Source organism: Oreochromis aureus, linkage group 16 (genome assembly GCF_013358895.1).
Source record: "Oreochromis aureus strain Israel breed Guangdong linkage group 16, ZZ_aureus, whole genome shotgun sequence".
Lineage (NCBI taxonomy): Eukaryota > Metazoa > Chordata > Actinopteri > Cichliformes > Cichlidae > Oreochromis > Oreochromis aureus.
Window position 1 is genome coordinate 5,710,478 of NC_052957.1, and position 212,512 is coordinate 5,922,989.

The 212,512-nt window shown below is 39.6% G+C and overlaps 2 protein-coding genes and 1 long non-coding RNA gene across 7 annotated transcripts; 2 read left to right on the plus strand and 1 right to left on the minus strand.

Moving 5' to 3' along the window:
• Nucleotides 1-26,567: 26,567 nt before the first annotated feature.
• LOC120433739 lies at nt 26,568-37,448 on the plus strand. Its single transcript, XR_005608730.1, has 3 exons — nt 26,568-26,694; nt 28,244-28,438; nt 36,124-37,448. It is a non-coding gene; the product is annotated as an uncharacterized LOC120433739 (long non-coding RNA).
• Nucleotides 37,449-48,504: 11,056 nt separating this feature from the next.
• Nucleotides 48,505-149,723, plus strand: gulp1a (GULP PTB domain containing engulfment adaptor 1a). Of its 5 annotated transcripts, none has more exons than XM_039600420.1 (12): nt 48,505-48,802; nt 112,678-112,758; nt 128,225-128,286; nt 132,792-132,863; nt 139,734-139,832; nt 139,953-140,090; nt 140,284-140,400; nt 145,461-145,547; nt 146,332-146,562; nt 146,781-146,919; nt 147,013-147,107; nt 148,948-149,723. In XM_039600420.1, exons 1-12 carry the CDS (start codon nt 48,709-48,711, stop codon nt 149,017-149,019), a joined length of 1,287 nt encoding a protein of 428 aa, XP_039456354.1. In that variant the 5' UTR covers nt 48,505-48,708; the 3' UTR covers nt 149,020-149,723. The 5 variants fall into 5 exon arrangements, with proteins under 5 accessions (XP_039456354.1, XP_039456352.1, XP_031613267.1 ...); XM_031757407.2 differs by lacking the exon at nt 146,332-146,562 and adding an exon at nt 88,430-88,515 and having other exon boundaries at nt 48,674-48,802; XM_039600418.1 differs by lacking the exon at nt 146,332-146,562 and having other exon boundaries at nt 48,539-48,802.
• Nucleotides 149,724-151,496: 1,773 nt separating this feature from the next.
• col5a2a (collagen, type V, alpha 2a) lies at nt 151,497-196,967 on the minus strand. Its single transcript, XM_031757356.2, has 54 exons — nt 196,723-196,967; nt 175,521-175,742; nt 174,947-174,966; nt 174,814-174,846; nt 174,685-174,717; nt 174,359-174,412; nt 173,385-173,477; nt 173,221-173,292; nt 170,521-170,565; nt 170,377-170,430; nt 170,169-170,222; nt 169,705-169,758; nt 169,562-169,615; nt 169,314-169,367; nt 169,176-169,220; nt 168,830-168,883; nt 168,696-168,740; nt 168,295-168,348; nt 168,093-168,191; nt 167,961-168,005; nt 167,778-167,876; nt 167,597-167,650; nt 167,394-167,501; nt 167,052-167,105; nt 166,816-166,914; nt 166,658-166,711; nt 166,456-166,554; nt 166,306-166,359; nt 165,845-165,898; nt 165,699-165,752; nt 165,529-165,582; nt 165,349-165,393; nt 165,169-165,267; nt 164,967-165,074; nt 164,785-164,838; nt 164,520-164,573; nt 164,304-164,357; nt 164,141-164,194; nt 163,929-164,036; nt 163,654-163,707; nt 163,495-163,548; nt 162,539-162,700; nt 162,262-162,369; nt 162,035-162,142; nt 161,885-161,938; nt 157,191-157,298; nt 156,930-156,983; nt 156,649-156,756; nt 155,712-155,765; nt 155,496-155,603; nt 154,980-155,289; nt 153,708-153,889; nt 153,369-153,611; nt 151,497-153,052 (listed from the first exon to the last, which is right to left on the minus strand). Exons 1-54 carry the CDS (start codon nt 196,805-196,807, stop codon nt 152,906-152,908), a joined length of 4,482 nt encoding a protein of 1,493 aa, XP_031613216.1. The 5' UTR covers nt 196,808-196,967; the 3' UTR covers nt 151,497-152,905.
• Between the last annotated feature and the right edge of the window lie 15,545 nt (nt 196,968-212,512).

The following is a 212,512-nucleotide window of genomic DNA, read 5'->3' on the forward strand; positions in this document are numbered from 1 at the left end:
CTCCCTCTGCCTCATCATGTATATAAATACCCAGTCTTCCCTTTAGACATCTGTGTAGTTATTCTGTCTCCCTGTGCTTTGGATCTGCTCTCTTTATTGTTCATGTTACATCATTGGGCTCGGTTTCTGTTGTGGACTTTTTGGTCTTTCAGTCAGTATTGTTGAAAGCTCTGTTTCCAGTTTCCTGTGCGTTTTGGCTCCTCTGACATTTGTGACCATTTCTTTGTTCGTTTTGAGCCAAACAGACTCACAGAGGCCCTCCTGTGCAGGTATCTTCTCATCCTGAATGAACACATTTGTACTGATGAAGTATTTTGAGACTAATTAAGTTTCTGCTGCACTACATCATCCATTCACTGCATTCAAAACACAAACTTTTTGACACAGCAGTGAATAATGTCCTACCTCCAGATATGGTTTGCATGATGCATCCTGACACTGTTTTTAGTTAGGTTTTGATGTGGTGAGTGACAAATTGAGAAGCCTAAACAATCAATCAGAGCTTGCATCAGGCTTCCTGAACTTACTGTTTGCCTTTCACTTCTCTACTGAACATGTCTTTGTCCGGCTCTGTCCGGTTCCCTTTCTCCTCTCTGCCTCAAAGACTTTCTGTATTTCGAGGCAGTGCTCTTCAAAGCTTTTGTTTTTGCCATAAAGTTTCCCCTACTCTTTTATGTTGTCTTTCTTGTGGTGAACAGCAGAGTTTATTTAAATATATTGAATGGATCCAATGGAATGAACACCTAGTAAGGTGGTAAACTAAAATTAATAATAATAACTAATAAACCATTTTACTTTTTTGGACACCATTATGGATAAGTTTGACAATTTATGTCCAGTTATATTTAATAATGTTCATCTCCACGTGTAATAAAAGGCAGGTATCATTTAAACTGTTTGACATGCTGAAGTAATATCAGTCAAAATACTTGCTTTTACTCAGACACTGATTAATACTTAGGGCAGCTGTTGCAACACAGTCAATCATCAGTTCAGCAGGCCGACAGCCCTTGACGATGTTCCATCCTCCGGCTGTTCTGAAGTTTGACAGACACTCCAGATTATCTGTCAGCCTTTGAAAGTGATGATAGAGACAAACTTTTCCCGCTGGTGAACTATCCGAGAGACCCGAAGCATAATTCGATGTTTCGATGATGAGGAAAATGAAAAGTAAAGTTTGAAATTAAAATGTACTGAATTTAATGGAAATACTCACACCTCTCACTTTATGGCTGTGGATTAATAATGTAGTGACATTTGAACTTTCAGTCCTGATAAAACGTTACTGCGCTCGCTTGTCAGAGAAACTGTGAATAACATTTATTTCTGAGGTTTTTTCTATTTTTCCTCCTTTGACCTTCTTCCTGATTTTGCAGTCTTCATCACTTCTTTTCAGCAACACTGACATGTTTCTTCATGCTTTCATTCCATGAATCAATGAGTTTTTGGATGACATTTTTAAAATAGCTGTTATCTTTTGTTACGACCCGGCTCTGCTAGGCGACAAGGGCTGTAACATAAACGAGTCCAGAGACAGGAGGGTTACATAAAAAGAAAAACAAGGTTTATTAACACAACTGAAAACCGTTAGTGAAACTCACTAGGCAGTAGGGTGCTTTAAACGAACATAACAAACAGCTCATATATTCAAATAACACTAATGTAACAGTACTCATCTAATGACAATCACCTAAACATCTCATAGGTGGCTAACTCCAATACAAAGGCTAAAAAGGGCAGCAGTACAAAGACAAAGGCAGGAGGGACAATCTGCACAGCCTATTCAAATCAACAAGTCCCCCACGAATGAAGACTCCTCAGCCTTTTATACTCTCAGGTGATTGCAGGCAGCTGTGTCATTGGTCTGTCGTACTCAAGGCTCTTGCAGCAGCCAATGGTGTGAGTGGTCTGGCACACTCTGATCTGCATGAAGTTGGGGCGGGCATAGGTCCAGGCCAGCCAATCCCCCGTGAGTCCTGGAACACTTTGATTTCCATAGAGGAAGGCGGGGCTACCTGAGGCCAGAGGCCGTAACACTTTTAATAAAGTGTTTTTAGACCTACTCTTGTGCAGCCTTCAAGTTTTCCATTACCACTATGATCTTCTGAATGTCCCTGAAGTTTTAGTTCCATTATTCGTTGGTTTTTCCCCATCAATAGTCCTGTCTAGACTGAGGTCATATGCTGTGCCATATTATACAGTATGCTGAGTCCTACACCAATGGGCCAAAACCACAGGATGTGGTAAAGATGGAGATAGTAAGTGATGGTACTACCCACTGGTTTGAACTGGTGCCCAGCTGAAGCCTTGAAAAGGTCTAGTCTGCCATTATCTGGCTCTGTGCTGGCAGCTTCTAAACATGGGAAGCAGGGTGGAGCAGGGAACACTTGAAACAATAGTTCTGCCTAATGCTAAACTTGCACAAAAATATTAAAATGAGAAACTAATAAGAAATATTTACTTAAGCAAAAGGTATTTTTTTTTCTTGTCTTCAGGGTTTGTTAGTCCAATAACTGAAGAAGCAGCCTTGATTGCAGTGCCCCAAACAGGCCTAAAGAACTGCACAACTGCCCTTCACACTGATCAGAAGGAGCAAATTTAGCTAATGATTTTATAATGACTTAGGAAAACTGTGTCTCATCAGCGTATTAAAGCTTATTTAATCTATTAGATTAAGTCAGATGTTATTAGTAGCCAGTGCTTAGTAGACCTCTGCAATCTTATATTTGAATTTTAAGCTGCAGTTGTTCCTGCATGGTCAAAACATTTGTTAAAATTTTCTCCCAGTCCCTTATATGACCTGGTCCCTTAACCAAACATGCATGTCTTTGGACTGTTAACTGAATGGATGGAAAATAAAAAAATATTTGAAGATTTTTTCTAAGGTTATTATTGCAAGCTTGTATCTGTTCCAGTATACTTGAGATTGGCAGGGATTGTTGCCTTTTGACAAGGGCAAACTTTGACTAGGTAATTGGATTAGTGCAAACTTCAAGAAATATGTTGTGCTTGAATGAAACAGTGGTGGCGTTATGTTGGGGAATGCTTGAACAGATCTCTGTGCCAGACACTCCAGGACACCTTCATGATCTTGCAGATTTCATCCTTCAGCAGGCTGGAGATGTTGATGGAACCTAAAAGTCTGTATCTGTATGTCTCTTGACAAATATTTTTGAGACTCCTGTCTCGAATATTCACATTCATTTGCAGTGTACAAATGTCCAATTCCATGGTTTATTTGCTTAAAGTGTTTATCAAAGCACGCACTTTCCACTTATTCAGTCTTTGGTGCCTCAGATAAGGTTGGCTGAGCATGTGAACTGGGTTTAAAACACAATCTCTTAAACACAAAAATGAATATATTCAATAGTTTAAAATGATATCCAGATGTAAGGCTCCCATCCAAACCCACAAAGGCTTAAAAAGAAGGACATTGATTTAAGTTTCATAGAAATATAGCTTTGCAATAATTGATCATAAATTACTCATGAAGGAATTTGTGAAGAGTTTGTCCTTGGAAATTAATACACCTTTCTCCAATCAGAATCAGATTTGTTTGGCTTTGAATTACTATGAGGGAAGAAAATCTAAAGTCATGAGTGAGCTTCTTGACTTCACAAACATTTTGCCACACCACATGACACTATGTAAATAAAATAAGACTCTTTTGTTGCTTTTAGTGTCATGCTGAGTGTTGGACTTGGCAGGCACATGCAGGACTGCTTTACATCTGTGTCCAATATTGTACTTCCTTTGAATAACAAGTACGCTCTCGCTTCCTGCCACAAATATGATTGTCGATGGCAAATGTTGAAAAGACTTTCTCATCATTGCATAAATCCCTTAGGTCACGCCATATTTGCACTGGCCTTTCAATCTGACGCCAAGCCACGCTCAGAAACATCTGAGGTTTTGCAAATTATTTGTTTGCTGCATCACAGCAAATAAAGAGCAATACATGTAGATGTGCTTGACCTGGAAACATGAACTCCAGTGTAAGTTAATCATTATTTACTAAAGAAAAACTGAATGTTTTACATAATTTATGGATGATATTAATTAACAGTAGATGGGTTTCAGGCAGTTGTGCTAACCTTCCTTACTTGCATTTAGTATTTTGCACATTTATCTGAATGTATTCTCAAAACTGAGACAGGCCTTTAAAAACAAAACCTACACATAAGTGCCTGAAAATGCAGCTCTTCTGATGGCTCCAGAACAGGGTTTTAATAGTTTTGCAATTTTCATTAGTTTTTATTTTTATTTCGTTTTGACTTCAGATTTTCAATTTTATATTAGTTTTAATTAGTTTTTACCAATTGTTTGCTAGTTTAGTTTAGTTTTTATTTTTTGGAAAATCCTTAGTTTCAGTTTAATTTTGATTAGTTTCAGTTATAGTTTTAGTTGTGTTTGCAATAAAGTGTAACAAAATCCCAGTTTCATCATATCAGTCATTCTCTTCTGCTTATCCTTGGGTATGTTGCTATTCCAGCTACCATACCCTGCACCCTGGACAGGTCGCCTGTCTGTCGCAGGGCTAACACGCAGAGACAGACAACTCACATTCCCACCTATGGGTTCTTTAAATAAATAAATAAAGGCAGATGAACAACCATTGATACCAGGCAACTATAAAATGTATATCTTGGCCCCAATGAGACTATTAACTCTTGCAGCACCGGGTGTTAAGGCAATTGACTCACACAGTTATGTAGATATCCCAGTCCTGTTGTCTCGGGATGCATCACGCTGCCTTGCTTGGTGTTAGCTTCTGTTTCTGGGGATAAGGGTTGGGCGTGCTCCCTTACCTTCTTAAGGTAAGCTAGATTAGCCTTCTTGTGTGAGCTTTTCAAGTGCACTTTAAGGTTTGTGGGATTTTTTTCCCTTTAGAAATGTCCCTCATAATTTGTCTCGTTCCACTACAAGACACTTGCTTTATCCAAAACAGTCATATTCAAAGTAATCCCAAATTGGACTCTGCCGCTTTCTCCAGACTTTTCCTGACATGATTCTGCGCGTGGACGGAGCAGCAACACAGACGACTCGACTAACGTACTGCCACCTGCTGGCATAATGAGACACAGCAAGAAAAAAAACCTGGAAACTAAACTTCTTTTTTACCCTTGACTATTGTATGACACGCAAACATCAACGAAAACTAAACGCATTTTTGCTATAAATTCAGTTAATTTTAGTTAGTTTTGTGAACACTCATTACAGTTTTAGTTAGTTTTCCTTTTTTTGTTTTCATTTTTATTTCCGTTAACGAAAATGTTTTTTCACTTCTAGTTTTCGTTATTTCGTTAGTTTTCGTTAACGATAATAACCTTGCTCCAGAAACCATTCTATCCAGTTTCTTAAAATGGAGTGGTGGTGGTGGTGGTGAAGTATCCCACGTGTTACTTATGCATAAAGACAGACATACCTGCAACCAATTTAGAATCACCAGCTAATCTAACATGCATGACTTTGGAGTATGGGAGCACCTGGAGAGAACCCACAGAGGCACGTGGAGAGCATGCAAACTCTATGCAGAGGCGCTTATCAGTCATCCAATACAAACCTAAGACCTTGTAGGTGTGAGGTGATAGTACTAACTGCTGCGCCGCCTTGCCAGTCTAACCCCAACTTTACAGCTCTAAAATGCACAATTTATGGCCAGGTATGAAAAGAACAACTTTGCAACATGTAAACTGGATACTAGTTGTGCCCAGTAAGAGTCACTGTGTCCCAACACAGCAAGGTGTGAGTGATTAGTGTCTGCTAGTGTCACCCAGCAGACACTGAAGTGGACCTTTCAGCTATGTTTGTGTAGTTGTTGCATTTTGGACCATTTGTAATGGGATTAGCTGACAAATCGTATCTCTGCAGCTTCCTGAATAAGCTGCCTAACATTAGTGACGTAGTGTACCACCGTCCCATCCAAATATGATATATTCTTTACCTAGAAAAACTAATATGGCAGCAGCCAAAATGCTATCACTGAGGCTTCATATGTTCATCTTCTATACAAGGTCCATGCACACTACGCTAAAACATAGCATGCTACACTGATATGTAATATCCAAAATGAGACACTGTTATTTATACAGTCAGTCCTTGGATAGTATTAAGTGAGACAGCTAAGGAACTAACTGGTCATAGTCATCTACAACAATCTTTGATCTATTTGACCAAAATGCTGCTATCTTTTCATTTTTAAAGCCCATCTGTTATCTTTAATCCCCATTATTTGATAGATACAAAAAAATGTCAAGTATCAAGCAGAAAACCACAAGATAAGATTTATATCAAGAACCATACAGTCCTTTATATTATGTAAATAGAGACCTTTCCAAGGCATCAGCATGAGGCGATGTCTTACTTGTATTGATTTCCTATATCTACGGCACTACCCTGAACTCATTCTGTTCCCTGAGGGAAGAACACAATTTGTATGCATGGAAATTCTGTTCCATATGTATGAATACAATCGGGACATTGCCCACTCAACACTTTTATTTTTTTTATTTTTTGTTTTGGCAAAATAGACATTTTTAATATTGTAGTTTTTATGACTCTATAATGGTATAATGGAAAAATAAAACCATTATATTTTTCAACATTATTTTTGTTTATATTCCTTTTTACAACCTTGTCAGTAGTGCTGCTTTATGTGTGTGTGTGTGTGTGTGTGTGTGTGTGTGTGTGTGTGTGTGTGTGTGTGTGTGTGTGTGTGTGTGTGTGTGTGTGTGTGTGTGTGTGTGCGAGCCTGATAGCTTGCAGGCAGTGCTACTGGATTGGCTAAAGTGATTGCTGAGGTTGATTGGCAGCCATTACCACAGGTAGGCTTCACACTTTCTTTCCAGCAGAGCCTCGTCGGGTTTGGTGTCATGCAGCCCGACAGAAAGTGTTTCACTTGTATGCAGATAACAGTCCAGTTGCAGGGTAAACACAGGTATTATCAACATTAATTATGGCTCTGTTCAATATTGGTGGGCCATTGCATTTGTATTGTGCACGCTAAAATGCCGGAAGGTCTGTAACACACTACATAAAACATGGCCATAATTAACTTCTGTGATAAAGCGTTCTCACTCACACAGTATTTGGTCACATTTCAATACACCATGTACCCAGCCTAGTGTTTCCTGTGGTGTTATATGTTGTGAAGGGATGTATTTTACCTTAAACCATGAGCTGAGGTGATGCTCTTCAATACTGAAACATATGTAATTATACCACTCAGTTTTCCATTTTCCTACTTATGTGGATTTTTGTCTGTTATTCCTCTAAACTGGGCAAAAAGTAATTCAAAAAGACATAACCTGTTCTAGGACAGCTTTTAGAAGTAACTAAACACAAGTACTTTAAAAGCATCTACATGCTTAACATGCCAGACAGAGCTGACTACAAAGTTATTACAGTTAATTATGTGTGTGGATGTTATACATCACTGACATGTTCTGCAGCTGTTTTTCAGAATCACTTTGAAGTCCTGTGTTTCCAAGGCCAGGAATGAGCCCTCGAGGGTTACACATCACAGGTCAACATCACTCCCACCTAAATGCCTTTTCAGGAATCTTTAAAACACACTTTTACTGCCTTAGTAATCATCAACATTTGTGTTTTGTTTTTCTTTAGACTATTTTTTTTCATCTTGTGACAGAATGAAGAACAATCAAAAGACGTCATGACTTTAAAACATTTTACTAGCAAATATTCAGGTGAGGACTTTGGCCATTAGAGGTAGTTCAGGCATCCGACCAGAATGCCACCCTGGCGCCTCCTAAGTTTGGTGTTTCGGTCATGTTGACTGGAGAGATTACATTTCTCAGCTGGCCTGGAAGGCTTCAGTGTAGGGTGGGAATGGATGGATGTTTGGGTGGATTCAACACTTCTATCAAAATGCACACACATGTAAAGCAATGCACAAAACAGGAATTTGGAGTGTGGTATGTAATACAACTGTATATAATATATTGCATTTGATTGGACAATGCGGTTCGCCACAAGTTAATCACAAATATATTTTGGCAAATCTTGTTTTAATTATGAATCATGCAAAACTAAGCATAAGAATCACAATTACATATGCAGTGTTTCTGCCTGTGGTATTGGACAGAGCAGATGGGGAATAATGTGCTATAAAACTCCACAGCTTAACTCTTAACTGCGGGTCAGTGCCAACCCCCCAGGCTATCGTGCAACACCTCTTTCTCCCAGTATGATTTTTTTTTTTGTTAAAATAGCAAATTTAGAAAGGCCAAGAAGCCCATTTTTAGTGTTTCTTTTGCTTTTTACATAACTCAGCCTGAAGCTAAATTCTCTGACACAAAACCAAAGAAGCAACTTGTAGCTTGAACTTCAAATTAAACAGCTCACCCTTGGGAACAGAATAGAGAGGAGCACTTTTCCTGTTATGCTTAGATTTCATAAGGCTTTCCCCTGTGTTATCAGGTGGATGCAGCAGATAAGTTACTTTGTACGTCTTTGATATTGTTGGTTTGCACTTATTTTTCTGTGGGAGCGGCTCCATTTTTATTTTGGTCAGAAAATATCTGAGGATTATATGAAATCAAATGGAGACCTAGAGTCCGTATTCTTGACCACGTCAGTCTTGACCTGGAATATGCCTTCCTGCAGCTCGCTCGCCTCTGTTTTCTAGGATTAAAGGACCACCAACAGCATGCAGTCAAAAGTTGCTTTGTCTGAATTCATGTCTAAAGTCTCCCCAAAATCCCACGTCAGTTGACGAGCACCTGGGCGCCTACAAAGCCAGATTCCCTTCAGCGCTCCAACAGTGACATCAACAATATTGCAGCTGACAGTGCCAAGCCTCAACTCTTTGATTCTTTTTCTCTCTATCCCTTTCTTTGAACGGCAATATTGCGCTGAAATAATAAAAATACTCCTGCATCCTGACAGTTATAGTGAAAGGCATCAAACTTTGCCTTTTCTTGGAGTCTGTGAGAAATCAAGTTTGCTTAGCATGAAGATGTTTTGTGAACGATAGTCTACAAAACCCTTTTAGTAATCCTTATCCCTTTTTTTTAAATCCTACCTTCCTCTGACAGGATATTTTGTGTAAATATGCCATCTTATGAATTTGATTTTATACATTTACACCATGCCAACTACTCAATCAAACGCACTGTGGTTAAGTGGCTGCAAGGGTGAACTTCTGGAAATGAAGCCAACACAGAATTGGCAACAATTGCAGTTTCTCCATGAGCCATTTGAGGCTAATTCCAAAAGAGAGTCAATCCACATAGACCCTCATATTAAACTTTACAGCATTAAAAAGCTTTATAACAACTCTGAGTGGGGTGAATGTTTAAGTCATCCACCTGGATAAGTGACTTATGGGCATGTCCCCTTTAAACGACAAGCGTCCCAAACCAGCTGGCTGGAACTAATTGGTGTCTACTAGGCCTCATCCACTACCTCAAATCATTGTCTGGACCTGTTTGCAGTCCGATTTGGTGAATCTAATTTGAGTATTTTATTAGTCCATTACTAAGCACTAATTAGCCAAAATCTGTTTCTCTGCTTTGCAGCCACATGGTGTATGACTGCAGCTTGTTAACCAGGTGTGCTAGCATTGGCTGATAACATTTGGAGACGCACAGTGTTCTCAATAGCTTTGAGTCTGCTTTCAGAAAGTTACATTCCACTGAAACAGCTAGCCTTAAAATGTCAAATTACCTTTAGAAAGGTGCATATAACAGTCACAGTTCATCCCTTGTTGACCTTCAGATCAAGATTAATAAGTTATACTATATGGTAGGGATTTCTGACCCTGCCTTGGATTCATTTACCTTGCTGATAGAATGACCTTTTGTTTTCAGTGGGCAATTTTTGGTTAGATGCTGCTGCTCTGCTATGCAGTGTTTCACAAGGATCTGGATTAACTGTTAAATTACATTTTTATCAATTTTCTTAATATAATAAAACGCCTTCATTCACACTCAGTAACACAGTTAAGGAAATTCCAGAAAGCTGATTCTGTTCACTTTTAACATATGCAGGGGGAGAAAGACACCGTCACTCATCCAAGTGAAAATGCTACACCCCTCTTTCTCCCACTGAAATCAGCATTCCCAATCTTTCTAAGGCAAAGATTGGATGGCGAATCAGACAGCAGTTGTGCTTTCATCCACTGTAAAGGCTAATGTGCAAAACCTTTGGATAATTGGGATTTTTTTTTTTAATCAGTCTATGCCATTGGTGCTCACATCACATCACAAGTCCCCGACCCACTCCATTTCTTAAATCAGGAACAATGGAATATCTTGTGATTCTGTATACCTATGTGACATAAGGGGGAATATTTGCACCCTTGACTCAGTTTAAAAAGCAGCGTATATGTCACATGTTAAAACATGCATCTGGATAGTGTGGGCATTTTGTGTTGTCTTGCGTGATACGTGTGTCCACTTTACCTGTAGCATGGGCGGATTTATTTATTTACCTGTGTGAAGCACTTTGCGACTGCTCCTTGTTTCAAAAAGTGCTCTAAAAAACACTTTGCTTCATTACTCAGGTGAATTCTGGTTCCAAAAAACATTGTATGCATACAGTATGATTGCATTAAAAAGATATTTTAATATGTAAACATTTAATTAAGTAATCAAAGTTTGATTATGCAAGTGTATTTTAAAAGGCAAAAAATATTGACCCTTACAATAATTAGACTTTTGAAAATTTGCACTTTCACAAAAGATTTGATTTGTTAAAGTGTTTTTTTTCTTCTCACCAGGCTGAACAAGTCATCTTGCAACCTTTATCTACCTGTTACAAAGGAGTTCAAAGCAGACCTTTTCTGAAGCCAGTGGTGTTTTGATAAAGGGAAACTGTGGAAAAGTGTAAGTGTTAGAAGTCAGATTTTTAGTCAAAGAGGCTTTCTGAACATCAGGACATGATTATTCAGCACGATAAGGCACACCTTTTGGGGATTGAATGAGTTGTGTCAAAAAGCACAGTCAGATAGACCGAAAGCAAACCGTGCTGTCAGAAGACTGACACATTCATAAGTATTCACTGAGAGAAAAACAAGCACAAGATACAGAATTTGCCAGACTGTAGGACTCAGTCAACAAAACTCATGTGAAAAGAAGACTTGAGAAGAGATTTAGTGATCACTGCTTGTACTCTGACATCTGCAGACAGAGAGGAAACAAGACCAAACACTTAGAATAGGACAGACACTTAGCAACACAGCAGATGACTGCATGAGTGGGGTAACATGGAGCTAGTGGGGAGAGAGCGAAGAGTGAGATTTTTCTTTATTACCTGCACAGGTTGATTCCATCCTGACCAACAGGTCACCCTCTGGTTGCGTCTCTGTTGGGAATGATTCATTCTTCAGCAGAGCCCACTGAGTTCCTTTAAAACTATGAAGACCAAAGAAGGAATGCTAACTGTTATGGACTGTGATTCACAATTGTTTGATGTCATCCACAATTTTGAATATTTTTGCACTATTGTCACATTCCAGTTACACTGGGATGACATCGTTAGGTTCTGCACACACTTGGGGTGTTTCTCTGTTTTCTCTCTGTCCCTTTTTTTCCTCACTTCTCCCAGGTGGAGAGGTGGGCTTTTTACTTGTCTCCACCTTTCCCAGGCTTGCACTCACACACCTGCAGCACACTGTCTCATCATTGGCATTAAAGGAATGGTTGTGGCAGTCCATCATGGTGGCAAATTGGTGGTAAACAAAATTCCAGTTTTTGTCCTCACCTCGTGTATTACACTCAGTAACTGTTCTTCCTTGTGTGTGCTTATCAGTTCCCTGCCTGAGGTTCACTATTCACTTCCTGGAGCATTTACTTGTGTCCCTTTAAGGAGTGTGGAGATCAAAGCTGGCCATTTTCCTTTTCTGCTCTGAGTCTGTAAGCCTTTGGGGAAACAAGGACTTACCTGCCTTTCACCTTTCCGCACACCAGCGAACCTTCTTCACCTTCCCTGGATTCCAGCCTCCCCCGCTATACCTCAAACACAGAAACTAATAAGGTCTAAGAGTCATGTATTGCTGACCCTTGTAAATCTCAATTCCTCGCTGGCTATTAACTACCTTTCTGCAGACCCTCCCTGAGCTCAACAGTTGAGATTATTTCCAGCCCAGTTGCTCTCCTGCCAGTTGTCAATTCAGTCTATTCTGTAAATAAATCTTTTTAACCTTCATGGTTGGTCTGAGTCGACTCCTTGTATCCAACTATTGCAAAATCATGCAGCTTCAATAAGTCATTAACAAGAAATAGGGGCAACTGTGTACATTACTCAGGAACTTCACAGCGGGAAAAAAATTATATTAAATTTGCAAAACACAACACAGAAGTACTTATCCTCAGTTTGTGTTTTTTATGATCATATGATTTCTAATGCGTGTGTTTATTTAAGAATAAATTATCCCCAAAGTTCACTTTGGGGGGGATGAAACTAAGGTGAATATTCCCAGGGTGCTGCATGCTGCTGCTGGATGATGATTCACAGAAAATGCTGAGAACTTGTCAGAAGTAATTTTAAAAACATTACTGCATGTCAGCCAGACACCACAGAACACCCATTTTAATCCTGACCTCACCACTCAGCCTGAACTGCTTGTTCCCTATATTGAAGCGTTATCCAATTATACACTCTATACACTCCACATGTTACCATGCCACAGTGCGCTTTACAAGGTCTGTTGAGTGTTAAACCCCAGGTCCGGTCTCACTGTGCGCTGACGCTAACAATCTCGCATGAGACTGAAGCCACTGCCCCACACCAGTCTCCACCCTCATCTACTCAAACCTTTGTCTCCATTTCTGTCGTGCTTCATTCTCCTCCAAGTACAAAGGTAATTTCGAGCATAGCAGCAGACTGATGGCTGTCTGCTTAAGTCTAAATTGCTTCTCTCTGGCTCCTTGACAATGTGACTGTATGCTGTCAAGTGCTTTGACCTTGGGAAACATTCACTCTAGATCCCGAAGTAATTTGTCAAAGTGTTGACAGTAACTGCCTGCAGATAAAAATGTGGGGTCTTCATAGTTGCTGGTTGAATAGCTGAGCTCAGAAAGGTATCGCACATAAGACGGAATTAAATGTGTTTCATTTGAAATACGTTTTTCATCTCCTCAAGCAAATTCTTCACTTGTCCCTCAGACGCTGGAGTTTCTTCTGTTGCAAAGTATTGTGTTTGAAAATAGATTTTTTGGCTTGTTTGTATTTTTAAGAGCAACGGGGGAGCTATAGCTGTAACTCAGCAGTAACAGTCTGACAGGCAGTGTTGGGGAGTAACGGAATACATGTACCGCCGTTACGTATTCAGAATACAAAATATGAGTAACTGTATTCCGTTACAGTTACCGTTTAAAAAGGTCAGAATACAGTTACTTTGTTGAAATAAATGGAATACACAGCGGTACTTCCCTGTTTCATATTGTCGCGGGTCAGGATTGTTTGGGTTTGTTTGACAGCTACGTTCTGTTGTTCCAGGCGGCAGCGTTACGGTTGCCATGGTTACTGTTGTTGTTGTGCTAATAAAGGCAGAATGCTACAGGCATAGCTCTAAAGCATGTAGCCTGATGGGCAGTGTAGTCCGTGCTGCAGGGAGAATGGACTACCATACCCGTTATGTGTCTGTGAGCGAGGGAGGAGAGAAGGAAAAGTCCGAGCTGTCACGGAGCAAAAACGGGAGCTGGAAGCATGTAAATATAATAATAACCACAGCAGCCAAGAAGAGTGCCTGACGAGCCCATTTGTAAGTAGCTATTAAGACTCAACTGTACACTGTGTTCGTGTTTTCCTCCGGAAAAATAAGTTCCGTTGAGCAGCCTTTCAACGCTCTCTCTGTCTCCATGCAAAGTTGACCCAGACAACAAAGTAAAGCTAGTTTTCGTGTTTGAAAACAGTAATAAATCACAGCAATAGTACATTCATGTAGTTGTAAACACCATGATAATATATTAAGTATTCCAAAGTATTCAGAATTTACTCTCATTGAGTAACGTAACGGAATACGTTACAGAATACATTTTGGGGCATGTATTCAGTATTCTGTTGTGGAATACATTTTAAAAGTAACCTTCCCAACACTGCTGACAGGGTCGATGCCTCGAGTGACTCTCCAAATGCAGTCCACACTTTTTATGCAGCGCTAGACCCTGGACTTATTTTTCCTTTTTGATACTGACTGAAAGATTCAAATTATGCACAAGTGTTTCTGACCTGTCAAAGTCATACAAACTTAAATCAGTTTAGATGCAGTCTATTCTTAAAACCTGAATATTTTAGTGTAAGATTTATACCTACTGAGCCACTGATCTCCTAACAGCCTGTTATGCTGTTTTATGTCTTAAAAATAACAAGATTTGTATTGATCTACGTTTTTAAAGTCAACAAATATACATACACCAAAAGTAGAATGTCAAGTTTAACTTCTAAATCTTTCCATCTAATAACAAGTCATAAATATATCTTCTCCTCTTTTTCTATCAGCTGCTCCCTTCAGGAGTTGACACAGTGGATCAAGTTATATACATAAATATAAAGCACCTTGAGGCGACTGCTGTTGTGATTTCGTGCTATATAAATAAAATTGAATTGAAGTGAATCATCTGCCTCCATCTCACCCTATCACCTGATTCCAAGCATCCTTTTCTGTAACATCAACCCTGTGCATGTCCCATATATTTATGTACATAAATATATCATTTGTTTATAATAATTTGCAAGTGATTTCCTCACAAATGGAGAATGTAGCATTTAGCAAATGCTACTGAAATAGTAGTTAATTAACAAATGGGGATTATTTTGAGCAGTGGAATATTAGAAAACAAAAGTTATACAAGGTACCTGGATGAATTCAAGGTTCAAGGTTCAAGGACTCAAGTCACTGTTAGTTTGAGACTTTTATTTTTTTTAAAAAAATGAAAAATTATTACAGCCTACAGGTTTTTTTCCATTAATAAAAGAGGGATAGTAACCCAGCTGATATGCAGTTACCTCAGTGAGAGCATAAAGAGCAAGACAACACTTTGAGGTATTGGGGCTTTTGATGGAGAAAGAAAAGTAAAACATAAAATATAAAAGTGCCTATGGCTTTGTCCATCATGCTTAATAATCTTAATTTGAGTGAAAAACGTGATGCTCTGTCTGGACTTCTCCAGTGACCTCCCCAACATAACTCATTTTTTTGCACAACACCAACACTTGTATAATGGGATATGTAGTTTGTGCATACTTTAAGTATACTTTATTACAATATTACACCTCTTAAGCGCTTGCAGACCACATAAAATGATGTAGTGGGCCAGATTAGATCATAAATATGAGCACATTTTCTACCTTTTGGACCAATAACAAATATTTCTGTCTTTTCTCTGTTCAGTTCTAAAAGGTTCCATCCAGCAGTTGATTTTATCAGTGCAGCTCATTAGTTTTTAATCAGAGGTTAGATCGTTAGAGGAAAGTAATAAGCTCAACTGTGTGTCATCTGTGTAGAATGGTAGGCTATGAAAGGATTCCTTATGCTACCACCAAGCAGGAGCATGTTAAGGTTTAAGAGTAGCAGACCGAGGACTGACCATTGAGGAACACCTGGCTGAATTTTTATTTGTGCAGATATAAAACTGCTAACTAAAACATAGTTAGCAGTTTAGTTATAGTTAACCTTTAGATACAACAAAAGCCAATCAAAAATCTGTCCGGTTAAATCAAGTGAGTCATGAAACCTTTGAATTAGAATGTCACGATCAATACTGTGAAGGCAGCAGTGAGATCAAGATGACTAAAACTGAAACTCTCTGTGAGTTGCTGCTGATCTTCAGGTCATTGATGACTTTAATAACAGCTGTTTCTGAGCTATGATTGCTACCCAACCCTGACTGGTCCTTATCATAAAGACTGTGAGATCATTCAGGTATTCATTCAGTTGTTTTGAAACCTTTTTTTTTTTTTTTCAAATGCGCTGCTGAGATTAGAAAAGATTTGAAATAGGCATATAATTATTAATTAACAATGAATCTAAGCTATTTTTTTATTCAGCGAAACAGGGAAAATACCAGACAGTAGAGAGCTGCTGCTAGTACTTATTTCTAAAACACTGAAATACAGATTTGAATAGTTTGGTGGGGATGGGGTCGAGTAAAGAGGTGAAAGACTTGAACTGATGAATAACTTCTGCCAGATGTTTTATAAGTGAGAATGTGGAAATTTAGCTTTTGGCAGTGATTTGATCAGAGTGTGAGGCAGTGCTAGCTAATTTGATATTACCTCTAATTTTATAAACCTTGCTCTGTAAGAAAGAAACAACTTCAGGACATTTATTTATTGAAAGAAATTCATTTGATGGTTTTGGACAGATTAAAAAATTTAATCTATGGATGAGAACAAAAAAAAACAGAGTTAGACTGATTATTCTTAATTGTTTGGGAGATGTAGGATTGTCTGTCTGATTTGATTTCAATAAGGAGAGATTGTTAGAAGGAACTGAACAAAATTTACTGATATACAGAATTCAAGCTTTTTTGGCGATTATTCTCCAATGGCCCATCACAGGATTCCCAGCGGTGATAGGGATTAAGGCAGTAAACCCTCTCAGTGTAGATGCTGGTGGTGGAGATGAAGATAGAGGCTTGGAAGGAGCCTGAGTAACTTGAGAGAGACGGAGATGGGAAGGAGGTGGGTTGCAATAAGTCACCTGCAAGGGATGAGCAGTGAGATTTAAAGTACGCGGAGTGGAGGCTGATTGACCTGAAGAAGGCGGGCAGAAAGATGATTGGACCAGACCAGTGATGTCGCAATGAGCTTGACAGTGTGGGAAAGTGGAAGTGATGTAAAGCAGATAGATGTGTGACTAAAGATCTTCCTTATTGCACATGATTTGTTTCATTGTTGTAGCAGTATTTAATACTGTAAAAATAAAAATAAAGTAAAAATAAAGTTTATTTTTCTGCCTTCTCTCAGCTTCCCTGCACTTTCTTGTTGTCTTCATCGCAGCCATTTTCATAAAAATGTTTCATGTGGACTTAATTAAATTAATTTGATTTGGTTTCATTATAGTGTGGAGTTCTTGTTTTTTCCCGATTTTTGTTTATTTTTTCCCTTTTTAGTTATTTCATTTCATGTAAATGCAGCAAAAATTGGGTTTTTATCACTTTGGTGGCTTCGCTGATCCTGTCATTTTCATTTCCTTTGAGCGGTAGCTGCACAATGCATTGCATATTTAACTGATATGTGAGCAGTGACTGGTTAGAAATACACAATACACCATTTTTTTTTGGATCAAACGTCAGCTGTTGTGTGGCTGATTTTATTTTTTATTTTATTTATTTATTTGTATAATTTTATTTATTAATTAAATAATTATTATTTTTTAAAATAAAATAAAACTGTTTCAAATCAAATCCAGAAGTTAATAAGAGTTAATAAGAGAAATAAGTTAATAAGAGAAACAGGAAGAAAAACTCTAAATATTTGAAGTAAATAAAATGCAGCCAACTGGTCTCAACAAACCAAACTGTTTCATGAAATAAGTATAATGTGTAAATTCAAAAATATGTATTTCAAGAAAAACAATAATGTCATTTAGATGTCGGTAAAAATACATACATATGAAATACATAAAATAAAAATAGATTTAATTTTTTTAAATAAGAAAAAAAACAAGGTTCTATGATATAAAAAAAGATTTTTTTTTTACGAAAACAATCCAAAAAATACTCAAAACCTGAAAACGCGAATGAAACAAAATCACATGAATTTAAGTCAGCATGAAACACAAGACGCAAAGATGAAATACTGAGGCCACCAAACTTGAGACTCTTCACAACCTCGACTGTCTGTAAAAACTGTGAACAGAATCAGTGACAGGGCAGGGCAGTCCTGACGGAGGACAATGTCCACAGGAAATGAGTCCAACATACTGTTAGCATTAGGGCCATTCAACTGAATTCAGCTCAGTTCAATTCAGCTTTATTTACATAGCACCATATAACAACAACAGTTGCCCAAACGTGCTTTATATTGTGGTAAAGGTAAGGTGGGAAGAAAATACTCCCCTTTACGAGGACAAAACCACTGGCAGAACCAGGCTCAGGGAGGGGCAGCCATCTGCTGCTACCATTGGGGTGAGATGAGGTAGAAAGGAGAAAAAGACAAAAAGAAGAGAACCAGAGATCAGTAATACTGAATGGTTAAATGCAGTGGTTTATAAACACAATGTCGTGGTCCTGAGTCTGTGACTCAGTGGTTTTAGTTTTGATTATTATTATGTTGTGTTTAAGGTTAATTTTTGTTCTCATGTTCTTTTCAGTTGGGTTTTGGTTATATTTTGAGCTCCTTCTGTTCTGTGTCTCTGTGCCTTCCTTGGTCCTACGTCTCTGTGTTTCTCCTGAGTCTGCGTCTGTAAGTTATGTGCATTTCCTGTTTTACTTTGAAGGTCAGTGTCTCAGGTTAATGTATTCTGTTTTGCTTCCGTCAGTCTCGTCAGGTTTGATTGCTCCCAGCCGTGCTCCCCTTGTGTGTCTCATTTCTTCGTTACTGCCTTTTGTATTTAAGCCCTGTGTTCTCCACGGTTAGTGTCATATTGTCAATGTCTCATCCCTGGAGCTGTCTGATTTTTCCCTGCGTTTCCGCGTGTCTAGGTTTATCATTCCCAGTATTGTGTTATATTCTGTACCGTCTTTAAGCCTGCAATAAAGTAGTGATCTTTGAGTTCACTTCTGTTTCCGTGAATTTTGTGTTTGGGTGAAAAACTGAAGGAGAAACACTCAGTGCATCATGGGAAGCCCCCAGCAGCCTCGGACTATTGCAACTTAACTAAGAAAGGATTCAAAATCACCTGATCCAGCCCTAACTTTATGCTTTATCAAAAAGGAAAGGTTTAAGCCTAATCTCAGGAGAGAGGGTGTCTGTCTCCCAAATCCAAAGTCTGAGCTGTTCCATGAAAGAGGGGCCTAAAAGCTGAAGTCGCTGGCTCTCAATCTACTTTAAAAAACCCTTGGAACTACAAATAAGCTTGACGTCTGAGAGTGATGTGCTCTATTGGGGTGGTATGGTACCATAAGGTCTTTAAAATAAACTGGAGCCTGATATTCTTGTATGTGAGGAGAAGGATTTTAAATTAGATTCTGGCTTTAACCGGGAGCCAGTATGGGAAAATGTGCTCTCTCTTTCTAGTCCCTGTCAGAATTCTCGCTGCACCATTTTGGACAGGTAGTAATAATGAATTATAATAGTCCAGCCTACAGTTAATAAATGCATGAACCAGTTTCTCAGCAACACTCTAAGACAAGATGTATAATTTTAGAGATATTGGGCAAATGCAAGAAAGTAGTCCTACATATTTGTTTAATATGCACACTGAAAGACATATGCTGGTCAAAAGCAACATTCCTCACAGTGTTACTGGAGACCAATTTAGAAGCTGAAATTTGTTGAGGTCTTTATCTCCTTACAGCATCATCTGAATAGCCCGTTACAATGGGCCAGATACCCTATACTACCACCGCAGCTCCCACAGGAGGTCCACAAAACACACGCAGACAAGTTCTGCAAGCTCTCAAACACCTGGAGATATCCTCGATAGGATGAAGAGCTGGTCCAATGTTCAATGACTAGGACAAGATTCTACTAACAGAGGGACTGTCCTCTCCAGTACCACGGCATAGACTTTCCCAGTGAGGCTGAAGAGTGTGGCTACCCTTCTTTTACAGATGAACTACCAGGACTGAGGAGATCCTCAGTGTTCCTTCCACTGCTTGGGCTTTGGAATGTTTAACATTGCAGTTTATTTACTTTACCTTTTTTAAAGAAAGAGTTTATATTTTCAATCCTACATATTTGCATTTTATTTGTATGTCTGTAACAAAATAATTTCTTCCCTTGGATTGATAAAATATTCTGATTCAGACAGAGGTAAAAGAACACAAACCTGCAAAACATCCATACAACTGGATCACATTTGTATTCAGGCATCTATTATAAGACAAAGGGGAGGACACAGTGGTCGGTGAAAGCACCATCTACATGCTTTTTTTTATCGTTCTATCCGACCAGCTGGAGGTTCCATAATAATTCTGGAACAATGTTCTGTGAACAGTTGAGACAAAAGCCTAACATTCTAGCAACAATGCACAATGCTAAGTTTGGAAGGAAAACAGCACTGCCAAGCCACACCAAACCCTTAAATGCATTGAAAATAATATCAGGAAATTAAGGGTGGGAAAGGCAGATTTGGTCCAAAATTCCCCTTCACAGATGCAAGAGTCTTATAAACAGATATGTGGACTGTTGCTAAATGACAGTTCTTAAAGTAAAGACTTTACTTACTTTTCCCCAGGTGGGCTGTGAGTAATTACTCAGTGTGTTTAATAGAGACACTTAAAGTTTAGATCAGACGAACATCAGACTGCATTTTATACCACAGATATCGTTGTGATTCCAAAAGGTGCACAAACTGCAAATGAAAATGGAAATGAAACACAGTCATGCTGCACGCCTCCCTTACTCTGTGAATCATTCCTGATGCGCTCCCTGAAGAAATTCAGCGTTCCTGTTTGATCATTTTATTCATTCAATTCCTCGATGGACTCTCATTCCTTTCGATTCATTAGGTGTGATGCTTGATTTGAGGCTTAATTGGTGAAACAAGTATCTCCCTGGCTCGCTCAATCGCTCCCTCCCTCACAGTTTGACCTTCAAAAATGACAAATGCAATAATAGATTAAGGTCAAGATAAAGGACATGAAAGGCCTATTTGCTCAATTGCAGTACACATAAAAAGGTCAAATTTGCATCACTCTCTACAACACAGTGGTCCAATCAGCAGTGCTGATGTGATTTACAGCTGATGGATTCCACTGATAAGGAGGGCGTCGTTGAAAACCATCGGGCATGCTGAGCCTCCCTCAAAGCAGTGTTTTGGAATGAGGGATTCGACGTGCGATTGTAACCAATCACCCCAACATTCAGCAGAGGAGCAGTGTGAATAATTAGTTCAAACACAGACAGTGTTTACTCGACTCTGCAAAGACACTGACACAGATGTAGCAACAACCGGTCAAAAGCAGTCAGGTTTTGATTACAAAGAAAACACTTGTGGCCTTCTATTGCTGACAAGCTGTTTCAAAGGTGTCCTCATGTGTACTTTAGAAGCATTTGGGGGGGATGCGCTTATTTACTTTGTCTCCGAGTGGTAGATGAGAAGATTGATTCCACTCCCATATTTATGTGTTAGATATAGAGCTGGACCTGGGAGGATATTTACCTAGGCTGACACAAAGACTGAAGACCAAAAGCAGGGCAAACAGCTAAGTGGGAGGATGCAGGCAGCCTGTAAAAAAGCAGAGGAATGTGACCCCCAGGTAACCTTCAGTTCTTGATTTAAGGAGTATTTTTTTGCATGTTTATAAGCTGCATTCTTTTTCATCCACTATGTTCTCCCAAACTTAACATAGAAATGCAACATGTGAAGATTTTGGACTTTAAAGGAATATTTAATATATTTAACCTATTGCACAGGTTAAATAGCTGTTTTTCTAAGATGTATGCCAGGGGTGGGCAACTCCAGGCCTCAAGGGCTGATGTCCTGCAGGTTTTAGATATCACCCTGGGTCAACACACCTGAATCAAATGATTAGTTCATTACCAGGCCTCTGGAGAACTACAAGGTAAGGAGGTAAGTTAGCCATTTGAATCAGCTGTTTTGGATCAAGGACACATCTAAAACCTGCAGGACACCGGCCCTCGAGGCCTGGAGTTGCCCACCCCTGATGTCTGCTGTTCAGTTGGTTTCTTGTGTATTACAGTGCATGCAGCTCCAGCTGTTCAGTCTTCAGGGCTCCTCCTACATGTTTGGCTGGACAAAGACTCATCAATAAATATGTTAGTGACAAGCTTCTTTCATCTTTCACTGACACAGAACAAAGGTAACAAATGAGGCTGTGACTGAACGCTGCACAGACCATTCTGGAGTCTGTGCACTGCTGCATTTCATTGAGATGGTCATAACATAAGCTACAACTGGTGTGAAAAAAAAAAAAAAAAACGCCATCAAACATCTTTTCCTAACCCATTTTCACAATGGTGTCATAAAATATCACAAGATGTCCATTATGAAACTCTATACATGACTAAACACAGCCATTAAATAATTATATTATGTCACCAAGTTGTGTGTTAGTGTAGTCTGCTGCTGCTTGTTGCAGAAACCCTTGTTTCAATTTCGTAAAGTTGTTTCTTGGATTGATTAATATTTACTGAAAACTAATATGTGTAGAATATTAACTTGTTTTAATTAAAAGTGGCAGCAGTGTTTCAGTGTCCAGTGTTGGGTTTTTTGACACTGCCACTGGGAGGTGCCAAAGTTAAAAATGCAAAAATCCAAATTAGATATGTGTGCTTATTTTTGCACATTTCAAACAAAACATTTCAAATCAAAGCATTTTGTCTCTTCCATTTCTTTTTATTGTTATTGTGTAAAGCTAAAAATGCAGCCTTTCCCCCAACGACTCTTACTCTGAACCACTACACAAACCTGGGATAGTCCACGGACATTACTCAGCTTTTGTTTTGTATTTGTGTGTGTGTGTGTGTGTGTGTGTGTGTGTGTGTGTGTGTGTGTGTGTGTGTGTGTGTGTGTGTGTGTGTGTGTGTGTGTGTGTGTGTGTTTGTATTGTTCCTGTTGTGTGTACTTAAATCTCTTTACTTAGTCACACTGTGGAGAGCAAAATGCAAATCTCCATAATGTAAATCAATAAATTTTAGTATGATGGCTTAGGTGCGAGTACAGTTATTTTTTTATTTCCAGGGAATGAATGTATGTTATTGTAATCTCCTCGGACAGAAGGCATGGTAACACAGCTGTGCTGTTTGTGTGTGTGTGGGCGCTGGAGAAGAGTGGACTCACTACACAGACCATCACCAACTGCTTGCAGCCAGCAGAGTCTCTTAGTTCAATTATTAAATCCCTATGTGTCCGCCCAGCCCACACACTCAGGCCAGGTTCTTGGCAGTGCCTTTGAACTGCAAGTTTTTAGATGCAAACTTAGGTCTGAACAGCGTTTAAAACACACAGGAATCCAGTTCAACATAGTTCAGTAATCAATAAAAGATGAGACTTACCTTGAATCTATTTAAGCCATCTGTCATTTATTTATCAAGCAGGCGTCACTTTGCTGTGTTTGCAGTCTCAGGCTTTTGGGTAAGAACAAAGCAGACTTCATTCCCTCAGAAGAATCTGTTTAGTACCATGAGTGCACCCAATTGTTTCCCTAGAACAATTTCAATGCCTGCTCAATTCACTCTTGTCACAGGGAAGAACAATAGAAGATGTCACGGCAGACATCTTTGTGTTTAGTACAGCACACCAAGATACCTGCTGCCCAAGGCAAGACAGAGATGCTGGAGGAGACTTGGCATGGAAATCTAATGAGATGCTTTAACACTGTGTGCATTTGTCAAGGAGGTTTAGTTTTGTATAGACATACTTATCTATATGAGGGCTTATCAGGTGCATAGGAGTAGAGTCTAGCTTAAAGTATTAATCACTGGGCTGGATGAGATTTTTCTCAGTATAAGAATAGCTCTTCATGATGTGAGAAAATTAAATGTATAGCATCATCTTATTGAAATGCAGCTTTTTTAATGCACAAGAACCATTAAAGACAAACTTGCTTGCTTGACTCACATTCTCAACTCATGCGCTGAGTTAGATGAGAAAACATTATCCCTTAAGATTTGCTGGTAGCTGAAGGTTGCCTTAAAGCAACACAGTACATTTTTATTTCTTTATTTTGGCTGCACTACCAGAGAGTTAAGACTGCAATGGATGATGCTTTTATTTTTTAGAACAGCCAAACCTGTAAAAACTAAAACAAACTCTTTGTTTCTTCCTCATTTGATCTTACAAAGATTATTTACCTCTTCTGGCTTATTCTTATTCTTTCTGGTTAGTTAGCATAAGCTGCAGGATTTTACTACTTTTGCTCTACTCCCACTCTAATGCACTGCACTGTGGTGTGTTCATTTCAAATTTAACAGCCTCTAGCATTTCTTTTTAAGGCTTTTAATGTGAAATAGTTGCAGGAAGTTGTCCTGGAAAGCAAAGCTATTTTATTTGAATAAAAACAGGGGGGATGGAGATGTGCAAGGAGGCAGGTCAGTCTAACATTTTGTCATGTAAACTTGCACTGTGACTGATGCAAGCAACAACTCAGTGATGCATATCACTGTTAAATGTATTTATATTGTTCAATATTGCCCCACTGTATGGGAGAGAGCATTTCTCCTACAGTGGACCAATCACACGCGTCATTCATTCTGCAGACCCACCCAGGTTATGGAGCTCATTTAAAGTGACGCTGGAAATAAGCTTCAGTTCACTTTAGGTTATATTTTTTTAACCTAAAAAAATAATGTGGTCTTGTCACTAATACTAACACTGATTACAGTGACTATCACACTACTGAATTAATGTTAGATAGCTAACTAACACTGTTTACTTTGTCTCCAGCTAGAATATCCCGAGAACCATGAGGCCAGTGCCTTATGGAACCAAAGGCTGCCTCTGGCCTTTAGCCATGTAAACGACAGGAAATGCTGTGTAATGGCACAAAATTGGTTCTCCTTAGCATAAGCAATGATATAGCAATTTTCAATTCATCTCACTTCCCAAAATAATTTGGTTATCAGCTACCCTGAGGACTGTAATTATGTTTTCAGAGGAAACGAGTGGGTCAGCAAGTGTTCTGCTTCTTTACTTAGCTCAGCAACTGCTCCCACAGTTGTTAGGGTCAACGAGCAAAATATCTCATAATGATGCTATTTTATAGAGGTTGAAAGGGGGGCAGAGAATTCAGTTTCACTGACCCTGCTAAGAAGGAGATTGATAAAAGTTATTTTTATGCTGCAGCAACCGCATTTTTCACACTGTGTTACTGTGCAACAATGTGCACCAATATAAATGAAAATCTCTGAGCCTATCTGTGGTGCTCAGCTCCATATTTCTTCAATTAAATGCATTAATCTGCATGAGCTTCAAATATAAATATTTAAATGTAAATAGTATATTAATTAAAAAAAACACAATTATGGCTCTGTTATGCAAATATGTATGGCAGGTAGGAAAAAGGAGATCTCAGATTTTGTAGCATGCACTACATTCGTGGTTAGATACATCATCTCCATCATCCTTAACATTATAGTTTATTAAATTTTCCCTGTAAGATAAATTTGGATGTCTTCTTTGATGGAACTGAAGCTTAGATTCAATCAAGCAATGTGATAAAAAAGGATTATGGAATATGAATCGCATTAATCATGCCTTGCAAAGCAAAAGATGAGAATCCATGTACTGTGTACCTTTTACAGCCTTGCACACTAATAATAAGAACTGTGCTTTTTTTCCTGAGTCTTGAAGTGAGGCTGATTGTTGTCTCATGCTGAAACACTGAATGCTTCATTCACCCCCCAACCATGGTGGCCTCAAAATCAGGCCTTCAGTTGGCTTTGGCGAGACGGAAACAGACAAATCATGACTCTTTTGTTTTCTTAGTGGGTCGTTCCACTGGGGACATGCGCTGCTGGTTGATTGCCAAGACTCATTAAAGCCCTGCTCCACATTCTTGAATAGTCTTTTGGACATGAGCGGCTTTGTTGTTTTTTCTGATTTGCACTTTTATGTCTTCTTCTCTGGGCTCTTTCTCTGAGCTGACATGCTGTGTGACACCAAGTCTTAAGGATGCCGTCTCACCACATCGAAAAATGAAAGAAGTGTTGATAGAGCAGAAAATTGCCCTTGTTGGTCCCTTAAGTGACGCTGGGAAATTAGATAGCCATGGTGATATACCTCTGCAGCTGCCACAGAGGCTCCACTTAGCAGCTTACGACACTGGGGCAGGTATCAACCATTCCCCTTAGGGCTTCCTACTAACCTCAGCCTTTGCCTTCTGATAAAAAAAAAAAACCTCTTAAATGCATCCAGACTCGGGGTGTCTAAGCAGAGGGCCAAACAGGAAAGATTCACCGAGAATCTGAAATCATGAATGACAGTTGTGATTGGTAGCTTTTTATTTTTTTTGGCTGGCATTTGGAGCAAAAACAACCATAGGTCGAAAAAGCCTCAAAGTATAAATAAGTCAAGAAATATCTGTTGATGCATTCTTCATCCACTGCATTGTCATTTCATTTCCCCAAAGATGAGTTTCTGCTGGCCAGCGCGATACAGCCACAGGCCATTTGTGCACACAATGAACAGCTTGAGGTGGCTTTCCAAGGGCTTGATGAGCTGTCAGGACGTTGTCACTATAATGGAGCTGCAGCTGACCAGTGTGTTGTGTAGCCAACAAAGCAGTTACTCTTCGCTCATTTTTCAAAGCTTTTATATTTCAACAACATTTGGCAAAGAAAACAACCTATTTTTCCAGCGTGGACGCTCCTTTGCTTCATGAATCTCCCGGAGTAATTAATTACCACACACACAACCACACAGCAGCGTACATACGCCACGCTCGTTGACCTGAATTAATATGCATCAAATGAACATTTTGGCTGCTTCATCACACTTCATAGACTGGGTGGCAGGTGGGAAATATGAAGTGATTTTATTACGCATATTTCACTTTCTATTTGCACGTCTGCAGGCGAGAAGATTCGACTGTAAACAGGCTTCGATGGAAATCTGCTTTGTGTTTCCGTGCACTCTTCCACCCTTCGGGAATCTTAATGGTGTGAGTGCAAATATCTTTTTGATGAAGTCTTATATGGTGTGATTACTCTTAATGAGCCAATCTGCCAGCGCCCCGCTGTAAAATCATGCTCAAGATAGTGTTAATGCGTGCAAATGTGGACCGCATTGCCTCCCACCTAGTTAAATAATAGCTCCTACTGGAGTCTTGATACAGCTCCTCTGAATTCTGCAAAGTCTGGGTTTTGATTGATTAAATCGGAATATTTTTTAGGAATCTCACACTTTTGGTTGTTGGATATATTCCAAGTTGCATATGATTTGAGACCTCAATTATTTAAAGAAATGTCACGGTATTTATTGAAACTGTTAGCAAGGAGAACCAGCACGTTCTCTCGGCTTAAAGTAGACTGAAAGCACCAGCAGTGTTTGAAAACAAGAAAGCGACGACTTTATTTCTGGGCACAAAATATTATGATAAAATGTCCTTCAAGTTTCCTCCAGATCCTGGCAATCTATCTTGAAAGCTGTTCATATTTTCTGTGGCGCATCTTTTTAAGCGGGAGGAAAATCAATGGCTAAGCAAAGTAATGACTTCCTACTGGCCTGCAGCAGTGAGCACTGTGGCACTGCCAGCTGTGCATCCTAGTGAGGGTCTCCAAATAATGTGCTGCAAAGCAATTTTACTTCTCAAGGATGAGCCATAATTCACCCTTTAGTAACCACTCTCACCAGGGCGTCCTTATCAATACAGCGTGCTCTCCCCTCCCCCCGGCTACCCCCTCCTGTTTTGGCTCGGCACAAACTAATTTTACTTACAGAACAATTCATCATTTCCTCTGCAGTTGAGAGGCAAAAAGAGTTATAACTGACAAGAGGAAGAGATCTTCCACTTCCTTGTTCTCTTGCCTTGTTTAATTTCCTCTGTTTTTCAGGAGAGATATGCAAAATAAGAAATTGCTCGGCTGAATTTTGTCATCGTGCTGTTAAAGCATGAAGTCTCTTTGCCTCGCTGTTTAACTGCTGTTGGGAGACAGCGTCGTTCGAGATTCATGATTCATTTTAATTCTCATTATGCAACACAGGGTTGTATAACAAAATTGCAGATGTAGGCCTTTTATGCAACTCACAAAAAAACAAACACAAATTTAAATTGATAAACAAACTGAATAAATAATTAAAAATAAACCTATTATTCATGAAGTCTAGCAGCCCGAGGACACAAACTGCTCTGACGTCTGGAGGTACAGCAGTGGTTACGTTTGTATTATTTGCAATAATGGCAGCAGGATGAACAGGCTGAGGTAGGTATATCCTTTAGTATCCTCTGGGCTCTCTTGAGACACATCAACTCATTTATATCTGTGATTCAAGGTAGATGGGTGATTTTAATCCACATCACATACCAGCTGGTGTTGCTTCAGCTATGGATGTCTCCTATTGCTGCTCCAGCATTTACAGCATTTCATTGTATTCACATAGAAATAGATATGAGCATAGTTTTTACATAGTCGACAAGTTATGAAAAATAAGAGAGTTTAAGCAGCATTTCCTGTTCATTTAATATATATTTTCTCTTGTTCTCCCCAGCGCCTGCTAGGATGTAATGGGTGACAAACTCCAGAATGGTGACAATACCCCAGCAAGCTGTTGACCACTGACCAAGAAGAACATGCTACTAATGCTGCATTCCTTATACCCTGGAAGTTGGATGTCGGAGCTGGGAGTGATGTCAGTTCCAGAAGAAGAAGTTGGAAAAACAAGTTTGTTTTGGTCCTTTGTAAGGTAGAGCCATTCATCCATCACAATTCCTGTTTTTTTGCACTGCATAGTGCCCCATCAGTGCTCAGTGTATGGGTCGTTAATCCATAACAGCGGTAGCACCGATGGCAAGTTTGACAGTTTTACTATTGTTAATATGCAATGCTGCCATCTTGGATTATGAAGTTTGGGCTCGTGGGGCTTCTCTGACTTTCTGAGCTGGAAATTTGACTTGAGGGGGCATTCCAGTTTAAAAATCAGATTTGAAATTCAGGTACTGATTTCTCTTTTCAAATGGAATGCAGCATAAGTGCCGAAGGGAAACTTCCAGATCTGAAAAATGAAGCCAACACAGAAAAAATTGCTGTTCTTCTAGGTGCAAGTTGAGGTGGTCTCCAAATAGAAATCAATCCCCAAAGACTCTCTTGTTAAAATCTACAACTTCACGGTTTTGGTATCTGTGTAATTTGTGTGTCTGAATGTAGCGTACGTGCAGTTTTTGAAAGTAGCTTGCTAACCAATCTAGCTAGCTTTAGCTTATAAAAAGAAAGCCAAAAGTACTCCAACTTTTTAAATTCATAAGCCCAGATTTGCTGATGATTTGCAAGAGCACAAACTGAGTTTAGATGCATAAAAAAAAGAGTAGTGTTAAGCATTTTTTTTTAGAAAGAAGTGAAACAATTGGCGTAAAGTATAGTGTGAAAAATATTTAAAGCAAGTGCACAAACTCATTTGATAATGTTTGCCACACACTGTACTGCTAATTGGACCAAACTAAGTGAACTGAACTGAACTAACTGTGCCTCTGTTAAAAAAAAAAAAAAAAAACCTGCAAAACTTTTGTGAATCATCTGTTTATATCTATTTTTAAATCTGGCCTGTCAAGAGTGACCTTTGGTTCACCGACACTGAAAATCAAGATTGTGAAACCCACTGGGTGAAGTCACAGTGACAACGTTCATCTTCTATACTGTCTGTGCTAAATACCAGGTGCGGTATCAGTGCTGTGAGATGAGATTGTTCTCTACAAACAGAAGAAACATGCATGCTAAAGAAAACGGTTTTCTGTGAGAAACTGCATAAAAATGAAAATAAGGCACAGTAAGATGTAAATTGCTATAACCACAAACAGTAAGTCTTGGGAAGTCATGACACTCAATAGACAGGATGCCAATACTCGTCTTCACTCTTCCACCACTTGAGAATAACACCAGTAGAGAGAGTAAGTCCCACCCACCAGTGAGAAATCTACTCTTTTTGAAAGAAATCACCATCATTTAAAATATGGATCATTTAGCACACTGTCTGTCCAGAGTACAAAGGCAAAAACAGGAGGCTGCATGACCTGCAGCACAGCAAGGAGCAATTTATGGCTATTGGTGGGTTTCTTGGTTATGACAGAGCAGCTGGGACATTATGCTGGGAAAAATGATGATGTAGGAACAAACCATCTGCAATCCTTTCCCAACGCAGAGTTCACAGACCTGAAACAAAAAGCCAGGAGGCAGGAGGTTGAATCTTTTAATATTTTATACTGCCCAGATAGTTTTGCAGTCATCTGTGCACTTTGAGGACATGCATTTTGTTTTTCAAACCAAACAGGTTTTTATTATTTTGTGCATATGCACTTGTCTTCACTTTCTAGCTGCATCCCTAGCCCTTGCGCTAAATGGAGAAAAATGTTGAGGTGTGAAATTGGGAGTCACTTGGAGCGCTGTATACTCATCGCTCTTATCAGCTGACCCATTTTTAATGGGATTTCCAAATCCATGTACTGTGGTTGTGGGCGCCTTCTTGTGTGGTGAACGAGTTCGGTCATCCCCCACTAAGAGTCTGATTTTAGGCTCAACAAAGAGCATCATATTCATATTGACTTATGGTTATACAAGTATAACTAACTAAAACACAAACAAGGCTCAGTGAACACACACACACACACACACACACACACACACACACACACACACACACACACACACACACACACAGACATAGAATTACATATCTTATCCATCCCTCTAATAAATTGCTTTAAGGTTTAAATGCATACTTGTCATTTATTATTAAGGGATAATCAGAAAATCTTATTAAAGACAGTGTAAACAAAGACAATATCTGTTGCCAGGCTTCAAAAATAGCAGTTTTGATTTTCGTGAAAGATACGCTCTCATGACTCATCGAGTTACACCACTGACTAACCAATTGGTGCAATCTGCTGAAATCACATTTTCGGATCACCTTGGATAGCTTGGAACACAGGCCGAATAGTTACTAAATAACAGGGACTACCACCTAATCGAAAACCCTAAAAACCAAGTCAAGTCGAGCCGAGCCCATCCGATCCGATCCGGGTAGGTACTATTAAGAGTGTGAACAGACTTCATTCTGTCACTGCTATTGACTCTGTTGCTGCCATTCCCTGTGCAATATTTTGGTTTTTCCTTGTTCTGTGCAATATTTTGGCCTCTGTGCAATATTCAAGCAGATGTGCAATTACCATCCCCATCCTTTTTTCTTTGTATATTGCTTTCTGTACTTTTGCACCTTTGTGGTCGTGCTACCTAATGTCGCTGTGAAAGCAACTGCACAATGACAATAAAAAAGTTCGAAGGTCTACTAATGGAAAAAGGCCATTTTTTGCCAGCAGCAAAAATGGAAACATAATTTTAAGAAAATAAAAGCATTCAACCCTTCGATTGACACACCTGTCTGCCAAAGCTTCATCAGAAAAGGTCTTGTGGAAGGGTTGCTGTCAAGACGTTATTCTCAAGGTAGGGAAACAAGGAGAAAATACTGAGATATCCCAAATTACTCAAGAACGGGAGTGAAAATAAGTAACAGATTTCATGGAGTGATGATTTCAAATTTGAAATTTTTATGTACAGAGGAAGTCAGGAGAGATGTACTGTCATGGTTTTTAAGGTGTTTAAACCAGTGGTGTTGGGTATTTTGGAATTATGAAAACAGCGTTTGCAGTCCCATCTAGAAAGTGTTTGATTGGCAACAGCTTGATTTTTCAGCGTGGCAATAATCCCTAACACATTGCCAGTGCAGTAAAAGCATGGCTGGAAAGAAAAACACATAACGAAACACTATAAGTCATGGACTGACCTCCCCACAGCACAGACCTCAGTATTACTGAAGCAGTGTGGTGCCATCCTGACTGAGAACAGAACAAAATATGCAGTTTAAAGCAAGGAATATATTGCAGGTATTCCCATCAACACACACAGATTTTATGTTATCTTAAAAATCAACTTTAAACACAGACTACACACTAGATCAGAGGTGGATGATGTAACTTTGCCATGAAAGCCATAACAATTATTCACAATAGTACAGCAGAAAAAAGGCTGTGGTGGCACAACAGTTCATAAACTGTGCTCACTTTGCCGTAGCGATGCCCATAATTCTTTTGCTATTCAAAGGAACCCTTCCAGTATAATTGTTTTTGCCTCCGTTTGATTAACTAAATGGATGGTAGAATAAGGTCATAATGAATCTGTGTTTTAAATACACACATCCCTGTGTTGTAACAAGGCTTATTAGTTTGTATATTTCATGTAAATGTATACCAATGTTTAATCCTGCTAATAAAAAGCCCCACACAGTAACAGACATTGACATACACATGTAACCTTTTATTTTGTGTTATAAATCAGAGAAGTGACTTTCAAACTTTTAGCCAAGACAAACATTCAAGGCCCACCAGTTATCACATATCCGCAATATAAATCCTTTGTCATCTACTTTGTCTCCTCCCTCACCTTACCAGACTCTGACACTGTCCAACTAATGGTCGTGCTCCCTCTGGTTCAGGTCCAGCACTCTTTTGAAGCCGGCCAAGTTTCTTTCACAAAGGATGTTTGGTGCCTTTTTAGCTTGCTTGGCAAAGTGATAGCATTATCCAACTTCTCCTGACAGATGATGCTGTCCACCTCAAGCCTTAAGAGAGGTAACTTTCACAATACTATCCACAAAACATTTGATTTCTTTTCTCCATTTACCAGATCGCCTGGTTTGCTTCCCATATTTTTACTCTCAGTATCACTCTTGCTATCAGTCAGAGCATTTGTGTTAATTCCCTGGTATTACCTTTGAAAGAATTTTTATTACGAATTCTAAAGATATATAACTCATGTGCCTACAAAGTAAAGCTACTGATACAGTGATGGCTAGTTTTTATGTACTTCTGCATAACTATAACAGCGTATGGTTGCCATAAAATTCCCAGGCATACATGCACTCACCTCAATGCACCGTTTAGAAACCCCTGTTTTAGACTATGCTAAATGCTCCCTTTTAAATCATTGATACCAACGCTACCTACGTCTGTTTAGTTCCTGCACTTATATTTTATTTAAGGGCATCCAGAGCAAAAATATACCATGTAGAAATCAGTGTAAACAAACACCCACATATACAAATGGACATGAAAAAGGTTCTGTGGCAGCTACTCCCCATTATCCAGATGAAACGTAATCTAACTGTGGCCTTTGATCTTCTCTTTCTCTACATCCTGTTGGTGCACAGAGCTGGATAATGAAACAGCAACAACAATTCTGAATAATGCACCTACATGGATTCAGTAACTGTTTCAAAGCACACACGTATTCGTCACATGGACAACAACAAGCTGCCGCAGCTACTGAAATAAATGTTTTTGAGAAATGGGGACATGACTGCACCTCGTATGTGTATAAATCACCTTCAAAGTCAGTCCTTAGTCCCTCATGTGACCTTGTTAGTGGAATCGAGCCATGCAGAAACCACTTTTATACACTACGATCAAGATAATTCAGTTTACCGAAATGGTCTGAGTCACTCTAGTGGTAAAATAGCTGTGTACTTTGGAAGAGAGCATTAAGTGGATACTGAAATACTGAACTGTACCCGGGTAGCTCATAGGCTGCTATAAGCCAATGAACCATTATGCCCTTCATGGTGATCCAAGCGGAGATAATTATTCTATGGCTTTGGAAGTATAGTACTGGAAATAGCACAGTATAGCAAAATGTAGGGTTATGCTGGAGTGGTAGCGCTAAATTATTATAATGTCTTAATCCTATACATCTTTTCCGTTAAATCAAGCATGCGTAAAACTGGAAATATTTCCACAGTTCCTTCAAGGCATTTAAATATATAGCAAGACCTTGGAGAGCTATGTTAATGAAAAAAGAAGCTGAATTCTGCAAGATTTGCACAATACATTTTCAGATTAATTAAGGATCTCCCGACTGCAGCCTTGACCTTGTTTTGTTTTAAGTTAACTCGAAGCCTCCAAAGGGTCTGAGCAAGATTTGACTTTAATGCCTCAGACTGCCGCTGTTATTAAAAAAACACTGGCACGCATCCTGACTTTCACTGTCACACTGAGAATCAAAGGAAATCAAACAGTTCACTGTTGAATATCACAAGGGACAGGTTGTCATGAGTGGGCAATCAGCCACGGCTGACAAGAAAATCAGGAATGGTGCAGATGAATAAATTCCTGTCTACACAAACCCCGACATACATATATTTTTTAAGATTTCACAATTCTGTATTTCAGATGAAGTTTCTGCTCCCATTTTTTACTTTTTAACTAAAACTTTACATACAAGACCTTCCTTAAGAAATCTTAATCAGTAAGAATTTCTTTCCTTTATTATTCATTTTCTTTCAGTGAATATCACTCTCATGTTAGTAGGTTAACACTGCATCACACATATGATACTTTTGGAATTTTTAATAGTTTTAGCTTTAGTTTTATTATTATTAATAATAATAATAATTAATATTTTTATTATAAAGATTTAAAATATGTCAGATTTGACCTCTGACCTCTCCTTTAAGATCAATAGATTGACCTGAAGGTCAGTGATCTTAGTGCTATACAGAGCTATTGTTTGTATCTAAATATCATGTCACATTTGACCTCTGACCTTACTTTTACATTTCACATCTGCCATTCTTTCAAATTCACCCAAAATGTGTTTCTTATTTTTAATTGTCAAGAGAAAGAGAATGAGCTGCCTGGGTAGGGCATATTGTAGTACAATACTACATAATAAGTTTTAGTTATTCATGCTCAATTAATAACTAATCATTATGCTTGTGTAATCAAAGTAAACATCTGCACTACAAATTTCTTCTTTAGAAAGAACAAAGAAAACAAAATGAATACTAACAAAATACAATCCCCTTAAAAGTAAACACTGACACACGAGCTGCCTTAGTGGAGGTCTGTGCTCTCGGAGTGCTTCTTGTTTTACTTTTAGTTTCAGTTTAAAACATTTGTTTATTGTGTTGCTAAATTTGACCAAATTAAGCCTAAAAGAGTTTTATTTGAATAAGACACTCTCTGTTGGTCAGCCTATCTGGTTACATTTAGTAACAAACTGCTTCAAATAACAAAAGTATCTAAATTAGGTCTATTCATCTGATGTGACTGCAGGAGTGGTACTAGAGAAAATCACCTTGTACACTCAACATGTTCTAAGGTTTTGTTTTTTCCTTGTTCTTTGCATTCTGATTACTCTGCAGCATATAGTTAATGACTGGAGGTGCTTAGTTTTGTTGCTCTGTTGAGCTAGTTTTCAGGATGTCATGTTGTCCCTGTGCCTGCTTGGGTTCTCTCTGGGTTTTCTGCCTTCCTGGTTTGCAACAGACTGGAGACCTGTCCAAGGCGTGCTCCGGTAGTCTCAGGTATTATATCTCCATAGCACCTTCATAGCACCACCAACTGAGGATCTGAGTCAGATCTTCTGATGAGCTTGTTCTTGCTTAGTTCAGGTTCATGGCTTCCCAGTAATCATTCTTTAAAAGTGAGTTTGCACTGTTAAATGAAGCGGACAGTGTGATTAGTGGAAGACATCTTTTAATATGGTAGTTTCAAATGCAGCAGATGGCATAAAAATGTTAAAAACTGAGCATTAATTGTGTTAGTAGGATAGAGACTATTTAAGCCACCAGTGGGGAACTCCAGGCCTCAAGGGCTGGTGTCCTGCAGGTTTTAGATCTCACCCTGGGTCAAGACACCTGAATCAAATGATTAGTTCATTACCAGGCCTCTGGAGAACTTCGAGACATGTTGAGGAGGTAATTTAGCCATTTGAATCAGCTGTGTTGGATCAAGGACACATCTAAAACCTGCATGACACTGGCCCTTGAGGCCTGGAGTTTCCCTACCCCTGATTTAAGCAAATGAACATAGCCTTGAGATGTGAAAACTGAAGCCAAGTGTCTTAACTCTGCATTCTTGCTTATGGTCAGTAGGGGGTGACTCCTCTTTTTACAAATCCATCACAGACTATAAAAGAGTAACATAGTCACTTGATTTAATGCCGCAATGTTGGCAGTAAAGCAAGTTTTGTTTACTATATCACGACGTTTATTTTTAAAATGATGAGCAGGATTGAGTCACTTCAGGATGAATGCAGCATCCTCAGTTTCTCAGGCAGGTCCTTGCTTGTCACAATCAGCTTAGAAGAAAACCCAAGATGGCCAAAAAAGCTCAAGCTGATGATCCAAGATGTGAGTCCACAAACCAAAGGGATAGCGTTTAACATGCACATACAATTTGTGGCTGATAGGTCTTAATTTGTTGTATCTGCATCAATATTACCACAGGCACCGAGAAGCATATTCAATTAGCACTTCAATTAGCGTGCCCCAAGTTTGTCAATTAACAACAGATTTCCTCACCTCTGTTTTCTTTCTTATTACAGACTGCAGCAATTAGCTGACATTGTGTCCCCTGGAGAATGGCTCATAAAAAGAAAAGTTTTCTCCTCGCCAAAAAGGCTTCGGTCACAGCTCTATGCTTTAGTTCTGGTTTGGCTGAATGGCGTCACGTGGGAACACAGAACTGCAGGGACTCCAAGCTGTTCCTTTTGGGATCAAGAACTGAACCTGGTGCATGCACTGAAGCAAACTGACAGTGAGCTCCTCTAATCCGCTGCTCTAATCCACCTCTGCTCATGGCAACTTGCCTGCTTTTAGCAGAGGTGCACCGCTCGCCAGAACACCTGATTCAGCAGGCACAGTAGCCAAACGGCTGAAATCGACAGCATACAATTAGAAGAACATCCTATTATCATAATGCAATACAAGAGGGGAGAAACCGAGTCCAGGAATGTTTAGATATGCACCGTTGTCAGTGAAAGCTTTGTGAACATTAAGTGGTAAACTATCCATTTTATATGTATGCTCAGTGTTTATGTAAAGCTTTATGTGATAATATAGAGGTGACAAAATGTTTTATATCTAATACAATACGCTGTGTAAGGTTCTAAAAGCTAGACGTAAATATTTTATATCATCATAATTAATCGGTGTGTGCTTTTGTTTCCATTTGGCATTGTAGCACACATGGGGATTTTATGTTTTCCATACAGCGATGTAATGCTCTAAATGCCATGCATGTCTGGGATGATCTTAGATTTACGTATACTTATTTACTAATGCATGCTTTTATTCCCAGGATTATCAGCTTGAGTGATGGAGGATGTTTTTTCATTGCAGAGGGAATTCTCAGGCCTGCAGGCTTCTGATAACAAGCAAACAAATTGGCAATTTCTTTAAAGGCAGTCAATTAAAATTAAAGGGACGGGTATTCTAAATCACCCTCTAGAGATGGCTTATAATTCAACTGATAGCTTTTGTGGAATGTGCAAGGATGAGGACTCATTTGTGTACATGTAATCTGTCATCTAAGGAGTAACTAAGCCTGTGTTTAGTGAAGAACACTACAAAGTATGATCGGGGACATGTCCATCGTTTAGACTGGCAGAAAAATGGCATGCACACAAAGAGGAAAACAATGAGAAGGTAGCACCTGTATGCCTCTTTGATATCCATTAAAACAAGCACTAAAAAGGTGAGGTATAATTAGAACAGTGGAGGTGGGACATCTGCTTATGATTTAAAATTGAAGGTTTCTGAGTCATTCGCTTTTGTCTATTTTGGTTGCAGAACAGCCGTTTTTTTTTCCTGCTCTATTCAAGCAGGTTTACCCCAGCTCATCTATATTGTTCCAGGTCTACACGTCAGACTAAAAATAAGGCCCACAAGGCTCCAGCGTGTTCTCTTTTGTGTTCCACCAAGGAGTACAATAATGAGGGTAATAACATCTGCAGCACATGGACTCTTCAACCCAGTAATAGGAATTTGATTTACTTGTATCTACCCTTTGGGTCTGAGTAGCTTGAGGCTACAAGGCTTTCATCGTCAAAGCTTTTTACCTTGGCTCCAAATGGCATTTCTCTGTTTTTCTTTTTTTCACTTTTTCTCAGAGTTTTTGAGAAGGCTATAAATTTCTATTGTTTCATAAAACACAAAGAGGGGAACGTAATTACAATTTATGTGAGAGATGTCAGTAAGGAGAACTGGCTGTTTTTCAGCTTCTTGTATATTGAGTGATGTGGGGGACCTTTGCCCAGATCTGAACTAAGAAATATATGATTCTATACCTGACTCTGACAGCTCAAGTGAATTGGATAATAGCATGTGGTCATGTGTCAAGGTAGAAACCCAAGAAAAAAATCATTTACCTAAATAACTGAAAACAGTTAATCACCAGCACCTTCCAAGAGGATCCTGGGGGAGCATAAAATTGCCTCGAGTTGCCCTATGATTTGCTGTTGAAAATGTGATATTCAAAAATTTTGAAAGTTATTGTAGGAACACTTTAGAGCATTTACTGTATGTGTGATGCACAGTATAATGCATATTACACAATTCACCGTCGTCACAACAGTTCCTCCTGACATCATGAAACTGAAATGACACTGAGTTACAAAGACAGACCTTATTGTAACGCAGTTTATTGATTGTAACACAACGGAAAACAGCCTGTTTTACTTCAGAGCTGCCTCGTATCACACCTGGGTGAAGATGATCTGAGATGGAAAATAACTGGTGGAAACCAAATAGTCACTTCATCCAATATTACAATTCATGGCCAATTGAAATCTCATCTTAACGTCCACATGTAGCGTATACACAACTCTTTATAGTTTGTGCAATTAGAGAAACTACCTGGAAGAAGACAAGATGAATAGTCTGACAATTTTTTTGACAATAACAAAATAAGCTGGAGCTTTTTACTCCTTGTTGTTAATGGCTGCTACAGCACAAGATGCTTCATAAATGGTTTCAGTGAATGCCCCAAAATGATATATAGTGTATTTCAGAAGGTCCAACATGATGCATGCTCAATCATCCAGGTAAGGAAATCGTAAAATCATTTTATACAACAGGCCACACACAGCTTAACTTCATGTTTTAAGTGGAACGGACCAATAAAGTTATTGGTTGAATAAAACCCAAAAAACAAGATCTCCAAATTGTTGGTTTCAGTGTAAAAAAAGTAAACTTAACAGTTAATGTCAGAGATATCTTAAGAAAAAAAAAGTGCAGTTTCAACAGTACTTCTCAGTTTTTCAGCAGAAAAATGCTGCTGCTGTAGTAAATGAAAGAAAGCTGTCAGCAAGGCTCACTGGGCTCAAACTGTAAAGGACATAAAGAAATGAAAGACTTTTTCTGTGAATTCACAGATAATTTCTGTTACAGGACAATGTTCCATTATTTACTTTGAAAAAACCCCCAGAAAATTACTTTGTAAATAGCAAATAGGAAGGAACTTTTCTGTTATTAAACTGAATAGCATAAGTTATGTCTTTGTCAGTAAGAAGACTAAAGCTAATTGAAAGTTCAAAATTCATGCCGTCCTCCTTTGAAATGTTCACATTTTCCAAAGCAATTCATCGACTGTCAATGAAATTTGGTGACTTGGAGCAAAACAACTTTACACGTGAACATTAGAACTTTAGAAGGCTTAGCATGGCTGAGGATGGTGTTTAGCCTGTTTTGAGAAAACAAAAATCTACAAATCAATGAACGCTGTCTGTCAATAATGAAAGAAAAGTAGCAAGCAGATGGTCTTTTGTCAGAAACATGGGGATAAAAGGAGTATGCTCCAATAGAAAAAGATTTTATAACACGCTTTACAAAGCCAACTAAAGTAAGGAAAAGTAAGTTAGTTTCAAAAAAGGGAGGATAGTGAGATCTACAAAGGTCATCTTTAGTGGTTTATCAGCATGAACACGATGCTCAACTTGTTTTATTCCAAAGCATCAACTTATAATCAAGTCATTCTTCACCCTAAACATAAACTATAAAACTTTGATTATAGCAATGTCACATTTTGTAGGAGATTTAGAAAACACAGTAGCATTAAATTTGTGGTCACTTCCTCATGTTATTCTTGCTCTTAATGCTCTACTTAAAAAATTGAGTTAAACGGTGAAAGAAAAACAGAACTGAAAGCAGCTGATAATGACGATGACTCCACCATGTGACAGAGTTGCATCACTAAGATGCAAGCTTATGGAGTAAGACTGATTGTGACACAAATTCAAGATGTCTGCGGGCTGGATAGAGGTTTATGGTGTTGTTTATCCTTCCATCACATCTGCTTGGCATTGTATTTCTGCTGCTGTCGCTGTTCCCTAACCCTCCATTTTTCAGTGATTCATGAGTGGCCATTTCTCCACCTTGTGAAGCTATTAGGAGTTTGCCATGAGGCTTGGTATGTAGCTGTACCTTTGTCTCATTTTCTACAAAGAGAATAATACTACCAGGATTATTGATCCTTCCTTGTTTAGCCCAACCTGCAGCCTGCTCCGGACAGCAAAATGAGATGAAAAATAACTGGTGGAAAACAGCTAATAATCTATTTCCATTTATACTTAGGGTATATTTATTTGAAAATGGCTCATCAGAACACAGCTCATTTTTTCTATCGCTCCTCTGTCTGGATCTTAAATACCTAACAAGGGGAAAGAGGGGAGGGAGCAGCTGATGTGAGCAAGGCATAACAAAGCATGCAATCATGGTGAAATTTTTAGCCAATAACATCACACAAAGCGGGTAAAGACTGCCAAAGCACAGTTCCCTAATGGGTGCTTTATGTGACATCAATATTCTCATCTTCTTCTGAGATCGGATGTACAGGGCAAACGTTCTGCCTCTGGGGGAAAGAAAAAAAAACTTGCCTTGCTGCTGAATGGATATCGAATCCCATTATTGCTGCAGCAGATCACAGAGCAACTGATTTTGAAGTTGGTTGATCTGTATTTTAACATCTTTAAATGGCACAGATTCACCTGTGCACCATTACTATTACTTGCAGAACTAAGAGAAAAAACTGTGGAGGACTCAAAAAAATACTTTGCAACTGTCTCTGAAGTAGTGCAACACTGCAAGTCAGAAATCGAACCAACATCCCAGATAGAAGCCATAAAAGGGAAACTCGCAGTAGCTGATGGTGAGGATATTGCTAATTACGGGTCTCATTTTCACAATTTAATTCCCAAACCAGACTATCCTTTTCTTATTATCTCTGTTTAAAGAGCATTGAAAGAAACACGTGGCACTTCTCTGCTTATGGGCCTTTTTTCATTAATCATTTCAATGGTGATCTTCTCTGACGGCTGTGCTGATGAGCTGTAACGATGATGGATATGAAGATCTGTCTTTAGCTCTGGTGTTAATGCATAGCCTCATCTTACCAGGTGGTAATGGATAGCTCTGGCTTGTTGATGATGAGTACTTTTTTGTTTGGTAAAAGACTCCCTTTTTGATGGAGTGAGGATGTTACTGGAAATAGCAATATAAAATGAAGGCAACCGAAAACAAGCTGCTGTTGCATAAATCACTGCAACCCCCCCCAGAAAAAAATATTGTATAGATTTCTATATATGAATGCACAGGGTAGACGTGGTTTACATTTCTAATAGTTGCCTGAAAATAGCGCCGGTTCTGACAATACGCTAAAACATGTCAGAAACAATCAATGGGAAGGGTTGAGCTTGGAGTTCAAATCAGCAGGCTTAGGCATTACACAAAGGAGACAGCATTTCTAATGCAGGGAGCTCCTTTGAAAAGACATATTTTTCTGTTCTGTGCGCTTTGAAACAGGCAGGCGAGCTGACAAAAAGAGCAGTAAATTGGGAGAAAGTGGATGATGCTGTTTGTACCTTTGTCCTCCAAATCAGCAACACAGGTTTTTCTATATCAATACATTTTCAGCGGTAAATTACACTGGCCATGAGTGCTGGAGCCTTTAACACAGACAAATAACCTGGGTATAAAGTTTACATAGTTAATGTGGCCTTGTATAAATTTTGGGGGGCATTTGCCCAGCTCAAGGTTTTTTATTTTCTTCTCGATTAAGAGTGTAGTTTAAAGGAAAAGCTCAAGCGTGATGTTTTAGCCAAATGTGACCAAAAACACAGATGAGTTACAAAACAACAAGTTTGTTATATCTCAGAAGAAAAATCCAATCTTTTTCTTCATTGCCCTCCATATGGAAATGAGGACAGAACTTTGAATCTGTATAAAATTCAGTCAATTGATCAAAGGCACCAGGAAGCACTAAGGCTTGTTATCCAACGCAGCCCTACAGAAATTATTAGTATATAAATGAGCATGCTTTATTTATAAGGTAACTAAAACTAAATATTAAATAAAACTTTTGATAGCAGATCAACACACAGGACTGTGCAGGGGTCTTGTGCAAAAGTCTTGAGCCAAGACTGGTGGGGGGATTTATTAAAACATAAGCAAACAAAAATGGAAAAACATTACATAAGGCAAAAACCAGGGTTTGTGCAATTCTGACAAGATTGAAAGTCAAGTTTCAACAAGCCTGAACTCTCTTAAAAAAGCATTTTTTTTTAATCATTTCTTTAAGTAGTCTTTGAGAAAAGTTCTCCAGGCTTCTTGAAGAACAATCAAAGCCCTTTTGTGGATGTTGGCTGCTTTTCTCCAGTTCTCTGTCAAGATGATCCCACACTGCTTCAACCACCAAAATGAAGTCATTGCTAATCAGGTGTTTTTCAGATGGTATTGCATGGTATATAAAATCGGATGTTACTTTACTGCATTCATATTTCAGTCAATTTTGAACATTATCTCCAAAACCCTTGGCTTAACTACATAGTCATGGCAGTCTGAACCAAAAGTCTAATTTGGATCATTCTGTAAGTCCTGTTAGCTCTGATTTTCAGTACAGTTCTTGTATACTTACATACCCCAGCCTCTTAACCCTGTTTCCCTTCTTTGAGAATGGCTTCTTGTCTGCCATGCTTCCACTGAGACCATTTCTGATGAGGCTTTGTTGAACAGAGGATAGATCAACTGAAGGGCCAGATGCATCTCTTTAGTCCTTTGTCAGGCTTTGGCTAGAGTTTTTTCTATTTCTTAAGGACATGACGTTCAAATTGTTGTTGTTTTTCTTTCATAGATTTTAGGCCTGCTACTTCTTTTGTCCTTCACTGGTCCCCAATTGTTTAAGGACACACTGCACGCCGTGCCGAGATATGCCAAGTTTAAAGCTAAAAGCTGTGAATCACCTTGTTGGTGCAAAAATACTTTTTCATATTTGTCAAACTGTGTTATCGTTGGTATTTTATTGTAGGTTCAACTAAAGAAACAGGAACAAATGGGGTATTTTTGAGATGGGATGCTGTAACAAAGTGCCAAAGACACATTTTAAAACTGTTCATTTGTAAGAGTGTTTGTTATGTGTAGACACAACACTAGTTTATGCCTTGATTTCGTTGACTTTAAGCTTGAATGATTTATAAGTTTGTGTAAGTAACTTAAGCTGCATTTTTGTTTGTTTGCTTGTTAAATGTCATTTTTTTTATTCATAACATTATACAATAAAATTTGCAGAATGCTCATGCTGAATGTGAATTGCTGGGATAGAAGATATTTTGTTTTTTCTTTCCAACAATATCCATTAGCAATGCAGGCCCTGCTTATTGTAGTGAGTGCAGCATTATAAGTGCTTTTTTAATGGCTATGTTTATAGATTCTCAAAGCACTTCTTTAGAAATATGGGAAATATGGTGCTCCTAATTAAATATTGAAAAAGTTAAATGAATGTGTGATAAAAACTTTGTCTGTGGAAATATTTTAACAGTTTTTTTTATATATATTTTTAATGATCAGAGAGACAAAATTATGATTTGCAGTAATAAAAAAAAGCTCCTACCTCCACTAATCAAAATAATAAGAAAAAAAAGATTACAAATAGTTTTTTTGAATTTCTCAGAGCAGCTAAGCACAGTAGTTTTCCAGCAAACATTACTCAAACAGAAGTAAATAGTGAATTAGCTGGGGCTTATTTCCAGTGATGGATTAGCACACATTAGATAGTCTGTTGAGCATTTAAAGCATCGGGACATATGTAGGACTGACTCAAAACAAACCACAGCACCCATGTTCATCATAATGAAGGAACATGACAAATAGTGCCACAGTGGAACCCACTGATGTGTTTTTAATCGTTTTTTGGTGAGAATGGAGCTCTATGAGGGATCTAAATCAGGCTTTAGCTCCATAAAATACTTCTTCACCACATCTGTTTTTAAATTGGTTTAGGCAGACACATTATGGGAGAATTATGGTGATCATGGACACTCAAAGAAGCCTGAATGAAAATTTATGGGGCAATGCCACAACTTTAAAGATGGTGATAAAAGTAAAACTTCCAGGGGAGAAAACTTTTTTAAACCCTTGCTTCAGGTCGAAGTAAAAAAAAAAAATCTTTTAATTTTGATAATGCTCCAAAATAACTACCTAAATGTGTTTAAGTATGTCTGATGAGTTTCCAACCTCATCCAGAAACATTTTCTTTGAATTTTTTTATTGACCCATTTTTTCTTTTATTGTCACTGAGGCAGACGACAAGAAAAATGTGGAATTTCACCAGGATTGTCTCTTACTTTAAGTCTTTCTGTTCATCTCACTGGAAAAATTTTTTGCCACAGCTTGAAATTTAGGCAAAGACATTTAAACATTATTTGCACTGAGGGTTATTGCTAAGGGACATATTTGTGTTATTACTGTGGATTAAACCCAGACAGCAGCTGAAGAGAGGCAAGATTTAACATGGGAAATTATATGAGATGAGAAAACAAAAGAAGATTCTCCAGCGTAGAAATCAGATATTCATATTATTTATCATCTTGGACACTTTAATCTATCACTGAGGGAAGCAGTGTTTGTCCAAAGAAATCTGGAGGCACACACTACATCTGCAATGTCATCAAAACAGTGTGTAAAGTTGCTCAGAGAGGGACAGACTATAAATACTCTGATAGTAGCTGAGGTGATTCTCCAGTGATATTGATACATTTTTAGCTGTAGATGAGGCAAAGTCGTTTGAAGCTGACTGCCTGCCAGTTCTCTTGAGAGCAGACTCTTAAATCCTCTGTGAAATATCTAAGCCAGACTTGGGCTGCCGTGAAATAAACTTAATGTCATTGTAAATGCATTAAACAAGAGCACACATTTGACTGTGCAAAGCTCATCTCCCTGTCAGCATGGATATTCAGTGACCTGTTTGGATTTTGTTCAGAAAAATTTTTTTTCGTCCTTCAGAAATGAATTTATAAGTACTGTGAAGTCTCACTGATATTTAAAAGACACTTTTTTTATGAAGGTCAGCAGCTGTCAGCTATTACTGACTTCTTATTTAGAAAATATATCAAGCAATTAAATGATCTGTTTGTTTGAGCTTAATTAATGAACCTATTATTTATTTACAATATGTATGTATACAGGTAAAACTACATCTGGCAACATTTCTGCAAACTTTGCTTGGCTTTTTCCTCACCTCAGCTCTATTTATCATATAAAGATTCTGCAACAGTATCTTCTGACACATGAATTATCCCAAAACTTTCTTCACACCTATAAAATTTCATTTATTTTTCTACAAGCACTGACATTAACACCTACACCTAATGTAGACTCAACAGTTACTCCTACGTGCATGCCTTTGGGCTGTAAATGGGAGCTGGAGTACCCACAAAGAACTTAAACAGGTGCATGAAGAACGCAGTAACTTCTCACAGCAAGCCTCAAGCCTAGAAGCAGTTACAAACCCAAAATGTTCTGTCTGTGTAGCCACCGTATAGATTAATGAACTGGCGACCTGTCTAAGATCCCTCCTGTTACTCACTGTCAGCTAATCCTGGTTGGAAATAGCCAGGATGACTGATAGATGGATGGATGAATGGATTACATAAATCAAGAGCAGCCCAAGACTGCATACCTCTGCCAATGTGAAAAATCCCTGTACATCTGCATGGACTCAGTCTATGGATCAGCAGTATTTCATTGAGACACATTTCTCTTATTTCAGTTTGATATGTATTTGTGAAAATACGATGCAAAACATCAAAGTTTGCATTTGTAAAGTGCAACATTTCTAGATACAGATCTGGATCAAGATGCTTAGTGCATCTTGATGTTGTTGTTCTAAGTTTGGCCGCACCGCTGGTAAAAAGGTGGGGCTTTAATTTGGATCAGGAAGACCACAAAATAATGACTTAATCAGCACAGCATCCAGGAATGACTCATTTCTTCTTTCTTGCAGTATTTATTTCTTGACACTTGATCCATTGTTTGTTGAACAGAAACAGCTTATAACTTCTCACTTACAGGTCACAGTCAGAGACGGGGCTAGTTCTCATCCCACTTGTTGTCAGTAGAGTTAAATTGTTGTCATACTTCACTGTTGGTTTGACTTTGTCCAGTTTGACTTTGTCTTTTGTCTTATTACTTTTAGCTGTTATTGATCTGATGTTTCGACTTCCCTTGATTACCTGTGTGTGCCAGTATATGTAGCTCCAGTTTTTCTTTGTCCTTTGTCTGAGTGTGTCTCAGTCCCCCTTGTGTGTTCCTGCCATTTTGTTGGAGTGTCTTTCTCGATTGTTGAAACTACTTTTCTACCATCATGAAAAGGTGTGTTTCGAATCTAGCTAGCCCATTTTTGGAGCCCTCACATTTTGGGCTTGCTTACCCTTGACAAAAAAAAAGGAAAACTCTGTTCATTGTAACCTTTCTCCAAATTTATCGTCTCCTCGGATTTTAATACAACGTAGTTTACCTGGAAAGCACATTTGAAGTATAATTGAAAATAGTACTGTGTAGTAGCAACTAGAAATAATGACACTGAGACACAGCAAGGACTTGGCCCCTTTAAAATTTATCATCAAGGCCGGACCTTGGATTTGTAAGCTGTGTATAGCTGTCTTTTTAAATCCCTCCGCTGAAGGAAAAAAGTCAATTATACAATAGAGACATTCTAAATTCCAGTTAATGTTTCTTATAGTACTACAATATGACACACTCGTAGCTGGGTGTCATAAAGCAGTGCCAGCCCCACAGATCTCCTGATACAGATGTTTCAGTCTACCACTGTACTATGATAATCTTTAAAACATAACATTTTCAGAATTTTTTAATTTTGGTTTCTTATTAACTACACTGAAATTAGCTTTATAAAGAAAACAAAAACAAAAACATTTTTGGGGCCTTCACATTTTTTGAAGAGAAGTCATTTAATTTAGTGCATATAACACTTCATGCCAAATGAGTCAAAATGCAAAAATGCATCCTGCTTATAATGATGATCACATTTTCACATCATACTTAAAAGATGAAAAGAAGAGCAGCAGGCTTCTCTACTGTATCTGTTGTACAACTTTTGGGATAAATGAAGTATTATCACATGATGATCATTGATCATGAACCTTAAGAATATTAGTGTATATTTTACTAAACATATTTTCAGTTTGTAGTTGGCTAATGAACAGGTAATTTACTTTTAATTGATTGGTAAATTATTATGTAATATATTTACTATAATTTTATGTTGATATTTTACATCATCACCTTTATTCTTGGCATAAACATTCCAGATTTGCCACAGAAAAAAAATGCGGTCAAAAATTTTCATTAGTTAACTAGCAATGGTTTAGCTTTAAAATAGCGATACAGCAGAGATTAGCATAAAAAAACAATAAAAAGAAGTTAGCTAAATGTGTTTTTGTAATAGCAAGCTCCTTAAAAACTGACTTGCTCATTTGATTTTTGGTCAAACTAGCTAGCCAATTTCTTGACAGCATAAAGTTATGAGCAGCCAGCCATGAATGCAAACAGCAAAGCTAAACGTGATAATTTGCTGTATACTAGGAGGCAGAAATTTTGGTCTAATAGCAAGTCAGAAACATTTGATGTCAGCCAGTGACATCACAGTGAATCTTCTCACTCTTTTTCTAACATCATCCTCTGTCACACCAACCTGTCCTCCTTCACTAGATCCTGGAACCCCCTCTGAGGTCTTCCTCTTTTCCTCCTGCCTGGCAGCTCCATATTAACCTCTCTCCAAGATAGACATGCCAAACCATCTCAACCTTGCTTCTGAACTTAGTCTAGAAAACTTCTAAACCTGAGCTGTCACCTGAGCCAATGACCCATGAGTCTATCCTTTTATGAAACTAAGAGATAAAAACAAAATTTTCAGAAATGACAAACAGATCCCATAAACTCACCAGGAAAGTCAAAGGAATTTGCAAAGAAAAGCGTCTGGACTTCTTTAAGTTGCTTGAAGACGTTTCACCTCTCATCCGAGAAGCTTCTTCAGTTCTAAGGTCAAATGGCCGAGAGTCCCAGTTCCGGCCATTTGACCTTAGAACTGAAGAAGCTTCGATGAGAGGTGAAACGCTTCAAGCAACTTAAAGAAGTCCAGACGCTTTTCTTTGCAAATTCCTTTGACTACGATGACCTGGATGACTGAGAACCTTCACAGACATATCACCAGGAAAGTGTTTCTGAGGTCTACTACGAGTGCCATTTTCCCACACTTTTAGTAACCATAGCTATCGCCCCCTGGTGTCTATCAAAAAGAATGCAGGGTTAATACGCTTTCCTGTTGGTTGCACATTTCAGACCCAGAGGCTGCACATACAAATCCAACTTTTATTCTATATGGTAAAAACTAGCAACTAGAGATAAGTAAATGCTGATAGGTTAAATTATTTATTTTGACTTTATTTTGGTGAGTAAAGTCAAATTGCTCACCAAAAGTAAAGCCACTTAATTGGAGCTCATTAGTAGTGGTAAAGTGATTTATGTATTTAGCAGTACTAACGCTTTGAGCATTTATTAAACTATACTTCATTACATGGTATTTATAAAAATTTTTTTATAATAACAGGTGGCTTGTTTGTTTTTCGGCCCTTGTCTTGCATGAGCAACCTCTAACGTACATGTAGTGGCTGCCTCCCCGGGTCTTTCCGGTCGCGTCTTTCCCCTCCTTTTCCATGTATTATTCCACCAAAGAGCTTTAGCGGCTGAGACTGAGTGCTTGTTGACGTCAGCAAACTTATCCAGCAGCTGTAGAGGCGAGCTGAGGAGGAGGAGGAGAGGAGAGGAGAGGAGAGGAGGGAATGAGCCTGCTGGATGTGGAGCTCGGACCGCGCAGCGCCGAGGATCGTGGACTTGCTTTCTGCGGGACTGCTCGGACTACTTTGTGGTTCCAGTGTAAGTACGGCCGCTCTACGTTCTGTTTCCCGAGCACCGAGCCTGTTGTTTGGAGTTTCCCCATCGAGTTTCTCGCCTGTGCTGGGAATGTTTTGTGTATCGCCTGTGCGATATGTTGTTTGCCACCAAGACGAAGTTGACACAGTTGCGTTGAGCTATTTATAATATGTTTGTTTGTTTTAAATCAGAGTTTTGGGAGGAGACAGGCATCGTTGTTCCCGAATTCATTTCTCCCTTAACTCCTAACGGGAAACTTTGTTGCGCAAGTCCGTGCAAGGTGGACTGAGCTCAGTCGAGTTTGCCTCAAACATTTTCACTCAAAAATCTTTATTCGTGATTTTTTTTCCGCGTTTTGCGCCACTTTAAAGTTAGTGGTAGTGGATATCTGCTCGTCAGCCGCTCGTTTCCTCCGCATCTCATTGACGCTTTTCCAATAAAAGGAAGAGGGGGGAGAAAAAAAAGTCGCTCATTTGCATTTGCAGTGACGTTATTTTGGATCATTGTATTTAACGTTGGAGGCACACACTGGGGGTACACTTGCAGCTGGGATACAACAATAAATGTCTACTCCAAACATCACATTTTCTGCCATTTCAGACTTCCTCGCATTCGCTGTGTGCGTGCCTTTGTACTGAGTATGAGGTCGTGTGTGTTTGTGTGTAATGCATCGCCTTATTATTTTCTCAGTGAAAAGAGGCACATTGATCTACCTCCATAGTCTGCGAAGGCATATGAAATGGCTTTTAGCTTTCATCATACCCTGCCTAGATAACCATTTCAGCAGGAGATGACAGCAGGGGATTGGCGGTGTTAATAACTTTGTAAATAGCTTGCCATTGTGTGCTGCCAGACATCACTGACTTAAGTAGTGGACCCTAATTTGTGGAGAGATCATGTGGCCATTACTATGAGGACTCATAGTGCTGTCTCTGCATATTCTAGTACTTCTGGTTTCTGCCACACAGTGTTCATTTTATGGCTGAAGAGTCACTGGTTCCCATTGTTGCGAAATAGAGGTTTTGGGAAGACTTGTTGAAATCAGCATGATTTCACAAATTGTGAATGTTCAATCTCGAGTCTCGCCTCTTGACAGGCTCATGGTATAACAGCAGCTGAATGAGCTCTGGGTTATTATTATTATTTTCTTCTGTGACTGGTGGTAGTTACTAAATAGCTTCTGTCAAGTGTGTCATATTGTATGCAGTAAAAATCTCTGAAGTAGCCTTGAGGGTTGTACAAACAGCCATTCAGGGCTGCAGTGTCTCGGTCCGGAATAAGTCAAGAACAATGTGGGCATGGAGGTCTGAGTAAAATAAAGGTCATGTTAATTAATAAATGACAGCGTCTTACTGGCCTTCAGTAGTCTTGGCATTGATTGTTGTTGGCACCCTGTGATTTACTCTGTTAGGGGAACTTTTTCTCTCAGCACAATCATAAAGACTGTTGTTGACATTTTTCAGCAGTATGATATTGTCTTTTGTAAGGCGGGGGGGTGTTAAGTTTCATAAAATACAGGTGCTTTAAACTGTATGCTTGATTGATTTTAGAGCCCAATAGTGACTTTGAAACTGCTGCTGATATTGGGAGAGGCACAGATTTAAGATGCAAAGTCTTCAACAACATGCCTTAAAAAACACATTTGAATGAATATATAACAAACATAAACAAAACAACATGAGATATTTTTAAATGGCATATGAGGAGACTACACGAACATCAGAAGGGGTATATTTTTGAGTCCATTTCTGGTCCCTGCTGTGGTTCAGTGATTGCTAAACCTTTGAACCCAGAGCTGTTTTTCCCCTCAGTCCTCACTCTCGTTTACAGGCTTTTGGCATAGTCAGTACATGTCCTAGTTAGGCATGTCGTGTGTTGTTATAGTCAAAGACAGACAAGTGCCATTTGTTTTGCATCCCATTGGTACTCTGTATATTGTCAGCAACTAAGGGATAATAACGTGCTTTGATTAAATAGTCTAGGAAATGATAATTTCTCTCATTGTTTTATTGTGGTGTGAGCATGTGTGCTGGATGATGCACTTGGGAGTGAAACTGACTTACTGAGATTGCTGTATAGATAAGATAGAACTGATAGTACCTCTATTATCTTCATATATTGTAAGTCATATTCTTTATTGATTCTTGATCATTTATATCTAACTGCATATTTACCCTCAACTGTAATATTATCTGAGACTGAAGACTGCTGTGGAATCAGATGGAAAAAAGGCTCGCATGTGACTCACATGTCCAGAAGCTCTACTGTCATGAGCTTGACATCCTGGAGAGTTTGGTCCAAGTTCTACATTGGAACAGGTTCTCAAATCTTTTTCTTAGTTTTCATTGAAATTGGCTTATTTTAACGTTTTTGTCTTTATGTTTTGCTTTGAGTTTGATTGCAATAAGTCTCACGAGTTGGAACAGGGTCATGTTTATCTCTTCTTTTAACACCAGTCTGATGCAGGAAGTCTGCTTTGCTGTACTTTTTTTATTTCATGATTCATCAAATGTTTTCAGTTGGTTCAGCAGCCAGACTCTTTGGCTAGGAAGTCATGTTACTGTAATAGATGTAATATGCAGTTTATCATTGTCTTACCAAAGTTTGCAAGGCCTTCTCTGAAAAAGACGTCCTCTGGATGGGAATATATGTTGCCCTAAAACCTGTACAGTCCTCTCAGTGTTGATGGTCTTGATCACACTGTGCAGGCTGCCAAATCCAGAGGCTCTAATGTTCTCTAATTGAGCTGGATGGTCTCTGTCTTCTTTAGTCTAGAGAATGCAGTGTCCACATTTTCCAAGAAGATTTAAAATTTCCATTAGTCTGACCACAGAACAGTTTTCCACTTTGCCTCAGTCCATTTTAATTGAACATTGGTCCAAAGAAGCTGGCTGCATTTCTGGATCATCTTCACATATGGCTTCTTTGTTGCGTCACAGAGCGCCTGCATTTGTGAGCTGTGTTCACAGACAGTTATTACTGGAAATATTCCTGAGCATAGGGCAAGGATTTCCAGGACCGAATCATGACTGTTTTTCATGCAGTGCCACCTGCAGGCCTGAAGATCAAAGGCATCCAAGATGTTCTGCTTCGTCTCTAGGGCACAGAAATTTCTCCAGATTCTCTGGAACCTTTAATGATATTATGTACTGTAGATGATGTGATATCTTCACAGTTTTATATGCAGGAACATTATTCTTAAATTGTCTTACAATTTGTAGACAGGTTTTTGCAGATAGTCAAAGGAGTTTGCAAAGAAAAGCGTCTGGACTTCTTTGAGTTGCTTGAAGACATTTCACCTCTCATCCGAGAAGCTTCTTCAGTTCTAAGGTCAAATGGCCGAGAGTCCCAGATTTAAACCCAGTGGGAGTATCCCCCCAAGGAGGGACGAAGGACCCCCTGGTGATCCTCTAATCACATGCGCCAAGGTGTGAAAGTGGGTGTGGGACCTAATCAGCCAGGGTTTCGGGTGAGCTCATTGTGAAACCTGGCCCCACCCTATCATGTGATTTCCTGAGGTCAGATGGCCCAGGATGTGAGTGGGCGTTAAGGCGTCTGGGGAGGGAACTCAAAACTGGATTATAGATGGCAGACAGTTGGTGTCGTAAACCACCGCCTCTGTTCAAAGATGGTCGCTCACAGTGGAAACCTCAGGAAATCACATGATAGGTGATAGGTTTCACAATGAGCTCACCCGAAACCCTGGCTGATTAGGTCCCACACCCACTTTCACACTTTGGCGCATGTGATTAGAGGATCACCAGGGGGTCCTTCGTCCCTCCTTGGGGGGATACTCCCACTGGGTTTAAATCTGGGACTCTCGGCCATTTGACCTTAGAACTGAAGAAGCTTCTTGGATGAGAGGTGAAACGTCTTCAAGCAACTCAAAGAAGTCCAGACGCTTTTCTTTGCAAACTCCTTTGACTACGATGACCTGGATGACTGAGAACCTTCACAGACTTTTTGCAGATAGATGGACCTCTGGCTATCTTTACTTCTGAGAGGCTCTGCCTCTCTAAGATGCTCATTTGAAACCCATTTGCCCATCTTACACTCCTGCTGCCAATTAACCAAATTAGTTGAAAATGTTCCTTCAGCTGTTTCCTTTTTAGTACCACTTACCTTTCCAGCTTTTTGTTGTCCCAACTTTTTTGAGACGTACTGCAGCCATCAAATTCAGAATGAGCTAATACTTTTTATGAACTAGTAAAATGTCTCAGTTTAAACATTTGATATATTTTCTGTGTACTGCTGTGAATACGATATGGGTTTATGAGAAGCACAAATCATTGCTTTCTGTTTGCATTTCACGCAGGGTTTTTTATGGAAATAGAGAATCAACCTGATTAGCTTTTAGTTCTGAATAAAATCTAAATGTATCTAAAGCTGATATGTTATGAATATACAATATTGAAGTTCTGCTCTATGCAGAGCAATTTATATTGCTTCTAAATTAATTAAAACTGTTTATCCTCGATATTCATTAGCTCTCTCAGTTCTTGTGTGACATCAGTGTGTTTAGACTTGACCAAATTAAATGCAGATGGGAAGTGGGTGGGGGTGCTTTTTTTCGAATGGAAATTACATGCAAAACATTCAGAGGTTTAAATGCATCTTTGCATTTAATGCTGGCAAGCATTTAACCAAATAGGGCTCAGGTTATCTGCAGCAGAATTTCCGCTAGGAAATTGTTTTGTGTATTTGCTGAGCCCAGTTGGTCACCCGCTGAGCTGAATCAGAGATATCCTGAGAAGACTTATTATCAGTGTAGGTAGTGGATGACAGCTTAAACAGCAGCCTTGGATATGCAGGCTGTGCAGTGTGAGCTGGTGTCTCTGCTTGTGTTTGTTCCTGAAGCCTAAAAAGAGCAGAAATGGATAGTTCTTTGATCAAGTTGTCCATTCACAGAAAATTAACACTTATGTTGTTATTGTTGATTTATTTTCAGGGAAAATATAGCAAAAAACACAAATGTTTCTTCCTATCCTTGAATATACAAGGTTTACTTTGAATTTTTGACAATTCATGATAATAAAAAAAAAATAATGCTAGATGATGGTCCCATGATTTAATGCTGTATGTAATATATGAATATTTTTTTTCATTTTTACATTTTTGTGAAAATTAGAAGTGGTGCTCAGGTTTTTGCTTGAAGTAGCCAAGCAGCAACCATCAACCATTTGTCACACTGACCTCAGCCTCCTTACTGTATGTGTGTTGTCCTCTGGTTTCTCTGTTTAAGACATTTTAAGATGACACATCACTGCAAAATGCAGCATGATATTAACACACTGATTGGCGACCTTGGAGGCTGCATGTCGGAACATTAGGTAGTTGAGTAAAATCTGCATATGCTCCTGTAATGTTGACAGCGCTCATGCTCGCCACTGTGTGCCTGCCTTCAGAACGTTCAGCAGACACGTCTATCTATCACTTCACGCTCGCACAGTGACTGATAACATCATTACTATCAGCCTGTGCTCTCAATGTCTCACTGTCGCCAGAAACTCTATTACAACAAGTTCATCATTCCACCTCAAGCAGTTTGCTGTCAGATTGCTGGAAAGCCGAAGTGACTACAGCCTCATGTGCAGTTGGAAACATCAAACAGCTTTTCATCCACTATGACTATTGCAGCTGTTACCTCTGGAATAAAAATTGGGCAGGAAGATTAAGGTTCTTCCTATTACTGACTCAGTTTTCTCAGCCTCGTCGTGCCTTGGTCCAAAACCCTCACCGATGACTCGCCAAAGTCAAGAAAACTGATATTTCGGTCTTGCTTGGCAAAGGTGTCGATGCTCAGAAATGTCAAAGCCTTTTGTCTCAGCACCTCTGTGATTGAACGAATCTTCTGAGCAGTTCATATACATCCCAATTAGTCACAAGCTCTTGCAAAGAAAGCGAGCTGAGCTGAATGAACCTTGAATGCTGCTGCCTGTTTTCCATACGTGTGTCAAGTTTCTTTTGTCTCACTTTTTCTTGGGTGATACTGGTGTTGTTCCACTTAATAGAGGCTGCCCTGGAGCTAATGGAATCTTTTGTGTTGTTCAAATGATTTGTCATTTTGGGAGCATATTAAGACCTAAAAAGAGCAGAAACAAAGAATGCAGCTAAAGTCCCAAACACTTTAAAAATGGATACTTCAGTGCTTTGATGTGGAAAACAACATGTTTGTTCCACTTTCTGCAGCATAAATTATTTCAAAGGATCTATACAACTAATCAGAAAGGTACAGCAGTGTAAGATCTGCTGCATGCTTTGTGCTGCAACTCTGTGGGTGTGTTAGCACTGCCCATAATAACATCATAATTCATGTGCAAATTCCTGTGCAGACCTTGTCTGGTTTATGCAGGTGCCGTCAGTGCTTTCAAGCACTCTAGTGAGTGCTGTTGTCTCATCTGTAGCAGGCCTGCGACAGCTCTTTGTAGAAGGAAAAAGCAGAAAAGCATAATGTGTAGGCAAAGCCCAACATAGTAAGCATTCTCAATAATATAAAGTAGTCAAAGTTATGAAACATCATCTTTAGTCCTTTAAACAAATGTTGAAATTGCATTTCTGATGATAAAATAAAAAATTAGCATATGTTTAAAAAAAATAAATAAATAAGCCAAAGCAATAATTCAACACTTTACATGTTGACCTTTGCAACATTTCAGGATCAGTACGGGATTAAATATCTCGCCTGCCATTACTAATGGACAGATTAAAGTCAGATCAGATAACCGATTAGCCTGGTACTTTTCGTGTTTACTTCTTTGAGGCATTTCTTTCAAGCTTTCAGAGATCATTATGTTAATAGGATACATTAGTTTAACAGTTATAGCTAAAAAAAAAAAAAAAAAGAAGAAGAAGAAGAAAAACAAGTTAGAAAAGCACCAGTGAGGTTTAGAACAGTAGAGCCTCTTATGTGCGAATGGAAACTCATACACTGGGCTTTTAAATGACTGTTTCTGGGGAAAAAACATTTTGTGTGTCAAATTAGGTTAAATTCTAAGATTTAGTTAATACAGTCATGCTTGCTAGAACAAAATCAGCCAATCAAAACAAGTCATGGATATTCTTATAGTGCACAAAATACAGCCCCTTAATAGTTCTGTGACCGCTACAAATTAAGTTTTATAATGCCTTATATTTTTTTAAAGTACAAGCATTGATTTATTTATTACTTGGTACACTGTGGATTTAAAACTAATTAGGTTTGCTTGGATTCATACCAGCGCGTGGTGATATAGAGGTCACTGTCACAGAAATATGTCAAATAAAACAAATCTGCAAAAATAAAATGGGAGATAATAACAAAAGTAGAAAACTCGTATCATGAACGTGTCGTCTCAACACACTGCAGTTGTATATTCTCCCTTAAAAAACCCTAAATGAGCCAAGGGTAAATAATTCTGCCAAATCAGTGAATGGAACAAGGTGACGGTCCTAATGAAAACTTTCAGCATGATAAATGAACCATCTTATTAGTTGTTCTCCTTGGATACCACGTTAAAAATGGTCTTGGGGTAAAATCGTTCCCAAGGATGTCCTTTCAGCATTTCATACCTTCGATTGTGCAGTTTTCAAGTTTTCCAGTGCAGTACTTTTCCCAAGGTTGTGAAGGTGTTATAATCTGATGGAGTTTATAAAACACACAGCATGACTACAATGGTTTCTCTCTCTCTCTCTCTCTCTGCTCATGCTCTATAGAGCTTCACTCTCACAGGTAGTGCTTTGAAAGGTCAGCTGCACATATGGTCAAAATTGAAATATGCTGGGTGGCAATCTGGAGAGTGTGCTGACACTAAGGCAGGCAGCAGAGCAATACTATAGGGAGAAACAAGAGCTTACACCGTGCTTGCCTCTTTTATATAGAAATGACGTACTTGTTCATGGTTGGCATTTAATTTTGAGAAGTAACCCATTAATGGTTAGTACTGTAAGCATTTAGCACTAATCTTTTTAAGTATGATATTGGGTCTACAAAAATATGTGCCATAAGTAATTAAATTCATAAGCTGTTCAAACATGTCCTCTGTGGAAGCTTGGTTTGGTGCCAGATCCTTGGGATTTTACTGTAATTCCCAATTATGTAGTTGAGCTTTTATGATCTATGCTCCCCGACACAAGAAATCACTTTCCATATATTTTTGTTTGTGTTTTTCTGCCAGTGCAGGGAAATGAATGGGCAAACTCATAGGAGTAATCAGATAGAACATCTAATGCCATAGCAAGCCCAGACCTTGTACATACAAATTAAATCATTCATGTCAGGTACTCTGCAGCAGTACTGCTATATTAGCTGGAGTTTTCATAATCATTTGTATACCACTCTTACATATGATTGGATTTCTACTAATATTATAAATTTCAGCATAATGTTGTTCACCATTAAGTAAGTCAACTGATATTAACCAGTGGCGTAGGTGGTGGATGTGATATCGTTTTGTCGCCTGAACTTTTCCTTCTTACTGGACGCTGTGGTCTCAGTTCTTTAGAACCACCTCAGAAGAGTATAAATATAGAGAAAATATGTTCCAGACCACGTACTGTAAATTTCCTGGAGAGTTTATGTAGATTGAGACCGGAGATTGTTGTGATTTTCTCAACTAAAAAAAAAAAAAAAAATCAATCTCCATGACAACAGAGGAAAGTCAATCTACTCGCGAAGGTGAAGGCCACAAGACGATTTGATAAATTAATTTTTCCTTTTCTTTCATTTTTTAAACAATATCTTTAAAGCTGATGTAGAATGTAATTCTCATCAGACCCTGATTTAAATAATGTTTTCTGAACTAAATAAATGACAAACAATTAAATGGTTGGTAAGAAAAAAATAAAATAATTCCTGCTGATAAAATCATTCATCATTAAGCATTTCCATGAATCAGCGTCTGCTCATTATTTTATCAGTTAATTGTTTGTGTAACACAAGTTTCTAGAGCCCAGTGAGGTTTCTTTTTTTTCTATTGCTTCATCTAGTGATGTGGCAGGGCAAGCAAAAGTGTATATTTATGAACAATATTAAAAAAAGGGAAAAATCAGCAAATCCTTGCACTCGAGAGACAAAAATCTGTATACTTTCTAAATGAAAATGGTTTATCTTCAGCAACAACCAAATATACTTAAACAATCAGTCATTTCAATGATTGATTGTTCCAACTCCTAATATACATTTAAATTAAATATTTAAAAAGGGCACTTTTATATCCTAAACGTGTCACTTGAAAATATTATGAAAAGAGAGTCTGTCTCTTGCTGTAGCCTTTTAAACACTGCAATATTAAAAGATTGCTAAGAGAGATGAGAAAAGGTGAATGAAAAAGTAGAAGAGCTTTTGTATTCATACCCATCTGTTGCCCATTGACATTTAGAGGAAATGTCTTTGCCTGTCTCTGGGATAGGTCAGATTGATCTCGCAAGTAAATCACAACTGAGACATGGGAAGCTAATGATGAAAGAAAAATGAGCAGGCGAGCTGATGAGAAGAAAACTCCCGTCAGCCTTATTACATTATTGCTTTCAAACTGTGACTTTAGCCTTCCTCTGATTTGAGGCGAATTACAACCACTGATTTGATTTAATGTGGTCTTCATCTTTGGCGCTGTGTGTGGCTTTGCATGCTGTGTGCATTTTCTGCCTCTCCTGAATCTAGTGCATGACATTGGCAAAGCCAAACCGGTCTGCAAACCTGAAATTAGTCATAACAATTCACATATTTAGTTTTTCATATACTTTCTGTGTCATTACTTTCTTTTTTTTGTTTGGTTTCTGCTGTTAACCCATGGCTTGCAAATGTTTTTGTGTCATTGCAAGGTTGGACACAGCTGAATGTCAGTGAGGACTGCTTATCAAGACTTGGATAAGGTTACACATTTTGATTAATAAAAGTCTCTGTGCCATGTAATTTCCTGATAAATGAGCTTCTTCCTTTGTAAGAGATAAGCTAATGGGATGAGAAACATGGCTTCTCACAATTAGCGCTTATTGCTATCAAAATTGGATAGTGACGGTAACTATAAATAGACACAGCAGACATGCAGACTGAATGTTAAAATCTTTTCCATCGTTTCTCAGACTTTTGACTTTTTGGACACTTTCTCGCACTTTCGCCCTCACCGTGACAGCTAGCATATTCACAGGAAGTGAGCTTTGGTTCTGTGTGGAAGTCAAACTTCAATGTGTTTGCATGTCTGTGGTCAAGTTCACATCCATATTGTGGTGTAAAATCTTCCCCATATACTATATTTGTATTCTTACGGCACTATGTGTGATCAAGCCACTTTGGCAGCTTAGTTGACTCATGATATAACCGTACTGCCATCAGAATAAGTTATCCACTCAGACATTTAAGCCTCACTTCCATCTTTCAGTTTGTTTAAACATTAAATCACACTTAAAAAGCATCTGGCAAGTAAATCACTGAAACCTACCATAATGGAACAGAGTGTCTGAAAGACAACCATGAGCTAGTAATCAGCATATAATAGAGGAGTGAAGCTGTACACATGACAGTTGCTCTATCAGAAGACGAAAGCTTGGACATTTAAACATATATATGGAAAGTATACCATCTGCCTGATGTAAATGGCAGAGAGGATGTTGAAAGGGCGCTGGAAAAATACTTAATAATAGCACTGCCACAAATAATAAAATAATAACTTCTCTGTTAAATTACAGTAGGTTAGTCTACTGCTAGGCAGCACTAAACTACCATTTTTTGCTCAAACGGCCAAAAAGACTGATGAGCTCTTGCCATGATGAGGATCCTGTCCATCCATCTGTCGATCCACAATTCACAAGAATTACTTTTCCTTCATTATTATTAGTCAGAATTTTATCAAAGTTAGACACAACGATCGCCTTATGGGTCTAAGTTCTAAGGACACTTAATGGCCCGATTCACTTTTTCTTTTTTTTTTTCTGGTCTTATGTGTGTCTGGCATCTGGCATGTCTGCATGCATGCGCTACTTTCACAAGATCGTCGCTCCTGATGTAATTAACAATACTGCATTCAAACAATTTTCTTACTTTTCAGTGGATTTTCATTCTAATTAATTTGTGCAGTACAGACAATCAAACCCATCTTAGTCATTGTGTACTTCACACATTACAATAACTTGCATATTGTGATTGATCATGAACCATGTAATCTACTGCTCCACTGACATTCCATTGTTTGTTGTGTACATTTATATTTCTCATGTTTCCTATTTATTAAAAACAACCTTCTTCATAGTGAATAGGTTTTCAGTCACTTGTAACATTAATTCACTTTTTAATTCACATTAATTCAGCATTTATTGTTATTACCCAACTCCTTAAAGGGCGGACCCACAGGAAGGGAGTAGCTGTGATGTGGCAACAACTGACCTCAGAATGCCTGAGAACCTCAGCGACTTGCACTTGCAGTGATAGGCAAAACCGTGTTAGCAGTGCAGAGTGGGTGGGTCCTGAGTTACCTTCATCCCGGGGAAGAGAAATTGAGGGGGCTACAAGGGGTGAGAGGAAAATATGCCCTTATGATGATGTGCTATATACATTAGGGCTTTGCTTCATCATACCCTACCCCTAGCATCCTCCTCTGTTACACCAACAATCTACACGTCCTCACTCGGTTCATTGATTAACCTCCTCTGTGGTGTGTATCCCTCTTCTGCACACGTTCTTTGTCTCCAAACCGCTCACAGCTTCAGCCGTCCCTCTGATGTACTCATTTCTGATCCTGTCCATTCTGTTTTTTTCTCAGTGCCTTTGTTTCCAAACCATACATCATATCAGGTCTCAGTATCATCGTGTAAACGTCACACTTGCTGTCCTTCTGTCAACAACTAATTAAAATAAAACAGCAGAACACGTCTAAAGCAATGATTTACAATTTACAGTTGATTTACAATGGTCAACTATATTCATAAATAATGTGACTTTACTTTTTTAAGCCGTTTGTTTCATTGTTCTATTCTATTGTCATGAACATCGGGAGTTTTTCTGCTCGTTCCACAAATTGTGGCCCTCCATGTGAGCTTGGCCAAGCACGCACAGTTTTGCCCTTTATTAAGCATTGCATTCTCTTTAACATGTGGTAATCAGGCATCTGGGCTGCTGACTACATTCATCTTTCAGAAGTCTAACAAAGGCGTCGCTGTGCTTTGAAGCTGTCTTTCACCGCCGTGTTTCTATTCTCACCTTCATCTAGCAAACGGTAATTTCAGTTTTCTGTCTTGCTTTGCTGTGCTGTTTGAAAGCCACTGAAATCTGTTGTTGTTTGTGACCCGATTAGAAAACCAGTTTTGTTTCTTCTCAAACTAGACATTGAACCGAGCTGATGCTTTGGGATGGCTGTTATCCAGTTCAGCAAAATCAACAAATGTATTGTCAACTGTAAAAACTCCTGTCTTTTGACCAAAGAGAGTAAGTTAGATGAAGATTTACAGCTGACTTTAAATTTATTTCATGCAAAAATTATACGGTTACATTGCTGTTTTATCCTTGAGGCCTTGAGCACATAGCTTTGGTAGCTTTTATTTCATTTTTGACAAATCAGAACCCTCCATGTTTTGCCCTGGTTCTCATCTTTAGTCACATTTAGTGAAAAGCACAGTGTCGGGATTAAAAAGGCTACATTACATCATACCCTCATAGATACTATTCAGCATTTGTGGAGCTGACAAGCAGCATTTAGAGGTAATGGTTTCGAGCAAATCAGACAGGGAGACGAACTTAACGCCGTCGCCATTGGTGTTCCAATTTGGCTGCTGCTTTATAATGGATGTCCTCCTGATCCAACACCTCCAAAGAAATCACTTGCATGCTGGTGTCCAAGGCGTCCACAGTTAATTCAGAAAGTCATCTCGTTGTGGGCGAAAACAGACGCCTTTTTATGGCTCTTTTATTTCCTGATGAGTACCGTTAATTTCACAGGGCAAAGCACTCTTTCCAGCTGGCATTTTTTATGCACTCGAGACAACACGACTGCATTATCCTCCTTCTGATAATGAATTGGCAAGAGTTATGTGTGTTTTATTGGTATTGTTTCACGTTTTAGTTAGGAGGCATATCTCATCCTCACAGACCCGAATGCCTATTTATGCTTTGTAGATGTTTTGCCAAGGATGCAGTCTGGAGTAAATTGCTTCTCAAGTCCATTATTTATTTTCTTCTACACTATCAGCCTGGAAGCTTCTTCCATAAAGATCATTCACATTAAAACTAATTAGATTTATTTGGGCTCATTAAATTGCAGGCTCCCTGTGCAAACACATCGAGGATTTCAGTGATTTTCTATGGCTGTTGTCTGTGCTCGAACTTGACTACAACATAACACCTCTTTATGACGTCGATGCATTAGCCGTCTCAGTTAAGCTACTTTGCGGTGTTGTGGTTTATTTGCAAAAACTGTAATGAAACCACAAAATTAAACCACATAATTATTACTTCTTATTATCTGATTGATGTAATGGTGTCGTTTGAACACAGAACAGCAATCACCTTTCATGTTGGAATGAACTTGTTTAGTACTTTTTCTTTTTTCTTCACTTTGATGAATAGAAACTGAGGAAGAAGAACAATCCTTGGATTATGCCTTCCTGGGTATGGTGATTAAATCTAGTATCTTAGATGTGGCTTTCGTATTCGCTCTACTACATCCATCTGTCCATTTTCTGTTTCAGCCTATCCGAGGTTAACACTATGCGAGAGACCCTTGACAAGGTTTTCTTTCTATCGTCCAAATCTTTTTATCCAAATTTGGACACAGAAGCACTGAATTGTCAGCTGAAATTTGCACTAATGATATTATATGACTTGTTGCGTGTTGATCTTTAAGTCGGACAACATGACATCTCAATCAGGGGAAGGAAACCCTGCCAAAAGATTACATAATGCCCTTTTGGAGTAGAATCCAAAAAGTATGCAGAAATAAGACCTGCTGGTGTGTATTGAAACCATGAACATTTTTGATAGTGTTGCAACTAATGGTTTCTCAGTTCATGAGTAGATTAAAGGTTTGGCCGTGCAAACGATAGGAGAGGTTTTCCAGCTTGATCCCCAAGGGTACGATGGCCTTTTTAAGATTATCCTGCCTCTTGGTGTCTTTGCCCGAGCAAACTACTGCATGAAAAATGGCACCGACCACTAGAGGCTCATACATTCACCATGGTGCCACATTCTTTGAAGCCCCTGAGCTTTCACAGAAAAAGGAACAAACTTCTGTACTTTTTTTTTTTTTTGTAAGGTGCTGTGGAGTTACTAGTAAAATATGCTTTGCTTTTCAAGCAGACAGTAGTTATTTGCTCTCCAGTACAATTTAGACTTTGTCTCCACTAATGGAAAGAAGAGTAGCAGGAATTCTGGATCCCTTGAAGTACATTAGCAACTGTTTTTTGTTGTGCTGCAGTGCAGCTAGTTTAGATTAAACCAGTCCACTAAACTGTCCATTCTGACACTTTGAAAAATAGATGGAGAGCTAGACTGATAGACAGGGATGGGTGAATATTTTTCTTTTGAAATATTTTGCACTTCTTAAAGAGAGGATAAAAAATTACTGCAGTTTGAATATATAAAAAAATAGTTTTGGTAATTGGTATAATTTATACAACCATATTACACATGAGGAAAGTTGCAAATATAAGAATCTCTTGGAAATAAGATCATCTAGTTTGATAAAATGTACAATGAAAGAAATGTCAGGCCTTTAAAAAAAAACACATAAGTTGTTTTCAGTGTTGCTCATGATGGTATTTTCAGAGAAACAAAATTCCAAATACTACAACTGCAGGTGAATGAATCACTTGTACCATGCTTTGTTGATGTATTAGTTAATTTAAGCCTCTAATAAAAAGCTGCTGTCAGTACTGCTATAAAAATTCCATTCATCTTGTTGTTTCTTTTCCCATCATTGTCTTTTTTTTTCTTTATCTAGCCCACCAGCTTGGATGGTGGTTACTTAAAAATCTTTCTGGCAGTACTGTAAGGAAATCAAGTAGGCAGTGAGGAAATCTAGTATGTAATTGCAGCTCTAACAGCAGTCCGGGTTAGCTCTTTGTGCAGGAGCCCAGTTACAGACCTGGAGGGCGACTCCTCAGTCTGTTGAGGCAAGCTTAGCTGGGTAGAGTCTCAGTAGTCCTCTTCCACAGCAGCTAAGATCATTCTCGAGGAAGGAAGAACATTTTTAGCTGAATTGTAGTTAAAGCTGTTTTTGCATTGCATTAGCACTCAATATAATTACTTTTCCTTTGTTTGATTCTGTACTTTTGTCTTCATATAAGCCGCTAAATGATAACTGCTACATCTGACAGTTTCTTTTTGTAAAAGGAGACTGTTGCTCACTGTGAGTCTTTTTCTTAAACACTATCCTGTCAGATTATTCTTCCAGGTTGGCCTCTTTTGTGTGTAAAATGGACTCACTGAATAGCAGCTGAAATGACCATTTAGAGACCAAATTCTCCAAACTTTGTGAATGCTCAGAAGCATAGACCCTCAGTAAAAGCTAAATTTATATCAATGCTGTTTCATTGGATTGCTTAAGGTTGCACAGGTGTCTGTAATGATGTGACGGGTGAGCGTAATTGTCATCACATAATGCTTAATCTGAATTTCATTTCATTCACCTGTCCCACGTACATTGCTTGACAGTAGAGCTGGGCGATATAAGATTTTTTCATATCACGATATGTTTTTTTCATTTCAGGCGATAACGATATATATCACGATATAAGCCAAATAACTATATTTGTAAGATTTAAATGTGCCGTTGCTCACAAGTAAAATGTGAAATAATTAGCAGCTTGTTTTAATTAAAATATTTATTTCCCATAATAAGTTCAACAGGGTAGATGTACTTAAGGAACATGAGACTTCAGTTTCAGATAAATAAAGGCAAATATTGCAAACTACACAAAAGGCAGCCGCTAAAGCGTTTAAGTTTCAAAATAGAACAAACAAAACAGACTAAATTGTCAATTCCACTTAGAAACAAAATATTAATTCTAAAAATAAATCTTAGGTCGTTTTACAGAAGAACAGACAAAATTGACTAACTTTTGTCAATATCAAATAAACTGAGAACTAAAAGGAAATTCTCAATCTCTCCTTGTTGTATAGCTTAGCTTTTCAAACAGTTTTAACAGTTACTTTAGTCTGACAAAAGCCGAATGACTTAATTAGCGCTTTCAGTCAGAGATTGAGCATGCACCGCTTTATTGTATTTCCAGACTTGCTTTCGGCACAATTTACAGTCTGCGCTACTCTGTTTTTGTCAGACTTGAAATAGCGAAATACCTTCACACTACGGAACTTCTGTGGCCCTTCCGTTCGACAAGCTCTCCGGCATTGGAACCATCATCTGTTTTTTCTTCAGTAACCTTCGCTCACGCTCTCGGTTGATTTTTCTCTAGTCGGCAAACTCCTTTCCTTCATTACCCGGGCTGCACGGCTGCAAAAACAAATACACATGTGCGCCTTGGCGCTTGTGCTGTACGTAACAAGTCACGTGACATGACGCTGCGGCTGTGATTGGTTCGGCTCTGCGCTACTTAATTTGGATTGGCTGTTCTTTTTTTTTTTTTTTTTTAAGAGGACAAGAGAGATGAGGTCTATCGCAATAGTTTAATTTTTCTATCGAGAAAAAGTTATTTCGCAATACATATCGTTATCGTTTTATTGCCCAGCTCTACTTGACAGTCACGAATCTAAACATCTAAAGTGTGTTTAACCTTTGTACAGATAAACCAACATGCATTGGCAGTTGGCAGTTAGAGTTAGGTTACATTTTGTCTTGCCAAAGCACTTTTTTTAGCTTAATGCAATAGCAAATGCTATTTGAATGAGGGGAAAACTCCCAGGAGAAGGATTAAGTAAAAAGAATAGGTATCTTGTTGGTATGGAACGCAATCGTAGATTTAATATAGAAAAAAAATATACACATCCACCTCTTGAAGAAATATGATGGGGAGGTTATGCACCAACTTCCAGGTGTAACCAGCATTGCACCATCATGAAGACCTGGAAACAAACCACAGGAGACGACACTCACACCGTGCACACATACAGGAGATGAAAACAAGGCCAACATGACAACATGATACATGGAAGGAAGAATATAAGATGTGAGCTGAATCTCCTGGAGGATGAAGATCTTATATCATCTGGAATAAGACACAGAGAACGAAGGAATGTTTAAACCAGTGGTCCAGCACATTAAGATGTAATGTTAAATATAAAATATGTGAATCATGTACCTTTTAAAAAAGGTTTGGTGGAAACTCACCATTCTGCAGCTGTGATGCATCTTTTCCCATCTTTCTAAAAGTATTAGATATTTCATGATTTTGAGCTTTATTTGCTTAGTTAGTAGTTAGAAATATTAGAAAGCTAATGTCAGCTACACTATACCCTTGCATTACACCCACACATGGAAAGCCATGGCATGAAGTTCCCGGTAGTTTGTGTGCTGATAGTAATGACAGAGGAACTTTGCAATGTGACTTTTATGCATTACACACAGGATTTGGTGAACCCACTCTGTAACTTTACATATTGCAAAAATGATCAACTAGATATTAGATTAGATCATTAGATCATTATTTTTTAGATATTCTATGTTCAGTGTAAAGCTCGGATTGACTCATTCTTTCACAAATGTGTGTAAAGGGTCCTTGGTTTTATACACAGGACTGAAACCAGCTGGTATCAAAGATTAAGAGGCGTCGTGCAACACCTTTGTACATATAGTGTTTGTGTTAGCAAGCTACTGTAGTTAGCTATGGCATGTGTACACAGAAAAAAAAAACATTACACTAAACATTACAGCTTTCTGAATGCTCTGTATTTCACTATAACTCAAGTTGTACTCTGTCAAAATTCTTAAGGTTAACATACAGAAATCTGGTGGCCTAAGACAGAATTTGGAAATGGGAATTATCGAAACAGATGTTGTTGCACATGTAAGCATGCTGACTGTTCCATATTTATGATGATGTTGATGATGATGATGCCTCATATTTTATTGCCTTTATGCACTTTTGTCTTCATCAGAGCCCGGTTTTACAGCTTATGAAACTGAATTTCTGTGTTCCTTACACTGTTCACTTTTTTTTTTTTTTTTTCCATCCATCCAGCTTTTTTTTAAACACTTATCCACTTTAGGGTCACGAGGTGGCTAGAGCCTGTTCCAACTGCCATAGGGCAAGAAGAGGGGTACACACCGGGCAGGCTGCCAGTCCATCACAGGGCCACAGGACAGAGAAAGAGAGCGAGTCACACCACAGCCAGTATAGAAACACCAAATACCCTATAAGGCTTGTTGTGATCAGAAGGAACCAACACGGTGGCAGGGAGATAGAAAAGCACCAGCTGACTATTAGATTTGAGCTGATAGTTGACTAGAGGTTATTGTAAGTGCACTGAGGGGATCAACCAACTGTTGGTTTTTTTAAAAGCTATGTTTTGGGAAAAAGTCCAGAAGTGCTTTAAACATTGATTTAAGTCATGTTTGATAAATAAATAAATATTATCTGGAAGCATTTCAAAATTGCTGAAGAGTGGCAACACTTGCATCTAGAAGGATTTTAATGTGAACTACTTTTGATTCGACCGTGCTGTCAGACTCCTTCCGGTTGTGCTTTCTAGAAATAAAAAAAAAAATGCATAGTAGCAAATGGAGCTCTTACAGCTCTGTTTTATAATGGACTGCCATTTACCAGAAATAGTCTGTCCTTTTAATCAATTTAAAAAGCCAAGCCGCTGCTTTGAAGTTTCCCTTGTCACAGGGTAACATTAGAAGTCAGATGTTTTAAACACTTAGCTGTGGTCTTTAGTCACACTGGTGTGACCAAAGAGTGCCTCTACATGGGGAAAACAAAATATAAGGGAATATCCTTGCTCTACAGCCCTGCTCTAAGTGCAGATACTCGGCATTTGCATTGGCATATTTTTAGAGAACACTGTGACAGTTTGAGATCCATTGTAGCCTATAATAAGATGTGGGAATGCCCTGTAGCCTGATGTTTGTCTTCAGTGGCAGTTTCTTAAAATGACTCTGCAGCATAGTCCATACAGATTTGTACTAATGCATCTTCTCTTGCCTTCCCACCAACAGACAATGGCTCCTCAGACCCAAACTGACACACAGCAAATGTCCTTTATCCTTATCTTGACCTTTAATATGTTGTCCTAAGTTTGTCATTCCTGTCAGCTGACCAGGGTCACCCTCTTGCCTCCCAGGCTTCTATCTGCTGCCACGTTTTGCTGTCTCACCCCTCATTGTGTCCCCTCATCTGTCACAGTGCTCTTGCTGTCAAGAGAAACAGGCAATGATGGATGCTAATCACTTTGCCCGTGTACCCATCCAAGTCACTGCCTAGTCAACAGGCGCAGCCCAGCCTTCCTCCTTACAGCCTATGTATAAATGAGCTATTCTGTCTCCCCGCATTTCTACCATTGTCTCTGCTAGTAATGCATCTGCACTCGTTATAGCCGACTCCACACAGATACAGTTGTCATTACACTTGACAGAAAAGAAACAAACACATTAAAATATGCAGAGCCAAGAAGTAGTATATGTTCATTTCTAATTTATGTAAATTATAACATAAAAGATTTGCTTTGTGATGTAAAACACAGAGTGAACTTCTGCTTGGCCCTGATGTGCTCAGCTATTCACAAAGTGCAGAATATCAGATGTTTCACAGAGTCACAGACAGTCAAAAATATCCAATATTGATCTCTTTGTGGCTTCAAACCATTAATATACTTGGAAAAATATGACGCGCTGGCTACAGTAGGAGAGGTCTCCTGATAAAACTACCTCAGAATAACCACTTTGATCTTGGCAGTGCTCATGTTGTGTTTGTTTGCACAGATGGCTTTGTTGCTTGAAATAATGGCTTGAAATATATCTGGTTGGACTGATTAAAATTCATGTTGTACAAATGTAAGAATTGATTCCTTCCCAATCTGAATTCATAAAACCTTTTTGCAATGCATGAACACAAACTGAAATATTTAAATTCAGTGATGATGCTGTACTTTAATATATTTAGGGAGAATACACAAAATTCTGACACAAAACACAAAAGTTCTTCTTTTTTTTTTCCTCAGAGTGCTTCTCTTGAGTACTGGCATTTTCAATTTTTCTATTTTCAGTAATGAGCTGTTAAATTATTTTGTAAGGAAACATTTCAGTCAGTTAAATATTGATGAAAATCACTCACTTTGCAGTATTTTAAGGAAAACTTTGACCTTCTACCAATGAGCGATTGCTTTGTTGCTCCAGAAAGTATAATGTGATGAATTTCTTGAATTATAAAACTAAAAAATGTGTACAGAGATTGAATAACTTAAGTTCTGAAAAGTCAAATGTTTTCAGAATTTACATACTTGGATTAAATGCTGCATATGAATTGCTTATTAAGCCTATTGGAAAAACTTCTTCATTCATGTCTCCCATGACTTTAAGTAACAAGTACATAGATATAGATATATATCTATACACATACGTATAAATAAAACAACTTTAGGCAAACTTGAGCCGTTTAACTAATTAGCTGCAGAGGTTAAATAACAGGGGTGGCACAGTGGTTAGCACTGTTGCCTCACAGCAAGAAAGTCCTGAATTCAATTGCACCATCAGGCCGGGGTCTGCATGTTTGCATGTTCTCCCTGTGTTTGCATGGGTTCTCTCCGCGTACTCCGGCTTCCTCCCACAGTTCAAAGACATACAGTTAGTGGGGATAGGTTAATTGATCAATCTAAATTGCCCATAGGAGTGAATGTGAGTGCGAATGGTTGTCTGTCTCTGTGTGTTAGCCCTATGACAGCTGGGAGAGGCTCCAGCAACCCTGCGACCTGAAAAGGATAAGCGGAAGCGACTGGATGGATGGATGGATGGATGGATGGATGGATGGTTGGTTAAATAACACTGATATTAAAATGAACTGTGTTTAACTTGACACATATCAGGAAAATAGTGAGAGGTTAACTTCTGGAGCCTGCTCTTTCCAGAATGAACAGGACAATACTCTTCCAATGATTACCTGGACAAACATGATGATGATCATTAACCCAGCAGCCTACTTCACTGAGGAACTGAACCGGTAAATGTTTTGAACGACTCGGTACGACCAAACACAAATCAGTGCTTCATGTCCTTTATTTGGTTCTGCAAGACTAGACCTAAGCAGAGAGGTCCGATTTAAATTCTATGATTTACAGTAGAACCGACAGCATATTTCTAATGTATCCCTACTTAGTGTTTATGGAAAAACAGTTAATCATCCAAAAATAAACAGTTTTAGTAACTTACAAGGAAGAAAATGCATGGAAACTCATAAAACCCGTCTGTTTAACTGCTTTGAACAGTTGTATTTTATAATTCAGAGTTATTGTTGAGTATAGATCAACCACTTTCACTGGAAAATCACTTCTCACTTTTTATTTTTTTTTTTTCTTCTCGTATATTGCTATTGCAGCCCACATATCTTGACAAGCGAAGGTCATCCTTTTGAGTTTTTTCTCTCTCCTGGAAGATGCTGTCCCTGGACTGTGACACTGCTACCTTGTATTCTGTCTTCATTAGCAAGTGGGCTGGGCAGTCTGGACCTCTGATCATAACTACGTTGACCAGCCAAGTTTATATCAGCCTAATACTGTTTTTAAAGCTTTGCAAATAATTAGTGGGCACCATCTCTACAAATCCTGAAGGCAGATTTTATTTTAAGCCTCAAATGACAAGTAAAGAATCTGGATTGTTGCAGGAATGTTTTTGAGATGAAGCAGTGCACCATAGAACCTAGTATGTAGACTGCTCTACGCTATCGGGAAAAGTTCAGTGTCAGATGCAAAGTTTTTAAAATGGTAGTTTATAGTCACAATTTGAACAAAGCAAGTTCTCATAAACATATCCAGCTAGCTTTATCATCCACCACCAGCAAAGTGACATGCTGACTCGTAACTGTCTCTTGTCTGGAAATGCAGACCTTCTTTATGGGAGAAGTAAGGGAAATGCATTTCAAATGACTTCTGACATTGTGCGGTGCAACTTTATACCAAAACAGAAACAAGTTGTTGCTTTTGTTGTGGAGTGTGCTGCGATGACAGTGATTGATAAGCACATTTAAATGGCTGTTCACCTGAAAATCCCAGTGGGGAGATTTCATTTTGTACAAGGGCACACAGTATGTGTTTTTATTTATATGTATATATATATATATAAAATATGCATTTTTTTCCTCATCACACTACTCTGTCAGACATCTGTTCTTGACAGACTGTAGCAAGGTTATCTGGAGTGTGACACATGCTGTACTTCATAATGAATTAATGTAATGGGTCCAGTGTTAGTTGGTCCAGCTAGAGATATGCTTCATGCATGAGTTGTCGTATAGATAGGCGAGGTAACAGTTTAGTGAAGCATAATAACTTGTTAAGATGTGAACAAACCATTTACCCTTCACTTTGGATGAGGTGCTTTTGAGGATGTGTTATTCAGTACTATTCCTGTCAACTCCCTGGGAGTTTAAGGTCAGTGTAAGAACTGAGGAATCCTGAACCCTGATTTGAAGCACTAAATCAAGATGAACTAGAAGAAGTCAGAAGATGTGTTTCACTTGCTTAGTTACCCTCAAGGCCATTTCCTGTCAAAGCAGCTCTGTACACTGACAAAGAAGGATAGCCCCTTGGCAGATTGTTTTGGCCAGTGGCCCATACATGCATTGAACTTTGAAGTCAGTAGTAGATCTGTCTTACTTTGTCTGAGTGAAATCTACTCTAGTGAAGTTTGGTTCATGACTCTAGTATACAGGGATTGGCAGAAATATACAAATACCATCCATCCATCCATCCATCCATCCATCCATCCATCCATTCATCCAATTTCTGAACCACTTATCAAACTGGGGTCATGGGGGTTGGTTCTCATTGGGTAAGAAGGCTTGTACAAAGACTAGACCTATGAACACTATAGCCACTATATACCAGTCAAATTTTAGAACTATGGTGTGGCAACTTGGAATAGAGAGACCATTCAAACTCCAATTAAAATAGTTATGTTTGCAGTTTTGGTTCCTCTTAGAGCAGTGGTCCCCAACCTTTTTTTGTACCACGGACTGGTTTAATGTCAGACAATATTTTCATGGACCAGCCTTTAAGGTGTCACGGATAAATACAACAAAATAAAATGATGCGACCAAGACAAAAACTGTGGTATTTTGTAAATATAATCACAAATGCAAATTCACTGTGTAATTGTGTAACTTTATTAGCAGCAGCATCCTGAAATGCACCAGCAACATTGAGAGTAACATCCTCCTCTCTGCCCCTTAATGCGCTACGGTCGCTATGGTAACGTGTACATTTTTCTTTCAAAATAAGACAAACAACTACAACACGGGAAAAGACCCAAGGAAACCAAGTTAAAGATTGTTGTGGAAGTTTTCCATTAAATAAAGCCTGCAGACGAGCGGTGAGCGGTAGCTAACCTTCTTTAATCAAAGCACACAAAGAACAGACAACCAAGCTTGATGGAGCCCCTGCATGACCGCGGGACAGACGGTCAGCAGAGTCTCTCTGAGCCTAACATGGCTCTCAGTTAAATACCTTCTCCAGGAACAAAAGGCAGTACACAGCTGTTTCACACCTTAAGGTTCACACTCCCTTGCTACCTCCCAGAGTCCTCAAAGAGACAAAAGTTTCTTCCTGTGGAGCTGTCTGCTTCCCCCAACTTCCTTACTAGACCCCCACCATTTGTCTTACTGTATGAGTGTGAACATGTTAAAATCCAGTGGCACCAAGGCATTATACAATAAAATAATGTGATTAATACATAAGTAAAAGAAATTCCTATACAAGATAAAAACCCTGAAAACCATAAATTTCACACACAAGCCTCAACTCTCGCGGCCCGGTACCAAACAACTCGCGTACCTGTACCGGTCTGTGGGCTGGGGGTTGGGGACCGCTGTTTTAGAGCAACATGACTTTTTGTTTGCTACAGATTGTCCAAGAGGTGAAATTCTACAATAAGTCTAGTGGAAGACTAGTCATTTTAATATATTACTTAGCAGGAATATGTGTATTATTTAGACATGCAGCTTGAATAAACATACTAGCTAGCCTTATTGTTGTCATGTGCATTGGAAACGTCTGGCCCCAAATAACATAGAGGAGCATGCTATTACCTAATCCATATAATCAAAGCTATTACTCAAACACTATTATTCAGTTATTATGAAGACAAATGTTGTTAAATGTTGTTATTTTTAAAAAATATTCAAACTGGTGCACACGTATGCTATGTTAGCTAATTTACCTCAGAGCGCTAACATCAGTAGAGTGCCTGCATTTAGCTATAGAGCTGAAGCAATCTCCTGTTTCCCTGTTGTGGCTGTCAAATAATCCCCTGGGTTTGATTCATGCACTGAGTTTCTGCACTTAACTTTTACAATCTCTCTATGTTCTATCAGCACCTCTATTAGAGTAATGAGAGCTCAGCAGCGGTGGCAGTGGTGGCACTGGGTCAAGCAAGACGGGGAATGAGGGTGGGGTAGTTTCAGGGAGAAGAAAAATGGATGTGTGAAGCAAAACCGCCGACGTTTGTTTGACTGCTTCGCTCTCTTGTTTCATGATCATTATAATCCTCGCTGGAGAAGCTGTGGATGAGGAAGATGTGATAAAGTGCAGAATGAAACGGAAAGTCTAAAAATAAACGCAGTTTCACAAGGAGACGTGTGTCATTTTTTCCATCATGCCTCCCAGTCACGTAATATGACAAGTGCAAAGCCAAGGAAAAATTAAGTCGAGAAAATTGCACATTTCAGGCAAAGCATCCTATTAGAAACGTGTCTGCTAATGACTTCTCATTAGCCTTAAATGTCCACCAGATGGAGAGATGATGGTAATGTGCCAGTGCAAGATATAATATTTGTAAATCATTCACTACGCGATGTATTTTCCTTTTACACATATTTGGAAAAGACCTATTTCATGTTGATTATTTTTTTAATTTAAATGATCAAATTAAAAGGTGATATTAGAGCTATAACTTGCCATTTTCTGTTTATCATTCAGCATGTGAGCAACTGCAAGGACAATCTTGTGCGAAGGTGACTTTATGAATAAAGTCTCTAAAGTGTCCTGCTTGTCTACTCTAATGCTTCTCTTATGCCGTGTCACTATTAAAATCATTGTCCTCGCAGTACGTGCTTAAATATAAGTGTTATTATCGAAGCTTAAAATCTTCATCTGTCCCACTTCTAAGTCCTCAAGCACTCAACTTGTCTCCGTGTTTTACTATATTAGAGGGGTTCAGTTTAAAGAATACTCCTGCTGCCCTGTCTTTAGAGTGTCACATTTGACAATGTTTTGTGCAGTGGAGATAATGAAAACCGATGATTTGCTGTCACAGTGGATCCAACCTATCGTCTAACGCGTTCTTGTCAAAGTCAAAATCAAAACCGAAGCCAGCTGTCAACACATCACAGCCGCTGTGATGTTTACAAAGGTCAGCAGACTGAAAAAGGTCACTTTCCCCAGAATAGATTCAGAGTAAAAGCCACTGCTGCGTTTAACCTCACGCTGAACCAGTAATGTGAGCGTGCTAAAAATGCAGCTTAGCCTCTCTGTGACTCTGTGCAGATTCGACTCACTGAAGAATATTTTCACTTCTCTGACAAGTTTATAGCTCTGAATTGAGCCATTAGAAGACCTGTCTGACTCTTTAAATGAGTATTAACAGATGAGTTTCCATGTTTTGGCTTTCACATTTTCACTGCACAATACTGTAACTGTGAAGACTGTTTTAATGGAGCACGGCTCTGTTTCCCCGTAACGTTATTTTAAGTTGTTTTTTTATTTATTAAAAGCAATAATTCAGAAATCCTTTAGAGAAACAAATGTACAACGTCTTGCTGAGAGTTTGCAGAGGAGAGCTGCAAAGGATTGTCGAGATGAGAGGATTTTCGGGGTGCTAGTGACACAGTGGGGAAACAAGGATGGAGAGAGAGAGGAACCCCTGTGGTGCTCGATTGACAACTGGGCCCCGGGAGACATGTGGGGGAAAAAGATTTTGACTTAAAAAGGCAGTCTAACAGCAGCCTTGAACGAACCATTTTTCAGTCCATTTAGTACAAAATGATGTGTTAACTTACAGGCAGCAGTTTGTATGTGACCGAAAGCAGGAAAGCAAAACTTTTGCTTTGCTAATACGCTCTGTTGGCTTCTTTAGGGAATGCAGATTCACAGAAAAGCAAAGAAACACAGCCTGGATTTGGCTTTTCTTGTGCTTATTTAAAAAAACTCAATTAAAAAACAAACAGCTACTACTAACAAATTCAGATGTCTTGGAGTAAAAAAAGAGAAATTTAATATTCAGTCTTGCTTTTAGCAAGATGAATGGCACATAATGACCTTAATATACAAGTATACCTAATCAGTGGAGCGTACCAGCAAACAGAAATATATAAAACTAAACACAGCTTCACCAGCTTCTCCCAAACCACAACAACAGTCCTGGAGCACAAGATTAAAGAGGTTTGACTCATTTCTGAAAAGCCTGACAGTACCATTGTGGAGCCAGGCCTTTTTAGATCGATAAGTCAAATTTTGTAATCAATTCTATAATTCCCAGGAAGTCAGTGCAGTGATTTAACTCCAGTTTTTGTGTCCTCAGATGGAAGATTTTTCCCTTTCACTCTGGCCATGGCAAACTGAATTAATTAGAGTGATCTGACAGGCTAGGCATGAATGCATGTCCTCGAAGCCATAACAACCAGAATTGTCTCAGCGTGATTCAAAATTTGGCTTGTAGTCATTTGTACAAAGCCGGTATGTTAGCCTGGTAATAAGCCTATTTTTTACATTTTCTGCTCATTTGTCTAGCTTCCAGCTTTGTTGGAGAAAGTTATTGTCCTCTAACCAGTCAACAATACCTTCTGTAACTGTAGAAGTAGCTTTGTGGTGAGTGGGAGAGCAGCTCTGTGTCAGTTTTTATGAATGAAGCAATATGCCAGTGTCAGGGTTATGATTTCTGTGGATTAACTGGACTGATCCGTGCTTGCCTTAATGCACGGCCTCTTTTTCTGGGAAGATATGATACGGAGAGAGAGATCATTTTTCTACCAGCTATCAATAAGGGCACTGTACCGCTCTTTGACTTTCTGAAAAACAGGGGATAAAGACTGTGACTCACTTGGAACTCTGACGACAGTCTTTCAATCACAGATGAACTGTTGTTCAGCGTTTGCTGTATACAGCCTTGTTTGGTAGAGTCTCAAGCTTAGTCTCTGTGTGTTTCCAGCCCTTGGATGAATTAAGGGAAGAAAAAAATCTTACTTTTGACTGGTTTGCACTTATTAGAGTATGAGCTGTCACTAAGGATGAGCACTGCGACATGGAGGCTCTAAAGCAGTTGGCTGAGTGTTTAGATGTTGTACACCCGTCATTTAAGAAGGCAATAAATCGAGACATTCTGTTTATTCAAGCTCAGCCTTTATAATCGACATGTAAAATGTATATTGTTTAGTGGAACAATTATAACTACAAAGCAGCCATAAGCAAACGATGAGATTAATAATCAAGAGAAGGTGCGTTTAAAGTGATTTAGTACTTGATGTCACTACTGTACATAGTCCAAGCAAACCGTTAGACCACTGAAAGGCACTGAAAAGTAAACAATGAGCAAAGATTAAAAGAAAAAAGAAACCAATAAAAGTACTATATAAAATAGTGATATACAGTTGGGGAAACAATTGTTTGATCCTCTGCTGAATTTGTAAGTTTGCTAACTTCCAAAGAAATGAAATCACTTTTATATAGTGTGTTTTAATGGATTTTTGGTTAATATTCTGTCACTCTATGGAAATGAAACTACCATTAAAAACTAGAGACTGTGAGTAAATGTATTAATTCAGCAGGAGATCAAATAATTATTTCCCCCACCGTAAATATAAAGACCAGAAATCAATTCTTCTGAGGATACAGTGCATCAGTGGGTTTAAGTTTCCTTAAATGCAACAAAGGAAGCACAAAATTTAATTTGGATTTGAAAATGGCTGCAGTTATGGAAGGCGTTTCCACTGGTGTGCAGTTAGCTGAAAGTGCTGTCCATCTCATATCTATTTCCTACTTCCAACATGCAGAAAAAGAACTTACCACACCAACAAGACAGCCTTGTTCACATAGAAGTGATTAGGCCTATTATAATTAGTAAAAATAAGTGGACAGATGTCCCACCTCTCACCTTATGACAACTGTGATTGAGTCTGGCGTCGATTAACTCATTTTGGGTTTTTTGTGTAACTGTCTCACCCGTGTCTTTCCTGTTCTGGAGTTTACAGAGTATTTCACTGACAAACACCCAGGGGTTTACCAAAAAATGTTGAGGACAGGACATAAACAGGCAATTCTGCAGACACACAATTTCACTAAGCTCTCATTTGAAATCAGTCCAGCAGGCAGAAACACAGTCTTTATGTTTTCTCACAGCCACTCCTTACTTACAAGTTCATTTTAAAGAGTGTCAGTCTAAACAAATGTCTGTGTTCCAAGTGTCAGTTAAACTGTACACAACATGGTATGAAATTACAGTGAAGTAGATTCAGTTTATTATGAATCTAATCATAAGGATAATATCAATTTAATGCAAGGCTGGGAAACAAGTGGCATCCACCTGTCATTGATCGCTGAGTTCATCATCTTTTGGTGTACTACAATTTACCAGTTACTATTTTATTTTATTTCTACTTTTTTTTTTATTAGATTTAAACTTATGGATCTTATCATTTTTACTATGCTACTGGTGCATTTCTTTTTGTTGACAAAGTTGACAAAGTGAATATTTTTAATAGTCACTTGCTATATCTTGTGTACACCTTATGGTCATAGAGCCATCAGCCTGTTTAGATATTAACACAGTCACATAGCAACAACTCGGTGCATTTAGTCATGTAGACATGGTCAAGACAGTCTGCTGAAGTTCAAACTAAGCATCAGAATGAGTAAGAAAGGTTATTTGAGTCATAGTTGTCGGTGCCAGACAGGCTTGTCTGAGTATCTCAGAAACTGCTGATCTGCTGGGATTTTCCCACGAAATCATCTCTAGGCTGGTCAAAAAAAGAAAATATCCAGTGAGTGGCAGTTCTCTGGGTGAAAATGCCTTGTTGATGTCAGAGGTCAGAAGAGAATACCAGACTGCTTCATACTGATAGGAAGGCAACAATAACTCAAAAACCACTCATAACATGTAAGGTATGCAGAGGAGCATCTCTCATTGCACAACACATTGAACCTACAAACAAATGTACTACAACAGACGAAAACCAAACCGAGTACCATTCCTGTCAGCTAAGAACAGCAAAGCAGAGCTCACACGGGAGCACAATAATTGGACAACAGACTGGAAAAACTTTGCCTAATAAGTCTTGATTTCTGCTATGACATCTGGGTGTTATGGTCAGAATTTGGCATAAACAACTTGGAAACAAGGATTTATCCTGCCTTGTATCAACAGTTCAGACTGGTGTTTGACCAAAATCTCTGAGAAATGTTTCCAGCACCTTGTTGAATGTGTTCAGTTTTAACAGAAACACAGGACTGAACTGGGTATGCGCAAAGTTTGTTAATAAGGTTTAGTGGTTCTGAATCTCTGTGGTAGTTTATACTTTTTGAATTGCATTGTGCTTCCAACTTAAATGAAATGAGCCATTTAAATATTATTTTGCTTGCTTGCTTGTCAGTGGAAAGATAAGGTTACATACATTATTATGTTGTAGTTTGGCGCTGTATAAATAAATAAACACAACTTTTTAATGAAGATGATGTTATGAAAGGAAAATTATAAACGTTTTGTGTTACTGTCATTAAAAAAGTTGTTAAAATTTAAATTTAAGTTAACAATAATACGCTTGGATTATATAATTACAGGTATTTTCTTCACATTGAAGATAAAGATACTCAATTACCAGGTGTCAGGCTACCCCCAGCATCACTGACACACATGCGTTACCATTCTTGTTATCCACTTACCTGCCTTTATCAAACAAAAAGCACATTTAAGTACACACTGTTTCTCACACCAGAATGATTTTCGCAGAAAGCATTGTCTTTTGGTTTGACTTGCATAGGTGCTTCTGTGAGTATCAACACAGTGACAATGGTAGAACAGATCTGTTCAGCTTTGACTTTAATGCTCATCCAGGGGTATTTGTTGTCTCTCAAAAGGCTGAAACCACATGAGGAAAACAGTAGAATTCACTTCCACACTCAGAGGTAAAACAGTTTATTGTACTTGGGTAGGCTGGCTCAGCAGAAGCAGAGATGTGATTCTATATTTACTCCAAATCAGGAAGGTGTTCTGGTAATGTTTTATCAATAATACAAATCCCCTTGTTGCTCTCCATGTCAGCCAACAGTCTCGCTTTGTGCACACTGAGGGGAAGGCTGATTTAAGGTTTCTTTGCACGTGTGGAAATACAGTTCAGTCTAGCTTGACTGAGGTTGACAAGGAATATCAGTTAGTGCCTTAACTAGGTCAGGTTGTGCATTAAAGCTGCTGTAGGTTCTTTTTATTCTAAAACACACCGAAAGGGATGCAGCTTTTTCTGCAGCAAAGTGTGTGTGTTTGTGTGTGTGTGTGTGTGTGTGTGTGTGTGTGTGTGTGTGTGTGTGTGTGTGTGTGTGTGTTGGTAGATCTTGTGGGATTCAGTATAATATATAATGATAAAAAAACAGTTCCCATCTCTTAAGTACTTCTCCACTTTCAAAAGACTTATTCAGACCTTGTTTTACTCATTATATGCTAAACTCAATTTTCCCCTCCCAGTGGTATTTACACACTGAACATTTTTGCCATCTTTCTGCCAATAATTCACTGGACGATTCAAATCAAACAAATACAAAATCAACACAAACTGCTGTAAACACCATGACGTGAAATAGATGCTAATCAGCATAAAGCTTGAGCTGTGTTTCTAAGGAGTGATTGCAAAGCAGGATTTACATCTGCCATGATGTGCGTATACTCCCATGAATGCCTGGGTGCATCCATGTTTAATCTTCATGTGCACATGAATCCATGTAACACTGGCTTCTTCTGGGTAACAATTGGAGTTATGATCTCTGTTGTTGTGAAAAATGGTTCTAATTCTTGTGTTTCCCATGCACTTTCCTTGCTCATCATCTTCTTACAGCAGATCATCTGCTTCCACTGCACTGCACTGAACTTGTTCATATGTATCCCAAATCTTGGGAACGGGATTTAATTGTGCATTTGCTAGCTGTTTTTAAACACTGTGGCATTAACTAAAACTTTCACCATCTGGGTGCAGCATTTCACCAGTGACTGTGTAAGGTATTTTATTTTAATTTTTTTTTGTTTTTTATTTATTTAACACTTATTTCTTCCAAGCTCCAACCCTATTTCTTCAAGAGGATTTGCCTTCCCCATACCAGCCAAGATGTGTTGTTAGTTGACTTGCTACAGTATCTTGTGGTAGAAAGTGGTACTGCATGAAAGTGTGGTTTGGCTCTGTTTTAACTTTAATGTGTATCTCTTCAACCAAATACACTGATGTTTCGACACGAATGGTTATTTCAGAGTAGTTTAAAATAATTACCTTTAAGGTCGTTTTTTTCTACTTGTTAATAATAATGGCTGTTCAAAAGAAGAATAACATGCAACTTTTTTCTATTTCGCGATAGCCAATATAGCCTCAAAATGATCTCAAGAAAATTTGAAATAATGAAATTTCATGATGTCGAAAAAAAGGAATAAGCTGAATGTTTTATTGATGCTCGGAGCTTGCAGGCAGCAGCGTTTATGAGTCAATGAAGGGCATTTTCTGTCCTTCTTTTCCAATACGCTTCTGTCACTGGTGACAGTAACTAATTTAAAGTGTGATTTATATTGAAACAAGGAGCAGCAGCAGCAGCAATATCCTGCAACAGTAGTGACATCACATTATATCCAGTGACACAACATAAGTCAGTGTATGCACAAAAAGTGCCTAGGTAGTGTTTACTCTTGGAATTTTAAGCAACAGTACAATGATCCTACTACTATTAAACAGTTTAACACTAACTTAACCCTTTAACTCTTCAGGAGCTGGCACAACATTGTCACATAATAAAACAGAAACATATTTTCCAACTGGGATGTTTTGAGTCAAGCATTTAACCAGCTTCTTAAAGCCCTGCTTTTCCACCGTGTTACTTCATCAGTAATTTCCACCCACTGTTTCCTCTTCCAGGCATATGGAATGGAGCTTGTGAGTGCTCCAGTCATGCCCAGTGATGTGCATCTTTTGGGTTGGGTTGCCAGCTGCTAGTATCTCCTCCCTCGGTGTACTGAATGGTGTGTTTTTGGCTCAAGTGGGGAAACAAGTTTGTTGTTTTCACCTTTAGCAGGAACAGCTTTCTTTTGTATTGTTGGAGGTTGTTAAACTAGCTCCCTTTTTTAAACAATGGCAGTTTAGATACTATATCGTCATCGCATGCTGGCACACTGCTCTCGCTCTCAGACATGCTTGTGCTTGCTTCATTGTTGCATAAACTACAGAAGTAACTGCGACGTGGCTCAGTCAAACAGGGCTCTTTTGAGATTGAAATGTCCAGCCTCAATCTACCACGCTTAAAGCCATCTGTGCCAGAGAAACAGCATCATGACTGACCATGTCCTTTGCCCCTAACTTCCAAACAAGCTGGGATTTGCTAAAAAAAAATGCTGCTGAGAAAAGCTGATTCTTCTTACAGATTTTCACCAGCTCATTAAATGGCCAGTACCATCAGCTGTTTTCAGTCCTGATAAATATGGCCAGTGGGAGTGTTTCCGCTTTGAAATGGCATTAGTCTCCATTAGGAAGTATCAACCTTCAACTGAGCATGTGAGTCTATGACCCATCTTTCTAATTTCCCTTGCCTGGTTTTTAACTTTTAACTACTCTTTACTTTTATTGTTTTTTTTTTTAATGGTGTTTAGTTTGGCATTGGTTGGGTTTAGTTAATTACTTGTTTATGGTTTGGAAGAGCTTAAACTAAACCTTTCATACGTAAATCATTTTACAATAACAATTACAACTGGACTTGTTCACATAATCTTCTTTACATGTCTGCATAATCTGCTCTGCTGTGTTTAACATTGATTGGAATTTATGATAAGTCTACTGCATCTGTTCATTGGTAACAGACTGAGGGTGCTAGCAATCTGTCTGATCAAAACATTGATAATGGCTGATGGCCAAATTTTTTGAAGCCAATTTTTTTGTCTATTATGCTTTACCTAGAGCATTTGTTTTCATCTCACCTTTGTAATACCAACAAATAAGGGAAATTTCATTTCTAATTACTTGTTTTTCTTCTTCTCCTTGGCTCCAGTGTACAGCTGTATCGAGTACCATCTTAGCAAAAACTGGTGACAAAAATTCTGTCCCAGCCAAACTAAATTGTGACCCACTTTCATATAAATAGTATAAACATGAATGACAGTTCCATTACTGGGATTATCAGTGATCTAATCATCAAAGATATAAAAATTAAAACCGTTATTAAGCCAAGATCTCTTTTACAGCATCCCATAAAGCTTCATATGGTATTCTGTATCATTTCATAGTGGTGTTATTTAAAGCACACATACATAATCTTTTCCCGTTGTCATTTAATGCTGTGGGAGCCCTAATGTAGCATGAAGAATGAGCCATTTACAAAGCCTACAAGTCACAGAGTCCCTGTACTGGCTTTTTTCTCAAATGCTTCCAAGAAAGCTGTCGAAAGATGTCTGAAGTTTCTGTGTTTGGGTCAGAACGCTGCAGGTTTCAAGATGTTAATGCCAGCTTGCACATTCTGTACTAAAACCTTGACATCTGCCCAGTGCACGCAGAGTCCTGCGCCTCAGGAAGTGAGATGGGCTAGAGCCCGTCTGGTGCTATCTGGATGTCCTCTGTCTCTTATCTACCACTTCCAGCATGTTTGGTACTGGATCTGTGCTGCTGCTCGCATGATGGTGTTTTGCTATCAGGAAACTTTCGTTATGGAGCCCAGAGGGAGAAAAAAGGGTTCGATACGTTTAGAACAGTTTATTTTTGAAAGAGGATTATTATATGGGTCAGAATGGTAGATGCTACCCCACCATGACCTCAACCATTTAGAAACACACATCCTCCGCAGTTACTTTATTCACTTGTTTTTCTGTCTGGTGGTCAACAACTTCTGGCATATTTTGAAGAAGTTATTGCAAGATTTAATTTGACTTGTTTCATTCCTCCATGGGGCATATTACTCTGACTTGATTAGATGTAATATACTGTGTCAGATTTACTATTACACTAATTGTAATCCTCTTGTGTGATTATACTCGTATGAGTACTTTCTCTTTGTATTCTTTTGGAAGCTTTTTTTTCTCTTAAAGAAGTTGAGCTGGGTTCGTGTCCTGAGCCTCTAAGTCCCTTTGAGTCATGTTTAATATTGGACCATATGAATAAACTTGACTTTACTTGGAATTTCAGATCAAGGCTTGTTTCACAGAGTTTGTTTTTGGGTCCACTTTCTGCCTAGCTGTCAAAACTTGCCTAAGAGGATTAATCCAGCAGACCTCGCTCTTTCATAACAAGTCACCCACCCCTGTCCTTGTGACTTCAAGCCTCTCGCTGTCAGCGTATCTTAATTATGATTTTTGGGTGATTGGCTTTCTCCTAATGAAGAGGAGCAGGATAAATTAATTTCATCAGAATGGTGCCGTGATCCTCTGTCATATTCCTGCACGTGCTTTACCAACATGCTCAGACTGAAGCCTGTCATTGTAGGCTTTTTTTTAAAAAACATTTTTTATGCAGGGTACTGAATTGCCTCCTCGGTAGATATCACTTTTAATTTAAATAACTGGACTGTTTACAACCTACATTTAAAGTAAATTTGATGGTAACCGTTACAACCTAAACACCTGTTTCCTTAATAAGATTCCACTCTCTGCTTTGTAAAGCCACATTTCTGAAACATAAACTTAGTGCTTGAGGGGATATGGAAATGACAGGCTGTTTGTTATTCCATTCACCACTGTTATTCAGTATAATACACACCGTGGGAAGCCAGAAAGGTGAGAAAGTATTGCTGAAGAAAATCCATTTTGCATTATTTCTCAGCTGGAGAGAGGATAAATTTGATCATGTCACCTTTGTTTTTGCTGAGATGGAAATGGCAACATGGAGAAGGGAAGGATTAGATTTTAAGAGAGGAGATAGGGGTTGGTTTTTGAGTTTTGAATCTAAGAGAAGACATATATCTCTTTTTTGTCTCTGAAACTTTTCCTTATCTAAACTAGTGCAGGTTTTCATTATGAAGTTTTTGTTTTTGTTTCTCTATATGCCAGTAATGGACTTTTGCTGATACACTGTGATAAAACGGTGGACTAGCAGCACCAAGAAATTCATAGAGGTTTATAGAGGCAGAACTTCACGTGCCACCAATGTGCATAGATGAGAGGAATAAGTCAAACACTCAAACTCTGCACTTTTAGTGTGAGATCTTTCATGTGACATCAATCCCAGTCATTATGTAACATTATAGACAACTTATCAGATAAAATGACTCTAAAGTATGCTTATCAACTACAAGTATAGTTGTTGGTGTCCTTCTAGGTGGTCATATAGTTTCAGATAATGAAATGCATAAAATGCATAAAATCTATTACTTAAAATATAAATAAATAGACTTTTGCCTGTATATATTATAGTTGGGTGATACCAGTTTATGCCCCAAATATGGTATTACCTGTAACAGTGAAACCACCCACCAAAGACAGAAAACTTATCAAGACATCGAATCAATGTTGAGATTTAGTTACAAAGTCAAAAGCTAAAAAAAAGACTTTGCGTTTCACTGAAGGTGCATATGAATAAAATCATATATAATGTATTTCTTTTTAATATATTGAATGTATTTTAATGTATTTAATGTATTTCTTTTGGCTTTATTCTTTTGCTTTACAGTAGAGATGCACCAATTGGAATTTTCTTGTTTTGTAAGTGTAACCTGACAGTACCACTTTTTGCACATTTGGATTTTCTTTGTATATAAAACTGATTGCATATACAAACAAAAAATCTCCTTTTTTTCAATGCAAAATTTTATTTTCATAATAAATGTAATGATTAAACTTTAGAAACCAGAGTAAGCTACAGGATCTCTTGCTTAAATAATCAAAAATGAAGTGCTCTGCTGCTGATAAGAGGTACAGTTAATTAACTGACAGTGAGCTGCTGTGCACTCACCTTTGCCTGGCATATTTTACCTTGCCAAAAAAAAGCAGTTACATCACTTTCCATTATGTTTATAACTTCAACAGATAACAGGACAATAACCCTTTTCTCTTTTTCACTCATCTCTATAGTTTCCCTCGTAACTTCTTTGATCCTTTGCTCATACCGAGGCTTCTGGTTTTTGGCTGTCTCTGTGCTCTGGATAGCTTTATCTTTAGCCACTTTGCTTTTGTTAGCTTACTTTAAAAGTCCAGGTTCTGTCAACATGGGTTCATCACCTGTAGCTCACATTACCTGTGGTGTACCACAAGGTTGGACTTGAAGCCCTTTTTTATTTCCATCAATCCATTCGCTTCCGCTTATCCTTTCTCAGGGTCGCAGGGGGCGCTGGAGCCTATCCCAGCTGTCATAGGGCAAGAGGCGGGTTACACCCTGGACAGGTCGCCAGTCTGTCGCAGGGCCAACACACAGGGACAGACAACCATTCACACTCCCATTCACTCGCACATTCACACCTAGTGGCAATTTGGATTATCCAATTAACCTATCCCCACAAGCTGCATGTCTTTGGACGGTGGGAGGGAAGCCGGAGTACCCGGAGAGAACCCACGCAAACACGGGGAGAACATGCAAACTCCACACAGAAAGACCCCGGCCTGATGGTGGAATTGAACTCAGGACCTTGCTGTGCGGCAACAGTGCTAACCACCGTGCCACCGTGCTGCCCTTTTTTATTTTCTATTTATATATACATAGACAATGCAAAGATATATGTACCGCTGAAACATGATAATACTAAAAGCTTAGCTGCTCTTTTTGACTATATGGTCTCAATAGCTGGATAGTGTAAAATTTCCTCTCACTAAATGTGCCGAAATGAGAAATCTTATTGTTCAGTGTTCCAAACTACATTAACTATTTGAAAAGTGTTTTTTTTTTTTATCTTGTCTGTGATATGGCTTCTTTATCTTCTCACATATTTACAAATTAAGGTCACAAGTCTAGCAAGAAGGTTGCTCTAACATATTATTAGTGTTGCTCGAGGTCTGACCTCATACAGTACGCTGACTATTGTATCATCTGTGTTGCCAGAAATGCCTCACATGCTGACTTTAAAATTGCAAAACCTGTATTTCCATATCCAGCAGTGTATATATCAACAAAATCTCACAGGGGGAAGTCACCTAGCTCAAATTAATGCAACACCTTCCACAGTCTGTGCCCTTTAAATCTATCTCTGAATGTCATTTCCCCACAAATTCCTCAGGCACTTTTATGATAACTATGCATTACTACAGGCTAACACATAATAGAAAACTTTGGCCCTCATTTATCAAATGTGCAGACAGCACACTTTAATCTCGAGTGTGTCCTTTCTGAAGTGCTAATTTGAACTCTGATATCATGCTGAAAAATGTCACAGTACAGTGATGGTTTGATAGAATCTCCACTTCTGTGATAAAATGTAAAAATAAGATTCACATTAGAAGAAACTTGGGATTGCAGATCTTATAAAGGCAAGGCAGACGTGGCGTTCTACTACTACTACTAATAATGTATACTTTATTGATCCCCGTGGGGAAATTACTTGTTTTTCTCTGCATTTGACCCATTCACTCAGTGAAACAGTGGGCAGCCACTAAGCAGGCGCCCGGGGAGCAGTGAGTAGGGACGGTACCTTGCTCAGGGGTACCTCAGGGTAGCTGTTCAGTGGATTCGAACCCCCGACCTTCCGATCATGGGACCACTCTACCTACTGAGCTATCCCTGCCCCTATGGGCTCAGCTGTCATATGGCTTTTGGTTTGTGAGTGCCACACAAGCGTATCATTGATTTTTCCCTGTTTTTTTTCAACATTGCATTTTTGAGAGTGATTGATCAGTGTGTTTGTTTGCTTTCTTTAAACCATTAATAAACACTGAAGGCCCACAAATCTCTATAGCTGGCACGGTGCTGTAAATCCAATAGTCTGAATGAATAAAAAATAGTTTAAAGTATTGGACATGAGACCAGGCTCATGGTTTTTGATTACACCATGAGCTAAGTCTGCACCTCATTCATCATGGAACGAACTAATGTAATAACTATGTATGGATATGCAGTTTATGTATTTAAAAAAAAAAAAAAAAAAATTTCACCCACTTTTTCTGTTATTTCCTTATGACTGATCGCAATGTTTGTTTGCATTATTATTCGTATTTTTTACACCCCAGGGGTTGCTTATTGCCTTCCACCTACCAATAAATTACTGTGAAGAACCTCTGTATGACTTGGATGATTTCAACACAGTGACAAAAGCAGTCTTAAATGCTTTAGTCTGTAAACTGCTTTTCTTAGATTGTTTTAATAGACAACATTTAGATGGACAACGAAGAAATATATAGATGTCTGCTTAATGTAATCACTGCAGAGTGCAGACGGGGATCATTCATCTTTAAAGGGGTTAGTTTGTTGTGAGTGTATTTTTTTTCTTACTGGCTGTAAAGTTGGCTCAAAACTCAATACTTTTTGTTTAACTCAGATCGGGATTGTTGTAGAAGGCATGAAGTTGGAGATTGTGCTACTTGTAAAGACAAAACTTGCATCAGAGTGCAGTATATGGGTTCAGCCATCATACAGCCAGATCAGTGCAGCATTGATTCTTTTTCTTACCTTTTATTTTTGAGAGTGAGTGATCAATGTGTTTGCCTTCTTTAAACCATTGATAAACCCCAAAGACCAACAAATCTCTACAGCTGGGTCGGGACTATAAATCCAGTAGTCTGAATGTATGAAAATACTTTCTAGCATTGGAAATGAGACAAAATTCAGGGTGCTTGATTGCACTGGGAGCTAAATCAGCACCTATAATAACTATGCTTGGACAGACTATGTATGCACTGATTGTATTATTTATATATATTTTTTTCATATATTACTTTTTCCCTGACTGCTCACAATGGTCTTTTGGACAATCACAGTACATGCATTTTTCTTACTTATCAAGGGTATTGGGAGGATTTGCATTGGATGTGTACAGCCTAAGTTTAAACTTGCCCTTCTTCCTCCATGGACTTGTATTGATGTAGACAGCCACTCATGTCAGCCGCTGGTGCGTGTGTGTGTGTTTTGCTTTTCTTTTTCATGTTTAATTGAAAGGGTTGCGTGCTAAGTTGTCAGCTAGATAACTTACAGAATTGAGGATCACCTGGATACTGGGGAAAAAGTCTTAGATGCAACAAATAAGTACGCTTCAGTCTGTAAATAGTTTTTCCCAAACCGTACTACGTTATTAAATAACAGGTAGGGATTTAAGCAAAGATATGGATTTCTGCTTGATGTAATCAGAGAGTAGACCTGCAGGAATAATCTTTCATCTCTGAAAGCTTGAGTCTTAAGTGGGTTTTTTTTCTCATTTCTTTCTACTTACAGATGATGCAGCACTAATGAGCAGCCATCAGCCTTTAGATGAGTGACTCACAACAAAAACACCTGAACATCAACAGTCTACAGTAACAGTAAGAATCATTATCAGCTATCTTCCGAGCTGTCTGTGAAGTTATATTTATGTGTCATCATGGTTATACAGCATGCTTCAATCCTCTTCCTTTGAGATCCTGCTAATGCACGTGCTTATTGTTCTGAACAGTGAATATCACTGTGACTGTGGGAGACGGTAGATGGCATATGGTAGCAATCACACCTACAGCTCTGACACATAATTCAGCTGTGTATATTCTCGTCAGGGTTCCGCTGCTTTGTGATAAACGCAGACAGAAGTGAGGCGACAGTCCGATGCCATGTTGTTTATCTTTCTTAAAAAATGTATTTATGCTCACCGGTGACATTTTGATTCTTTTTTCCTTTAGAAACGCATCTTTCAAATTCATGCAGTGCTGGAAAATATTATAGAATGATGAACACTGTTATGTTGCTGTCCATATATTCTAGGTCAGTGGTTCCCAGGAGTTTTTGAAACCCTCTTATATGCACACTTGTAAGTCACAAAATATATGGACTGATGTCGAAGTAAAATAAGCTGCATTTTTATTGCTGTGCAGATTTGGAAACGACTTAATTGCCTATTGATAATACTTGTTCATGAACCGTCCTGCTTCAGTTTTTGTTTAACTCCAGGTTTAGTCAGCTTAGACTGTGTTTGCATTCCTATCAGCTGCATTTACAGTGACAAATCTCTTCATCTCTCATGCTCAGGCAATGTTTGTGACTGCTGCTCAGTCGGAGAACCTGCCTGCCACAAACTATGTTGGTTTACCGTGACGAGCAGCTGCCGTAAGCTGTCATTACTAATATAAGCTGTAGCTTGTTAGATGTTCTCCAACTCACAAGTACCAATTTATTAATTTGTCAACTTTTATTACCCCTGGCCTGATGAACTGTTTATATTAGATCCTCTTGTGTGTTCAAATCATAGACTGTGTATAAAAGTTGGATATATCCACTGTGAAGTCACCTGTTTTTTTTGAAGACTGAACTATGGCATTATACCTGCTTTCATTTTGTCTTTTGGGAACCAGATTTGACCATATTTGGACAAGAGGGTAGAGTGCTAAATTATCACCTTATTCTAGTATGGGTCCACTTTACACTGATAGATAACAATTAATACTAAGTGACACCTAAATATACCACTTAAATTACACTCCGCAAAAATGGATTCCTTGAAGTGGTTGTTAGTTCCCTACAAGCAGGTCATGTTACTGAACTGCTTTAAAAAAAATGATGCTTCCACTACAAACACAGCCAAGGGGTCGAGTTCAATGACTCAGATTAGCTGAGGTGAAGCTTGGCTGCAATTTATTTAATGTGATTCACTAGATGTTGTTTTTTTTCTTTTTTTTTTTTGTGAGAATACTCGAAGGCAATTCCACAAAAATAAGCCCTCTTCTCAGCGCCTCTGATTGGGTTGTCTTTAGAGGATTAGGATGAGTCGTAACTCTTTGGGGGATAATAAATGTTCGGAAATTGAACCACACCACCAAGTGCGGTTCAATTTCTTACTCTTAAAACCCCCAAATTACTTTCCAAAATTTACAGAATGCCTTCTAAAACAGATGAATCAATATCACTTCCTATTGCAAAATGGGAAGCGGATTTATCAGTTAACTTAGACCAAAACTTCTGGTCTCAGATTTGCTTAAAAACCTTTCATCTAATTAGAAATCCCAGTCTTCAATTAATTCAATACAAAATACTACATAGAGTGCACTGTACAGGTCATCGGATGTTCAAGATGGGCTTTACGTCCACCAACAACTGCTCACACTGCCAAACCAATTCACCGGACAATTATATCCACGCTCTTTGGTTCTGTCCACCAGTTCAGAAGTTTTGGCACGAGATATGTGAAGACTTGTCAAAGTGTCTGAAATGTAACATTCCAACTTCCCCTTTAGTATGTTTGTTGGGCAGCTTAGATAATGTCACTTCAGAAAAGAATATAGTCCATATGGTTTTCACTGCCCTATGCATAGCCAAGAAAACAGTCCTCATGAACTGGAAAAATAAAAATAATCTTAATTCTAACCAATATGGAAATTATCTATTAGATTACATTAGTCTTGATACAGCCTCTGCCACCACATCAGATCAATTGCTCTGGGCTCCTTTGATCAGCTCCATCACCTAGTGGGGGTGGGGGGGTCATAGTTTGGTCCCTTCACTGTTGTGATTGGTGTGGGGGTAGGGACAGGCTTAGGGCGTTGGGGGGCTCAACCCGGGGTAGCGGTCATGACCAATTAAGGGCTGTTGGCTCTTAGGTGACGGTTTCCTCGTGGCTGCGTGCAGTGGGGCTAGGGGAGGGTCTGTGCTGACGGACGTGGGTTACTGACCTGGTAGCCTGGCTGCCCCTGGGTGGGTCCGGGACGGGCGTGAGGTTCTGGGGGCGCTCCGTCTCTGGGCTGGGTCCCTGGCCGGGCCTCGGGGGCTTGGGTCCTGGTTGGTGTGTTGCCGGGGTTGTGGGCGGGCGGGTGTATGGGGGCCCAGCCCTGGCGCAGGGTGCCGCCAGTGCATCGAGCCACCTGGGGGACTCTTCAACTGGTGGGGGAGGTTGTCACATCTTGCAGGAGCTTTCCTCTCTTCAGGAACTCTCTCTGCAGGAGGGGGAGGTAGAGGAGAGGTGGAGGAAGAGCTCAGCCTGGGTGTCTATTGTCTTGTGTAGTCTGGAAGATGAGTGGATGATGGGGTGGGTGCAGTTTTCTCTGTGGTGGGGTCGGGTGGGCTGTCCCGGGCTCTGTGGGGCGGGCGGCGCTGCTGCACTGGGCCCCGGTCCGGATGGGCCTGGGCCCCTTTCCCCTGGCGGGTTGCAGAGTGTGGGGTGCCTACTGGGGTCAGCGGGGAGCTGGCCCCAGGAGAGGGTCACTGCCCCTCCTTCCTTCCTCCCCATCTCCAGCTGCCTCCCTCTTCCCGCTCCACCACAATCACCCACACATGCAGGGCCTTGGGGTAAGGGTGTGTCACCAGGGTGCAGGGGAGGCATCCCCCCCCTCTGTCCCCTTCTGGCTGCCTCTGCCTCAATTTTATCCCACAACTTAGACATTCACATTACTCACACTCTCATAACACATACATATAGGATCTTGGGGGTAGGCACGCAACACAAACTCCAAAATACCATCAGGGTGTACACCTCACCCCTCGCGTCGTTGCCCACCTCTCAATTTTAAATACACGTAGACATTGAGGGCTAGCAGGAGGGGCTATGCGCTTACCTGCTGCTCTCTGGCAGGTAGCTCCATGCCCTCCTGGGTTTTAAATGCACCTTAGAACACACATACATCAACACTACATATGAGCGGGTGGAGGGAGGTTTGGAGTGTTCTCACACCCCTGTTCTCTGCGGCCTGCTGGAGCGGGGGGGCTAGGAGGAGGAGGTGGCCGTCCGACTGGGGTCTGGAATGTGGGGCCTCCCTGCTGCTGCGGAGTCGGGGTGGTCTGCTTCTCCCCACCGCAGGGAAAAGGGTAACACCACCTGGGTCTGGGTGCAGTTTCCCCCTCCAGGGGCAAGGGTACCTAGACCCGGTTCTTAGAGTACGCTTGGGGAGTGTGATTGTGTGTACGGTGTGTCTTTATGTCTGTCTCCACGTTGGTTGAGTGTGGAGTAATTGCTTATGAGAGCATGAGGGTGGGAATGGATCTTTGTATCTGTGTGTGCCTGTATGTCTGTCTATATGTCAGGTTGGGTATCAGACGCCACCTCTCTGGGGACATCTCAGGCCCTCCAAGGTTTGGAGGCCTATCTCCCCCCACCACTTCCCCTGCCGGTGGCGGACGCCCTTGACATCGGTGCGTTGGTGGTTCTTTGTGTCCGGGGATGGGCGTCCAGGTACACACCGGCTCACTCCTTGGTGGCTGCTTATCGGGGCCTGGAGCCTGGGGCTTGCTCGGGCCACTTCGGGGGTGGGGTGCCCTCGGCCTCTCGGCCTGGGGCTCGGTCACTCAGGCACAGCTGGCTGCCGGCGGAGCTCACGGGCACGTCACTGCAACCCCCCCTGGCTTCTGCTCCGCGGCTGCTGAGTGACCCCTCATCTGGGACTCTCCTCAGCTCTTTCCGGGATAGTGGCGCGCTGCCCTCTGTTGGTCTTCCTTGGTCTCTTGTGTTCTGGGGGCCTCTGGATGTCTGGAGTTTGATCTCCTCCATACCTGCTTCATGCCCTGGAGGACGGGGCAGTGGCCCCCACCTCTCTAGCAGATCATTACATGAAGGAACCTTTTTTAAAAACAAGCGCGTCCATGCTCACAGGTGTACACACAGGTGATCACACACACAAACTACACCCTTTTTGGCTCCTACCTCAAAGCACACTGTGCGCTGTCGATCTTACGTGCTGCACAATAATGTTTAATATTTAGTATTTACTGTCATATTCCCATATATCATTGTGACGTTGTTTATTCTATTACTCTCGTTTTCTTCTGCTTTTTTTCTTTTTTCTTTCTCAACAGGTGATCCAGGTGATCGATATATGTATTTTTTGTCTGCTTATCCTGTTGGTTTTTGGTTTTTTGCCCTTTTTCCCCGTCTCTCTTCTCCACTGTTTTTCTTTCCCTCTTTCTTTCTCCCCTTTCTTTCCCCCAGTTAAGTCTGTCCCGTATTCAGCAAGTGAAAATAAAATAAACAATAAAAGGTGAATCAAATAGACCATTACGGCAAGGCTGGGATGGTCCATTTGGTAAAGTAAATCCGTTGGGCATCTTTCTTCGCCTTTAGACAATAATTCTGATGGCAAAAGAACCAAACGGGACAGGCGCAAAAAAAAAAAAAAAAAAAAAATGTTCGGTATAAGCATGAGTGAATAAAAGTAACAGTAGGGCCAGAACCACTGAGACAGTAACTTCTCCCATTTTGCACAGGGTCTGACTGTAACTGGCGTGCTCACTGACTAATGGTTTGGGATTGACAAATCATTAGCCAATGAGTGTACCAATGGCAGTCCTCCTTTTTGAAACATAGTACCAAGCTTTGTTATTTGTAGACCAGGTCATCAGCTAATTGAAAGGTTGGTGGTTTGATCCCCAGCTGCTCCATCCTGCATGCCTAAGTATCCTTGGGATTTTGCCCTCTGATGCCTTTATTGACGTATGAATGAATAGACAGAAAGCACTTAGGTAGAAAAAGCACTGAAAAAAGTGATTGTGTGAATAGGTGAATGAGACATGTTGTATAAAGTGCTTTGAGCACTCTAGTAGAGTTGAGAAGCACTACTTGAGAACCAGTCTTATTTACCATTTACAAAGTAGAGCCTTTTCTAGTCGTTGTAGCGCAAAATGAGTGACCGAGACCATAAACTCATCAAGAAAGTGTTTACAGAGGTGAGGTCAGAAAGCTGCTCTCCTGTACGCTTCTGTAGGACTTGAGATCTTTTTACAACCACAGCTATTCCAATCTGGTGGTCTCCAGATAAAATGCAAATAGAGTTAGAGCTGTTTTACATTTGGAGGCTTTCTTTCTTTTCTTCTTTTTTTAAAATATTCATTTCTATTATCAGTATTCTTCAGTAAAAATCAAAGATGAAATCATGATCCGAAGAAAAAAGCTTTTACAACCAAGCTTTCTTACTCTTTGAGCTAAAAATTCCAAACAAATACTGCGTGCCTTCTTAAATAAAGCTACTTTAGGCTGCTTCCTTATTCCGAAGGGATCACTTCCTGACCCAGCCCCCAATGGATTTGGATATCCTCCCGAGACCGACCCAGGAATCTTTTGCTTGTTAGGTGAATGTGTAAACCTCTGCAAGGTACTATTTTGGAGACAGTCTGGGCCAGGGGTCTGATATGCAGACAATCAGGACATGACGATAAAGAGGAAGAAGACATTCTGTAAAGCTGAAGTTTTGATGGGTTTTGGCATTTATTTTTTTAAAGCCAGACTTTAGAGTAGCATCCCTCTGTGGCAGCACATTACTTATCAATGAAAGTTGGAAACTTTTTTATTTTAAAAGGGAATCATTCATCTTATAAGAGCAATTTAAGCTTCTGTTGACCTTTTGGTTCACATCGAGTGCTTTGCCTTGTAGGACATTTTGAGTGTTTGTGAGAGTAAACATAATCCTAAAGCTTTCCCTGCTTTCTCATGTAGTCAGTACATTTAGAGCAGTTACTAACAGTAAAATATGGCCTTGTATAAATGACTTTGGCTTGATTTTGTGTTGAAGCAGGAGAATGTCTTATCATGGAGAAACAGGGGTGTAGATTAGAGGTAAATTATTGAGATAGAGTCAGATCATAAATGAACCACTCAAATCCTCCTTTAAGATTTACGAGTGTGTCACTGCTAATAAAGGAGCGTTTGAGTTCCTGTGAAAAATGCCTGCAATCCAGAGGCAATTGAAAATATAATGACTACCTGCTATTGTGTACTGCATTGCTCAGTATGGGTTTCTGTCCATTCTATTGGTTTCTGTATTTTTTTTCCAAAATGATCGTGCTTTTAAACTTGAATTTTCGCTTTATTTGTAGAGCGTTGGAGGGTCTGAATATTGTGAAACCCGGAGCGATTAAAGGGGAGAAAATGCCAGTGCTGGAAAAAAACAGTGGACATACTTGTCGCTGGCTGGGATGCAGTATAAGCATTAATTCATCATCGCTTTAGATGACGGCTCTAGACAGACCCTTACAGTCTTTATCCAAACACTCTGGAGAAGCTGCCATGCCCCTTCAGATATACAGTGCTTGCTCAGCTGTTTCCTTTCCCCAGGAATTCACATTTACTTTCCAGTCAGAACCAAGGCTCCTCCATCGGAGCTTAAACTAGAGAATCTGCTCCCCTCACACCTAAATCACATGTGTGCTATTTTACGAAATGAAACTCTCTTGCATGCATTCAAGGAAGTGAACCAATTGTAGATTGTTCCGGACGGTCTAAAAAAGTTAGAAAATGCACCCACTAATGGGCCTAAAGTTAAAATTCAGTCTGTGGTTTTTGGAGGAGTGGTGTGTTACTGTAGAACTATTCTAGCATGGGTTGCCAGATACTGTGTAGAGGTTAAGCACAGGTTTTGGTTTCCCCACAGTCCACATTGTGAACATGAATGTGGCGACAGGCATTTGGGAAGCTGTTCATAAGCTCTTTGACCAGCTGTAGTTTGCCAAAAAAATGTCCTTTGCATTTTATTTTCTTCCACAAACACAATGATGCAAAGTTCTTATGCACGTCAGATGATTTGAAACTCTTTCCCATAACATTATAACATAAAGAGTACTAGCTTTGTGGGCACATTATTGAAAATGTCAGGAAATCGTTTCGACCTACTGAGTTGCCAATTTAGATTAAGGTTTGGCGAGGCAGTTAGGATTTTAGGCTGGGAATTCGTGGGAAGTGAAAACTACAGCACTAAAAAAAGCTTTATTGCATTAATGCTGTAATAGGATTCTACTTTGTGAAGTTTTCTTGAGCGTTTACTCCCCTTTGTTTCCCATCAAGTAATTTTTTGTAGACTTCTCTTAATTACATTTTGGTGGCAGGTTGTCTGTATTCTTTCAGATTACATGACTCTGTTTTTATTACAATGTAAGGATTTTGAATTCATTTTAGGCTGTATGACTATTCAGGATTCAACTCAGAGCTATACATTTTAGTAGCCTTATTCTCTGAAAGGTGAAGGTCTCTGATTCAATTTCTAGGTTCTACGTTTAGCAAGTATACAGAGTCTGCATAAATAGCTTTTGGGTTTCATTTTTTAACCTACACAGATGTAGAGTTCATTGTCTGTGGATTGGTTGATTGAATCACAGTGCTTGCTGTGGACCATAGCTTCCCCTGTGTACTGATTTTGATGGTCACTGTAACCTCATATCTATCTCATTCTTGTGAATATAATACCCCAGGAGCATCTGGAGGGAATATAATTACTTTTCACACAAAGTTTCACTTCCATTCATTTTGAAATTGGTACTATCTTGGTAGATGTTCTATATCCCCCAAGACAGTTATGGCCAAATTTATTAATTTGTATAAATTTAAACATATTTTCAGAATTCATTTGCTAATTATGACAAAATTTCAACACAAATGTACAAAAATTATGAAGTGATGACATTTTATAGGCAAGAGGTCAAAGGTAACATGCAATATGATTTGCAAAAATGCAGTACTGGGCAAAAGTCTTCAGCTGCCCCTCATTTCTTTAAATTTTGCTCCCAAAGAGCCAACAGACAGGTACAACAATGAGTTTCTACAACCACCTATAAAACATGGTGGTGGCTGCATTTCAGCCAGTGGTATTGGAGATCTTGTAACAACTGATGGAATTAGAAAGTTATCATAAGATTTTGATCTGCAGAACCATCTGGAAAACAGCTGATTGTCACCAGCTTCACTTGATTCCAAATGCACTGCCAATGCAGTAAAAGCATAGTTGGATAGAAAAACACACAGTGGAACATTATCAGTTTTGAACTGGCCTCTCTAGAGCCAAGACCTCGACATTATTGAAGCAGTGCGGGTCCTTTTAACAGAGAACAGAACAAAAAAGCAAAATTATCCAAAGAAGAGCTTTGAATGTCCCTTCAAGGAGCCTGGAAAACTATTCCTGAAGGTTACTTGAAGAAATTCAGTAGAAAAATCAAAAGTCAACATAGTGAATAGTGACTTTCACTTAGAATTGTGCCTGTAACTTGTGGAGATCAGGGAAATATTTTACTGCTATTGTTCATAATCATCATCATTACCATTGCATTAATAACATAATCTACAGCATTGATATTGCATTCAGATGTTTAAACATATTGGCACCCAATTAGCCTTTATTACAGGTGCAGTTATAACCACTTTAAACTGTTGAGTTGAATTTATAATCTTAAATGCTTTTGAATGCTTTTTTATAATCTTAAATGTTTATATGCTGGTTATGTTGGTTTGTATGGGAGAGGCCCAGATTTCAGTGTGTGAAAGACTAGGTTGCAGGCTGACAGGAAGCGCATGCTTTTGCAGAAAGTGAAACTAAGCAGAGGGTGAGTGTAAGTGATTTTGAGGAGCTGTTGGGATGATGCTACTTGAATAACCAGGTTATTCATTATTATCTTTTATTTGTCTATATCCTTCTTAGTAAGCTTTTAGTAGTGGTTCTTGATTAAAACATTTATTCAACATATTACATATATAGTTTCAGTTAGGTTATTACACATATAAGGATGAGCCTCTGTTCTGGTGAAAGGTCAGAAGTGCAACGGGTGAGATGAGAGAGCATTTAAGGTCGAGACACACACACACACACACACACACACACACACACACACACTGTAGGTAAACTCATTTTTAGGTGAAAGTTTAATCATATTTTGCTTGCAACTGCAAAATTGTGTCTACATAAGTGACAGTTGTTGTAGGACGTGCTGCTGATGTTCCAGACGATAAGCGAGCGTCCGGCGGCGACAGGAAGCACCTGGCTTGGAGACGAAGAAAATGTTCTTTTCTAACGGTGTCAAAAGTTGCTAGCAGAACATTTGTGGTTTTGAAACTGATGCATGTGATGACGCAAGAGGGGGCGTCAGAAAACATACCCCGATGTTATAAGACCTTTGCTGTGTAGTTATTGGGCGGAGATCTACAGCTGATGTTTTGCAGTGTACATCTCCCCACGCGTGTTCATTAAAATCATCGTTTGACTTAACCCGGCCGGATCAGTGTTGTTATTTGGATTCCTCCTGTATCCCTCCTTAATATTTTGAAACCTTAACAAACTCTATTTTTGCCTTATGTTTCAATAAATTGCTGCACGTATTTCCCATTTTCCTAGCAATTTATAAAGCAATGAGGAGTGGCTCAAGACCTTTGCACAGTACTGTACTTTTTATGGTCATTATTGAATGCCAGACTATATTTCACAGTAGCTGGCTGCTGAATTGGTGACAATAATGTTTGGTTATCTGTGGCATAATTTACTAGGTACTCATCCAGGATTCATTATCTGATGCTCAGTTAGTACTCTGTAAGCAGCTTACCATTGACCATAAAGCCAGAGTCACACCGCATTCATGTTTCCGCCTCATATTTTACACGCATTTTTCATGGATGTTCACCGTAAAAGATCTGCCATTTGGAAGGCTTAATAACAAAGCCTTCCATGTTTTGTTTATTTGTGTTTTTTTGTTTTGTTTTTTTCACAAAGACATCTATTAGAGCAAAACATGTCAGACATGAAAGGCAAAAACACACTTCATAGTCTTATTAAATCAATATGTCACTGTAACGTCCCCAGTCCTCAAACCCGGCATCATGGACACACAGTACAACATCTGCTAGTTGTGTTTGGTTTTTTTTGTGTGTGGAGCAGGGGATCCCCACAGAGGGCCCTATTCACTTGCACAAACACCGCCTGGCACTGCTTCGTCCATCAGATCTGGGGCACCTTTTAAGGTGAAATTGGTTAAGGGGCTGGTGAGCTCTGCAAAGCCAGGCACAAACCGGCAGTAGTAATCCGCCAGCCCCAAGAACCTTACCTCTCTTTGGTCTTTGGATGCGGGCAGGATGCGATGGCCTTTTTTGGTTTTTGTTTTTTCACCTGTGGGTGCATCTTCCTCCTTTCTACCGCACACTTCTTCGTTTTGGCTGTGTGCCTGCCTCAGGAACTCCATGACCGCAGCCACCCACCTAACCGGTCCAGGAGCTCATGGGGCTTGGGCTAAGCATCAAACTATGACACCTCATTTACCTTGCAGTAGTCGACACAGAACCGTGTAGACCCGTCTTTCTACTCTTCTATTATTCGCATCTTTAACATTTCAGCCAATTCCTTCTGAATAATTTGTGTTTTATGTTCAGGTAACCTATAGGGTTGGAATGGAGCCTCATGTCTGGGCGCATTTTAAAATGGTGCTCTATGAGCTTGGTACCGGCTGGGTCTGTGTGAGATGATTATTACAATGGAGAGAGGTGGGAATGGTGGAATTTGGCACCTCCGGCTCCACCTCTTCTCTTACCTTTACCAGGCTCACCAGAGAAGCAGTTTCAAACTCTCTCCACACTTTGAGGAGGTTGAGGTGAAATATCTGTGTGGCTCCTCCACTGTCTGACTGTACCACTTCATATGACGTCCCCCATTTGCTGGGTGACCATGAAGGGCACTTGCCAACTGGCAAGTAATTTTGAGCTAGAGGAAGGGAGTAATACAAGCACTTCATCTCCCTGTGAAATTGAGTTTAATTCTTAGCTGGGCTTGGACCTTGGCCCTGGCCAGTCAGTATCTCTTTTGGGATGCTGACTCAGGAAATGACCTAAAACAGAGCATGGGCCACACTCTTTGCATTAATGGTGTGTAGCGGTATTGCTTCAGGATATCGTATTGAATAATCCAACACAACTAATGCAAAGTGTCTACATGAACTCTGGTGAAATGGCCCAATGAGGTCCATGAGGTCCTCAAAAGGAACCTCCATTAACGGTAGTGGGTGCAAAGACTCTTTTGGAATGGCTGGGTGGTTGACCAGGTCCACACCATTGACACACTCCAGGGTTTTATCGTATCCCCTGTGACCAGCCATCGGTTGTAATGAGCCGCCTGAAAAATCATGACCTGGCGGCTTTTGGGCATCAACAACTACGTGTTCTTCCTGTGTGTGAGTTTTGGGGCTCAGTCGATATATAATCTGGCCCTAATCAATACAAAATGATTAGTGCAACTAATCGGTGCAAAATGCAAAAATGTCAGCACCGCTGACATTGAGTGTGGGGTATCGTCACGAGACTGCTCCAGTGGAAAATCTTCCGTAGAGTGAATTACCACAACCTGAACCCTGTAGTTCCAAATATTGAAAGCAGAAAAGTGACGTTTCAGCCCATTAGCTAGTCACCTGTTGAATGCAAAACCTCCTATTTTCCAATTTGTAAAAAAAATAATAATGGATTGCATTTATATAGCGCTTTTCCAGGCACCCAAAGCGCTTTACAATTCCACTATTCATTCACTTTCACATTCACACACTGGTGGAGGCAAGCTACAGTTGTAGCCACAGCTGCCCTGAGGCAGACTGACAGAAGCAAGGCTGCCATATCGGGCCATCGGCCTCTCTGGCCAACACCAGTAGGCGGTAGGGTAAAATGTCTTGCCCAAGGACACAACGACCAGGACAGAGAGAGCAGGGGGATCGAACCGGCAACCTTCCGGTTACAGATGAGCTTCCCAATCCCATGAGCCACAGTCGCCCCAAAAATGTTTCAATTATTGCTTTTAATTCCCCTAAACTGAAGAACAACAGATTTTGCTTAAATGTGGTAAAACACTTGTTTTTCGGCGATATTAAATTCATCCTCTCTAAAGAAAACCTGATGTATGAACTGATTCATATTTTTGCCGACACTTATTCCAATTCCAAACTTATTCTCTCTGCTGACTTTCAGTGTGCACAAACATCCAGTCAGTCCAAAATCTTCCATTTTCTCCACTAATGTTTGTAGACTATGGCACACATCTCTATAGAATTTAGTAATTATCTACCTGCATATGAAAAATAATGGAATAATTCTTCTGCATGGTTGAATTTATGGCATATGCGCACTGCTCCCACCCACCCGACTTTCTTCTTTTCCATCATCATCTCCGAGCCAAGCTTAACGCTCCTCTTCTTCATCTTATTTTGATTTAAAGGAGGATGTTGTCATATATGAGGTTTATGACCATGCTTATATGCAATCATGGGGAAGTTGGTTTAGGCATAGCTTTAGTTCAGAAGACCATGAATTTAAACTCTGCCCCACAATCCCAGTACATCATCCATTAGCGGATGATCTTTACCAGCACACATCAGAGGAAGAAGGCTTAGCCGCTCATGACAGCTATTGGCAAATTTCATGCAAAGTGTCCTGTTTAAGTTACTTCAGCCTGTCTCCACCCATTCTGCTCCTTTTAATGCCATGTGTGACTTAACAATGACATGTCTGTTAGCCAGTGAAAGCAATTCTGTTCTGTATCCAATAACACGTGTTATTCCTCTTAAAATTATCATGAAAATTTCTCTCAGAGAGCTTTTGGCCTGTAAAGAATTAAAACTTATTTGCCTTTAAGAGCTTGATTCTTTGTATCTTATGCAGAATGGTGGACTGAAGAATTTTGACCTGAGCCAGAGCTTGAATTTCAGTGCAGGTCTGCACATACTTCCTTAAGTTCCTCTAAATCAAGGACTTATAATGCAGTAAAAGCATGTGTACAACTACAGCGATCAGCCCAGCATTTACACCTGAGCAGAAGTGTACATATATATTCCACCAGCGAGCAAAGGCTGTTGAGGCCTTGAAGTAGCTAATCTGCCTCCAGTTTTTTGTTGTGTTGACACAGATGACATGTGGCAAGATTTTACAGAAAAGCCTCTTTGAATTGAGAAGACCTAGACATATGTGGGGGATTAAAATTACAAGAATAATGTCACACAAATACAGATATTTGTATTCAGCCTTGTTGGAAAAGTATCTAACAGAAGTCAAAGAGAAACCCGGACACAGATGAAAGGTTTCTGAAGGCTCTGGTAAATTTTACTGTAAGAAAAACACAGTCTGTTCTTTTTCTGTTGTTTTACATAAGGCCAGAGGCACTAAAATGGTGGTGCTGTTATATCTGTACCTGGAGCACAACATGTTTTATATCAATCTATAATTTGACATCTAAATTTTATCTAACAAAAAGAGCTTTACACTTTATATCTCTCTATATATCTGTGCATTCAAATGCAATCTAATGCACTAGCTCTGCCAAGTTTTTTAAAATGCATGGGTGTTCCTAATAAAGCGCTTGTTGTGACCTTTAGAATTCCCAAAATTGCTGTTTTTGGGTCTCGCCCTGGCTTATATGACCGCAGAATAGACCTTTTCTTCCAGATGAATGCAGCGGGGAGGGTAAAGATTAATTAACAAAACACTTGAATGAAACAGTTAATTTATTCAAATCAATAGCACAGCAGAGCAGCAGACACACCGTGACCTTTTGAACACTCTAGAGCAAGTTTGTAGCCTGCAGCAACAAGAAGAACATTAGCAGTGGACACCCTTCCGTTTTCACCTTGTACCTCGTGATATTGGACGCTGTGTCTTTTAATTAGCTGCTTTGTGTAGAATCAGCAAAGGACCAGTTCATGACCTATTGAGTTTCCCTGTGGTACAGTTTGGAGGCAAATTGATTACATGATGTAATCCGTTTTTGAAATAAATATTAATGCACATTTAGGGTTATTCTTTGCTACTACTACTACTGGAGATGGTTTACAGTGGGTCGAGGAGAGATGTCTTCATTGCAAAAAATAATTAAGTGATATAAATACTTTTTACCAATGTGCAGGGACACTTTGAGCCTCTATTGTGTAAGATTGCTGAATCCAGCCATCCATTTTCTTCTGCTTATCCAATTCAGGGTCACAGTCGAATTGGAGCCTGTCTGAGCTGTCATAAGGTGACATGCAGGGTACATGCTGGACAGAAAACCACTCACATTCACGCGTACTGCCAATTTAGAATCACCAACTTACCTAACATGTATTTCTTTGGGATGTGGAAGGAAGCTTTGCCATGCCACGTTTCGATCAGATTTTAAATATATCTTGCTTAATTGAATTTCTGGTACTGTCTTCTGCTTTTCTTGTGTTTTTAATATTTGGCTGGGATTATGCTTAGTTAACGTGAAATTCTTTTGGAGAAAATGTAGACAATTAATAAGAAAAAAAAAAAAGACCTGCTAGAATAAGCTGTCACAAAGCAAAAGGAGGGGTACAACCTGGGCAGGGCACCAGTCTGTGACAGGGGTGACCTGCAAGGAACCCACAGAAGCACATGGATAAGATGCACACTTAAAAAACCCAGCCAGCCAGTGGCAAACACTCCGAACACAACTTGTCTTTTTTTCAAAGAAAAATTGAAAATAAAAACCAGCCCTCTGGTCTCAGCTCTTTCATATAGTGAGGATTGGTTGCTGTTCCACATAGTTTAGGCTTTGGTGTTTCAGGTAGGAGGTGGCTGACACTGGTGATTGATTGTTGCCCATTAATAGTTGAATACTTTCACAGAGCCGGAGGGCAATCGTTCTAACTTTCGATTGCACATACAATATGTTTCCATTATGATTTCCCATTGGAATATGGAAGAAAATTTGTGCATAATGAAGGGCATAGAATACTGTTCTTGAATTTTTCTGCTACTCACAAACATCGCCCTTCTACACAGCAGATATAAACCTTATTATATTTATACATATCTTTGCTTTTTTCCCCTGTAATACTAGCAAAATTGAAATAGACTGATTAAAGATCCATCTAAGGATGAGCCCTGCACACTGATGTCCACAGCATTTCTGCAGCCCCAGTTTAGTCATGCTGGCAGCATCAGTGACTGTCATTTAGTCAGTCCACCACAACTACTGACCAGGCATTTAAGCTCCCCCATGGAGTCATACTAATGGCGTTAATGATGGCCTGACATTTTTCCTGGCATCACCTGCAGGGTGACGTTTGAGTTCTTTTGGTTAAACACGCCTGTCATAGCAACACTGGTTACTGAGAGATAATGGACCTCTTTTAAATCCATAATCCACATTAGGCAGATAGAAGGGTGTTGGAGTGAGTCAAAGGTCTGTCAGCTGGGAGATTACAGTTTGTCTCCTTTTGCATTTTGCTTCATTTGGTTTTCCCTCACTTACTTGCGTGTGACTTTGAGATGGCAGCAGCTTTGACAAAATGGCAATATTTGACACCCTTGGAATGAAAACAAACTGATATTACACGTGCTGTTGATTAGCATTTTAACAACTAGAGCTGAACCTTAATAGTCATCCTTTGGTATTTGGTTTTTAGTTTTGGGAATCGTATATTTACTTGAGCTGGTTTTACAGTGGTGGTAAATTGAAATGATTGCTTTCTCTTTTGGCCATTGTCATCACATTGCAGTGAGCGGTGCAAGCCATGCCAACTGAAAATACATCTCTGGTGTCACACATTGGCACTTTGCATCACTGCCTGGATGAAGCACAAATCATATGGAGGCTGCAAATCTCAATGGAAATCCACCGAGATGCTTCTCATTGAGATGCACATTCCTGCTTCTCCACCCACTCCCCACTCCCACAAACACACTTACACATGCATCCCAGGCGAGGATCGAAATAATTGGAGTCTGAACTTGTAGAAAATCTGTAAACCATAAGAACTGTAAATAATAGAATCCAGAAGAAGATACTTTAAAGCCTTGTATTTAGTTGTTTTTATTGTGTTCTGGGGATTTCATATGGAAATTAGCGGCTTGCTAAATCTGGTACAGTGTATGTCTTCTCCTGTGAGATTAGTGCTTTAAGTTATTGGATATACAAATAAATAAACTGGACACGATCACTATACCATCCAAATTATTTGGTTTCCTGCTCAATTAGAAATGATTCCCAAAAGTGCGACGGTACAACCACGTTATGAAACAGTCAGAAGAGATGACTCATTGTTTTTAACTGTTGACCCAGATGCATTCGAGTTGCTGTGTCTGTTGTGCCACTTTGCTGTTGTCTCGACTATCTCAGTTACTTATAAAATGGTAAAAAATTTATGTTTAATCCTGTGAAATGTGGTTTTTTTAATCATTGACAGGCTCATAATGTTGTACACAGATATGTTCTTTCTGTGTACACTGACAGATATGTTTTTAAAGTGTTATAGATATAATTAATTATTAGTTCATTTTTTCCCAATTCCCCTCCGTGGGCATTTATTAATATCTTTGGCTCTGCAACATAAATGTCCCCACTTCCCCAGAATGTGTCTCGGCTAGCCACTTCCCTTACCCAACCACAGCTGTTCATACAAGACACAAATGTGAAGCGATACTGGGCAGTGCAAAGAAAAACCCCTAGAAAAATAAAGTGCGAACAGAACAGCCCAAATCCGGAGACCCTCCCTGCTTTAAATGCTCTCTCATGCAGAAACCAAAGTTGTGCTGGCCAGCATAAACACACCGCCACCCAAGGCCCTGACCAAGCTGAATCTCTAACCGGATACTGGATTTTAAAAAAAGAAAAGAGAGAGAGAATGAACAAGAAATATGCTCTTTTCTTCTCTGAGTGACCTTTGTAAATTGGCTGGAAACTAAAAGAGTCTTCTCTTTAAAAAAAGAAAAAAAAAGAAAAGAAAAAAAGGCATTATTTGCCAAATACAATGCTTTATCTCCACAGCTATATTTTCTGTTGCAGTTGCTGTAGTTCACATGAGTAGACTTAAAGAAGCTTCCAAAATGTTATGTATTCTCATTGCATTTGAATGCACATTTGAATGTATTTGTACGTTTTAATGCACCTATTAATTGCTGTGAACTAAAACTCAGTACTTCTACTTTCTCGTTAGCTCTTGACCATAACTAAAAGTAGTTCACCATATCAACAGTTTAGTTCACACTGAGCAACCATGAGGATTAGAAAAAGGAGGGAAAAAACCTTTGAGCAAAAGTTACTTACTATTACTTACTGACAAACAGATTGCTTTCTCTTGCTGTTTGTTTCGGGTTTCACACCAAAATTATGAGACTGACACCAAAGGACACTGAGATCAGACATGTCGGCAATTGACCTCAAACCCTTCCATAATAAATGGTAAACTCTAATCTATTTATATCAGAAATGCAAAAATGGCATCACTGGGATATATTTCCAGGTCACTCTAAACAATAGCTCTGTTGGCCAACCAGCATAGCAACATGAGGAAGTGACATAGCATATAATATGCACACAATTAGCATATTATTATATATATATATATATATAGCTTTTGAAGCTATTTCTTAATTGCCACTTCTCGACCTCTGGTGTAAAGCATGCTAATTTAAACTATGTTTAGCGGCACACTGGTTTGCTGACAAACCCTTAACGCTGCCTCCTCGTCTTCTCTGCCATTGCTGTCAGATAATCATAGTCATTCTGATGTTTCTGACACATTTTCCTCCTCCTAACTTGGCTGTTAAGTCCTGTTATGAAGTCTAGAGGTGAAAGTTTTGATAGTGGATGTGATGATCAGGTGGATCTGACTGTGTCCGTCACAAATTATTGGCCAATGAGCATATTCTGGATTATCATATTTTGGCTTGGTTATCTAGTACAGAGTACTTAGAATCACCATGATTTACGGAATGTTGTCCTGGTGTTTCATTTAATGAGTGAAAATGCTGTCTGAGCCCACAAACTGAGAAAAGTGTTTGTTAAAGTCAGGGCCAAGTTTAATTTTCCTACAGACTTTTATAGGACTGAAAGTCTTTTTGCAGCCACAGGTATCGGCCCCTGGTGGCCATTACGAACACAGTAGATTTAAGAGTGAAAAGCTACATGCATCTGTCTGTGTCTTAAATCGTACACCGAGTTCCTGTACTTAACCTCTATGTGTTCTGACGCCTCTGTTAGTAACAGTGAGAGATCATCTGTGTTGGCAGTGTCTCTGTGAATGGTGCTGGAGTGTAGTGACATGAGATAGCAGAAATGTTGTTGTGATGGGTCTTGGCTTCAGAACTGTACCCCCACCTCATGAAAAACATGAAGCGCATTAAACTGAAATGAGGAGGACAGCGTGAGTCGCAGCGCCGCACCAACTTCTGCGAGATTTGATTATGATTTATATTTTGATCTCCTCCTTGTGTCTAAAAAAACAGAGCAGGAGCAACCTGATCTGCCTGTTTGGATCAGCCTCCTCTGATACACTTTTAATAAAAGTGGTCAGTTGATTGTCCTCAAGTATTTGGACTTCAATGAGATGCTCAAAAGTTTTTGAAGGAGAGATTCAGATTTGACAGTTTCCTGAATAGCCCGCTGGGAGACGACATTTGCATAACGCTTTAGATGTTGACATAGAAAAATCTCAATAAGCAAACAAAGTAGGCTGCCGATTCAGCTGTTTGTCAGCTCCAATTTTGTTTTTGCATCGCCCCTGCCCACTTTGAGGGCACTCCCGGGCAGTTCATCTCTATGTGATAAAAAATTGAATGTCAGATTTTAAAACACTTGGAGCTGCCGGTACTCACACTTTGAGCCATAAATGTTTTCAGAGTGCAGAGGAAAAGGAAAAGGTATTATTAAGTTGACATCATCTCACAGGGAGGCTTTTTGTGCTCCAAGTTAGAGAAGTATTGTGACTTCTACTTCATAATGTTTTGGCCGTACTGCTGAGTTGATTGATGCCAAGATGTTGACCTAAGGCTGTTGCCAGGGTGCATAGTGTGATGATGAATCACACACTGCAGCAAAAGGGTCAGCCTGCAACCTCTGGCGAGATGGCTTTTATGGCTCATCTGTGGTATGCCCCTGTGCATCACAGCGAAATAGTCCCTGTCCAAAGGGGTCTCTTGTTTTCCACATGTGAAACTCCTTTTGGACAAACTGTGGGCGGAGGAAGTTGGGTTTGAATGTCAAGTATCATGTGTCTAGGCAAACGCTTCTTGTTGAGCTTGCAAGCCCCCATCATCTCTGCTTACTGCAGTCCTCAGTGCACCACCATCTGGCCCACAGCTGAAAACTATTAAGATCCTCTGAAACTTCCTCTTCACTATTCCACCCCAGTTTGGAGGCAAGTAAGTAGCTTTTTATCTCGGCTCTGTTGTTGTTGTTTGCATGTTTCTCTCCCCCTCTCTCCTCTCCTTTTAAAGAGTCGAAGGGGAGAGGTGCCTTTCCGTTATAAAATATGTCAGGGTTTTGCATTTGATCCACCTCAGATGAAAGTGCTGGGCTGTGAGAGAGCAGGACTGCCTTCCAGATTAGACACCAAAAACACCACGGTTGATTCAACTGAGGAATCCTGGGACCAAATTCATAAACAGATTGTATTTGCGATGGCTTGCACTTAGGCAGCAAGACTTCAGAGCTGGGGCGAGAGCAAAGTGAGGAAAACAAAGGATCTTTGTTGATTTTTCTTTGCTGGGGCATCGTGTTGGGACCACAGTGCACGCTCTGCTCTTATCCCACGTTAAAAGCGCGCTGCCTTTTGAGTGCATATGGCTTGGATTAGTGAGCGGCTGAGGGGGATTTTTAAATGGGACATTAACTTTGCTTTCTTGCTTTCATTTGAAGCATTTTGAAACATTTTGGGGTTTGTTAAACTTTAGCGTTTTTCAGTGACTGGGCTTGAAAGGGGAACCGCACAGGGTCAGAGTAGGTTCCAGCTCCAGTAAGTTTCTTTCCCAAGCTAAATTCCAAATGTTTGAGTCACTGAAGGTGAGTTGTCAGAATCTGGACATTTTTTCATCAGTTTTTGGGAGGATGAGAATCTAAGTAAGTAAATGCTGCTTCGCTTTTTCAACTAGTCTTGCTCGTAATTCACAAACAAAATTCAGCCTACATATGATGTACTGTGTAATTAAGTCTTTTAGCTTGTGTGTGCACGTGTGTGTGTGTATTTTAGGGTGTGTTACAGTACAATGTAAAGGCATTCTGGGCTTTTATTGCCATTTAATTATTGACATATGTGCTCATTTGCTTTTCTTATTAGTCTTAATACTATTAATTCATTCTTAATTGAAGTGAGTATAGAGCGGACTGTTGTTGAGGAATTCAGAAGAACACGGTGCTTCCTCTGCAGCTGGTAAACATTTAAGAAGACTGACGACATTTGCAGCTCAGTGTTAAGTCTGTGTAGGTGTGTGTGTGTGTGCGTGTGTGTGTGTGTGTGTGAGAGATCCGGAGTCTGCCGTTCTCCCAAGAGGGTGCTGTTGAATCACCAGACAGGAAGCTATTAAAACAGGCCCGACACTTCAGCTGTCAATCAAAATGAGTGATATCACAGTCAAGTGTCAGGCGAACCATTGCATTACGTCCAAGTATGTCACAAACAAACAAAAAGGTTGCCAGGCCTTTTTCCACTGTGGATGCCAGAATGAGGCAATCTTTGTTTTAAGACGTTAAAGCTCTTAGCTGTGACTTTTAGGGAGGTCGTGTAAGCCACTCTGCACGATTTGGGATTCGGGCCAGTTTCGTCCTTTTTTTTTTTTCTTCATTCTGGTTCTCTGTTGGGTGCATGTATCCAATCTTTCCAATCGTTTGTTTTTACAAATTTTCTTGGGCTTCAGTATCCCTTGTTGTGCTTTTAAGGAAAAGAAAAGGGTAGAACACAGCTCTCTGTGGGAGCATATTTTTTAATTTTCAGGTCTATTTTATCTTTATTTTTCAGGTGTACTACACCTCCGGAGTCCTGCTTTTGGTTAAAAAGGCTTTTCATGCTCTCGATGGAAATGAAAGGAGGTCCATGCTCACACCCCCTCATACTTTCTGCCGCTCTTTCCCCAATTTCAAATGGAATAAAAAAAATAAAAAAACAAAAAAAACAAAAAACCATACTGACGCTATCAAAATACCAGAAACCATTAAAAGGAAGATGAGTCTTTTATGACAGTTTTATTCTGCAGCAAATGCATATCTGTTGCTTCGAAGAGAAAGGTAAGAATGCACTTAAATCTAAAAATACAGTTCCAGGTAGCAAAGCAGCGACTGCCAAGGTCCTAATTTGGTAAACCAAATACCGCAAAGTAGTTTGATGCAGAGATCTGCAGAGTTTGCTTTCCCTGTCGCCTTTGGCTAAATGCACATAATAATAGTGTCCTTGCGGCTCACCTGCCTATGCGATGCTTGCAACGGCATCATGTGTGACTTAAACAAGAGCACGTTGGTCTCTTTCAGCAGTCGATTTTCTCTTCTAGCTGACTGAGGAATGTCAGTCTCCACCCTGAAGCTTGTTCCATTTAAAATTTCTACAACCTTTTCCAGGGCCTCTGTCAGAGGAAAAAAAAGCTCCCCTTACAGCGAGAACCCACTACATTGTGTTTGTTTTTCCCTCAGTGATGTGCCTTACATCATTATGTTCCTCATTATGTGCAGTTTAGAGTGTTTCATTTTTCAGTCTGTGAAATGCGAGTTCAGAAATATGTCGAGTTCTGTCATTGATGAGTCTTCTTTTCAAAACGATGTTGTGTTTGTTTGTCAAAATCTCTCCCCTCGGTAATAAAGATATGAGACTCAGACACGGCCTCAGTCAGAGCTAATGATCCGTTACCCTCCCGTGTCGTGGTGATCGATTCGTTTTGTAACACTTGAATTTTAATCTTATTTCTCAGCCCTATGGAGTATTGGCTGATAATTGTATTCATATTATAACCTATTTTATAAATGTCGTCATTTATTCACAATTGCCGATGAACATAAACATCGTCAGAGTTTGTTGCAGTCGGAGCTGATGAAGGGACATAATGGCAGAGAGGCAGAGAGACCAACCACCTAAATTGAGGTCTTATTTGGTTACATTTTACCAAGCTAACTAAACTGCTGAATGAAGTCACTGAAGTGGAATTTTCTACAAATGATCACATAAACATAGTGACAAAGTCCCGACTGTTCTGAGGCCAAAGTATATGTTTTATAGCTCCGGGTGTCAGTCCAGTGAATCGATATGTCTCCATATTAGAGCCTGGCTGCTTTGTGCCACATCACGGTGCTGCTATTGTCTGCCTCTGGGTTTAGCTCCACTCACGTCCTCTGTGTTTTGAATTGGGTCTAATAAGCAGCGTTTGTGTTCCAGTCTCCTCTGACTGTCTTTGGTTCTTTTGGATGATGCTTTTTGAGCTACTAAGTTGCCAAGTTTTGCAATAAATTAATCATACAAAAACAATTCATAAGCTATTTTTCAGAAGAAAGCGGTAAACACTGCCTCACAGCTGTAACACACAACTTGCAGCTCACATTCACAGCTGTGAAAATGAAAGCACGCTCTTTCATTTGTAGCAGTTCATGTATCATAACATAATTAATAAAAACCCCATCTGGTTCTTATTGTGTTCCAAAAATATTTAAAAATATTTATGTTTAAGAAGTTAATCATTTATTCGTTGAGCTCTGAAGAAATTCCCTTGAATCTTTCAAGTCACATGACGTTTTACAAGAATGGGCTGTTTGGACAGCGGGGTGTTTTTCTGTATATCCATCAGTTGAAAGATGACATAACTGAGATGTCATTTAATACGCTTAATAGACATTTTTATGTTTCACAGCTAACAAGAAAATTGATTAATTTCATTGGCTATTCTAGGATGTTCCTTGTAGAGAGCAAACACCAAACCCTTTTTTAAAAATTGTGTCACTTTGGATCATGTTGAAATTTAGCAGCTTGTGTAAGATTTGTTATTTCATCAACCTCAAACTTTTAATAGCTCAGTATTTGCATTGTAAATGTAAGAGAGGGGAAAGTTGTGTTCATTTCCTTTATAGCCCAGTTAATGTGTTTGCAGAGGCAAAGATTGAAAGAGCTGTTGTGTGGCAGTCCTTAAACATTTCCCAGCAGCAAATGTGTAAAGAATTATGATTGTGCGGGTCGCCGACAGCTACCTGGTTCTGGACAGTTTGTCCTTGCAGTCCTCTGCAAAGCTGGGCTCTCATGGGGAACTGATGCAAAAGCTCGGAAGCAGTCAAAGCAGTGTCACATTTGGAGACATTGTGGAGGTGGATGCTTTGCATTTCCAAAAGAAATCACTACTTTTGTTTTTGTGAGGTAGCACAGCAGTCAATGTGCTGTACAGTTTGTGTGTTCGGACGCATCCAGCATGCATTACTGCAGCTACAGTAGGTTTAAAGAAAGAAGGAAGAAAATTTGACTTTTATCCACGTTTCACATTCATCTCTTACTTTATCCATTATCAGTGTTACTCAAATCCTTTTGGTTCTTTGTCTTTCTGTAATGTAATAAAAACCTGGAGATGATTAGTAACAGCTAAACAAACACACATGTGTGTATGTGTGCATTTGCTTAGCTGAAAAATTTGCCCTAGTTCTGCTGGAAAGATTTGAACATTAATGCCAGCGCCAGTAAGAGGATCATGGTAAACAATGCAACGTTTTACCGTGCAGCTTTGTTGCTTCCCTTTGGTACAAATCACCATTCTTAGACACACCTTGTACCATTAAACAGCAAGAACAGTGAGTTTTGTTTTATCAGCAGCACAAGGTTAAAGGCACCACAGATGAGATGAGAATGACGTGGCTCCGTGGTAAACAAATGTAACGCAGAGACACTGAGTTTAATTTTAACGCTTTCTGACAGCAAATGCTTGCCTCACTCTAAGAGGGTGGGATTATTCTCTCCTTTTTTTTTCAAAGAAAACTTTAGACTGTTTGTTAGACTTTCTGTCTTTTGCTGAATGTTTGTGGTGGAAACCATTTTTAACTCGTGTCTCCCCGCTGCTGTTCCAGGTGGAATATTGGCAGATATTCAGGAGGGACCACAGACACGCACAGTTTCCACTATGAACCGCGCCTTCAACAGGAAAAAAGGTGAGCACACATATCCGCCGCTTGTGTAGCTCATAAACCTGAGCTATGCCTGACATTGTTTTTTGTTAAACATCCTCAATGTGTACCTGTGTCAGTGGGCAGGGTATACCTCAAAGAACCGTGCCAGTGGTGTTACACAGTCTTTCCTACCTTCCAGGGCATCTTTGGATTCAGTTCATTTCAGTACACAACCATAATCAACTCACAGAGACTTTAAACACCCTCAACATAAATAATGCATCATAATGAAACACATGCCCACACTGGCTTTTGTTTCAGAGTGATCTGGGAATCCTTCCTGGTGGTGCATTCAAATGCTGAAGTGAGGCATCTCCATTCTTTTGTTACATGACGGTGACATTAGAGAACCCAACAGGAAATACAAATCCCTTGTGAATGTTATAGAAACTTTGAGAATTAGTTGCACTGAGTGGGACATGAAAAGTATTATGTTGAGCTCAGATTGGAGGACATTGAAAGCATCTGCTACTGCCTGAGGATGCCACAAACAGTGATCAAACTGTGGAACAGGAGAGTGGATAAACGATATCCTGATCAGGACTTCCTGTTAACCCAGCTACATCCAGTAGCCTCCTAAAATTGGCTGATGCTTCTTAGTTAGCAGATCAGTCAGTAGGTTCTCAGACTGGTTTGAAGCAGAGTGTGGGTGGGGTAGTGAAGCAAGCTGTGAGGCTGGAAAAAAGGCAACAAGAGGGATCTCTGAAGTTCCATCATTGGACCATTGAGAAAGCTGGAAAAGACAAACAGACAGCAGCTGTTTTTGAAGCTGTAGAAAATTCCAAAAATGTTTATGCTACCCTGAAGAGGATGCTTTGTTGCAGAATGTACAGTGCATCCCACCTACTTATATCTTGGACATCAGCCCTGCAAACCTAAACTACAAGAGGTCCCAGTCCCAGTTACTAAGAGTTAGGAATGCAGAGCTATAACGCGGTGATGTCACCTGGGCATTTCTTTATTTCAAGAAAGCTACAGTATCACTGAAGGGAAAGCTTGGTTTAAACATGCTCAACCACTGGTATGTTCTTTCTTTAAAAGATATTTTTAAAACAAATTCTGGCTCTTTGTCTGTGAAACAATGAAAAGAAATTCTTCAGATGCCATGGCAGGAGATAAGAAAGACCAAGCAGCTTTATCTGGATATGAAGCCCTCACTGTTAAGGTTTTGTTTATCAAGCTTTGGAAGCTTTTGGAATCATTCAATGAATCATGTGCAGAAATCTTTTTCGGTGAGGCCCAACTGCAGGGCTGCCATGGTACATTTTTCCTGTGAGCAGTTCATCAGTTTGGCAGCACTATAAAGTCTTCACGCTTGAAAAGCTCCCCGCGAAAAACAAATAAAAAAACAAACTGACTGATGTTAATGTTTATTATTTTCTCTGATGAAATGATTTCATGTTTAAGATGAAAATGATGAACCGTGCAGCTTCAAAACGCTGTTCGACAAATGTTGGCTGCGATAGATCAACAAAAACATCAAATTATTCATTAGCACAAAGCCACGGAGGACAACAAAACAGCAGAATTAGGCAGTCACGACAGCGTGTATAGATCCTGCCTCTGCAGCGTTAGACAGTTATGAGGGTTGTGCAACACTCCCGAGTCTCGAAGTGACCCTTCCCAAATGCAGAGGAGATATTTGGGACTGCCGTTTGCCAAACAGCTTGATGTGTTTACCACCATCTGTCCCGCTCCCTCTGGTGTGAATCATCAGACCTGGAGAAGCCTTAGACAGCGTTGAGGAAAAGTGTCCGGGGCCCAGGTGGTGTGCCGGGCTTTAATGATATTTGGTTTTAATTCAGTTTTTTTTTTCTTCCCCCCTCATTACATTGACTGTTTGCGAAGGTTTCTGCAAGGGCCTCACCTCACATAAAATTTCCATTTATAATTGGATGGAAATGCTGCTACATTTTTATTGAATTCCTGTGGTTTTCAGCGTAAACATGCACGTGTGCCTATACAGTGAAGGAATGATGAAAAAGATGAATCAAAGTCATCCAAAGGCATGGTGTGAAGGACTCAAAGCAGACAGGTGAGGGCTGCTGCTGAAAGGAAAATCAGTCACAGAGAAGGCAAACATGCTCACGGGCAGACGGTCAAACTGACCACCTTTAACTGCTTACAGCTCTAACCAGTTCCTCCTTTTACGTTTCTGCCATAACAGCATGCTAAAGCTTTTTCACTAAACAGAAGGACAGCAGCTTTCTGACCTCCACCATGCACTATTACATCAGAATAGCAACAGATGCCTGACCCTTAGGCTTCTCTGCAGATTTAATTTCTGCAACACTTGTTACTGTCAGACTTTAGCAGATGGTGCCAAGAGGTTCAAGAATTCACAGTATATGATAAAAGCTTTCCCCTCCCAGAAAGATAAGACCCTCTTATTCGAGAGCATGGACCAAAATATTGAAAAAAGTATCTATAGCCAGTCATGTGTGTGTGCACGGTATATTTCACCGCTTGCATTCAAGCTCCGTGGACCTTGATGCTGCAGCCTTCCTTTTGCAAGCCAGACCGAATGTTGATAAACAGCTTTAATGTCACCTCCAGTTTTATCCTCAAAATATCCTTAGACAAAAATGTGAATGAAGGCATGGAATAAATGTTTGAATTAACCGGTACCTTTTAAGTGATCGAAATAAAAATCATGTAATGAGAATGAGAGGAAGATGTGAGGTTTGTAACTCCTTTGGGAACATGACTTCCTCAGTCTCCTAATAATCTGAGCACAGCTGTGCTTAGCACATTTCCATCAATCCTAAATATCAACGGATGTGCAATATTTCATCTGCAGCCCGGCAGCCTCCTGCATGAGCTGAACAAAAGTTTATTTGCCAGTGATTTCACGTTGCAGTGAATTATTCAGTCTTTGTTGAGGTCTTAATGTGACTGAAAGAGGATAATTGCCCCTTGTTGTTGATGACATCACTCTGTTCAATTATCATCTTTAGAATTTTGTGTCGTCATTTCAATTTATACACAAGAAAGGTTTACATCGTGTTAGCTGTTTTTCCTGTCACTTTTTAATTTGTAGTAGTTGACATCAATAGTCAACACATTATCCAACAGCTTTCTTCTGTTTCTGCACCTGTCCTGTCTGCCTCTGCCTCTTTGGGCTGGCAGCTGGCACCAAAAACTGGTCCACCACACTGATTTATCTTTGTTGTCTCTGTGTAGGCCTGCGTTTTGTGGGCGCGAACACGTCTAGCAGGTATTACCTGCAGGGATCTTGATCATTTTTATCTCCTGTGCTGATCGCTCCATGGTCCTGGACGTGACTTGCACTAAAGAGTTGAACTCTATGAGAAGCACTTAAAAACATTGCTCTTTTAGCTTGTGAGGTACCATCATTGTATCCTACTGAGTTTTTTAAGTGATGGCATGACGTTGCAAATGATGACTGTTTAACTCTTCAATGCTGATTACTTCTAATGCAATCCTGTCTGTAGGCAGCGTTTGCTGTCGGGCATAGGATTATTTTGGGCAGGCCAGGAAGTCAAACTTGGCCGCCGTCCCAGCAGAACAGCTGATCTTAGTGTTAGAGATCTCTGGGCTGGGCTTTCTAAGCTACATTAGCTCACTCAGTGTTGCCGTTCCTGGGCACGCTGCTTTGCAGCCCACCTCCACCTCATCTCCACCTTTCATGCTATGTTTGAAGTAATCCATGTCATCGCTGTCTGTCACTGACGCTGCTCTGTTATTGGCTGAGACTGATGTGGCTTTCCAACATTCCAGTTTCCTGTTAGAGGAAGAAGAGTTATTTGATTCCTCAACAGAGCCATACTGCTATGGTATTTCCATTCCCAGTAATTTATATAAATATATGATCTCCTTGTGATTGCGATGGTCCTGACTGAAGTTCAGATTTTGTTGCACAGACACGTTGATTTCACCTTATGGTCATTTTGATGGATGTGTTTTATGGTGCCATTTAACTGTTTTGAATCCTGTTGAGCAAAAAAGAAGTAAATAATAAAACAAGTATTAAGAAGTATTGAACTGGGAGGTAAAAGTACCAAACAAAGTGCTCTTACTTACCAAGCTGCACTTACGTTACCTCAGGTAGTGCAGCAACAATTCTGATTTGCCAGTATTAAATTCTCATAAATTGTTATTATTTTTAATCAAATAAAAGCAATAGGTTTCTTTAAAAAAATTGTGAGGCAGTGTGTTTATTCTGTGGTTTGAATGCTGAGCATGTTCTCACCCTATCATTGAATATTGTTGCTTTGTCCAATGCTGCTGGCAAAAGCTGTCCTGATGGACCGGCCAAGAGATAAGTGGCGTTTTTTTAAAAAGAGACATACTCCTTTTGGGAGCTAGAACGATTGGTGGTGCAGTTACATCATTTAAGAAAATATCATTGGGTTTTCTGTGTTAAAATATCCCCTACACATGAACCCTGCACAATACAAAATGATACTGAGCCACTGTGTTTAAATGTGACAGAGTACTTAAAGCAGTATTATGTGCTTTAAGTACCTTTTCTGTAATCTGATGCTTCATGGCACCGATATCAAGGGACACTTTGTACCAGAGAAGCATTTTTTTTTTACTAGAAAGAGTGTTTTGTTTAACAGTTGTAGTGCAGATAAGCTCATTAGATCCATCCTAATGAGCATTAAAAAGTATGTTTGAAATAATTTTGCCTTGCTACTACTGAAAGACGACTCCTAACTAATCTAATATTTCTGTATTAAATTAAAAAAAGAAATTCTGTGGAAATGTTGCGGTAACGCAAGCTTGAAAAACGTTGTTGGACTCGTAGCATTGGACAGCGCACTGATTCGCTGCACTGTCTTGCGATATTAGACGGCGGTACAGCCCGGACCACTTTCAACTTCACTTGATATCTCTGCAACACAACACACAGGCATCACAAAGCTGTGGTCTCTATTGAAAGATTTAGTTCATTTTAGAAGGTTTTGAACATTTTAAAATGAGGGCTTTGAAAAGCTTTACACAAAAGTACCTTTAACAAAATTTCTGCAGAAGCTCAGCTGGTTAATGAGTTCTCAATCAGTCCAACTGCAAGATGACTTTTATTGCAATATCTACATGGCTACAGATAGTTGCTGAGTCCTCTAACATATAATAAACTAAAGTTAATGAAAAGAGGATTGTGCATGTGTTCTTTTTGTTCTTATTGTTACCATAAAAACGGTCAGATGTTCTCTATCCGCCATTATGATTATATTTAACTGAAAGCACCCACATAGAAAATTAGATATGGATGGATGGGCTTTTTAATTTTGCCGTGGCCATCACAGCTGAATGGCTGGACTAAATAAATACCAGTCCAAGTGATGTTCATTCCTGGAATGATCCCTCTAACTATTACACAAGCCATCATTATTGGTTTGCGATATGATCGGCGCACAAATAAGTAGTAACAGTTTAATTCATGCATGTCTGATTGCCTTGTCCTGAGAGAACACTGCAGTATGAGAGGAGAGGCTGTACTGTCCTTGCCTTAACATCTGCTCTGACAGTGTTATTTTGTAAAGCCGCACGGCCATTTGCATGATCCTTAAGCATTTCCTTTTTCAGCCTTGTAAAATCTGCATTAGCTCTGAATGAGCCTGGACTTTTTTCCTACAGTCAATATTTGCAGTTTTCCCTTCATTTTAAATTCAGTTCCCATAGTTTTTTGGCAGAATGGTGGAGTCGTATTACAATAATTTACAGGAGCTTGACACAAAATCATAAGCATTTGTAGAACATAATTAACTTCAATACAGTAGCTCTGCAATAATGAAACCACAGTGAACCTTGTAATGTTCAGTTTGTTCTTGCAGAGAGCTTTAATTTCTGAGGCACTGTATTGCAGTGTTGTTGTACTGACTTGAATTAAATTGCAGGGCAGTTGTGACATTTTTGTCCATTTCCCCAAATGTACTGTATATGATGAAGGCGAAACCTCAAGAGATTTCTTCTCAGAAGAATTACTGTCCCCATGTCTATGTGATTGCAACATTTTTACTTCATTTATGTAGCTCACCACATTCTAAACTGTACTTCTTTTTGAGAAGTACAGTTTAAACTCTCCAAGTCTTTATCTCAGTGTAACACTCTCCCACACGTCTGCAGTTGAATTGTGGTTTAGGTCTGCTCTGCTTGGAGCCCATTTGAAGTTGTCTTCTGCTTGATGGAGAACTGTGCATAGCCAGCACACTCATTGTGTGTCATTGATTGAGCACTGCAGTGAATTAGTCTATTGCCTGCACTCGTCTTGTGGCCGTATAAAAAAATAAATAAATAAAAAAATGTGCACTTACAGCGTGGCACTCAAGCTCGACAAGGCAAGTACAAGGAATATTAGGCAGTTTCTCTGTGACCACAATACTTCATGCAATTTTTGACTTAAGCACTTCATTATTTTTCTAATTAGCTTTAGTAGTAACAGACATCCATCCATCCACCCATCAATCCATTTTTTTAAACGCTTATCCAATTCAAGGTCGAGCTGAGGTCGGAGTCTGTCCCGGCTTAGTACAGTCATTGTATTATATTATTAATAGCAGAAATTCCCATTGTTGTTTCATGCAGTAATGCCAATATTTGCAAAGTTCTACACAGAAAAACAAGAGACAAAGCCTGGATTTAATTTAATGACACACTATTTAAATCACTTGATACAGAAATACAACATTAAAGATCTTAAAAATAGATCGAGGAACTGAACAGCAAATTACAAAATACAATTTCTGTGCTTTTCAGATTTGCTTTTTTTTTCTTACTAAATACATTTTAAAATTCATTTTTAATCCACGTATATTAATGTATTTATTTTTGTATTACTTAATAAAGAAAAATAAAAATAAAATACAGAAGCAAACAAGATTGCATGAAATAAATAATGCCCAAATGCAAAGAGAACATAATAAGTAAATGCAAAACCTAAAATTTAAGAACAATTGAAGGAATAATGAACGCATTATTTGGTCATTTTAATCCACAGGTACGTGTATTGTGTCTGGTGCATTTTTATTTGCAACACTTTCATGGATTTCACTCAATGTAGTTTTAAAGTTGATAAAGTAAATGCAGTATTTTTTTCTTCACACTGTTGACATGGACATGAAGAACTTTAAAAGTAGAGCTTGAGATGAAGAAACTATGTGAGAAATCATGAAATACAACTGTTAGCTTGTGGATAAGATATTTTTTTGGTAATGGTCTATTAGATGAAACTGCTGGACAACAAGGGTGTTGGTCTCGTTTCCTTCCAGTGCACCACATTAAAATGTTTATCAGGCAATCTCGTGTTCAGTTGTTTTTCTTTTGTTAATTAATGAAAGCCTTGAAGGCAGCATTTCCCCAGTTAGTTCAAACCTTGGTGAACTTTGTTCTTTTCTTCACCATTATTAGTGAAACCTGCAGTGGAGGACCATCACTTCTCCAAAGCTGCTTCTCTGTATTGTTTCAGTGTGAAATTTTACTTTTAGCCAGAAGCAAACGTTGTTTATTTCTTTTATTTTTACTCTAGTCCAACGATTAAACCATTTATATCTGTCTACTCTGTGTAATTAGAGCAGGCATTCATGGGCGGTATTTCTGCTGCTAGTTCACCAGCTTGCCAATAGATTTTCAACACGAGGCAGTTTTCGAAAATAAAGCAGTATTCTGGAACAATAATGGATCACTTTTGGGTGAAGTTGTTTACAGTAATTCATTATACTTAGAACTTAAAGCTTCTTTCTTTTTTTCTCCTTTTCAACCAGCATGCTTACTTATGGTATACAATGCCACATTGGATTTTAAATCAAACCATCAAGATGGGATGCAGTCTACACTTTTGTTATTTCAAGCTTTACTTCAAAGGGTTTCACTTCAGTTTTGTCATAACTGAATAGTATGATCTGGACTTGGTCATTGAAGAATATGCCATTTCTTGTCTTGGATTGTACTTTGCTTTGGGTCGTTATCCATTCTTATTGTGAAGTACCATCTAATCAGTTATGCAGCATTTGTGTGAATGTGAGCAGAGAGTGTAGCTGAATTCATCCTGTCGCTGCTGAACACCAGATTCTCACCAGGTTTCATTGGCAGTCATAAATACCCATCCTGTAATATTGCCTCTGCCATGTTTGACAAATAATATGGTATGTTTCAAATCAGTGTTTGAAGTCGAGACTCCTGTAGAAGTTTTCTGCTAAAGTCAAATCTAATCTGGCCTTCCTGTTCTTGAGTGTAACCAGTGGTGTTTGCACCTTGTTGTAAAGCTTTATATTTCCTTGCATAAAGACATCTCTTGAAAACAAACTATCATATGGGCACCTCCTCTAGACTGTTCTTGAAGTGTTATTTTAGCTTTGGAAATAATTCTGTCACCATGCACTTTACATATTTTCTGTGGTCTTTCAAGCCGGTTCATTCCTTCTTTTTAAGAATGAAGGAAACTGTTTGGTCATTCCTAAGTTTTTTTGCTGTCTCTCTGATATATTAATTTTGTTTTTTTTCAGCCTGTGCATGAACGGACTGACACCTCTTTGTACATCCTATTGAGATTTCTAATCAACAGCCACCAATTTCAACATTTTGAAATCAACTTTAGACTTTTTTTTTCCCTCTTAACCTGTCATGGAATAACCAGGAAACATGCATCACCTGGCCACAAAGTTGCTTCGCAATCAATTGGCCAGTTAACTTTGAGCCTCTGAAAATGGGACAGTACGTATAATAGTGTCTACAATGCCTAAACAGTTAATGCAGTACCTTTATTAAACCTGTTGAATTAAAGTTGAAGGTCTGCACTTCATTCAGATTTTAATAGTTTCATGTAAAAGCCACTGGGGTGGTGTACAGCAGCAAAATTTCAAGGACCTATTATGGACATGGCCCTAACTGTCCATATGTATTCATAAAGTAAATACCCAGGCTCATATTCTCAGGAATAAGTATAAAATAGGCAGTGTTTTTGAAGGAGATCATTCTGTGATGTGAAAGATATGTGAAGACAGCTCTTGTTAATAAAAGTTGGAGCTGCAGTACATGCATGAAGGACTTGTGACCTTTATGCAACAGAACCTGTCGCTCCAAAGTACATTACACTGTGACAGAGGAGCAGCGACACTTTTCCGGCTGTCAGCCCTTAAATTTTCCCTCATCTCCACCCAACACTTGACAGTTCATCCACACAAAGTTGACCTTCAGATTCCACGACTGTTCCACACGCCCCAACAGTTATTTCAACTGTAGACATCACTGTGGCCAGTTTTTGTCATGCTCACATAGCTGCCATTTTAAACAGCAAAGAGAGACAAAAAGCATCCCCCTCTCCTTTCATCAGAGCAGTGTGTGCTGACACCTTAAAATAATGCCAGCCTACCTGCCATGCGGCTGTGTCAGCCCGCACAGCATCTCTTCCGTCCTTTCGCTTGACTCTTTCTTGGAATTTAGAGTTTGTTGCGGTAAAAGTAGGGAGGAGGTCCTTCATTCCTATGTCAGTTTTCATTCACGCTTCCCACTAGGAAATTGATTGTGCTTTAGAGGAGGCCATTGCAAGGTGTAAGCAGGTTTAATCTCATTGCACAGCTGTTAAGTAAACCTGGAAGGAATACAGTTTAAGTAGAGAAAAGTTCACAGTGCAGTGCCGAAAACAGCAAACAAACCACCACACTGATGTGTTTGTGTTGTTTAGCTGTAAGGCTGTGGGCATGTTTGCCATCAAAATGAATTGCAGAGGCATAAAATGAACTTTTTCAAAAATTTTAGTCTAAAGTTTAAAGTTTAGTCTAAGTTTGGCTCCTCTGAAGCAAAACAGAGTGTGCAAATCTTATTCTTTGTCCAGTATTCACTTCTTGTCTTTATATTGTTTTTTTTTTTTAAACATACTAGTAGTGCAGCAAAAATAACTGCAAAGTGCAGCTTTTTGTTATTTGTCCAAAGTAATTTATTTGGCAAAATTTGGAGCTATTAATTTCAATTATTTTAGTATTTTTATTTTATTTTTTTATTTATGTGGATATATTACATTTGTAGCATTCATTGTTTTTAATTTTTCTTTTCATTTTTTTGTAATAAAATTAGTTATTTGTAAAAGACTGGATATGAATAACTTGAGCTTGATATATAACATTAAACTACGATATATTTCTAACTAACAAGCTCATTCTCTTTCTCTTGACAACTGAAGAAAGAAAACATTTTGTGATGCCCAGTCAAGTTGAAAGAAAAGCAGATGTGAAATGTGAAAGTGAGGTCGGAGGTCAAATGTGACATGATATTTTGATGCAGGCTTTAATATTATATTTAAACGCCCATACACCAGTATAATTTCATAAATGTTGCCAATACAAACTAAGACAGTCAGGTTTTAATCACAATTTTGGAGATAAAAGCAATTTATGACAATTTGACCTCATTTGACCTTAATGAAGAGGTCAGAGGTCCAAGGTAATGTGATATTTCGAATCCCCATGTATCATTCACTACGTGCTGATGTGTTTTCAATGCAGACAGTGGCAGTAAGAAACATAGTTTTAAATCCTGCTATATGGCATTAATATCACTTTGACCTGTAGATGAGTCTGTTGACACTAAGGAGAGGTCAGAGGTCAGATAGTGCTAAGGGGTTTTTCTTTTGTCAACTTTTGACCAATATATCATTAAGGTGACCTTGAAGAACTCAGTGGATGGAAGCCAAATTTTAATGGCTGTTAATATAACCCCACTCTGCAAACCTAGCAGATATTTCAGAATTATTAAAAACTTTTTCAGCTGTTGTGTTTACAGACAGAATGACTGAATGACACGCAAACCCTACAAAAAGATAACCTCCTTGGCGCAGATAATGATGGGTAGCTCAAGACTTCTGCACAGTACTGTGTTGTATTCATTTGGATAAATTATTTTTAAAATAAACAATTTAATAAACTTAATGTGATTCATATTTCCCCATCAAAAATTAATCAAACAAGTCAACACAGTTTGCCTTACAGGGAGTGCAGAATTATTAGGCAAGTTGTATTTTTGAGGAATAATTTTATTATTGAACAACAACCATGTTCTCAATGAACCCAAAAAACTCATTAATATCAAAGCTGAATGTTTTTGGAAGTAGTTTTTAGTTTGTTTTAGTTTTAGCTATTTTAGGGGATATCTGTGTGTGCAGGTGACTATTACTGTGCATAATTATTAGACAACTTAACAAAAACAAATATATACCCATTTCAATTATTTATTTTTACCAGTGAAACCAATATAACATCTCCACATTCACAAATATACATTTCTGACATTCAAAAACAAAACCAAAACAAATCAGCGACTAATATAGCCACCTTTCTTTGCAAGGACACTCAAAAGCCTGCCATCCATGGATTCTGTCAGTGTTTTGATCTGTTCACCATCAACATTGCGTGCAGCAGCAACCACAGCCTCCCAGACACTGTTCAGAGAGGTGTACTGTTTTCCCTCCTTGTAAACCTCACATTTGATGATGGACCACAGGTTCTCAATGGGGTTCAGATCAGGTGAACAAGGAGGCCATGTCATTAGTTTTTCTTCTTTTATACCCTTTCTTGCCAGCCACGCTGTGGAGTACTTGGACGCGTGTGATGGAGCATTGTCCTGCATAAAAGTCATGTTTTTCTTGAAGGATGCAGACTTCTTCCTGTACCACTGCTTGAAGAAGGTGTCTTCCAGAAACTGGCAGTAGGACTGGGAGTTGAGCTTGACTCCATCCTCAACCCGAAAAAGGCCCCACAAGCTCATCTTTGATGATACCAGCCCAAACCAGTACTCCACCTCCACCTTGCTGGCCTCTGAGTCGGACTGGAGCTCTCTGCCCTTTACCAATCCAGCCACGGGCCCATCCATCTGGCCCATCAAGACTCACTCTCATTTCATCAGTCCATAAAACCTTGGAAAAATCAGTCTTGAGATATTTCTTGGCCCAGTCTTGACGTTTCAGCTTGTGTGTCTTGTTCAGTGGTGGTCGCTCTTTCAGCCTTTCTTACCTTGGCCATGTCTCTGAGTATTGCACACCTTGTGCTTTTGGGCACTCCAGTGATGTTGCAGCTCTGAAATATGGCCAAACTGGTGGCAAGTGGCATCTTGGCAGCTGCACGCTTGACTTTTCTCAGTTCATGGGCAGTTATTTTGCGCCTTGGTTTTTCCACACGCTTCTTGCGACCCTGTTGACTATTTTGAATGAAACGCTTGATTGTTCGATGATCACGCTTCAGAAGCTTTGCAATTTTAAGACTGCTGCATCCCTCTGCAAGATATCTCACTATTTTTGACTTTTCTGAGCCTGTCAAGTCCTTCTTTTGACCCATTTTGCCAAAGGAAAGGAAGTTGCCTAATAATTATGCACACCTGATATAGGGTGTTGATGTCATTAGACCACACCCCTTCTCATTACAGAGATGCACATCACCTAATATGCTTAATTGGTAGTAGGCTTTGGAGCCTATACAGCTTGGAGTAAGACAACATGCATGAAGAGGATGATGTGGACAAAATACTCATTTGCCTAATAATTCTGCACTCCCTGTATATCTGTAAAAATAGTCAGCCACATTAACCCAGATTGTATTGCATCCATTTAGTTTGAGTTTTAACAGCATATGAGTCAAATATTACGCATTCACAATAGTTTGTATTTGTTTTTGGCAGGTAAATATGCATCACTATAAATCTGTGAATTTAAACAATCGTTAAATAAATTATTGTAATTAAAATGTATAATCTCAAAAATTCTTCCAAAACATTTCGTCATTACATGATTACATGCTCTTTTGCCAAAGTTTTTTTGAGAATAATATTGTAGGTTAGCAGCCCTAAGCAGTCACAATTAAGCAAATGCAGTGTACCAAATTAACACTAATTAGAACAGACTTTAAAATCATCAAGCCACTTAGCCAGCACATGAATGTAAACAAAGTAATTAGCATACCTGTGCAGAGGACACGGTAAAGTTGACATCACATCGTTTGCACCTTGCATAGTCTTGATTAACGTAATCAACCTACAGGGGCCAAGTGCCCCAAGGTCACAGTCATGCATCTTTTGTCACAAGATTCATTAACGAGGCGATAAGCCGTTTATGAATGTGGAAATGAAAAGCGAAAAGAATCCTTAATCAGTGGGTGATTAAGAAATGCTGAAAACGGCATAATGGGATACTTAGGATTGTGTCATCAGTGACCTGTAATGATCTCTGAACCACCGCTCACTTTGTGTTGGTGTAAATCTTCAAAGTGTCCCCAGGGCAAATTGTAAATCACTAACTGTAGGCACTGTGGGATGATTTGCCCAACAAAAAATACACCGGTGCTAAAACTCAAGTGATTAAACACAGATTATCTTTTGATTGGCAGTGGCATTGGAGTAGTGTTTCAGCTGAGAGAGATGGCGTTTAAGGTTCTAATTTAGTTTAACCAATGCTAGCAATGCAAAAGATATTACTTTATGCAATCCTTTATCTGATGGACCCTTTTGAAAATAAATGGTTCCATTTGTATGTAGTTTCACATCTGATTAGCTCTGCAAATAGAGAACAAAGACAATACTGAACAAATTAGCAGACCACCCTATTGGTCACTTTTCATCAAAGCACTACAGACAAAATACTCCATGCTCTGTGTAACCAAATATTATGTATTTAATGATGTACTGATGTTTCAAAAGCTTCCAGATGTCTAAAAGAATGTTAAAATCAAGTTACAGTAAATACAGGATTAATTAAATTAGATGCTTTAAGAAGTATGTAATGCAGATTTATTTATTTTGTGTGAATTTCACTGCTTATTTCCAGGCTATGTAAACCCATAGATTTTAGATAAAAGATGCAATCAGCCAGAGCATACAGCTTGTCAGGCCTTAGCTTGAATATTTTGACTGTCCCCAGGTTGCTGTGTTTAAACTGGGCGTCACAGTAAGGAGTAGATCTTACTGAGAAACCAAACACACTGCATGCAATGGCATGTGGACCCCAAATTATACCCAGTTTTATTGTCTTTCTAACTCTTATTTGGTCTCTAATGTACAAAATGAACTATCAGGAATTGAAGCAATCAAACACACAGGTAACCACCTACGATTGAAGAGAGACGCCCTTGTACTGATTGTAACTAATGTGGCTAAACAGCACACAAAGTTGCTGAGTTCACCTAGCTAACAACATTCGTAAATGATGAACCAGAGATGTAATCCACTACCACACACTGACACGTACCCACACCCAGGAAAACCACCAAATTTAATACACTAAAAACACAAATAAGTGTTTCAACAGAGGGCAGCCAAGCTACCCAGCTTGCTCAGTAGGTCAACATGAGTAGCAAGTAAACTCAGACATGTAGCATAAGTAAAATGTTCGCAAAGAGGGTAGTGCACCAAAAACCTTGTGATTGCTGTGGATACAAGCAGATTTCTGTGGTCGCCTGTTGTTTGTATGACAGACACCAACTTGTCTGCAAACTGTCGCTATTTTACCTTCTGAGCTGTATTTAAATAAATGTGTAACAGACACTGCTTGCCTTCAGAGTAAAAGCTGTGCCTTACTGCTAGAACCAACACTTTTCAAAAAAATCAGCTTTTACATTGAAGTTCTTCATTTCTAGGTTTCATCGCACTTTTCAAAGTTTAATTGCTGCTTGACTTTTAGTTTGCTTGCTTCTGGAGACAAGTAAACTCCAAAAACATCTTAATGGCTGTCCACATTTGGAATACACGCTTTTTCCTAGTGATGACTCAGGTGACAGCAACACAAAGAATCTGGTTTTCTATATAGTCTGCTTGGCTACGTTAACTGTAGCTAACCTGTAAAATGCACTCTCTTTGTGTCTGCTCTGTTAGGTCCTCCACTCCTTACCTTCTCTATTTTAATCTTGTTTTTTTATATTTTGAAGTGGAGCAACAGGGCATGCATACTTATGTGATATGGAAACATTGACCACTTGCAAAGATGCATCTCCCCCCCTAATTTGCTCCACCTAGAGCACATCGGCCTCTGTTTCCTTCCATGCGTTTGCATTTTTATTGAATACAGTGCACGGCCTCTGAAATTTGCTGCGTTCAGTCTGAGCACACACAGTTTGAGAAGCGGGATTTAGACCAGTAAGTCACAGGTCCAATTACCTTTCATGCTGGATAACTCGAGGTGTGAAATTAAAATCAGCATTCTCCCTTGCCTAGCTTTCATTGGTATGCCCCTAAAAGGGTGCTCCAGTGATGCTGGTAGACCCTCACATCTGTGGCGGTGAACTGTACTTGTGATGTGAAGCTTCCAGGTGTGAATATATGGGAAAGAAGCACTGCGTCTCACAGAATGAGCCAATTTTCTCCATTTTTCCTCTTAAAGGTTCAGCTAATTTCTTCTTCTCACTGCCTCAGATTTAACCACTGAATGTATGTGGCTAATTGTACCTGTACTATATTAACTTGGGTGATTAAGTCTGTCATACTGAGTCAGCTGTCTGTATCATTTCAGATAAATCATGGATGCACACCCCAGAAGCTTTGGCCAAGCATTACATAGCCTACAATGCCAAGGTAGGTCTCTCTTTGCCTGCTACATTTTAATGAGCTCTGTCAGAGCAGGGCGACTGCAAAATAATGAAACAACGAAAAACGGTGACACTTTTATTGCAAGTTGAAGAAAAAAGCCGGTCCTTTTGTGGCTCCCACCTTTGTCTGTGTTTATTCCCTCCAGTCATGCCTGTTAAACCTCTCTGTCTGTGTGTCCCACAATGCAGTTCCCCTGATAAACACCAGGCCTTTCGTTGCACTCTCTGGTATTGTCCAGCAAATGAGCTTCACTGCCCATAGATGCATTGTTTTAGGTTGAGGCTGCATAAAAATTCCTGACAGAGACGGCTGATAAACCTCAGCCCCTCTCCTCAATGTAACAATAATTTGGATTTTTAATGGTGTTTAAATTAATTCCCTGCCCAGCACACCTCAAGTACTGTCAAAAAATTGATACCGTTGTATTTGTCTCTCATAGCAGCTGTTGTCTCTTGGTGCTGTGATGCGGGGAAGGAAATCTTCCTCATCAAAGTTTAATTTGAAGGAGACTCTGTGTCTTTTAGCCTTCTTGATTTGTTTATTTTTAATGAGTGTGTGTGAACAGAGGGGGATTTAAGTAAAGTGGCACATGCATATGTCAAAATAGGTAAGAACTCTTGGATCTGATGCAAGACTAACTTGTAATAAAATGGCTCTCAGGCTTGCCTGGAATCAGGATATATTATAAAACACTTGAAAAAAAGGTGTTTTTCAAATATCCAGCGAACACCCCTGGAAGGAGGGACTGTGTCCCTTGGGGAGGACTCCCCTGTCAGGCTGGTTTTCTGCTTCATTTCGACAGAGTTTTCCTGCTATGAGGCACGAAATCTGTCAGCCTACATTCTTGTGCTTCACAAATGCGATGCTGGAACGGAGGTGGAACTCCAAGACTGCCTCCAAAATATCCCTGCAAACTGCTGAAGCTCCCTTCCTGCATGCAGCAAAGAAGCAAAGGAAGCCAGCAGAAGGCACATCTCTAAAATCAAAGCACATTGTCAGTTCCTATACTCGCTGTACTGTCGGCTTTTACTGATGAGATCCCCGTCTGGTTAAATTTGCTGAGATCTGAGTAAACGGCTCATCAGTGAAGGAATTGGGGGGGAAGTGCTGAGAATGTGCTTGGCATGATCTTCCAGGTTTCAAGCACTCAGGACTGTAAAAATAAGCTCAGCTAGCAGTTCACTGAACAATGTGCCAGATAGTTAGAGCAGAGAGAAAGAGCTCCCTTTTAGCCTCAAGAAAATGAACCTTTTTTCTTTATTTTCAAACGTTTACAAAGATGTGAAATCTTTGATAACTTCAATCATTTCGATTTGACGGCACTTCAAAACTTTCATGAACTGAACCTGAGATCAAATCCTAACTGTGATATAACAAGAAAATACTAGAATTTGACTCACTAAAATCTGAATTTCTTGGAGGAGCTACACCACACAGTAGACAAAAATAACTATAAATAATGTTTTGAAACCTAACCGCATCGCAAACATGATCTAATATTTTATATTGTTAAGTGCGACCTAGCAGACAGCTACAAACTACAGCTCCTTTTGTCAGAACACCTGCATATCAAGTAGCCACTCCCCTAAACTTTATCTCTGGCAATGATCTAATGGCCCTTCAATAACCATCCAGTTATCAGAAGGGAGAAAACAATCCATAGAGCCCAAATCTGGAGTTTATCCCAGCTGTCACAGGGCGAGAGGCTTGGGTACACCCCAGACAAGTTGCCAATCTGTTGCAGAGCTAACACAGAGAGATGGATCTCCTTCTGTGGGAGGAAGCAAGGGAGAACTCATGCAGGCACAGGGAGAACAGGTACACTCCACACAGAAAGACCCCGGGTGGGATTTGAACTCAGGATCTTCTTGCTGTGAGGCAACAGTGCATCCACCCACCGTGATGCCCCTGGTGTAAATATAGGCTGAGAAATAACTTCAGTAATGCTTGCAGGTGATAATGAGCTAATTGGAACTAAAACTGGTGACTGATGGCTGATTAAAGCATGCTCATCTGTTTTATGGTTTAAGATCCTTCGGGTAAAGACTGAATTGGGAATACACAGAATGATGGACTTCATGTTTTTCGTTCACTGAAATCACAATTAAGTGATTGTTCCTTTGGTAAAACAGAAGCAAAGAAAAACAAGCAAATTAAAAGAAGCTGGAAAGAGATTTGAAAGTTATTTCCATCTGCGCTAGAAAAATGACTGAAATGATTCATTTATTATCAAAGTGGTTAGTTGCTGATGAATTTTCTTCTTTTGTAATTTAGTAAACAAATTCCTAAGAGGAATAAAATATGTATATCAAATTACTTTAATTGATCATGTTTGAGTTCAATTTACAAACAATTGTAAAACAGGTAGCACAGGAAGTCTCCCTCACTGATATTTGCAGCAGTATCTTTACATCCACACCAATCACAACAGATCTGCAGTTTTATATTCATGCTAAATCGTCATGCTGTCATCAGCAAATCACAGCAGCAACTTCCCAGTTAAGAACTAAGTCCACTGTTTTCAAAATGTATTACCTTTAACTTCTTACGTGGTGACAACTGCTGAGACTGAAGTGAGCTTTGATTTCGGTGGTTTCGGTGGTCTGCCAATTCTTTGATCTGATCTGACAGTTATACAAATTCTAACGGTGCTTTTTATGAGCAGCTTCAGTGTGATTGACCTGTGGGCTCAAAGAGGAAAGAGGCTGTTGAGAGGTGAATTTCAGAGCTGCTGGATTTGCCATGTCTTTCATCAGTAATCATGTCACATTCACAAGTCACTTAAATTATGCGCAACACAGATCCTGCCCTTTCTGAAGGTGTATAAGAAAAAAAAAATCTGAGAACTTTCAGCTTGGAGGAGTGAACACCGGATGGATGGTGAGTTGGAACCGAGCTCTATGTTGTGTCATCTGAGTGAACATTTGAGACCTGCCACAAGGCTGACACGTGTGTGTCTGCAGCTGAAAATGTGAATTCTTTCTGCGGGCAACGAGAGGTAGGGCCGGTTCGTTTTCAGCTGCGTGCGCCAGTTGATGGATGAGCCTCCGAGCTCTGTTTGCCTTGTGAGACCTCCCCAGTCGCAGCCCAGAATGCACTGGTCAGGAACAAGTGTTACTCCACTCTATTCTGGGCATCTGTCAGCAGCACTCCCAGAGATGAGCGTAAGTGTGGAGAGTACATTTGTCACACCGATGCAGAATGCTGACACTTTGCTCTGAAGCCTCAATCTGTCTTCTGGCTCTATTGATAAGTTGCAGTCTGGTGTTAGTTCACCTGTCTTACTGCATTTAGAAAGACGTCAGAGGCTCTCAGCCGTCGAAGAGTTACACAGACGCATTTTGGATGGAGAAGCTATATTAATTGATTCGATTTTTGACAGAAGGGTTCTTTCTTTTATAGCGCCGTCAGACATGTGCAAGATTAAAAAAAATACAAATAAATTCTCTATTTCACCTCTCGTTATTACAGCCACGGCAGCTGGCAGTGCACACTCCAAAGTTTTATGGGTATTAGCACAGCCAAGTCATTGCCTGCATCACAAAGATTTTAATGTGTCACAGAGACAGTCAAACTCTGCCGGAGCTGCTTTCAGCTTCCAATGGGAGACATTGTTATTTTGTTTGTGCCAGCTTTGAAGGCTCTGACACCAGTGTTTTTGAAGTCTGATATTGGAACACGCTCCACACATTAAGCTCAGGAAGCAGCAAAGCAACGTGTGTGACTGCAACAATTACAACTGTTGCTGCCAGATGGGGCGCACGATGTTCAGGCTCAAAGGTTAACGGCTCCATCTGTTGGTGAACAGCAGAAGTGCTGCTCGTGTGTGTCTGTGTGTGTGTGAATGTTCATCCAATCCTCATGTTTAAAAGACACTTTTATAACTTTTTTGCAATACAGGAAATGCACAACGATGAAGAAGAATGCCTTCGGGGTGTGAAAGATCATCTACATTTATTTGAAGTTAGAGTGACAAATTTGAGGTTTTTGTAACTTAAACATGGAGCTCCACAGATTTTAAACTCTGACTTTGACAAAAGATCCAACTCATCCTTTATGACTTAATTTGTTTACCTAGTTTTTGGCCATTGTCCGTAGGCCAGAATACCAAAGTACACTGTGCCATTTCCCTTTAGAGCACAGAATATGATGCACTGGTGCCAGATATTGGTATTTTTATTAAAAATGTAGGTGCTTTAAACCCTGACTACTTTGACCTGCCACAGACTCACTGTGACAGACCTACCATGAAGAAGAAACTAACAGGATAAATTGGGCACAGTGGGGGAAGCAAATCAGAGAGGTCATAAATTGATTTGACACATTATTAAATTTGAATAATACACACACTGACACCTCACCTGCTTTTTGATTTTTAGAAGTATTCTTCATCATCTTCTTCGGTTTGGGCTACTTAATTAAATACTTGTTTACACCCTATATTGTGACTCTTTTGTTTTACTGTGTGTGTCTTTTTGTTCTCTTTTCAGTTCCTTGGAAACACAGAGGTTGAAGCTCCGAAAGGCACAGAAGTTGTAAAGGATGCAGTCAGAAAGCTCAAGGTAAAGCTAGTCTCCAGATAGCTGTAGCCTACAGGACAGGAGAGCATTCTTGAGTGACCAGATTGGACAAGGGGCTCAGAGCAGGGAGGTGGGAGTGAGTGGCAAGTGCTCCCCTCCCTCATCTGCCAGCACCAAGGTGCCCTTGGAGTTTTTCTGCTCCTAAGCTGTGTAGAACTGCTGGATAAGCATGTTAGTTCGTTCAGCCCCCCTTTCTCAGCGTAAATGTAAAGTTTAGTTACAGGAAATACTCATCAGGAATAAAAGCTGCTGTTTCAGGTTCTAGCCTGAAATTAATCATTAAATCACCATAGCTGTAATAATAAAAGACTCCCTGCCCTGCATTAAAGGGCGAGGCATGCACAGTTGTATATCGGATCCAGGCTGTATGATACTGGCCCATAACGGCCCAGTACAGACCATGCAGGGCGCGTGGCGTTAGGAATGAAAACGTCCATCATAGACAGCAGTTGATTGCTTTATCTTGGATGTTTTTTCATAATGGACTTGGTCTGAAAGCATTATGGTTTTGTGACGTCTGTGATGTTGACCAGTATCAGCACAGCACGCTCTACCAGCTGTGTGCAGCTGTAAACATGACAAAGCACAAGAGGAATGATATTGGTACTTTGACATGCAGACAGCCACTTCGATGCACACCACTTCAGTCGTCACTGTTGATTTATCATTTTTTCCCTTCCATGGCCGATGAGGAAAGAACCTGTAGTATGTCATAGGTATTAGTCAGAAAAAGTGAGATTTCATGACTGTGTGAAAACCTAATCCGACAGAGTGACTGTCATCACAGAGAAGCAGATCATGCAGTCTGAGGCTGGCATTAGAATTCTTCTGAACACAGAGAAGCTTTTAAGAGGCTGACTTTCCCCTCAGGGGTTTTGGAGGCCAGACAGAGTAATTAACATGAATTTGTAAGGTGGTCAGAAGTGCAGTGTTAACTGTCTACTGCTTGAAAGCCTACCAGGAGTAACCCCTGAAGATATTTTCTGAACTGTGCAGATACTGTCATATTTTAGGCCTGCGTATCAAACAAAACGATCGGGTGTGGACCAGAAATTAGTGAGGGTGGTCTCTGCCGATGAAGTTACCCTTGGAAAAAACAGGAAACTGCTAATGGTCATCAAACCACATCTTCACTGATAAATCCTGAGGTGGGAAAACTCATCATTAGGGGTACAAATGTCTTTATTGGGGAACGAATTAAATGAGTTGAAGATCTGGTACCACTGTATCTTATTGGCATTGGTGCTATGCAGGTGATTCCAAATCAAAACCAAAACAATGAGCTGAAAGACACTAAAATAGATGCATAAGCGTGAAGGAACTGAGGGAATAGATGAGCTTTTGTTGGTTTTCTTTTAAGAACTTCCTCATTAAGCATTCATGTTAACTCTGTACCTGAGACACATAAATTAGCCTTGCTTTAGAAAACAAAACAAACATTTATGGAGGGCTTACTTTAAGCTGAAGTGTTTAACTTTTGTAAAATTTTTAAGTTCTATTATATTTGACTCTGTCACAGCCCATATTTGTTTTCTTTAATTAAGGTAGAAGTGGTCAAAGTAGTAGAGGTAGTATAAGTTGCTAAACAACAGTTTAAGAAAGTGCTTGATGAGTCACTTTGACAAACAGCCTCATTTGTAATTTAGGGCTTCCTTTGTGTTTAGTACACAGTTTCATTAAACCTGCACACTAAATTGCACTTAACCTGGGTTACTTTTCAGACACATACTCCTCAACCTTACAGACATCTAATCAAACCTTTAAGCATGGGAACAGCCTGAAACCCGGGCAGCCCTCTTTGTCATGGCTTCTTGGTAATGCGGCTGCGCTCGCAGCATGCTGGCCTCCCCCTCCTGTCTTCTCCTGCCAAGAGCTGAATCTCTGAGGCCACTCAGAGGGGGAGACTTGTTTTTCCAAACCCGTACCTCTATTGTTACATTACATTTGATCTGCTTTTGACCAAGGCTCCATGGTTACTCTCCCAGATACGCTGGCAGTCGGGACGACTTTAGCTGTGCTTCCTGAGATCATGTGCAGAGAAAAAAAATGTTGCAACTTCAGAGACAGCCTCAAAGGCACATCTCCATGGTTTAGGTCAAATAATGTACTCTTCGATCACTTAGTATATATAAATGACCTTTATGGTTTTGCCCAAGCAAGAAGCATCTCCATGAAACACACATTTATTGTCCTCTTACTCTTTCAATGTCTGGTCATGTTTGTGTCTGCAGGCTTTGAAATGTAAATGTATTAAATTATATAAACATCAATTTACTGCTTTAGTGTTGGAGGCTATATAAAAGAACTCTTAATGAAGGCAAATGGTAAAGCTTCTGATTACTTTCTTTTATCCATTTTTATAGCAGGGACAGATACAGTGAACTTGTATCTCTAATTTCATGACTGTGTAACTGCTGAAGGCAGTGAAAGTAAAGTGAGGATGCTTTTGAAAAGAATGCTGACTTTTTCAAAGTGCTTTAGGTCTCAGTTGCTTCCGTCTCTTGGTGTAATCTCAGACTGATTTTGTGAAGATGATGTGATCCAATTTGTGGGGTCGCATCTTCTTTTAGCACCTGTCTTTATGATTTTGTCTGCTAACTGATCCATGCCAACACTTAAACCAGCTGCCTGAGATTGTTTAGGTCTGCCTTGTGCCCCCAAAAGAGCTCTGACCCAGCGAAGGACAGATGCTGAATTGGATAGAGATCTGGGGAATTGAGGCCAAGTAAACACCTTGAACTCTTTGTTCAGTTCCCTCAATCTATGCCTGAAAAATTTTAGCACTGTGGCAGGTGCATTATTCTGCTAAAAGAGGCCACTTCTGTCAGGGAATACCACATCCATCAGGGATCAGTGTGACTGGTGTTTAGGTGGCTGGTGCATGGCAAAATACCATGCATATGAATGCCTGGACCCAAGAGTTCTCAGCATCACACCGAGTAGCCCTCTTTCCCTCTGGTAAATGAATCATAAATGCACAAAATGTAAAAGGTGAAACAACCTTCACTGACTAGTTCCTTATGTTATTGGTCCATGCTCTCACTCTAAAGCTCATGTATGTTCTCTGCATTGTGCACAGAAGTCAGCTTTGACACACACTATACAGCTGCACAGCTTCATATGCATAAAAAGGTTGGGTGTAATTTTGGGTCTAAAAAGTGAAAGTCATGCAGAAGTAAACTAAACTGTGCATTTCAATAAGGAGAGATTACTTGGAAGAATCGAACATGATTTATTGAGATGGAGAAATTAATATATTTGGCGATTAGACTTGATAACCCATCGTGGCAGAACTGAATCCCAGTGGTGAAAGGATTTAGGACAGCGTCTAGACTAGAGTCTAGACCAGAGTCTAGATGCTGCTGGTGGTAGTGAAGATGAAGACTGAGGCTTCAATAGAGCTTTGGCCAGGTGTCTGAGGTATGGGAGGGAAATAGGATGTACAAAGGAGTCTGAAAGGAAGAATGACAGAGAGCACAGATTTAAACCATGCAAAGCAGAGGCTGATTGGCTCAAAGAAGGCAGGCGAGAAGATGATCGGAAAGCAGTAGACACGTAAACAGAAAAGCAGCTAAACACGCAGGAAAGCAGGCAGATGAGTGATTGCAGATCTTCCTTACTGAACTCACACATAAGCTTCATTTGTTCTGTGGTGAGCATTCAGCCTTGCTTCCATAGGAATTCAAAGGATAAGTAGCAGCCAGGTGATGCTAATCAAATACAATCTGTTCAAAGTATTTTGGCAGTTTTGGCAGAAGTGTAGACCAATATTCCTCCACAATGATCTGAGAGATGGATACATTCATACAGAGAATGATTAGTTCAAGCTATCGTTGCCAAAGGTAGTTCTGTAAGCTACTGAATCATGGGGGTGTGTTTAGTTTTTCACAGGTCCACATAACTGTAAACAGCTTTCAGCTTCTGAGACCTCAGCCAAAACTTTCCTGATAAGATGGCTTTAAGTCCTAATTACAAAGTGTTGTTCATTTTATAAAATATGTTCCCTGTTAGAATCAAAGAAGTGAAATAAAGTACGCATTTGCTTTCTTATCATTGAAAAGCTTGAGCGTGTTATGTCTTCTTGTTTCTTAGTCAGATCCTCACCTTCCTCCTCACATCTGGTTTCAATGTTTCCATTCAGCTCAAAGCTTCACATTTGGACTAACCAGCGGCTGATGTCAATATCCATCTTTTATATACAGTTGATGTAGTCTGTAAGATGGGATGCACATTGTGCCTCAATGCCTTTCTATCAGAAATTTGCGGTTGATAAGATAAGATAAGATATACCTTTATTAGTCCCACAAGGGGAAATTTCATGTTAAGGCTGCCGACCTATTGCACGCAATGGCGGCGCCATCTTACCCTCCGACCATACATACATTACACAGAAACATCACATGGGGAAGACAGGTCAGAGAGGTATAACAATGGAAAATGCACCTAGGAGGAAAGATAAGGAGAAAAAAAATAACTCCCCCCAGACTGAGCTCCAACAGGGAGATCAGTTTGAGAACAGAAAAAAAAACACCTCTGCACATAGCACATGAAAAAACTCTTAATACACCAAAGAAACACATGACAAGCAACAGGGGTGGGTAAAGGGTGAGAGACAGCCAGTGTAGACAGTACATCCGGGCCTGCAGCCTATGCGCTGGTCTCCTTGATCCACCGTCAGCATCGGAAGGGAATGAGCGTCGAAGGCGTTTGGAGGGGGAGGGGGGATGAGTGTACATCTGCATGTGTATATATATGTCTGTGTGTGTGTGTGTGTGTGTGTGTGTGTGTGTGTGTGTGTGTGTGTGTGTGTGTGTGTGTGTGTGTGTGTGTGTGTGTGTGTGTGTGTGTGTGTGTGTGTGTGTGTGTGTGTGTGTCCAGAGTTCAGCTGAGACAGTGTCCTTCGCCCTGCCAGGCTAAGTAAACAGTCTTCCAGCCAACCCAGCTGGCCTTGCATAGAATGGGAAGAACAGTCTAAACACAGTCGTTATCAGGGTGATGTTGTTCAGCTCCAGCCTTGAGACTGGCGCCGAAAGGGTCTCCGCATGAAGTGATGGTGGTTTTTACTTTAGTGCAAACAACTCCTGTGAATTTCAAAGTTGTTCTAACAGTCCAACACTGGTCTCTCAATCTCCCGTTGGAGAGCCGCGAGCTTCTCCATGATGTTATCAACTTACGCTCCATGATGTTGTCATTCTTGTGCTCAAAGAGCCGATTCTGAGAACTCACGACCGCAGTGAGCTTCTCCAAGATGTGATCCAATTTGCGCTCAGAGGTGTTATTCTGAGCGAGCCCCTCCAGATGTAATCCAGTTTGCACTCAGAGATCTTATTCTGAGTATTCACGGCAGCCGTAAGCTTCTCCAAGATCTTATCCATGCTGCACTCAATGAGCCCATTTTGAGAAACTCACACCTCGTCCCATCGTTTCAATCCCAGCGGGCAGCCTTGTGGGGGTTTGAACAGCCGGTTCCGCTTTCTTAATTCTTCGATAAGTCAGGGCCAAGCCAGCTCCGATCAGCAAGAACCCTGTTATCATGGTTCCGAATAGGTAGATATCTTCAGCACTCAGGCTCACCCAAGCCCAGACTTCTCGTTGAGAAAAGGGTGTCAATTGCATTTAGGGACCAGTTGATCAAGATGTTAGACCACACAGGTCAGCCTTTATTCTCCGCATGCATCAGTGAGCCTAAGGCGCCATAACCCACACATAACCCTCACAACTGGCTTCTGGTAAAGTCGCTGTGTTTCTGTTAGCCATTTTTCTGCATCCAACACATCAGCTTTAAGACATGACAGTTAACTTTCTGTCTAATATATCCCACACCTTGACAGGTGCCATTGTAACAAGGCCATCACTGTCATTCACCTGTCAGTGGTTTTAATGCTGTCGCTGTTTGTAGATTTTGGATTGGTCAGATTCTCCTGACAAACAAGTGTCAGAATCTTATGCTCTGTACCCGATTTTGAGATTTAAAAAGGAGTTGTCATATTATCAGCTTCTTTGCATGTCTTCTCAACTGACAGCATACGCTCCCGTTTAATTTCATTGCTTGTTGGCCTCAACTCGCTGCCAAGTTCACTTTGTATTTATAACACTTGGCAACAAAACGAAGAAAGACTTAAACAGTTTTTTGGCAGAGAACAAAGATGGACCCACTAAATGGTTCACACTTTTAATTTCTTCTGTAAAACATGAAACTTTAATGATTGCATTTCCCTCGATCAACTCTAATTAGCATATAAAGATAATATGCTGCACAGAGGTTTGTGTCTACACTGATGAGAACAGCATTCAGTTTTATTGCTGTTTTTTCTTTTTAAAGCAGCAATAAGCGTAATCTTCACATGAACAGTGCCTCACATGACAATATGTACTGTAAAGGGAATTGTACTTGAAGTATAACATCTCAGCTCTACTAAATGTTACATGTCTGAACTCATTGGTTTGGTTTTACTCTTTGATTCAGACTCTTAGCAAACGTGGCTAAGAGTCTGAATCCTTACAAGTGCATCTGTCATGTCACGAGCATAAGACACCTCGCTAATGTCAATAGCTTTTGCTTTAATATTTAGCAGCTAAAGTGAAATGTGGTCTCAGATATACTTAGAGAACAAAACAGAACAAGTGTTTACGTTTGTACTTTGAGCAGAAATATGTCAAACAGTGCCAACACATTCATCGTATCTAAATTTTTGAGCTGGTTGCTAATAAATTAGCAGCTTTAAATGCAGAAATCCAGGATATGGTAAAAATTTCTTACCATGCTTTTACTGGAGCTCTAGTTGTGTGTCATGTGGCATACTTTCTTATATGCTAATTGCACTTTTATCATACTAAATTTTCCTCTTGCAGTTTCAGAGGCACATCAAAAAGTCGGAGGGACAGAAGACCCCTAAAGTGGAACTTCAGATCTCCATTTATGGTGTGAAGATACTAGATCCCAAGACAAAAGTGAGTCCAGAGAGGATATAGGCAACTATATATGACACCTGTGGTTATACAGAAAATAAACACTGTGAAGTCATCTCTCATATGCAGAGTAAATAATAAATGATTTATTTTTCCCCCCAGGATGTGCAGCATAACTGTCAGTTACACAGAATATCCTTCTGCGCAGATGACAAAACCGATAAAAGGATATTTACTTTTATCTGCAAAGACTCAGAGTCCAACAAACACCTCTGCTACGTCTTTGACAGTGAAAAATGTGTAAGTCTCTGCCGATTCAACAAGCTTGCTTGTTTTCTTGGATACAAATGTGAAATACATGAGTCAGATTGCTGAAAAATAAGGTATTTTGACATCTTACAGTTAACCTTTCACAATCAGCTGAAGTGAAAACTACAGCTGTAGTCACATTTAGTCAGTGTTTGAGCCAGTCTTTGTTTCCTTTGTGCCTCAGGCAGAAGAGATAACTTTAACTATCGGCCAAGCCTTTGACTTGGCCTACAAGAAGTTCTTGGAGTCTGGAGGCAAAGACGTGGAAACCAGGAAACAGATTGGAAGCCTGCAGAAACGAGTACGTCTCACATCCAGCTCGCTGAGCTCGTTCGCTCACACACACACACACTCTTACAGCGTGTACCACCGTGCAGACACATTGATGTTTTTATTAATTAATGCGGAGCTTGTTTCTATTGATTGTTTTAAATCATCCAGTGTGGACAATTAAGCTGTGCTGATAAAAGGAAAAAAAACTGTTAATGAATATTAATGACGCAGACTTCTGTTGTAACAGAGCCAGTCTGTAATCAAATTATTGTATACCCAGCTGAAAACGCTGAGCCGTCCCATGGGAAGTGTTTAAAATTGGATTTGTTCAGATATTCATATAAATTTGATCAAATTGGAGACGTGATGTTTTAGCTAAACACCAGCCTCACGTGTATTTTAACCTCAGTTGGAGGACGGTGGTTAAGCAAACGTATATTAAACAGTACGGCCAACTCAGCAGTTTATTAACATGTACGCAGACATGCAGACACAGAGCCACGTTAAAAGTTTAGTGATTATTGAGTTCAAATTGTTCAGCATGAGTAAACATCTGCCGATAAAGACCTTGTGATAGAAGCAAAGGTCCAGAAAAAGCTATTGAGCGGCGCTTGGCAAGGATCTGCGGTTTATTTTGATTTAATCCGAAAATCACTTCTGCTGCCCCCTGCTGGTAATACTCAGCAGAGCAGCATGTGTGCTCTAATATATGGTAAAACAATAGTTGCACTATTTTCTCCCGTTTCAGTAACATTTGTTAAACACTATGTAACCCTATAGGAAATGACTAAACTAGTCTGTTTGTTGGCTATTTTAAAGGTGTTTTAAATTTAACTTTCATTTTTGCATATTTTGTCATAATTTAAGTTATGATGTCATGGCAGATTTCTGTGTATTTTGTTAATATGCACTGAAGTTAGCTTGCTAATTAGCCATTGCTATCCTATACCTTTGTGGCTTAATATAAGCTGTATGGAGTTAGTTACTCATCAACTTGTCTGATGAGTTCACAGACGTCATAGCAATGGACAGTCATTATCCAGTGTAGTCAGTTTATACCTTCCCCAAACCCACTGTTTGCATGAAAGTGTGACTACAGAATCTGCGTATTTTTAATGCTACTGACTGTTTACTCTGCCTGCACTCCAAGGAGCTGTGCCGCTTTACACCCAACGAGCTTCCAGGTGTTATATGAATTAAATCTTCTTAAGTAGGCTATGAACAGTAGGTGTCACAGTGTCATAGTTTGAGATTATAATAATCAATACAAATGTTCCAGCAAAGTCTTCAATTCAATTCAATTCAATTTTATTTATATAGCACCAAATCACAACAGAAGTCGCCTCAAGGTGCTTTATATTGTACAGTAGATCGCACAATAATACATACAGAGAAAAACCCAACAATCATATGACCCCCTATGAGCAAGCACTTTGGTGACAGTGGGAAGGAAAAACTCCCTTTTAACAGGAAGAAACCTCCGGCAGAACCAGGCTCAGGGAGGGGCGGGGCCATCTGCTGCGACCGGTTGGGGTGAGAGAAGGAAAACAGGATAAAGATATGCTGTGGAAGAGAGACAGAGATTAATAACAGATATGATTTGATGCAGAGAGGTCTATTAACACATAGTGAATGAGAAAGGTGACTGGAAAGGAAAAACTCAATGCATCATGGGAATCCCCGGCAGCCTACGTCTATTGCAGCATAACTAAGGGAGGATTCAGGGTCACCTGGTCCAGCCCTAACTATATGCTTTAGCAAAAAGGAAAGTTTTAAGCCTAATCTTGAAAGTAGAGATAGTGTCTGTCTCCCGAATCCAAACTGGAAGCTGGTTCCACAGAAGAGGGGCCTGAAAACTGAAGGCTCTGCCTCCCATTCTACTTTTAAATACTCTAGGACAGCGGTCCCCAACCTTTTTTGCGCCACGGACCAGTTTATGCCCGACAATATTTTTACGGACCGGCAAAAAGGTGTCACGGATAAATACAACAAAATAAAACTAGTGCCGGCACCGAAAAAAAGAAGATTTATTCATAACACACTTGAAAAGACCCAGGAAAATCAAGTTAACGATAAAAACGATAACAAAATAACGCTGAAAACCGCTAAAACCCCTGAAAACCATACATTTCACACCTGAGCCTCAACTCTCGCGGCCCGGTACCAAACGACTCACGGACCGGTATCGGTCCGAGGCCCGGGGGTTGGGGACCGCTGCTCTAGGGACAGCAAGTAGGCCTGCAGAGCGAGAGCGAAGTGCTCTAATAGGGTGATATGGTACTACAAGGTCATTAAGATAAGATGGGGCCTGATTATTTAAGACCTTGTATGTGAGGAACAGGATTTTGAATTCAATTCTGGATTTAACAGGAAGCCAATGAAGGGAAGCCAATACAGGAGAAATCTGCTCTCTCTTTCTAGTCCCTGTCAGTACCCTTGCTGCAGCATTTTGGATTAGCTGAAGACTTTTCAGCGAGTTTTTAGGACATCCTGATAATAAAGAATTACAGTAGTCCAGCCTGGAAGTAATAAATGCATGAACTAGTTTTTCAGCATCACTCTGAGACAGGATATTTCTAATTTTAGAGATGTTGCGCAAATGGAAGAAAGCAGTCTTACATATTTGTTTAATATGTGCATTGAAGGACATGTCCTGGTCAAAAATGACTCCAAGGTTCCTCACAGCATTACTGGAGGCCAAGGTAATGCCATCCAGAGTAAGAATCTGCTTAGATACCATATTTCTAAGATTTTCAGGGCCGAGTAGAATAACCTCAGTTTTATCTGAATTAAGAAGCAGAAAGTTAGCGGCCATCCAGGTCTTTATGTCTTTAAGACATTCCTGCAGTTTAACTAATTGGTGTGTGTTACCTGGCTTCATGGATAGATAGAGCTGCGTGTCATCTGCATAGCAGTGAAAATTTATGCTATGTCTTCTAATGATGCTGCCTAAGGGAAGCATGTACAATGTAAACAGAATTGGTCCTAGCACTGAACCCTGTGGAACTCCATAATTGACCTTAGTGGGTGAAGAGGACTCTCCATTTACATGCACAAACTGGAGTCTATTAGATAGATATGATACAAACCACTGCAGTGCAGTACCTGTAATACCTACAGCATGTTCTAATCGCTCTAATAGGATATTATGGTCGACAGTATCGAACGCTGCACTGAGGTCTAGCAGGACAAGCACAGAGATGAGTCCACTGTCAGAGGCCATAAGAAGATCATTTGTAACCTTCACTAAAGCTGTTTCTGTGCTGTGCTGAGCTCTGAAACCTGACTGAAACTCTTCAAATACGCCATTCCTCTGCAGATGATCTGTTAGCTGTTTGACAACTACTCTTTCAAGGATTTTTGATATGAAAGGAAGGTTGGAGATTGGCCTATAATTAGCTAAGACAGCTGGGTCTAGAGATGGTTTTTTAAGTAAAGGTTTAACTACAGCCACCTTGAAGGCCTGTGGTACATAGCCGATTATTAGAGATAGGTTGATCATACTTAAGATCGAAGAATTAATTAATGGCAGGACTTCTTTGAGCAGTTTTGTAGGAATGGGGTCTAAAAGACACGTTGATGGTTTGGAGGAATTAATTATTGAAGTTAACTCAGAAAGATCAATTGGAGAAAAAGAGTCTAACTTAACATCGATGGTACTAAAAGTAGCTGTGGATAATATTACATCTGTGGGATGATTATTGGTAATTTTTTCTGTAATGATAAAAATTTTATTTGTGAAGAAGTTCATGAAGTCATTACTAGTTAACGTTAAAGGGATTGTTGGCTCAGTAGAGCTCTGACTTTTTGTCAGCCTGGCTACAGTGCTGAAGAGAAACCTGGGGTTGTTCTTATTTTCTTCAATCAGTGACGAATAGTAAGATGTTCTGGCTTTGCGGAGGGCTTTCTTATAAAGCAGCAAACTATTTCTCCAGGCTAAATGATGATCCTCTAAATTTGTGACACGCCATTTCCTCTCCAGCTTACGAGTTATCTGCTTTAGGCTACGTGTTTGAGAATTATACCACGGAGTCAGGTACTTCGGATTTGAGGCTTTATTTTTCACAGGAGCTACAGTATCCAGAGTCGTACGTAGTGAGAAGGTAAAATTATTAACAAGATAATCGACCTCTGCTGGAGTAGTGTTCAGATAGCTGCTCTGCTCTATGTTGGTACAGGGCATTGAAGATGATAACAGTGGGTGGATTATATTCTTAAACTTAGTTACAGCGCTTTCAGAAAGACATGTACTGTGATAAAGTCTACTCTCCACTGCTGTGTAATCAATTATTGTAAATGTAAATGTTATCAGGAAATGATCAGACAGCAGAGGGTTTTCAGGAAACACTGTTAAATGTTCAGTTTCTATGCCATATGTTAAAACAAGATCTAGAGAGAAGCCAATTGAGTCTAATAACAGATTAAATGTGATGTTGAGGCTGTCATTTTTAGCATCTACATGAATGTTAAAATCACCCACAATAATTATTTTATCTGAGCTGAGCACTAAATCAGATAAAAAGTCTGAGAAATCAGAGAGAAACTCTGTGTAAGGCCCAGGTGGACGATAGATGATAACAAGTAAGACTGGTTTCTGAGTTTTACAGCTGGGGTGGACGAGGCTAAGCATCAGGCTTTCAAATGAATTAAAAGTCAGTCTTGGTCTTTCGTTAATTAATAGGCTGGTGTGAAAAATTGCTGCCACACCGCCCCCTCGGCCTGTGCTTCGAGGTTTCTGGTAGTTAGAATGACTCGGGGGTGTTGATTCATTTAAACTAACATAATCAACAATCAAATCTTAGGAAAGATTTGTTGGATATTGTTTGTAATCACAAGTATCGATACTTTTTAGTATCTCATTGCTGACCGCGACAGCTTAATTACTTAATAATAGTTAGTTTTTAGCAGTGTGCTAAAGTACAGTGTTTTGTCATTTGTGTCAAATTCTGTTTAAAAAAAAAAGACATATGAGCAGTTTGAACGTGATTCTATATCATAAGCAAATTACACAAATTGCACTATGACATCAAATACTTTTCTGCATTCTGCTGCTTCCCTGTGTCTTGATTTGGTTTGTATCTTTTGCAGATTCAAGAACTGGAAACGGAAAACTCTGAGCTAAAGAAACAACTGCAGGAGCTTGAAGAACAGCTGATGATAGCACACGTACCTCCAGTAAGAACAAACTGCGGAGCATGCCAACCTTCAGTCTAGAAAAGTAGATTTTACAGAAGAAAATCAGACCTTAGACTTTCATTTTTCTCCTTTTCAACAGCAGTTACTGTAGCCACGGGGAACAATAGAGTGACTGCATTACACTAAAATATAGGCTGTAATACGAGTGAAAAAAGGTCCTAAAGTCAGTGAAAAGACTCAATGATATCAGCTACAACATCCACCTAAAGCTACCTGAAGTGTCTGTTATACCAGACAAAGCAACACCGCTACAGCAGCTGAATTGTTGAGTTGTACTTTTGAGATGTTTAATTCAAAGATTATGTGCGAAACAGCTGACTAATATAATAGCACCATTTAATAACATAATCTGTGATTCAAGAATTCTGAATGAGCCAGAAGTGCACAACCTAAACCATCGTTTAAATCTAAAAGATTCCTGAATTTAAACTGTTGAGTTTTAAAAGTACTTTTAAGGACAGCTGGCTTTGCTGATTATATTTGTGCGATTAAATGCACGGCCCCTGCCTCCAGTTTGGAATGACCAGGCCTATCTGAAGGCAGGCAGCAGGGGTCTAAGCTGTATCTGAAGCAAAGCAATTACACACCTGATTGGTCTGATGAGGAATGCGATACTTTCGGCATCTAATTGGGGCAAATGCCAGCACTTGTGACAGTCTCCTGAGAATGCAATTACCCACAGCTCCCCTATTCTACAACACTGAATAATATTGTTTCTGTCTCTCTCTTTCTGGTCATTTCCTGTCTGCGATCTTTTTCTCAGCCGCTGCACATAAACGCGGCTAATGAAGCGTACATGCTGCAGAGGCCGTCCTCTCTCTTCTGGTGCCACAGCATCAAGTCGCTCTCCTGTCTGGAAATCTCCTCTGTCACTCTCACTCCTATGAGCTCACCGGAGTCCAACTTGTCCACCGGGCTACTAACTCCTCCGCCTGCCAAACCCGCTCTCCTTCCTCCTAAACCCAATGAGGGCTGCAGCATCCCGCGGCCTCGCGTAAACACCCTCCGCTTCTCTTTTTCTGTGCTGTCTCTCTGTCCCTGGAGCCTTGTTATCTCCTGCCTTTGTCTGTGGTGCTTGTGCTTCTTCTTTTTCTTCTTCTTCCCTTGTTTTGATGCAAAAAAAAAAAAGAAAGAAAAAAAATAGCTGTGTAGTTTGTGCATGGGTGAACTTACAGGTCTCTGCCGGTGGCTCAACCATTACTTTGTATGCAGGCGGGGAGTATCTCAATGAAGCCGCAGTCGACAGACATTTTTGACATGGTTCCCTTCTCCCCCGTGACACCTCTGGTGCCCACACCAGCCAGCAACGGCTGCCCACCCCCTCCACCCACCACATTGCCACCAGATATAAGTAAGTGAACAACTTATTTACATTTCAGTGTTTTAACCCCTCCCCCCTCCCCCTCCTTGATCGTTACAGTGTTGATCTGCTCTGTGCGTGTAGGTAAAGATTTGTTTGGTGCAGAGCCGTTTGATCCGTTCACCTGCGGGGCAGCTGACTTCCCTCCAGACATCCAGTCAAAGCTGGATGAGATGCAGGTGAGCTCATCGCTGTGTCTCTTTCAGAAGAATTGCAGGCAGGCTGCTTAAACTGTGAAACTGTTTTGTTCTTTTTATTATCACAACCATTACTTTGAAGATTAAAGATTTTCCTCTTGCCTTCATAAATAAAGGCTTTGCGCATCACGAGCGACCCCTCAGCTGAACCTAGTAACAAACTCCAGTTGTCTAACAGCAGTGCACACCGCTGTAATTGCCTCCACATCAGTTCCACCATACAGTACACGGTTTATTAAAATTAATAATGTTTGAGTAGAAAGATGCAGTCGCACAGCAATAGAAACAATTTGTGAGGAATTATCTAATGAGGAAAGGTTTAGTGACTCATCGATGGGTAAGAGTAGCTACTTTATTCATTTTAATCAGAGGACACGGAACCGCTAATGTGTTCATAAAGGAGTGTGTTAATAAAAAGTGTTTAGTGTATCACTCTGATGTGTTTTCCTGCCTGCATGAAAATGTCGTGATATTACAGCGGAGCGAGTTCAAGCAGTTGTTGTGGTTGGGATGGAGCAATAAATGAAAACTGTAGTCAGATCTGTAATAAAAAAACAATGGATGCTGATTAGAAATAAACTTTCGCTTTCAGACTGCGTCTCAAACCTTTGTGCGGATTGCCAAAAACGGAGGGGACTAAAGAAGCTTGTGTTCAGTCATTTAATCCAAAGTGATAAATCAGGATTTGGATATATGATGTCATGTATAAGATAACAAGTCAGACTTTTTTTTGTTAAGTGTGTAAAGTTTATCTTACACCCGCTGTAATTGATTTGTGTTAACAGACAAATGCACGTTCTTGTTAAAGGTCAGTGAATGCAGAAGTGGAATTAAGTGGATCCATCATTTCCTAACAAACTACAAAAGTGATCCTGAAATAGTTTCCTTTAGTCGGTGGTATTTATTTGCAGGGTTTCCTTTCCTGTAATTGGTAATTATTAGAAACACACCTCGCAGCCTTGTTAACAGATGAGATTAATTAAGTGGAATTGTAGCGGTGCTTTTTTTCTGTTTGCAAGAGCAGGACATGGGGAAAAAAGGGTTTGAAAAGCTGCTGTAGCTTCTGTTTTCGTGCTGTCACACAGTTATCAGTGCAGTTACACCATGTTCACATGAATCTGTAAAAACCGCCTGAAAATGACAACATTTGCTTTAAAAAATTGTGACTTCAAAACTGCGAAATCCAAGGTTCAGTTTGGAAAACACCTGTTGAGCTTTGGCAGTGTGTCGCCAGTAGGAGGCAGCGTTGCTCTGATGTTTCTCTCCTCCCTGTTCTCTCTTCTTAATGACTAACAGCTGAACGTATCTCTTTCCCTCTCCCACTCGTAGCGGCAGAGATGGTTCGTAGTCCTTTGCCCTCTGCTTGTGCTGTTGTGTTTTCGTCTTGCACGCTCTGAATGCAGCTGCACGCGCTCACGACTCCACCGACGCTGCCAGTGCATTTGTGGCAGCTTCATTAGCTTGGCTTTCTTCATGACTTACTCTGTGTCTTTTTGATTAACAAGAACAAATACGCACTTCTTAAGCTTGAAAATATTTGTTTTGCACATAAACAATGTTGGGGGGGGTGCATGACGGCCTCATTTGCAAAATAAGCTCGACTTACTTTGATCTGCTATAATTGAGTTTTCCCTTTAGGATTCATGCCTTGCCGTTTCTGATCTTGTCTAAAATCCATGACCCAGCATGATGCGGTGTCAGTGTGGTTTAGCTCGTCTTTACCTCTGAGGTTTTTCCAGCGGGCCTCAGTGTCAATAAAAGCGGCCCTGTGTGGTCTCACAGAAACGGCGTCCTGCCTGTCATGTGGCTTCATGTCTTCCAGGAGGGGTTCAAAATGGGACTAACCTTAGAGGGCACCGTCTTCTCTCTGGACCCGCTAGACAGCCGCTGCTGATGATGAGAAGATCAACCCTTCGAGGTGCACTTTTAACCCGTTTGTATGAAGAAGAAGTGCCAAAATCCACTCCACGGTTGAGTCAAGATGTCACAGTTTTCATCTTGAGGTTTATATGCATTTGCATTTAGATTGGTTTTCGATATTTCAAGGTAAACTCAGATCCATTATAGTAAAGAACTATTTTTGTAATAAAAAAAAGACAAAAAATGCGTATGGAGGTATTAGGTTTGAGTACCTTTGCTTGCACAGGAGGGGACAGATGTAAATAGTCGATATGTTCAATGGTACACCCTGTGGCAGAATTTTCATATGTGTGTATGCACTGGTTGAATTCTGTATTGTCGACACATTCCTGTTTGTATGCCAAACACAAGCTGGCAAGAAAAATAAATGGAATCTATATTGTGACAAAACCTTTGAGCTTTTAACATCACATATTTTACTCCACATTAATTCATACGTTATGTAGTTGATTAATCCAGCCTCATATTTTCTTTTTTCTTTTTTTTTTACTTCAGTGACCTTTCCGCTTGTTGTCCTTTGTTCTGTTCAGATTTTGACCAGATTGAGTTGCCATTTCGGTGTTTACCTTTCATTTTCTGCACTTTTATCTTTGTCCAGCCAGTTCTATTCCTGTTATTTCACTTTTGGTTGAATTAACTTTGCTGTTACAGATATTAAAGAAAATCCTACTATGAAAACTTCCCCTCACTCATTCTTCTGTGTTATAGAATTTATATCTGACTTTATTTATATGTGGCATTTGTTTTTGAAACATTTTCTTCTAGTGGCAGAATGATTATAATGCTGTAGGCTCGGCTAAATCACAATGACGCCCTTGAACTTTTCCGAGTGCCATCACAACATTTTTGTGTATGATTGCCATCAGCTTACAAAGGGAAACATGAAAAAAACTGGAACTCTTCTTAGAAATAGAAGGTACAGAGTCCATATGTTTACATGCCACTGCTCTCTATTCTGCAGTTTCAAAGCCTCTTTTAGCCAATATGCCTTTGTGACTTTTAAGTACATCTAATGAACTTTTAAGAGTTAAGATTCAGGTCTATGTAACAGCGGTATTGTACATGGTAGCTGCAGTTAGCGAGGTTAGCTTTCTGCAGGGTGTATAATACTGCTGTAGTAATGCAACTAAATATATTGACGTTTTCTCTGGATAGTAAGTTAATATTGATAGCATCTCCTCCTCCACAGAACCAAGCTCATTAATGGTGCTCAGGGTGAAAGCTTTAACTGATGCAGAAGTTGGGGGTTGTTGTGGAACTGTGCTTAGCTTGCAGGTGTCTCTTCACATTTGCAGTAGAGGTCTTAACAGCTGATGTAACTTAATCACATTGATTACATGTTCTCATCTTTTTGACTCACCAATACAGAATGTGTCATTTTGCTAGTTAAAGTGCGAATGCACACTAACAGCAGGGATTGGATCCCTTTTTTTTCTCTCTTGCTGAAGTCACAGCGGTCGCAGACTGTGGCACTACAAAAATGTTTTTGACTGTGTGCAATGAACTTACACTCTCAATGCCTTTGATATGGTTGCATTAAAGACTGGTACCAGGTCTGTGACCACCTGCAGTTGGTTGTCAGTGATAAGACTGGTGATGCCTAGCTATGCCTTCTGTCTGCTCTCAATTTGCTATTGAATATGACAATTTCATGCAGTCTGCTTGGGATAGTACAGCAATTCATCCTCCATCCATTCGCTTCCGCGTATCCTTTTCAGGGTCGCGGGGGGCGCTGGAGCCTATCCCAGCTGTCATAGGGCGAGAGGCGGGGTACACCCTGGACAGGTCGCCAGTCTGTCGCAGGGCTAACACACAGAGACAGACAACCATTCCCACTCACATTCACTCCCGCATTCACACCTAGTACAGCAATTAATTATGATAAATTGTGAAAACTGCAAATCTGCAAATTGCCATCTGCATACACAGAGATTCACATTAATTACTTCTATTAAGAGTCCAGCCAGAAATCTGAATGGGTAGATTTTAAACAGAAGTTCCTCCACAAATAGTGGTGTAGTTGCTGCAGAACAGCATGTTAACTGCAAAAATGACAGGGGCATTTGGCAACCTTGCTTTTATATAGAAAAATAAGTTGAATCGAGTCCCCGAATGCCCCATGAGATAGAACTATGACATGAGGTGCAATAGCTCAGATTAGGTCCACTGTCTAAACAGATTTTCTTCGTATTTAAGATTCACCTTAACCACTGGGGTGCTTAAGCACATCACCACAGGCAGGGAGAGAGTGATTCACTCAGTCATCGTCCCAATTCTTCAGTTGCTACAGTTGTGCTGTAAAAAAAAAAAAAAAAAAAAAAAAAAAAATCACATCTGATTTTCTCTTTTTCTTTTCTCTTAAAACAAAATTTTGCCTCTCTCGAGGCTGCTATCGTAGAAGATTTATAAAGATCCAAAATGAAGTCTACTCAAACAAGAACAGGCAGAGAGAAGTATTTTCAATATTTATTTTCAAAGGAAGAAACGCATCTGCTTCCAGTGTGGAAACCCCCCTCTTCATCCTCTTCCTCCTCCTTCTCCTCCTCTCTGCCTTGGGGGTGTTTGCAGGCAGTCATGCCTTGCATAATTCTAACAAATCTATAATAAATAGACTCAAATTCGAACCAAATGGTCACAAGAGAATTACTTAAAAGCACAGTCAAAAAAAGGAAAAATGTAAAACAAACTGTTCACATTGAAAACTTTGTTTAAAAAGTAAATTAAACTAAATATGAATTTGGGTGCAAAACTGGCCAATGCAAAGAGCCTAACTATACCTGAATCAATATGACAAGAGCTTAGGGGGATTAACAAGCATTTAGTTTAATTTGTTGCATAGCAAAAAATAAAAAATACAAAGCAAACAGGCACACTCAGCCGTCTTATTCTATAAAACTGAGTATTAAAAAAAAAAAGATTTCAAGAGCATATATGTCCAGGATACTGCAAAGGGGGAGCTGACATGCATAAAAATTGAATATTCTGTGCTACCTTTTCACTGTACCATAATTGTATAATTGAAGGGGGAAAAAATAATTACAAATCACCACACACCACTCACATGACACCTCATTCATCTCCCCATTGTTGACAGAGAGATCTTTATTGGCATCCCCAAACCCTGCCCTGTACCGCGCAGCTGGGAGAAGTGCACAAAGGTCACACTACTTACAAAACAGCACCTGTGTGAAACAAAAGAATTACATGTAGTGTCATGGTGTTCTCAGTTCCGGTGACGAGGTAGCTAACACTGAGTGACTGACAGTCTTCATGCGTCTTTAATGTTCTACATGGTCGGTACAGAGTTTCGAGTAACTAGTTACAGACATCGGTTCATCAGAACTCTCATGAGAAAATACCTGCGCCAGCGAACGCATCAGCGTATTTGTTTCCTCAATAGCACCACAAAGATGTTTTATATTCAGACAATGACGTGAAAAAACACAAAAAGAAAATAGAGAAGTCTCTAAAAAAATTAGTAGTGGTGGGACATATGTCGTAGTTTCAGTGGAAACATTCTGGGCTTACGAACAGCAGTCATAATAACACTTTAAAGCTTCTATGTTCTTTGGTGAAATTAAAGGGTAAGATCTTTGGACCTCGAAAATGCACAAAGCTTGAAGTCAAACATACACAAGACGACAGAGGAATGATTCTGATTTTTTTTTTTTTTTAAACCAATTTTTCATGTAAATTCCAAAACAAATCTTTGCTGTCTTGAACTGGGTCGAAAGGCACAATAAATATCTCGCCACGGGGCCACAATAGTCCTCGGTACTCGTATGTACAACGTGGCTGATCGCGTCAGCTGTCAGTTCAACAGTCTCGGGATTCTCCTTGACGCTTCCCTGCTGACACCTTTACAAGAAGCACACGGACCCGATGTCGACGCCGAACTCTTGATCCCGGCCACCAATGTCCACGGGGGCAATATCCACAATGGGAAGTCTTGCTGTTTTCTGTGTCCTGTACTCAAACACGGTCTTGCCCCAGTTGCCATTTGCTTGCTGTTAAAGAGATAAAAACACAGGTTCATCAGTGAACTCTACGAAGGGAAAGGCTTCATGAGAACGTTTGTGTGTGCGCATCCAAATCCTGAATACATCTTATTCCTCAGCACGCTGTTCATTTTGGCTTCATGTTCATGCACATACCCTCACCTCCTGCTATAAATTTAACTGAAAAACTACATTTGTATTAACCCCCTGATAGAATCTGTTAGAAGCCTGCTACCTACTTTCACACCCAGCAGACCTGTCCAGTATTAGCTCACTACTCCATCCCTATCGTCAGGTATGTGTTGAACTAAAACACTAGACTTACTGTGCAGGAGTCCTCCACCACTGTGTATCTGAACCGGTTGTTTCCCTCTGCTTTGAGCTCTAGGTCGTTGGAGCCTTTGAGGATCACAGCTTTCTTTAAGTTGCCCGTCTTGTCATCCATGTAGCCCACAGAGTTCTTGCAGTGGTACGTGATGGTCTGGGAAACCTCTTTGGACAGCAGGCGGATGAAGGTCATCTGCACTGCGACGGTGTTTGATGGCTGATCTTTGTTGCCATAAGCAAACTAGAAGCACAAATTTGTACAGCATGTTAAGTTCTGGATTGATTTAAAAATGTTCTCACACACACAGACACACACAACTAGTGTGTAACTGCTCACATGTGTTCCGCTGTTCATGTCGGCTCCAAACCACACAGGCTTGTTCCTGGAGGAGGTCCACCACACTTTACGAGGTATGCTGGATGGGTTGGCAGAGATGCAGGTCTCTCCAGTGTCCATGTTGCAGTACACTTGAATGGCATCCTCTGCACTGCCTTGGTTTGGATCCACCCAGTACTCACCTACATCACAAAATGGAAGGATTCTAATAAATTGCACTTTCAGAAGTAGGCATATACTAAGTCAGTGTCTACATGAACGAACCCCTAGGGCTAATAATTGGTACTAAAGGCACGCATCTGTTTCCTTGAGTACTTTAAAGCTCCATACATCTCCCAAGCTGTAAAAGGTATATATTTGTACCATTTCCTTAAGTTTTCAGGATGACTGTCTCCAATTAGCCTCCTTAGAGACATGGCTGTGGTATAAATTCTAGGTGACTTCCTTCCTGAGTCATTGGGTTCATAAGTTTGTCTGAAAACTTGAGGTAATGGTCACAGAGATTCAAACCGTCCAAGGTTTTTAGTAGATGCAACTACAGTATCAATTTGAAAATCCTAAGTCACCTGTTCTTGAGTTATCACATTCACACATTGGATGTCCTGCACAAGGGGTCATCACAGCATATTTGATCTGGCAGACTTGTTACAACAAATAGCCTTCCTGATGCAACCCCAGATGGATTTGTCTCCTCCTGGGATCAAACTGTGGATCTTTCTCTTGTTAGGCGAATGTGTATACTACTATACTCGGGAGCCTTGACATTACATGCCAGCAACTTTAGTTTGTGTGTCAATATTTACATCAGCAAATAGAAAAACGAACAAAATCTCACAAACCAAACACAAATGTTTCTGGGGACACAATAACGTGATGGAAACCAAAACATGTGAAGGCTCACACTGAGACATAAACGAAGTGGAGGGTTCATCAGTGTTGTGAGCTGGAAAAAGTGTGGCGGTAAAACATGTTTTAATCACCATTCATAAACTGCTGTAGCTACATGTTTGCTATTAGCCATTTATTGTTAGAGCAGAAGCGGAAATGACAAGCTATCACGTTATCATTTCCTGAAAAACGCTAACGTTTTGTTTCATGATTTTTAAAATTTATTGTTTTTAGATTTTGCAGGTTTTTTAATTCCTGTTGTGTTTTTGCAGCATTTTCCTTTTTGCTGGTGTTTTCTTAAGCTGCAGTGTATTTGACCTCACCATAGAAAAACATCTACATTCTAATAAAGTCAAATCAGTTTAAATATCTCCCCTCACTCACCGCTCTTCTTCATGGGGTAGCACCTCTTGAGGTCGTCGCAGGTCCTGGCAGGATGTTTCTTGCTGCCGTCTGGGCTCTTCATGTTGTCGATCTGGCTCTTGAGGGCTTTCAGTGTGGCTTGAACACCGGGGTCCACGGGCACTATGGTGGAAGCATTGCTGTTGGGCAGAGCCTCGTCCTCACTGAACTCAGGAGGAGGAGGTGGCCCAGAGTCGTAATCCTGGGGGCCGCCGAATAGGTCATCCACAGCCGCCATGGGACGTCCTGGAGGGCCTGGAGGACCTGGGGGTCCGGGTTCTCCTGGAGGGCCCTTTGGGATTTGGAATAGTAGTGTGAAAACTGTACTACTTGGGATTTTTATTTACACATTGAAATTTTGCACAGAAAAAAACCCATTGCCTATTCCCTATGTACCAAACATCTGTTGAAAAGATGTTCTGCATTTTAACAAACATTCTCATCTGGCTCCTTTTTATGAGCTCTGCACACACTTTTTGCTGCATAATGAGACGATACCTCTGGTCCAACTTCTCCTGTGATGCCACGAGTTCCTGGAGGTCCCATTGGTCCAGGCAGTCCTATGTATCCTTCCTTTCCAGGAGGCCCGATAGGTCCAGGAGGTCCCTAAATCATAAGGAACCGTTAACCTCAAATATAAGAAATTAATTCCAAAGTTATAGCTGATATGAAGATTATTCTCTTCCTCAACACGAATGAATTGGTGGCAATTACCCTTGGTCCACTGGGTCCAACAATTCCTGGAGCTCCCTGCTCACCAGTTGTGCCCTAAAAGCAATAAATCAATCTTTATTAGTCTCTTTAATGCACTTGAACTCCATGAACACAATCTGTTGATGATACTCAAGTGGGAAAACTCAGCTAATGGTACCATTTGTTTTGTTCAGCTGAATTTTTGTGAAACAAAGTGTCCACTTTAGGTGACTGCCAAGAGTAAAGTAAATACAGTAACTGGGTCATGAGGGTGGATTGATGGGATAATGTTTTACTGTTTATCCCATCATGTCTACATAGATCCTTTTCCTACAACGATAAACAAAGTTTGGTTAAACTGCGTCGACGGCCTGTCAGTAAGACCTAAACTGTAAATTAAGCTTAGGTGGTGGCCTTGCATTTTATCTACAAATCTCTGGAGCTGATCAGCTGATCGCATTTTTAATGGTGAGTTCACAAATTCATAAAGGATCGTTTGAACTTAAGTTCAAAAGCGCTTATTTTTTCAACACTGAAAAAAGTTTTCTTTGTATCCATCCGCTGTACTTAAAGAAAACGGGGGCAAAATTTAAACAACCTTGATTCTATGTAGCAACATTTTTTTCTAAAACGAATCTATTGAAGGGGCTGTTATGTTGAAAACCAGCCTAATACAGTACTGAATATTAAAGGGAGGCTGTGATCGTACCAACAAAGTAAAAACTGACAGACAACATTGTTAGCAAAAAACGGAAATGAAGCTGCACTCATTTACAAGCTCTGCATTAAAATGAAAGAGAATTATGTTCAAATAAAAAATTAAAGATCCTTTTGATCACTGCCTGATTTGCATTTCAGAACGCGGTTGGTAAAGGTGGAATAACGAGAGAATACTCGACTGTACTGTATGCAGTAGGTCGGAAATCCTCTGAGAGTCAACATTATCATTTTTACTTACTGGAGGTCCGGGGAGACCCTGCAAACCAGTGAAGCCTCTGTGTCCTTTCTGGCCTCTCTCTCCATGATCACCCAGGTCACCCTTATCTCCTCTCGGCCCTTGGGGTCCCTGAGTTATAAAAGATTCAGGGCATTTCATAATTACTGTCATGAAATGATGAAGATTGCTTTTAGTGCTGTTCTGCACTGAGATCCAAATGAATGTTCATTGAAAGCTATCTGAAAAGGTAATTTACTTTCATAAAACAGATCATTCCACATAACCATAAGCTGAAGACTCACCACTAATCCTCTCTTTCCAGCTGAGCCAGGTGGTCCAGGAGGTCCTCTCGAGCCCTGAAAATGAGCAAAATCATTAGAAGGCCCTCAGGGAACACAGACCTCTGCCAACACTGAGAGACTATCCAGCCTTCTGGTACTCAAACACATTATTCAGTTACTATTAAGGGTTTCAATCAAATCTGCCTCCAGAATGTCCTCATGTGCCCTCGGTACATCTGTTAATACACCCTGCACATGAACAGAAAAAAAAAAACCACTTACAGGCTCTCCTCTCTTTCCAGCATCACCTGGGGCACCAACTGGACCAGGAGGTCCAGGAAGTCCCTGAGGACCAACCAAGCCTTCTGGACCGGGATCCCCTCGGTCTCCCTAAAAATGTAAAAATTTAACAAGTGTTAGCCACCTGCAACATCTTTATTTTTTTTTCCCTTTTTCTAATCAATAGGTTTTATTTCTTATAAAAAAAAACAATCAAAGCAACAAATTTCTTCTGGCATTGGTCACCAAAGTTTATCACTCATCATCATCACCACATTCACGAACAACCCTAGTTGAAAATACATTTCTTCATTTGCAGACACAATAAATAACACCAAATTAAGCAAGAAGTCAAGAAGGAACCAAGAGCAAAACAATAAAAAAATAAAATACAAGTTTGTGTCCCAATAAACAGAAAAGAGGAATCAAGCACCTCACCAGATCTTGTGGCCCAAGTTAGAATATTTTCCTCTTTTTGTAATGGTAAACTAATATTGTAACTAATGTTTTTCTATTGAATCCTTCCAGGTTCTTTGTCGCCAGGAAATAATACACAGATCCTTCAAGACCTTTATGGAACGCCAGGACTGCCATAATAAATTAATTAAATACACCATTAAATAATTAATTAAATGTGGCAATAAATAATTAAAATTGGAATTAATTAATTAAATAAATAGTTATGACACATGTAATTAATTAATTATTGACACATTTAATTAATTATTTATGTATTTCACATTTTAATTAATTATTGACACATTTAATTAATTAATTATTGACATATTTAATTAATTATTTATGTATTTCACATTTTAATTAATTATTGACACATTTAATTAATTAATTATTGACATATTTAATTAATTATTTATGTATTTCACATTTTAATTAATTATTGACACATTTAATTAATTAATTATTGACACATTTAATTAATTATTTATGTATTTCACATTTTAATTAATTATTGACACATTTAATTAATTATTTAATGATATATTTATTTATTTCATTTTGGCAGTCCTGACGCCTGGCTCTCATCATGAATTAATTTTATCTGTCAGCCTCACCCATCAAACTCAGGGGGCGGGGTTAACGCTGCCCATACAGCTTCTCTAACATTTGATTGGTTGCCGTGCAAAGTAAGTCAAAACAGGTCGATCCTAGATAATCGATTGCTTCTGTAGACTTGAGGCAGCCAGGTATCCCAGAATGCATTTCAAATCACGGGCAGCAATGGTGGTGGTGTAGTTTTAAAATACCCCGTTTTTCTGTCACCAGCTACACTTTTAACAGTGTTTTAGCCGCGAATGTCGCGCCGTAATCGTCACATGTCTGGTCAGGTTGTCAACATAGAACATGTTTGCAAAAGTGCTCAGATGTTTTCAGAGATTTCAGTAGCTCTGCTAACAGTCAGCATGCAGAGTGCACCGAGGGGGTTACGTCAACCGGTTTGTTTACATATTCCACTCTCCGTGTTCCACATGTTGCATTCGCAGATTCTCATTTTCACCGAACGATCGTCTCTTTCCGCCTGATCTTGTGTCTCTGTGCTTCTGTAACATAAAGAATGAGCTGACATGTTTCTCACGACACCAGCGATCAGCTCAACAGACCCTCAGTTTACCTGCATGCATCCTCCTCACCTGTCAGCTGTTTAACACCTGCTGCTAATTCAAGAAACATGCCCACGTTACCTGGTGATCGTCACAGTTTAACTGGGCAGCCGGTGCTCGATATAACGCAATGTCAGCGCTTTTTCTGCATAAGATAATTAAATATAGTATTTTTCCCGAGTGCAGAGCTGCTGGAGCTCGTTTCCTTACAGAGCACTTTATAGGCGAACCCACTTTATCGGCGGCTGATGTCCAATCACCGCACACAGCTTTGAAACCTCACCTGAGTTTTAGCTCTCAGTGGTTAAACGCTGGACTTAAATCACTCAGGTTTTGTCTGTCGGGTCACGTTTGCTTCGCTGTTTTATTTACAACTGAGCAAATCAGTTTGGCTGAGGCTAAAGTTATGTTTCATAACTGCAGAGTTTTACAGACCTTTAATGGTTCACTGGCACATGTGTTAGACTGAACTATTCGCTTTTCTTTATTTGGTGTGTTTCGGATTTAACAGTGAATTTTGAGATTAAACTAACTTTTAAAATGTTTTTATACAAAGAGGAAAGAGAAGGCGCATTTCTACAGAGAGGAGCAGAGTTTCCAACTACATGTTCATAATGCAGACTGCAACCTGGACAGAAATATTATATCATCTGTTTTTTAATAGTTATTCAACTGTATTCTAAGCACCAGCTATCTGTTAGAATTTTTAGAGTTTACTTAACTAAAAATAAATGAGGTTAACATATAATTTGTGTGATCTCTCTCTCTCTCTTTTTATTCATTTATTTATTTTTTTGCTTTTTTGGTCATGTTATGTTTAACTGTCAAAGGTTTGTTACAAACTATGAAACACATCGTGCAGACTTCTGGATGTTAGAAGAAAACTAATACTGCTCATGAATGAGACTAAAGGCAGGAAGGTGTCCTTTAAAACTAAACATGTTAGTAGGACCTCCCTATTTATATGATATAGCACGTGTATTTCAGTAATAGCCTACCGATTTCAGTGTAGTGGTGAACAGTCACACAGCTCACGTGGGTGTTATCTGTGATACTCCTTAACTATAATTTATCCAAGTTAACTTCAGTTAACTCGGACCGGCTGGACAACAATTTTACATGTATGATCTTAAAACAGGACACAGGTCATATCAAATGTGAACGCAGACTGAGTCTATGTTTGACGTTTGCTTTATATCTAATCTTCCTCTCAAACATTTAAACAGCAGCGAGTCTGCAGCTGAGGGAATACAAACTCAAACTGTCGGAACAGGTTCGATCGTGGATTCATTTGGTAATTTATTAAATGTATAACTGTTATTCTAATCTGCTGCTGAGTCTTACACTGATGAAAATGCAGAAAAAACAGATCACGAACACGAACACCTGTTCAACCAATCACCTTCTTTCCACTTTGATCTGCGACAAACTGACGGTTCGTCTCTGTTACAGTGTTGCGTTAGACTGCTATAATTTTGTGTTCTTTATGCTGTAGATTTCCACGTCTCTGGAATAGTTGGTAGAAATAAGGATGCTTTTCTGTAAAATCATATTGATATGACCCGTGACATATTCGTAGATGACAGTTAGTCAGCTGGGAAACTCTGTGTTAACTCAGAGCTGAAGATATCGTGGAGATGCTGACCTCGCTCCGTGGTGTACAGGGCCGTTTACCCTCATGATTAATATTCACAATAAAAATATTAGCCGAACATCATGAAGTCTGTATGTGTTTCATAGTGTCAAACAACCTTTGTACAGTTAAAGCCAGCAGTTACTACATGACGGAAACACCAACGTTATCTGTTTTATGCGTTTATACACAGGTCACGCTGATTACTGAACAGAAACCCAAAGATCAGCTGTTAATCGAATTTATTTGCTCTCCCTCCTCCTTAAACATGTTTTTAATGTTGGTTATAATTCAGAATTGGCGACTGAAACACGTAGGACACATACGAACATCAGGAAATAACAACCCCAATAAATGTCTTGATGCATTCTCAATCATCCAGGAAAGTAAATCTCCAAAAGTTGAATCTGTTCATCTGGACGTAGCGTTTTGTGGGAGAAACGTTTCGTCACTCATCCAAGTGACTTCTTCAGTCTCAGCTGACTGCAGGTTTCCCCAAACCTTATAAACAGTACATTTGCATAATGACTGAAACCAGCCCACTTCAGCGGGGATTATTACAGCTGTGTACCGGGGCCTGCGCTTTGTCGGCGGTAACAACAGCTCGATTGCTTGCGAGGCGAGCGGGTCTATCCCACTCTTTGCCGTGAGACTGGGCAGACATCTCCGAAATCATCGAAGCAATTTGCAAAGAGGCTGTATCTTGACAAACCGACCAGACATATGAAGATTAAACCACTACATTCTCGGCTAAAAAAATATTAAAACTGTATTTGGTGACACACAAACAGGGTTTTTCAAAGTTCAGTTCTGCCGGTTGTTGTGGGCTATAAACAATGGCCACCAGGCCAAAGCAATGGTTTTGAGTCAATCAGCGTTAACCCCGCCCCCTGAGTTTGATGGGTGAGGCTGACAGATAAAATTAAGTCATGATGAGAGCCAGGCGCCAGGACTGCCAAAATGAAATAAATAATTATATCATTAAATAATTAATTAAATATGTCAATAATTAATTAAAATGTGAAATACATAAATAATTAATTAAATGTGTCAATAATTAATTAAAATGTGAAATACATAAATAATTAATTAAATGTGTCAGTAATTAATTAAAATGTGAAATACATAAATAATTAATTAAATGTGTCAATAATTAATTAATTACATGTGTCATAACTATTTATTTAATTAATTAATTCCAATTTTAATTATTTATTGCCACATTTAATTAATTATTTAATGGTGTATTTAATTAATTCATTATGGCAGTCCTGGCGTTCCATAGACCTTTGCCTACGCTGGAGAGGATAGTTTGGAATACCTGTGCATTCCATACTAAGGTACAAGATCTTTCAAGATAAGAGTTATACCCCTCCAGCAACCTTAGATTAATATAAGATGAATACTTTTTGCAATGTCATATTTTGATCCTTCCTGTGTCTTACCCTCTGTCCAATAACACCATCCTTTCCTGGTGGGCCGTCTGATCCTGCAGGACCCTGAGGACCAGACAAAGAAAAAAACAAAAACAGAACATTTAGACAGCTTTGCTAGCGTTAGTTGGGAACCACAAACACTTTAAAACATGCACTTACATCAGGACCAGGATCACCACGAGGTCCATTAGCACCGGGAACACCGACTGGACCTGGAGGGCCTTTATCTCCAGGTGCTCCTGTTGAGCCCTGCTTTCCTGGGGGACCCTAATAAAAGCAAACAGAAAAGTCACAATACAACAAAAAGAACACGAATATCAAGTTTAGACTTTTAAGCTAGTAAATAACAAAGCTGGTACACAGCAGATATCGGATTTGATACCAACCGCTGGTCCCGGGAGACCTGGTGGCCCACGCTCTCCTCTCTGACCATGAAGACCAACAGCACCTCTCTGACCTGTAGTTCCAGCTGGGCCTGGAGGACCATTAGGACCCTAAAGCACACAACATTAAATTAAATAATCTTAAAGACAAACAGAAGAACAAGCAACAAGGGATTTCTTAAAAATATATGAGCTGGGACGATAAAAAAAAAAAAAAATTCAATTAAATTGTCTGTTTTATTAAAATTTTGAAAAACCAATTAAAATAAATTGACTTTACCGTAGGGCCATCCTCTCCAGAGTCCCCTTTGTCTCCTGGGCTACCTGGTGATCCTGGAGGTCCACGTTCTCCTTGTCGTCCAGGTGGTCCATGATCTCCACGAAGTCCAGGAGGACCCTCTTTTCCTGGAGGTCCCAAGGGTCCCGCTTCTCCTAAAGGACCCTGATAAGACCAGTTACAGTCACAAATATTTTCATGTGGTTGAAAGCATCAAATGCACTTTTTCATAGGACGTGCTACAATATGTAAAAGAAAAAATAAGTTTATCCCTGATCCAAGTGGTCACTGAAAACCTTTATAGTTAAAAAGGAAAAAAAATCCAACGCATAGAAAATAAATTTCAGATGAATACTTTTTCTCTGTAGAAAACAAAAGAAAATCCTAGAGGTGCATATCTTGTACATTTTTTAAATTTCTCTAATTATTGTGGATGATGACGGAAATTAGTAGTTATAATATTTAACTCTATCCTCTATTGTTTGAGTTCTCTTCAGTCTTAACTACAATGGTGATTGTGGAAAATGAAGCTGGTAAAGTTTTTTGTCTGTCATTTCACACAGCCTTAGCTGATTCTGTTGGGGCATACATGGGCCAGGTTTGACCCTGGTGATGAAACCAGCAGAACAATCTCAAGCCGGACATCCCCAGGCTGCATTATGTATTCAGTGAAGTAAGTGAAAAGTTGATACCACGTTTAAATTAATAGATTTTTGTCAGGGTCACCATATTGGTACTGATAATTATTTGGAAACGTAACTTAGCTGTGACGTATGAAGGCAGAATTTTAGATTTTGTGTCAGCATTTATTTTGATTTGCAAACTAATTCACTAAAGTAATTTATTTACATAAGCGGGTGATTGTGCATCATCTTTGGTGGTTTAACATTTGTAACCCACACATTTTTCTTTTTCTTTCATGACCTTGTATTCAAACCCTAACTTGGGGCAGTACTTACAGGTGGGCCAGGGGGTCCAACCCTTCCTGCAGAGCCTGGGAAACCAGTGGGGCCCTGCAAAAAAAAAAAAAAAAAAAAAAAAAAAGTGGTTTGAACACCAACAGAAAATAACATATTGTTTTGAAATGTACTTATAACTGTAGGATCAATGGATCTTACCGGTGCTCCCTGTGTTCCTCTTCCTCCTTTCAGGCCAGCAACACCAACTGGCCCCTAAAAAATATACCAACATTTCATGAGAACATAATCTCTCAGTGCATGCATGCAGGAAACACATGCAACTGAGAGATTATGTTCTAATGAGGAGCAAGCTGGAAGTTAAAGCTAGCTTCTTTAGAACTCTCAGCCAAACTGGATTAACTAAATGTATAGCAATAAATAAGTGGTTTTGGAAATAAAAATGTGTCAGAACAACTACATTATTTGCAACTCACAGGAGGTCCATGGGCACCAGCCAAGCCCTGTGGCCCAGGAGACCCTGCATCTCCTTTTTGGCCTTGCTCTCCAGGCTCTCCTTTTACTCCAGGTTGGCCATCAGGACCCTGTGAGGTGTAAATGACATTAGCAGAGATGCTTTTCCTCCTTTATCTCCTGTGACATTGTCAAAGGCATCCATATATTTAGCAAAGTGTTTCAGTGTACTTACAGGGGGGCCAGAAAATCCAACAGCACCAATAGGACCAGGGTCCCCTCTTGATCCCTGTAGCACAAGATAAATATTTGTATTACTTTGTAATGACCTGCCTTGTTTCGGCACAATAAACCAATATTTAATGTGTAAGATGAAAACACTGGTGAGGTGTACCCACAGGTGTTCCTCTGGATCCTGGTGGTCCAGATGGTCCTTTGGGTCCAGGTTCTCCCTGTAAAGAAGCCACAGGTTTATTGCAATAATTTGGAGAACAATTCATTGAACATCCAGTATTTTATGGGTGTGAAAGCAGCATGAGACAAAGAGTTTCCTTCCCAGAACAGTAGGCCTACTCCTGCTTTTATGCTTTATGTGTGTTTTATAAAGACTCTACCTTCTCACCACTGGGTCCTGCAGGTCCTGATGGTCCAGTGGGACCTGGTGCTCCCTGTTGACAGGAACGAAATGTGGTTGGGGATCTTTGCTCATCACCATCACTCATCATTAACAAAAACGTGTGCAGTCACGTCAGCAAACAGATTTCTTTCAACAAGCATAGACAAGTCTTAAGCTTGTATGGATACAGCATAAGTTTTGGCTTACACTCCTGTCAGCTGACACTAAATGTTTATGCAGCAAGTCTACGATGCTTCACTTACTCTTGCGCCATCATTTCCAGCTGTACCTTCAGATCCTTTCTCACCAATTGCTCCCTGAACAAACACAATGCATGAAAAAGTGTTGCAAACACTTTAAAGTGGAATATAGTCATGAAAAAAAACTAAGGCTAAAAGCATTGCAAAGAGTACTTCAATTTTTGCAAAGATGATCACATACTTACTCTTTCACCTTTGGGACCAGAAGGACCAGAGATGCCCCTCTCTCCTGGCATTCCCTGAAGACCTGGAGGACCCACATCACCTAAAGCACCGGTGGGACCAGGGCTACCCTTCAGTGACAAGCATCACGGTTAATACAAGTTAGCCCAAACCAAACCATCCAGACTTGTGAGTTATACATTAATCAATGGTGTGTAACAGTACCTTTGGCCCATCTGGACCAGGTGCACCAGGAATTCCTTTAGGTCCCTGCAGACCTGTTGGACCCAGTTCTCCTCTCTCCCCAGGAATTCCACGCTCTCCCTGGGAAATAGATATGACCAGTTGAGTCTCAGATAGTCAAACTCCAGCTTGGACTGATTGGAATCAATGCAGTTCACCTACCCTCGGTCCAATCTGACCCACAGGACCAAGTTCTCCAGGAATACCCTGAAAGAAAAAAGCTGATTTTTAATGCTCAGTCCAAAAAAGACATGAAATTTAAATTCATCCAAGATCTTTTGCAATAATAATGTAGTATTGGATATAACTCAAGGCTGCTTTCATAGTTTTTGTCGGACTCACTTGGTCACCCGGTTTCCCAGACTCTCCAGGAGGCCCTTGATTTCCAGGCAAACCCTAAGAACACAAAAAAAGACAACTTTCAGAAATTATTTAGAACCAGAAGTAATCCAACTCCATGAACTGTTTTAAAACTTTCTGTCCTTTTACAATGACTCAAAACAATTACACACCGGGAAGCCATTTTCACCTGGAGGTCCCTGCTCTCCTCTGTCTCCTGCAACACCCTGTGAGAGGACAAACACTTGTGTGTAATCAACAGCAATTTAAAAAAAGGTCTTAGCAAAAAGTTTTTAAAAAAGAGTAATCAGACACTTACAGGTGGACCAGGGGGTCCTGCAGGCCCAACCTCTCCATCTTTTCCTGGAGGACCCTGTGGACAAAGTCACACTTAGAAATCCTGCCTATTACGCACCTGATGGGGATCCACTCCTTCATCTCCTAACAGCCTGCGATCAGTTTAGGTTGACTGCATTAATAATGACTTCTGTGCTCATGAACAATCTAATAAATCCAAATATATATATATATATATATATATATATTTTTTTTTTATCAAATCCTGATAAAAAAAAAATGTAACTGTTTATCATTAATGCTGACATATCATCCTGCTACTGACTGAAAATTATTTGGTGGGCCTTCCCTTTCTGCCATATAATCAAAAAGGTAAGTACACAAGGCCGCAAGTACAACTTTTTGACTGTAATAAGTCTAAAACTAATTGTAGAGCACTTTTTGTTGCCGTACTTCAGCACGTGCACTCAAAATAGTACTCACTCTTTGACCTGGCACTCCTGCAGATCCCTGTTCCCCCGTCTTTCCTGGGTCACCCTTTAAGAGCAAAATATATTGAATTAGAGACAGAACATGACATTACTACACTGACTTGACTATTAGGGCACAGCTTCAGAGACTCTGCAGCCTTACACTGAAGCCCTTGGGGCCTGGGACTCCCATGGTTCCTGCAGGCCCTCTGTTTCCAATGGGCCCTGTAGGACCGGGGCGACCATCTTCACCTGGGGCACCCTTGAGATGACACAAACCAACACTGGTTATCTCTCATAATTTTAAAGAAAATTCCAGTACGTGTGATTCAAACACATTAAAATATACAAATACTCAGAATTACCAGTGGTCCTGGTTTTCCCTCTGCACCTTGAACTCCGGGGGTCCCAGTAAGACCCTGTGGAAAAAGTTGTAAAACGTAAAGATAGGAAGCTAGAGCAATGAAGAGAAACTTTCGGAAATACTGTAGCTCAAAAGGAAAATGCCAAGTTCTTGTGTTACCCTTGCACCTGGTAGACCAGGTTCTCCTGTGCGTCCTGGGTCTCCTAGAGAACCTTTCGGTCCTGGTGGGCCTGATATTCCACGATCTCCTTGAGAACCCTTTTGTCAAAAAAAAAAATTGCTTATTAAAGCAAGTAAAGAAGTGGTAAACAAAAGGTTAACCAGTAAATAAAATGTTGAGAGCACAATTGTAATCATTATGTACATATAACATGACTTATGATAACTAACTGTACCTTTGGTCCCGGCAGCCCATCTGCACCAGGGAACCCTCTGTTTCCAGGGGATCCCTGAAAGAAAAGTGATGATTTAATATGTGCATATTAAACCACATCAGTAAAGTGAAGAATCCCAGAAACTATAATAAACTACTGTACAATATAAAGCGCCTTGAGGCGACTTCTGTTGTGATTTGGCGCTATATAAATAAAATTGAATTGAATTGAATTGAATGTGTCTTTAATTCTAACTTCCTGAACTGCAAAGTTTTGTGAACAAATTACTGAGCTGACTCCTGCCCTGGAAGAGGAACTATGTAAAAGGTGAGTGGTAGAGCAGGAAACAGAATCCAGGCTTACTCTTTCACCGACGGGACCAGGAGGCCCAACAGAGCCGGGATCTCCACGTGGTCCTCGCTTTCCCTCCTCACCTTGAGGTCCGATCACTCCCTGGGAACCAGGCGGACCCTAGGAAAACACATGGGACAAGAAGACTGAATAAGAGGAAAGTCTGGATTTACAATGCAAGCTGCATCAGTTTGACTATTTAATCTGAATCTTACCGGTTCCCCTTTAGGTCCAGCTTCTCCTTTAAATCCCGGAACACCAACATCTCCCTTTGACACAGAAATGCAAAAATGTGAGTCTCCTGCACATTAAGCAATAGCTTACTGTTCATTAAGCATTTACAACAACTCGGGCAATTAAAAGCAAGAATTCAGTTCAAACTCTGAGGCCTTTTACCAGTTGTCCTTTGATTCCAGGTTGACCAGTGCTTCCCTGAGGTCCTGGTGGGCCATGGGGCCCAAGATGGCCGCCTGGACCTTGTGGACCAACATTACCCTGTAAGAAGTTAAACGTGTTTCTTTTTGTGACTTCACTTAGTGTTAATAATAACATGCCTGGAATAAATAAGTCTTAACCTACCACTGGTCCTTTGGAACCTGGGCCTCCATCTGTTCCCATGGGCCCCTGTGAACATAGAAAATCTCTAATTAGAGAATTAAATCAACGCTCAAAAGTGAAAGTGTGACGTGTATGGGAAAGTAAGAAATTAACCCTGATGCCAATGGGGCCAGGTCTGCCCAGATGACCGGTCTCTCCTCTCTGTCCTTGTGCTCCCTCTGGACCTCGAACACCAGTGGGACCAGGCTGCCCCTGTGGAAAACAAAAGCCAAGAACAATTAATATAAACAAAAAAAGTGATATGTTTGGCTTTGACAGCATAAAAAAGCAAATAGCTAAGTTCTCTGTTACTTACCTTCATTCCTGGGGCCCCTGGATATCCAGGTGAGCCACTGAGACCCAAGGGGCCCTGTTAAGAAAGAGTATTGACAGTAGGATGTTACTGTAACTTCATCACCCAATTCAGATATAAAAATATGCAAGCATAATGATTGCCGACATACAACAGGGCACAGCAACCATGCAAGTATCACTACTTTTCTATCTGTGTGTCTGTTATTGCTCATGTGGCTAGTTCACATATGTTTATTTGATGTAGCACATAAACATATGTTTAAAATAAGACTGATGATTGCAACCCAAATATATTTTCCTCAGTTTAACCTAAGAATCTAATATGGATTTCCAAAAAGTCATGCTAGTCTTTTTGGTGTACAGTAAATTCACAAAAGTAAAACACAGCATATTGTGACTTACCATCGGACCAGGTTTCCCGATATTACCAGGAGGACCACGCTTACCCTGCAAGGCAAACATCAATTTGGTTCAAAAGTCATAGAGTAGGCCAGTCTATGTACATATATATGTACGGATGGTGCCATCGTCCTTACCGCTATACCACCTGGTCCAAGGCGTCCTCTCTCACCCGGCATCCCTGCAGGACCCTGTTATCCACAGAGTGATAAATTACACCTACTTTTTATTTATGCAAAGCTTTAAGGTGAAAAAGCTTTAGTTACAGGAAAGTGAATGCATGTTTAGTTGATTCAAAATGAGAGCAGAATCCGAAAGCAGCCGACACTGAAGTCCACGCCTGCTTAAAAGAATAATAAACTGCATCATCTGCATGGGGCTGCTCCAGGCAATTTGTTACTGTCACTTGGTTTCTGAGCATTTACTGGCTCTGTGGAGACTGTAAAAACAAGCAACAGAAACTTTAAGAATAACTTCGCTTACCATAGGTCCAGGTGCTCCCATTGGACCACTGGGCCCTGTGGCACCCTGCAAAACGACACAAAACAAAGTGTTTAATGGAAACCATCTAATCCACCAGTGGCACAAACTGACAGACCGTCCATTTTACATCAATTATACCTTGGATCCAACAGCTCCAGTTTCACCTTTTGGTCCAAGAGTTCCACTATGGCCCTGTTAATAACACGGAAAAAGACTGTTTTACATTGTGTATGCAGAGCTGGGCTGAGCACACTGACTTTACTCTTTAGGAAACATGGAGTAAGTGAATTACAGAAGAGTTTAAAGAAAAATTAAGTCAATTCACTTCATCAGGTAATCATTCCACTGGTACTTGTTTTAAAGTGCTTCTAACACAGATCACTCACTCTGTGACCCTTCAGGCCTGGAGGCCCAGGTGTCCCAGGAAATCCTCTAGGCCCCTAAAACCACGGAAGAACATTATTAGTTTTTTCTAATAATAATAATTTAAAAAAGCACAGGATTTAATTTTTATTAATTTAAAGCTTACTGCTGATCCAGGGAATCCAACTTCTCCAGTATTTCCTGCTTTGCCTGATTCTCCCTGTGTGAGGAAATGGCATTTTCACATTACACTGTAAAACATCTTTCGATCTCAGGTTCTGTGTTTCTGTTGGTGCTTCTAACGTGCTTCAGGTGTACCGTATAAGACCTTTAAACATCTAAGGTGACAGATTTTTTTTGTTTTGTATTTTTTTTTTTTTTTTTTTTTTTTTTATCAAGGCATGTATATCTTTACAGGGGAACCATATTATTCATTTCCAACTCCACATTTAAGTTTGTGTGCTTTGCATAATTCAATTCCAAATTATCCTTATCTATTTAATGCTCAGTCTTACTTCAGATTCTCAGTTCATTCTCTGTCATCACCAGTTTACTTCCTTCCCCCTTTCTTTTAAGCCACCTTTTGTATGAATGGCTGCCAGACAGACAAACATCTCAAAGCTAACTTACATCTTCACCTGGCTTCCCCGGAGGGCCCTCAGGTCCTCTCTGCCCCGGTGGACCCTAACAGACACAGATTGCAAACACTCAGCAACAGCCCATCATTCTGACAGCAAAATTTTCTCAAATGAGCAGCTTACCAAAAACAAAAAATCAAATAACATTAAGTAAATGAAAGTATAGGAACAAAGAAAATGCATGTTTGAAGTTATAGTACCATATGTCCAGGATCACCAACATCTCCAGGAGGTCCTTGTGGTCCAGCTTGACCCTTAAAATGAAGGATAAAACATTCAAAACAGGAAGAACAACTAAATATAAAAATGCCACTCCAGTATTAATAAAAATGTTGTAAACTTACAGGTGATCCATTTGGACCAGGAGCTCCTCTTGCTCCGGTCTCTCCCTGAAACAAAGACGATGTCAGATCAGTTAAATGTGTTTTATTCAAAAACTATTAAGTTAATGTATCTATGTTGTTAGTCTTTTTTGTTGCAGCAGTTAAAAGTCAAGTGAATTACTTCCATTCAGAGAGATACTTATGACACATGTGTGATAGTAGACACTATGTGGATGTGCACAGAAACAGTAGTTGTTTCTATAACAAGATCATGCTGCTGTAAAGTCTTCTATATAATTTACTTACTGCAGATCTGAATACCTTTTACATATATATCCTGCTAACTCATTTAAGTGACCAAATGCATATTAGGAGACACAAGCAGACACTCATTTTTATTGTCATTATTTATTTAGGAATTTGCAACACTTAAGAAAATGAAAGTTAAACAAGACAAATATGTAATAGAGATATTAAGTGTTAAGAAATAAAATAAAAAATAACAAAGATATAAAATTATGAAATAGATTTGTGCTTCATTAACTGTTCAGGAAACACTAAAATGTGTGAAACCTCATAAAGTTGTAATCTTTATGGTTAATTAGCATAATGTTTTGGGAAGTAGCACTGAGGGTTAATTTACGTTATTACTATTACTTGTATCACAAAAAAGAACAGGGACTCATCTCAAAACCCTTTGAAATTACTGGGAGTCTTTCTAGTCAGGAGGTTTTACTCCTTTGGCCATCGATTCATACTTTTTCTAAAAATATCTGCAGTTATTAAAAAGCTTACCTAAGAACAATATTTAGAAGAAAGCCCAGTTCAATTTGCTCCACATATTTTGACTTTTTTTTTTTTTTTTAACAGAGTGAAGGCGCAGACAGTCCACAGAGAGCATGCTCAAACGAGATTCCCGCCAACTGACTTCCTTTTTGCTCCCATTACACACACGCAGGCATGGGATGTTCCAGGAGGCTGGGATTTCTTCCCTGAGCCCTTCACTGAGGAAGCGAACAACAGAGCTGGAGGTGTGGGGTTAGTAAGGCGAGCAGTGGAAGCGGGGAAAAGAGACTCGCGTGAGCGAGTTTGATAAGGGCAAGATTGTTATGGCCAGACAAATGGGCGTGAGTGTTTCTGAGATGGCAAAGCTCGTGGGCTGCTCCTGGGAGGGGGTGGTGAACACCTGCAGAGAGCGGGGCGAGAGAGTACCGGAAACAACCCGAGGCAGGGTGCATTACTGGATTTTAAACATTCAAGATCAGCATGGCCACAGAAGCAGCGGAGGCGCCTGCAGAGGAGGAGGAGGAAGCAGGAGGTGCTGCTGGTGAGGAAGGGATGCACTGTGGGAAAACTGGGGGGCAACATGCTGCTGACATGAAGACTCAGAGAGGACCAGCTGCAGTTCTCTGATCACCGTGTTTCATCATCATCATCATCAACGTTTAACATGTTTAATCAGCTGCTAACTAGTCAACTGTTCCCGAAATGTGAAGTAAATCAAAGCTCCACCATCACATTGCACTGGTGCGGTGCAAAGTTTTGCAGAAAGGTCTAGTTAGTGTTGTATTTGTTGAAGCCTGTCTGGAGGTAAGCTTATGTGAAGATCAAAGTGGGCTCCTGTTCGTGTTTGAGCTGTTGGTAAATGGATTGCTTCTTATGGTTTTCTACTCTAGCACTCAAAGCACTTTATGCAACATGCCTCATTCAGCCATTGATACAAGCGCTTTTTTTCTATGTGCTTACTATCTGACAGAATCCATAGTGGATGTTATGGAAGTGAATGGCATCCCTATTGCTTCTCTTGATGTCGGTGCTGCAGAAGGAAACTGACCCCAATGCATCACCATAAATTAGCCCTAACCCACAAGTAAGTAACAGTAGCATTAGCTTGCTGTCTTCTCCCATTATTGGGATCAAAGTGGAACATTACAGCAAAACGACAAACTGACATGGGACGAACTTTAAATGATACAAAGACGAAATGTGAACTCTGACCTTTCAGTATTGGCGTAAATGCAACGGTGAACAGTCAGAGTGCTTAATAAAATATGCACCATATGCAGGTCTGGAAACTCTGAATAAAGTGACTAATGGTCAAATTTTTGACATAAGAAGGTTTATTTAATTAAACCTCTTTATGAATTTGTCATTGAATTATGAAATAGTGCCTCTTCAAAGTTTACTGCACACACATGCATTTTAACCACATCTTTTCATGTCTTAATTCCTGCAGGTCACATTGTTTGGACAGCCCTGCAAACCCAAAGTGAAAAGAAATTTCAGAAGTGGCTCTATTAATTTTTCTTCTAGAAACTGCCAAAGACTGGACAAGAGGAAGATATAGAGTGAGACAGAAAAGACGAAGGCACTCCCAGAAGATGTGGAACTGCAAAGTAATAGAGTTAATGAAAATATAACACCATTATTTAATTATATTTTATCCATAATTAGCAAAACATAGGAGCTTTATTCAAGCTTGGAGCTTTATTTAATTAAGTACTAGAAATATTAAGGAAACTACAAGAAATGAGAACACCTGTTCTAGACTGGTGCCAAAGTTTTCTGCCAAAGCTTCAAGTGGGGAAAAAAAGTTATCCACTCAGGAACAAACCAATTTTTTTTAGATTAATGGGTGCATCAGTTTGGTGCTTTTCAGCTGAAGGACTTAATGAAACATCCAGTTAAGGTCGGGCCATATTAGTGCTGTAATGCTCTTACCCTGGAGCCACTCAACATGGCCATGGGTCCTGTTTTTGAGTCAGTCACTCCAGCCATCTGGGCTCCCAGGCCCTGCAGGTAAAACACTGCAGGTTAGCTTACCATGTAAGACTTGACATGCATGCCTGCAGTTTAAACTCTAGTGTTTCTGTTTATTGGCTCACCCCTGGGTGCGATGGATGTCCAGGAGGTCCTGGTTCTCCAGGCTGACCTGGTATGCCAGGCTCTCCGTCAAAGCCCTGGGGGCCCCGTATTCCCTGAAGCGTAAAAGAGAGAGAGTTTAATTTACTGTTTAAAAAGTATTTTTAAAACTGTGCGCACTCTGACATTGATTTATTCCTTTCAGCAGTGGGTTTCAGCTCTTATTTGGATTTCATTGTAAAGATGGAAATGAAGATCAATCAATTAGTCAGTAAAGCCAGAAGCTGTTTTAGAACATGTCACTGAGTTCAATAAGAAAATAATAAAACAGATGTACCTAAACTTAATTTTCATTTGTTTATGAACTGCGAGCTGTAAAGCGTGTGCAACAGGAAAACCATTGGTTATGTATTAATAAATCACCAGCAGAATGCTGCCCTCAACTCTACTGAAACTCCACCAAGGCGAGCGCATTCATACATCATGCTGCCACATCTTTGCTTGCTAAGCACATCATAGATCAAATTTCCACATTACATCACATTTTGACCGTTAGTCACTTGTCCTTGAACCGAATGGGCTTTAAGCTGAGTGAGTTAGTGAGGATTCATTCTCATGACCCCAGTAATCAAAAAGCTCAGATGTCATGTGAATTATAGCAAAGAGGGAGTTTCAAACTGATAATACAGACATGACGTCCTTATTTATAGCTTGAATATGATGGAAGATGATAAATATTGTTAGTCTTGCCGTAGTCTAATGGAGAAAGACACGATAAAATGATGGCGTTGTCTTGATTAAGGTAATAAATACTGCTGTGGTTTGTTATTCTGTACAAACCCACATGTTCTCTAAAAGTCCTGCCAGAAAATAATGAGAGGAAGGATGTGATGCTCTGACTGGTAACAGGAAAAGGTTAGATTTTCTATCTTCCTATCATCATGCGTTTTATATTCTGTTCTTAGGTTGTCTGTGAATGCTTGTTGATGTGACCTACAGGCCTTCCTTTGTGTCCGTGTGGTCCTCTTTCTCCTGGTGAGCCGGGAGGTCCCTGTCAGAATAGACAAGAAGAATCAATAAAAAAATCTGACCCTGACACTTCTGCAGTAACATCAAAACAACGAGCACGCTTGGCACGGCTTGAAATGCCATCATGACCCAGCTGACTGGAGTCCTATCCTGCTGTGTAGACCTCCTTTTAAGGTGAAGTTATGCAGGATGCGGCTGTCCTCTCATGCCATCTAGTGTCAACTGTGGTGGATGAACATTAGAAATGTTCGTTTTGGAAAATTCTGCTGGTAAAGAAAGAAAAAAGATGCTCACCATAGGTCCAGGGCGGCCTCTGATACCAGTCACCTGCAGGAAAACCATCAAACACATCAGTTTGATCCTGCTATGTTTTTTGGACTTAAAATTGTCAGTTAAGCAGGTTTAAATGTAGGAAACACTCACAACTGGAACATCTCCAGGTTCTCCCTTCTGACCCTGAGCAAACAATAAGAAGTGACAACAACTTTCAGACTCACACAACATGACAGTGGATGACAGAGCGAACATAAAGTATAGGATCACAAAACTGGCCTACCTTGTAAATTCTACCCCCATCTATAGGAGGAAGCATAGAAAAATTGTAAGGAAGAAACATGTAAGTAATGTGCAGACAAATCATCAGTGTAACAACTCAGTAGGCAGCATATGCTGAAACAGCTCCAAAGAAATTCATTAATCATTACGGGATAAACATGCAGGTCAGTCAAAAGCAAAATAGTCGACTAACACAATTAATCAGTTGTCAGTCATTCTTAGTGTGAGGCTACTGATGTGCAGCAGGCTGCTGGCAGCAGTAATTCATACATCATCTCAGTAGATTATTTATTTGGCAGCCTGTCAAAACTAAAGAAACCCAAACAATCTGCTGCTATAGCTTTTATTTCTGAAAGCTTTGACCTACATGGTAGGGAAGAGTTTCTTAGTTTATTTTATCGATGCGGTTTCATTTCTTGCCCTCTCTTTGGGATTAAATTTATGTTAAAGCATGATAAAGATCGGAGAAGGCCTTTCTTTGAATCACTGTGTCTTCTACCAACCAGGTTAAATAAAAAACATTGTCTTTTATTCTCCTTCGATTCCACAAACGCAGACAAAAGGTTCAGGCTCACCAAAACTCCCCGTCCCACCGCTGCTTGATGAGTCAGTCCGACACACGGGGCAGCACTCGCCATCTGGGATGTACATCTTCTCACAGTTACTCAGATCGTCACACTGGATTTCATCACACAGGACCTGCCCATTGTCACAAACACAGATCCGGCATGGCTCTGGCTTCCAGATGTCCCTGTTTGTGTACACCTGGCCGTCTGCCGTGCAGTCCATGTCATCTCCTGGAAGGTGGAATTTGTGTCAGTTGAATACAAAACAAAATCACTGAAGAACAGCTCTTGTTTTATAAAAGGACACTGTGGAGAATTGGAGATATCTTTTTTTTTTTTTTTTTTTTTACCAAGCATTTTAATAATAAAGATTGCAGTGGGGAAAAAAATCTTGGTTTTGAAACATCGAACCGTATGCTGTGGCCTATCCCGGTATTCATTGCTCGTAAGGTCAGGATGGCTCAATGTGTACACAAAGTACTTCTTAATGTGCAAACAAGGTTTCCACCATATTCTGCACACACTGTGAGAGGGAAAAAAAGGGTCTGGAAAACGTGATTTGCTGTCGGGGTAAAGTCTCCAGCAGTTAGACATGAGATCATTTCCTCCAGAAGCAACGTCTCAGAAATTTGACTCTTGTTCAAAAGAGAAAAACCTGCAGCCACCTATGAGTTTCTCCCATAAAGCCAATTAATTCAAGTTTGCTTTATGAGTTAACAAACAACTGTTTATTCAATAATAATGCAGCATACTGCCAGCTATATACCAACTGTTATTCTTAAAAATCCCCCCAAATATTAATAAATAGTATACAAAAGAGTTCTGGTCAGAAAAAAGAGAAAGAAATGTAGATGTGGTTTGTCTGGCTTCAACAGACATCTGGCATGTTCTGTAAACACGAGCCCAAGTCTTTCAGGTCTGCAGACGCTCTGAAACCTTTACCTGTTCCTGATATAAACAGCAGGTGGCAGCTCTGAGCTTTAGACAGCAGGTAAGTCAGGTTACCCAGCTGGAGGATGCAGGAAGTTGCAAAGAGGTGACCCAAATGCAAATCAGAGTTGCACTTCACACATTCTTTCAGCTTTTCTGTAGTTCTCAATATACTTTGCACACATGTGTTTGTCTGGACAGATGTAAAGAGGACAGATGTACAGGAAGACTTAAACATGCCAACAAACATCAGTAAAACTTTTACTGGCTTATTATGTGAAGTACACATTGAGATGCTTTTTAATGAACATCTCATGGTATGACATGAAACATTTTTATGATTTCCATATTTGTTATGGTCAGATCAGTATGGAAATTTGACACCTATGATGAGATTTGAGGATCAAATACAAAAAGATTGTTCCATATATACCTACATTTGATTCATTGTGAAGTAACATTTTTCAGAAGTCATGTAGAGATGAATATCTGAAGGCAGTAAAAATTCACTATAGATTTTCAACTTGGTTAAAAAAATGGTTGACATCTTCAATAAAATGACTAATCAAGTAATTAAAAACAAAAACATATTTTCGGGAATTCCAATAATAGATCAGTCATGATGACAGTCCAGCAGCCTAACCTTCTGTGATAAAATGAAGAGACCCTCAACATATCTGTGAGATATGTTGAGATTCTTCTTAGAAGATCAACGCATGTTAATGATAGCTTGAGAATATGAGTATTGCTTTACTCTTCAACAATCCAACATCAACATTGAGACCTTTGAAATTTCTCTAATTAAATAAATTTGAGACTTGGATTCTGTACAAATGCACCGTGTAATCAGACACTCTTAAGCTCATTACATCTAATCTCACAAGTATGGGAAGCAGTGATTTGGGTAATATCTCAGACAATGGTGTGGAAAGACCTCCTTTATACTGTATGTATTATTGCTGCTGTTTCCTTTCCTACCAGCTGATATAACTTTAGTTATATATTTTATCACAAATGACTGCTGGAACTACAAATATACAATATGAAAGCAAGCGCAGATCTATGTTATATGTGCTTGTGGTTCAAAAGAATAGAATTTTTAAAAATAAAAATATACAAAATCCCAGGGTTTTTTTTTTTTTTTTTTTTGCAATAGCAGCCTGTATTTTGGTATGTCATCCTCTCCTGTCTCTGTCAAGGCAACATTGGTTATGTATCTTAACTCTAGTCTATGAGCATAGTCAGGGCTATGAGAAAAATGAAATTTAACCATGCATGTTTGAACTATAATCAAAGACCTCTTAAAAATTATTAAATTACACAGTGTACAACATAATCTGTGAGTGGTGCTACTGTTTCTAAAATTAGTAGCATTGTAATCTACTTTCATCTGTATCCTTTAGAGAATTTTTGAATTAATCTGTTTTCAAATCAGCCTTCAATTTTCCACAATTCTGATTATTAAAAAAACCTTCCCTGTGGCCACACAATAAAATCTAATGGTAATGTTAGCAACATTAGCCAAGTATTGTGCTAACGCCATCAATTTCCCTGTTGTGGTGGTGGCGTTGCCATTGAAAATACAATTAATTCACTCAGTCCTAAGGTCCTGAAATACTGGGAGTGCATTAAGGTGTACCTTAGTGGCAGTAACAGTTTAACAGTTGGTTTGCTTTGCTGATGACTGAGACATTTTTAAAGCATTAGCAAAAGAAAAATGGCAGCTACACATTCATTGTTTCACTATCCCGGGATTATTTAAATCCCAGATTCTACAAGATGATGTAGATAAGTAATGGAAGAAAGGCTTTGAATGCTATGTGGAAACAACGTTTTTCTGGCAGCTCAGTGGTTTGTAGTCTTCCTTGCACTAAAAACTATATAACACTTTAAAGACGGCAACCCCCCCCCCCAAAACATAATTCGGGCACTTTGAACTTAAGCTGGTATTTTTTCCATAGTTACATCAGTTACATTAAAAAAAGAGGCACACTCAGCCAGACATGATAGGCTACAAGTATAAATGACCTCGAGGTACAACAGCCACCACCCATAGATTGTTTCTCCTAACCAACTGTGCACACAGGGGATCAACAGTCCAACTAGCAAACACATCCTGAAGGTATGTTTTCTCAGATGTCGCTGTTCAATCGACCACAAAGTATTTGACGACACTAACAACACACATAGTTCAGAAATGAAATTTCCTGCCTCTCAACAGCCAGTTACATCCCACACTGTGGTGGTCTTCCAAAATGAGAAGCAGTGCTTCACATGGAACATCTTTCTTCATCTGCTTGGAATTATTTGAACAATGGATCTCAATATCTGGAATTAAAACTTTATGTTTGTTTTTCAAATAAAATGTTCGTGTATTCAGTTTCACAAGATCAAACTAGAAACTCTTTCTAACTGACTCAGTTTGACTTGAAGTCTCAAACAAGCTTCTGTTGAATTTCCATTCAGGTAAAAGTCATCTCAAAGGTATTGGAGGTAATTTGTGTGTTCCTTCAGTGCATTTCAATACAGAGACATAAAACCAGGGATGTCTGGCAGAGCTGTTGGCCACAGAGCTGTGGAGCAATTTTTCCTGCGGAGGTTTGAGAGTTTTCAAACACTGCGTGTTGGGAGAATTTGAAATTTACTGGAAGAGAAGTGTGGTTTTTAGAGTGGTCTTTACTACCCCACCGCAAGCCCTGAGGAAGAGGGGGGAAGTTGAGGGGAGGGGGGTCACTTTTTCCCCTCCTTTCAGCTAATTCGTTGCAGGTTCTGCACTTTTCCACAGACGCCACAGTTTGATTGTGACATCGGTGCAAAGGCATGCTCCCTTTCTACTTCTAGATCTGTACTTTCCACTAGTCAGCTAACAGGGCAGACGGTTTCCTCTCCTGGTTTAAAACATGGAGTCTGGATCTTTTCAACATGACTCACGTGTCTACTGCTGCTATCATTTAGTATCATTCACCAGACATCAGCCAGATAACCCAACATCCTTTCTCATAAGTCATGACACGCACCAACCACCAGGAAAAAACCTGGGAAAGCTACTTTGTGATGTACTTGGCAGATGTGAGGAATGAAAAAAAGGGGATAGTTTATGGATTTTCCTTGGCTAATATGGAAGTACTCATAACACACTGCGTTTGGGGAGAAGCTATGGTAGCCAGAAATGGAGGGGTTAGAAAATGAACTTATGGAAATGATGAGTCATTTAAAAGTGGATCCTTGATCTCTTTTAGAAAAACAAAGATGAGTACAGGGCCTAAACTGACAGTCACAGCACCATCTAATTTCTAAAAGATAGATTCCAGTTGATGTTAAGTTTATAAAATCATACATTTTGTTCTGAACAAGCCCTTCTTTTCAGTCTGAGTAACTTGCCGCAGCTGACATGGTTTATACCATGAGGACTGCAACTATGATTTCTCATCCAGATGCAGATGAGTTACAGCTGCTGAGGGGTGGCTCTGCTGCAGCTGTGCTTTCCTGCTCTAAAAACCCAGAGTGTCGAGGCCAAACATAAATCATCCCGCTGTATATGACCTTAAGCTCAACCTGCGACTTGTCCACTGATAAAGCTGTCCATTAAAGTTGCTGTTCCACAAACATAGACTGAGGTATTTGCCATCCCAGCCCAAAGCTAGGTAAAAAAACAAGCACACCTACTGTTTTGGCTCTTGTGTCAACGGTACTTTGCTGCAACGTGATTCGACACCCTGTGATTATACCTCAATCTACCTCCTTTTATTTCCTCTAGCATTTTAACACATCACAAAAAGGCATCCTGTCTGTTTAATATTCAGCAGTGTGCACGATTTACCGTATGATGCTGACAGGGCTTGAAAGCTGAAGGAACACTCTAGTTTGAACATGCTCTTCACCTCGGCTTTCACAAACAAAGCTCTGAATCTCGAGGGAGGGGTAGGAAGCTCGGGCCAGGAAAGTTAAAATGATTGCATGTCTAGGCTTTTCCATCAACAGGCCCCCGTCTTCACTGGCTCTTCCTTTTAAAGAGGCAACCGCAGCTATGAGCTGTTCCCTTCCCGTGTTCAGTCAGCGGACGATTGTGGTCCTGCTGAAGTACACATCACCCCCTCCTTGCCTTTATCTCTTGTGCTTCTGTTGCCTTGGACTGGATTCATCTCAGTCTTATGTTACATATCCATGGCAGAGCTGGAAACTTGAATCTGCAATTAACTGAGTTTACATTGTGGTATTTTCTCAGTTTAATTAAGTTTGCTGAGGGGTCGCTTCTATCAAACTGGTTGTGTGCCTTTGTGTCTTTGTGGCACATTCTCATAATGAGATAATTATGTTGTACAACAGAAATCGTGCTCAAGAGTGAGAATTCTTTATAATTACAGGACTTCAAGCTGTTGAGAATGATAAAATGCAAGTTGTTAAACAGTGAGGTTTTTAGACCTGGATTCAGGTCTGAGCATGGTATGAGGCTCTTGCTGAGGTCAGTGTCAAAGGTCAGCTCAAGGGCATTCATTTTCTGGCTCGGTATTAGAAGAATTCTTAACTTCATGTGAAAAACAGCGCAATGCAGTGTCCTCATACTGACTCCAAACAAATTGCATTTCTTCATGAGCATTAGTGTTCTGGTCTGTCTTTGTTTTATACTGTGGCTTTAAGTATGATTATGTTCAGTTTATTCTGTGACCACATAGGTTATTTTGTTTATTTTTGCTTTTCTGCATCAAAATATGTTGCAGATGTCTGATTGCAAATGGCAACATTGTGCAGTACGTAACCTATCATTCAGACAAGTTTATTCTAACACACTCGGGAAAACAAGCATCAATGTTTAATCCATCAAAAAGTGTGATCATTCTTAATGTTCCAGGTCTTAAATCTCACTGACTGATGACTCTGAAACTGCCCGCATTGACTTCTGCTGTGAAATACCGACTATAATTTAAACTTAAAGAAAAAAATAAGAATGAGGACAGATTTACTGGATGCATTCCGACAGGCTGTTCTTGCTATTAGGATTTGAAAATGCACAACAAAGTCTTGAAGTGACTCCTGCCAGGTGTAGCTGTTTGATTTAAAATCAAATCTTGCACTTAATCCTTGCACCCTGTCAAATGTGTGGTTTTCATATCCTCTTGGGATGCTTATAGCTGCACACTGATCAAGCTAAAGAAAATACACAAACACCTGCGGATGTACTTAAAATATTACAGAATCAGTTATTATGGACAATAATGGACTTATGATCAAATATATAAAACACTGAGGCATTTATTCTTGATGCTAATTATAATACACTGGATAAAAATGAACTGTACCTAATGTTAGTTTAGGTCGGCCATGGTACTTTAGCCGATAAAAGCTGATCACACTGCCAGCCCACATGAACTGATGTCTTAGCTGATAAAACTCAATTCTCAAATTCTCAAATTTCACATAGGACCCAGCATTTAAGTTGCTTTAGTCTGCCCTCTGTTGCAGTTGCCTCTGCAAGCCATTTTGCAACCCACCACTATCCCAGCTACTCCTTTTCATCCTTGGGCAGATTGTGGAATTATATTAACACACACGCGAATCTTCCAGATCAGCAAAATGCCAAAACTTCTGCTTTTATAGAGGTGCTCACACTCACAGTTGCTGATCACAATGATTTTATCAAGTGCAAGTATTTCACAGGACTGCATGGAAACCCTTTTCTTTGTCAGTGATAGTTTTTTTTCCTGTTCTGTCCTGGCGAGTCTTACTGTTGCTCCATGTTTGTACACGGAAGGCAGGAATGTGTGCCTTAGGCTTCCAGTATATGCAGAAGCCTAAGGCACACATTGTCATATGGAATAAGAATCGACTTTTGACTAAAGTGGTCCTCACCGAAATTACAATCAAATGTATGAAACTATTATCTAACTGCCACAAACACAATTGTTCTTTCACCAGATTTTTCAAATGTGTTAATATAAATAAATAGTTGCGGTTTGTCCTCGTAAGAGCAGGTATGCTGCAAAGGAAAATGGGTGATGTCAAACATTCCAGTTTACCAGAGCAGGCAGTTAACTTATACAAGGGGTCAGAGCACCCTGATGTTTTACATCAACTGAACATACAGCCAGATGTGAGGAATAAACTCTGGATTGTATACTCAAAAGGACTGAGAGGAAATTTCTTTCCAGCAGAGTTTGTTCACGATGTCTGATTAAAACACATGAATACAAAGAAAGCTAGTGTTCGAGACCTTTGTGTTTGTGCAAACCAAATCTTAGCAAAGTGCACTCTGGAATTTGGACAACTACTAGATACTGTAGATGTAACTCAAATGAAACGGTGCAGCATTTGTATCTGGCTTGTTTTCTTAATGCTCTTCTTTCATTCTTTGTTTAGTTCCACTACAAGGTTTGGTTCAGCTGCCAGAGTAATTTATTTACAAGCAACTTGTCTAATAAACCTCTGATTAAAAGGATTTAATGAAGCAGAGAGTGCAGGGTGAGCCTTTTTCTGGATGATTTAGCCTCGTCCTCCTCCTTGATGGATGAATGCTGTACTTGCCAACACTGATAAATTAGCGCTCTTTCAATGTGGATTATATTATGACTGTAATAGAGGCACTTTTCTTTCTATATACATTTAACTGAAAAGCAAATGACTGGACTATTTAACCATTACGGTCTGATGTCTGCTAGAGTCACTGAGCCATTTGTTATCTGTGAGAATTACTGAGGTCTTGATTTTGTGATATTGCCATCTACTAAATAGACCAAAAGTACTGCCAGATGAAACCAGCAGGTCTGTGTAGGGCAAATCTTTTCTCACATGAGACATTGTGAAGACTGGTTTTCATGGTCAAATATTCAACTACTGCTGTATTTGAAATGGGCTAGTGTCAACAACTTGAACTTCAGACATCCAGAGTGACTCCAAGTGGCAACCTCTGCTGCTGTTCCCAAAATGACCACTCCAGGCTGGCTCCAAAAAGGAGTTGATATCCAGACTCGCTTCTTTAAATGTACAACTTCAAAGAAGAAATTAACTTTCATTACCCCATGTAAATCATATTAAGGCTTAAAATTATGCATGATTAAATGTGTGGCTGCTTTGATTGAGAAGTGTATGTAGACACAGGTGGTCGGTCACTGTCTGACCTGCATCACCTCGGCTTATTCAAGATTCTCATTCATGTTTATGCTGTCATATTAGCCATAATATGACCATCCGAGTAAGCTAAATGTTTTTGTTTTTTTATTTATATGTTTGCGCTAATTAGGACATTTGTGGCTATACACCTACCCAGTCTGCTGTTGCACCTTGATAAGTAAATTCGGTAAAATTAGCTGACACCTCTAACCCCCCGAGGACAAAAAACCAACAACACGAAAAACAACCACAACCAAAATTGCTTTAAAGCAGTAGGTCACAAACCATGTGACCTGGTCTGATGTCACCATCTTTTACCTACAGTCTATTATAGAGGTAAGAAGTCCAGAGAAAAACATGATGCTGTTGATTTTTTTATAGACTTCTTGATGTTTATTTCTCTGTTTTTGAGATGATACCAATAAAAAACTTCATCTAGAATGATCTAGATGGTTAGACACCACCGTAGGGCTTAAACAACAGTTTAGTTTTTAAATCCGTGCTGTGAAATTTTAAATACGCTGTCCTCAGCTCACATCATTTTCACCCATCTGTTTGCATTTTCATGTGCAGACTGCGGTGCTCGCATGACATGCCTGTCTCCTCTCTCGCCCTCGTCTTTGCATCGTTTTCAAAATGCAAGAACACGGATAAATGTGAGCAGCACATAATTAAGCTGGTCACATGCATAAAAGTCAGAAAACAGCAACAGTGTTTTGCACAAACTTGCTTCTAGTGTACACAAAGCTGCTGGTATATGTGCAACATTTCAAGAGCATCTCATGTTGAAACACTTCCAATAATTCACATGTTGACTTGTAAATGCTAAAAGATGGAACACACATGTTTAGCCACTATCATTCTTCAGGTGGGGAAGAGCTTTGAGGCTTTTCTTTTTTTCTCTCTCTTTTTACAAGGTATTCTGCATTTGTGAGAAGCAGCAAGCCTGAAGGCAAGAGAGATTTATTGCGTCCACATTTTGTCTGACCTCTGCGCTACAGCAGTTTAAGGACGCTGCATCCTCTCCTCAAACCCCGCAGCTGCCGGAGGCTCCATTTTAAATCCCACTTTTCCCTTCGCATTAGCCTGTGTTTTCTCATATCCCCCCTCAAGCTCTCCAATCTCCCTTTCTTTACCCTTATCCCTATCAGAGGACATAGTATCTTTATGAACCTTCTGCCATGCTCCTGTTTTCTTTTTTGTCCTTTTTAGTTTTATTTTCAATAGAAATTCCAGCCATTTAGTGACTTTCCTAAAGATCCTTTTTCACTTTAAAACCTCTACATGAAAGTTTGAGAACTTTTAGAGGAATACATGGGAGTTATTATGTTAGCAAATTTAAAAGCCACAGCATTTTCTAAAGGCTTTCACTGCAGTCATCATCTATTCAAAACATTGCTGGAGGACCCTTGTTTTTAAGTAATGTGACGTTATTGTATTAACAGAAATGCACTTTTACTAATGGTTTCCAGCCCTAAGAATCAGACACACAGTCATTGTTATGGAAGATGTTTTTGTGGTGGTTTTTTTTTTTTGGAAGCAGAGATCTGTATCTGCATCTGTAAGGAAAACACTGTCTGAGCCCACATTTAGGCCAAAAAACTCCCCAAAACATTTTGAGATAAAATTGATCCAACATTATTTCAGCATTATCTCCGAAATGGAAACCATGACTTCATTCATGTGAACTATTTCAGCTGTACTCCAAGTACTTCCTGGAGTCATCTGTTATTGAAATCACAGAGGCATGGCAGCTTGGGTAGTTTCCAGTGATCGGCTCCTTGCAGGTACAAACCATATTAGCTGCTGGAGAGAGAAACGATCGGACAGATAAGTGAGCACAGTGAGACAGGGGTCAACACAAAGCCCCCTTCCTGTGGTGACATCACTCAGGTTGAAAGCCCAGGGGGCGACACGCAGAATTTATCACTTTCAATTATTATTGCCAAATGAAGCCCTTGAAGTTTACAGCAGTTTGCATTTTTGGAGACACAGACAAAAAGGGGTGATAAGGTCAAGGCAGGACTGGCCTCATGGTTCTGTCTCCAGAAGGTTGTATCTATGAAATTGCTGGAGCCAGACTGTCTGGGTTTGGTTATGCAAATAAATGAATAGTTACAGGATCAACTAGAATTATTCAACAAAAGGTAAATCAAAGCAATTTTAGAAGGATAACTGAAATCCTCACTGAGTTTCTATGAAGCCTGTTATACACTTTGATGGCAGAAGTTCCCTTATAAATTAAGCCATTCATTTCTGTATATTGACTGTGATCTTATTTTTTCCCTTTTAAACATCTTAAAATATGTTTTTGAATCTCCGAAGTTCTGTCCTCTCCATTCATGTGAACCTTCTAGCTAGACAGCAACTGGTGTGCAAGGCATTAACACTTTCACAACCCTGGCAACTTTCAGTACTGGAAAAGAGAAACTATAGACATCAGTGACAACAGACATGATACTAAGTCAAACACAGCATGAAAATCTGCAGAGCGTCTTGACAACATGGGTTGCAAAGTGGTTTGCAGGATGTAGCAACAATATGAAGGCTAAAGCAGCTTAAATAGTGTTTCCTATGTGAGATTTGCCAAATAGACACATAGCAGCATATCACCTTGTATGTCTGCTACGACAACCTCTCTGAAGCTGACAAGAAGGTGCTGCAAAGAGTGGTGAAATCTTCAGAGGGCATTTATATTGACAGACACATAATCAGGGCATTGGACATCATGAGAGACCCCTCCCACCCAGACCATGAACTGTTTACCCTCCTTCCCTCGGGCAGAAGGCTGCATAGCCTCAAAGCCTGTACAACAAGGCTGAGTGAACTCAGTGCCATGAGTTTTCATCTGCACTTTTTGTTACTATATGATTTTTAAGTTATTATTAAGTGTTATTCTGTTTTATTCTACTTATTATTTTAATGCCGGCTTGGGAAACACATTTTGTTTTTTCATATTTTTAACATGTTGAATGTCAGTAAATCGGTTTATTTATCAGCTATCATTGAGATCAGCTAAAGTGGCAGGACTGTGGCTAAGCATGACCCTTGTGGCATCCCTGAAAGTGGCTCTGCTGCAGAGATATATTTCTGTAATATGCACATGCTGCTTTTTTGTACTCCTTCACTTTTACCTGTGATTTTGCTGCATCTGTTCATTTTCTGTGATGCTTTGGTCACATTGTGGTGTTGGCTCCTGTTGCCCAGCAGCCAGCCCACAGGTACAACACACCAGTTTAACTGTAGCTAATGTTAAGGTCTCATTCAAGGCCCATTTTTATCGTTTCCTTTTTGACTGACTTAAATGTGCATAATTGGCATTAGCAAATGTGCTCAAATAAGAGGGTATAGTTTTGTGGCTGAAGATTAAACAAGTAACCCAAGCTAAAGCTGATTTTACATGTATTTAAAACAAGTTTGATTAAACTATATTTTAAACTGTGCAGTTACTAAGAGTGAATCCAAACCTCTCAACCAATCAGAAGCTCTAATATGTGCTCGCACACTGTACTAATGACAAATTTAGGGTAAATGCTAGTGTAAAGTTAAAAGACATTTACACTAAGAGTTTGTGGTCACTAGTTTTGTTTACAGGCTCACTGTGATTGTTTGTTTCTGGCCAATCCTCAGTTCATCACATACACCCTTTCTTGTGAACTTGCTTTTGAGTCATGAGTGGGTTTCATCAAATGGGCTTGGGTTCAGTTCTGGCATACGTGTCTTGCCAAAAGAGTCTCACATTAGAAAAACTGTATATGAGCAATATTACTCTACTGCTTTATAAAGGACAAAGCAGTTCTCCTGTTTTCGAAGATTTCGACTGACAAAAGGATTATTCTTGAATCTACTCACAAGCAAATGCTCTGAGATACACTTCACGGTGACCCATTTTCTCTAATGAGAGAAGTATGAAGGGAATATTCCCACCCAGGTCCTTGTGACATTATGGCAAAACACCAAAAACTGCATCAACCAATGAAAAACGTTTTTCACTAGCAGCGAATCACTTCTTGGCAGTTCTGCTGCCGTTTGTTTGCTTAAACCCCTCCCTTCTATCAGTAACAGATGCATACTTTATCCAATATGTCATAGACAGCTGTGAGTCGCAGAAATCTTAAAGGCAGTCTCCCACCAAAAAAAATTACAATGAAGTGTTTTGCTTTACGGATGTGGAACAAATCACCAGCTGACCGATTTTTCAGTTACGTTATGAAAAAGAACACATTTGCAGTAATCTCAGGTCTGTCTTGTCTTCAGATCGTTAATCACAATTAACAACAACAACCACTTTTCTAGAGGAAATTCCTTTATCCTAACTCTTAAACTGGAGTCTGTTGCGACATACACATGGAGGTATCTGCTGCTGATCACATGTCCCAAACAATCCTCCGGGGTTCCCCTCATTCCCACCTCTTCTGCCTTTCACATTCTCATCTCTCTCTCTTTTCTCTCACTCTCTTTTCAGACTCCCTCTCTTATCCCCTGTCCCTGCCTCTTCCTCCTCCTCTACTCTCTGTTCCTTCCTCTCTGATCCACAGCTGTGCCAGGACTTTTCTTCCCCCCTCAGTGCCCCTCTCCTAATACTGTAGATATAAAATTACGATGAAAAGATTCTGTATTTAAAGCTTACCCCTCCCTTCTCTTTAAACACTGTGCCACACCAGGAAAAGGGCTTAGAAACAAGAAAGAGCATGCAACTGAATAAAACTCAAAAAAGGCTCAAAGCCTCCACTTAGTGCTCTTATTTAGCCAAAGTAAATAGAGAGTGGCATGATGCACAGCAGACTTCAAGCTGTGTAAACCTTTGTTTGTTTGAATCTCATATGGCTGATCAAGTGAAACCTGAGCGGCAAATATCTAACACGTGAATTACCCGGTTATCCCACACCAGCCTTTGTGTTTGTGTTGCTTTTCCTTTTAATTTGAAGCGTTACAAAAATGCAAAATGGCAGTTTTAATGTTATTCATATGGATATAATTTCAAAGCTAGCACAGAGTAAATTACCACGCCAGCATGTGAGTTTGTTGTTCTTCTGGGTGAAATATACTAACTTTCCTCAATGTGCTGTAAACGGCAGACTGGTGGAGCAGTAAAGATGGTTGATGCGTAAAGGCTGCTGGCTGACACTAAGAATACAGCAAAGACTTTTTTTTTTTCCAATATTTAACATTTGCTTCACCACTTTAATTCATTCTCATTAACTTTGTCTCTTTTGGCAACTTCTCTGCAAAAGCATTTCACCCATTTGCTAAAACCATCGAGGTTAAATGGTGGCGATGAGTCACCGACAACAAGCAGACATTTCCACATCTCACTGGTCTGGCTCGATGTGAGACGCGTCTGTTTGGGAACACTGGCTGGACATTATGACCAGTAGACGGCACAGACTTCACATTGTGTTAAAAGAATGCTCCCTTCTTTTTTTACCAAAAAACTCACTACCCCACTGGACTTGCTGTGAGTGCTTCACATAATAGCCTAAAGAAGAAATGTCGTGAAACAAAGCAATTCTTAAATAGGCAGAATTTTATTAGCCCAGTCAGTCTTACTGTTTTCTGCAGCCAACACTTAGCAAGCCTTCTTGGTTTCTATTGCTGCTCCCAGATAATCCATGCATCTGCTGAGCAAACTATGACTTTAATCATAGATGACACTTCAATAAAAACCATACCCTCTGATGGGATCTGGACGGGATGATTAGAAAATACAAACCCTGTGTGTGCTGGAACCCTTCTTAACATTCAAATCAAAATCCAATAGAAGAGGAGCTCAGTTTGGCCCTCACATTAAAGTGATGAAATCCACTCGGCCTGACAAAACACCAGAAAGATTGTAATCAATTCGCAAAAGTCTGAGATGGTGGAAATTTTCCAGCTGCTAACAGTCTAATTCTCAAATCCTTACATGCTTATTAGCACTCTTGCTGGTCAACCCCAAGAAAACTTAATAATACAATACTGCTGACAAGTTCTTAGCAGTATTTTTGTCTTTGAAACTAAGTTAAGTATAAATGTTCTGTACAAAAACATGTGAAAAAGTTGTTTTCCACAAGAGTCCCTGCAATCCTGTGGAAAACTAAGTGTACCCAATGATTCAGCAGCTTGTAGGACCACAATGGGCTGCAGTAATTTAAAGAAATTGTTTTCTGTGTATCAGAATTTCACTGGGCTAGTGCAACGTGTGAAAGCTTTTTGTGTCACATGACTGCCAGATCTGAAAAAGTGAATCCAGTGTGGAAATGCCTGCATTTTTTTTTCTAATGGCCAACAGGAGTTCAGCTCCTCTGGCTGCAAACAGAAATGAGATTGTATAGGAGCCAATGGGAAAATGATCCTATACTTGCTTGACCTATGACCTATGACTTTGGTACATTTTCTGATGGGTTTCGTTCTCTACTGCAACTGCTGAAATCAATTCTGAATTTGTAATTTCATTTATTTGCCATAAAACCAACTCCAAATTATGTGATCCAACTGAATCAAGGCATTCAGAAAAAAAGCTTCCATAACAAAAGATTTTTTAATTATTTGTGTAATGTACAATTTAATATGATTGTTTTTAGTGAAACGCAGTAAACTGCAATATTTGCAGCTGCTGCACTTTTATGACCACCTGGACTGAAAAGTGCCTCAAAGCACTGCACATATATAAGGCATTTCACTGTGAAGTCAACTGTCCAACTAGTTGTTAACAGCATGTCTTAGGCCACACTGCTAACCCTTGTAACCCATGTAGCACCATTTAGTCACCCTCTTCAGCCGTAATATATACACAGTCAGGCCTCAGCTTAGAATTTGGGTCGGGCCGCAACCTGCAATTATGGCTGACTGTCACCATTTTGTGGCATTCAAACAAGTCATGGTAGGACTTTAGAATTTGTTTCTGTAAGTTCATAGTCATCCAGTTCATGGTAGACTTAAGTGCTTCAGTTTAATGCAACCAGATGTCTTTTGTAAGTCCTTGAAGTCATTTCAGCTCTCATCCAAACAGCTTCTTCAGCCCTAAAATCACATTTTTGAAGACTTGAGTTAATTTTGACTTTAAAATGTTTCATTTGAAACTGTAGTAGACATTGAAATTGCATGTGTTAAGATCTTTTTGCATTTCCCGTTATGACAATCAACTGATTCCCTCCACGGCGACTGTAGTGTGATTTTACAGAATCATTACCTGGACCGAAGCACTTCACCACCCACAAAGAAAGGTTTCCAGATGTTTCCAGATGTAACATCTCCTGAAAGCTATTACAGCAGCTTTTAAACAGTCACCAGAGGAGAGACAGAGAACATGTACAGAGGGAGTGCTACATTACACTGAGCCTTGCCAACCTGCAGAGGATAAGCTCCAGAGGGTAAAAGTCCCCCTGATCTGCAGGAAAAACTACAACCAGCTGTATCAACACTCGCTGAACAGGCTACGCACCAGCAATGGCTGACTGCTCAAAAGCATTATCACGAAGGCCATGTTTGTTTTCCTGGCATTTTGTGATGGACTATATTACTTTTTAATTGGTGAGAAAGATAATGTTTGCCTGAAAGCTTATAATCATTACTTTCATGACCAATTAAAGGCCTGCTCCTGCAGTTTAGTACTGAAGTGACGTGGAGCCGGGGAAGTCACGAGACAGAGACACTAAGAATGATTGGACAGAACTTGAATCTTTTCTGGACACGTACTGAAAGGATGGAGCCTCGATTTTCCAAAATAAAAATCAATCTTTAGACTACTATTATCGTGTCTTCTTACAAACTTCACATCTCCAGGTTTGTAAAAGAAACTTTTTGTTTTTTAAAAAAGTGTTAAAATAGAAATCTAAAGTCTAAAATCTAAAGCGTTTCTGTTTCCTTATGATGCCGCACAATCTGCTGCGGTGAAGAGAGAGCGGAGTGTGAAAGCAAAGCTCTGCATTTATCGGTCGATCTCTTAACCTCACCTGTAGTTATGAGATTTGGGTAGTGTCTGGAAGAATGAATCACAGGTACAAGCAGCAAGAAAGAGCTGCTCTCCTTCAGATCAAAAGGAGCCAAGTGAGGTGGTTTGGGTGTCTGATTAGGACAGGGGTGTCCAACTCCAGGCCTCAAGGGCCAGTGTCCTGCAGGTTTTAGATGTGTCCTTGATCCAACACAACTGATTTAAATGGCTAAATTACCTCCTCAACAAGTCTTGAAGTTCTCCAGAGGCCTGGTAATGAACTAATCATTTGATTCAGGTGTGTCTAAAACCTGCAGGACACCGGGCCTTGAGGCCTGGAGTTGGACATCCCTGGACTAGGGTGTCTCTCAGATGGCTCCTAGAACAGGTATTTCAAGGATGTCCTACCAAGAGGAGGCCCCGGGGCAGACCCAATACATGCTGGAGAGATTGTATCTCTTGGCTGCCTTGAGAACACATCAGTGCCTAGGGAGATGGAGGGGTAAACCTCGCTGCATAGACTGCTGCCCTCAAACCCAGATAAGTAGCAAAAAACTGGATGGATGGTTCATGTTTACCACAAACAAACCATTACTCAGAATAAGTAAACCAGCTGAATGAAAATTATTTAGCAATTTTTGTGTATTATAAATGATCACATACTATGTGGCACACTATAAATCTAACCTCTTTGTGTGCCACCTAACAAATAAAACAATTATTATGAAAAAGGTTAAATTATTATACTTCCAGCTCCATACGTTTATTCTTTGACTTCACAAAAGTAACTTTGCCTGATTCATAGCTTAAAATAACACTCAACTAAATCATTTGGAACCAACTCAGTTCAGCCACCTCATGAAAGAAGCCATTTAAACTCTTGTCTCTATTAGGTCAATGACCCAGCTCTTCTGACTAGCTGACACTTCCAGTCAGAAGGACTATGTATGACAACATTCAGAGAGTAGAAATAACTGCTGATGTTAAAGAAGAGCTTGGGCTTTTGGATCAAACTTGTAAATAATGCTGACCTCGTTATTTGCAACTCAGTCCACATAGGTTTATATAACAGAAAATAATGAAAGGGAGTGGATAGTAGATCATGTGAAGTGTGCTTGAATTTGCATGCTCTATATACACAATCCTTCAGTGTAACGTTGATAAAGTCAGAGTGCACCTTTAATTTCAAAGCTTTGCACTTTGTAGTGCTTTGCAGCTATATTTAACAGAGCATAAACATGAATTAAAATTAGCTTTATTTATTCAACTGTGACACACAACTTGTGAATTAGTGGCCAAGCTCTTCCTCTGTGACTACCGTAGGGCTCAGTGTCAATTATAATTAAATTAGGACAATTGTAGCATTTGGGGAAACGAGCCTGTTCTGTGTTTACCGTCTGTTCTCTCATCCTCCTCCTACATAGACAAACTGAGAGGATCACAGGACAGATGGGCGAGCAAGTGACAATCAAGCGGCAGGAAACCTGTTAGGAGGAGCCATAATTGCACGGCCTTGGAACAAATAGCTACTTTAACTTGAACCTGTAAAGACAGGGGAGATGGGCTGTCCCCCTCAGACTGTTTAGGGTGTCTTTAGCATTGACAGATGTCAAACTTAGTGGCTCACAGTTTACCTAAAGCCACACTGACACACTGTTTTATATTGGCCGTTTAACTTCCTCCCCCTCCAAATAAGACTTTTTTATATATTCCAAGTAGTGCCAAAGAGACTTTTTTAACATCTGGAAGTCATCCTTTCCCCCAATCCTCCATTTTCTGACTGCAATACTCTGGTTTATAAGTAGTTCCCATGGTGCATCCCTGCATGAAAACTCCTAATCAGCTCCACTGTCTCTACCACCAGCACACCCCGGGTTTACAGTCTGACATAACATCTCCTCAAACGTGTAACTGAAACAATATAAGACAATGTACAACCTGGTAAGGCCGACCCCCCCCTCCCCCTTCCCTTGTCTTGCCTTTAACTCTGGTAGAAGGCGGCGTGTAATCAAGTCATAGCTCAAAAATGCAGCATGTGTTTCTAATCAAAGCCGTCTGTGGACCTGGTTGAATTCACATGTTTGGACCTTTCAGCTTTAGTAGAAAACAGCCCATTTATTGCGATGTCACTGATGTGGCAACAACAACTGGAACCAATTTAGGAGGCAGGGTGACCTCATGCTGGTCTGCTGATCTGGAGTACCAGATTTTTGCTTTGTGCTAATGGTTTCTCTCAAACAGAGGATAAAATATGCTTGGAGACGCTTTAAGATTTTGGCTGTGATGGAAATGAAAAAGCCGGTGATGATGAGACAAATGTAACTGGGAATACACTCATAGTAAGCCAGCGGTGTCATGAGCACGGGGTGTTGAGTTTCTTTGATGTAAGGTGCAAAGTGCCATCTTTGAAGACGTTTTAAAGCTCTGTCAGTGTTTGGAAGGAGTGGTCTCACACACACATGAACACAGACACACACAGACAAATGCATGATTTCTGTCCTTGGCTAAAACTCTGGGCACAGACTGCTGTTTCTTGTTATTGGAATCAGTATTTTATTACTGTTTTTTTCCATGTTCACATCCTTAAACTTTCCTCCAAATATTACTGAACACGTCTGTTTCTTCCAGCACAGGTTGTAGTTTTTCTTTGAGGCCTGCACTATATATTTTCTTTTATCCTGGTGATCTGTGCTGGGGTCACCATTTCCAAGTGTGAGCTAAAAGTCTGCTCCTTGATCTCATTTTCCAAACCATGTTCTTATGCAGAAAACTTTCCACACATGTGCAGGCACGTGTCTCTAATCTAGAGAAGTATCAACTAAAACGTTCAACATTTACTTTGAACATGTTTTTTTTCTTCAAAGCATTGTGTTTGATTTTCAGTAACCTCAGTGTCCTATCTTTTTTAATTCTCAAAAAACAAAAATGCAAAATGTTGGATAACAAAAGGTTTCTGAGAGTATGACAACAGTTTCATCGACCATCTGCCAAGCTATTTTTTTAAGGTGCAGTTTCCCTATAAAAGTAGTTCCCTGTTACTAAATGGAGTATGGAAATATTCTAATTTGACTTTGTAAACTTTTGGATTGGATGATTTGACTTTTGAAGATTCTTTAGAATTCTTTCTAATGGCCGGCAGGGGGCTCCTCTGATTGCAAAATGTCAGATTATGAAGAAATCTATGGGCATATTCCCCTGATTTATGACCTCAGTAACCACTTTCCTAATGAGTTTACAGTCTCTGTTGTTAGTTCCAAGTCTCTTTGAATACAACATGCTGTTTATTTACTAAATTACTTTCTTATTTGGGCTCAAAATGACAATAAAGCTAATGCTTTAGCAAACGTAAATGCTTTACGGCTGACCATTTGTTTTCCAAGCTGCTACTGTATAAGTGTTTCTTAGTTCCCAATGCTCATTTGCTACATCCGGTTTCAAAACCCCAAGATGGCGATGGCCAAATTGCTCAGCTCAAAACTTCAAGACAAGAACCAATGGGTTCACAGTGGCTACGTTAAAATTTTATATACAGTCAGCTGGTGGAAAAAAACACCTAATTAAAGACTGACCTTTTAATCATGCATTTAATCTGGCACAAGGATGTATTTTATCCCAATGAGTGATTTTACTGCATCACTAAAAATCCCATGGGCTTCAGGAGTTCTTACATGAGTCATTCCAGACAGTAGAGGCAAACTGAAATAGTTTTAGGTCTTGCTGCAGACAGTTGTTAAAAACATGAAATGTAATGACTCCCATGCAAAACCCATACAAGCAGAGCTGGTCACTGTCTCTTTAAAGCCCCTTCATTAAGACACAAGTACATTGTTCCACAGGGCCTTGAACCGCATTTTCCCTTAGTCAACAAAAACCACGGACTTTCCAAAGTTTTTATTTGGTTGAAATACAACCATCTCCCCCCACCTATGTTCCATGGAAAAAAAAAAGCATGCAAGATCGAGTACTGCTGAATATGAACAAATATGGAAAGTGAGATTTAACCAGTTAGGGTAGTGAGATGCTTAAAACATAGCTTGTAGGAGCTATAGAGAACAAACTCATATAAACATAAGGGTTTTTTTCTGGTTATGTTAAAACGGCAGAAACGTGCAGCTGTGCACAGCTGGATCTCTTTGTATATTTAATTCAGGTTAAATGCACTGATCATCAAATGTCAGCATTAGAGTTTGTGTTAAATTTCTTTTAGTGTAGATGAAGGGTACACATGCTGCTTTCACCACAGGGTGGCACTCTATCAGGTGTCCAACTATCACACCACAGCTTTACATGAAACTGAACCCAAAGAGAAAAACCAACTCATTTTGGTTAATTATATAAAGAAAAAATAGCTTTTCTTTTTAATTACACACTCTATCAGCAGTCCAGTGCTCAGTGTGCCCCATGACATCACAAGGAGAACAAGTCAGTCCCTGTGACGACACAAGACATCAAACACTCCGGTGAGGAAAAAAAAAAAAGCTGGAAGTGCGGTTCAAGTAAAACAAGAACTCTCAGGTGTTCCAGGTCGCAGCTTTGCCAGCTGGAGACATCAGCAGCCCCACAGTCTCAGTGACTCCAGCAGCATCTCTGCTCCTCACATCTGCCCTCAATTAACATGTAGCATGTGTTCCCTCAAAGGCGCAAGCTGAAATTCTTTTCACAGATGTACAATGTAAGGGGGTGGGGGGTGGGGATTGTGGTGACGCTTAATGAATCTTCCAAAGTGGTAGAGTCTTGCAGGAGTAATGTAATACCACAAAGGTCCTCATTTCCCTGCTCTGCACATTTTCACTGCCTCAAGGTGACATCACTCGCAATCACTGACAGATTTCCACTGGACTGTTTCCTGACATGCAGAGATTCTTTTTTTTTGCCATTAGCAAATAATCCACAAGATTCTCTTTTCTTATAAATCATCTTTAAGCCTGAAACAGACTCTTCAGTGGGCTGGAAACATTTCTCATCCACACCAGAACAAGTCAGTGGGGCAAATTAAGTTGTCATGTGCAAGGAGAATTCATAAATCCAGCACAAAACCCTGTCTATCTAAAATAGCTTCTCCTAAATCAAAATGGCACTTAATTACATTTCTGCAATATTAATAATAATCAACATAAGTCTATACAACCAAGCCTAACTTGTACTTCAAAGTTTTCTCATGCCTGCGCAAAAAGTCCAAAACCAGTATCTGAAGGTTAGCCACCTTCACACATTATCACCAACAACAATAGGTGTTAACATAAGCAGCTGATGGGGTTCACTTACCGCTGGTCTGAGATGAAACAATCAAAACCTGAGCAATGGAGACAAACAGAAAAAACAAAGTCCTTAAAAGCACAAAGCTCTCCATGTCTATAAGAAAGACATGAGCTGTCCTTGTGTGCAAAGTGAGGGGAAAAGGGATAAGAAGAAGGAAAAAAATGCTCAGGTTATCACTGCACCACCATGAATACAAGAGTGCCTCTCCTTGTAAGCAGCAGACCCAACCCTGACTGCGAGAGTGCTTTTTTTGTGTAGTTACAGCTTTAAATGAGAAGAATGCTGGCGAGCCTAATTTTCCTCCCCCTTTTGTCAGCCCTCTCCCATAACCATCCTCTCACAGGCTTTGTGGCTGTGAGAGAACTACACCCATGTTCACAAGCTCTCATAGTTTCCAGTGAGTCTTTCTATCGATCTTAAAAATATTAGCCATCTTTACTCTGACTCATAGAAAAAGATGCCAAGGAGGAGATAAGAAAAATGACTTTGCTTGTTTGAAGGTGATTTTTTGTTTCTTTTCTCTCCTACTTTTCTTCAGAACTGGTCACTAAGAAAGACCATGAAAGCGCCTTTTTATTGCTGTCTCTGGGGCACCAAACACGACACTTTTTACTGGGCAATTAAAAGTAAGAATAGAGTTTATTACAATTGTTTTTCAAAAGGGAAACTGAAGTCAAGAAACTTTATTTGAAGACTACATTAGATGGATTTCTTAGGCAATTACTGACATCTTTAATTATACTGAGCAACAAGCACACAAAGAGAGATAAAAACCAAAGTGAAATAGCTGCTGTGGGTGGTCATGACTGTAGGTGGTCATCGCTGGGAATCTGGAATGTAATTTTAGAAAGAAATCTGCAGTCGACACCTCTTGACTTACGATGGGAACTTGGAAATCGCCTATGCAAACAACAGCTTGACATCTGATTAGAGAGCAATATTTTAAACAAAAAAAAATGCAACATTTTTTTTTAAAATGGCTTATTTTTTCACTCTATCCTGTAGCACCTTAGCAAAATTCCAAATTTTAATACAATCTAATAATTTTCTTGCCACAGAAACAACATCAATATGCTTCTAATAATCTACTAGTCTATTTCATAGACTGTATTAGAAAGATGGACATAGCCACAATCATATCCCCCTTTAATTCATGAGCCTCAGCTCTGAGATTTTAACTGTCACCATCTTGTTTTTTGTCATTTTAATTTTTAAACCACATGGGACCATATTCAAACAAAAAGCTTGATTAGGGCTGTTACTAGCTAATGCTAACTCTGGTTATCTAGCTTGATTAGCAAGATGTGGCTGTAATTGGATGCTAATTTTAGCATCAAATAAAACCTAGCAAAAAACAACAACAACAACAAAAAAAACCCTGAAAAGCAATATGACACCCACTCAGGGTAAATGAAAGTGACTGCATCCTTAGTTTTACAGTTACTTATGCCAGTTATGGCTTTTCTTCCAGTCTTAAACCTGTTTATTTGTGCTGTAAAACTTTGGAATTTTAATGGGAGTCTATGAGGATTGACTCGACTTCTGAGACAGCCCCAAGTGGCCAGTTGAGGAAACGCAGTTTTTGGCATTTGTTACTGGCTTCATTTTACAGCCCTGGGAGTTGCTATTTGCTCACATTTGTCATAAATCAGTGAAATAGGCTTTAAATGAGCCAATAATTCATCCACATGGAAGAGAGACAAAGGGTTTCCAACAGAATCATTTTTCACTTTCAAACAATATGATCTGTATATCAGTGTAATGAATAATATCATGAATGACAACGCTAAATAGCAACAGAAAAGCTAATGTGATAGAGCTGTAATTCACACCTCATGTTTTTGCTCTTAATTGTAGATCAACTCATGACTGAATGTAAACCTACAGTATCTAAGATCAGTTTTCTAAGCCCAGTTTTGACACACAGACATCTAAACTTCAACAGTGTGGCAGGAAACAGCTGTGTGCTATGTTCACCAGGTGCTAAAAGTGCCAGGTAATTCCATGTGTGTATATATATATAGAGAGAGAGAGAGCGGGGGGTTCGTGACACTGGAGCAGAGGTAATGAGAAAGACAGCTGTTTTCTTCTTGGCCCTGCCCAGAAACCATGTCTGCCAATTCCCCCAGAGTCCCACAGAGCAACAAGACTCACAAGACGCATCAGCCATATTTCCTCTGTAAACTGAAGGATAAAGGAAACACTAGAACACTGACTGCAAACACTGCAAGTTGCTGCCTGTTTCCAAAGAATTTGTAATCACAAAGAATGTTGCCAAAGGGAGAGCAAGTGATCTGGGAATCAATTAGTGTGAATCCTGGTTTGTCCCCTGCTGGTTTGTATACAGGCTAGCTTGGCAACTGACTGGTTAGAAAGTAAACAGTATTAATCTGCATGCAGAGGTACTGCCTCCCTGCTTGCATGTGCTGATTGGACTCCCTTTATTTAAGGCAAGCCTCACATTTATTTAAATTAAATGATTTGCTGTTGTTATAATTAGTAGATGAACAAGGTTCATGTGGGTTTTTATTGTTTGTTTGTTTGTTTTTAAAGAGACTAGATCATTCGTGGTAGAACAATATATGACGCATAGAGTTACTGTCCCCCATTTATTTCTGCATTAAACATGGGTTACAGTTTTAAAGCCTCAGGTTTGGCATTTTAGCCATCACTATCCATCATTGAGGATAAGGTCAGCAAACGTACAAAAGGTCACGGTTAAAATTGATAGTTTTAACCGTGGCCTTTTCTGTTCTTCTATCTCAAACTTTGCCCATGTTTAATATGAATAGCCACCAATTATATAACTATATAAGACAGAAAACAGGGAAAAGCAGAATAAGTCCCCATTCATAACATGGTTTTGCATGCACAATGTCTGCTGCCTCTTGGGTGATGTCCTAATCTATTTTGCAGTCAGCAGATCAATCTGCAGCTCTTGGTTTCTTTTTACATAAAAGGCACAGAGTCATGAACAAATATCACTTGCTAAAATTACGCTGTCATCACTAAGCATACATTAAAGGGGGAAGGGATTATATTTTCAAATTTCAGGGGTTTGAAAGATGATTATCCAACTCTGCTTCCTGTCCAAAAAAAATAAAAATCCTAAATATATGTGACCTGTCTTCACTGCACTGTAACTGAAACTCTTCAGGACTTTGTCCAAACTCAGTGGAAGTGCACACATTAGACTGTGGCTGCACTAACTCTGTTACTAATGAATTAAGCTTTATTTCTGAGTCTTTGTTCATTTAGTCAACTCAAAACAATAAGGTGCGATAGTCCATGCTTACAGCTTTTTGCTTGTATTTTTTCTTATTAAACATGTATTGATTTTAAAGAAGGTGAATGGTCTTCGTTTTCCAATTGCATCACACTTTTCACAGTCTGGGGATGGTGGTTGCCAGTTGGTATCTGACCAGTCTCTAAGGCCTCCGTGACTGGAGCCCAAGCTTGGAAGATATTCAAGCATGCTCCTGGTGCATGATTCAAGCTGGGGTTTGTGGCAAAGTGCAAACAAAAACACTTGAAATGTTACCTAAATAGAGATTTTATGAGCTACTGTGCCGATAGCCGTGAGATTAAAAAGATGCAGAGTTTTTGACTGATGAAAAAAATTCTGTACTGCAAGCCTCATCCCCAAAGTTCCTGAATTTTCAGACTTTACTGAAAATTCTGTTAGACTTGAAATAAAATTATATCTCTGGACAACCTGGACAACCCACATCATTTTTTGAAATACTCACAAACTTTAATCTATTAATTCATGTTACTGGACACGAACTTCTATTTATTCCTCAACATGAGATTCCCTGCATATTTTCTGTTCCTAAACCCAATATTTCATCTTCCCACTTCCATATATTCTAATCTGCATGCATGCACACAAACTCAAATACTTAGGAAGAAAACTAGATTGCTTTTTTATGACTATTTCACAAACTGCTGTGAGACTGCACTGCACTGTACTGCTCTTAATTTATTGCAGGCCCGAACCCTGGAGTTCTTCTAAAGGTTCCTGGACTATGGATAGAGGTCCTGTGGTGGAAATGCAGTTTGCAGAATGGGGAAGTTTTAGACAGCTCAACTCTGCTATGCATTTAATGTCCTGAGAAAAAAAAAAAAAAAAAAAAAAAAAAAAAATATATATATATATATATATATATATATATATATATATATATATATATATAGATAGATAGATCACTGACTTCACTTTTGCAAGTCTGCTGTATAAGGAAGTAGTTATGAAAATCTCTGATCTGATACATCTGGCATCATCCATCTATTTACTCCTCCATCTCCACCCACAATACTAAACTCCTCCTTTTTGGCTTCTTTTTAAAGCAGTGAAGCCTGTGTCCAGACTGAAATGGTATCAGATGACTGCCAAACCCAAAACTTTGCTCCTATAACTTTGCCTAAACTGCGTCACAGCAGTTCACACATTCTCATCCTCTATGATGTTTCAGTGTCTCTGGCAAAAGTTGATGACTGCAGCAGTTACTCAAAGTGACTGCTACAGTGATTTGGAATACAGGCACTTTGCCACTTGCATTACCTAAAACACGTTTAAAAGTTGAAGCAGAATGAGACCTGGCTCTGAAACAGCATGGCTAGCACTTCTGAAGGTGTGTTTGAAATGTTCGTTTTGAGGCTATAAGCAAAAACCTATTTTTTAACTTGTATTTTTTTCTGAAGGAAGACAAACTATAAAACATCTGTACATTCTGTGCTCCTTTTTAAGACATCTGATGGCACTGACAGACTTTGTGGTAGGGGGGCTTCTTTGATAGCTTAGCTCTGGACTGAGCCGGAGAATGGAAATAATTAGCAGTGTCTAAGTCTCCAAGGCTACGACTGCCAAAATATTGCAATAAACAGACTGTGCAGCCAGAGCTCACACACCATCAGCAAGCTCACCATTCCTCAGGAGAAGCAACCATCCATAACCATGAACTAGAATTGTTTCTGCCCTGCATTGCAAACATTACATTTTTAACCACAGCACAGAATAAGAATTCTGTCCTCAGACATCAGAAATGAAAAGATTTAGTTCTGATGTCGACTCATTTTTTGGAGCACAAGAAGCATTTTGGAGCATATGTGAAGCACATGGAGCCCACTGTAAGATGCAGACCTCAATGATGTATATGATGTTGTCAAAGGATCTCACTGAGATAAAAAGAAACCTCCAGGTGACCCATGTAACACTTGTTTATTGATATATTAGTTTTTTTCTTCAGAGTCCATCTTGAAAAAAATGGACCAAAGAAGAAGAAAGTATTTATTCTGTGTACATTGACAAGAATCAGTAAACACAGTATTAGACCTGACAGATGAAAAGTTTTTTTAGTGGCTCCAGTCAACAGATTAATTTATTGCAGGCCTGGTCCCCATAGTCCTGGACTATGGAGAGAGTTCCTGTGGTGGAAATGCACCTTCCAGAATGGGCAAGTTTTAGAAAGCTCAACTCTGCTATGTATTTAATGTGCTGGAGTTTGCATTCCATTGCTTTTAAATAAAAAAACGTTACACCTCTGTTCTTATACGGCCACAACACGACAACATGCCCAGGTATGGACATCCAAATAAATTCATCTCAAGGTAAGACTGTGTAATGATCAGAGAAACCAAAAAAACCCCAAACAAACTAAAAGCTACATGTCATATTCTATCGGCCTCAGGTAGCATGCTACATTTTAAAATTCATAACAGTGCTATTAGACAAACAGGGTAAACATCGAAATTCATTTCTCTCTAAAGAGATCATGGCAGCATTGCTTAGGTTTGCAGAATCAAACTTCATCTGAACTTCTTCTGGAACAATGCTCTTTAGACAGAAAAGACCAGAGTGGAGATGTTTGGCAGTAATGCACAGCACCATGTTTAGTGAAAACCAAACACAGCGTATCAGCACAAACACCTCATACCACTGTGTTAAACACAGTGGTGGAGACGTGGTGACTTGGGCTTGTTTTGCAGCCAGGGGACCTGGGCACTTTGAAGACACTAACTTGACCATGAACTCTTCCATTTGCCAAAGTATTCTAGGGTCAAATGTGGGGCCCTCTGTCCAATCAGATAATACAACAGGTCAATGATCCAAAGCAGCTCAGCAAATGAACCAGACAATGGACCAGTCAAAGTCCAGACCTCAACCTGATTAAAACGCTGGTGAGATGTTAAGAGAGTGGTGAATAAGTGAATGTTATGGTGAAAAGAACCTATGTTGTAAAGAATCTTGGGCCCAAGTTCCTCCACAATGATGTGAGATGGTGATAAAATTATACAGTTACAATTACTTCCAGTTATTGATGAAGGTGATTGTGCAGGATACTGAATCATGAGTCGCACACATTGGAAACTTCTGGAGTATTTTTTCCTGTTCTTTACACGTCTCTTTTTGCTTGAATCACTGAGGGCAGCACAGTGAATGTATAGTTGAAAAGGTCCTGAAAACTTTAAATCACTGGTTTTATTGAGCAACAGTACTAGAGTCAGACTCTACCTTGCATCGAGTTGTGAAACTGTTCCATGTCATCCCTGGTGGAACTGAGTGATCATGCAGACTGTAAAAAAGTTTGGTTGCTCTGGCCACAAATGCATAATTAGTCTTTAAATATTTGGAAAGTTCAAGGAGAACATTTTTGGCAGCCCTAAGGGTTCATTCCTGAGAATGAGGAGTTCAGTTTCAAGTTACACTTGAAACTGAGCCAATACCAACAACATATTGTACGTGATTAGTTAAATCGTTTGAAATCACTTCTTAATTCAAATGGAAACTGTTTTAAATGGAAAAGAGCCTAGATGCTGTTTTTTTTAGGTCATTTGTAAACAGTGGTGATTTGCATCTGATGCCAGTGTAAACAGAGCTGGGGTAGTTTAGAGAGGATGACACAAAAGCATGAATTATCTTTTTTAAAGCTGTATTTCACTGTTGCTATGCATATATACATACATAAATATATATATACTTTATATTGTCAAATTTGAGCTAGTTGGTGCGAGTTTTGCACAAAATCTGAAACAAGTAGCGCTGAAAATGAAAGTGATCCTACAGGCAGAAAGTTTTGACAGAATTCTCCCAGGCGATGTAAGCTGTGAGCTGACTTCCTACAGCGGAAAAATCTCCCCCTGTGCTATCTCTTTCTTGTTCCCCAGCAATCCTCCCTCCACACTCTGACTGCCAAGGCCGTGATGAATTTCCCCCATTTCCTAACGTGCAGTTTTCATGGTTTTGGCTCATCTGCTGAAGTCATCTCATCTCAAGTCCTCCTACCAAATGGAGAAGACATTGGAGGCCAGTAAAACAGAGACAATAACAAGCAAGAACCTGAAACAAGCAAATGTGATTTCCTTAACAGAGGAAATACATGCTCAAGGTACAAAATGATCTACACAAACATTCACAACATTAGATCCTTCCTGGTGGAACTGTAGCCATGTGCTTGTCTGCAAAATGGTACATTTTTTGTGATACTGAGCAGCAAGATCAGGCTACAGCTATTCCCATTAATTATTCCTGGCACTTATTATCCATTTTCAGTTGTCTTCTCACCTAATTTGCCTCTTTTATTATGGAAGCCAAAACTCATCTGGACAGCAGGGGTTTGTTGTTTCTAGCATGAATCTTTCCAGACTGAGCCCAAGAAACCTTGTAACCTACACCAAAGCTTCTCCTGTGTACCCACATATGAGCGCCGTATGCTACGGTGAAACCAGGGTCAACTTGAAGTGAATAGCTTCCTCACTCCTCTTGCTGAGCTCTTGATGCAATCCTGAAGAAAATGGGGCCAAATGAGTGTTTTAGTACTTAGCAATGACTGATTATCACAAACTCCTCAAAGCAAGTTTCATTATTGAATGGCCATCTCACTGTGGCTCAGGGACTTACGTGGGCAGGTAATTTGAAGCATTATCTAAATTCACTATAATTTCACTGCTCACTAGGCTAAAAGTTTCACCGGTTAATCCAAGAGATCAAGAAGTTTACCCAGGATGCATTTTTTCTGATGGAAGTTCAACTTTTGCATTTTTTGTTGTTGTATAATTCTTCCAAAAATTTCAGTACAGCATTTTTTACTTGAGCGACATATCTCTTCCTGTGACAGTCATCATAGTTTCTCTGCACTATTATGATGCAGTTACTTAATAGTTTCTCTGCACTATTATGATGCAGTTACTTAATAGTTTCTCTGCACTATTATGATGCAGTTACTTAACTTTTATGTAGGCTCCATAAAAAGTTATGAAGATGTTATGTTTATGTCATTGCTCTACATATTATTGTTAAAGTCATCACAGTTTTCTGAAGTTCACAGTGTAACTTAAGGAAGCATCAACAACAAGGTATTCCAAAGCCAGCTGAAGGATGTAATCTCTCCAGCATGTCCTGGTTCTCTCCTGGGACCTCTGTCTGGTAGGACATTCCCTGAACACCTCATTTATAAGGCATCCAGGAGGCATCCCACTCCTGAAGTGTGAATCACTTCAGTCTCTTTTTAATGTGGAGGAATAACAGCTCTACTCTGAGTCCCTCCAAAATAACCAAGCTCTAAGCTTTATTTCCACCACTTACTAGCCAGAGTTCATGAATACAGGTGACTGTAGGAGATTGACCAGAAAATCAACACTAAATCATAGTCAAAAGACAATATGGTTTCATGTTGTGCAAAAAGATTTTCATTGGTGTTTCTTTGTAACTAACTGTACTTTTTGTGTTGCATTTATCAAAGTGATCCAAGCTCAACTTTTAATTTTTTTCCCCAAAGTTTCTGCAGTATTTTTTCTCAGGTCAAGCATTTGTGGTTGTGAGATCAATGTGCATGCAGGAACTTGTGCAAATCAGCTCAAATAGAACCCAGTTTATTTTCTATAGCTACTAAAAGAAGCCAAAACAATAGCTCATTCTCAATTGACAGACAAGTTACAAATGTATTTTTAGGCAACTGCTCCCTTTCTCAGTGATCAAATAAGCCAATTGTTAAATTAATCAGCATTTTCACTGCCTCTTTCTCATTTCTCCTGACAATAGCAGTGATAGTAATGATGATAGATGTCAGAACTGCTAACAGGACAAGTCTCAACATACCTCTCAAATGAAACAACCAATGGGAATGTCAGGTTACAAATGATGAAACAAAGCCATAACACAACAGTCATCTGTCAGAGATGAGCACCTCCTGGCAGACGACAGGCGATCTGGGGAAGGGATTTCCTCAGTAATGTGGGAGGACTATAATGGAGAGTATAAGCAGAAGATCTAATTTATAGAGAAAACTAAATTTACTTCATTGGAGAGCATTATGTAAAAAGAAATCCCAATCCCAAGTGTGTTTCAGCATCTGGCTGTATATTACCACATATTTATGAGGCTACAATGAGAAATAAAAAGTAAAACTGCCTTTCTGTGGATGTGATTGGGCTGAAATACTTTCTTTCCTTTTTTTTTTTACTGAAGCTGTAGTTTCAAATGTTAAGGAAGTTTGCACTAGTGGTTAGCAGCTTCAGCTCTTATTCCAGAGAACTGGAACAACCAGATCAATAAATGGCATGAAGCTTTTCAGTGTGGCCTAATGCCTAACCACATGTACATTTGGTTTTACATGGTTGTGGAGAAATGATTTGCACCTTGTGGAAAATGTGAGGAGGACTGAGGCCACTGAGCATGAGTCATTGGCCAGCTATCTTTGAGGGGGATGGAAGTCCTGCCTTTGAGTGCCGGACTCAGACTTTTGTTTACTTTTCAGACAGAGGAGTTGAGAGGCACACGAAGGGGAAGATGGTGGGAAGAAGCATAACTTAAAACACCGATAGAAGCAAAAAGTTCAATGCATGAAAATGAGCTAACATAAATATGCTTTATTTGGCTTATGACAGCTTTGCACTTAAGTCAAGTTTTCTAGATGGATAATATAACCCAAACCTGACATAGTTAACATTTATTTCTCAAAGGTATTATTTAGAACAGCTCAAAAGGCCTTATTCTTTGACTTTATGAGCAAACACAACCATGACATCACGATTAGTCAGGCAATCTTCCTAGAGACTGGGAAATTATGATTGCTTTAGTGAGGACTTTGAGGACTGCTGTAAGCTGACTGACTGAATTGGTCACATTGACTAAAGGTTATCCATGTTTGCATGGGGCACAGCTTCAAAAATAACTCTAGGTGATTCAAACCAGAGTCATCAAAAATTCTACAGAGACTCTGAAGAAATGGGAAAATTAAGGAAGTTCAATACATGCTTAAAAAGACACTGATCATAATCAGAATTACTTTATTGATGTGTGAAAAACTGTTCGTCAAGACAGGTTTGCTAAGAATCTCTTTTTTTCTCTCCCTTATTTGTCATACTCTTTTGAGCTGAGATGTGACATATGACCTAGCATCCGACCAAATGCTGAATTTGCATTGTCAGTCATTAAATCTCAGTCATATGGGTCTAGAGACCAATTTAGGACCTTCTGGCAGGCAGTAGAGAAAAATGTGTATTCCCTGGCCCATTGGCAAATAGTTGCTGCAATTACTAAGTACAATTAGTTGCAAAGGGGGTGGTCCATTGAAAAACCTTGCAATTGCCATGGTCACCTGTTGTTTGCATGGAAGAAACCGACTTGTCTGCAAAGACTCACCAACTACTTGCCAAGTAGCAGCAAAATTGTGAAAAGTACAATGAAAATGGAAACAGAGACCATTGGCCTTTGAAGTAAATATGTTGGTTGCCATAGTACGGCATACATTTTACTTCAAACATTCTCAGTTTATGGTTTGTGTCAAGGACACTTGTCAGCAACCACTCATCAACCAATTGGGGATTACTCATTTTTCCTTAGTAACCTGTGGTTGCTGGATGGTCACCATCCAGTATCTAGACCTGCTTGACTGAGGCCTTAGCCATAATAATTATTCTACCTGTAAATTTGTGTTAATTTTAATGAGTTGGAAAGACATCATGTTATGTTGCCACTATCTAGGCTGAGCCCACGAATGACTTCCCTTTAACAACAGAATTTGTAACTGTGTACAGACTGTTGGAAATAGTACGCTGCTTGACTTTGACCTTATGTTTGTTTGAAATAAGAAATGAAAAAGACGTTTCTGTGATGTTATGTTTACCCATGCATCCACCTCAACCTCTTTGCTCCGACTCTGACAACATAATTAAACTAACTTTGTGCTCCTGTCCTGTTACTATGGTGTAGATACTTGATTGAACAGTTCTGTTCTCCTTCACAGTGATATTGCTACTTTAGTTTAAACCTTTTTGTCTGAGATACATTAAATGAGAAGAAGGGGAGTTGGGATTGTTGTGAAGTAAATCTAGAGCCTCTTTAACAGGAGAGTGCATTGTGTTTGTACTTTAATTAGTATTTTTTCATTTTCTGTATTTCTTTTTCACATGAGGTTTGGTTAACATTCTGGGCTGAGAAAGAATTTGCAGCATGGATGTCAGTCTATTTAGAAACTGGCAGACTGTTTGAATCTTGTGATGTTAGATGGGGGTCCAGACTTGACTTGAAAAGATGAAGAAATACTTGACTTCATACTTTTTCAGCCTAATCCGACATTATATCCAGAGGCATGGGGGGGATTAGCCAGTTTAAACAACAACATGTGAACATGCACGTCAATCAGGGAAAGTCCGTGACTTCACTTTGCAACAAAGAACTTCTTCATATCCCTATTCTCCATTTAAGAGGCATTTGTAGAATCACACAAGACAGATACCTGCTTGTCAAGGTTTTTAATGTGTTCGGTATGTTGTAGGTCGCCTTTCAAATTCAGAGTGGCTCCACGCCTTACATGACCATTGATGTATTATGCTCACCTCTGGTTACTTTGCTTACCTCATCTCTACATAGCTGTGGCAGAACCCCGTTACTTTTCCGAGACTCTGATGAAGCCCACGCGCCAAAATGTGTTGGTAAAGGAATTAGGTGTTGCTGGAGCTTTAACGTCTTCAACATTATTCTCTTCTCTGTGCACCTTAAAAATGGGGAAGTTTTGTCAGAAATCTCTGGTCTGTTTGTTGCACTCATATTTACAAGTTATAGCATATTGCCTATTGCCTCTCGTCAATAAGTAACTTAATGCATGAGTTTTCTCCAAAAGTTGGCTGGGCTCAACCTTAGAAAAGGGGTGAGGAACTTGGACAATCTGAGATAGGATTTTATTTGTTTTTTACTTTGCATGCCTCCTTGGCTTCCCCAACTCTAAAGAATACCTTGGTTAGATCTGGAGCTCACCAGACAGACTACATAATTAATGTGGATATGTGGACAGAAATGTCTCGGGATCCCCAGAAATAACTGGAAAAAGGTGCTGATATACTGATAGATCAATGGATGGACGGATGGATGGATAGAAATCATGTTCAACACACATAAATCATTACTCAGAATACGTAGACCATTAAATGGAATCATTTGTTAAAGCTTCGTGTTTTGTGTTTTGGCTTTTGCCATTTTTGGATTTTTGAAATTGGACATATATGGAAAAATTAGAGATGGGAAATGATCAGATAGTCTATCTAGCCTGTTTGGACAGAAAGGTGCAGCCTCTCTATCTCAAATCATAGTAATATATGGGGGCGATCGTGGCTCAAGAGTTAGGAGCTCGCCTTGTAATCGGAAGATTGCCGGTTCGAGCCCCGGCTTGGACAGTCTCGGTCGTTGTGTCCTTGGGCAAGACACTTCACCCGTTGCCTACTGGTGGTGGTCAGAGGGCCCGGTGGCGCCAGTGTCCGGCAGCCTCGCCTATGTCAGTACGCCCCAGGGTGGCTGTGGCTACAACGTAGCTTGCCATCACCAGTGTGTGAATGGGTGAATGACTGGATGTGTAAAGCGCTTTGGGGTCCTTAGGGACTAGTAAAGCGCTATACAAATACATTTATATGAGATGATATGACAAGGTATATGTTGGCTAACCACTAAATGTATACCTTTCACTCAAAGAGGCCACACAATTAGTAATGCATAACTGTAAGCTCTAGCAGGAAAGCTATAGAAAAATGTGCCTCCTACAGTTCACTGTTCACTGCTCACTGTAGGATCACTGAGTTTAAGTCATTAAACCATGACATTAAACAAAGAGGATTGGCTGTACATAATCAAACATTTAATTTACTCTTAGCTGTCTGAATCTTCATTTGTTCTTCAGTCTGAGACTTCTATTTTAAACCATACTATGTAGAGAACACTGGGCCAATTAGGAGTATTTGGTATAATAGCAAAAGTAGAATTCATCCAAACCAATGTGACCACAGGCTGGGGAACGATTCTGCATACGGAGGCAGAAAATGTCCAGGCCTCGTGGAGCTTGAGTAATAAAGCCATCTCCCCTTACCATGCACCAGTGATGAGGTCAAATGAACTCCATAATCCCTGGGAATATGAATATGGGAGTTTCTCTGAAAATGTATTGTTAAGTTTTAACATATAGTCTATTAACCTATGTAATGACGGCATTCCTAGCTGCAGTCAAAGGAAACAAACTATTTATTTTCTTACATGAAAATCACAGTCTACACCAGAGAGATAATCACTGGGTATAAAGCAAATGAATGCACTGTGGTGATGTCACACTTTTATTAGGATGTGAGCCTTTTCTTTCCACAGCCGAGGGGGAGGGAAAAAAATCATGGCCCTCATATTCCAGTTGCTTCCACAGATGGGTAAACCACCCTTGTCTGGTGAGTGGGGGTCTCCTCCAGCCCAAACTGGAATGTACCAGAGCAATTTATCACTCTGAGATCCGTGAGTCAAGAGGAAAAAGATGTATAATTCCCTCAGAAAAAAAGGGGCCCATGCTTTAGGAAGTGTATGTGAAATGAAAAGTTACAACACTACTTTTGTGCAACAGAAATTTCCAGCAGCACAGAAACAGCACTGTGACTTGCTATGAACAGTAGCAAGTAAAATAGAGACTTAAACGTACTTCCAATGTACGCTCTGCTAGTAAACAATGGATGCAAAAAACAGAGATAGCTATAAAAGATAGCACAGAGGTTATCACCTCAACCTCCCTTGACTCCAGTGACAACAGTATCTGTTTGCCTACAAGTATTCTTTGCAACACGCCTGCTGCATGCCTGTGCAGACTCCCAATAATGTATACAGAAGCCTCAGAGCAGAATGAATTGCCTCCTCTGCAGAGCTAAGTGAAGGAAACCTTACCTGAGGCAGGTAAGGTTACAAATAGCTGATAGGTGAGTAATGACAGCTCTTCAAAAAAACTTATTTATTCAGCCATGTCGGACTGCAGTTCGTAGGGTTGTTTCACAGTGGTGCTCAGCCCTGCCTGGAGTCATCTGTGTGTGTCTGTTGTCATCTTTTCTTCTTTTTTAACTGCAAGGCACTGGTGATGTGTTAGTTTTCTTGCCAATAATTCATGGAGTACAGCTTCCTCATCTTGTACTGACTTGTGAAACTTCTAAAGAGAGAGCGAGAGAAGCCTGGTTTGTTTTATTTCATATGCATATCAGTGAGCTTTAGAAGATTAAATGTATTTATATTAAGTTACTGAGAAATGTTTGAATGCATGAATCTTTTTTACCAAAAACACTTTCAGTGTCATTTTGTATTGAGCATCAGAATGATCACATTTGAGAGTTCTCCTTGAATGAACTGAAGCGAAGCATGTTCTTCTGATTGCTGAGATTTCACCACCATGCCTGCAAATCCCCTTTTAATTTTGCATGACTACATTTACAGATAGTTGCGTAACAGTAACTTGAATGTAAGACATCGTGCAGTATGTGGTAATCTGCTTTGTTAGCTAGCTGGATTCTCATGGTACATGTGCATCATAGAAGAGTACATCTTGCCAGGCTTAAGTCTATGCACGCATGGCCACAATGGAAAAGATGTTTTTGTTTGTCTTCGTACTGCTTCCACAATTGACTGATTTACCAAATGTCTCTGCCCCGTTGATTGGTTATGCAACATCATACTAGGGAAACACTGGTTGCATGATCAAAATTCTTGCAGCTGTGTGCAATGAACTTGTGTTCTCGTCAGCTTAAAATGATGGAGAACAGGTCTGCGACCACTGAGTGCGAGTAACTAAAACAGCAAAAGAGCGGAATCAGTCTATCTGTTTATAATTGAATGGGGTCAAGCAGACAATTAAATGCAGTCTGTTTGAGACAATATAGAGATTAACTATGACAAATAGGTGAAAATTGAAAATCTGTTGCCGTCTATACAGGAATTAATTTAACAATCTTGCTTTAATATAGAGATTTTAACCAGAATACAAACAGTTGGGAACCAGTTCAGTTGTTCCTTACTGCTAAGAGATGCATTGCAGACAAGTTGCACATGTTGGACATTTAAGTCAGACAGATTAAAAAATATTAACATGCTCTTTTTGTTAGATGGCAGTTATTTGCAACCCTTTGCCAATCAGCCCCAAAGACAGACTATGTTAGGAGAATAGTTGCAGTCACCTGGTGATGGAAAGTGGCCACCTACAAACTGATGGTGTTGCATGCTCAACCTCTGAATAACCTGTTAGTCACTGCAACTGCTTGCTGTCAGTGATATAAAAAAATCAGTCAATCACCTGGCATCCACCAACCTTTCCTATTTGCAGGGACATTTTTACTCTGGTGTGAGTGAACCATTACTTGTGGTAACACATACTTTTTAGGTGTTTGCCCTTTCCATGCTTTTCAAACATGACTTACCAGATGGTTCTGTTTAACAAAATATCCAGTAAATCAACACTTAAACTAACACAGTATAATATCCATTTTTTTCTCATGCTACAATAGAATCTCCCAG

What these genes read in the sequence shown, in the direction of transcription:
- gulp1a (XM_039600420.1), top strand. Translation starts at nt 48,709, where the DNA reads ATGAGCCTGCTGGATGTGGAGCTCGGACCGCGCAGCGCCGAGGATCGT. An exon ending in TACTAGATCCCAAGACAAAA is followed by an intron (nt 139,833 to 139,952) that starts GTGAGTCCAGAG and finishes TTTTCCCCCCAG; the next exon opens with GATGTGCAGCATAACTGTCA. An exon ending in CACATTGCCACCAGATATAA is followed by an intron (nt 146,920 to 147,012) that starts GTAAGTGAACAA and finishes CTGTGCGTGTAG; the next exon opens with GTAAAGATTTGTTTGGTGCA.
- col5a2a (XM_031757356.2), bottom strand. Translation starts at nt 196,807, where the DNA reads ATGGAGAGCTTTGTGCTTTTAAGGACTTTGTTTTTTCTGTTTGTCTCC. An exon ending in GACATCCATCGCACCCAGGG is followed by an intron (nt 173,293 to 173,384) that starts GTGAGCCAATAA and finishes TTTTACCTGCAG; the next exon opens with GGCCTGGGAGCCCAGATGGC. An exon ending in ATGGTGTTATTGGACAGAGG is followed by an intron (nt 157,299 to 161,884) that starts GTAAGACACAGG and finishes TTACATTTTTAG; the next exon opens with GGAGACCGAGGGGATCCCGG.